General features: G+C 46.8%; 2 pseudogenes; one reads left to right on the top strand and one right to left on the bottom strand.

The window, feature by feature from the left end:
* Positions 1-31,633: 31,633 nt before the first annotated feature.
* LOC115315475 lies at positions 31,634-32,289 on the top strand (annotated as a pseudogene).
* Positions 32,290-46,731: 14,442 nt separating this feature from the next.
* On the bottom strand, positions 46,732-190,776 carry LOC121835514 (annotated as a pseudogene).
* Between the last annotated feature and the right edge of the window lie 68,854 nt (positions 190,777-259,630).

The raw sequence follows: 259,630 nt of genomic DNA, 5'->3' as shown, positions 1-259,630 counted from the left end.
ATGTCTTTCCGCAAGAATTATCGCGGTGGCTTTAATTTTTTGGCTAAAGGAAAGACCAAACGGCTGTAGTGCTCTACCATCCCAAGGAGTGATCGGAGCTGCGAAATGATCATTGAGATGAGGAGCTGGCGTTGATGACGTCTACTTTTTGTTTAAGTGGAGCGATTCCTTCTCCTCTGAAGTGATGGCCCAAAAAGGAGAGTTCGGCAACGTTAAAACACACTTGTTCGCTTGAGTTCAGTTTCAGCGATTCACTGGAGCAGATGGCGCAATTACTTTAAATTAAATTCATCTAATTCCTTTTTCTTTTGAAGGGGTTCACTGTTTGAAATTATCCTTGGCGCAAAAGACGGTTGTGCCGCCTGACGATGCACCAAGGTCCAACACAGGGCGGTGGGGGGAGGGGGGGGGGGCAAAGGCAAAGTTTAATAGGAAGAGAGGGGGGAGAAAATCTCGGATATATGTGCAGTAAAAAAAGCTTCCTTTGTAACTCAAGGAAATGCGGTCGCTCAATACAATAAATATATCATACTTGTAAACACAAAAGTAATGTACAATAGAGAACACAGAGAACTATATTTTTAGTCAGTAATATTTATATTTGCATCACACTAAAGTGAGTAATAAATTACAAAGACACAAGTAGGAAAAATTGCACCTATTATAAAATTCACAAAAAAAGTGAAAGTAGCATATGTAAACAAAATGTTGAAAAGTAACATTTTTGAATATATAAAAGCATAACCCATAAAATATGAATGAAACATATGAGGCACTAAGCTGTACGAATCGTACCAACTATAAAAATCACAAGATGCAACAAAAAGTTTTTATCCTAAAAACAGAAAAAAAAACTGGCAATCTCTGATAAAAATACATGTTTTAAGAGATATGTATTTCAAAATCATCCACAAAAATAGGTACATTTTGGCCACATTAAAAAGTATAAACATGATAGTACTCGAGAGGATGTTTAAAGGCCGAAAATACTGAACGCTACCTATATAATTTGTAACTTGTGGAAAATAAAGAACAAACGTAGATCTTTTCTAAAGGTATTTTGCGTTCCAGTAATTATTAAATTTGTACAAACGGCATTTAGGATCAAAGGTACCTGAAAGTTGACCTTTGTTTACCGTAGTTAGCCCATATGGATGGAAGTCCATATCGTCTAGTGGCCCTTAAACTATATTCTGACAAATTTGAAGGAATAAAGTCAAAGCTGTTTACTCCGCTTGCGTGATTGAGTTGCCCAAGCTTGTAATAAAATAGATCAGAATACGGTAGAATGTTTAGCGTTTCGTATAAGCCTTCGGCGTTACTACGAAAATTCCCGTTGACTGTGATTCGTGTAGCATACGCTTTTATAGGCTAATAAGGTCAGCATAAATGGACCTAACTGTAGTTATCTATATTAATAGACAGTCATAGAGTTTTTGGCAAAAAAGAAGTATAGTATATTTGCACCTTCAGCATGTGTTCGTCTCTTGTTCTTTCACAAAATTTGACGTCTTCCAAGCAAAAACAGAACACCTTCTCATTTTAGAGGATTGCTGTCATCATCTGCTGGAAGTTGCTGGAACAGATGCCGGGTTGAAACAAACTTCCTTGGCGCGGAATAGGATTTCGTGCCTTATAAACGAACTTAAGTCTCGGCTGTCAGGGTGAAGTGTGACGTTGTGGTAAGCTGACGCCAAGTCTATTTTGGAGAAACGTTTCGCGCATGCAGCTCTTTTAGAAGCTCCTAAACACGAAGAAGAAAGTAACTGTTAATGACAACGGCCTTATTAGCTTTTCTGAGGCCTACACACACCCGGATTGATCCATCTTTCTTCTGGACCACAACAATGAGTGAAACCTATTTTGAGGCACTTATTTTTTCAAACACTCCCGCTGCCTCAAGGCGTTTGATTTCTTCAGTGAGAGGCTTCCACGCCACCAGTGGAATACGACGCATTTTATGCAGTACGCGCTGCACTGACTTCCCGATCTTCAACTTGTGAGTAAAGCCTTTCAATGACCCAATTCGGGAAAGAAGTGGTGACTGTAGTCCTTCAAGGACGTTGGAAGGTCCGGTAACGTTGGGGGACGTTTCGCCAAGTTCTCAGAGCCTGTATGAATAACTTGTGCCAGAAATTCATCGGACGTAGTTGCAGATTCCTGGGTTTGAAGGCAGGACATCCACGTACCCTCGATAGGGTCCGACGACTCGCCTCGCTCTGAGGCTTGTGCAAGTGCCGAAGTAGGCGGTGTCGTCTGCTTGTCGTGATGTTCAGGGGTCCCTTTACAGTTGACACGAAGATGATGGGTCGAGAAGCAAGACACTCTCATAGCTCTATCCGGAGGATTGTCAAGTTAACAGCCTCCGTATAAAGACAGCTCATTGCTAAACTCTGTATCTGAAGATTCAGAGCTTTTACGGCTTCCATCCCCAAAAATAATGTACCGGTATTCGCTACATAAAACACAATTCTAACTGAATGCTCCTTGAGCGTCACTGTTGCTGAGAAAACTCCCAGGACTTCGATACGTTGCCTGGAATAGTTGAGCAGGATCACTGGTGGTGGGATGATCTTTTCGTCATTTATAAAATACTTTTGAAAGACTTCCTTTTCGACGATGGACACTGACGAGCCGCAATCCAAGGGGAATTCAAGTGGTCTAGTAAAGATACTTACGTTTATACAAATTCCAATCCAGAAAGGCGTATACATCTGGCTAACTTGTGTCTCGTCATCCTCTTCGTCCAAAAACATTTCGTGGATTCGCACGTCACCTTCGTGTTTGAAAGGTCGGTGCCTGCTGCGGCACACGCGATGTAACTGTCCGATCCAGCCGTGATCGTTGCGAGCTCTCCCTCGTGCTGGACATCTGTCGTAGCTCTGACATCGGCCCACCCCGAATCCACAATTTGCGTATAATCGATCGTCGCGGTGGGTAGTCTAGCGCCGCTTAGGGGTTCGCGCTTGAAATGTTCGGCGCGGCGGTCCGAACAGGGTGGACGGAGCTGATTGCTGGTCGTAATACCTCGGAGTGCGATAGTCAGTTCTACTTGAGGCAAAAGGGATGCACTCACGTGGCGCTTGTTGGAATTGCGAGCTGTGCCACTCACCATTACATGGTGGAAACTTACACCCCGTTGACTGACGGAAGGACGAAGCTCAACGTAAAGGACGAAGACTGCGTCGACTGTCTGATCGGTGTGCTTGACATTGGATGTGAGTTGCTTTTTTGTGGTAACAGTTATGTATTTCGCTCCGCCTTTACCCTTTCGATGTTTAAGTTTTGAACTGCTTGCTCGAAGTAAAGGTTGCTGTCCAGGAGTAGCCGTTCTCGAAGTGTGGTGGACAGCACTCCAGTCCTCGACTGATCCCAAAAGTTTTCGTTCTCTTGAGGACTGAAGTTGGCCGGAACTGCCAGGTCTCATAGGGCAGTCAAATAATTTGACAATAATTCTTCGGGCTGTTGATAGGGCCGACGGAGTCGGTGACGCTCAAGGTATTCGTTGCACAACTTTGCGAAGTGCGCGCTGAGGGCGTGAACAACATCTTGGTAGAGATTCCTTGGAGTTCCAGAATTGACTGCCGCTGACGTCGTTTCTGGCGACGGAACAGAGACAGCGCGAAAGGAAGGCAAGGTGTCAAAGACCCGTTGACCTTCTACTGCCAGCCAGTGGTGGAGCAGATAACGGTTGGCGTTCCGAAGGCAGTGCATGGGCACCGGATGCACCCATGTTGCATCCGAACAACGAAATCCATCGTTCCCAGGAAATTTCTGCAGTCTCTGGTTTTTTCAAAAAGTCTCGAGGCGGCTTGAGTACGAGTTCCCCCATCCTCGTCGCCAGAAGGAATGTGGTGCCTGGAGAACCGGAATGAAACGACCAAACAAAGGAGCTGCTGACACGAGGCTCCTAATTTTAATCCTTAGTAAAGAAGAAGTAAAAATGGAAAAGGAAGGAAGAAGACGAGGTGACCGGAAAGTAATTAACTAAAAGATTGAACATGAGGCAAAAGCGTCCATCGTCTGCAAGCGTCTCTGCCTCACTTCGCCTCTTTGCCCAATATCCTCCTCATCAAGCGAGAATGCACGCGTGCGCGTATGCACCCAATTTACGCACAAGGCGTATTATACTCCAAGAGTTCTATATGGTGTGTGTTAAAGGCACTGGATCACGGAAAAGTCGCCATTGGCTACCCTGCCGGTTGGGAGGACGCAAAGAAATACTTACATCCAGACAACCATAACATCGCAAGCGATTGGCTGATTGGTTTCTGTTACCATGGAAGTCTTTATTTTGTTCATTTGAAATTTTTAAAGCCTAAGAAGGATCGTTCTCAGTCAGCCGCGACAATATTTTCCTGAAGCGCTATTGTACTGAAGTCGTCAATTGCCGATATAGACGTTTTTGTAACCGTGTAGGCCATCAACTTATCACTCATGCTCAGTTCTACACATTTTTTAGAATTTTGTTTCTCATCTTGACTATTTCAATACAGTAAAACTATTCATGGAATCCACCGAGCACGCATGCCATATGTGGTGACGGTGCGAAGATGTGCGCTTGCTTCGCCGGTGTGTGACTATAAAATCTCAATATAAAGGAAATCTCTTTATTAAGCGGCCTGCCACCGTCAAATTGTAGTGGTTCACAGAGGATTGAGAGGTCAAGGAAAAGCCTTTAATTCTTTAGACCAGAATGGCGACAATACGGGGAGTTTGGCGGAAAACATTTTTAGGGTAGAGTGACTTTAGCTTGAGTTTCTCTCTGAACATCCCCAATATTCGGAACATGAGTTGAATGTCTTGACCCTGGTCGCTTAGGCGTGCTTCAGTCCACCGATAGTCCGTTCCTGTAAATATTTTCAGGACAAGCGCTGCCCATCAAACGTGACGCTCCGCGCATCCCAACTACAACAACCCACATTGGGCATCGTGCAGAATTTGATCTTGCGAACACATATCTTGAAAAATGGGCTCGTTGATTGTATTCCTTGACGCCAAAAAAATGTTGATTTCGTACCGAGAGGAGTAGTAACCGCATTTTCTTTTTGGAAATTTTGGGGTTGTTGTTCTTATGAGGTTCTTATCTTGCAACATACGTATATGTCATGTTTTATTTGATGTACGACAGGGGCCGCAGGATATTGAGCGATACTAAGGCAGGATCGTGCTTGCTTTGCCATAAACATCTAGAAGAAGAAAAGTTAGAAAGAAGCCGTAAGCGCTCTGGGGCACAATGAAAAAGAAATTATATTATAATTAAAGTGAGGCAGTTAAACGAATTAAAAATAAAGAGCTCCGGTGAGCACGTGAGTTTGCATTGCATAAATAGATAAACTGAAAATAAATGAAGGGTGTAAAAAATAATGCGATGTTTGTTTAGAAGAGTGAATTGGAAAATAAAACTTAGAAAAAGTCCTGCTGAAATCTAGAAAGTTTTACAAGAAGGGCCTCATAGCTTGGAGTCTCCTAAGTAGCTTGGAGCGTCAAAATGTGCATGGTCAAACCTTCAGCGCATGCGAACGCAGTGCGACGCCCAGAGCCGTATTCTAAAACTTTCTAATATTAGCTCCGGAGAAATTTTCAGAGGTGTTGATCTCTCACGAAACAGACTCAAATTAAAAATAAGGGCAGTTTCTATACACCTTTTTAAGTATCGTATCCTGCTGATTTGCGTTAATTTAGAGAGTGCCTTGCCTCCACATATGTTTGTGCAAACATAATATATTGCACAGCTGTGCTCTCGCGCACGCACCCTTGACAGCATGTAAATAACCTGCGATATGCACACAGTGAGGATAATAATAATAAAAGTATTATAATAAAAATATATGTAACATCAAGTTTAAGTTAAAAAAAAAAGTTTCGGCATCAGACTACTTGAAGATATATTTTCGAAGATTATGCACAATAAAAAAATTGCTCGTATACCTACAGACCAAAAGAACATTGTCACAATGACAAGGTGACGACACTGCGAATAATGGAGTAAACCGAAACGTTTAATGTTACAAACTTGTGGCGAAAAACAATAATAAAAAAAGACAATAACAGAGCATTTAGGGCGCCCAAGTCGGCATAACAGCAGGTTCGAACGCATGAGAAAGACTGATTCCGGCTCGCTACGCGGAGCCCCTTATGCACGCGTGGGCTTCTAGAAAAGTCGGCGTAGAAGGTTCGGCGTGTATAACATTCTGACCTCGGACAAGTGATAGTGTTCTCGAATTATTCAGAACGCGACATTTACGGAAGGAAGAAAAGTGTACTTTCACCATAGGAATCGAACCGCTACCCTTTCCGTCTTGGGAGCCAAGCACGACAGCCATTCGGCCACGGACGCTCTTGCTCCTAGGTTAGCTTGGAATTACCCTCCTTTTTAAAGAGAGCATCGTCTCGATGCAACGTGCAAAGAAGCAAAACAGAGCAAATTAAAAAAAAAAAAGAATGGGAAACTACGGAGGCTAGTAAAGCTCAGTCCTCCCGAGCGTCGTACGGGATCATAGTTCAGTTTTCACGAGCGTAGTATGTCTTGAGCCGCACGACGTGGACGGCCTGAGGTCGCGGTGGGCAAGGTGATTATGTTCTTTTTTCGACAGGCATCACCTTGTAGTTCAGATTTCCGAGTCAACAAAGTATCTTATGGGGTTCGAAAGCAGCATTTCAGGAGTTTCTCGTTGAGACCATGGCGGCAAATCGTTATCCACACCCATACCTTGTCTCCGGGTTGAAAGTGGACTTCACGGCGACGAAGGTTGTACCGGTGAGCGTCAACAGATTGTCGGTCCTTAACTAGCAGTGTGGCGAGCTGCCGAACCAAAACATTGCGGAAGCCAGTGAGCTCGCGCTGAAGGCGGAGATATAGTCTCAGCTTGAGGGTGAACGGAGTATAGGTGGCGCAAACCGCCGCCCCATTCTAAAGGTAAGATCACGTTCCAATATATATTCTTGTTCATTAATTTTATAACGCCGGAGGTGCTTTAAGAAGGACAGCTCGTTTTATGTACGTCTTTATTTTTGAAATCCGCATTCAGCGCTTCAAAGGTAGCTCGTCTCACTCGCGCAGCCCACAAAGAGAATTGAATGGAGCCATGTCTCGCTAATGGAAAGCCCTCTATATCGACAAGATATTTGATAACAAACTCGGCAAACACATGCATATTTAACTTGTTATTATGAATACCTCACACTATGGACGACTTCTAAGGGGAACGGAGGTATCTATATTAAGAGTCATCACAGCATAGCGCATTTCTGTGAAAATTGCGTTTTAGTACTCCGGTCGTGTTAGAGCGCAGGTCTTAGGCGCCCGTTTCCGCGTATAGTGGCGTCGGCGTCGCCGTCGCCGTCGGCGTAACCGCGCGCGTAGCATTATTGGACTTCACTGACCTACATACCAATTCAATTCCCCGCTAAATTTGGAAAAAAAGATTGAATTGGTGTGTATGTCTGTGGGGTCCCATAATGCAACAATGAGGATTCAGTTTGCTCTCTAAATTTAGGGGGGAAATCGGTGTTAAGGCCACGTGATGTCAATTTCTTCGCTAAATCTAGCGGAGAAGCTGAATTTGTTCATAGGTGACGCGACACATAGTCATGTGATGCAATTGTTTCCGGAAAAAATAGAGCAGCGAAAGTGAATTGTTGTTGAGGTCATGCGGCATCAATTTTTCAGCTAAATATAGAAGGGAAAGTGTGCGAGAAGGGGAGGCTATGGAGGAGGAGGTGGGGAGGATACGGAGACGGAGGAGGGGAGGGTACGAAGGAGGAGGGAGTGGAGGGCACAGGGGAGGAAAAGGAGAGGGTACAGAGGAGGAGGAAGGGTGTGAAGGAGGAGAAGGGGAGGGTGCGAAGGACGAGGGTGTGAAGGGGGAAGAGGACACGGAAGAGGATGGTGTAGAGCCTGTATGTGAGGAAACTGATCTCTATATGTACATATATATATTTCTTTCTCAAAAATTGTTTAACACAGGATATCGCTAAGTCGAAGCACCTCAAAAGCTGCGCTCTAATTTCGCGTTACATAGATTTAGTTTTTAATTTCTTATGCAACATCACAACCATCAATGGCAATTGTATTTTATTTTGAAGTGGTGTCGATTATGTTTATTAGCCATTTCGAGTTTTTTGTTATCTAGGCACTCAAAGTATATTTTTTGCCATCATAGTTTGCTTTTCTAATTCATTTTAGTCATGGTCCCATTCAAGTCCTTAGAACTGCTTTTATGATTCAATCGCTCCTTCTAACTTCTTTTAGTTTTCTCTTCGGTAGCGCACGGTATTTATATTTTGCGTCTAGGATTAAATAAAAAAACACGCGCTGCGTGTGTGTAGCACTTTGATAGCGGGTCTTTTGTAACGCTAGGTTATTCCGAGTGTCCGGTGTCTCGCTCGGAGTCGTTATGAGTCGTTTGCGAAATGGAAAACTCCCGCGGGTGGAAAAATTACTTTTATATGCCTTCTTAACACGCACACTCATTCCTGACCTTTTTCGTGAGTAAAGCCCAGATTAGAAAAGTAGACAGAAAAAAACAAAGAAACCCCTGCCATAATTTTCTTTTTTTAAGTTCTGTCTTTCCATGGTCGGAGACATTCGCGTGACTCTTTTATACCGATGGAAGAAAACGAATTTTATTGAAGTCTTTAACGAACTAAAGAAGGACCTAGCAGGTTTCGAAACGTTTACTGCTTTATCCTCGATCACCATACTACTAGACCTTCAATCATGAAGGGAAATTGCTTGTTTAACTCTCTCTCTCTCTCTCTCTGTCTATATATATATATATATATATATATATATACATACATATATACACACATATATATATATATATATATATATATATGTATATATATTTATATATTGTCACGAATGAAGGTTACGAGCAGACGAACAGTGAACGGTGAACTGAAAAATAAAGGTTTAATAGGCAAACTTGTGCCAAACGAAACACAAAGAACAAGCGTCGAGGCAGCAGAAAAGCGGGCGGCGATTCGGCGCAGAAGGAAGAAGGGTTGTACCGGCGACGATGTAACAGAGAGCGAGAGCAAGGCTGACTCGACAAGGTCGCGGGTAGCTTCGTATCTAAAGTGTGTCACTATCTCGAAAGTTCGGCGAAAAAGGCTCGAGCGTCGCGCGCTGGGGGCGAGGACGAACTGGCACTTTCGAAAGCAAGAAAGAAGGTGGAAAGCTACCTCTGGTGCGGATATGAACGCGAGTCTTCTCGAAGTCGGTGACCGAGCGTTGCTTTCTCGGCCCTGCGGGCGGGAATATATATATATCGGGTGTTTCATTTTCATTTAAATCGATCTATTACAAAACATTCGTAAAACATACACCAGTAGGGTTTGTACAGGTGAGGGTTTTTTTTTTTAGCTGCACGATGTTTTTAACTTCTTGGGGAAGAAGCTATATGGATATGTTTTTTTTTTACTCTATGCGTGTGACATAACACGGCAGCGTTCGCGGTTGTCACGTCGGTGGTCACGAGCAGTGAGGCGGGGCTCACGAGGTGGATGTTCCGCTGGCATGATGGCTGCTCAATGTTCGATCTGAAGATATGATGGCGTTCTTTTGATGTTATAAATGTTCTGCTTTCTATTGCCCATTTGCCGGCCATGAGGTTTTTACTTTGCGATCTGCAGACTATTACACTATGTTTACTGAATACATTCATTTTATGCAGCTTTATTTTTCTCTACTAGATTTTCTTTTTACTCCCGAAGCACTGCTTTCAAGGTTTTCCTCGGTTTCCAGGACCCAGTGTAGTGAGTTCTCGTTGCAGACTCGATGTCGAGAGCATTCTTCAGTGAGCAACAAAGAAGTTACCCTTTGGCGCCGTAATAACGGCACCAGGGCATTTTTCCACACAGAATGAACCATAGCCAGGGTTTGCGTTTTGTACGAAGGTGGAGCGCTAAACAAACTGAGTAATTACCGACCCACAACAATTTTACATATGTATTGTAAAATTTTGGAGAGGCTTATATTCACGAGACTCACCCTCGTGTTTAGTGCAAATAATTTATTCGCAATGCCGCAATATGGTTTCAAAAGAACAAATCAACGGGAACGGTTTTATTGCAAAATAAAAAAATAAAATTATTAACAATATAAAAAAATAAGCTTTCTACAGTCGGATTTTCTTTTCAGATTTGAGCAAGGCATTTGGTCTTATAACGCACGATATGCTGTTAACAAAATTGCCAATGTATGGAATCAGAGGCACTACATTGGCACTGATTCGTGGTTACTTGTCGGCACGTTTTCAATTTACGTTTCGTAAATGGCATGAATTCTCAGCTTCAAACAATTACTTACGGTGTACGACGAGTATCTACTCTTAGTTCATTGCTATTTATATTGTACATAAATGACATTGTAAACGTGCCACATACGCCGTTATTTTTTTGTGCGCAAATGACGCGAATTAATTTTTTTTTATATAAACCTAATGAAGCTAAGAGTATGTGAATGAGTAGTTAAATAATTTATAACTATGGTTGCAGTCCAAAAAACTTCAGTTGAACACTGTCAAGACAAAATATATTATTTTTAAGCATAAAAATAAACGTATTAACTATCAAATTAACGTAAAGCTTGAAAGCACAATTACAGAAAACGTTAGGTAGCATAAATTACTTGGTATTTTATTCGATGATAATTTAACTTGGCCTCGAGATGTGGAACACCTTTGTTCAAAAAATTTCCAAGCTATCAGCATTTTGCGTAGAGTAAGCCTACTCCAGCCTTGTTGGTTAAGACGCCAGTTATATTATACATTGTTACACTGCCATCTTAAATAATGTTCATTAATTTGGGGAACAACAACAAGAACTAACCTTGACGAGGGACTAGTCCTACAGAAGAAAGCTATATGGTGCTTAGATAATTTAGACAGTTACGCCCATTGTGCTGCTTATTTTTTTAAACACTATATTATTCCCATCCAGCAACATTATTACTTCAGAGTGGCTGTAGAAATTTACACAAAATTTAAGAACACCGTGTCCTTGTTTTTAGAAAATTACCCGCAGAAAGCCACAAGCTATAGCTTACGTCATTAAGAATGTGTTCAAGACAAAATTCGCACAAAATATGGGTACCAATTTTTGAGTTAAATTATTCCTGAATTTTTTTAATAGATCTTAGAAACGGCACACATTATTGCCAACTGTTAATCACCTCAAAAGTTAAAAAAAATTCAGCCTTTATACTCTCGTGAAGAAGGAAGACCAGCGGAGCTGGTCTTCCTTCTTCACGAGAGTATAAAGGCAAATTGGGTTTGTTGATACAATATGTATCAACAAACCCTATTTGCTTTACTACTTTTCAATGCGGAACATTAGTCAATATTCCACTTTGCACGGCGGCCTCAAATCGACAATACATGTTTTTAACAAACGAAGAAGCGATGCTAGCTATGCTAATCTATTGTCTTTACTTTTCCTCTAGGGAATAATACCATAGTTTTTTTCGACATTTCTATGTACACATTGTTGCTAATGCGTTCAAGAGAAAAAAACAGCTCGAAACGTCTTTTCGTTGAGACTGTCGTCGTCTATTCGTACGAGCCACCACATCGCTCACTCAGCCCCTAATTTATTATTGAGAACAACCGCCCACAATAAGGTGACTCACCCTAACTACCTACGTCCACACAAGAAGGCGGTACCGGAATTAAACTAGAATAAACAACAACACGATTGTTTGACGCAACACCTAAGTCAAAACCGAAACTAATTCAAATGTCGAAAAAAAAAAAAAAACACACCTGCCCCCAACATTCGGCGAAGTCTCCATGCACAAAGCCAGTCATCTGTCTAACCGGCGTGCGCCATTCAGTTTCAAGCGGGCGGAATTTAAGCCAACAAGCACCGTCGCGGCATCGTGCGCATTCCCTCTCCCTCTCAACAACCCCACACTCTATTTTAAAACTAACTGAGAACATCTGGAGTCCCTAATCTCCGCGAGCCAACGCTGCAAACCCCCGTCCGCTCCACGCAATCTCGCCGAAAACACATGCCCTCCATTTAACGACAAACAAACCGGACTCGAGACCAACAACACCACCGACGAGCAGGTCCGTAGAGAAGTTAGATCCACATCTCATTAACACCGGAGTTTTGGGAACTGCACGAGCGGAGCAGCGCAAATCCAAGCACATTTCCGACCACACGTTCAAAACCACGAGCGCCGTTGGGGACCCTAACCGATCCCCAACTGCAAAGCCCAACTTCCTTATTCTGTAAACACCCGCACACGAAAACAAACAAACAAACAAACACGCACACACACCACACACAAACAGGCGAGCGCGCACACACGCACATAAACACACAAGCGCCCACCCACACGCCCAGTAAAGCGACCTGGTGCCGCAACGCGTCGCCACTCAACGCCGCGAACAACGACTGCGCGCCACCTCTCGAAAGACGACATAATTAAGCGGGGAAAAAGGGGGGAATGGCTGGGGAGAGTGAGTTTAAGCCGCCTTGATCGTTATCAAGAGCTCATTAGGCAAGTCGGTGGTAGGCCAACCGCGGTCGCGACGAGGTTTCCTTTGATCCAGCGTGTGTCTCTAACCACTATACAAATTAAACAAGCAACTGGAGTGGCCGCGGTGTGCGATGAGTGTTTCTTTCGGGGTGCGGAAGTGGCGGCCTCTGCTTTCGTTGATGAAGTCATGTCGTTCTTGATTTTGTTTCGTGCTTTTTTTTTCTTTTTTTTTTTTGGGGGGGGGGGGTGGGGGCGAAGTGTTGAGGGTGGCAGTTACTAGGTATCTAGCAGAGTAAAAAGGTAAGAGGGAAAAATTGTGTAGCCTTTTGGTTTAGAGCAAGGCGGGTTTCAAAGGGAAGCACCGTAGTCTTCTGGAGCGGTCATGCGATCTGGATTGGAGAGGTTGATTTATTAAACGACGTGCTATGAAGTATGTAGGAACTGACAGCATAAGATACACAAGGTGTCACGCCGGGGAGGTACGCGGAGTCAGTAGAGACAAGAAGGCAGTGGAGGATGAGAATAAAGTATTATATTTACGAAAGAAGAAGAAAGGAAAAAAAAAACGATAACTAGAAGTAGTGCATCAGTCCCCAGTCTCCGTGACAAGTCCCCAGTCGATCCACTCACGGCACTTGCTCGTGGTTGAGCGGTTGGGGCTCAGCGTTCGGATGCCGAACTGGCGGAACGATGTACCAGGCTGACCCCAGTTCCCCGGAGCGTAGCCGAGGCTTGCTCGATGCGTCACCGAGATCTCGTTCCTTGGCTCGGTGCGCCTCCAAGGCCTCGTTCCCCTGCTCGGTGCGTGGCCGAGGGCCCGTTCCCAGGCTCGGTGCGTCGCCGAGACCTCGTTCTCTTGCTCGGTGCGTCGCCGTGTGCTCGCCTCTGGCTTGGGGCGTCGCCGAGACCGGAAGCTAAAGCCGATTCCAAAAGGATCTCCACCGCTTCTCTTCCTCGAGCCCCCTTGCTTCCCTTCTTCTTTTTTCTTCTAGTGGCACACCCGTGACACAAGGCGTGAATTCTACTACTCACGCCTGTTTCTCTATGATTCATCCTTTGGCGTTTTTATCGGCAGCAGTCTCGTTGGCTCTCGGGGCATACTACGATGCTTAAGACTTGGGCCCGTTCCGCCTTTCTTCAAAAGCCACTGAAAAAAAAAAGTGTTTTTCTTGAAACAGTCTTGTTGGGACACCAGTGTCAAAAAATAAATTTTACGCAAAAAAAAAAAAATATTTAGAGCGATATTGATGGCGAGAGATTTATTTTAAATTCTGCTTGCAAAGTCCATGACTTCACGGAATGGTCATTTACCCGACGAGATGTCGATTCGCTCTTTCCGACTCAACTCGAAAACCAAGCCGATCCACCTCTCCACCACACGCCCGAAATCCCGAGAGAGAAAAAAAGTCGAAAGAAAGTGACTACCGACAAAATCGCGTCTCGCGCCGTCAATATTGCTCTAAATTGTTTTTTTTTTTTCGCGTAAAATTAATTTTTTGACCGTTGTGTCCCACCCAGATTTTATAAAACAAAAAAATTCATTTCTATTTTTCATTTTTCTTTCTGGGTCTTTTAAGCTCTCACTGATCACACATGCACACCTTGAAACGCGTAAGGCCCGTTCAGGCACAAGCGTTTGATTACTACGACAGGCTACGACACAACTGGTTCTTCAGCCTCTTGTGACGGTTTACGAACGACTACGCTGCTGTGGAGCCGGTCGCGAACCGTCCGAAAAGGCCTAAAATTGGTTTTTAGCTTATCCGGTCGTAAGCATTCAGGAGTGTGTGAACGGGCCTCTATACTCACTTTCTCATTACGGAGACATAACGCCGTGGAAAACATGTTGTTTTATTATTATTATTATTATTATTATTATTTTTATTATTAATATTATTATTATTATTATAAGTTAACTACATAAAATAGTGCAGATTATTGTTCTCGGTGTCCTCTTCATACTTCTAGCGTTAGATGTGATATAGCCTCTTCTTTATGCTCTGACTGCAATGCACATGCACAAATAACCCCATGTTTTGGCGGACACGTGCGGAGGGCCGGTGCATTAATATTCAACTGGAATGTTTTTTTTCTTTTTTCTTTTCACTTTACAAGAGCTTACTGGCACTAGTGGGACTCAATGATACTCGCACGCAATGCCACTGGCAAGAAACTCATATGTTGCGGCGCAATTTTAAGGACAAAAGCGAGATGAGGAAGTGAAAGTTGCTCGTTTTTCTTTAGCTTTTTCTGCGACTTCGATTGCGTGTGGTGAAAAAGGAAGGGTACTTCACAGGTCATTAACGCCAGGGATCCGTTCTAAGTGTTATTGGTGCATAGTACAAGAATCGTTGCTTCGCCTCTTTAAAAGTGCCCACCAAAATAAACAAATTCGCTCCTCTTAAACCGCTGACTTCAATTGACAAAAAATATGTGCGATATTCAGTTAATTTTAAAATATTTAAATATAAAAATACGACGTTAACAAAGGATTCCTAAACTTTTCATTAATATGAAAAACATACATTTCAATCAAACTATACATTTGAATTCTGAATATTCTCAATTATATGCATGCCAAATCTGGTTGTTGTATGACAATATTTAAAACAGAAACTATTGTGTACACAATGTGAAGACGTCCGAACATTACATAAAAAAAAGAAGCAGTTAAAATGTTACCATAGTTATGTACCAATACCTTTTCGAGGTAGAAAAAAATAATATTTTGCTCATATATGTTTGTGAAAAACCGAAGCTACAAAATAGTGCAATAGAGAGTAAACAGCTAGTCTTATTTGTAAACGTAAACGCGATGTCAGCCGACTTCACAACACAAAAAAATGGCTCAAATTTATGCTGTTCTGGGGTGCCGGAACGTCTTCAAATGAGTATTTGACTAATTTCGCTATCATAACTGGCACTTGCTATTTTTATACATAAAATATGAAGATTCAAAGATAGTACCATAAAACCCAAAATCACCATCCTTTTCAACCTATTAACGTTTTTCGACCCACGTCTCTCCTACAAATCCGACCTATCATTTTAACGTAAACGTGATGGCAGCCGACGTCACAATGTGAAGAACCGCCCAACGAAAGCTTTATAATTTTATGGCGTTCAGGGTTGCCGGGAGGTCTTCAAATGCGTATTTGATTAATTTCGGTAACTTAAGTAGCACTTACTATTTTTCTACATAAAATATGAAGATTCAAAGATAATAATACACCATAAAAACCAAATTACTTTTTTTTGTGCAAAATATTGCCGTTTTTTTACCTGCATTTCCCCTTAGAGAAACACTGACTGGGTGCATATTGCCGCGCGCGCAGCTGGTCAAGTAGGCAGCGCGGCCGTGGCCTAACGGTTATCGTGCTTGCCTCCCACACGTCGCTCCCAGGAATCGACCCCTGGCTGTTCGCTCCAAGCCCTTCACTACTAGCGTCCGTGTGAATCTCAGTTACCGCATCCTGATTGAAGTATCCGAGAACCGGAGGAGTATGGAGTCATTTTGACCAAATGCGCCGCAAGACAGGGACAGACTAAGTAAGGCAACACGAAGCGCTACTTTCTACTGAATGTTTATTGAAACAACACTCTATTTATACACCCAATCGGGCTTCTCAAGCAAGAATAAGTCATGCACCAACTGGCCCGTCTGTCACTATTGATGAGTTTAGAGCATACCTCGGCAAACCTCACCCATGAGGGCCCTCACTCACCCTCACTCATCCTCATCTTCACAGGTGAGGTGAGGGTGAGTGAGTTTCTGTACCAGGAAAATTCATGAGTGTGAGGGTGAGTGAGGGTGAGTGAGGGCCGTGAGGGCCGTGAGGGCTGTGAGGGCGGTGAGGGCGGTGAGGGCCGTGAGGGCGGTGAGGGCGGTGAGGACCGTGAGGGCGGTGAGGGCCGTGAGGGCCGTGAGGGCCATGAGGGCGGTGAGGGCGGTGAGGGCCATGAGTGCATGAGGGGCGTGAGGGAGGTGAGTGGCGTCAGGGCCATGAGTGCGTGAGGGCAGTGACATGAGAGGCGTGAGGGCCGTGAGGGCGGTGAGTGCATGAGGTGTGTGAGGGCCATGAGTGCGTGAGGGCGGTGAGTGCGTGAGGCGCCCTCCAGATCGAGCATCTTCCTCAGCAATTTTGGTGTTAATGGCGGGTTGTTCTCTAGCTTTCCCTAGATCGACACGAATTGCTGAGATCGGGTCGGGCTCGAAATTAGCAAGCAACTCGGAGCAATTCGAGTACGTTTGAAGCGGCTGCATCCAATCAGGGACGCAAAATTTTCACGTGATACCTCGTGCCCGTGATGATGACACCGAAAGACTTGGTTCTGGTTTGAAATCGATCGTTGTTTTGGAAATAAACTGTTTTAGAAAGGTGCATTAGTTTTCTTAACAAGATTTAAATGCATAAAAACACGTTTATAACGCGTAATTGTGTCTAAATAGTGCAAGAAAAATAAAATTTTGTGATGACGATGGCAAATTGCAGCAATTGGTTGCTGCGTGTGATCGCGGGCGGCCCGTGTTGCTGGTGTTGCGACGTAAAGTTTCTCGGCGAAATTGCCCCATCTGAAGCTGGCATGAGTGGCGTGAGGGCCATGGGTGCGTGAGGGGCGTGAGGGGTGCGGTTGGCGTGAGGGCGGTGAGTGGCGTGAGGGCGGTGAGTGGCGTGAGGGCGGTGAGTGGCGTGAGTGGAGTGAGGGCCGTGAGGGCGGTGAGGGCCGTGAGGGCGATAAGGGTGGTGAGTGGCGTGAGGGCTATGAGTGCGTGAGGGCCGTGAGGGCGATGAGGGCCGTGAGGGCGGTGAGGGCCGTGAGGGCGGTGAGGGCGGTGAGGGCCGCGAGGGCGGTGAGTGGCGTGAGGGCGGTGAGTGGCGTGAGGGCCGTGAGGTTCAGTGAGGGTGAGTGAAGGGCTGAAGGTGAGTGTGAGTGTGAGGGTGAGTGAGGGGCTGAAGGTGAATGTAGCTGTGAGGGTGAGGGTGAGTGAGGGGCTTAGGTGAGTGTGGCTGTGAGGGTGATAGTGAGTGAGGGCGACCTAAAATGCCGACCTCTGGTTTAGAGTCGTCGCTTCAGCGCGTCGAATGCCTGCTGCTGCTCCTCGTCCATTCGAACTTCTCGGCGTCCTTCGTGAGGCTTCTGAGTGGTGAGGAAATCTTGACGAAATCCCGAACCAAACGCGGATAGTAGGCACATAGTCCAAGGAATCTTCGCACGGCCTCCTTCTCTGTCGGCGGTGGAAATGCTGCGACGGCGCAAATCTTCTCTGGGTCTGGGCGGCCACCTTCGTTACGAACCACTTGACTTAGAAACTTGAGTTCGTCATAGGCGAACCGACACTTTGATGGCTTGGGGATGAGTCCTGCGGTCCTTACGTCTTGGAGAACAGATCAGAATGGATCTACTCGGCCCTTTTCCGCCGTCAACGTTAGGAAACCGCTCGATAATCGTCGCCACAGATTATCTCACGCGGTATGCCGAAACGAAAGCCCTTCCTGTTATATTCCTGGCCAGCATGTAGCGGAAGTGCGGCGCTCTATATTAAACAGAGGGTCACACGGCTCCCTCAGTTAGTGTTGTGTTGGAGCCGTACTACGTGTGTCATGCTTCCGCTTCTTGCCGCCGACGAACTTTGGCCGGGTGGAAGCGAGTTCGGTTTACATTTGTAACACTTCTTTCAGGGACTGCAGTGGAAGTCGCCAAGTTTTTTATCGAGTCCATCGTCCTCCAGCACGGTGCTGCCCAAGTTCTTATCACAAACCGTGGATCATCGTTCATAGCTCAGCTGACGCAAAAAATCCTTCGTCTCAGTAGCACCAGCCACCGTCGAACCACTGCGTACCATCCGCAGATAAATTGACTCACAGAAAGGATAAACAAAACTATCACCGACATGATCTTTATGTATGCCGACGTAGAGCACAAGACGTTGGGCGAGGTGTTATCCCACGTGACGTTTGCTTACAAAACGGCGGTGCAAGAGGCCACAGGAGTACCACCGTTTCAGCTTGTGCATGGCCGAAAAGTAACGACCATGCTTGACGCGATGCTGCCCCACAAACCAGCTGACGATGGGAGCCAAGACGCCCAGATTGTTGCTGAACGAGCTCAAGAAGTTCGCCAGCTCGCACGACTCCGGATTTAAGATAAACAACGTACCCTACGCTCCGCGGTAAGACCTTCGGCGAATCGACGTTCGCTTCAAGCCCGGAGACCGCGTGTGGGTCTGGACCCCGATACGACGACGCGGGCTAAGCGAAAAGCTCCTGGAGCGCTACTTTGCACGCTACAGAGTGCTTCGTCGACTTGGGAATTTGAACTACGAGGTGATGCCCGACGGAACACGGACTCCATCACGCCGCCCTCCCCAACCTGAAGTCGTCCACGTCGTGCGCCTGAAGCCGTACTATGCTCGATAGGACTGTGGACCTTATGTGTTCCAAATGACTCTTTAGATTGCCGTTCTTTTTATTTGCTTTGTTTTGTTTTGTGTTGCATCGGGGCGATGCACTTTGTAAAGGAGGGAATAATGCCGCGCGCGCATCGGGCTAAGTAGGCAGCGCGGCCGTGGCCTAAAGGTTATCGTCGTTGCCTCCCACGCGAAGAGCCAGGGTTTGATTGCTGGGAGCGACGTGTCTTTTATTTAGTCTTTCTACTTGTCAGTCTCGACCCCCCCCCCCCCCCCCCCCCGTACGATCCTGCTGTTACGCCGCCATCGACGCCCGCGACTGACGCTCTACTGTTATCTTCTGTTTCGTTTTGTTTTGTGCGCAAGTTCGTCCCATTAAACGTTTAGTTTCTTCAGTTATCATCGCCTCATGAATTGTCACTCGTGGCAATATGATTGCCAAGTTTGTTATTTGAATACCATCTATTAGAGTCCAACTACTCAGAACATAATTTGCGGTAGGAATTCGTTCTCTCTCCGCCCGAAAACAGTCGGTTTCAGTAGCGCTCAGTTCATTTTAAGTATTGACGTGCCGTTTAAGCTACAGTACCAAATATTCAAAGTCGTGGATTATATAAGGCACACGTTAACTATTAAAAAAATCTCTATATATATAACCCATTTTTGTGGCCCCCAAAAACTTGCAAATACGTTGATCGAAAAAAAAAATGTTGCACAGATGATAGAAAGTGTATTTAGACGCCGTTCTCAATATGAAGACGTACCGCGGTCTGGACGACGCGGACGACGCGATGGCAGTGCACGACGGACCAAGGTGGCGACCACCGTCACTAAAACCCTCAGTTGGGAAACTCACCCTTGAAACCTGGGCTGCTGGCGTCCACCAAGACGGAGCTAAGTATGATAACAGGGCCACCCTTGTGCGACGAGCTGAAACATGAAAGTTGCTTTACTTAGCCACTTCGAGAAGGCCCTGCGATAATGGCGCCACCGGCCCTTGCCCGACTCGACGTGCAGCCGTGCAGTTCCCGGAGGGGACGCTGCGTGAGAAATGGCGGCGTTGCGATCGCCATTATCTCGGTGCTCAAGTAAGGATCAGAGCCACTTTCTTAAAGCAGGCTCTATGGCAGTTTCCCAACTGAGTGGTTCTAGCAACGTTATTTGCGACGGACGCGGGCCGCTAAATACACTACTGTCGTTCGTGGTACCGGCCAATTCATCTTCAAGCGGAGAACAGCCAGCGGAAGGTATCTAGGTACGAAACAATCTCACGACCAACGGTGCGCGCAAATTCGCGTCCTCGTCGTGTGCCCCTCATGCCGGAAAAAGCGCAGAAAAAAACAAAAACGGACTTCTGGCCACGAGCTTTCGTGCTCGTGTTTCGGTTTTGGCTTCGAGCACATGAGCTTCTTGGCTTCATTGTAAACAAATATACGTGACTCTGCAGCCAAGTATTCATTGGGTACCTTCCTGACACAGTATTTAATCGTCCTAAAAAAAACACTTATTTTGAGGGGTGTCAGTGTATCTTTGAGTACGACTGCAGCCGACGCTACGATCCGACGGAACTAATCTACCAGCGCCAAAAGAACATCGTCATGGCGCTCATTGTCTTAGTGCAAATTCAAATTCAATTTCGTGATTAATTTTCAAAGTGGAAAAGGGCAGCAAGCGTACAAAAACAATACTCACGCACACGAAATACATCGTGATCTCACGCTTTGTTCCTTGGCATGACTCGTTTCTCCGGTGGTAACAATCCCCCTAAGACATGAGCGCCTTGATGATGCAATGTTGGCCATTGCTTGATTGACTTAACCAAATCGTACCGTCGGCCTCGGTCAGATTTAAAGGGGAACGGGGCGTAGAGTGGTCCGGGAAATAAGCGGATTTTATTTTGTATCGATAGAGAATAAGTTCAAAGGCAATATGCACACGTGGGCCGAATTTGGTGCCACTCAAAGGGGCACTAGGACTTGGAGACTCAAGTTGTCGCTTTAAAGGACCTTTTTATACGGTGTTTATAAAGTAGTCGTAAAGGATTTGTGGGACTCGCGGCAAAGAAATAGCCCGTAAACGAGGGTAATAGCCGCAGAAGAGTTCAGCACGAACCCAAAAAAGGAGGAGTAATCAAATTTCCGGCGGGATTCACGGCATTGTTGAAAAGTGTTCCGCAGTCGCGCTCCCGAAAGCAACACTTTTCAAAGACAGCCGCTGGCGGGTAGGAGATTTTCTGGTGTCATAGCCGTAGATACAAAAACGAAAAAACAGCAACAAAAAGGCGACTCCAACCTTGCGATCAAATTTTTTCTTATATCACAAGACAATAAAGAAACAAACAAAAAAAAAAAAACGTGGACGTACGAGATATTCGCGCTCTTTTTCTGACGGAAATAACGCCCAGAAGATGGCGAAAGAAAAAAATGGCGGCTATCAAACTGAAGAAGCGAATCCCATAAAGAAGACCCATTTGGCGAGCGGCCCCGTTTTCTTGAATCAAGTTTCTGCGCTTTGTTGGTCCACACCAGTTTCGAGAGCAACGGGCTTTCTTGCTTCTTTTCTAACTCCCTATAACGTTTACTTTTCCAAACTGACTTCACAATCCGGAACTGCTCTCGTTTTGTTTTGTTTTGTTCTGTATTTTATCGTCCCTGAAACCTCTCCATTTCGTGGATCTGCCTTTTTGTTTTGTTTTCGTACTTATACGCGTTTCGCGCTGTTTCCGCGCTTCGGACCTCGGTGCCCCAGCGACCCGTGAGATTTGGCGCGCTGTACTGTTTTCTCACTCATTAACTCGCTAACGAGGCTATTCAACGTGTAAACACGAGTAGAGAGAGAGAGCTTCTCAGACGTGAGCTTCAAACTGCTGCCCACACGTCTCACCTTCTGCTACTACGAGCTTGCGTTTATTTTGCATTCTAGCTTCTTTGTCGACACTTTGTCTTCTTAGCGCAAGTTACACACAGCGTTGTACACGTTCCTCAAAAAGAGAAACGAAAGCTCGTTCCTCGTTCCTTCTGATTTTAGGAACGCGTTCCCGTTAAAAGTTCCAAATGTGAAATAGAGACCCATTTCCGTTACAGTTGAAAGAAAATGAACGTATCATTGCATTTACGTTACATTTGTGTTTTGCTGATCACCATATTTAGTTAGCTCGAGCAAAGATCTTTTTTTTTTTGTCTATCCCATCAAATGGGAACATACGAATTAGAATGCCGCGATGCAAAGACATTAGGAGAAGAAAACAAGCGAAAGCAGGGTTTCCTTTACACTTCAGTCAACACTCAATTTCCACCCTGCGAAAATTTAAATTTTTCTCACTGTTTACACTTTATTGGCTACTTTACCTACATTTCATATTGACATCTGGTTTCGTTTCTTGCTTTTTGTGTACTTCATTGTTGCGCTGGCGATTCTAGCCTTACCAGAAATGCGCCTGGCCATCTTGAAAAAGCTTTCCTCGTCGGCAAACATGGACTTATGCCTGCCAATTCAGGATAAAGATTTGTTAGTTCATGTTCCCAAAGCGAAAAGGGGAGAGTGACACAAAAAAACGCTTCATATATCACTTTTAAAACGTTTCTTGGCAGGCTCAATTCGACTGCTTATCAGGCACCTTTAACGTGATGCCACACATTGTACTGTAATAGCCATTGCACGCCGACACCCCCTCATTCGACATACGAACGCTTGCCACAGTGAAAATGAAATTTATAGTGTAGGTGAGGAATTCTAGTGGTTAATGTTGGTGGAGTGTCAAAGCGCTGGGTTGATATTTAGTTTTTATCTATATATTCTCTTTGATGATTTTTAATTGCATACCTTATGGTTCACCTTACTTAGAAATGGTTAAACCAACGAGATAGATTTCTTTGTACATTCGCCCAATTCTACGATGCATTTAAATTTTTTTCATTTTATTTCAAGCGTGCAAAACTTTGTAACAAAAAAAACAAAAAACAAAAAACAAAAAAAAACAAGGTAGATGTTCGTTTCTTTAACGGAAAAATAAAGTATCAATTGTCGAACCCTCATTCTTCGCAAAAATCAATCACAAGTGATCCAATGCAGCTGCTAAAGTTTCAGAACTAACCGTTATTTCAGTGACATGTTATAAGTTTTTGCTGAATGACTGAATGAAGCTGAATGGAGCCACAAACCGTTTTCGGCTAAAGCCTCCTTAATGTAGATGGTTGAGCGTGTTGGTTATTAATTCACGATAAGGAAAGAGGGACATTTAAGACAAACAGACAAGACAGGCTTGTCTTGTCTGTTTGTCTTAAAAGCCTGTCTTTTCTGTTTGTCTTAAATGTCCCTCTTTCCTTATCGTGAACTCCTTAATGTGTTTGCGGTTGTCTCGCAAGTAGGGTCAAATGCGGCAGTGCACTAGGCTCATGTCTAGATTGGTCCTTGGAAGCAAATGGTGGCACAGCACTTAAAATGAGCGTCTTCTGGAAGCGAATGGCGGCGGAGCACCTGCTCGTGGCACGAGTTTTGCGTGCTTCCACAGCAATGGCTGGCGGTCCTAGTAACCGTGAATGTTTGTCGAGGGACTTTCTATTCAGCAAGTGGCTCCATTCAGCTTCCAATTATCACCAAAAAAAATCATTTGTAACTTTTGAATAGGAGAACTGTTATTCTTAGAACTCGGACATCTGGTTCGGGCAGGTAGCGGCAACAAAGTTTAATAGAACAAGAAAACGTTTCCGTGGGAACATTTTTTGCTTAACCGCTCATCTAAAAGGGGAAAAGTAGATTAGAAAAGCTTGCGCCTCTGCCCTCTATAGACGCTTTGCAGAAGCTGCGCGTCTGCGCCACCAAAACCGACTTTCAGGTTTTGTTTACTCCTATTCTGTTTACTTCACTTCCTTATTACTATAGCTGTCCAGGTTAAGGCAATTTTAGATTCTACTTTGTCCTTCTATCCAAAAATTGGCCCTTGTAGAAGCTAGTCAACGACCGTTTCAGTGGCTCGGCATCTCGGTAAGTCAAGAAACGGTTAGCAATGGCGGCCGTAATCTGGAGCGTGTGCAAAGCGTCTATGCGGAGCCCAAGTTCGCCTGATTCTTGCACATGAGTTGCAATGACGTCAAATCACCAAGGTGCTTGGATGATTAAAAAAAAAATAGTGGGTAGACCCATAGACTCCGGTATGCTCACAAAGCCTGGCAGTTCGATGACGGAGCCATAGAGTGCTCGGTCAAAGATTTTGAGTTCGAGGATCTGGTAGCACGGAGCGTTTCTCGGGGAGTCCGGTATTCAGCGCACAGCTTTTGCAGTGGCGAGAACCCGGAACATGATTTTCGAACCCGACAAGAAAAGTAGCGGTAGCGCGAGGAACGCGAGAAGAACGGGCGGACATTACATCGCTCTGGACAAGTGTGTTTCGGTTTCTTGCCGCAGTGGGGCGCCCGTTACATGACCCTTTTCTGTCGCTCTACCTTTTCGCTTTCTGCAGCCGCGTCACATGACAATCTGCCAGGCTTTGCCTGTATAAAAGAGGCTATGGTAGACCCCAATGCATCTAGGACTGAGGTCTACCTACTATTCCTTCAATTAAAGTCAATAAGAACTAGGCGTGTTTCTGATGTCACCCCAATCCCTTGGAGAAGCAGCAGACGACTTGCTCTCCGCAGTTTCTGCCAAGGTAAGAAACGCGGGGCGTTGCGAATCCTGAGCCAGGACAATTAAGGCATTCGCCGCTTACTGCGCGGAACGAGGAATCGCAAAGCAAGAAGCGTGAAGACGCCTTACCATGAGTCTTTTTTTAGGCTGTCAATTTCTTTTGTATACTTTTTTTTAACCTTACGACGAACCGCAGCGAAACGCTAGGCGCTCACCCAGCCAATGCAACGCCGTCTGAGTGCCGCGTTACATTCGGGTGGAGCTGAGCGGCGCGCGGGGGCCCTGGGCCCAACCCTTTAAGAAAGGTTGTACATCTTGTCATATATAGAACGCCGGTTCTTCATAGATGAGAATAACAGTCGCGAAGGTCACAACATGGCGAGCAAGAATGCAATCAACGAAGCACGCCGAGAGATTCCAGGTATCACAACAAGCCGAAATCCGGGCTACCGATTAGGACGCTTCGTTTACGTAGAACGGCCAAAGATGTACTTAAAAAGTTAGACATTATTAAAATGTTGCAATATATACCTTTACTTTTTTGTTTTGGTATAACATAGGGTATATATGGATGGACGCTTACGCAACCCGGCGTAAGGTGAAACACAACGAACGCTGAGGTGTTACGTCGGAGCCACCAAGATCTCGTTTCTGAGCAGGAGGTAATTAGTGGTAAAGGTGCGAGCGCTCACCGTAGCGTCCGCATAGGTGTTTGGTATTAAACTGAGTCACACCGGACAAAAGTTTCATGTCGTTTTAGAGCTATGGAGACTGTACTAAGTTCAGAGCATTTCAGCTGTCTGCGTTAGGGGGGGAGCGTGTTTTCCTAGGTCATTTTAACACCAACAGTCACACGTGCTAAACGAAAAGCGCCTAATAATCAGGGCAAGGAAGTATACGAGACGAAGTGCACACTCAGACAAGGATTTATTCAAACAGACACGCAGTATTAATTTTATCTTTCTGCCTATCCGTTTACAAAACAAAACTCTAACTGTCAGGTGCATTGACGGGGCACTAACGTACCTGCTTTCCCCTTGCTTTCTGATACAGTGTGCATCCAAAAATACTAAGGCAGTTATATTCGCATATTTTTCGAGAATTGTTCTTTGCGCTAATTCTGAGTCACATGGGTACCTATCCGAGTTTACTGCCGGATTTCCCGGCGGGGACCGTTCTACTGACCAAGCATGTCATCTTGCTACCAGGCGTGACCATCATGCATGTTACCTTGTTTGCTTGTTATCTTGTTATCAGCGGCCAGCAAAATGTTTTGGCGGAGTGTCGAAATTGGTTGCCGTCGATTTAGAGCGCGCTCAACGGCGCAAAACCGCGAAGTCTGCCACCAACGGCTAACGCTGTAAAACAAAGTCTTATAACACTGGGCGAGCACCGCTATCTCGCCGTAAATCACTTCGCGTCTGGAGGTCTGTAGAATTGGGCGAAGTGAATAACAGCGATACACAAGACGCCGCAAAAAGGTCTCCGTAACTGGTCAGTACTCGGAAATGTTCCCTTTGGTAATGTTTGCATTAATGCATGTGTCCTCATTAGTGATGTCACTTTTTTTTATAGACTGTCGCGGGCTCAAGCTGGGGTTTGTATCGTCTCACCAACTATTCATGAGGGGCCTTTCTAACGCGTGAAGACGCATTGGGATACGCGAAATGCCCTGCGGAATGGTGCCTCTTTTGCTGGCATCCACCTATACAGCACAGCTTGATAGGCGAGTTTCAAATTGCAGCGCGTCACCTTCGTGTGCTTTTTGAGAGCTATTATTTAATTATATTATTTTAAAAATTAACGTTAGGGAAGAAAGATTGTATAATTTCTGCGAGTTTAAGGAGTTTGGTAGTACTTGGATTTGAAAAATGCCACGTATGATGGTCGAAAAGGTAGTACAGTGCGCAGCTCTTTTAGGAGGCGGAATAAACTTGTTAGTATTTCCCCGGCCGAAGTCGCTCAGGTGCATTTATTAAGTTTGAGCTGAACCATAAGTATAGCACGGCCATATATTTATTACATGATATGAAGTTTTTATTTCTTACTACCGCAACTTTAGTTGCAGGAGAAGGCTGGGCGACAAGCAGCAGAAATGAATTCGGTCAGATATAGGGATGGGCAAAATACAGGCAAATATGTATCGAAATACAAATACAAAACACTTCGTCAAAAATGTATTTAATTACAAATCTAAATAAATTCCAAAAAAGCATTTAAGTACAAAATACAAATACAACCAAAATGTATTTGGTCTCCTCCAAATACTTTTCCAAATACATTCCTCAAAATTTGCGTCAGCGACTTCAGGGCACCTGAACGGTGTTAGCGCACACGTTCAAATGTCTACCAACTAGCCCAGTTATCAACCCTTTTACAGGGCACCTGCAACGGGTTTCTGGGTATCTCATTTTAATTTTGCATCGCACAGTCGGTAGTTAGTGTGCGAGGCTCTAGTAACGTAATGGAAATATAATCACAAAAAATGTAATCAGCTTGAACGTAGTAGGTGAAAAAAGTACAGAGCCTCAAGCAGCTTTTCTTGTCGATTACATTTTGGTATAGACCAACAAAGAACCGAGACGACCAAGACACGCAGCACTAGCTAGAGAATTTTTTATTGTTGTACCTCGCACCAGTTACGAAAATCTGGACGACCCGCTCATTTAGAATGTTCCAGGCAAAAATATGAATGGAAATCAGGCTGAAAAGCATCACAAGTTTTCACAGGCACTTATTTAGCCAGTCCGCCTGTGAACGTCGATTTCGTCACTATTCTTGCCCTGGACTAGCACCGTAATCACAAAGTCACTAAACGCTTGTGCTTGTTTGAGAGACACTGCAATCGGTGCAGAACATAGTTTTCTTCCTGCTCTGGACAATGACGATAAATTTGAGGGATGTATTTTCGCCCACAAAATTGTATTTAATTACAATTGTATTTGAAATACCCACGTTTTAGTATTTAAATACACACGTAAAATACATTACCCAATTTGTAATTAAATACAAATGCAAAATACACAAAGTATTTAAAATACGTATTTCAAATACTTGTATTTGAAATACTGCCCATCCCTGGTCAGATATATATATTTTTATATAGAACGAGCGTTTGTCGATTTTGCTAAAGTAATATGTTTTGCTTAATTAAGGGGATTTAGTAAGTTGCATGGTGTCATATAAACTTTAGATTGTGATTTGTAGCTTTTTTTTAATATTAGGTGCTTTAAGAAGCTCTAGAAAGCTTCTACTTGCTCTCTGCTTAATGATGTGTGCACGACTTAGACCCAGAAAAGTCTCTTCATAGTTTCGCAGTTCTATGTGTTGAAACTAAAAAAAAAAAAGTACAGCAAATTTTAGTTGTGTGAAATTAACGAAAACAGTTACGTGTAAAAATAGAAAATGGAGTCAAGTGTTCTGCTGAGGGGCTATGCTAGACGTCAGGAAGAATTGGGACCGGCACATGACCACCTGCAGCAGTGACAGGTCAGCGGCGTGGCGCTGACCAGTCGCTGCTGCAGGTGGTATATTCAAGACGGCGGGACGTGGCTGACTAACATGCAGCTGTCTAAGCGTACACACAACATTCTTATTTATATCTTGAGCGGTAGAACGAAATGTTAGAGTTTGAAAAGAACAAACAAAAAAACTTCGGTTGACTATGTTTTGTGATATCTAAATATTGGAAGAGGGCGCAAAATTTAAACTAGGTTTCGATTTGTAAGGCGTTAAAATAAACTACGTTATTTTTTGTATTAACCGACATTGCGTACTATTTACGTCAGTTACAGAACGACAAATGTAAGGAACAAAAGACGGAGTTTAGCTTTCTCAGAGGAAAAAAATAACTTCGTTGTTTTTATTATTTTTACTTTATTTACAAGATACTGGAGGCCAGTCATGCGGCCCAAGAATGAGTGGATAGTGCGTTTCTTCAGATGATACCCGGGACTTATACATTAATGAAAAAGGAGGGGCGATTAAGATCACATACACCAGATGAAACACCAATTACAAATAAAAAAAGTGTTGGATTGATCGTAGGACATCGTCCGAAGTAAAAATATGGGGAGGCAAGGAGTTCCATTTTGTTGCACTTTAGGCAAAGAAGGAGTATTTTAAAGCCTTTGTGCGAGTAAATATGAAAGTTATTTTTTTGTGTTTGGTCATGTCTAGTCTGTCTAGTAGATGATGGCTGAATATAGGATTAAAACTCAACTTTCTCAACGTAAATTGAGGAAAGTAAAATGCGTTTTGTGTATTTTTTCCGGACGTTTGCTATGGTGACATAAAATGACCACTTCTACCAACAAGGTGTGGTGTTGGGCTAATTGGAGGCGCATTAATTGAGTGTTGCTTTACACTAGTTACTGACCTTTCTAATTTTTGTATACTACATGTATATACAATATTTATGACTCTACTGTCAGCCATGAGCTCTGCTGAACGTATTTATGAAAATATTTGTTTGATTTAAATGATATCTGAATCTTATAAAAGTCATGGTGACAATTTTAGCATGCCTTTTATCTTATATTACGTCAACTTTACCATTCAGAATGGCATTAATCTCCCCAACTTAATATGCACGTGAATTTCGCAATTACAATCAAGAGTAATCAGAAATCGAGCATTTGTGAAAGTGCAATCACAGTTCACAACACCGCGCGAATACAAGTTTGGTATAAAACGTGTTGAAAATAGTATTAGGTCGTGTTTTTTCTGTAGCTGATTCATGCCTGGCAGGAGCGGTCAATAAATATGGCGAATCGTTTTCTTGGTTTTCGATAACTGCCTGCGAAGTTATGGAGGCCATTAAAAAGCTAATGCCAACATTATCAGTTGACATATACGTGATACCAAATTTCATATTGAAGGGTTGCGTAGCAGTGATTCGTCCTGTTTAGAAGCACAGTTTCAATTTCTCTCTAGAATGCGGAGTATTTCTATCAATGGGGAAGCGTTATATTGGTATCCCACTCTGTTTAGGTCAGGTGACAGAACTAAGGTAAATAAATATCGACCTGTGTCATTGCTTTGATCGCTGTTTAAATTTTTTATTATGATACATAATTGTTTATTCGTGCACTTAAAAAGAAAATTTTACCTGTAGAGCATACTTTTTTAGATGCCATTTCATTACGACGAATTTGTGTTCCATTCTCCACGACGAACCGCGAGCAAGCAGATGTATATTTTGGCATGACGAAGGTATTTGACAAAGTGGATTACCGGATCTTTTTGGAAAAGTTAAACAAATATGGTCTGTATCCCAGGTATTGCAACTTGTTTAACAGTTACATCTCTAAAGGTGAGAGCTTGGGGCACGTGGCCTATCCCACAATTTTTAGAAACGTCGGGCGTTCCCTAAGAACAACAATCATTGCCCTAGCCTATTTTTCTTTTAGTCAGTTAGATAACGTTGTGCGTTACCTACACCAAAATTCCTTTGTTTGGTAATTTTTTTTTGCCTGATGAATACTATAGAAGGCTGTGTCTGTCATCAACCTCTTGTGTGTTCAGTGTATAAGTGATGCTTTTGTAGCGTGCATTTTATGATTCATATGACGGGACAACCACGCCGGCGCAAGAGCTCGGACTCGCCGTGCTCGAGCTACGAGCACCGACTGCGAGACCACCGGCGATTCTATGAATGCAGTTTTTATGGTTCCAGTCGCTCGGCCAATGGACCTTTTGTAGAAATACGCGGTGCGCATGCGTGGAGTATTTGATGCGCCTGGGTTCGAGAGTATCTGGTTCTAAACAATCCGCCATCTTGCTTTTCTCGCCTTTGCGCGCCTTGGAGACCACCGAGACTCAAGTTTTGATGTTGCGAACAAGGTGAACACGAGTCATCGTACTGACGACGCCCGTTCTAGATTACGACGTGCACCGCAATCATGCCGGTGAACTGCGGAGCCTTCGGCTGTCGGAACTATTATCGCCCGGGTTGTGGAACTAGCTTTTTTCGCTTCCCGTGTGCTAAGCTTCATCCGGATAAGCGGGCAGCCTGGAGAGTTGACAAGTCCGACCCCTCGAAGAACTGGAAGCCGAGTCAGCTGTCCAGACTATGTGGCGCCCATTTTATTACAGGTAAGTTGACTTGTAATTTTTGCAAGCGATAGAACTTTGCGAAGTGCGGCGATGATCACAGCCGGCGTTTGACAAGGCACGACCGGACTATGTCCCTACACTGTTTAGCTACTCGCGGCCACGGCCGTCAGCCCTCGGTCGGTTTCAACGCTGGTCCTCCAGATCATCAACCCTAGGTGAGAACCTTTTGTTGGCAATCAGGTCAGCTGAACACGAAAAAACAAGGACACGAAGGAAAGAACTGGACAAAGACAACGCTGACTATCAACTGAATTTTACTTTGTCTTCTTCCCGGCCTAGGCCCTTTTTTTCTTTCTTTTTCTTCGTCTAACCGCAGAATAAACACATAAAAACCTTTTAGCCTAGTGGTCAACGAAGTGTGGCAGACCGCAATCTTCTCCTTTTTCTTCGATGGCCAAGGCCTCCAGCACTTCACGCGCGAAGGAGTTCTTGTTCCTATGAAGGACGGTTATGCTGGTTAGCTCGGCACCGCATCCACAGGTCCGGCAATGAGCTGACAAATGTCCTGCTGATGTGCTTCTCACTGAGGCTGCGTGCTCCCTTGCTCTATCATTTATACATAGGCCAGTTTGGCCGATGTATAAATGCGAGCAGCGAAAGAAAGCTAAGAGCAGCAAAAAGAAAACGAACCGGTAGCACACAAGAAGCCTAACGTGGACGTTGTTTTCTCTACAAATTCTCTCCAACCCAGTGCGCCTCAGGTTCATCCATCGCCCCATACGTGGCGGCACATATTCGCCAAACGGTCCATTCTTGTGTGTCTATAATTAGTGACCCGGACTTGATACGCCGCTATGGCTCTCGAGAACACCGCTACCACAAATGTGGCCGCCGTCACGTTTCGACTTCCGGAAGTTTAGCCAGCGGACCCTCTGGTATGGTTCACGCAAGTGGAATCGCAGTTTGTCATCGCTCGGATCACCAGCCAAGCTACGAAATTCCATCACGTCGTAGCGCCTCTTCCTCCCGAGGTGGCCATGGAAATTCGAGATTTAATCCTCTCACTTCCAGACGATAAGCCTTTTGACAAACTTCGCTGGGAACTGATCAAACGAACATCTGCATCGGTGCAAAGACGGCTCCAGCAACTAATAACATCCAAAGAGCTCGGGGACCGAACGCACTCTCAGTTTCTTCGACGACTGCAGCAGTTGGTGGGCGATGGATTGCCAACGTTTGATACCTCCCTGCCGCGAGAGGTTTTTCTTCCACGGCTACCATCAAATGTACGCATGGTACTCATTTCCACCCTATCCATGAGCCTTGACGATCCGGCTCAGCTGGCAGACAGAATCACGGAAGTCGCACTTCCCATCGTATCTTCAATCAACAGGATGACTGGAGAAACGACTGCAATGACGACACGACAACACGCAATCAGCGTCTACCCGGCATCCCCTGTGGTTACGGAACGTCGCCAGCATATATGCGAGCTCTTACAGCGCAAGTAGCAGCTCTCGTCTCCCGACCTCCTGCCCCCCACCAGAGCCGCTCAACCTCCCGGCCAAAACACTCTTCGTCTCCTAGGCGTACACGCCAGAACAACTAATGTTTGTGTTGGTATCACAAGGCTTTCGTTGACGACGCTCGGCGATGTCACCAACCTTGCTCGGCGTCGGGAAACGAACTTGTCCACCACTAGAGGCATCTAGCGGTGTCAACCTATACCCAGTCGCCTTTTTTTTTCATCGTCGATCGTAATACAGGATTACGTTTCCTTATCGACACATGGGCTGAGGTGAGTGTCCTACCAGTGTCATTTGACCCCTCAAAACGTAGGAAGAAAACTCCTGACATTTTACAAGCTGCTAATAAATCATCGATTGCGACTACGGAAAACAATCCCTGGCGCTGGACATCGGCCCTTGGAGAACATTCCGTTGGATATTTCTAGTTGCAGACGTTTCGTGCCCCATATTAGGTCCACATTTTCTTCGGCGTTTCGATCTGCTCGTGGATATGCACAGCAAACGTCTCCTGGATAATACCACCAATTTAGCCGGTAATGCAATCATATGCCAAAAACCGCATATCGAAGCCGCTATTCATTTCCTTCCACCCTCAAGGTATCAAACGCTTCTAAAATACTACACGCAACTAACATCGCTTAACAACTTTGACACGCCGGTGAAACATGACGTTGAACACCACATCGTCACCACGGGAACGCCAGTATATGCTCGTCCTAGACGCTTGCCTCCAGCGCGACTCAAGATTTCAAAAGACGAATTTGCACACAAGTTAGAGCTCGGTATTATTCGGCCCTCCAACAGTCCATGGCCGTCTCCACTACACGTGGTTTCCAAGAAAGAACCTGGGGACTGGCGACCATGTGGAGATTACCGAGCTCTTAATAATTCGACCGTCCCTGACAGGTACCCGCTGTCACGCATTGAGGATTTTACTGCATCACTGCAAGTCCCAAGATGTTTTCAAAAGTGGACCTCGTGAAGGCGTACCCTCCATTTCCAGCGGCACCGCAAGATATTCCCGAAACAGCTATAGCAACCCCATTTGGTCTGTTCGAATATCTTCGCATTCCATTTGGCTTGAGAAACGCTGCCCAAACATTCCAACGATTTACTGACACTGTGGTTCGCGGCTTCACATTTTGCTTCGCTTACCTTGATGACATTCTCGTATTCAGCGCAAATGAACAACACGAGCACCATCTTCCCATCTTCTTCGATAGACTTGTCAACAACCGCATCATCATTAACAAAAGCAAGTGTGTTTTTGGTGTCAGCGAGCTAGACTTCCTCGGGCGTCACGTTGACAGTCAAGGAATTTCTCCCTTGCTTACAAAGGTGGAAGCTACCTCCAATTTTCCTCCGGTGTCGAAGATTCGCAAACTTCGGGAATTCCTCTTTTTAATTAATTTCTACCGACAATTTATTCTAAAATGTGCTCACATCCTTTATCCTTTAACTGAACTTCTGCAGAGCAACACAAAGAACTCCACACCGTTGGTGTGGACAGATCAAACTTCCCATGCTTTCAAACAAATAAAGAAAGACCTCACTTCAGCTACAATCCTGCTTTATCCCCATCACGACGCCCCAATTAACGTTATGGTGGACGCATCGAGTGAGGCCACAGGAACTGTGTTGCAGCAATATGTAAAGAGCAAATGGCGACCCTTAGCATTTTTCTCAAAGGAGCTCCCACCGTCCGAAACAAAGTACGGCCCTTTTGACCGAGAATTGCTGGCGATCTACCTGGCCATAAAACACTTTCATCATTACATCGAAGGCGGCGAATTCTACGTACTCACAGATCACAAACTCCTTACATTTGCTTTATCATCAGCGCATGACAACCACTCCCCTCGCGAGATTCATCATATGACTTTCATATCCCAATTTACCACGGGCATTCCTCACGTGAGCGGCGTAGACAACAATGTAGCAGACGCTCTCCCTCGCACAGTCATGGTTTCGCAAGTTTTGCTACCACCATCTCTTGGTAACCAAGCCTTGGCACAACAACAGGCAGATGATCAAGAGCTCAGCAAACTTCGTACTATATCTCCTCATCTTATCTTCGAGCAAATTCATTCAGAAGCGCACGGCGAGACAGTTGTTTGTGAGATGTCGACAGGCACTTCCCGCCCTTTCGTGCCACCCAGTTTCCGGAAACAAATTTTTGATTCCTTCCACTGCTTGTCACATCCTAGAATACGCGCAACACGACGACTTTTATCTTCTAGATTTATCTGGCCTAACATGAACCGCGACATCAGGGCATGGACCCGAGCATGCTTCCAGTGCCAACGCTCAAAGATAAGTCGACACACAGTTTCGCCTTTCTCTTCCCTTAGCCCTCCCGACCTTCGACTTGACCAGATCCACATAGATTTAGTTGGACCGCTGCCACCATCGATTGGTTATACTTGCCCAACTGCATTGACCGCTTTACACGTTGGGTCGAAGCCATCCCAATCCAGGAAATCCGTGCAGAAACGGTCGCCCAAGCTTTCATCAACGGCTGGGTGTCCAGATTCGGCGTGCCTTAAAATTCATACCTTAAAACAGACCGCGGTCGCCAGTTCAAGTCTGCTCTTTTCCGCGAAATCGTGACCACCTTAGGAACGTCACGTAATCGTGCAACAGCATATCACCCTATATCCAACGGACTGCTAGAACGATTTAACCGCTCACTCAAAGCCGCACTTGGAGCCCAAGATACAGGACCGAACTGGGATTCCGCACTCCCTATTGTTTTTCTAGGGCTCCGCATGGCCTTGAAGACTGACATCGATTGCAGCCCTGCGGAAATGCTCTACGGCACAACCTTACGACTTCCAGGAGAATTTTTGTTCAACCGACCTGAAGATCCAGCACTTGATCCTATGAGCTACGCGACAAAATTAAAACGGATAATGCGCACCATCCGACCTACCCCTCCCCGCCCCCAACAACGGGCAGCCGTCTAAGTCTCAGCCGATCTACATTCATGCGCACACGTTTTTCTTCGTCACGATGCTGTGCGAAGGCCACTTCAGCACGCTTAGGACGGCTCATGCGAGTGATAACTCGTGGCAACAAACTTTTCACGTCGGTCAATGGATACAGTTTCTTCTCGGCCATTAATATCAATATTAATGGCCGACAAGAAACTGTATCCATTGACCGCTGGAAACCAGCCTGCGAAGAATCGTCACATGAAGCACATACCCAATCTCTTGACAACACTGCTATCTTTGCACGCTCACATGACTTTGCTTCTTCACGCGACGCCTCGATACAGCCACGAAGCTCACGCGTACGTTTTCGGCTACCACATGCCCAGACATAATGAGCATTCCCTGAACATATGCTCCCATCTGTATTTTTTTTTCTTTTAAGGGGGAGGCTATTGTAGCTTGCATTTTATGATTCATATGCCGGGACAACCTAGAGCCACTTTATATGGCAGCGTAGCTGCCAGAGTAGCGACACGACGCAAAATTATCTAGATACACGACGTCAGAAGCACCTATAGTGATCTCCATTTTGGGCCTGAGAGGTTTCTATGGTAACCGTACTGCTAGCGACGTTAGGCGGCAACCTTTATCTAGTTGATATCTCCATTCGTTCATTGAAAAGTGGTAAAAAACTTAAAGGACGCTTTGCATGGCGGTACGGCACGGGGCTCTGGAGGAGCCCGGTGCCTGTTTCTTCTGTGAAATGAGACGATTTGCGGCGTGCACGGACAAGGAAAGTGGTTTTCTGCGCCACGGGGTTGGCGGCGGCTTCGTGGGACGAACGTATTGTCCTTGTACTTTTGGACTTCGCTCCTATGGAACAAAATTCGATTACACCGGCCACGACAGGACGATTGCCTTGGGACATGACTGCTGCTCGACTGCCCCATAGTAAGAGAATGTATGCTTAGCACCATTATTCTTCAAGACCCAATCATTCATTCAAGATGAGATTATTTCACCGACTGGCGGGGAGCGACGTCGACGATGGTATCAACCTCGTTTTGGGCGATCAACAGTCGACGGGGTTAAACCAAGAAGGACAGCACGGTGGTCTACAGAGGATTGTTAACGCCATCAAAAGAGACGGAGGCCGGATATGAGGTGTTCTTGCCGACAGGCCAATCGGTCGTCCGGAAGTTTACCGGCATGCAAAATGACAATATTTTTATCAGGTGTAGCACGCATACCCGTGTTAAAAGGACCATGAAATGATTCCTTAATTTCTTCCTCCTTAGCTTTAATCCTCAACTCAAAAGAGAACAGTGGAATCACGCGGTCGTGACATGCTAGGGCACCGGAGCGATGACCCCAAGCTTCCACCGTGCTTTTTAAGCACACCATAGAACTTGCCATTCGCAAGTGACTCATGTGCACCCATTGGATACGAACGCGAATTCAAATATTCATCGACGAATTGATTGTTGAAGAGCGCATACGTCCGAGTGACGCAGTTTTCGTTTCAAATGTGTGAGCTGGGGTCGGCGGACGTCATTTTGGCTTTTGTAGGCATTGCAAAGAGGATATTTAGAACCATACACACATGATGATAGCATCATAGCACAAGGACATTTATGAGTACAAAAGGGGCCCAGCTGCGGAAAATAAATGTTACACTCGTAAAAAATAATTGTCTGTAACTTGTTAATTACAAATATGAACACACCTCTGAGCATATAAATTTAATAGTGTGTGTTGATGCATTCTTATAAAGCAGGTCATTTCATATACGCCATTTGAGCAAACGAGTTGAAAAAACAAACAAAAAAACACTGCGATCAAATGCAAGCTATTGCAACGAAAGGACGTTTATCAAAGTCTTCAGAACTGTCAATTCGTAAAATCGTCGATTAGTACAAAAGGTTAAAGGTCGCAGGCGCTTCCTCGCTTCAAGTTGCTGTGATTATTAGGTTACCCAGGGCTGAAACAACTTCCCCTAGGCCCTACACACGACTTATACCTTTCGTTTTGATTGTCAGAGATTCCAACATTCAAAGGGAGCTACAAATTACGAAAATGTTATCCTAAAGCGATATCGTAAGATCGTTGATTAGTACAAAACGTAAAGATCGCAGGAGCTTCCTCGCTAAAAGTTTGTGAATACGCGGTTACCTGGTGCTGAAACAACTTCCCCAAGTTCCAACATACGACGCATACAAATCGCATTGATTGTCAGAGATTCCAACGTTCAAACAAGGCTAGGCGCATGCGAAAATTGCATGCAAAATGTCTTATCGATCCTCGAACACTTCCAGGAATACGAGCACCGCTACGGCGATATGACTGATGCTGTCGCACAGGTGCTAATATCCAGAGCGATCTTGCACAGAAAAGGTACAAAGTCACATTCTTTCAGATCTTCACGTTATACCTGCGTCAGAGAGCACGAAGAAGTCCGAAATCGTCGGCAAGCAGCGGCACATTACGACTACCGCGCACCGAACAAACTCGTATCCACCAGCTCTGGGCGCTGCCATCTTACCGGTGACATCACGACTCTTGCGAGGTCACGTGACGAGTAGTCGGTTGCTAAGGGAACCGAGCCAGCTCAGCTCGTTGCTATGGTACCGCGTGTGACCAATCCCGGTGAGATGCGGCACAGGGAAAAGCGTGGCGCTACTCCGGCAGCTACGCTGCCATATCGAGTGGCTCTAGGACAACCATGCTGGAACAAGAGCTCGGGCTCGCCGTGCTCGAGCTACGAGCACCGACTGCGAGACCACGGGCCATTTTATAAATGCAGTTTTATTGTACCAGTCGGTCGGCCAATTCCTGAATTGACTTGTTCAGAAAGAATAAAACGAAAATAAAAAGTGACATTATGCGATTCTGCTTTAGGTACTACTGTCATTAGTCGTGTGTCTCTGAATCGGGACGTGGGTGTTCATATATAAATTGAAATTTATTTTAATCATCAGGTTGCGCATGTCAATTCGCCTCTACGCACTTAGGTTTCATAACGCATATATTTAAAAGCTCTAGGGACCCAGTTTCTATTTTCATGTTATTACGTTCTCTTGGACAGAGACACTTTGAGTATGCCTCAGTCTTTTGTAGCTCCATTGGAGTGACCAAGTCGTCCAGTATTAAGCGTATCCAAAATAAATTTATCAGTGTGTTGTGTGATTGATATAGACAACCCTGTGTATTTTATGACTAAAATAAAGTGTATAATCTGATTCGATTAAAAATCTTGCACCAGACGGATGATCAGAGGTTTTATGTTGTTGTACAAGCGTAATAATGGTTTTCTAGACTCAGTGGCGCTACTAAGTTGTGTAAATTTCATAGTTCCTCAGGAAGTTAGACGTGTTTGCTCCTTAATTTATCTTTTTTTTCCCGTACAAAACCGACCCCATGACTCGTTTGCAACTGTTTTCTGACAAATTTGGGTCTAGCTCAGGTAACCTTGTTATTGCCATTTTTGTATCTGAAGGAACATGTCGAGTGTGAATTGATGTTTTCTTTCAGCATAAGGTGCACTGCATTCTTTTGTGAATTGGATACGATATGTTTCGGTGCTCAAATAAAAATGCATAGGGCTCTTTCTGCGGCTCTCAAAATAAAGCAAATAAAATAAAATAAGCCATTAAAATGTATAAAAGAGCCTTTTTTTCAATGTCCGGTGAAAAGCAATCTGCCAGAAGGTTGCAAGATGCAACGAAGTTAAAACTAAACAGACTGAATAAAAAACAAAAGAAAGTTGGGGGAACCGTTTTTGCACATCCGATACCGTACGATGAGCCCTGCGGTACGAACCACGCATATGAGAGACTTCTGTGGTAGCGCATGCGCAGTTCGTACCGAAGGGCCCATCGTACCGTATGGGATGGGCAAACACGGTTCCCTAAAAATCCCCAATAAGAGAGCAACCGGAACGCTCGGTATTCCCCTCATCCTCTTCCTGTTGCAATATATCTGTCTTTTTCCTGGGAGTGGTTATGGCTCTTAATGAATAACCCTTCAAGCATAAGTCCTCGTATAAATTGACCTTTTTCTTACACGTACTATGCGTAAAAAGTCCATCGATAACAGCCGTTAATCCTAAAACTATCCGTAAGGAAGCATACTATACTGACGTTTAGTAAGTGGAACATCGTTTAGAGTATAGTCCCTTGGATACGTTCACGACGCTGGATTGACTCGAATGGCTCGTAGCGTCCGCTGCGGTACAGTGTGAAGCCACTGTCACGCTGCTCATACGTCGTAGAAAAGACAGTTTGCAGATAATAGGGAGTTTTCGGGAACCGTTTTTGCACATCGATACGGTATGATGGGCCCGCCGGTACGATCTGCGCATGTGCGAGTCTTCTGTGGTAGCGCATGCGCAGTTGGTACCTGAGAGCCCATCATACCTTATCGGATGTGCAAAAATCGTTCCTTAAATTTCCCTACAGTCTGAGGCGCGTTTTTGCTTTGTCGCGTTACCCATAAAAACAAAACAAAAATAAAAAAATTGTAGAGCACTTTCACTTCACGTGAAGATGGAGAGCCAGCGAACCTGTTATTTTAACGACGTCTAGGAGGTCTTGGAGGGCGACGTCTGGGACGACCTGAAGGACGACTACTAGGACTACCTCGAGGACGACGCCTAGGGCGCCCTCGCGAACGGCCACAGGGGCGACTTCTAGGGTGACCTCGAGGACGATGCCTAGAGAGGATAACAAGGGATCAGTGCCTCACTATCTAATAATGTCAAGAAAGGCGGAATGACGCTGGTTGCTTCCTCGTTTTATTTTTTTTTAATTTATACCTGCAACGACCTATGGGAAGTTTCCTGCCTACATCCCTGGACGCATTTTCTCTCAGATCCCAGCGCATAACGACTTCGCTCTTAAAACTCTCTGGAAACATGAGCGAAGCATAGAAGAAAACCTGCTTCGAACAGGCTTGAGACGTGCCCGCAGTTTCTTCTGTCATCATGTCTACGGCGTTTACCATATCCTTTGTATGATTTTTGAGCAGTTTGACTGCGGCTTTAAGAGTAACTCCGATATATTTTCTCGTGGTTAAGGTTATGACGGGTTTTAGTGAAAGAAGTATTCCTGAACTACAGTATGTTTTTTTTTTTTTTTTTTCTTAGGGAGGGGGAGGGGTGCTTTTTGTAGTTTTGTAGATATCCTCTCTTGAATTGTTGTTTCAGGGGCCTACGGCGAAAGCTAAAATTTTCGGCTCCAGCATGACGGCAAACCTTGTGATCAACTCTCATGGCCATTCGTGTCACGCAAAGTTCGTATCGCGGTACCGCATAACGTAAATCTGGCCTAGTCGCGAGAGTCAAACATCTGTAGCAAATATTTCGTAAAGTTGCCGGTCGAGAAGCGAGTTTTCCATGGTGAACGCAGGCTCAGAACGAGCTCCCCCTTGTCTTGGGAGAAGAACTACGATCTTGGTGGTGTGCAATGCACGTTTATAAAACGTTAGAAAAGCTAATCGCAAGCTCGTGATAAGCAGGAAGGGACTAAACTACAGCCGCCAGTGAAGTCTAAAGCCCCTTCACATTTCAAAAGTAGCGCAAGGTGTCGATGCACGAGGCACGTGCAACGTGCAGCCCTTGGGAAGATCATGGCGGCACAGCGTAGCACTGAGCTAGATTTCAGACGCCATGAATTTCGCAGAAGTGACACGCGGCACCTGCCTCGAGTATTTCTACAACAACAAATAGCGCCATTTTTTTCCAGGATAGAGGGGCTTTAGCGAAGTTCACCTTCAGCACCACCATGCGCTTGAGAGAGCAGGGTCGCCAAACTCGTCAAACACGAAGTTGGGGACGAAGTTCGCAGAGCGTGCTGATTGGACTCTCGCGACGATTGTGCCACGCGGGACGAGATGTCAATTATTCAAACTCTCTCGGTGCTCAAATTCTAGCAGGAATGTGCAACACAAAGTCGTAGTGAGCTTCGTCGGAGTGTGGGGGAGCAATACCTTGGGGCCAGCCGTTTGATCGGCTGCACTAATGACGTCGCACCCGCTTTTCCCTATATCCGTACGCCGCGTTAGATCGCATGCTGTTGAGATTGTCTCTAGGCCGTCTGTGAATCTTCTAGACTTTTTGTCACAAGATCGACGTCTGTCGAAGTTATTAGTGACGACGAAGTGACGTTTCACAACTTTGGGAATGAATTATTTGAGGCCAAAATCTTTGCTTTGGAATCGAGGCGAAGATTCAAATTTGTGATATTGGGGAGCCGTGCTACTTTAGAGCTCATTTTCCGCCACTTTCAACAACGCTACCGTTGTCACCCAGAGGCGGTGTATGTAGGGTCGTCGATAATGTCTGAGAGATGAGGGGCGATGGGCAATGGCGAGGAACGACCAACCCACACTACGCAAAATAGGGGTCGAGAAGTGTCGAAGAAAATGTTCTTGTGAAAGAGAAAGAGAGAGAGAGAGGGGGGTGATTGTAGTGATAAAGGGGGATATCCCTCGCTCGTATTTCGTATTATACCTTTCTGAAATATCTGGGCACTACATAGACCATTACATTTAGCGCTCCCAGGGCGGCGCCATTTCGTTCGACCGCAGCGCCCTCTCCACACATCCGAGAAGTTCAGCAGGTTCGTCGGGGTAAAACGAGAAAAAGGGCACTCGCCCGACTCCGCTAGCAGATGACAAATCGGGAGGTTGCCTTTTTCCATCTTTGTGCTGTACCGGCGGGCTGTACCGAACATCGAAATCTCGCTCGTGGTTCACGTTCTAAGAATATTTATGGCTACTGCAAAATCAGCCCATAGCGCTCTGCTGTTTTATTTCAGTAAATGATCAACTAGCGTGTCTTTGTTCCGTTACTTTAATAGCAGTGGAGCCAGCCAGCAGTACTATATTTAACCATTGCGTCTATTACGTCAGGAGAACCCTTTCTCATTTATTATTCAAGACTTCCACTCATGGTCGCTAAAGGCCAACACCAGTGCAAACTTTGTATACTAAAAAAAGCTACAGCAACCTAATTTACATTTCGCCGGAGAGACCCGCCACTCTGATACAGTTTTCCCAAAATTTTATTTTATTCGCGCGCAGGTAACAGCTCAATTGGACCAGATTAGTCATTTTATACAGCATAGCATTACATGACAACTTGCGTATCAAAATCCGCGCATCTGGGCTTGAAATTTCCAAAATGACGCGATATAAAACAGAGTTTGAACGCCAGCCGAACGTTAGGTACAGCCCACTCGGCGGAGCGGACGACGCATTGGGTGAGAGGGGGAGCACATTTTTTCGCTTTCCGCTCTTCCGAGTGGAACGGTCTATAGAAGGCTATGGTCTGGGGCTGGGGCGATCGCCTCCCGCCTTATCCCCCTTATGCCCATGCCCTGTCGACGCCACTGGAGGGGGGGGGGGGGGATGGATGACGCCTCCCCTTTTCCGTTCCCCTCTTTTGACGCCCCTTCTTAGAGGCGTTCCAACCGAACGACAACAAAGAACAGCGCGTAGAATTTTCGAAATAATGGTTCTGGAGGTTCTATAATTAAAACGGTTCGCACTCTATGAACTCAGGATCGGCCATGACAAACCTCTAACCGAGAGGCTTGTGCCAGGGCTCGTACTGTGCAGGCGAGTTTAGTGATGTCCTTTTATAGTTCCTACCCTTGAGGTCAGTTGTTGTTGTTTGCGGGTTTCGTGGCGCAAAAACAACAGAGGCCATACTGCGCCAGAATAAATTAGCTGGTGAAGCTCCTATGGTCACGTCATTATAAAAAGGCAATCCTGAAAATAGCTGGGACTAGACCTGCTGTATAGGGCCTGTACTAGTAATAAGTGCTAATACTCGATCAAGTGTAACGAGAGGGTGCTAACCCAGCAGGAGAGCGGGATGAAATGCAATACAAAGCCTAAAGAAAGCTCTAGAAAATGAGCACGTCGTTCAGTGTCGAATCCCGGGCAGAGCCACAAAATATGGCGAATAGTAAGATGGTCAACACCTCTCCACAATGCTCAAAAACTGGTAGATCCTCGACACGAAGCAGATGTCTGTGTGTATTGAAAGAGTGACCAATTCGAAGCCGGCACAATACAACTTCGTGAAAGCGGTTCTTGAGTGAGGAGCTCTCCCAAGACCCAAGGACTGGTTTTCTTACATGGAGGTTGTTATTAGACTCGATGGCCCACTCTGTCTGCCATAAATGAAAACAAGGATGACTTAATCAATCATTTGATATCCTGATAGGGCAAGCTAGCTTGATCTTGAGAGCAGTTACCTGTATATGCAGCGGGCCTGTTTGCCTCCTCATTACCTTTTATTCACACATGACTTGAAACCCAACAGAATTTTATATTGTGACCTTTACGTAAATCCCCGTTAAGTTTACTTCACACCTGTTCTACAAGCATACTCTTAGTGGCTTTTAGAGAGCATATTGCAGTAATGGCACTCAGAGAGTCCACAAATATTACGGTCCGTCTGGTTTTAGTCTTCAGAATATAATCCAACGAAAAACACACCGCATAGATTTCAGCAGTAAATATACGCGCGAATTCCTGTAGAGGTTGGACTTTCACAAGACGAGCAGAGCGCACCGCACAGCCGACAAACGATCAAGTCTTGGCACCGTCCGTGTAAAATTTAGTATATTCTTTATATTTCTCTTCCAGTTCAAAGAATTCCTGCTGATTCGCAAGAGCTGATATGCTATTCTTATTAAACTTAGTAAAAGTCTAGTCACAAAAAAAAAAGAGAAACACCACATTCCAGTGCGCAACGCGGACTGCGTTCTGAATTAGGTTAAGTTCGTCCAGACGAAGTTGGAGTAAGGAACGTATTTTTTCTATACAAAAACGCACGGGTCTGACAATGCTTGGGTTATTTTCAAGGAGACGGTAGAATTGACACCTTTGTACGGAATTATATTTTGGGTGATCCGGGTTGGGGCTAAGATCCTAGACGCGTAGCCTAGGCTGAGGTATTGACGTCTTTTACGCAGCGACATCTCATTTCATTCCGCCTACAAACTAAGTACAGGTGATGTCCGAAATGCACCCGTTGCCAAACGAAAGCCAAGATGAAGTACAGGATCCAACATCTTGAGAGCAGATGGGCGAGCTGATCTGTACACCACGGCGCCATGATGAATACGAGATCGCACAAGGGCGTTGTACAAATGCAAAAGACATTTCCGATTCGACCCCCATGATTTATCAACCAAAACTTTCAGAAGATTTGTGGAACGAAGGCAAGAGATATTGAGAAATTTCAAGTGGGGAATGAAGGTAAGTTTTTTTGTCAAATATAACCCCAAAAAATCTGTGCTCCTTCCTAACAGGAATCAGAGTCCTGTTTAGTTCCAAAGCTGGGTCTAAGGAGTGCCCACGACGTAGGGAAGAACGAACACAGACTTTCATTGCAACAGAGAACTTGAAACCATTTTCGTCTGCCCACTTAGAAAGTTTGTTTATAGCCAGTTGTAACTGCCGCTCACAACTAGAAAGACTGTAAGAAGATGAGGAGATCTGTATATCGCCAGCATAAAGAGAGTAGGAAATAGACTGAAGTAACATTCGTGCGAGAGAATTCATTTTCAGTACAAAGTAACGCTCAAAATGCCTCCCTGTGGGACTCGGTTTTCCTGAACAAAAAGTTGAGACAGGGTGCTGCCAAGCCGTACTTCAAACGTTCTGTTGTTAGAAAGTTCTTAATGCATTGGAGCATCCTACCACGGATATTACAAGCATACAAGTCTTTCACGAAATCGTATCTGCATTTGGTATCACACGCCTTGTCTAAATAAAAAAAAAACTGCAACACAGTGCTGCTTGTTCGCAAATGCCTCTCGTATAATGGTATCCTGGTGAAGCAAATTATCGAGAGTAGATCGACCTTGGCGAAACTCGCACTGACCTTTGTCAGGAACCTTTTGCCTTTCTAATATGTATACTAACCGCCTGTTAATAAGCATTTCAAATGTTTTCCTAACACAGCTTGTCAGAGCAATGGGGTGGTAACTTGATGGTAGTGAAGGATCTTTCTGCGGCTTTAAAAGCGAGATGACACGTGCATGCTTCTAGGCATGGGGAAAGCAGGCTTTTTCTCACAATAAATTGAAAAACAAGAGAAGACCTTTTAGGGACTCAGGAGAAAGGCGACGAAGAATTTCACAATGAACTGCGTCGGGTCCTGGAGCAGAGACCCTCGTTATGCGAAGTGCCATTTCAAGTTCACACTGCGCAAAAATGCTGTTATAAGGCTCCGAGTTTTCTTCAGACATGGAGATTTTTTGTCGCTCTGCACGAGATTTAAATCTACTGAACGAACGAATAACGAAGGATGTTGCCGATGTCAACTAAAGATGAAGAAGGGGCATCAAGTGCACAAATTGGAATGCACCTATAGTCTCTATTTATTTTCCTGTATCTAACCCGAACCTTCTTGCCGGGTAAAAGACTATTTATAGAAGAAATAATACTTCATCCAGGATTTCTATTTTGACAGCTTCCTGGTCCAACGGGCTTTAGTTTTCCGCTGCCTGAACTCTGCGAGAATACGTGATGTGGGATACCTTCGAAATTTGCCCAAGTCCTGTTTCGATTCACTAAGGTTGTGGCACACTCCTTGTTCTACCATGAATTGCCTTTCTTTTTGCACATTACCAGAGGTTCGTGGAATAGACACCTCAGCAGGAGTTAGTATCTGCTCAGTAACATACAGTCTAACATCTTCGGGTGACACTGAAGCAAGCAGAAACGGGTCCAAAGTGAAATGTAACTCAAGTGACCAGTCAGCTTTATCTAACGTCCACCTAGAGATTCGTTTCAAAAGTGAGGGCAGCGGAACAACGCTCTCTAAAACAATCGGGAAGTGATGACTGCCAAAAGGGTTGTTCAGAACTTTCCAATTAAACCAAGGCAACAATGAGGGGGATAAAATCGACAGACCTATGGATGTAAATGTGGTGTGGGCTAGACTGAAAAATGTTGGCTTTCTCCCATTAAGAAAGCATAGCCCCGATGCCAATAAAAGACATTCGACTACACCTCTACGAGAGCCTTGACAAATACTATTCTAAGGGGTGATTGGCATTAAAATCGCCTATAATATTAAGAGGTCGTGGGAGCTGAACTACAAGACCCTGCACTTCACTAAGCCATAATGGAGTGTTAGGTGATAAATAAAGTGATACTACAGTCATGAGCCGGTCTAAAAGAAGGCGCACTACCACGGCTTCAAATGGTGTACAGATCGGGACCTCAGAGGAGGCCACCTCACCCTGTACAACCACTGCCACGCAATTAGAGGGAGTATCACTAAGACGGTCTTTTCTAAAGATATGAGGAGAGCGACCATGAAGATGAGTTTCTTGAAGAGCAAGAGCTATCGGCCGAAGCTCATCCATAAAATGAATTATATCATCAATATTTCTTAAAAGGCTGCGACACTTCCATTGCATAAAATTTACTTTTGCCATTTATAAAATTTGTTTATATCAAAAAATATAAAGGGATAAACCCGGTAGTCAAAAGATTAAAAATGGGGAGAGAGACAACTTGAATTACATTGGTGCAGTAACCGTTTTTTTGTTCTTCCCTGCACGGGTCCGCGTCTGCTACTTTATGCTATCCGAGTCAGAAGCAGGAGAGAGAATAAACATCTTTATTGAGCAAAAGAAGCTTCGGGAGGCGTCCTTAGTCCAGGATGCCTTGAGCTCGGGTCGCGTCTTGGGCCCTCGCGACCAGTCGTAGCTGATCGTCGAGGTCGGAGCTGGCCAAGGCTCTCTCCCAGAGCTCGGTGGTGGGGAAGAGGATGGGGGGATGTAGTGATGTTTGGGAGCAGCCTCCTACCATATGTCGGAGGGACCCGGGTTCTCCGCAGAAGTGGCATTGCGGAGAAAAGTCAGTGGGGGCTAGGAGGTGATTTCTGGTGGGGTGGGGGAAAGTATTAACTTGTAGCGCACGGAGTATTCTTTCCTGTTCTCTAAATAGTGATTTGTGTGCAGAAGGGTAAGTTCTATGGGTTAGCCTGTAATGCTACGTGATCTCTTGGTAGGAGACGAGAGGGTACATGCGCTCCGGTTCGGCTTCCTCGGCGTCGGCTCAGCGGGTCAAATCTCGAACCACGAGGTTAGCAAGCTCGTTGCCGGGAATGCCTTGGTGGGCGGGCGCCCAGACAATTCTGACTTGTCTCGTTGGAGGGTTCTGGTTGATGAGTCGTAGCTTATAGGCATGGATGCGTCCACTAGCGAAGTTGCGATATGCCTGCTGAGAGTCGGTGACGATGACTTCGGCTTCGGTTTTGAGTGAGAGCGAGGGCTATCGCCGCCTCCTCGGCTTGAAGGGGGTCGTTTCGGGGGAGTGATATGCTACTCCGAGGTTTGTTGTTCACGATAACGGTAGCTGTTGTGGCTGCTCTGCCGGGGTATGACGCCGCATCCGTGTAGGCTGTGGAGGGTTGACACCCGTACCAAATACGATATAGCTTCGCCAATACTGGAAACTCCTCCGAAAACACATAGGAGCGGCGGCGAACGTGACAGTGGCACCTCTAGCGGACTCGGAGTCTACGGAAGCAGTTGACGCAATAGAAAAGCATAGGCACCGCGACGTCCTCGAGCTTTACGAGCGCCGTTTCGTCACCCTAACAGCAGAAACAATTTATTATGGTGAGTCCGCTTGCAAAGCGGAATCCACTGATCGCGACTGCAAAGGCAATCCAATAACAACGCGCGCATAAACAAAGATTGAGCAGTTTATTTAGCGGTCTCAAACGCCTATCACGGGATCACACGCGTTTGAAACGCGTGTGGGAAGCGGAAAAAAGGCGTTTAGCTACTCGAACTACGTCGTAATCATTAAAACATGCAAAAATGACATCTTAATATTACCAGAGCAAGCGCACGAGCTGCTGGAGCATAAAAACAAAACAAAATGTAAGGATAAAAATGACCATGCAAACACTTACCGAACTTCGCAGAAAAAATGGTGTCGCCATTCCCGACGAAAATAAAAAGAAACGGGAAAGAGAAACGAACAACGGCGAATAAAACAGAGAAGCTAGCAAAAAACTATTACAAACTCGACGACGATCGTTGCAGCGCTTATAGAAAAAAAGATAGAAATATGGAAAGCAGCAAATGAATAGCTGGTGGTCGCCACCGGTGTTGAGTTCACGACAAACAAAGCGGAAGCAACAGACGAAACTAATGAAAAAAGAAGAATGCGTCCCTTTTTTTCAGCTGCTTGTTGTACATTTCTTTATTTGCTTTCGCGGCGTAGGTACGAACTAAAAACAAAACAGGGGAAATAAATAACGTAGTGCAGCTCGCACTGCCCGGTAAAAGAGAGTCGCAGAAATGTTTGGTCGCAGGCAGCAATCCTCTATATTGCCGCGCGCGCTAGCCAAGTAGGCAGCGCGTGCGTGGCCTAATGGTTATCGCGCCTGCCTCCCACGCGAAAAGCTAGAGTTCGAATCCTGGGAGCGACGTGTCTTTTGTTTATTCCTGCAATTTAGTGTTCTGGAGAATTCGAGAATCATGTTGCTTGTTCCAGGCCCAAATGTTCTACGCGTCGAAGTTTCTACGCCGATTATTCCAGAAGGCCACGCATGGTACATAGGGGCTCCGCGTGGCGAGCCGCAGTCAGTTTTCGCCCCAGCGTTCGACTGTGCTGTTACGCCGACTTCGACGCCCGCGACGCTCTGTTATTATCTTTGTACCCTTTTATTTTTCGGCAAAAGTTCGCCACATTAAACGTTTATTTCTCCCTGTTTATTTCCTGTTTTCTTTTGGTCACCACCCGTGACAATATGTGCTAACAGTGAGTAACCGTTTTTTGCTTTCGAATTTCTTTTTCCAGTGACTTTGGCGGGTTGTTCGTTCGCTCGGCTTGACGAAGCAGTTTAAAAGTCCATTCAAGTACTTGTTGACGTAGGTGTCCGTTGGTTGACGTAGGAAGCAGAAGAAAGATTATCCACCACATCGCACACACTTGTTCTTGCAATGGTTGGCAGCACATAGCATGCCTGCCATCTCTAAGTATGCTCTGGTGTATGCTCGAATGCGGCCGGTTGATCAACAAACGATGACCCGTAGCAGACGTGCCCGCCGAAGTAGACAAATAAAATTCGAATAAAAATGGATAACGAGGTTACACTTCTTAATATATTTAATAAGTATCAAAAAGCACGTATGACGATTTTGGATTAGAAACTCAATCGAAGGCGAAAATAAGAGGTTATCGCAGACACAGTGGAAGAAAACGACAACAACAGCAGCAAAGTTGCAGACGGCCCTCAAAATGCCCGGGCCTAGCGCAGACGAACAGGGGGTAGTAAGCGCCGAAGCGAAGGAAAGGGAGTAAAAACTAAGCCAAACAAAGCAAGGATACGCGATGGTTTACACGTCGGGCAAAAAAAAAATATATATATATACGCAGCAACATACAAGCAGGAGGAACAATTAACGCGGCAGAGTGGCGCCGCCTCAAAAATATAAAAGAAAGACTCAGAAATGGAAAGAGTGGAGACGGTTCAGCGGGTGTCGGCCTTTATCAAAGAAGTAAGGAAGCAGCGAAGCAGAGGATGTTGGTCATCCCCGCGCTAACAATCGGAATTTGTGCGATGTAAATAACGTAACTGAAATCACCTTTTTTCGCGGGGCTACGACGCTCTCCCCTTCTTTCTTTGCAAGCGCGAGAAGTCTGCTTTTTTCGTAACTCCGCTTTTGTTAATCTATAATCGCGTCAGATTTCCATATGCACAACGACTTCTTCGGAGCATACTGACATCGCTGTAACGTACGTGGTTCGAAATTGACTTCTGCTGCTTCATCCGGAGGCGATCTTAACAGGATTAGCCAGCTCGCCTATTCGACGAAACGGGTATAAGCAAGATATTCATGAGAAATGGGAATTGCAACGACAAAACGCATTGACTGATAAGAACAATAAAGTTGAAACGAAGCTATGTTCTGAAATGTTTGTACATTTCCCTTTTTCACGAAACAGCGTGAAGGCATACATTCGTGTTTTGCTTTGCTTACATAAGTTGTGACAGAATGTTTTCTTCGGGAGAACTCCGAAATTGCACCCAGAAAGCTGTAACATCTTTCCCACGCGAAGAGAATGTCCTTCACTCATAAGCTGGCACCCATTTTTTGACTTTCAAAGCAGCAAATGTCCGTGACAAGTTTTTTTCGTTGTTCACCTCGCACGGAGATAGGCAAAACCAACGCATTTTGGAGAATTTGTCTGCTAGTGGAGACTCCAAGCTCGCCAGGGGCGCTGCAATCACTTTTCGCCCGTTTTCCGCGGGAGTTGCCAGTATTGGCTTCCACGGTATTTGCCTGTACTGCTTGTGAATAGCCCGTGCCCGGGCCTCCCTTCGCTGCGCGTGGTGCACGGGGTGCATGTTGCGAGGAAGGGGAGGAACTATAATGTTGCTCCGGATGGCATGGGGTAGGCTTGCAGTCTGAGGAGGCGGGTGATAGAGCAGGGCCGAGAGCCCCAGGCGTGACAGGATGGACCTCCCTGTTTCCGTGTCCCCCAATCTCGCTCGCTGGTTGGAGAGGTGTGCCTCAATCAGCTCCTCGGCCGTATTGTGTACTCCCAGCCGGAGGAGGCGTTCGGTGGAGGTGCTTGTCGGGAGGCCCGTGGCTTGCTTATACGCTTTCCTGATCATTATGTCTAGTGTTTTTAGTTCCGTCGGGTTGAGTAAAGCGTAGGAGATAGCGTAAGTGATCCGAGACACGACGAAGGCCTGGACAAGCCGAAGCGTATCCTTCTCCCCCCTGCCTCCTGTCTTGGTCGCGATTCGTCGAATCATGTGGGTAACTTGGTCTATAGTAGTCTGGAGCCTCTTCACCAATATAGAGTTGCGATCCGCCTGGAAAATCATTCCCAGCATCTTCACGCTCCGGGATGGGGCGATGGTGTGTCCCTCCAGGTGTATGGTGATAGTGGGCGAGCCGGGAGGGTGCTGCTTTCGTGACGAAACCAGGAGTAGCTCCGACTTCTGGGGGGCGCAGCTGAGGCCGCAAGACTTAGCATAGGCATTCACCACGTCCGCCGCATCCTGCAGACGGCTCTCCATTGCCCCGATTGACCCTGTGGACGACCAGATGGTAATGCCGTCCGCATATAAGCCATGCCGAATCCCCGGGATGTTGTCGAGGAGCGGCGGAAGTCCTATGAGGGCAATATTAAACAGGAGAGGGGATTTCACTGCTCCTTGTGGTGTGTCGCGTCCACCCGTCCCGTCCACCGTCAAGGGGTCCGTGGCTTGATCCCCGACCTTCAGAATGGCTTTTCTATCCGACAGGAAATCCCTTATGTAGTGGTACGTCCTGGCCCCACACCCAAGGGTGTTCAGCCTTTGTAGGATCGCTGAGTGCTTGACGTTATCAAACGCCCCTTTAAGATCCAGGGCGAAGAGGGCGGTGGGAGGGTTGCGCGTCGCTGGTGCCATTACCTCCTCTTTTATATGAAGTAAGATGTCCTGGGTTGAGAGGCGCGGACGGAATCCTACCATTGTTGTCGGAAGTTTGCCCGAGTCTTCCAGGTACGGTTGTAACCTGTTGAGAACGATGTGCTCCAGGAGTTTTCCAACGCAAGAAGTTAAGGAGACGGGGCGTAGGTTCTCATTGGCTAGTGGTTTGTCTGGCTTCGGTATGAGACGGACCTCCGCCGTTTTCCAGTCCTCGGGAAGGCTTCCTTCGCGCCATACTTTGTTTAGATGAGCGGTAAGCTCTAGTAGTGAGGGACTGTCAAGATTAATGAGCGCTTTATTGCTGATTTGGTCCATTCCCGGGGTTGTGTGTCGTTGCAGGCGTTGTAATGCCGCAGATACTTCATGGAGATGAATGTCTTCATCCAGGAGATCGTTTGGACTGCCAGTGTACGGAGGTAGCGGCTCCGATGGTTGTGTGGGGAAGTACCGGGCTTTGAGGGTCAAAAACAGGTCTGCCCCTTTTCCTGGAAACTGATGGATCACTCGGGCCAAGTTGTGGTGGGATCCCGTTTTGCCACTGGCTGGGTTGATGAGGTAGCGCAATAGCTTCCACGTCTTGGACGTACTCAGCGTTCCTCTCAAGCCGTCGCAGAGAGATAGCCAATTTTCTCTGCATAGCGAGGTGGCGTATTCCGCTGCCTTCTCCGTGAGTAGGGCGATGCGTTTCTTGAGTTTACGATTCCATCGTTGGCGCTTCAACCCTTCAGGAGGCTGCGTCGGGCCTCCCACATGTGGAGGAGGCGAGCGTCGATGCACAGGATGGTGGTGGGCGTTTGTAGAGTTTTAGTATGTGCCAGGACATCCTGGTGGAGCTGGGTAATCCAGTCCTGGATGGGGAGGTGGTGTTGGCGGTCTTCGTTTCCGGGTCGTTGTGATCTTGTCTCCCGCATCTTGGCCCAATCTGTGAGGCGAGCAGTGCCTATCCTGGCCTTGCATTCGAGCCCATGAAGGGTGGTGGCTAGCAGCGCGTGATCGCTGCCTAGGTACTCCTCCAGGTGGGTCCAGTCAGCTTGGGGGATGTTTCTGGTGAGGGTTAGGTTGGGGTTGGTGTCCCCTGTGACACTTGTGCCGAGCCTCGTGCTGTTTGTGGGGTCAGTGACGAGGGTGAGGTCCATGTCCTCAATAAGTTTGTGAAACAGTTTTCCCCTGGGGTTGGCGTACGCATAGCCCCAGAGGGGGTGGGCTGCATTGAAGTCGCCCACTATTAGCAGCGGGTTGTTGGCTGCTATGTGTGTGGCCTGCTCCAACACGTGCCTGAGTATCGTTGGCGAGCTTTTCGGCCGACAGTATATATTTAACAGGAACATGGGGTTTTTCTCCTTGGTTGCCGGCGGGATGATCTCGAGGAGAATGGCAAGCGGTTCGGATTGTTGGAGATGGTGTTGGACTGCTACTAATCGCTTACTAACCAGGGTGTGAAGGCTGTTCCCCGTGTCGGTTCCGTACGTGACGTAGCCGGGTAGGCGGACTTTTGTGTTCGTTTCTTGAAGGGCGATGAGTTCGGGTGGTGTTGTGGACGTGGAGATGTATTGTGTGATTGATCCGTACTTGTTCTTGTAGCCCCGGCAATTCCACTGCCATACCGTGGTTTCGCCTCAGGGGCCCTTGCGCTTACTGCCTGGATGTTGAGTAGCAGCCATCGAGGTTGTGAGAGGGGGGTATTCTTGCAGCATGTGGGGTTCCGGTAGGTCTGGGTGAGTCGTTTCCTTCTGGCGCCGGTTGCGCCGAGCATCGAGAGTTGGTAAGCGTTCCTCTATTTTCGCGACTCGTTCCTCCATCTGAGCATTGAATAGTTGTTGTTGAGCCGCTGTCTGTTGTATAGCTGTGAGTTGCTGATTAAGAGAAACCTGTAGGGATGCATGAAGAGACTGGATGGGCCTTGCTACAATCTCCTCGATCTGCTGGGAAGTGGTATGTTGGGCGTGTGGGAGCCCCGGCAGTGTGTTGGGCTGCGCGGGTGCTCGCTGCGGTGTGGAATTAGGGGAATCTGTGGGCTCTGGCTTCTCTGCCCGTTTGCGCTTCTCGGGGGGTGGGTTTTGTGTGTTCTGTGCCGGAATGTCTCTAGTTCTTCCGAGTAATTTATCTCTGAGTGCTGCGAGCTCTGCGTGGACTTGAGTGATTTCTGCCCTCAGTGTAGCGTTTTCTTCTTTGAGACACGCAATAGATGCGTCTTCTTGGGCTAGCTCCGCGCTGACTTTCGAGGTCGGTGGGGGACGAGCTTCGGGAGAGAACCTGCGCCCAGCTCACCTGCTGTGTGGCCTGCGCTGCTCCCTGGCCTCGCCTCCTGGCACTCGCGGAGCGACCTCGGCCTGGGGTCCTGGAACGTGAGGGCTCCCGGTTCCGCGACGGAGTCCGACGCCTGGAACCGGGACGGTGTGTGGAAGCGCTCCTTCCTCGGACACCTCCACGCTGCGTGGGGGACCGGGACTGGCGGGACGCTGAGCGCCGTCCATTAGATCCCGGGGATGGGGAGCTGACGTGCCTGGGGGACTGCGGGGGGTTCCCCAGGTGCTTCTGCGGTTTCCGGCGGTTGACGGGCGAGAGGAACCTTTTAGGGCAGGGTTTGGTTGCCGTCGGGTGATCTCTGCCGCACAAAGAGCATTGGGGGTGGCAGTCATGTTGCTCCGTCGTTAGCGGCGCGCCGCACTCTCTGCACTTGGGCGTGACCGGGGGGCGCGGGCAGACATCCGCTCTGTGGCCGATCTCGTGGCAGGTTCGGCAGTGGGGCACGGTCCGCTTGTAGAGGTAGCACCGTATCAGAATTCCGGAAAGTTCAATGCAGTATGGTACTTGGTTTCCCAAGAATGTGATCACCATGGTTGTTGTGTTGCCCAGTCTTCGACAGGTGAGGGCTTCGTAGCCGGGAGCTGCGATACGCTGGAGCATCATGTCGGGCGATGTTATAAATCAACCCTTTACACGAGTTATCGGGGGCTACATCGTACGATGCGATATCGTATGTGGTTTTATCAATTGTAAGTTTCTGCACTTTGCTGAGTGCCGAGGCCGTAGCTTGGAAGGGGGTGCTCAGAACAAGAATGTTTTGGTCTGCGTCGAGGCGTACTTTGAATTCGGTGGCGCCGATTTGTAGCTGCGCCGCAAAAGCGATGGCGTCCACTAACTTCCCCGGGGTCACCTCGTTGAGCTGCAGGCCGTTCCGTGGACGAATCGCCAACTTGAAGTCGTCGGCGGGAAGTGGGGGTAATCGGGGCTTGCGCACCTTCGGCCGGCTTTCGTGGAGAGCGGGCTTCAGTGGCGGTAGAGGTAGCGGCGGCGTGGTCGAACGTGGCTGCTGCCCGCGGCGGCGGGCACGCTTCGTAACGGTGATCCAAGGTTCAGTATTTTCGTCGTTCTCCTCCTCGGCCGGAGAAGCACATTGCGTTTGGCGGGTTTCCATGTCTTCGTCCCCCCAGGCCCCGGTGGACGACAGGTGGGCTGCGTCGGCGACGGCGCTGAGCGGCGCGTCCGCCATCGGTGGCGGCGAGGTGGCCGGAGCCTTGGCCTCGCCGCTAGCGTGGTAGGCTTAGCGGGGCGATCCCGCTTCGAAACTTGAAGTGGTCGTAAAATGCAAAATATCGCACCTACGGTCGCAAGTTTGGGATCGACGTGCTCGGGAAGTCTTGAGGCACACAATGGTAAAGTTTAACCAGGTCGCTGAGGTAAATTTTCGCTGGAGGTAGGTCGTCTGTGCGGGGCAGATCGGAGGTGTGACTGGAGCGCTGGGGCGCCGCCTGGTGTTCCTCAGAAGCAGGAGCAGCCGAATCGTCCAACTCCATGGACAAGTCCGCACCTTGAGTCGCGTCGCTGGTATTAGCCAGTGTTTTTGTCCGACTTGGATCACGGGGAGCCAGGCCCTGGACACGAGCAGCCTAAGAGGCAGTGGAGGTGCTGGGCAGAGCGTCTTTAAACTCTACCCGCTCCGGCCCTTTGGGTACCGGGAGAGCAGCACGAGAGTTGTAGGAGGCCCTCTCCATTGAGTTGGGGTGAGAGCGTCGCTCCTTCTCACTGGGGGAAGGTGTCGAAGTAAGGACTGGCAATGGCGTTGCCTGCCTGTCCTGAGACTTGAGGGAAGGGGCCCGAGTGGCGACTTCATCGGCTTAAGGCGGGACCTGGGTGGCCTTAGATTCCGTTCGCGGTGGAGGGCCCCTGCGCACCGCGTCGGAGTACGTACCTTTCGAAATAAAGGAGAATCTTTGCTTTGACTCTGGATACAGTATGTTTTCTTTGGTTCCTAGGGCAAGGATTTCCTCTAAAGCGCAGCTCTTTAGCGCCCTTTCTCGGCTTGAGTGGCGTCGCCGTCGCCGTCGGCGTAACCGTGAGGTGTGAGGTCACGTGATCCGGCTGATGTCACGTGACCCCCGTGAGGTCACGTGACACCGGTGACGTCACGTGACCCACGTGAGGTCACGTGACAAAGGTCAGGTCACGTGACCCCGGTGACGTCACATGACCCCTGGGAAGTCACGCGACGTCACGAGGGTCACGTGACCTCAGGTGAGGAGGGGTGTACCCTCCCCTCAGCACCCTTCCTTCCTCCTCCTCAAGAGCTGCGCTCTAATTCTGCGGTACAGGGAGTTGTAAACGGCTTTCATTTTTTCTCGTCGCCACAAGGGGAAAGAGCCAGAGTAGGCAGGGTGAGGACCTTGCAGTTGGCGAAGGAAATGGCACCTTCACAGGTGTCGGCTAGATGGTCGTGGCTGCCTCGCTTTGCGCGCGTCTCTTTCCATCAACAGCTGCGCAATCCGTGGCAAAAGCTCTGGCGACGGAAGCACCGCTGGGGGTTGGGGACATAAGGGCGGATGCGGTAGTTAATGTATCCTGCCGTGATGGTTTCTGGCAGTGTGTGTCACTGAATTGTAAGGATCACGTGTTTGGAAGGGATTTTCTCAAAAGTTTTACGGAATATACTGCGCTCAACGGCAACAACGCCAACACCTTAAAGTCCCTCGAGGAGTTTTTTTTCATTATTGTGCAAGAAGTCGTCCTCGGAGAAGACTCCAGGGACGGTGTTGAGCGTGCGGTGCGAGCTAACCGACACGTTTATATCAATAAAACTCGTCAGTTTCAGGATCGCTTCACTTTTTTTTTTTGGTGGTTACCTCCCCTAAGAGGTCACCCGAGTGGTTCTCTTTAACCTCCTAGGAGAACCCGACAAGGTTTTTCAGTACCTGTGCAACAACAAAAGCTACGCTACTCACCGAGCACCTAGCACCTAGAGTGCAGATGCCCCCTGTGGGGCTCGGGGTCCGTGGATACAGCACTGTCCAAACACCTGCTTTCCGTGGTACCCCTGCAAGCCTTTGAGGTCAGGGCATGGTGGAAGAAATACATTAGGTGATGACTCTGGTCGCTCTCTCCGCGGGGAGCGCGTGACCAGATCGTGTTCGGAGCTAGCCTCGAACCAGAAGTAGTTAGTTCCGCGCTGCCGCGGAGTGCGCTGAGGTATGAAGTCCCTTCTTGGCGGCAACAGTGTCGGCGGCGTAGCGTGCTCGCCTTTTTTGGGGTGTGGTTGTTTGGTTGTGGTGGGGGGTCAGTGGCTGGTCTCGTGTTTTGTTTTAGTGCTGTATCGATCAGAGGTGGCACCATCGTGCACGAAGGTGAGGCTTAACCCGAAGGAGAAGAAGAAGGAAGCGAACACATATTTGCGGACTCTGTCTATTTAGGGACGGCGTGATGGCGGTGAGGTAACAGAAAAAGCGGTGAGCGAGGGAATGCTGAACCATCGCTGGGAGAAGCAACCGGAGCGGTCGGTTTGGGAGGAATCCCATACTTGGACGGCCATCTATACCTGTGCGAGTGAAGAGCACTCTGTGCGCCGAACATAATATGGCCGCCGCGTCGGACAGCGTGTCGTACATAAATGTTTCTTTCACCGTGGGTCAGGGTCAGGTCAGCGATTTGATTATCAGTTGTGGACGACAAATTCGATGGTGCGTGTTCGAATCAACAGTGAAAAAGTTTGATTGTATACATGAAAGCGTGGAGTCATCGCATTATTATAGCATCTCCGTGAATATTGACAACCTGACATTATTCTCATTTCCGTTGGTTAAATCAGAATTTATCCCAGTTTGGCTAATCTTGGAAAGCCTGCCATGAAATGATTCAATCCCGCCGTTGCAGGAACAACTGCCCGGAAGCGAAGTCCGCCCGAGAGAGGACAGCGCTACTCGGCTGGTTTTGAATTATAGCCCGGGGTAAACTTCATTCGAAGGCCGAGAAAAATGAAACGAACGGCCTCCGTAAATTCTGGTTTATAGAGGAAATAAGATCGATATCAGACTGTCAACTTCGACGGTCTTGATTTAAAAATGCAGTTACCCCAAGCTGCCGCCGTGCTTTTTAGACATGAACAAACATGTTGGTTGCAGTTGATAATCTTTGTGGTGACGTCACACGTGTGAACCATAATCGCCTTCACGCCCTTTTTTGTGCTGTCTTGCTAGGTACCTAAGAAGAGGTAGGGATTTTTCGCTCCTTCAATAAAAAGCGTCACAAAATTAAACCAATGTGTGAGTTTGCAAAACTCACACATTTTTTTTAATTTTGTCATAGCCCAAAGAATCTTTGTTTGACGAGTTTAGCAACTCAGGGGTCAATAATATTTCTACGCGTTCGCCGAGGTGCACGTGGACACTACGGTGGCTAAATAAAAATAATAATGCATTTATATTTCCATCAGTCCATGAAAGATAGGCGGTGAGAAAAAGCCGTGAATCATAACTTAAATAGCACAAATCGTGCATTGGGATGACCTGAAAGCGCAGCAGAAAAACACGGCGAGAGAAATGGCGGTAGAAGCAAGAAACCTTCTTAAAAAAACGATGATGACATCAAGGAACAAGTTTGCCTGACAAACAGTCAACTCGCTGAACGCCAGCTGAAAAGTTGGTGGTAGAATTTTTATTATCGGTTTTAAAATGTGTCGCGGTTTCCCATTAGTGTAATTCTTTGGCAGTGCTCATATTTATTCTGCTTAAATTCACACCGGTCATTTAGTCCGGTTCCATTTTTGGCCGGAGTCACATTTTAAGATAAAGTGGAGTGTAACAGAGGTCCTGCAAAGATCCTTGGCGTGAAAACAAGGATGGTAGAAGTACGGAAGGACAGAAGCCTCAACATATCAGTAAGTTTTTGGTACCAAGAGACAGATGGCAAGCGGCACTTGTTGGTATAAAAAAAAAATATTAAAGCAGCATGGACGAAGACACATAAATAATAGCAGAAATTAATCGTGAACGAATTCAAGTATGAAAAAAGATGGCGGACTCCTTAAAATGTTGAAGAAGACGTTATGTAGCATAGCGCCATCTACTTCCATCACTAAAGCTGCAGCCACACTGCTAATAAACCATACAAAAGACATTCTGCAAACGCTGTATGAGGCGAGTTTCTTCCTTGAATGGACGGTCGCATTGGTCATGCAAAAACTGTCAGCAGACATGTAAAAGCATGTTAAAGGCTGCTTCGAACATGCTTGAGGCCCAGCTACTTCTGTTATTATGTCTCCAGCGAACACCCTGTATTTTGTATGATGTATGAGTAGGGGGACTGCGACTTATTTTAAATATTTTTTTTTTCAAATGAAGTAAAAACAATAGAGATCTTTTGAGTCCACGACGCATCTCTTGGTAATGGGAGGCTCTCAACAAAAAGCCGAAATGGCCCTAAAAATCACGGCCTTTCCACGCGCACGTTTCGACTACGACCTAGCTCGTTCGCACGTCACGACAGGTGTCGGGATTGTCATCCATTAAAAGGCGTCGCGGCAGAACCGTGGAAAATGCGTCCATTTACCGAATCAACAACGCGGCACTGTGCGTCGGCAAAAACCTCACTGCCGAGGCGCGCAGTCTCCCAGTAATGATTGCTAGAGTCCACGCTAAAAAGGAAGCACTAGCCCTTAATGTATTACCTTTTACCATAGGGATGTTGCGTCATATTCTAATGGTTCCCATATCAGTGCCCCAACATCGGGCAAATGACTACGATCTAGAAAATGTAAGCCCCAATTTTTTTATACCAAACAACAAGCACTGATCTATAAATCGATATTCGTAACGGAGCTGAAATGGGATACATTATTTTGCTTGGTTGTTTTTCCGAGCCACGACTGGGATTTGAAAATCTCTTATGATGCCATTTTTTAGTCTTAATGGCTTAGTTCACAGTGGGTAAACAAACAACGCACTGCTAATGAAATGCGAAGGAGAGAGCGCGTTGGCTTGGATACATGCGGTTCTTCCTATAGACTTTTTTTTCGCGTAATCTGTCAGCAGTACGAGAATTACTTTCCATAAACACGGTGCATTTTTATTGGTCGCTGACACAGGGTGCACCAGCGATGATAAGAGAGAAAAGGTTTAAAGACTAATACCGAGCGTAAACTAGTTAAAATGTTTTTTTTTCTTTTGCCGTGTTTAATATTTAAAATGCATGGCCGTCAGGCAAGTATTGCGTTGACGTAGGGTACAAAATTCATTTCACGAAGCTTCAGCACACTCGCGGGAAGTAGTTTGGTGAATGCAAGAAGTTACAGCTCGAGCGTGATTACAATGCTCCTGTGCTTCACGCCTTTCACAGTGATCCGCAGTCGGATGTCTATCCTAGACTTTCAATCTGAAGTACGGAGGGGGGGGGGGGGGGGGTTGTTCAAATTTTAAGCAGCTCTCGGAGGGATGTATCTTAGAACCCCTCCCATCCACTGCGTCTGAAGCTTTGCGCTATTGACGTGTCCGCGTGCATGGAGGAGCTGCCAACGCACGAAGCTGCCACGCGGAGGCACGGGGTTCAAACCCCGGTCCGGCCCAGTTCTTTCCTTTTAACGACCTTTGCTTTTCTGGAAAGTACCAGGACATCCTCGTCGGTTACTGCAACCTCCGGGTAGGAACCCTCGGGAACACGGACCGTGTATATGAGCTTGTAGCATGCAGCACCAGATCATTCTTTCGCTAGCGCACGATCCCTGTGCCTCGCCAACATCATCGCCCGCGACACACAATACTGTACCTTTATTGTCGCACCCATAAGCCGCAATAAACATTCAGTTTTTTTCTGTTTCTCATCGTTTTTTTACTTGACACCCGTGGCAATATCGATCGCATCCGCAAGCGTGGCAGAAATAGGTAACGGTGCTGTCCTCCCGTTAATATTGTGTTCATGCGCAGGTCGCAGAACGCGGCATACGCGGCGCTCACTGCATGTGCTGCAGTCTTCACAATGCCTTTGAATAGGAAGGCGTCGACAAAAGAGGATATGGTAAAGCAGAAGGGGCGACGTTCTGTGTATGATTGTGTGTGAAGTGCCGAAAAGACGACGGAGAAGAAAGAACGTCGTTGTTTTATTTGTGGAAGGAATAGAGAAGCCAACCTCTGTACAAGGCGGGCAATGACACTGCATTTAGGCATAACACGCAGCGAAGCACTGCGGAAGCACAGCCACGTTTTTTTCCTCACGTTGTAGCCGGAATAGAAGAGTGGAATAAAAACAAACTACGTGCATATTGAAGGCCAAGGAAGAGAGAAAAAAAAAAAGAAACGATAAAGGTTGGGTTGGTAGAGCGGCAAAGTAATCTAATCAAGATTGATGACATAGTAGCCAGAACCATTAAGATTGGAAAATACCGTTCGTAGTATTTTGTCGAAACGCGTGATTGTCCTGTGATAGAAAAAAAAAAGTATAACCAGGAAGCCTCAATTTCCCAAGGGACGCGACACAATGGTTCTAGTCCTCGGGCATTACGTTTACAGTCGGTAGGAAAAAAAGGAATAGGAGAAAGGAATTCCCATTCCTGTACATCATTAAAAACAAATGAAATAAATGTTTTTTTTTCTTTGTTTGGGGCTTCAAGAACTGCCCTTCATTTTATATTTATATCCAACCTCCAGTACAACCGCATGTTTTTGAACAGGTGCTGCATTTGATCAAAGGATATGCCGCATTTGTTGAACTTCACACCCTGTCCATAGATTCCACGTGATGCGTATTCCGCATCTAAAAATAATTCTACCTTAAAAAAAAGCCTGCTTCATTAATGAACAAATAAGTTAATATTTTACAAAATTCAGTATTAACATAGTATGTCAACCACCAAATCAATAAATATTTGGAATAATGAACGATCCTGAAAAATAAGTCCGCGTCCGTAAATAAGCCGCCGCCTGTGAACTTTCAACCAAGAAGCGTGACTAGTACAATGACTATAATACGCAAAATGCTGTACTTTTTATACTAGCCCTGTCATCCATCATGGAGCCAATTGTCAACCACGATCTACCGGATTTCTACACTGGCACAAACTATCATTGAGTCTCTACCGACATTTGAGCGTAGCTGAGCTTGCCGATCTCAATTGAACTTATTTAACTTAGCTGAAGTTACTGACGGCTTACGGAACATAAGGCAAGTAGAGCTCCGAGCATTTGATCGCTCATCGGCCGATGGCATCGCCACATGGGTAGACAAACGCCGACAATCAAACCGCGAAGCCGGAGGAAGAACATAATAGGCCGCGACCTGCGTTTATTAAAAAGAAGCTGAAGGGGTTCTTGAAAAAAAAAATAGTAGATTTGAATTCTAGAGAATGTTTGTCTCGGTAATTCGATTATCACATTCGTTTTCCCCGAAGATGCAACTAAACGCGAGAAAACACAAAAAAACCTCGGACGGGTCGTTACGTCATAACGGGATCTTTGGGCCGGCAAGCACGTGTCGCTCGTGTTGGCAGCGCGTTCAATTGCAAGCTTGCCAGGTATATTCCCGCGCACTGACACCAGTGGTGACGTATTCTTTTAAGAGCGCAGCTCTTAGAAACCCGTTTCCGGCTTGAGCGGCGTCGGCGTCGCCGTCGCCGTCGGCGTAACCGCGAGGTCACGTGACCCCCCCGAGGTCACGTGACCCCCTGAAGTCACGTGACCCCCTTAAGGTCACGTGACCCCCTGAAGTCACGTGACCCCCTTTAGGTCACGTGACCCCATGAGGTCACGTGACCCCATGAGGTCACGTGACCCCTTAGGTCACGTGACCCCTTGAGGTCACGTGACCTCAAGGAGTCACGTACCCCTCAGTAAGCTTCCATCTTCCTCCTCAAGAGGTGCGCTCTGACGGGCTTTACAGGGAATTGTAAACGGCTTTCATTGTTTACCTTTTTTATAAATAGAGAGAATGCGCGTGCCTAGCTTTGATAGGCGCTGAAAATACTCGAACGGAGGTTCTGAAATCTCTAGATATGACGTCACGCTCCGTGAAAAAGGGCTTCGGTGGCACTTCGAATATGATTTCCTGCAAGCTGACGTATTTTTTTGTGAGAGTCTCGCTCTATAATGATCGCCGACCGATCGGTATGTGCTTTCTTTGTCTCCCAGGGAGTTACGCAACACAACGAGAAGACAGTGCATGGGTTTACTGCACTTCCCGGTTGCCCGTCCTCGAGAGCCGGCAGTCCGGGTCTGCCGACCCTGGCTGTCGCCCGTTGATCAGAGCTTGCAGTCGGAGTCCGTGTACAGGCCTGTGGATTGTCCTTCCCACGCCAGCGCTACGTAGGCTAGCTGTCCCAGGCTATCACAGCCGTAGCCTCATTGCTGAACCGCTCCGGGATCGTCGTGGCCCAGGCGGAATGGGCAGTGCTCCCCGTTCTGTCCAGTCCTAATCAGAACCTCGCTGGTGGACTGCTCCGGGGATCGCCATGGGCCAGAACAGCCAGTCCGGGTTCATTGTTCCTGCCCTGCCCCCAGCCTCGCGCAGCAAGCTCTGTCTGGCGCCAGCTCGTGACTGCTTGGCCAACTGCCTGTCACGTGCACTCCGCCCCGTCTTCTTGCGCCCTTGTCTCCCATAAACCTCTGTGCACATCGGTGGAGTTTACAAAGCTATAGAAAGTGCCATAAGCTCTTCTGCGGTAAAAAAGGTGTTTCGATACATGGACGACTCCTTAGTCGTGTATAAATGCGCTGAAGTAACTGTCACTTGGATGAAGGTTTTGCAAGATTTTAGTAAGTGTGACGGAGGAATATGTTTCATGTTGCAGGAACCAAAATAAGGTGTGCTTCAAATTATGGTCCTGTCAGTAGGCCGAGGGGAAGATACACTTGTGTTGGTCTTATAAACCAGTTCCAAGAAGCCCATTCTGGACTACCGGCTTCGTATTAAAGACTTAGAGATTAAAGGCTTCGTATTACTAAGACTTCGTATTAAAAATTTGTGAACAGAGGTATTGCTGTAGCTTCTCGTTCTTTAGCTCTTGAGACGTCGAGCGCCCACTCGATGATCGACACTTTTCGAGAGCAAGCAGAGGGACTAATGACGTCATGGTTTCTAGTGACCCTTTTGACGGATGTAGCAAGTTCCCTTTTTAAAAAAAATCTAAAGATGGGGAGAGTTTCAAAGAATGATTGACAAAAAAACGAATTGTCATCGTTTCATACCTTCATCGCATCTGTCATAACCTGAAACAAGTAGGAGGGAGGTACGGGTTGCCGTTGCTGTTCCCGGTACCACAAATATTGAAATAAGTGGGTTCTATTCCTGGAAAACGTTTTAAGTGGGCCCAGCTGGCAAGTGTCTGAATGGCATGCTTACAGAGCATTTTTATTCACTGGGGGCCACTGCTGTGGGGCACTTGGCAACACAGTGCAATATGTACGAGCGTGTGCCCGATTCCGCTAATTTTGTCCTCTCGGCCAAACACAAGAAAAAAAAAAGATTATAGAAACGTTTGTGTTTCCTGTTGGGGGGGCCTATGCGACTGGGCTGCGTTGGTGGCTGTCAGGTAAAGGGGTTTGCTTTTTGCAAGCTAATATGTATAACGTTGTTTGAAATCTTTAGCTCTGAAACTAGTGTGGTCCTTGAAGGTGAGTAAGTGATTGTTAATGTTTTCTGTTTTGGCTACGCTGTTTTCTATGTCTTTTTCACTAATAAGACTTTAGTTAGGAGTGCAATGCCGTCCTGCCGTGTATGTTTCTTTCCCGCGTCTTTGTCATTTGAGCTGTTTTCGTTATGTATATCAGAGAACAGCACGCCGATACTCTATACTTCGTCTCTCTAAAATTGTGCAGTACAGCCAAACCTACAGGGAAAGAGCGTATGCCAACCCGTTCAAGAGAAAGGAAGGGAGGAACGGGAGAGAAGGGTTGGGATTCCTCCGTAGCATTGGCAGTCTCTCTCCCCTGTAGCTTTGGCTATATTGCACAGTTTTAATAAAATGGAGTATAATCGTAAAGGCGTGTTCACATCGGCGATGTGAAGCACTCGCTCAATGCGACTCCACTGCATCGCCATAATATCAGATGATCACACTGACTCGCGCGATGAATGACGTGCTTCTCAAAAACCCTCGCTCCGAACGTCGCTGAATTGCTCAGCCGCTCCGCGACTAGGTGGCATCACAAAAAAATTCGGGTCAGCTAGCGACTGCTCTAAACCCGTCGCTTTTTTTCCGCCATGGTCGCTTTCAGCGATAAACGTTATCGCGCAAGTGCTTCAGATCGCCGGTGTGATCGTGTCACAAACCATTTAGTTGCTCTAGATGCCATATCTGAATGTGCAGTTCACAGAAAATCCCAGAAATAGCGCACAACCATGGGTAAATAAGACTGGCAATCTTGATGATGATGTAAGATGCCCGTTGCAAATGCACCGCGTTAGCTCGCCGTCAGCTCGCGCTCAGCAGCCATGAAGGCGGTTTGCGCTATCAAAAGCTTCGCTGTGGTCGACCTGTTACGATTGGGAATACAATCCCAATGACGACAAGAGAATGATGAATTATAAAAGCTGGCTCACACATCTACGTTACTTGCCTTCGCATGCATCCGAAACGACAATAACGACAGTCACCGTGACAAGTCTTCACAGTACACTGCATGGCAAGTGATGCAAGGAGTACCTTCGCGAAGCAACCGATGAGGGACGGTTGTTGACGCGTTTTGGTAGTTACGGTTGTTTCGGATGCATGTGAAGGCAACCAAAGGAAATGTATAAATTAGCCTTAATTTTGTTTGACGAGATATAAGGTATTACAGAGGGCGTGCTCCAAAATTTGCTCGATCCGACTCCAGAGTTAAGGTTTGGCACCGTGGCGTTTCAAAACTTACTCGCGCTTTCTCAATGACTTGACTTTAGAACTCGTTTTTAATTACTCACGCTACGCTCTCCTGTCGGTGGGTAACGTGAGTAAAGACATCACGTGATCTGTTCGTCGTGTGCTCGTCGTGTGCTTTCTGTGCTCACAGCCGTCGAAGCTCGTCTGCTTCGTTGGCTAAGGTGGCAGACGTTCCAAATGACAGCGAACGAGGTGCAACCATTCATATATGGTTATTGTGATCTGTTGTTTTCAACCCAGGAATTGACCATGTTCAAGCTGGTTGGTTTGACAAGTTATGAAATCTTGTGCACAGCAAGGACGAGGACAAAAGGAAGAACGGGACACAACAGGGTGCAACTCCCAACTGATTTTTATTGAATACGTGTTCCGGTATTTGTAGTCTGAAGCATCGTCACAAAAAAAGGACTAAAAGAAAAACATCACACAGCATGATTGAGAAAAAAAAAAACACTATCTCGTACTCAGGAAAACCAGTTCCTTTTCCGATAACGCAATTGAAGGCATAGCAGCTTCATTTTCAGACAACGTTTATTGAGAACAAGAAAAAAAACTGCCTCGATTAAGAAAGCGTGGTGATGCGGTCACTGCCTCGGTGGGGCATCTTTCTTGAATGGAGTATGTATGGGTGACGAAGTGAGGGATATGAACGGGGGGAGGGGGGGGCGTTCAGGACTGTGGTGACTCTAAAATGATTTGCTTAGTCCTCCACTGGAAATGAATTCCAACAGAGAGATCAGAATTCTTGTGTAGCGTTCTGTGTCGCCAGTGGGGTGGGTCCATTCCCGAATGCTGCTTGGCACTTCATCTGGAGGGAGTGTTGTTCAGACTGGCGAGTCTCTCGGAGAGCTTCGCATTCCCAAAGCAAGTGCTGAACTTTCGGAAGCTTGTCGGGGTGTTTACATCTGTGGCATCGCGGGTCTGTTGGATCAAAGTGCGGGTCCGTCTTTCTTTTGCGGTTCAGCTCGAAGATGTACGTCTGGTGGGGTGTGATTGCTCCTCCAGTACGCACTCTTCTGAGTAGAACGGTCTGGTGCCGTTTGAATATATTTTCAGAGATCTGGTACGCTTCTGACGTTCAGGTGTTCTGAATCTGTTTCCGAACCCGGGTTCGAATCTTGCGTATTTCTTCCTTGGAGTCGTATGCATCCTCGACGGGCTCCATCCCTGGTATCAGGTTTCTTTCGGTCTTAGCGTGGCCATCTGGGAGTGCTGCTGTCTGTAGTTCCTCTCTGGCAGCTCGATGGGCTGCCTCGTTACCGTGTATTCCAGCGTGTCCGGGTACCTACCGTACGCTACTTTTCGTACCGTGTTTACGATGTATCCGCAATGCCGATTGGAATATAGCCACGATTGTGGGGCTCGTCGTCGTGGTATGGTGTATGACGAGGCTTCTGATTGCCTCTTGCGAGTCAGTGTAGATGGTCAGGTGGTTGCAAGTGTGGTTGTCGCTGGCAGCTTGGTTCTCATACGTTTTTCAGTGCCAGGAGTATCGCTGCTTCTTCAGCGACTTGGGGCGATGTGAGTTTCGTGTAGACCTTACGAACCGTAAGTGGGGCGTCTTGTGCTTCGCGAACAAATACCACCGCCGCGGATGCTGCCGTTGCATTAGTTGCTGCGTTCACATAGACAACTTGGTGGTCTTCGTGGTTCAATTGTGGCACTTCTGCGAGGTGGAGTCGAGCAAGGTGGTCTCTGCGCATTTGATTTTAGAGCGCAGCTCTTAGGGGCCCGTTCCCGGCTTGAGCGGCGTCGGCGTCGGCGTCGGCGTAACCAAGGTCATCCCAAGGTAACGTGGCTCGCAAGGTCACGTGACCCTCAAGGTCACCCCAGGGTCACGTGACCCCCAGAGGTCATGTGACCCCTCCCCCACGGTCACGTGACACCCAAAGTCACGTGACCCCCGAGGTCACGTGACCCACAGAGGTCACGTGACCCCTCCCCCAGGGTCACGTGACACCCAAAGTCACGTGACACCCGAGGTCACGTGACACCCCCCCCCCCCCGAGGTCACGTGAGCCATCTCGCCGAGGTCATGTGACCTCCCCGATGACGTCATCGTCACTGATGACGTCACCGGCATCCGCATCGTCATCGTCATCATCACTGCTGACGTCATCAGCGACGTCACTGATGACCTCATCGGCATCCGCATCGTCATCGTCATCATCGCTAATGACGTTATTGGAGTCCGCATCGTCATCGTCACTGATGACGTCATCAGTGACGCCACTGATGACATCATCGGCATCGCCACGTCAACCCCCAAGGTCATGTGACCTCCCCCCAGTGCCCTTTCCTCCTCCTCCTCGAGAGCTGCGCTCTAATTCGGTGTTACAGGGAGTTGTAAACGGCTTTCACTTTTTTTAAGAGCGCAGCTCTTAGGGGCCCGTTCCCGGCTTGAGCGGCGTCGGTGTCGCCGTCGGCGTCGGCGTAACCAAGGTCATCCCAAGGTCACGCGGCCCCCCAAGGTCATCCCAAGGTCACGTGACCCCCAAGGTCACCTCAAAGTAACGTGACCCCTCCCCCAGGGTCACGTGACCCCAAGGTCACGTGAAACCCAAAGTCACGTGACCCCCCTGAAGTCACGTGACCCCCCGAGGTCACGTACCCCCCCCCCCCCCCCGAGGTCACGTGACCCCCCCCCCCCCCCCGAAGTCGCGTGACACCCCCAGGTCACGTGACCACCCCCAGGGTTACGTGACCCCCGCCGACGTCACGTGACCTCCCCGATGACGTCACCGGCATCCGCATCGTCATCGTCATCATCAGTGATGACGTCATCAGTGACGTCACTGATGACCTCACCGGCATCCGCATCGTCATCGTCATCATCACTGATGCCATCATCAGTGACATCACTGATGACGTCACTGACATCCACATCGTCATCGTCATCATCACAGATGACGTCATCAGTGACGTCACTGATGACGACACCGACATCCACATCGTCATCGTCATCATCACTGATGACGTCATCGGAGTCCGCATCGTCATCGTCACTGATGACGTCATCAGTGACGCCACTGATGACATCATCGGCAACGTCACGTGACCCCCCAAGCTCACGTGACCCCCCCAGGTCACTTCACCCCCAGCACCCTTCCCTCCTGCTCCTCAAGAGCTCCGCTCTAATTCGGTGTTACAGGGAGTTGTAAACGGCTTTCACTTTTTTTTCTGCGTTCATGTTCCTGGGTGGCGGCTTGGGTTGGGCAATGTTCATTAGTTCCCAAGGCGGTTTGGCTCGTGGCATAGGGTTCTTAGCCTGGATTTGATTGCCGAGGTATTTGGCTATTTCTCTGCCTTCTACCGTGAGCTCCACTCTTCCGACTTGCATTTCTTTTTGCTGCCTGAGAGAGTCTTGCAGGCTCGGTAGAAAAACACATTTCCTAAGTTCGGTTAGCCTAGTCGTTCTTGGTACGTCAAAAATGGCTCTTCGTGCCTCGTTGTAGAGGGTGCCAAACTTGTTGAAGTGTTCACTTCTGAGTTTGTAGAAACGGGCCGCGTACGTGACCTTAGCCATCAGCACTGCGGTCACCAGAGTCTTGGCCGAGTTTTCCCCTGCACCGCCAAGTCTTTTCGCGATGCGTCGGACGAGCTGCAGCCCCTGCCTCCATTTCTTTGCCGATTCCTTGACCCATTCCGTTGCCAATGAGTGTTTGTAGCAAAAGTTTATGCCGAGGATTTTGACAAAGGGCTCGCATTGTAATTCGTTCCCAGCAAAAGTAAGGCCGAGGTCTTTGTTTTCGTAGCCTTTTCCGAAGGTAGTACACTGAAACCTGTTTTGAACGAACCTGCGTACAGCGAAATATTGTTAGAACTCACGAAAAGTTTAAATAAAAAAGTGAAAGTCGTTCACAACTCCCTGTAACACCGAATTAGAGCGCAGCTCTTGAGGAGCAGGAGGGAAGGGTGCTGGGGGGTGAAGTGACCTGGGGGGGGTCACGTGACCTTGGGGGGTCACGTGACGTTGCCGATGATGTCATCAGTGACGTCACTGATGACGTCATACGTGATGATGACGATGACGATGTGGATGCCGGTGACGTCATCAGTGACGTCACTGATGACGTCATCAGTGATGATGACAATGACGATGCGGATGCCGGTGAAGTCATCAGTGACGTCACTGATGACGTCATCACTGGTGATGACGATGACGATGCGGATGCCGGTGACGTCATCGGGGAGTTCATGTGACCTCGGCGGGGGTCACGTAACCCTGGGGGTGGTCACGTGACCTGGGGGTGTCACGTGACTTCGGGGGGGCGGTACGTGACCTCGGGGGGTCACGTGACTTCAGGGGGGTCACGTCACCCTGGGGAAGGGGTCACGTGATCTTGGGGTGACCTTGGGGGTCACGTGACCTTGGGATGACCTTGGGGGGCCGCGTGACCTTGGGATGACCTTGGTTACGCCGACGCCGACGCCGACGGTGACGCCGACGCCGACGGCGACGCCAACGGCGACGCCGACGCCGCTCAAGCCGGGAACGGGCCCCTAAGAGCTGCGCTCTAAAAAAAGTGAAAGCCATTTACAACTCCCTGTAACACCGAATTAGAGAGCAGCTCTTGAGGAGGAGGAGGAAAGGGTACTGGGGGAGGTCACATGACCTTGGGGGCTCACGTGACGATGCCGATGATGTCATCAGTGACGTCACTGATGACGTCATCAGTGACGATGACGATGCGGACTCCAATGACATCATCAGCGATGATGACGATGACGATACAGATGTCGGTGACGTCATCAGTGACGTCACTGATGACGTTATCCGTGATGATGACGATGACGATGCGGATGCCGGTGACGTCATCCGTGATGATGACGATGACGATGCGGAAGCCGGTGACGTCATCAGTGACGCCACTGATGACGTCATCAGTGATGATGACAATGCGGATGCCGATGAGGTCATCAGTGACGTCACTGATGACGTCATCAGTGATGATGACGATGCGGATGCCGATGAGGTCATCAGTGACGATGACGTCATCAGGGAGGTCACATGACCTCGGCGAGGGGGTCACGTGACCGGGGGGGGGGTCATGTGACTTTGGGTGTCACGTGACCCTTGGGGAGCGGTCACGTGACTTCTGTGGTTCACGTGACCTCGAGGGGGGTCACGTGACTTTGGGTGTCACGTGACCCTGGGGGAGGGGTCACTTGACCTCTGGGGGTCACGTGACCCTGGGGTTACCATGAGGGTCACGTGACCTTGGGATGACCTTGGGAGGCCACGTGACCTTGGGATGACCTTGGTTACGCCGACGCCGACGCCGCTCAAGCCGGGAACGGGCCCCTAAGAGCCACTTTTTTTCTGCGTTCAGGCTCCTGGGTAGCGGCTTGGGTTGGGCAATGTTCATTAGTTCCCAAGGCGGTTTGGCTCATGGCATAGGGTTCCTAGCCTGGATTCGATTGCCGAGGTATTTGGCTATTTCTCTGCCTTCTACCGTGAGCTCCACTCTTCCGACTTGCATTTCTTTTTGCTGCCTGAGAGAGTCTTGCAGGCTCGGTAGAAAAACACATTTCCTAAGTTCGTTTAGCCTAGTCGTTCTTGGTACGTCAAAAATGGCTCTTCGTGCCTCGTTGTAGAGGGTGTCAAACTTGTTGAAGTGTTCACTTCTGAGTTTGTAGAAACGGTCCGCGTACGTGACCTTAGCCATCAGCACTGCGGTCACCAGAGTCTTGGCCGAGTTTTCCCCTGCACCGCCAAGTTTTTTAGCGATGCGTCGGAGGAGCTGCAGCTCCTGCCTCCATTTCTTTGCCGATTCCTTGACCCATTCCGTTGCCAATGAGCGTTTGTAGCAAAAGTTTATGCCGAGGATTTTGACAAAGGGCTCGCATTGTAATTCGTTCCCAGCAAAAGTAAGGCCGAGGTCTTTGTTTTAGTAGCCTTTTTCGAAGGTAGTACACTGAAACCCGTTTTGAACGAACCCGCGTACAGCGAAATATTGTTAGAACTCACGAAAAGTTTAAATAAAAAAGTGAAAGCCGTTTACAACTCCCTGTAACACCGAATTAGAGCGCAGCTCTTGAGGAGGAGGAGGGAAGGGTACTGGGGGGGGTCACGTGACCTTGGGGGGTCACGTGAACTGGGGCCACGTAACGATGACAATGCCGATGATGTCATCACTGACGTCACTGATGACGTCATCAGTGACGATGACGATGCGGATGCCGGTGACGACATCAGTGACGTCACTGATGACGTCATCAGTGATGATGACAATGACGATGCGGATGTCGGTAACGTCATGAGTGACGTCACTGATGACGTCATCAGTGATGATGACGTTGACGATGCGGACCGGAGACCTCATCAGTGACGATGACGATGCGGATGCCGGTAACGTCATCAGTGACGTCACTGATGACGTCATCAGTGATGATGACGATGACGATGCGGATGCCGGTGACGTCATCGGGGGGTCACGTGACCTCGTGGGGTCACGTGACCTCATGGGAGTCACGCGACTGCGGGGGTCACGTGACCTCGGGGGGTCGCGCCCCCCCCCCCCCCCCCCCCGAGGTCACGTGACCCCGGGGGAGGCTCGCGCGGTGCATTATGAGACATTTCCCATAATGCACCGCGCGGTTACGCCGAAGCCGACGGCGACGCCGACGCCGACGCCGACGCCGCTCAACCCGGAAACGGGCGCCTGAGAGCTGCGCTCTAAAATGCATGTAAAAGTACGGTTTATAACGAACAACATATTGGCTATATCGAATTTTTTTCCCCGGGAAGGCTTCCAAAAGCGAGCGAAAAATCGTCTTCTAGCCTGTGCCTTCCCCCAGGAAAGAATTAGGAAAAAAAGAAAATTCCAAAAGCTCAAGTTGCAAACAAAATTGAGCGAAGAGAAGCGAGAGAATGGGAGAAACCTAAAAAATACCCTACACACTCGCACAGAAAAAAAATTCACGCCAAAGTGTTCGTTTACGAAGAGAAGTGATTCAGAAAAAGAGATTTGCTAAAAAAATACTCTGCTCGCATGCAAAAAAAAAATTCTAGCGCGGGGTTACAAAGGGGAAGTCAAGAGATGAGAAAAAAAAGAGAAGCTCTAGCCTTACAACGAACTCATCGTGAAAGTTCGTTGTAAATGTTTTCGTAGTGTTAGCTACACTGACCGAGGTCGAGCAGTTTCGCGTGGCCCTCATAATGAGCCGTGCTCATTATGCGAGCCGTGCTCATTATGCGGAGCGTGGGGCGCCGATCTCCCGTCGTGTTCGTATCGGGAGTTGTTTCGTTGCAGCGAGACCCGGCATGGTGCAGTTTGCCATTCTTGTAGTGAACGTCCTGCCAACTGCACTCTTCCGACGCGTCTTGTGTCGCGTCGAGGTAGCTGCTTACCACATCTGAGGATTCAGCACCTGCGCTATCCTACGACTGCGGTTCGTCCTCTGTTTCCATCAAGTCGGCTGCCAGGTATTCGGACATGTCCGTCAAATTCGTGCCTGTGCTCGCGCTGGGTCTACGAGGGCGTTTCAAATCCGAGTAAGGCAGTGCTAAAGCACTAGCAGCCGATTTGCAGCGGGCGGCAGCGCGGCTCGGCGGTCTCGTTGGTTGCGTGGACGGCGGCTGCATTGACGCGGCCATGTCGGGGCCGACTCTCTGGTCGGCATGGTGATTCGTATCGTTAAAAGTCACCGGTATTCGTGCGGGTTAGCCACGGGCTGGGCTTCAGCGGTCGCGAACGTTTGCTTGGGTTGGGGTGGCTGTGGCTCTCCCATGACGGCGAGCCCGCACGCCGTTAGGCCTAGCTCCTTGAGCTTAGCTTCTGCTTCTCCAGTTTCGGCAATAAACGTTTATAAAACCAAAAGTACTCACTCGCTGGGCGAGCGTCTCTCTGGGCTACCTCGGAACCAAATCCGTGCCCAATTCGGATCAAAAATTACTGGAAAGGCATAGCAACACACGTCTCTTCTAGATAATCAATGTTTTCGGCTTCTACGATTTCGCGTGTTAACGTTGACTTGCATTTTCCATTTTTTACGCATCTATCAAACAGTGGGGTACAGCCGCATGTTCTGGAATGCAAGTGCAGAAAGCCACCGGTTTTTTTTTGCAACTTGTTACTGTACTCGTGGAGCCGATATTTTAGGCAGCGCCCCGTCTGCCCGACGTAGTGTCTGTCACAGGAGAACGGAATGCGATAAACCATACCATCTGTACAGTCAACAAAGTTAGATCTATGCTTCATTTGGACTCTCCAAATCTACGGTATGCAGGGTAGTGCACCGAGTTGGTCTAGTTGTTTTGACCCGCGGCCCAATCTTCGCCTTGTGGCCGTCGGAGGAAGAGGCAATGCATATTATTTACGGCTTCAAGGTGAACGCAGGCTTTTCTGGAGTCCTGGGGAGCAATCGATGGAAGTCACATTGTTTGCACGGGGCTTCAGGGCAAGGACGTCCAGCCGTACATCAATTGACGGGGGTCGCCATCAATGCTTCTTCAAGCCATCTGTGACCTCGGGGCGAGGTTTCTTCACTGCAACGCAGGAGGCCCCGGGATTGTGCACGACGCACGGATGTACAGGCGTCCGAGCTGCTACCGATCTTGACTGCGGTCCACTTCCCCCTCGACGGCCACTTGCTCGGAGATGGTGCGTACCCGCTGCGGAAAAGCCTCCTTGTCCCCTACAGAAACAAAGGCTGACTGATTGAGCAGCACAGAAAGTATAACACGAAGCGCGCAACAACGCGAGTGGCTATTGTGCGGGCCTTTGGGATTCTCAAGGGCCGGTTCCGACGTCTTAGGTACATTGAAGCCCTACGCCTAGAACGTATCGTAAAGACGATTGTGAAGGCCTGTGTCATGCACAACGCGTGCGTGGAGTGGCGGGACATCTACTACGGTTTCTTAATCACAAAGGACGACGGACCCGCAGATGACGGAACGGACAGCGACTCCAACGAGTTTGATGCGTCCTCCTCGGACGAAGAGGGCGCACCTACGGCGAGTCGCGACAAGGCTGGGGGCAAGGCAAAGAAAGACTTTATCATGCACAGCCTGTGGAGCCCCAGTATATTTGCATAGCTTATGTATATTCACAAGAAAAGAAGACCAACCTATTTTTTATTCTTTGAATATTCATCAATTTACTGTTTATAATTAACTAGTTGGAACTTCGACATTTCTTTGTGATCCTGTGGCAACGCGAAAATGTTAATCATTGTGGTTTACACTTTACCCCAAAATTGGTTAATTACAATTAATACAGGGCATAAAAAGTATAATTTCTTGCTCATGTGCATGACTGTCACATAATAAACAAATCTTTTTCTAGAAACCGACATTAATATCATTCTTCTGCGACGAGGTGTATTTCTCCTTATTTTACGGCCTTTAGCATTCGTCACATTTTGTGCCTTTTTTTCATCTACCTCGTTTGCCATGGAAGCTGAGTTCTGAAAATGATAACATTTTTGACGATATTTTTTTCTTGTAAGGCACACACACACACGAACACAAAAAAAAAAACCCAAAAAACTTGTAGTTGAACTCACATTTACAGCTCCTTGCTCGCGTCAGTTACATTCAAGATTACGAAGTTTCAAACATTATGGCTCTGATTCTTCCGCTCTGGCTTTCTCTGCTTTCTTCAGTTCAATAAAATCTTTAAAACAATGAAAGACGTTTATAACACCCTGTAACAGCAAATTAGATCGCAGCTCTTGAGGAGGAGGTGGGAAGGGTATTGGAGGGAGGGTACACGCCTTCTACCTCCTCCTTACCTCCTCGTTCTCCCTGCTACTCCTCCCCTCCACCTCCTCTTCCACCTCCTCGTCCCCCTACTCCCTTCATCCCCTCCACCTCCCTCCTCTCCTCCCCTCTTCTCTTCCCGCCTCCTCCCCTCCCCCTTCTCCTCGCTCCCCTCCTGCTCCTCGTCCTCTTCCTCCTATCCTCCCCTCCCCTCTTCCTCCCATCCCCTTCGTCCACCTCTTCTTTCCTCCACCTCCCCGCGCGGTGCCTCATGGGAAATGTCCCATAATGCACTGCGCGGGACCCTCGTGATATCCCACTTGACGTCACCAGTGACGTCGCGAGGGTCCCTCGCGGTGCATTATGAAACATTTCCCATAATGCAACGCGCGGTTACGCCGACGGCGTCGCTCAAACTGGGAACGGGCGCCTAAAAGCTGCGCTCTAAAACAATTAAAATTCTCGAGGGCCTTGACTTTTCTTTCTTCTAAGACCAATTTTTTTTTTTAGAGCAATTTTTGTGCCTCCGGGAGTTTGGACTTTCTCTTGCTTCCTCGGCTGCAGTCCGCCTTCGGCTCCTCTCCGGTTTCACAGACACTCGGACCAGCTGAGGTGCTCGCAACAGCCAGGGGAATCACCTCCGCCTTTCGTGCGATTTCATTCATTTCCTCGAAGAATGAAAAATCCTTCCTGCGAGATTAAAACGGCGTTGAAAGATATAATCAAAACCTGTCTCAATAAATATCAAAATAAAGACTCGAAATGCGTACCTGTCATTGCCACTCTTGGCGTTGTGGTCGTTAACCCGTTTAAACACATTTTTCGAGTTTTTTTTCTTCTATTTATTGTGACACTACTCCTCAGTGACAAGGTACCCCATTTTATTGAGAGTCTCTGCCACTCTCAAATAAATTGCCACAAATGCTCTAGTGCATTTAGTTTTTTTGACCGTATTGTCGAAATGAACGCTCCCCGAAATATTAATTGCCGTACTTGGCGTCTGAATGGAGCCCCATGTAACGGCGCCCGAGGCATCAAGTAACCATCTCAGGTCCTTCCGAAGTGATGGGATGAGGCAAAATTTATATTTCGCCTCTCTGTATTGAAAGCAAGCTCACCAAACTTGCGAGTTCCTTATGAGTGGCAAAACGTTTGACTTTTGATAGCATCTCTCATCTTTGGACATGACCGTGCGAAACGTTACGCGCAGGAGGCGTCTAGTCCCAGGTAAGCAAATACAGCATTTCCTTCTCCTCGTGTAAAACATAAATAAAAATAATAATGCGTGTTGAAAAAAAAATGAAGAAAAAAAGAATAGGAAATTGGGACTACGGAGTTGTGGCATGTGAGTATGCATTGGGACACTGGATGAACGTAAATACACAGGACCGGAGATTATACTCTCTAGACCCCCAACGAGCCTTTCGCGTTCCATGCGGAGTTTCAAGACGACTGGAAACAACTCTGCACCGACTGCGACTGGGTGTAGCATATACACCGCAGTTCCTCTGTCGAATCGGCCAGAACATCTGCGGGAATTGCACCAGCTGTGAGGTGGAGGGGTCAATGGAGCATATCTTATGCCAGTGTGTTGAGTTCGAGGAAGAACGCCAAACGCTTTAAAAAACATTACAAAAAATAGATTCGCGTCCGTTTAGCGCTTTCAAAGTGCTTGGCAGCTGGGACACAACCGAACAGTTTATGAAGGCCACCGAGGCTCTAACACGATTTCTGAGAAACACAGGACTTTCGGACAGACTCTAAATGACTGAGTATTTTATATGAGACTGTTTACATAATTCACTTGATCATAATCATCTTCACTGACAATTTTCACCTCATATGCCTACCCCACTGCTATGTCTTTCCTTCCCCCTCTCCCTATCCCCGGTGCAGAGGAGCAAACTAGAACTGACGATCGGGTTAAAATCTCTGCCTTTCCTTCATAAAGCACTACTACTACTACAGCGATAACACAAAATACCTGACAATATATCGTTTAACCCTTCCAAGAGCGTCCTGGAGACAGGATTACTTTTTTCTCCATCGTGGCACAGCCTTCGATCAAGGCCAGTACGGCTAGCCGTCTCCAGCACACGTACACCTCCTTTCTTGGCGTAAATGTTTTTAGAGGTGACTCCAGCGGCTCCACTTGTTCACCTTTATTTTGGGCTGTATACTGACAGCAAAACTCCTTTCAGTTAGACATCAAACATTTGTTTTTATTAGTTTGCTCGATCCCTATAATTATACTCTAGGTGTCTTACAAATGTACGTTCCACGCACCATAATTTGCATCCCTTACGTTTTCTGAAAATTTAGACTCATCGTCTACATCATGTAGCGTTATTCAGTGATATATGTAACTTCATTACCTTAGTTCTGACGCAAAAAAAAAAAATCACTGAGAGAACTTTCAAACTGGACAGCATTTTCTTAGGGCGGGAGAGGAGGTGGGTTTGTTTACTGATTATTTATATAAAATCTTCAAAGACTTCATTCCTACAAGGGCTAGTACCCACACTCTGTGAAAGAATTGACTTCCACATCATCTACTGCGTTCGACCATTTTCAGCAAAGTCAAAATTCAAATCGGACGTTTGAGTGATTTATACAGCGTAAGGTCGGTCTGCCAGTAGGGGCGACAATGGTTTACACTGTAGATGAGCAATTTAGCCAGTGCAGTACAACCGCTAGCCTGGGGTCTTTAACGTGCAGCACGCAGTAGTGATACACGACCGCACGCCGGTACGATGCTCATCCAGATCGAAACCGGCAGGGGTGGGGCTCGAACCCAGGATTCCTGGGTTCTGCAGCGCGAGCTTTCACTCCACGCGCGTCTCTAGACCCCCACTCGGCCACCAATCCTTTTTTTTTTTTTCATTATTGCAAGATTTTTACAGTGAACAAAGATTCACAATGCACGATAAATTTCACTTGAACATGTGCAATATTATATTGACGACGTTAGTGAAGGCGACGATAGAACGTCGCCTGTAAGGTTTGGAGAGGCGGTGAGAATTGTTAAAATTCTCTCATCATCGACAGCTTCAAAAATGCAGGCAACCACTCCAGTTCCAGACATACTTTCTCGTAGACAGCTGCTATCAAGCTTATATTTTCAATAAAATAATACCGTACTGGACGGGCATCCAGATCCGCGTGACGAACTGCCATCCTACATCTCCAAATAGCGTGCAGGCCCAGTAAAAATACGAGGTCATATGTTAAAGGCGTCCCTTCCACAGACAAAAAGCGTATTCCCCGAGCCGTGAGCGGTAGGTCTTTTTTAAGAGTGCGTTGGAGCACGTCCCAGAACAGGGTAGCATCCCAGCAGTCCAGGAACACGTGCTCCACGGTCTCCGGTTTCTTGCACAAAATACAGTCCTCGCTCCATGGTACAAACATGCCCTTTTTTGCTAACCATGTCTTTACTGGAAGCGTGTTGGTATGTAGTTTAAAATAAAAGGTTTTCACAGATCCGGGAACTAGCATTCTTTTCACGCGGGAAAGCACATCACGGTCAGTACTGTCGGAGAACAAAGAGCGATACAATGGGACGGGAAACAGGCATTCAACAAGATCTCGCTTCAGACGCTTTCATGTGACAGAGTTTAAGTACTCTCTTCAAAATCGCACACTAAGAAATTGGTACGCACAAACAACCTCTCTAAGAAAGCCCGTTACTTGGCCTTCACATGTGTCACACGTCGAAACAATGAACTCGGGTAACTCTCTGAACAACCGTTCTTGAATGACAGTTCTCAGAAACGGGTCAGCCTGGTCTCGCAAAAAGAAAAACCTCGATACCAGCTGTCGTATGAACAAATGCGACAAACTAAGCCCACAAGACTTCACGCGGCGAAAAAGGTTATCTCGTCTAGTCCTTTCCCAGGTAGACTTCCATATGTACACGGCCATCACCCGGTGCATGCGTTGCAAATGCACACGCGAGCAGTGCAGCGGCCACCGATCCCCTTGAACAAAAGATAATAAGAACAACAGAAATACACCGTTTCGATATTTACAAGTTTGCAGCGCAGCCTGTGATCTCCTCAGCACAGAACGCGTATGTTCGTTGCTTCAGAAAGCGAGCAAATCGAGCGCCATACGCGCCAACACTGAAAATTGAACCAGGCCAAGGCCCAGAGTCCTTGTTCGACCGAAAGCAGACTGAAATATGCTTCGAAACTGGCCGACAAGCAGATCAAACTCGCGCAAAAAAACAAAAACAAAAGGGCTACATCGACAGCTAACGCAAGGACGTCCCCTTCGAGAAGGGCCTGCTCGTGTGTTAAAGACACTACCCCTGTGGCTAAAGGCAACACGACGATTCACTGGCCTCCACCGAAATGTAAGCCGGCTCTCTCCCGAGAGCTGCGAGATTGACCTCAGGGACGGTAATGGCCGCGATGTAGTGCACGTGGAGAAACTGAAGCCGCATCTCACACCAATCGCTGAAAGTGCACAGCCTCCACCCCAGAACGGCACTTTTGTAATTTATAACGTGTACGCTTTTTTATAGGGTGTTTTTCTTATTTAACACCCTGTAAGTATAAATTTATTCATTCCCGTCCATATCTCAAAGCGCGGTATTTGTTTGTTGACGTTTCGTCTTTGTCTCGTGAAAGAGCTCTGCCGGGTTGACAGTTTCTGAAACCCAAACATGTGACGAGTCGAAAAAGACGAAGCTCTGGAGCGGACGGTGCGAGCGCTTGGGTAAGGAATAAAAAAAAAGAAAGTCCTGCATGAAAGCTCGGAGGTTGACACGTTTTAATGAGCCCGGAGCTCATTTTCCTTGACGGCCACAACCATCTGTCACTAGGTTCTACTCATCGCCGCGAACACCTTACATTTACAATTCTATGGACGCATTTATGGACATAGCATTCGAGACATCTCTGATTCGAAGATTGGAGGATGCAGAGTAGACACAGTTCCTCGGCGCCTCTTTGGCGCTACGGGGAGGCATGAATAATTTTGCAAATGTCATATTATGCTAATGAGATTCCTCTATTATATAGGCATCTTCTTTTATGATTATAGGATGTATATAATTTATATAAGGCATTCTTTAGCCGTGATGCGCACAAGCAGTTTCTTCCTTGCGGACGATGTACCGGTTTTAGAGACTATAACTATGCGCCGGGGAAAAATCGTCTGATGGAAATCTTTTTTTTTTCTTCGGATGAAACCTGCCCCTGCAGACTCTATACCGTGTATAAACAAGAGTGTAAGATGTGCAGTCTGCGCCAAAAAATTAATGTTTTTTTTTTGCTGCAAAAACAAACTATGCACGCCCTCATTCTCCTCCCAAATGTAATGCTAGCGGCCCGAGTCAGATGTCCAAGTTTCATAACTTTCATTTATATCATTCAAAACTTCTATGTTATTTTCTGAAAATTTAATCGGAAAACTGGGTCTCTTTTTGCCCGTTTTCTGTAACTGGTGCCCATTCAACTCCGCGTATTCGAGAACACGGTCGGCCGTCATTTTCCCAATAAACGTTCTGTCACTTCCCCATTTTTATTTCAAAATTAAACAAAGTTGAATATCTGTCCAACATTATTTATAGCTACCATGACGTTTTTCGCTCCCGCTTCCGTAATATGTCGCTTTCGTTTTACAAAGACCAAAAGACGCGATTTTTAAACACTGTTCTTAAAATGCAGACGCTTCGCCCTAATGCTTGGGAATAAACATACTTGTGATTTAGTGGATATAACAAAACTAAAATTCGGAAGATACATTTATTTTCAAGAATCTTTTAAGATATCTAATTAAAATAATTTATTTGAACACAAAAGGTGGATTTCTTGGGTAGAAAATCATGTAAGAAATCACACCAGTGCGGGGTTGCCGATGTTGGATTTACTTTTAACTGCACGTCTGTTCAAGCGAATAAATATATTTCCATGAAGTGGTGTCGGGCATTCGACTAGAACTTAACTTGTTGAAGGTCACTTCTCTTGCACCGTTCAATTTTATGTCGCAAATATTTGAAGACAGTTATCAGACATCTCTTGACGAGTCCTTCACTAATCGAACACCTTGAATACGTTGTAAGGATGTGCGCATAGCAAATAGTTTATTTCCAAAGGTTGTAAACATCCAAATTTTTGTTAATGAAGACTTTGGCATGGATCATAATTGAAAACATTTGCAACACTGCCTTGGATGAACCATTGAAACATATTTCAAGGTGGTAATTTTAAATAAAACAAAAAAACAAACAAACATTTAGGAACTCTTTTGCTTTCTCTGCGTTTTTACGGGGGTATTTCCAGTCGGCGATGTTCAGAAAAAGTTAGCGTCCAGAAAATTAGAGTGACGATTAAACTTGCAACCATGCAATTACGGATTAGCCTCTTTATGTATTTATTTTTAAGGAAACTATCGGACGATGCATTTTATCCTTATTTGGCATCTCTTGAGTCGTTTCGCCGATGAACCTGGTCGGTCGACGAACATGATCACATGTAGATATTCGTGAAAACGCCCACAATGTAGGCGTGATATTACTTCGTACTGTTTAAAGGATTCCGCTAACACTCTACTGTTACTTGTATACCATAATAAAAGTATTTGTATCACAAAATTAAGCAAAAACTATATAACACACCAACGCAACCGCGAGCACGTCGAAACCGAGGCCAACCAAATTGAAGCTACCTGATAGATGCGACTGCATCGGCGCCCTCTATCTGCCGGTAAGGTAAGCTCCGCGAGCAAATCGCGACAAACCGGCGATCGGAGTGACAAGCTCTACACGTGCTGGACTGTCCTCAAGACAATTTTCTCCTTTGCCTTGTCTGCTTTCTACAAGCTGAAAAAAACGAAAGACGTTTACGATTCTCTGTAATTCAGAATTAGAGCCCTGCTCTTGGGGAGGAGGAGGGGAGGGGAAGGTATGCCCATCTGACGTCGTTAGTGACGTCACTCTTGACCGTCATGACCCTCATGACGTCACTCGTGGCCATCATGGCCCTCGTGACGTGACACGTGACGTCCCGTGTGACGTCACGTGGTCCCGCCGACGGCGACGGCGACACCGCTCAGCCCTGAGACGGGCGCCTAAGAGCTGAGCTTGAAAAAGGGACATTAGCTCCGGGAAAAGTGCCGTCCCAGAATATACTTGACCAGACACTTGACAAGACACCGATGCCATGATCACGACCGGCTTGGTTGTGCTCAGAACGATACCACAACACAAAGCCGTGTAGCTAGGTCTCCGGAACCGACTCCTAAGCTGCGACGCCACTCTTCCCGTGGTGCTTGAGTTCGAATTTTACGAGGAATACTACAAAAAGAAATCACTTAATGTAAAGCCTAAACTGACGTAAAAATAGGGAATTAAGAAAGGATTATGAACGAAATAACTCAATCTCCACACGGCCAACAAATCGCAGAAAGGATCTTATGACCCTTGATTCTATAGGGTGGTCCAAGTCGCCAGGCTCGAGCTAAAATGGACCGCAAAAAATTGACGTCTGCATGTAGCCATCTAAAGTTTTCGGCAAAGTATACTTCACAGGGCGGTTTTTTCTTGTAAAATTACAAAACGTAGTTTTCGTTTAGTAAAAAAATAGGGCCAAGAACCTTGCCAGGGTCTACGGCGGGCGGTGACCCAGCCGACCTAGTCCAGTAGCGGGGTGTGTTTGGCGTTCGTATTGATAGATGGCGTCGGGAGCAGCGTCCGAAGGTGCAGCCGACCAGCGAAATAAAGCAGACGACATGCAGACGAAATCCGTTGGCAGCAAAGGCGCTGCCGTTATGCAGACGCGTTTTTTTTTACTTTAAGTTTTGCTTTTGTTGTCTTCATTTATTTTTTTAACCGAACGTACATTTCAAAAAGATTATGTTCATTTTAATAAACCATGGTGGTCGTGAGCCGCCGCAATAAGGAGGTAGCACCATCTATTAATACGAACGCCAAACACACCCCGCTACTGGGCCCCTGTCGTCTGCGTCGCTGCCCGCCGTAGACACTGGCAAGTTTGTTGGCCTTATTTTTACAGAAAGAGAGCTACGCTTTATAATTTTACAAGAAAAAACTGACCTGTAAAATACAACTTTTGACGAAAAGTTTAGATTGCTACGTGCAGGCGTCGATTTTTACGGTCAATTTTAGATCGAGCCTGGTGACTTGGGCCACCCTATACATCACCACAAGGAGCCCTGAACTGTCGCCGCTCCTTCTTTTCGAAAATATCATCTTTGCTAGAAACCATCACACATTACCAGTTTCCCACACGCTGTTCTAAAAAAGGAATCGATCAGAATTACAGTTACTCTTCGTTAAAAATATGTTAAATTAGCTTAATTACTTGAGAAAAACAAGTAATTGGCAATTGCTTGAAAAGTTATTGCTACTTTTCCTATGACTCCTGATTTTCAAAACAACAGTATTTGTGCAGCTTAAAAACGCATCTTTCATACTGCCCTTATTATATTAGAATCGCCGAACTCTTACCTACTCCTTTTCTTTGTCATCCAATTTTATTTAACGAACCTCCCGCCTGAGACGTGGTTCGAGGGTTCTTTTGTTGGAAACCTGTACAAATTAAGGGTTCTATTACGAAGGTGACGAACACTAAGTAACGGTTGCAGGGACTTTTATCACTTCCTAAAATAATCGAATCCCCCGTTCCATTACATAGTTTCAAAATAACTCCAAAAGGTAGTTGATTAAAAATCATTTGAATCCTGAAACGAGTACCGTACCGGTCTTCACTTACAGAGCTTGGCTATAAACCATCACATGACTTAAAGACTAAAGTAAGCTTGCTTGGTTAGATCAGTTCCTAAAAACAAGGGAGGAGTTCTAATACACCTCAACTCTTAGCTCTGGATCGACATTGGACTGCGACCTGTTCTTTGTTTTCATCGACGTTGCAGCAGTGACGCCATGCTTTAATATTTTCATGCTCCCGAGCCGCTTCGGATCGCCCCATTGAACCTACCGTGACCTCCCTTTGGGTCGCAACTCATTGTTTGGGAAACAGTGACGTAAGCCGCACAAGCTGAGGCCCTAAACATAAAACTTCCCAACTCACCACTGGTTCAGAACGGGAAGCAAGCCTTTCGGCTCTGCTGCATCAAATATGGCAACAACACGGCGCTGCCGCAACAAAACAAAAACAAAACAAAAACATAACAATCATTATTTGTTTCACAAAAAAATGATAAAAGGGCTTGCGAGCTGATGGTTATTGTCAGAAAAAAAAGCAATCCACAAAAAAAAAAAAAAACGTTTTTAACAATTTTATGTAGCTTCTTAGCTCATCATTTCTCGCCGCCCTTCCGGTAGAGAGAACGGCGTCAAGTACGATCCTATCATTCTTCTGCACCTGAATGTAGTCTCATTAAAGCGAACATCTATAAATAACCATGACAACTCTCGCCAGTTGTATAAACACCACTTATCTTCTAATTGGCACCTAAGTGGATAGTGATGAAAAACGAAAAACATACGCGCAGTTTCAACAGCGACAGCAAATAATAAGTCTACGGTCGGCAAAAAAAAAAGGCGACCAATTAACTCAACAAGTTTCTGGTACAAGTGTACACGTAGGGCTCTTTTATGTAAGTCAAATATTTAGTTCCGACGAGTATGCTTCATGCGAAATGTGACCCGTGAATTTCTGCGCATACTCGAATCAAGGCTAGAAAGGTGTTCATAAACAGGAACACTGAACTCATATTTTAAATATCATCACACGTTGTATATTTATCTGGCAGTCGAAATACGTAATACCTCTTTTCTGAGAGTCGTGTCAGCTCTGACATGTTCTATCCAATGCACCCGGAGTGTTTTCAAACCAGAGGTGGTTATACTGGTGACCTTCATCACAAGGACCTTGCTGCCAAGTGAACTGAGCGTAGGCAAGCCGCATGAGGTGTTGACCTCCAAATCCTTTATTTATTCTGAACAATTCGGCCAGTTCTTGTTATCATTCAACCCAGAAAGCAACCCCCTTGACATTTTTTTTGCAGCCAGATTGCCTCGTACAAAACGCGACTATGTTCACGATGTTTTTGAAAACTTTGTTACATACAGTTACACTCTGAACTGACGGAATCGTTCAGGGTTACTCATGCTTTGCTGAAGGAGTGACGTTGAAGCCCAGTTTCCGTGGTTCATACCGGAATGTTTCGCGTATGCCAGAATTTTATAAAGCCAGTGGAAATTTCAAAGCGACGCTGTCTAATGGCACGGCGCACATTCAAGATGAGTTCCGGTACAGCCTTTGAAAGCCATGCTGAACGATCTAAAAAATCTAACTATTTGAGGCAAAGCAGGAGAGCACCGTCCAGGCTAAAACTTGGACGGTGCTCCCCAGCCTCCACGACTTCCCCACCATTAAGAAATATTTTTTTTTACGCATGAATAGTCCTTCCAGCGCAGCCGTTAAACGCCCATTGAGAAAGGGATGCGTGCAGCATTAAAAGGGAAAAGTTAAGTGATCTCTAAAAAGGAGTTGCTGCGGCATTAAAACATGAACTACACATTTAATATTTAGTCTCTCTTGTATCGAAGCAGCAAAATCCTTGATATAATAAAGTTATGCGATGGTAAAAATATATATCTAAAAAAATTAAATTTATCTGTTTTGAGAGTTTGAAATAAGTATAAATCCTACTATATGCGTTTTGAGATCAATGTCTTCATAGATAAGTTTAAAAAAAATCTAAAGTATCTTGAAAGTTACTAAGATACTATGAAAAAGTGACTGGCAGTGTAACGCATTACTTTTTTTAAGCAACTCTAACTGTAACTGAAATGCATTTTTGACAAACTATTTGTAAGTGTAACTAATTACTTTTTAAAAGTAACTTACCCAAGTCTGCCTAGGCGTATCGTTCCACGTCAACTATGATGCTGGACCTGACTAGATGTGTTCCTTTGCGCGTGTTGGTGATGAAAACAGAATATTGGTTCTTATGAAAGCGGCCCCGCCGCTCTGTGAGTTGTGCAACAGCTGTGATTGCAACCTAGGTTTAAGCGAAGAGATGCTGTTAAGTGTCTTGAGCCCTTGAGCAGGCGCGGAGGATGCCAAGAAGCGGGACCCGCGTGGGGTCCGCTATGTGTTGTGCTTCTCCACGCGACTGGTCGTCGGTGACTTGTTAATAATGGGAGTGGACATGAGAGCGGGACGCGTCCCCCGCACTTCGGAATGTCCGGCCGTTCGTAACATCGAAGAGGGACCGCTCGGGCGGCTGCACTTCCGACACGCTTAGTACGTTTTGTGTTGTTTTTTGTCTGGCGTCCTGTCCGCAGACGTGGAGACCTACTGACCAAGAGTCTCTTGGCAGTGCCGTTTTCGGGAGCCGAGTTCGCGATCGGGGTGGTTGGACCTTCCCGTTTGCCGTCGTTGACGGAGACTACGGGGCTGCCGTCTTGGTGTGTGAGTGTGTGCGTGCGTGTGTCTGTGCGTGTGCGTGCGTGCGTGCACTTTCGCGTGTGTGTGTGTGTGTGTGTGTGTGTGTGTGTGTGTGTGTGTGTGTGTGTGTCTGTTTGTGTGTATGTGTGTGTGTGTTTTACGATTGCTCACCCCGCTCGAGAATGGAGAGGAGCGAATATAAGCGACCGGAAAAGGGGCCGGAGTGCGTCCTGATTCATGGAAAGTGCCATGGATCCAAAGAAAGTGCCATGGATTACTTTCTACTCCTTTGACTTGTAAATATATTCATCCTTCTCATCATCAACTGTTGAGTCCCGTCCTGGAATCTCTCGTCTCTACGACCTGAAGACCCGCCGCCTCTGCCTTTGGGCATCGTCACCGACTGAACCACAAGCGGTAACCTACACAGGTAAACGCTTGCGAGCCGTTTGGCTGGAGGCAAGCGGGCGCTCGGCTCACATATCAAGTTAGTCTATGTTCCCTTCATTTCGCTTCGAGAGGTAAGTAACTCAAATTTTTGCAGTGCACCTGGCCTGCCAAAGTGAATATTTTATTTCGCATAGGTTCGCTTATACTTCAAGCTTACCGATAATAAATATGTACCAACCGGATCAATTCAAGCCCTTAACTAAAATATATCAGGTCACGTTTTAGTTGTGTGTCATGACGCTCACTCGCCTTGCTGATGGATGCCATTCGAAAAACATACAACAAGATAATAAAAGCTCAAATGACTGCATATTTATTTTGTTGCTTTTTTTTTTTTGTCCTCTCGGCCGCTTTTTACCGCACATTAACAGACGCTTACAGACTCCAGTATTGAACTGTGGCTCCTGGATGATGGAACGCTAGAACGCCGCTTGCATGGTCGAGTCATGCGAGTGCTGTAAAAGTTTTTTGACAAGGGTGGAATAGCAGACGGACAAAGGTCCGTCTGCTATTGCTTCCTACGGGCATTGCAGACGACGATAGTCGGTGGTGAAATGGCAGACGATGCCGGAGGCTGCCGCGCGTCTGCTGGCGCGAATAGCAGGCAGTATCAGACGCCAGACCTGACGCTCCGGATGTCGCAAAAGGGAGACACTGGGCTTGTTAGCGTCTTCAGCCGAGCAACCGAGCAGCTAAAGTAATCCAGTAGTAATTGGCGGGGCCACTGATCTGTGGTCGGGGCTTAAAGCATTCCATGACCTCCACCAAAATTGCGTCTAATGACGCAAATATCGGGCTGTTTTTTTTTTTTGTGTGTGTGGAAAAAGTTATTTGAAAAAACACAATGTCATTAGAACAGAATGCACTTAAGTGTCCCTTTAACGTTGCTGGCCTTGGCAGCCTACAAGTGTGAGCTCATTATGAGCATCCGCCGTGAACAGCGCACTCAAATACGACGCATGCTGGATACTTCTAAACTCTTTGGGTTTAAACCTTAGCACCAACATAAGTTCCCTGTATGGTCGCCATTTTCGTCCAAGGAATGAGCTGTTTCTTCATGATCTCTCTGTTGTTGGAAGACGGATCCATATTTCCAGTAACAGGTACTATCGGGGAAAAATGAAATACGAACAGAGGAGCGCGTGGCTCGCGGTACAGGCTGCGCCGCCTGGAAGTGAGCATAGGAGCGAGGGCAGCGAGGGTGCGTGGCCTACTCCGACAAGTTCATGCCCTTCTCTCTGCTCTCCCCAAGCTTCAGCAGTGCGCCTCTTAGTGCGCTGAAAGCTTTCACCCCTATCTTTGCTGGCTCAGCGCGTGCGGTGCAAATTGCTCGCTGCACTCGCCGAGCAGGCAAAGATAGCAGTGACAGCTTTCAGCGCACTGAGAAGCGCACTGCCGAAGCTGAGGCAGAACAATCGACTGGCGTGAACACATCGAAGTAGGCCACGCACCCTCGCCCCTAGGCTCACTTCCAGGCGGCGCAGCCTGTACCGAGAGCCCCGCACTCCTCTGTTCGCATTTCATTTTTCCCCGATAGTACCCTTTAAAAGGCGATTCTTGCATAGACGTTTAAAACATTGAATTCCGGCTGGTGCTCCATGCTTGAAAGCATGTGCTGCATGCGCGTCAATGCAGCTTTGGCAGGCTTGCACTCGCACGTGCTTGTTCACACGAGCAAGAACATGCGGGCGCCTAGATGCTGTGTTTCCAGTCGTCCGTCAACGTTTTTTTGAGAGCGCTGCCATCTTGAGATTTTCGATGCCGACGATGTCGTCTAACGGCTTAAACCTTGAACGACTGGCTGCTTTTGGAAGCACTGTTGTCTGGGTAGGCAACGGTGTCCGAAATGGGGGGAACTTGGCTAGATTTGACTATGGCAGGCGTAACTTGAAAAAAAAAAAAAAAAAACGAAGACAAATGCGGTTGAGTGTTTTCATTGAGTCTCCAAAACGAAAGAATGTATGAGAAGTGTAATGTAGTCTATGCAAGTTAGCTCTTGGCATTTGATAGCTTCTGGTTGGAGCTGAGCTATTCGGTGCAATATGAAGGCTGTTTCTTTTATTAAAGCTCAACACGTAGTGGAATTCATATCTAGTTCTGTTAGCACGCCTCCAATAAAAAAAGAAGGCTTCAATATATTTGATAGTTGCATCTTGATTCGTGGCACGTAAAGATTTTCATACCTTTGACATTCCCTGGAGTAATAGCATACCTCGCATTGATAACCTAATGGGAGCACCGGCAGTGGGTTGAAATTGGTCCGCTTGCCTTTGACGAAGTAGTCGTGAGCATAAACGTGACGATGAGTGTGATACAAAGTGCTCGGAATTCGCATTCGCAGTCGACAGACTTCATCAATAAAAACCCTTGGAGACCTATGAAGCTCAATAAGATTACAGCCATATTCCCGCAGCAGCTCCTTGTGCTGATCGCACACATTCCGGGATTGTTCTTGTGATATTGATGATGGTTGATTCTTCTTATTGGTTGATATTGCCTATTAAAATTATTTGTGCACCCGACGACGACTCGCTATAGCCAGACAAGCGTAGATGGTTGGAAGTTGTGACACGACACGAATTAACACTCAAAACTGACACACGCGCGACGTCCCTCCCTAAGACCTTTCGCCCATACACTTGGCGCTTGCACATCCTGTGTCAGCGGGCAGTTAAAAAAATGCACCAAATCGAGAGTGCATCAGTTGCTCCCTGGTGTGAGGTTATGCGAAAAAGGTCTATCATGAGATTTCGTTAGCCACACACCGGCGAACCAAGCGCACACATTGGCACCGCCACCACTTGCTGAGTCATTGCTTGGCTGCATTGCAAAGATAAGTTTCCGTTCTTAAAGTCTTAAGAACAATTACAATTTTGTTCTTAGAAAGAACAAAAAATGTAATTGCAAGAGATTTGTGGAAATAAGCATTATAAATAAATTGATAGAACATATGATTTCAAACTCGCTTACATAGACGAGAAACCCTTGTAGTACGAAAATGCTCAAAAGAAATCTTGGCGCGACTGGCAAAGAACGACTCTTTTCGAAGATTTGGAAGGGCCAGAATGGCCGTTGCTATGGCAACGGAGACGAATCAGTCAATCGCCTTGTGGTGTTTTGGTCGTCTCTACATTTATGTATTTGTTCCCGGCTAGCAGGCATTCTAGGCAATGGCTCTATTTCCCCAGGATTCAGTTACATTAAATACCCCATACCATTTAAAATGTGCATAGGACAAAGACGCGGCATTTTCTGTAACTTCATACAATTTGCACGCGAATTATTTTTTTGTTTAATTTTTAGCGTCTTCTATTTTCGTGGTTGAACTCCTTGTCTTATATTTTAATTTTTTTTCCAGGTTCCTAAAAGGACACGGCATGGTTTTGTTGTTAGTGACCCGTTCCTTCATACCCCTGACCTAAGCACTTTCCGACACTTTTGTTACATTCCTAATCTTTTTCTTCTTCAAATGTTTTTTTCGAGAAAGAAAGGCAACTCGGAAGTTGGGCGCGCATGCATCGAGAATTTGAAGAAAATTAATTTCTTTGGCGAACAACGAGAAGGACTTTTTAAAAGGCGCCATTGGTCGTTATAAGGGAACAAATGAATGCAAGGAAGGAGAGGATATTATTAAGATAAGAAAAGTAATTACGGTGCTTGGCTTCTTATTTTGAAATAAATGTGCCGCTAATCTTTAAGAGCTACCCACCCCCGCATTCGCCCTCGTCCTTAAAGTTCGAACGCAAATGATCTACGAAACCCAGTGTGGTATTAAAAACAGCAACAAAAAAATGGGAAATGATTTTCCGCGATATTCCCGCCTCTCATTTTCTTCTAGTATTGCAAACCGTTTTCTAATTATTTTAAACATTCTTTAGTAGTGCAGTCTATTATATTAAATCGAACTACTGTATGTGTTATTGGCCGAAAATTAATCAGTTATATATCACGAATTTGACCGCATTGTTTTCGTGCATCGCCGAGTGCCTTCCATACGTCATGTCGCGAACGTATAGATGCTTTGCAGCAGATGTGCATAGGCGCCGCCATAACCAACCTTCAGTGTCTCTTTCCTCTTATTCCGTTCACTTTACTTCATTATTACCAGAGTATGACACGGCATTGCCATTTTCTATTCCACTGTTATCCTCTCCCGAGAATAGGCCTTTGTCGAGGCTCGTCGACTCCCGCTTCAGTGGCTCGGCATCTCGGTAAGTCTAGGTAAGACAAGTGGAGGTCAGAAAAGGAGGCTGTAATATTGGACATGTGAAAAGTCTCTATGTATGAAGCTGATTTACGACAAGTTTGCTCGGAACTTGATAGGAGGCCTGGTGTCCCGCATTTTTACACGAAGACCAGCTGAGTCTGAATTAATTTTATTCCCAACACACAAAAATATAAACCACTGCTGTTAACAAGTTGACTTTTACTCGAGTCATGCTTTGCTGTTATACTTCAGTAAAACCTGAAGTTAGAAGTTTCTATTTAGAATTTTTAATGTTATAGATATTATGTGTGCGTGTATGTGTGTGTGTCTGCGTTCATTTTCCCTCTGCTGCTGTAGGGGGCAGAGCCTTGTCAAGCAACACTGAGTCGCATTTTTTTCTGCCGCCCCCTCTTCAAGTGCGGAGAAATAAAGAAAAATTAATTTGAATTTGACATTGTACCTGGTTTCTTGGTGAACACGTCCTTTTCTACGCTAAATAGGCCAACGTAATAAGCCAACAGAATATGTGTCGCGTCTTTTTAACGGAGCCGGTTCATTCTCCCTTTTGGAGGTGAGCAGTTGACCTCTGATGGCGTTTATCAACACTGCCTGCCATTGACGGTAACCGCGCTTCTGGACCCTGGGACAAGAAGCGTAGGCGTTCGGATTTTTCTGAAGAGGGAGTGTTTGCGTCCGAATAAAGAAGCATATGTTTTCAGGTATTTAGCACGAGTGTAAAACCTTTTATGACTTGATGCCTAAAACAAATTGAAATGTATTTTCTAAAGTTTTGGGAAGAGGATGTCACAAATAAGGGAAACACGTTACCCGTTACACGAATCAAAAAGTAACGGGAGCACGTTATTTACTAGTCTTAAAAACTCAACGATTACGTTACCAATTTTTTAGAAGCAAAAGAATAAAAAAGTAGGACGGGGCACAGAACACTACATCGTCCAATTTGCAATAACAATTTGAACCAGTGCAGCCAGCCAAAGGCGTCTACACATCTTGGAAGAAGTGGAATGGAAATAATGCAGGGAAGGAAAATGTGAGACGGGAGAATTAATTAAGCTAAAATACAGTAATTTTGTAAAAAAAAAGTGAAAGCCGTTTACAACTCCCTGTACCACTGAATTAGAGCGCAGCTCTTGAGGAGGAGGACGGAAGGGTACTGGGGGGGGGGGGGTGAAGTGACCTGGGGGTCACATGACCTTGGGGGGTCACGTGACGATGCCGATGATGTCATCAGTGACGTCACTGATGACGTCATCTGTGATGATGACGATGACGATGCGGATGCCGGTGACGTCATCAGTGACGTCACTGAGACGTCATCAGTGATGATGACGATGACGATGCGGATGCCGGTGACGTCATCAGTGACGATGACGTCATCGGGGAGGTCACGTGACCTCGGGGGGGGTCACGTGACCCTGGGGGTGGTCACGTGTCCTCAAGGGGCGTCACGTGACTTCGGGGGGTCCCGTGACCTCGGGGGGAGGGGGGTCACGTGACCTCGGGGGGGGTTCATTTGACCCTGAGGGGTTTACGTGACCTCGGAGTGGTCACGTGACCTCGGGATGGTCACTTGACCTCGGGGGGGGGTCACGTGACCTCGGGGGGCTCACGTGACTTGGGGAGTCGCGTGATTTGGTGAGTCACATGACTTTGAGTGTCACGTGACCTTGTGGGCTACGTGACCCTAGGTGAAGGGTCACGTGACCTTAGGGTGACCTTGGTTACGCCGACGCCGACGGCGACGGCGACGCCGCTCAAGCCGGAACGGGCCCCTAGGAGCTGCGCTCTAAAATAGTAACCCAATATTATGTTAGTGTGATACAGTTTTTGTAGCTTGAGCTACACTGGCTGAGGTTGAGCAGTTTCGTCTGGCTCCTGGAGAGCCGTGCTGCGCATGCGCGAGGAGCTGTGACATCACACGGCGCACAACTGGCTCGCCGGAGCCGCCGCCGCCACGCGCTCCGCCACCGCCGCGCGCGCTTCGCCGGTCAACGCATTCCAGAGGAGTGACGTCATAACCGCGGCAGACGCACTGGCGCAGCCACGTGCCCAACTGTGCGCCTCCTTTGCGCAGTAGCCAAGTCTGACGCTTGATAGCGCCTCTCATTTTGTGCGCATGCGCAGAGGTATCAATAAGGGTATACAGAAAGCAGGGCGTTTGCCAGTGTGGTATAGCCGTGGAGAAGGAGAGCGAAATCGCTACTGAGCGGGGCAGAAGAGCGGTAAAGCTTAACTCATCGGATCCCGAAGTTGTTGCCTGGCAATTAGCGGTTGAGTGTAGGAAGAACGAACAGGAGCAAACGTGCTGCGGAGACACCGGAGCAAAGGGAGGAACGTCTAGCAAAGCGGTGTCGCCAGGAGGCTGAGCGACGTGCCCGACCATCTCAGCAGCGGCAACAACAAGACGCCATCGATGACGTCAAGGCTCGCCCAATGACTGACTCGTCGGTGAAACTTGGCGAAAGCGCCCGTGCGACTCGGACCTTCGAGACGGTCTTCATAAACAATCCGTTTGGATATGTGTGCGACATGCGTGAAAGACTGTGGCACATGAAAGACTTGTCGCCGGTAAGTAGTGCCATGCGTGAAACGTTGAGTTCAGCGGCGCCGCCTGAGTGGGGTGAATAACCAGCTGAACCTAAGCCCACGCTACGTATATCCTGGCATCCCCGCAGGAGGGCACCTGTGAGAGCATGTGATTGGAGAGTGGCATCTCCACGGATCCCGAGCCCCGCAGGGGGCGCTGCACCGTTGGTGCTAGGTGCTTGGTGAGTAGCGTCACCACGGACCCCAGCCACGTGGGCCACCAGACCGGCACGCAGGGGGCACCTACCTTTGTAGGTGCTTGGTGAGTGGCGTCACAACGAACCCCGAGCAATGTGGGTTCGCCCACCCACGTCTGGCTGTGCGGGGCGTACCCGGGTCCGGGGAAAAGGGGACGCTGGTTGTTGAGCTGAGCGCGGGGTATGTTTGGACCCTTTGGGGCCGCCCGGCCAAGGCAATACACCGCTTCGACCCCTTCTTCTCGTAGACGGGTGTCCTGGCTTGGCCCGACCAGGATGATTCAGTCAGTCGCCTCTTCTACCCTCTTCTTCCTTCTTTCACTTTTCCTTCCCCCTCTTTCTCTTTTCTTCTGCATTCCTTTCCTTCTTCACCTTCTTAGGCGGCAAGGGATAACCTTGAGTGGAAACAGGTCCCGTCTTTGCATCCACACTAGGGTATAGTGCCCGGGCAGCACTGGTAGAGTAATTGTGTCAGCCAAGCCTTTCTTGTTATGGCACATTACCTACCCCCTCGTTGGGCTCCGCGGTTGGCGGTGCACCCGGGCACTGAAATTCCTTCCCATTTTTATGGGTTCTCGAACTAAACCAACTGATCGGGCCCTGAAAAGGAACCGCACCGAATTTCTTGACATTCCGACTAAGACGCTTGATCTTTTTAAATTCTCAAAGTTTTTTGTTTTGCACGCTGAGGGTGAAAAGCCACTGGCTAAACTTTCTCCATTTTTAGTTTCCAAAGTGCTTGAAAGTATTATCGGTGCATTCTTTAGCGCCAAAAATATGGCATCAGGCGACCTCCTTGTTGAGTAAATTCAAAGAAACAAAGTGAATCACTCCTAGCCCTGAACTCTGTCTCAAACTCCAAGGTCAGTGTGACCCCTCACCGAAAGTTGAACACTGTACAAGGGGTCATCTCTGAACATGACTTGCTCGACTTGACCGATACAGATCTAGTTGAGGGTCTCTCTGGACAGGAAGCGGTTGCAGCACGACGCATCACCATCCGTCCCGACGGCATAGAACGTAAAACCAGGCTTGTCATTCTGACCTTCGACTCCACGACTCTGCCCACTAATGTAAAGGCAGGCTACCTTCAGTGCCGTGACCGGCCTTATGTGCCGAACCCTCAGAGCTGCTTTAAGTGCCAAAGGTTCGGCCATGGGTCGCGCAACTGTCGGGGCAGCGAGACCCGTGCCAAATGCTCTAGTAAGGAGCACGTTGCTGATGTGAGCGAGAACGAAGCTCACTGCACTAATTGTAAAGGAAAACACCCAGTATACTCCCGATCTGGCCCGTTATGGAAGTAAGAAAAAGAAATTCTCACCTTGAAAGTTAATGAAAACACTTCCTACATTGATGCCAAAAAGCGTTTTGCCTTTGTTTCTAAAGGCTCGTATGCCCAGGTCGTACATAGGGGACCGGTACGGCCAATGGTTTCGACTGGAACACAGACGTCTGCGGACGATCTGCGCCTCCCGTCGAGGTCTCCTGCGCCCTCGGGAGCGGTGCCAGTGACACCACTTTCGAATCGTAAGGTGGATGCTGCCTCCTCAGCATCCACCTCAGGGCAGGGGCTGACCCCCCCTGCTCCGCCTGGCCCTTCGGCCCCTAAGGGCCGAGGCCCACCCTCTCGCACCTCTGCTTCCCAGAGGAAGCCCGGGGAGTCGCCGAAACAGACGACCTCCAAAGGTCAGCTGCCGGCGGCAACAGACGAGCCCATGGACGTAAGTGGGCCCAGGTCCGAGGAGGATGCCTTTTTTTCTTGATGAGCTTCGACCTGTCGCGATGTGCCTACAGGAGACTCATCTCAAAGACACACAAACAAATGTTCTACGTCGTCATCAGGTTTTTAGAAAGGACCGTGCATCCCATAGCCACTCCTCTGGTGGAGTAGCTGTGGTTGTGCAGAGTGGTATTGCCTGTACTTCTGTTCTTCTCACAACCTCTCTAGAAGCAGTGGCAGTTCGTATTCTTCTTGAACGCCTTATTACGCTTGTTTCACTTTACTTGCCACCAAATATTCCACTGTATTTACATGACCTGCATGGACTTGTAGTGCAACTTCCGCAACCTTTTTTTTTAATTTTGAGGGATTTTAACGCCCACCACTTCATGTGGGGTAGTGCTCGCCAAAACTCCCGTGGTGGTGTCATTGAAAGATTTTTATTGTCATTCGGCCTATGCCTTTTAAATGAACATGATCCTACATTTTTTAGTGCAGCTCATAATACTTTCACTTCTATCGATTTGTCTCTTTCATCCCCAACCTTAGTTCCCTGTCTTTCTTGGAAGGTTTTAGATAACCGCTTCGGGAGCGACCATTTTCCTGTTTTTGTTGAAAGTACTGTAGCACCGCCTTCACTTTCAACACGTATCCCCAGGTGTAAATTAGACAAAGCTGACTGGGCTATGGATGAAGAAAGAATAAAACAATTCAAACAGGGACAACACAACCACATCTTTCAACTAGCAACAGACGAGTAAACTTTCAACAGTGAGCAGCCAACTATACCCAGTAGGAGTAGGGGAGAGAAAGGGAAGAGAAGGAATCATCAAATCATTGTTTTTTCATCCTTCACGAAGTCTTGCTGTCATCTTTCAGAAGATAGCTTCAAATTGCAGTACATGAGGCTCGTCAGGGCAAGGTTTCCCGTCGACCTTCTTCGATCTGTAATGGAAAGGATGATTCGCGGGCCTGATCACCAGTCACCAGCCATAAAAAGAAAGCCCGATTCGCCGTCATTCCTTACGCACACAATTCAGCCCACCGGATAAAATCCATTGCCTGAAAGTTCGACACGAATGTTGTCTTCTCGTGCCGCATGCGTCTTAAACAACTCTGTCAACAAGTGAACAACAACCGGATTCCGATTGGCTGCACTGTCAAACACGAAAAGAAATTCATTCCATGCAAAGAGAAGAAAGTTTACTCCATTCCCTTGAGCTGCGGCCATCAATACATAGGACAGACCGGCAGATGCACCAATCACAGACTCCGCGAACATCACAACGAAGTTTCTAAGGCCTCTCCAGATTCTTTTCATCCCATAGTCATACATGCCCGTTTGTGTTTGCGTTGTCATCCCCTCTTTGACGACACAAAAATCCTGGGGGGGCATAACAGCAGATTCGGCAGGGAAATCATAGAATCATTCGCCATGACCACAGCTAAAAACAACGTGTCTAACCCTTCCTTCCTGCTGACGAAAACTGAAGTTGAATTTTTAAAATCCGAGATAACCCTACCACCCTGCCTTGCACTTCGCGTTTCTTATCTCTTCTTTTCTCCCCTTTCTCTCCCCTACTCCTACTGGGTATAGTCGGCTGCTCGCTGTTGAAAGTTTACTCGACTGTTGCTAGTTGAAAGATGTGGTTGTGTTGTCCCTGTTTTAATTTGTTTTATTCTTTCTTCATCCATGACTTAAACCAACACGCTCTTCTCCCAAGCATACTGACTGGGCTCTTTTTGCATTGGAAGCAGTGCTTCACCCAAGTGAACTTTTAGCTATGACTCCGGAAAATGCCACCTTGTACGTTACTGACCGTATCATAAATGCTGCTTCTGCCTCCATTCCACAGACATCTGAAAATAACACGGCCTGGGGCACTTTCTGCCGCTGCCCAACGGTCTGGAACAAGATAGAGTTTAAAAAATGTGAAGCAAAGGCTCGTTGGACAAGGAAACGAGCTAAGAAAAGCTCATAGATGAAATATGTTTCCAAGGTGAACAGTTTCGTCACTACTAAGGAGGTGTGTGACCGAATGAGGAAAATTCGGGGTGACTACCTCTCTTTGATGAAGCCTCTTTTTCCCTCGGCTTCGCCAACCTTGAAAGGCCAGGCCAATGTTCTTGCGGAGCCTTTTCGTGAAGTGTCTAGCTCATCTAATTATTCGGCAAAATTTAAGAAGTTCAAAGCTGTACCAGAAAAGCAGCCAATCGCTATGTCAGGATCAGACACTCTTGTATACAACCAGCCTTTCACAGTGTGCGAACTCAAGGTGGCCCTTCGGTCAAAAAAGCAGTCGGTGCCTGGTTCTGACAAAATCCACAATGAAATGTTGCGGCACTTGTCGCCTGTATCTCTAGGCCATTTGTTGACCTTTTTTAATCATTTGTGGATGTCTTCTGCCTTTCCTCAGTGCTGGAAGCGGGCACATATAATTCCTCTCCTAAAACCCGGTAAAGACTCTACTCTACCAGCAAGTTATCCTCCCATTGCAATAACCAGTTGCCTTGGGAAAACTTATGAAAAACTAACAAATAGACGATTAGTACACTTTTTAGAGACTGACGGAATTTTAGATCCCAATCAGTGTGGGTTTAGAATGGGGCGATCAACATTGGATCATCTTGTTCGCCTGGAAACTTTCATACGTGAAGCATTCGTTCATCGACTGCACTGCGTTTCGGTATTTTTTGACCTAGAGAAAGCATATGATACTACTTGGCGTTACGGGATTCTAAAGGACTGATACACACATGGTGTCCGTGGCCGCATATTGCGCTGCATAAGGGAGTTTTTGACTAACCGAACCTTTCAGGTTAGGATTGGTTCCACACTTTCGGATGGTTTTCCTCAGGAAAATGGCGTCCCTCAAGGGGCTGTATTGAGCGTCACTTTGTTTGTGGTGAAGATAAACAGCCTTGCTGCAGTGATACCTCCATCAGTTTCACATTCGTTATATGTAGATGATGTGCAGATTTCCTTTTCGTCCTGCAATCTCTCAAGTTGCGAGCGCCAGCTTCAACTCTCAATAAACAAAACGAGCAATTGGGCCGATGAAAATGGTTTTAAGTTTTCATCTGAAAAAACAGTGTGTGTGCCATTTTCACTACGTTGTGGTCTGTTGCTTGATCCTTGTTTGCAGCTCTATAGCACTGCAATAACTGTAAAGTACGAGCACAAATTTTTAGGGGTTATTTTCGACAAGAAACTTACCTTTCTGGCTCACATCAAGGAGCTGAAGCAGAAATGCTTGCGGTCGTCTAGCATTCTCAAAGTACTTTCACACACATCCTGGGGGTCTGACAGGCGATGTCTCATCCGATTGTACAACCCACTGGTCCGTTCCCGTCTGGACTATGGAGCAATTGTGTAGGGATCAGCACGGCAATCTGTCTTAAAAATGCTGGATCTGGTCCATCACCTTGGCCTCCGACTTGCCACTGGAGCATTTCGGACATCGCCTGTTTTGAGCGTGTATATAGATACACATCTAATGTCACTAGAGACGCGCAGACAATATCTTAGCTTGTTTTATGGGTACAAAGTGAAATCTGATCCTATGCATCCATCAAACAATTCGGTTCACACCTCCATGTTTTTGCGGCTTTTTGAAAACAAACCTAGCATAATACGCCCATTAAGCTTCCAGCTTCAAAGCATTTCTGCCTCCCTGCAGCTGGCTCTTCCTGAAAGTAACTTGATTAAGGAACCATAAACTGTTGCCCCCTGGAAGGCTGTAAGATTGTCATGCGACTGGTCGCTTACAAAATATAATAAAAGGTCAGTTCACCATCAGGTTCTTCACAAGGAATTTCTTGCATTAGAAGAGAAATATCAAGACTATGCGAAATTTTTTACTGACGGGGCCAAAGGCTCGTCTTTCTTAGGTTCCGCAGTTTATTCGGCACACTTTAGTAGAGAGAGACGTATTGACAGTGTTGCAAGTATTTTCACTACTGAGCTTTCCGCTGTGCTCATGGCGCTTGAACACATCTTAGAAGACCGTGTGAGGAAGGCTATTTTGTTCGTAGATTCCCAGAGTGCTCTACCGGCTGTATGTTCTCTTACCGTTACGAAGAATCTCCTCGTTCTACAAACGCGTGCCCAAATGAATCGCGCTCTTCTACTTGGCCTCGATACAAAACTGTGGTGGGTGCCAAGCCATGTAGGTATTCCAGGTAATGAGGCAACAGATAGATTGGCTGCCTCTGTTAATGGTGACCTAAAAGCAATGGTCGGCCTACCCTATGAGGATTTAAACCAGTTATTAAAAAAGTGAAAGCTGCTTACAACTCCCTGTAAAGCCGAATTAGAGCGCAGCTCTTGAGGAGGAGGAGGGAAGGGCACTGGGGGGGGTTAAACTAACCAGGGGGGTCACGTGACCCCCAATGCCGATGATGTCATCACTGACGTCACTGATGACGTCATCAGTGACGATGACGATGCGGGTACCGATGACGTCATTAGTGACGTCACTGATGACTTCACCAGTGATGATGACGATGACGATGCGAATGTCGGTGACGTCATCAGTGACGTCGCTGATGACGTCATCAGTGATGATTACGATGACGATGCGGATGTCGGTAACGCCATCAGTGATGATGACGATGACGATGTGGATGCCGGTGACGTCATCAGTGATGATGACGATGACGATGTGGATGCCGGTGACGTCATAAGTGATGATGACGTCATCACTGATGATGACGATGACGATGTGGATGGCGGTGACGTCATCAGTGACGATGACGTCATTGGGGGGTCACGCGACATCGGCGGGGGTCGCGTGACCTCAGGAGAGTCACGTGACTTCGGGGGGTCACGTGCCCCCCACGAGGTCACGTGACCCCGGTGGGGGCTCGCGCGGTGCATTATGGGACATTTCCCATGATGCACCGGGGTCACGTGACCTCGGGGGGTCACGTGCCCCCCCACGAGGTCACGTGACCCCGGTGGAGTGCTCGCGCGGTGCATTATGGGACATTTCCCATGATGCACCGCGCGGTTACGCCGACGCCGCTCAAGCCGGAAACGGGCCCCTAACCGCTCATTCACACTGGAAGCGGATCCGCGTTCGCAAAGCGGTTGCGAACGCGGTTGTATAAAGATCCAGTACAATTGCACGCGCACTCAATGTCATCGAGTGCGCGTGCAATTGCACTGTATCTTTATACCACCGCGTTCGCAACCGCTTTGCGAACGCGGATCCGCTTCCAGTGTGAATGAGCGGTAAGAGGTGCGCTCTAAAAATCAATTTATGAACTTCGGGAGTTAGAATGGAATCAAGAAACAGACAATAAACTACATAATATCAAACCTTGTTTAGGATTATGGGAGAGTTTCCACCACAGGAACCGATTCCACGAGGTCTTCATGTGCCGTTTGAGTATTGGACACACTCGTTTTACGCATCTATATTTACTTTGTAATGATGATACACCGCGCTGTGAGCATTGTGACGAAACATTGACTGTCCTACATATTCTGTGGCACTGTAGGTACTTGGATCAAAAACGACGAGTATGTTTTTCCACTATTTTTAGATCCCATCTTTCATTTCATCACAAATTTTTGCTAGGAAACGAACCTCTTGTACCTTTCAGTAAAGTTTTGGAATTTCTTAAAATAACAGGCTATCTACACCTGTTATAACCCCTCCTATTTCAGCGTGTTTTAGAGCGCAGCTCTTAGGGGCCCGTTTCCGGGTTGAGCGGCGTCGGCGTCGCCGTCGGCGTAACCGCGCGGTGCATCATGGGAAATGTCCCATAATGCACCGCGCGAGCCCCCCCCACCGGGGTCACGTGACCTCGGGGGGGGGGGGGGGGGTCACGTGACCCCCCCGAGGTCACGTGGCCCCCGGTCACGTGACTCCCCTGAGGTCACGTGACCCCCTCAGGTCACGTGACCCCCGCCGATGTCGCGCGACCCCCGATGACGTCACCGGCATCTACATCGTCATCGTCATCATCACTGATGACGTCACCGGCATCCACATCGTCATCGTCATCATCACTGATGACGTCACCGGCATCCACATCGTCATCGTCATCATCACTGATGACGTCACCGGCATTCGCATCGTCATCGTCATTATCACTGATGACGTCACCGGCATCCAGATCGTCATCGTCATCATCACTGATGACGTCACCGGCATCCACATCGTCATCGTCATCATCACTGATGACGTCACCGGCATCCACATCGTCATCATCATCACTGATGACGTCACTGGCATCCGCATCGTCATCGTCATCATCACTGATGACGTTACCGACATCCGCATTGTCATCGTCATCATCACTGATGACGTCATCAGTGACGTCACTGTTGTCGTCACCGGCATCCGATCGTCATTGTCATCATCACTGATGACGTCATCAGCGACGTCACTGATGACGTCACCGACATTTGATCGTCATCGTCATCATCACTGGTGAAGTCATCAGTGACGTCACTAATGACGTCATTGGTACCCGCATCGTAATCGTCACCGATGACGTCATCAGTGACGTCAGTGATGACATCATGGGCATTGGGGGTCACGTGACCACCAAAGTCACGTGACCCCCCCTGGTTACTTTAACCCCCCCCCCAGTGCCCTTCCCTCCTCCTCCTCAAGAGCTGCGCTCTAATTCGGCGTTACAGGGAGTTGTAAGCGGCTTTCATTTTTTTTATTTTCAGATAATTTCTATTTTCTATTTTCAGATAAAAACAAAGCATTCTTTGCCCCGCAAATAAATATAAAATGTGTTTTTTTTGTAAGTAATGCATATATTTTTCTTTTACCTTGATAACCTTACTACGCAAATTAGGTAGGTTCACTGCGTTGCTTTAAACAGGGAAAGCGGAGAAAACCAAAAAACCCTGAGTTACGGGATTTTAAAAAATCCGAAGATGGCCTTCGTTTTTTGTCATGAATCCCAACGTGGAGACAACGAAATGCAATTTGTTTCCGATTCTTCTTCCTCAAGGGAGTCCGGTTCATCCTCCCCGTCTACACTAATGCGCCTCTACAGGAATACAGGAAACATTAGAGCGAGCGGTGATATCTTCAACCAAGTTGCGCAGCCCCTGATAATGAATACGTACTTTCAGGTGCGACACGCACCGCCCGCCAAGCCCGGCCAGCCCAGCTTCACAGTAGAAGAGTCCTAAATTTAAGCCAGATAACGGCTAGGCGTTGGCATACGGACCATTTTCGAGATCTGGAAGGAAGGTAAAGCGACTAAGGGACAGTATGTGACGCCCTCTCCGAAGCGCCCAGCAAGTGAAGACAAGAAGTGGCGCAACGTCAAATAAGGTAAGCTTACGTTGGTCGCGCTGAGATCGTGCGTTCACCGTTTCTATTAACGGAAAGACGTCCCCACGGTCAAAATATGACGGCCGAATCCTGCACGATCACTGAGCTCCCTCGCTGAAGGCTTGGATTGTGCGTCGCCTTCTCCACGACATCGAATTCGAGCATGACAAGAGGGAACGGAACTCGCGGCTGACTGAAAAAGAGGACATCGTCGCCTTACAGCAGAAGAACCTGCATGAGATCGCACGTCACCGACAAGATGATTCGAATACTTTTTTTCTTAACTAGGCATAGATGACGGGAGGGCACAGCGTTTCAAGGGTGTGGGTAGACACGATCGTGGCCTCGTCCCACGACGCCCTTCTAAGTGGTCTCTCGACGGGTCAAAAGAAGCCATCGCAGAAGGGCCCACGCCTTATCGTCAACCAAATGGGTAGTGCGAACGGCATCGTTGACTGCAGCCTCGACCTGTTGCGTGGCCGAAATGCCGGCGATTACCATATGGAAATGGATGGCAACCGCTTCGAGAAGGGCTTCGACGGTGTTTTCGAACAACTGCTGACGGGAAGCGTTATCGTCATGAAGAAAGCTTCTTATCCTTCCCTGGGGTTGAAAGCAGTGAAGACGACGAGTTCCCGCAAGGACGACAGCCGACAGTGACTGACATTTAAAAAAAAGTGAAAGCCGTTTACAACTTCCTGTAACGCCGAATTGGAGCGCAGCTCTTGAGGAGGAGGAGTGGAGGGTATATCCCTCCTCCTCCCTCGTGATCATGCCTGCTAGTCCTCCTCCCCTCCTGCTCCCCCTCCCTCTCCTTTACCCGTCCCCCCGAGGTCACGTGACCCCCCCGGACCATACTAGACAATGAGGGGAGCAGGAGGAGGGGGAGGAGGAGGAGGGCAGAGGTCCGGGGGTCACGTGACCTCGAGGGGACGGGATCACATGACCTTGGGCGGGCCGTCACGTGACCGGCGGGGGGAGGGGAGTCACCCCCCGGGGTCACGTGACCTTGGCGGGGGAGGAGGGGGAGGAGGAGGAGGAGCGGAGGGGGAGGGGCGACGCCGACGCCGACGCCAACGCCGACGCCGCACAGGCTGGAAACGGGTCATTTGACCCCCTCCCCCCGAGGTCACGTCACCCGCCCGGACCATACTACACAATGAGGGGAGAAGGAGGAGGAGGGGGAGGAGAAGGAGGGGGAGGAGGAGGAGGGGAGAAGGAGAGGGAGGGGCGCGGTTACGCCGACGGCGACGCCGACGCCGCTCAGGCTGGAAACGGGCCCCTAAGAGCTGCGCTCTAAAACATTTTTATGAGACCCCAAGGTTCTGAAGAAGCAGCTCCTCGACAATGTAGCCTTGGTGAAGCCACATCACTTAAAGCCTTGTCTGGACAGTGTTGCGGAGACGGTTGCGAACAGTGTAGTCAGGCTCCCGCCGTATCACTGCGAGCTCAGTCCACATGATGTGATATGGGCTCAGATCAAGAAGGGCGTTGCTGCCCGTAGCACGACGTTCAAGATCATCGACATGGTGACTCCTCAACGAAGAAGTTATCAAGGTCACCACTGACAACTGCATTAATGCCGTGAGACATGTTATTGCCATTAACAAAACGTTCAGACAAGGCGGTGCCACAAGTACTTACATCCAGCGCATCGTCGTCCAGCTCGATCGAGAGGGCAACCCATCCGAGGGTGACATGTCTGGCGTTAAGCCCTTTGACGAAGCGTAGCACCAACATTAAGGGGAAGGAGTGCAACATCTCAGAACAGAAAACGGTCCTTTTAAGGACCACTCATATGCTGTAAAATCTGATTTTCTTTCCTGTCCACGACTGACCTTTCGCATCTCATGTTATTGTCATGCTCCTCTGCTTCTTTACCTTATATCATTGTTCATGGATTTTCGAAATGGCGCGCGCGCCATGAATCACCAGTATAAGTTTTAACTTTACTAAAACAAAAGTTTTGATCCCATCTACGACAGATACATGAAATGCCATATTGGCTTCCCACTGTATAAACATGTTCGCTATACAACTTTGATACAGCTATGATTCCAAATAAGCGCTTTTTGTTTCAGAGAAAAGACACAGCAGGTCCCAGCCAGTGCTCTGCGCTAAAACATAAAAGGGACCTCTGTGGTGATTCACATGACTGAGGCCACTCTGAGAAAAATAATAACGTGTGTTAGCACAATGGAGAGCAAAAACCTAGTGCCCAGTGCTTTTTTTTTAAACTACTAAAGGGACGCCCGTTGCCCTTTCTACGATTGAGGCCACCCTTACAACAATATTGTGTCAGCATTGTGGGCAGTGAGCACTCAATGCCAGTGATTTGTTTTGAAGCATAAACGGGACGTCTGTGGCCATCCACACGACCAGGGCCACTCAGATAATAACAATTACTCGTGTTAGCACTATGGGCAGCAAACTTTCACAGCCAGTGGTCTGTTTCGAAGCATAACCGGGATGTTTCTGGCCACTCCCATGACTTAGTCTACTCCGACAATCACAATAACGTATATCAACACTATGAGCAGCAAGCTCTCACTGCCATTGCTCTGTTTCGTAGCATAATGGGGATATCGAAAGCTTCCTTGAAGTCGACGGCAATTAAGACTGTTGGGTCGCACTTCGGCGAGTTGGCTAACACGTCGTGGTGTACGAGGAGCAAGCTGTCTTTGCACCGAGGTGCGGTCTGAAAATATGTGGCACACATTTTTTTTAATTTGACAGCTGGTATTGAACTCGCTCGATATATTGCCGCGCGCGCAGCTAGCCAAGTAGGCAGCGCGCGCGTGGCCTTCCGAGTAAACAGCTGTCTATAAAGCCAAGATTCCTCCCCCTGAGTGGTCACCTGTTTTCGAGGAACTGAGGGCCTTAAAAGACTTTTAAACTCACGACCATCACAAGAGTTGGTTTAGGCTGGGCGCTTTTCTTTTAAAAAATAATGTTTCTGTTGTATGTCATTGGGTTACAAACTTTTACTGTGGCAATAAAAAAAAAAAAAAAGCGCGCGCGTGGCCTAACGGTCATGTTGCTTGCCTCCCACGCAGAAGGCCAGGTTTCGATTCCTGGCCGCGGCTACACATTTTTGTTGACAGTGTAATTTGATGTTCTGGTGAATTCGGGAACCCGTCTTGCTGATTCGAGGTTGGAATGTTCTACGCGCCGAACCTTCTACGCCAAGCCATCCAGAAACCCACGAGGGTACATAAGAGATTCCGCAAGGCGAGCGGAGTCAGTCTCGCCCCAGCGCTTGATCCTGCGGTTTCGCCGGCTTTGACGCCCGCGACGCTCTGTTATTATCTTTTGTACTGTTTTATTTTTGGCACAAGTTCGCCACATTAAACGTGTATTTCTTCCCGTTTATCTATTGTTTTTTGGTCACCACCCGTGACATTTTGGTGGAGGTGCGGGGTAGACCATTCTATGCCCGTTAATCGTACCCTTCCAAGGACATCCCGACCAAGCGACGTGCTCAGCACCGGAAGGCTACCATTCGCCGAAGACGCCGAGGTCCGAAGAAGCCGTCGTATCAGAGGCCACTCCCCTGAGGTGGGTCTGCTGCCAGACAAGCCGAGCACCAAGAAGACGACGATGGCGAACCAGTCTCAGACACCGGCCGCTCCTGCCGTGATCTACCTGCCCGTCACACGCCGGACTCCGACGCCTTTCCACGGGGACGCCCACGAGGACATCGAGGACTGGCTGCAACACTATGAACGTGTGGCCCGTCATAACGGGTGGACACTTGAACAGTGCTTGCAGAACATTTACTTCTCGCTGGAGCGTACTGCAAGGTACTGGCTGGAGAACCACGAGGCTTCTTTAACTTCGTGGGAGGTGTGCAAGCAAGAGCTAATGAAGACGTTTACCAGCCAACACCGACGCGAGAGGGCTGAAGACATCCTTCGAACAAGGACCCAAGGTCCGAATGAAAGCATCACCAGCTTCGTCGAGGACATTCGTCGGCTGAGCGCCCGCGCCGATCCTCAGGCTACAGAGGAGAAGAAGCTGCGAGACCTAATGAGGGGTGTGAAAAGCGAGATATTCGAAGGTTTCATTCGCAATCCTCCGACAACTGTAGACGGGTTCGTCACGGAGGCGACGAATATGGAGCGTGCCCTACTAGCACGTGCCAGACACTACGAGCGACACCCTGGCGTGACTACTCTGGCAACATCCAGATACGACCTTGGTACCGACCTCCCAGGCATCCGTGACATCATCCGTAAAGTCGTCCGGGAAGAAATCCTCAAGATACTCCCCCCTACGGATCGCCCGTCCTCCCCGTCGCTCACCGAGGTCGTCCGAGAGGAAGTCCACCGAGCCTTCCAACCTGAGGCTCCGATCAACACGACGACGCCAGAGGAGCCGACTTTGAGCTACGCCGCCATGGCCCGACGACCGCCGCAATCTAACCGCCAGACCACGGCGCCACCCCGACGAGACCCTCCGATGCCACAGTATCCTCGACGCCAGGAAGGACAAGTCCAGGGCGTTCGCCCGGAGCAACCCTCGTCGAGGAAGACCGACGTGTGGCGAACGGCCGACCGACGCCCGCTCTGCTACCACTCCGGGGAAGCCGACCATGTGTACCGCCGATGCCCATACCGACGACTCGGGCTGCGGGGGTTCCACACAAACGACCCGCACCCCCGGTATGGTGAACGCCCTCGGGAGATCGACGAGCACCTGCGATGTCCCCAGTCCCCCGAGCCTGCGTCCCGCCGAGAGTTCCGGTCGCCATCGCTGCGACGTCCAGCTTCGCCGATGCACCGACCCCGACCTGAAAGCCTGTCGCTCTTCGCTCCTCTCCGGGGAAACTAGGCGCGGCAACTCATGGAGGTGGAGTTGCCGAAGACGACCGACGTAAAGAGCCTCCAAGAACGACGGAGCGCTCCCACTCTCCCGACGCCACGCATCACAACGACGCTCCTGCAATGGTGTCCAACAACCTGAACGTTGTGATCGACGGCCTGGACGCATCGGCACTCGTGGACACCGGAGTAGACTACTCAGTCTTGAGTGGGAGGCTCTCCCACCGCCTTCGAAAAGTCATGACGCTGTGGAATGGACGACAAATAAGAACCGCCGGAGGACACCTCATTACACCAGTCGAGAGATGCACTGCTCGCGTCGAGATCCATGGTGAGACGTGCCCTGTCAAGTTCGTCGTTCTTCAAGACTGTTCGAGGGACGTTATCCACGGAATGGACTTTCTTTGCGAGTATGGCGCCGTCATCGACCTCGGGGCAAACCACTTGACACTGCGAAAGCCTGTTCTGCCGCCGGTGGAGGCCAACACTGCGTCATCCGCGATCCGAGTTATAACCGACCATGTGAATCTGCCGCCGCGGTCGAGTGTTTTCGTCACCGTCATAACCAACGCAGCCGTGCACGGTGAAGCTCTTCTGGAAGGCAGCGTCCAACTGCTCCTTGAAAAAGGAATTGGCGCCGCACGAGGCGTAACGGATCTTCAAGAAGGACGAACAACTGTTCTCATGACAAACTTTCGAGAGGAACCGCAGCACCTAACGAAGGGTACTACCATGGGCTACGTCGAGGAGCTTCAGGCGCCAGCCGTGGTCACCGCAGTCTCCGAGGAAACCTCGCCGCCACAGCCGAAGAGCACGACGCCGCCGCCGCTCGACATCGACCCCGAGCTCCCAGCTTGGAAGCGCCGGCAGCTGGTTGATCTCCTCGCCGAATACAGTGACTGTTTTGCCACGACATCGAAAGTTCGCCAAACACCAATGGCGAAACATCGCATTATTACCGACGACGACGCACTCCCTGTGCACCAGTCGCCGTATCGAGTCTCCTTAAAGGGAAGGAAAGTGATTCAAGATCAATTTCAGGAGATGCTCGACGACGACATCATTCATCCCCCAAGGAGTCCATGGGCGTCCCCAGTCGTGCTTGTATGGAAGAAGGACGGAACCCTGCGATTCTGCGTGGACTATCGTCGACTGAACGCTGTGACGAAGAAGGACGTCTATCCGCTCCCCCGCATCGACGATACGTTAGACCGACTGTGCCACTCCCGATATTTTTCGTCGATGGACCTGAAGAGTGGTTACTGGCAGATTGAAGTTGACGAACGTGGCCGGGAGAAAACTGCCTTCGTCACTCCCGACGGACTGTATGAATTCTAAGTGATGCCGTTCGAACTTTTTACAGCACCAGCCACCCTCCAGCGCGTCATGGACAACGTGCCGGCAGTTCTGAAATGGCAGAGCTGCCTCGTCTACCTGGACGATGTCGTGGTATTCTCACGAGATTTCGATGAACTCCTCAGACGACTTCGAGCCGTAGTTCAAGCCATCAAGACCGCCGGCTTGTCACTCAAGCCAACAAAGTGTCGGTTCGCCTATAGGGAACTAAAGTTCCTCGGCCACGTCGTGAACAACAAAGGTGTTCTACCTTACCCCGAGAAGACCCGCGCCGTAGCTCCATTTGCGCCGCCGTCTAACAACAATACAGTGAGAACATTTCTCGGACTTTGTTCAAGACTTCGCCAAGCTATCCGCACCGCTGACGCACCTCACAAAGGACGGCGTAAAGTTCGAGTGGACAGAAGAGCAGCAGAGGTCATTCGACAAGCTCAAACGAAGACTCCAGACGCCCCCAATTCTTGGTCACTTCGACCAGTTTGCTGAAACCAAGATCCACACCGACGACAGTAACACCGGACTGGGTGCGGTTCTAGTCCAAATGGAGGACGGCGCAAAGCGAGTCATCGCATACGCAAGTCGAACGCTGTCTAACGCGGAGAGGAACTATTCAACTACTGAAAAGGAGTGCCTCGCTGTCGTCCGGGCAATAACAAAGTTTCGCCCATATTTGTATGGAAATCCTTTTCGCCTTTTCGCGTGGTCACAGACCACCACTCGCTCTACTGGCTGGAGAATCTGAAGGACCCCTCCGGACGCCTCGCCCGGTGGAGCCTACGACTGCAGGAGTTCAACATGACCGTGGTGTACAAGTCCGGCAGGAAGCACAACGACGCCGACTGCCTGTCGAGGGCCCCAGTCGAGGCCGGTCCTTCCTGCACCAAAGAGGACAACGATGAGTGTTTCCTCGGCGCTCTGGATGTCAGCGACATGGCAGCACTCCAACGAGACGACCCTGAGCTGCGAGCACTCATTGAGCACCTAGAGGGACAAGGAAGGGCCGTTTTCCGCGGTTTTGTACGAACACTGCCAACCTTCTCCATCCGACAAGGTGTGCTCTACAAGGAGAACTTCAGCGACAACACTCTGCAAGTAGATTCTGCAGTCGCGTTTGCAATTACGCCCGTTAAATATTTCTTCGATTTTTATTCAATAATTGATCGGATAGCTGCATGGGTGCCTATACGCTTACAGAAATGAACTCGTTTCACATAATAAACGAGGGTGTCTCACGATTCGTGCAGGGTTGCCGCGAAGCTGTAGCGGGCACTATAGAATAACTGTTCTAATGTCTACCGCACATTAATCTCCAAACATACGCACCCGAATCCGCGCTGATGAGCTGATCGGAAGTGATGTCTTGAAATTCTTACCCCTTAGTAGCGCTACGCGAGCGCTAACTTTGCTTAGCGCTAGTTAGCGCTATGTGAGCGCTAACTTTGCTAACCGAGCGCTACTGAAGCGCTCGGTTAGCGCTTCAGTAGCGCTCTGTTAGCGCTCTCACGCTCCTTGTGCCGTGCTTGCTGCTGCGGAACAGGGCGTGCACGGCGATTCCTTTGTTGTTGTTTTTCCTTTGGCACTGCAATAACAGGAAGTAAAAGAGCCGCTCTCCAAGCAAAGGGTCCGGCAGGCGATCCAGAGTCATGGACTCTGAGCGACTGATTGATTTGGTACGACCTCTTCGCTGTCTGTTCGATATGCATGACCCAGGTTTCAAAGACACACAGTTAAAAATAATCGCCTTCAAAAGAGCTCTGTGTCTCGGTCCCTCAGCCTAGAAGCAAGGTTCGCCGGGTACCCGTCGGTGTCTCGGTGGCGGTAGATTTCGCGCACCCAGAAGGCTCTTATGGGCGTTAAGCCGTCTACACACATTGTACTAATTGCGTCTGTAAGAGCATTTGTCGCTTTTCTATTTCAGCGTCCCACAGGTCCGCCATAATGCTGCTGGCTGATGCACCCAACCACAGGACTCGGAACCGCAGTGCACGCGGTAATCTGCAGCAGTAACAGCGGTACAAAAAGCGCTAACAAGGTGCTACTGAAGCGCTAACAAAGCACTACATAAGCGCTAATCGCGCGCGCCAGGAAGCGGCACATGAGCGCTCCTTGGAGCGCTTACGTAGCGCTAACTTAACGCCCTGCTGTATGTGTGAACAGGCCTTCAGTCACACGTCTACGGGATGGCGCGCACACGCAAGAGAGCGAGGTTGTCACATACATAAAGAACATACGAAAGGAATAACTCAGTTTTTTTCATCAGTTGTAGGCCTCGACGTAGCCGAATACAAATACCAAAACAGCCCGATTCTTTCAAATGAAGAAAGCGTCTTCGAATTGTCATTCTATCCTAATGCGGCTTTGGTATGTGTGCAGTAGTTTACGCGTACACAGAACACCAGAAGAGTGAAGCAGTTTAGTCCGTAAAGGACCAAAACACAACAGTCCATGTGCCGAAAACCACGAGCGACTGACACAGCCATTTCTCCGAGCTGCTTGCCTTGGTGCCGAATGTCGGAAAACTGCCAAAACTAAGAAGGCCCGGCGGGCGTAAATTTACCTCAAAAGTCCCAGAAAATGTTGTCTCAATCAGGACATTATCACAATAGAAACAGTCCTTAGAAATACACTTTGTGAGCCCACACAAAAACGATGTTTCACTGAGTATCCACGGGTACCGAGGCCAGTCAGACCGAATGGGTCGGGAGGGCTTGGACACGAGCGCCGCTACGCGGCAGTGAACGGCAACGCGTCACTTTTTTCTCGGAGCTTGTCAACTTCTCCGATCCATTAACGTGGCTTCAGTCCGCCTCCCGTTGTTTAAAGCGCCCTGTAGTTTTTCGTTTTATAACTGCGCAGTAATGTTTGGAGGTGGGCTAGTCGGTGGTGCACTGTAAACATATAATTAAAACAGCGCAAATAAACACAAGGACAAGTAGACACAGACACAGCTCTGTGTCTGTGTCCCTTCTTGTACTTCTCCTTGTGTTCGTTTGCGCTGTTTTAATTATATGTTTACAATAAAACTGCGCGATCTATAGAGCAGACCTTTAACACCATCTAGACCTTGTCCTTAGATACGTAAGTATTCGATAGAATATACTGTAGCTACCATAGCAGGCGGGAGGCGAGTCGCGCGGACGTGTAAGCAGCGTTTCTAAGCAGTTCCGTAACTGAGCTAATCTAATAACGTTGCCGGGTGGTACCACAGAGGAACAGGTACACGCCTCTTCTGCTCCTGGTCACTCCGAAGCGTGGCGGTCCACGGAACCTTTGGCAGCTAGCAGTTGGGTCCCGACAAGGAGAGCAACACTCACTCCCTCTCGCGTTTTTTTTTTTTTTTTTTTTTTGCCGGAACTTTTGTGTTTAACCGCTCGAATCGTGACATTCGACAGCGTGACATTCGTGCTTTTGTGACGTCTTCTGTGAGACAACGCTCGGTGTAGGGCCGGAGTTAGGACGCTAAACGCACCAGTCCGAGACGCGTTCCACGCAACGTACTAACAGTCGAAGCGATAGTTGGGACGCAGCAGTTGAAGTGAAGGGAGGGGAGGGGATTCATGGACGCATATTGAACTTTGTCGTCGATGTTTGTAATGCTTGTCCAAACTTCGGTCTGGTGTTTCGTTTTAGGGGGGTCATTCACTCGTTTTCTCTCCCGGGTTTTGTTTTTAGAGCGGTCGATTTTTCATGTATCATCGGTCGGCGTCTGAAAACAGCGTTTTTTAGGGAACGTGAACTTTCTAAAAGCGGCGAGGGTCGTTAAGTATGTTTTTTTCTTTTTCTTAGGAAGGAGCTCTAAAGAGATGGTGGAATCTAAGAAAAAAAAAAACCGGCAATGTGAAAGCAGGAGCTAAAGAAGAAAACGCTTCTAAAGAAAACCAAAATCGAGCAAAGCTTGGTTAATCGTGGAGACTTCCTTAAAACACAGATATATAGAACAAAAAAATATCGATTCGTCCAACGGTCATTTTTTCTGCGCGTAGTGCCCCAAAAAAAAAAAGAAAAAGAAAAGAAGCGATATATTTGTTGTTGTTGTTGTTTTTTTTTCGGAACATGCGGATTATCTTTTTTTACCATATATTTGAAACATCCATAAATATATTGCTTGGAACTTATTTCGTCGCATCAGTGTAAACATATCCACCTAAAATCCCCTCAGCAGTTTTGCGATTTTTTTTTGTGTGTTGCTTTGACGATTTGTCTGGCGTAATTGCAGATTTTATATTAAGTCAGAAAGTGGACGCCAAAAAATATGTCAAAAGCATTCTGTATAAGAAAAAAAAAAGTCACATTACTGAATTTCGCGAATTTTTGAACGCCATTATAAATTAATACGTTATGAAAACAAGGGTTTTCATAGGTTTTTAGTTTAAACTAAGTAGTGCGGTAAAATAAAATGCCCTGTCTCCGGTTACGTTTTATGCATATTTGATGCGAGATTTTTTTTAGCTTATTTAATTAAATTGCACGCAGTCCTTGTTTCTGGTTTCAGACGACAACTGATGGTGTCTGTAACTCAATAAATAAACGACTTAAGTTTTACTCCCATCCGCTCTTTCACACCCGGGATAGCTGGGCAAGGATTCGTTAGTAGAACAACTGCCTTTTATTTCTTCCAGACAAACGGATTCTGCTTATAAATGGGTGAATATACACGGCTGAGCGTTTTGAAATGGGCAACCACCTGCGCCACCTAGTCAAGTTTAAAAACATTGAGCGACCTCCCACCGGAAAGCAGTTAAAAAAAAAAACAGTGGTACCGGTGTTGGTGGGATTAATGTAGAAATAAGAGAAGCTGATGTAGACGCGGGCAAAGCGTTAAAATATATGAGGCAAATGCGCTTGAGACTGTCCGCAGATCATTGCCTCATCATATTTGCTGCGAACAAAGTGTATTTCTTATGATGTATGAGCAGTGAGACGGCAACTTCAGAACATCGTCTGCCAGTCGATGGATAGAATGGGACGTAACCAAAAGTGATAATAATAAAAATGCTCCCGGTTCCTTTACGAGTACTGGAAAGGAACTGCCGCCACCGTAGAGATGCTGTACACTCAGCTGGACGGGTATGCACTGCCGCGCTTAAATGTAGTGGTCTAGTAGCTTCGCAGTATCATGCTGTAAGCGTTAAAGTTGACACTGTGACGTAACGTGACACCATGGCGTTATGTGACTCAATGACGTCACCTGACATTGGGGAACCACGTGTCGTGGTCACGGGGCACCACGACGCAACGTGACACTAAATAACCGATAAATGGAGCGCAAAGTTCCTCCACAAAATTTAGCGGGAATATAGCATTTCGCTGTGTCATAAGATGTCACACTCTCAAGCGACGTCGCGTCGAATTTTATCCGCTAAATTTAGCGGGAAGCGTTTTTTGTGACGTCACATCTCGTTATATGACGTGAGGTCATATGGCTGCACGACTTTACACGAACGAATCACGGTGTCCGCTGCGATACCTCGCCAAAAGGGACTCGTAACAAACTGTAACCGCTGTTCGGACCGAGCGGTTGTCCGGGGACTCTGGCTACGGCAGGGAGCCGAGCCAGGGCAGGACCTCATGTGGAAGCCGGAATCGCGAAGGAACAGAGAACAGGAGGGATGTCTCGTAAAGGTAACTCTTTATGTATATATATGGACAGGTTACATCATTTGACGGGAGAGCGCTGGAGAGCGCTCGAGAACACTAGAGAACACACGCTAGCAGCGGCCTGCTGCTCATTTTATAATGCCACATTTCCCCACATTCCTAGTAGGGAATCCCCAGGGTTCAGGCCTTCACCAAGACTTTGGGGCCAGTGTCCCTAACATTCAGTTATGCCCTTCCCCTCTCTCTCACACTGCCGCACGCGGCACACACACGGAAGGGCCAGACATCCTTGGCCGCGGTGTCGCCGGTCAATCTCGGCGGACAATGGTGCGATCGAAGTCGAGGAAGGCAGAAGACATTCATAATTGCAGGCGTCCTGTCTTCCGTGAGTTAGGGGATAATCCCATGTGCGATCTAAGCTGGCGAAATCGAGTAAGCCCCCTCCTTTGTCGAGGACGTCCTAAGGCTGTCGGGTCGCCATGCGTCGAGGCCAGACAGAAGAAGCAAGGAGAGGGGCCGGACGGCAAAGACGGCCAGATGACACTGGCGTGGGTCAACCCGATGACCCTTCGGATAAGGTTACGTCGTCCCCGTGTACCAGCATGCTTTGGCGACTCCAAGGCGCCTCTCGCTCTGTCTCCGGGCGCACTGACCGTGGCCACCTGGCAACGATGCTCCAAAGCGTTCACCCGCGCCGGTCGGTTTGGAAGGGCAGGGTCGTCTCTTCGGGCCATTCGCAACACCGTGTGATTGAAGAAAGAGTAAGTAAACAGGCGAGCTTGTTGATGTTTCGCATATATATTGTAAAACCGGAGACAACGGACGAAGAAGGGGACAAACAGAAAACACAAGACGTTTTGTGTTTTTCTCCTTCTTGGTTCGTTGTCCCCGTTTTTTTTCCGTTTTTTTTATTATGTTACCGTGTCTTGTGTACCGTACAACCGGAGTCTTTGAAGCATGCTTTTAAGCGCGCCCCACGCGTTCAAGGTATCAATGGGGCGCGGGATAAGAGGCATGCCTCAAAGGCTCTGGTAGTGCTGTACGCGGAACACGGTAACGGTTTGCTAAAAGTCCGCCTTAACAAATCTCACCGTGAAAAAAAGAAAAAATTTGAAGACCGAAAGACATTTGTTTGCGTACGCCGGCAGCCGTTTGTCGAAGGTCCTCCGCTGCTGCTCTCAAGACCTTGCCCGTTGGCTTCGATTTATCGAACGCCTTTCACGGACCGCAGATCCAATTCGTCCTGCCATGCTCGTGAAGCGGGTAAAAAGAAAAGATTCTGGGCGCATTTATATCCGGGGCATTCGCTTCCGACAAACGCGCCGCTTTACCGCGGGTCGAATCGTAATGCAACATTAACCAGATTTCCTCCTCTTTTCGATCGACACTCGTTTATTTTTTTACTTGCTGTGTACTAGTTCAAAGAGAACCCTATTGCTTTGTGCCGATAAATGCCTACAATAGGAGGGAAGGAAGAAGAGGGTGGGGGTCCTGAATGATGTTGGCAAATTATAGCGCGCTCTATAAATGCGAGTCGAATGTTTGCGCTTATGGATCTGGGGTGGTCTTGAATTGGGTAGAAGTTGATTATTTTGTTTTATTCAAAACAATGCGGCTGTCTGTAATATTAGGCTCATGGCTTTTTATATATTGCGGAAATTGTAGAATCGAACACTAGGAATATCTATACCAGGGGTGGCTCAGCTGCAGTCCGCGAGCCGCATGCGGCTCTTCGGGTGTTAAAGTGCGGCTCGGGGCTTCCCCGCCCTCCCAGACACACACTCTCCCCCCCTCCCTCCCAGTCACACAAACACCCCCCCCCCCCCCACCCCAAAATTTTTTTTAGCGTGTTTTAAAGTGAAAGACAAGCTGCGGTTTGGTAGTCTTGCGCTACTGCTAACTTACGTACAGTTGGACTGCTTTTGACTCGGATAGATTGAAAGTAGTTCGAGTTTCGTTTATTGCTCTAAACAAAAATTTGACCCGACCCCCCCCCCCCCCCCCCCCCCCCGCACGGCTCTTGGAAGTTCTGTGGTTTTGTTTGCGGCTCTCAGGCCGGGTCAGCATGGCCACCCCTTATCTATACAGTGGGTGAGAGGCTAAAACGGGTTCACACATATATTGAAACGCTATATCGTCAGCAGGAACAGCTTTGATGCAGGGATGACTTGAACCTAACTTAGTATTAAGGCAGCGCTGAATCAGCGTTGTGTCATTAATATAACACAGAGCACGTTCTACATACGCCAGGTCAGCACTATTCCAAGCGCTGACAAAAACGACAGACACACTAGCTTTTCATATATGATAATATTGGTTGGACAATATCGCGATAGTATTTCAGAAACACATTATGTATTTATACTTCGGTATCGCAGTAAAGTTGTTCTACTCTATTTTGTATTTATGCATGAAATACATTTTCGGGTGCATTCTTGCTATCGCGATACTATTAGGGTCGATGTATTTCGTTAAAACTTTAAAATAATTGTTGAACTCCACACAAAGCGTCGAGACCAAGATTCCTCAGGTACGTTTCGTGTCTCTGGCTACACCTCACTTTTGTTATTATCGTTCAAAAGTTAAGAAATGTTTTTCCACACCCTAGGTGGTATACTATTCTAGTCGATTCCAAAAGTAGAGCGCTCGGTCGGCGCGCACAACTACCAGGTAAAAGGGTACGGGTTCCTCAAACCTCATTCCACGGTGGCGTTATAAGGTCACTGCTGAAAGAGCCACGCGGATTAGACATGATAAGAGTGACTTCGCAAGGTTATCTGCAGGGCACATATGTGGCTCAAATGTCCCTGGGATTTTTTCTCAAAAAGAAAAGACATTCTGAAATTAAACCGCACTGGATTCAGGGTAAAAACAAAAACTGCCCTCTTCCCTTATACATGATCAGAACTAGCTCAACTATCTACCTTACTACTTGCTTTCATTACTACTTCCCGAATACAACACGCTAATTCTGCGGTAAATTTGATTCGAGCTTAATTCAGACTTCAACAAAGCAGTGAGAATTCGCTCGCTTGTTTAAAAACAAAATCTCTTATTTAGAGCTTTCGTGGTTTTCGATCGTCGTAGGCTCTAAGGGGTGCTCTAAAACCGTCCAAAATAATGTCTCTATAACGATGTATTTCAGTGTCTTAATTTCAGCCCCATCAAACCGTATTCCTGTATTTGTGTTTCTAAATAAGTTTTTCTATTTTTTAAATGCATTTCTGATACGCCTCTCTTTACATTTTTTACAAATGTATTTCAATATTAGTGTTGTAGCTGTTTTGCCACGTATCCCAGTATCCGTATTTTCAAATACTTGTGAGAGTATTCCTGCCTAACCCATCATGATACAAGATGCAAGTTACTCGCTGCACACATGATGATTGAAGTGTCTGCGGACACGAGTCAAGCATGTAAGCGTTGAAGATGTCTGCAGGCAGTTTTATGTGCGACCAATATCGCGCAATCGTAATACAAGGAAGCCCTCGTGCAGTACCTGCAGACTGGCTCTTGTATGTTGCATTAGCAGTCTGACCGCGGCTTAACTGAGCCCAGGTAGCGATCTCGTGTATGTTTAAACAGGCCCTTAGAAAGAAGTAGAAGTCTCGTTTCCAGCACGCGCTCGTTGACTACCTTTGATAACACGTAGTTGCGTGCTACCAAGTCTCATCAAAGACGGGAGGATTGCTCTTGACGTGGGTTATCTACTGTGAGCCTGTATCCGAATGTGTTGCTTACTAAACGAGATATAAAAATATAAACGCAAATTACCACAGGGCAAGTGATTGCTCTCTAGATTGGAATACAAGTATATTGGGATGATGCGCCGGAATGTGACGGGCATATACATACTTTGAATAATCCTGGCTTTACAAACATAAGCACAGCACACGCGCAAAAACGTACTTTTGAGCCAAGAAGGCTCAAACTCCGTCTAGGGTAAATTTGTGACCCTAGTCGGACTGGAGCAGCCTCCTGCTGCACGCTTTCGATCCCGACTAACACTGAGAGAGTGTGCCCCGGCTTTTTATAGCAGGAGACACCTCTCCCCCGCCGCCATGTCCTCAACCAATCGCAAGAGCGACTGGGCGGAAAGTGTGAGGAAGACGTGAGGGCATGTCGGCGGGGTTGAGGTCAGTAGGGATTCAGCGCGATGTCAAGTCCTTTTTATTATGAGGAAAAAAAAGAAACACAGAGTTCTTATGGTAGGGAGCGGACATGTCCGGCCGTGATGGCTTTGCGCAACGCTAAGTTGTCGGTGTGCACCAGCAGATAGTTGCAGTAGTACAAGACGTCATCCACCCTCAAGACATTCTCTTTCAGGCAATACAAGCCGCAAACGTTGTTGACACGCCACCCTCTGACACTGACTCTTTTAGTGGTACCTCAGAGTCCTCCGAGGAAGGGGAGGATACGTGGACTATTGCCGCAGATAGGATCCTCAGATGGCTTCACGACCATCCTGTGGAAGATGCGCTTTCAGACGAAAGCGAACTCGCAGACGATGAGGACTACCGTGCACCCGATCTCCTTGAACCCCTTGAGTGGCAGCCGGTCAGACCGCACTCTCCCTCCTCCTAATGTGAACTGGGATAAAACAGCGGAAACTTTCTCTTTCTACCCCTCGGCCGACTACGGCAACCTCCGCATGACCTGTGCCGCCCAGTCGGTAGTCAACAAACGTCCCCCCAAAGACGACCAAATCCCTTTCTTACGCGCCGCAGTCGCGTCCATGTTGGCATCAGGCCTTCTCCGTACTACGACTAGAAGACCCTTCCTCAGTTCCATCCAGGTGAATCGCGCTTCGTGCTCGATGCGAGTCACCTAACGAAGCACTTACAAGCTCCGGCCTTCAGGCTGGACCCCCTTCTCTAAGTCCTCCTCCAGGTCCCCCTCCCAAAAAATGCACACTTTACCAAGGTGGACCTGGCGGAGGCCTTTTACCACACAGGGCTCCATCCCCAGGCCCAACGACTTACCACTCTCCTCCTTGACGGCCGTTACTATTCATTTACCAGACTCCCTTTTGAAGTCCGCTCGGCCCCTTTTCTGATGCAAGCCCTCGCAACAGCTATTGCTAGGAGTCTCCGACAACGCGGCCTTTGGGCCTGGTCTTGCATTGATAACTTCCTCCACGCACATAGCGACCCAGTTTTTCTTGCCCGTGAAACCCAGCGTTTCCTAGACGAATTGGCCACCTGCGGCTTCCAAATTAATCTGCGCGACACACACATTATACCCCCTCGTGTCATTCGGTTTTTAGGCTTTGAGCTGGACACTAACCGCGCCCTCATCTCTCAAACCCCACAGCGAGTACTTTTCCTCCACAACACGGTTCGTCTCCTAGACACCCGCAGCCCATCTCCATGTGCCAAAAACTCGCCGGGCTTTGGTGTTTTTATTTTTCTTTGTACCGGTCGGGTTATCATGCCCTCCGGCCGCTGTTTGATGCAGCTGTGGACGGACGATCCCCCCAGCGACAGTGGTGCGCCGTGTTTTCAAGACCCCTTGTGCTCGCTAAATTGGAGTACAAATATATTGAGATGATGCGCCGGAGTCTGACGGGCATATACATACTTTGAATAATTCTGTCTTTACAAACATAAGAACAGCATACGCGCAGAAACGTACTCTTGAGCCAAGAAGCGTTTAAAGTTGAAATAATTTCGAAATTATTCCACCACTAGAGACACTGCATGAAACATAACGTATTAAGTTACAATTTATTTGTTCGCAGATACTGGTTACTTTTTCACGAAGTCCCCCTGGAACCGAATACCCTCGCACCACCCGAGCGGCAGCGTCTCTGTGCCGTGCCGGAACGACGTTTTGGGAGGGCAGCGCACCCACGCCTGGACAGCTCCTTTTAGCTTAGCAATTTCCGCAAAATGGCGTCCTGGCAATAGTATGTTTTTCATGTCACCGAACAGCTAATATCTACCGAAGGCTGGGAGACTTCCAAGGTACTCAATACAAGCGATCAAATTATATGTATTCAAGTGCTTTTGAGAATAATTTGGTAATATTCTAATTACCTGTACTAGATAACAATCCCGACAGCAATTTATTTATTTATTTATTTATTTATTTACCCTCAAGTTCCGAAGACATTACAGAGGGGAATGGCAAATACAAAGAAATAACGAGAGGAAAAATAAGCACAGTCATATGTAAAAAAAAAAAGTTAGAGCATCTTCAAAAATGCATAAGTCATCAATGGTGGCAATGTCATGAGGAAGGTGGCTCCATTCTACAAAGTCTGCGTTATGACTGAATAAAAAAATGTACTAGTGTGGCATGCAAAGGCGCCCACTTTCTTCGTATGATCTAAATGACGGGGTATATATTATGGAGGGGTTAGTGGATTATGACGCATGGCCGGATTATAATAAATGTTATGAAAAAGGGACAGACGAGAATATTGTCTACACAAAGTAAAAGTGGGTAATGATATCGATAGTTTCATGGAGGTTACACTAGAAGTATGGTGGTAGTTGGAAAGTATGAAACGTGCAGATTTGTTCTGGACGGCCTCTAATGATTGAACGAGGTATTCCATGCCGGTGTCCCAAACGAAGGCTGCGTACTCCAGCTTCGATCTAACAAGTGATTTATCAAGAAGAAGTTTGAGAGATCACGGCACATAACTAAAATTCCTTCTTAAAAATCCTAGCATGCGGTTAGCACTGTTAATAACATGTTCAATATGAATATTCCATGAAAGATCAGATGCTATGTGGATGCCAAGGTATTTATAACAGTGCATGGGCTCCAGTAGAGCGCAATTAAGGCAGTAAGTAGGACAAACGGCATTACGACGGGACACACGCCTTGACTTGCACTTGGTGATGTTTAGTTCCATTAGCCATGTGCGGCACCAGTTAGATATTGAGATGAGATCGGACTCCAATAAGGTTCTGTCACTGTCGGTAGACATTTCCCGGTAAATAACGCGATCATCCGCAAATAAACACACAGAGGATGAAATTGTGGTTGGCAGATCGTTGATGTAAATAAGAAAGAGTAATGGTCCTAAAACCGAACCTTGCTGAACACCAGAGTTAACAGGTGTTAAATTGGAATTAGAGCCATTAACAGACACGAAGTGTGAGTGATGAGACAGAAAATGTTGAATCCACTGAAGAACGCTTAAGTCAATATTAAGTTTACTCAGCTTAAAAAGCAATAATTGGCGACTGACCTTATCGAAAGCATTCGAGCAATCAAGGAATACGCGGTCCGTCTGGGACCCATGGTCAAGAATGGAATGCAGATTATGAGTGAAAGATAGAAGTTGCGTTTCACAGGAAAATGTTTTACGAAATCCATGTTGGTACAGACTGAAAAATGCATTAGAATCAAGAGAGTTGGCTAGGCGGGAGTAGATGACGTGTTCGAAAATTTTGCAAGGAACGCTTGTTAAAGATATTGGACGAAAGTTGTTGGGTGAATGCTTACTCCCGCCCTTGAGTAGAGGAACCACCCTTCCCACTTTCCAATCATCAGGCAGACATAATTCCTCTAAGAATTGCTGAAAATTTTTAGCCGAAATGATGGATGAATATTCCTTAGTGCTCTTTAAAAATGTATAGTTAATTTCATCAACACCAGTGGATGAAGAAAGTTTAAGGGAATTAATTATTTTATTATACCTGCAGGATCAATTGCTATTGGAAACATTGGGAAAAAGTTCGATGATTGAAATTTCGGGTTGGGACAGTCATTAACCGTGGAGAAAAACCTTGAAAATGTGTCGTTTATTAAATTCGCAGAATCATCTCTTGGCCCCAAGTCTCCATCCCCATCTGTTAGCGATACAAAATAACCTTCTTTTTGATTTACGACATTCCAAAACCGTTTAGAATTGTTCATTAACATTGACGGTAACGTTGAAGTGAGAAAGGTAAACTTAGCATCTCTACCAGCATTGTTATAACTTCGTTCGGCTAGTTTATAGGATGCCCAACGACTTAGGCTTGTTGAGCCTTTTGCCGCACGGACCAAACGCTTCTTTTTATTGGCACGTCTCTTTAGAGTAACGTTAAACCATGGTGACTGTACGACATATTTTATGACATGACATGGAATGTACGTATTTGTAAGTTTGTGTACGATTTCTTTAAGTAAATTTTAGCTATTTCGGACCGTCAGCTGGTCGAAAGTCAGCAAAAAGGAATCCATAAATACACAAAGTGCTTTGTTAATAGCTGCAAAATTGGCCTTACTATAATCCCTTATTAGCTTTGCGTTTTTAACAGGTTTGGTTCTTTGAACTTTGAAATAAAAGTGCAATACTGAATGGTCACTAAGGCCGGACGAATAAGAAATCGGCGAGACAAGGTCGGGGCAAGTGGTAAGGACTAAATCGAGTATACTTGAACTGCTCGCAGTAACTCTAGTAGGCTGGCTAACTAGTTGACGAAGGTTGAAGTCTGAACACATTTTTACAAACTCGCTGCACTGAGATGAAAATAGGCTTAGAACAGGGCAATGGGCTCACCACACGGTATTAGGGAAATTTAAATCATCGAAAAGAAAAATTGGGGAGTCAGGAAAACGCGTTATTACAAGATGGATAACGTCATGTAACTTATATACAAAGCTGGTGCTACACTGAGTAGGACGGCAGAAAATACCAACAATGAATCTTTTAAAATTCATTATACTTACACACACCCAAGCAATTTCCAGGTCACATAGTACATTTACACTGAACGAAATAAGATCTTCGGTAATGGCAATCTGTTCATCACCTCCACTTCTAGCCTCTCTGTCGCACCAGCACACGTTGAAACGCTGGGAACCATAAAAGGTTTCGTTGTCCCGAACCATTGCAGATAACCAAGTCTCAGTGAAAACAAATATCCGCGTCATAAGAATCAATGACAGAAAGAAGTTCCTGTCTTTTGTTCATAACACTACGAATGTTAGTAAAAAGCACAGACATATTATGGCGCGTGCACTGCGGGCCACCGCCCCTCCTAGTTTCCTATAGTGACTTATCAGGATTAATGGTGACCCATTAATCCTTATGAGCGATTCTTTCAGAAGCGGCAAAACCAGAATCAACGACTCCTTCAGAGTGAACGTTCTCACAAGATACAGGTGTAGTCACGTTCCAAGTAACAGGGGTGCTGTTAGTCAAAGCCGTTTCATGAGCCCTATCCGCCGAAGCTTCATAAACATAACATTTTTTGTTTACAATTAGTTTGTTGTACCGCAATTGGAAAACAGAAGACTGTGTTTTCCCAAATTCGATCAATTTTCTTCTTACCAGTCGTGTTTCAGGGCAATAGTTTTCACACACCGAAACACGCGACGCTTTCAAGCTAGAACGTAATGACAGCACCTTCTCCCGTAGCTTAAAGGATGAAAACTTAATGATGATCGGTCGACACTTGTTGGCATGAAAGACGCCCAGGCGGTGTGCTCGCTCAATCTTATCTGGATTTAGCTAAAAGTTGGCACATTTCAGTAAAGAGATCGTCAACTTATGAGATTATCACGAGGCAGCCTATCTTCAAAATCACTGAGTCGCCCTGCCACGGTGATGTTCTCTTTCCGAACTACTTGGATCGTCTGCTCCATGACACGGAACTCCCGTGACAGATCATCTAGCGCGACTGATCGTGATTTTAGAGTTGACAACTGGGTGCCAATGTCAGCAACTTGTGCCTCAATTGACCTTTGATTTTTTTTTATCTCGTCCACTGATTTGATCAAACCGGCCTGACCCCTCTCGAACCTTTGCGAGCGAGTGTTTAAACTTTGCAACAGAGTCATAATATCAACCAACGAAGGTTCGGGCTGAACACCGGCATCTGACCGTAAACTGGTCTTGGCGCCCGGGTTAGTTTCCCTATCTCCCGAAAGCACCAGTAGCAATGAAAAAACATCTGAACACTCGCGAATTGTACACAAAAACACATGTGGGCATGGGAACACAACTAAAAATCTGTTGCTTGTTTTTTTAGCATGCAAGGATGGAACTTCACCAACCTGGACGAAGAAAAAACGCCGCACATGAGTGACCAGCGTCATGTTGCCGATCCCATGCCCACTGGAAGATCGTGAGTCCTGCCACTTGTAGAAGTAAGAACCGATGGCTGTTAGTGGCGCTGTTGTCGATGTTGCTCTGACGAATCGGGGGGACGCATGCAACGCAAAGTCACTCCAGGTGTCGAAGAAACTGCTGTCACTTCCACGATGATCCAAGAGTGCCGACGCACGGGTCGTCGACAAGGCGCAAGCTTGAGGAATCAAGCCATGGGGCGGGAACGTGCGGCAAGCTAAAGCCTGGACGAAGACAATACGCAGCGCGTGAGTGACCAGCGTCATGTTGCCGATCCCATGCCCACTGCTGAATAATTTTAAATGTAATCAAGATACTTGTAATGGATACTTGTTTTCCCTACGCTTCCTGATGGCGCCCGCTGTTCCCACAACGTTCCTAACAAGGAATCCGAGAACCGATCAGTCTCAGACAGTGGATGGTTTGCCAAAAGTGGTCGATTGAGTTGATGAGTAACTCGTAAGGAGATGATTTTAATCCAACACTGGACAGTATAAAAGGCCCGTTTTAAAACAGCAATAAAAGTAAAGCGTTCAGAAACTTCGAAGTAATAGGAAAGATAACGGTCACGTCTCAACGATCAAGTTCTTTTCCTCACGTGTATTCGAACGGAATACTTTTTTAAGAGCAGTACTGATGGCCGACCAAACGTCCGACTGGGCGTACAACGTCTGAGAAGGACGGCCAAACACGAGTAGGCTACGTTCTTTTGAAGTCGAGATTGACCGGCGCCTAATCGGGTTTGGTCGTCCTTCTCACGCATCGTACGATCAGTCGAACGTCCGATCATACGTGTGTATGGCCTGACCGGGCCCCCAGTGGTCATCTGCCGCTTTGGTGGCGTACAAATACCCTGCGATTTCATTGATAAGCTGAAAGCAGCTGTCTGGACTTGGCCGCCATGCACTTTGAGGAAGTGGTTCGGGAAGGGCATGGAGAGAATGCCACGCAGCTGGGGTCGAGGCTTTCGGCTCCGGGGTGAATCCGTCGAAAAAGTTTAGAAACGTACAGCCCTCTAAATTACCCGCCTATGCAGCAAAAAACAAAACAAAAACTTGTAAATCAACAATGTACGCATATTTGCTTTCAAGACGTAACTTAATACATGTACTTTTTTTGTGCATCACGCACAAAAACACAGTTAAGAAACATTTTCCTAGGGCCACACATTAAAAATAAAAACATCAAATATTTCTTCTTTATTTTTTATTTTTTTTAAGTCACGCCTTTAAGTCACGCCTTTAAGGCAAAATAATTTAACTCCGACACACGTACAACAGGGTAAACAATGTCGCCACTCACGCTTACCTGAACGTACATTTGACTGCTTAGTTTGCTTTAATTCCGCCGAACACCGTGTACTGTGAGTAGCGTGCCGATAAAAAAAAAAAACGATTCCCGTAAAAATCAATGGTGGCACACGCAGAAAAAGAAAAAAAAACTAAACCGCATTGGTATATATTTTTTTCCCAATATGGTTATCTGGTTTATGCTATTTGGTTTATGGCTACAAAGACCACAAAGTATAAGAAAGGTGCACCTGAAATGAAGTTTTTCTGTTTTTTCAGCCGCCAAAGCCACAAGCCGCTGCTGGAATTCGCCGGCGGAGACATGACGGATTAGCGACCACAGTTCAGACGCCACAGATGGATCGAGCTCGGCCATCTCGGCCCAGCGTCAATTTCACGCCCACTGAGTCCCGTGTTTCATACAGCGCCCCACGAAACCGGTCGATCGTTACATCAGGATTAGTTCTCAGCTGGACCGCAGCGGAGGCCGCCCAGCCAATCAGAATTTGTGAACTTGTTACGTCACTGTGGGAATCGGCCGCACTGGCCAATCAACTTAGGTCAGCGCGCCACGTCATTGTTGAGGTCGGATGATTCAGCCAATGAGGATTTGGGGGATGGGAGATGAAGCCGCACCTTTCGTCTTGGGATATGCGTGCGCCATCTCTTTCTTTGGTCCACCTAACATTACGCGTGATCACCCCTCCCCCCCCCCCCCCCTTCCCTCCTTGCAGTAACAAAGTGCGCAAGAGGCTTAAGTTCTGTTTTCACAGTTGCCTCAACGATCGCTTAATTTTTTTTGCGTTTTAAAAGTTCCGTTCAATATACAGAAACGTTTTCGAGTGGGTCTGTGTCGATGTGTAATTCGTAATAGGGTTTTCCGACAAAAGAACGCAGGGACAAAACGTAGGACGCGACGCAGGACAAGGCGTACTTTCAACTAAAGTTTTATCGGACGACACACTACGAAACACTGCAAACTACCCATGCGTGAGGAAAATGCACCCGGACCGTGCTAAAACAGCTCCATTTTTTTTTTATGCACGACCCCAGGGTGAGTAGGCGACTCTTCGCTTTGTTTAGACAGTCACTGGCCGGATGAAAAAGGCAAGGAGGCTCCCACCGTCATCCCTCCTCCTGTGTGAGTTTTCTACCTTTCATAACGCTTCGGTTTATAATGAGCCTCGAGTTTGCACGCCCAGTCAAAGCTCGGCAGAAAGCAATGAGCGCGTGCTGTAGGCGGAGCGCCTAGTAGAGGCACCCTGACGTTCTTATGGTGTAACCCCTGAAAACGGGTTTATTTACGCAACTGAACTTGTCCAGTTGTCTCTTTTATCAAGTTAGATCGCCGATAGAATGGTGTATCTAAACAAAAACGTCATCCTCTCCCCCTAACCAAAAAAAACTACAGTGTTTTATTGAACAATTATTTACAACCAAAGAAAAAAGAAAACAATTACGACTGGCCGAACGCTTATTGTCCACTGAAGTACAACGCTGTTGTTCCGAACTAGATGCCAAAATTTCAGAACCAGATGTTTTCTTATTAAAAAGATGTTAGTGAATTTCGGAAACTTTTGATGTGAAAGTGGGAGCCGTCTTCGCCCGTTTTTGGCAACGAGCGCCATTCAGCTTAATGTATTTGAAAGCTCAGTCGGTCACCATTTTCACATTGAAAATTTCAAATAATCACTTAGGGCCTTTCAGTTTTCATTTTATTGTGTGTCCCTTAAATCACTAATTTCCGGGTTTATGCAGAAGGGGGAAAGGTGCAAAATCATAATGAACACTTATATTGTCCCGAATAACAATTGATGAGGCGATAATAACTGAAGAAACTAAACGTTTAATGGGGCGAACTTGTGCCCAAAACTAAAAAAAGGAACAGAAGAAAGCAGAACGTCGCGGGTGTCGAAGTCGGCGTGACAGCAGAGTCCAACGCTGGGGCGAAAGTGACCCCGGCTTGCCACGAGGAGCCGCTTTTGTAAACGCGTGGGCTTCTGGGGCATTCGGCGTAGAATGTTCGGCGCGTAGAACATTCTAATCTGGAATCAGTGAAGCTGTTCTCGAATTTACCAGAACCTCACATTCCAGTGTAAACAAAAATGTGTAGCTGCGGCCAGGAATCGAACCCTGGCCTTCTGTGTAGAAGGCAAGCGCGATAACCGCTAGGCCACGGGCGCTTTTTTTTTTTCTTTATTGGTTACGCCACGGACGCGCTGCCCATTTGGTAAGCTGCGCTCGCGGCAATATAGACAAACTACCAATTCAACAAATAACAAACAGGTCGTGCGCTTGCAGTGCATTTCTGAAATGATCTGTGTTTGCTAGAAAAACAATGCTATCAGGCAGCCTCTTTTGCAGAGCAGTCGACAGTTGCAATAGTGAGCGCTTCTAAATGTTCGTTCGTTGTGCACCTAAATTAAATTTGGAACAGTTATCAGTTCGCGGTGATATCTGATGCGTAGGCTTACAATAGTTTTGGTTTGTCAAATCTGGGGAGTGATAATGCAATCTGTGTAACATCCTTAGACCCGCACGAGCTCTTTGGTGCTTTAAAAGGCAATGTTAAGTCTTTCCTTCATTGTTGTTAAATTACTTTCAAGTTTACGAATATAACACACGCAGCTATGCTTTCTACAGATACAGGCAAATCTATTGAGTAAGTTCGATGAGGGTTCCACACTGACGATTTAAATTCAAGTTGTAATTTTACAATAGAGGTAAAGGCAACGAACTCGTTTTCTGCGCAGCGAAGTTTCAAACGGTGTTTATTGTAAGCCAATGACTTGCTTGCATTCGTAACTATGCTCCTTATGAGTGTCTTCCACCAAGATTACCTGTTCAAACACGCCAAGGTATTTGTTATCAGGAACATTATTTATGCCATTGTTGCGGAGCATGTAAGTAGAACTTAAAGTCTTACGTTAGTGGTAAATGACACGCACTTTGTCTTCGTTACGTCGACTTTCACTTGCCACTCCTTGCATCATTACTCAAAGTTGACAATATCTTGTGGCAAGGGGGCACTCTCTGACATATCGGTAAAGGACACAGTCATCAGCGTACAATTTTATATTGTAATTGATACCATGCAGATGGTCGCTTAGATAAACAGAGAACGAAAGTTGTTTTAGCGAGCTTTCCTGAGGCACATCAGATTGAACTCTGAGGTAGAAGAACTAGTGTCACTCGTGACGCACTGCGTTCTGCTAGTTCTAAATTCTTCAATCTAGCTTAGAAGCACTCGCTTCGATTCACACTGACCTTAATTTGAGAAAAAGACGGCTGTGTGTGACCTGACAAAACGCATTCAAGAAGTCGACGAAGATCGCGTGCGTTTCGATAAGTGCATATAAATTTTCATGAATGTCTGAAACAAATTCAAACTGCTGGGTTTCGCACGCCAGCGTGCGTCGGAAACCTGCTGGTTTACGAATAATAAATTGTTTTCGCGAACTGTTTTACAATTCTAGGAAAAATAATATCTTCCGAAATCGTACATGGAACAGTTGTCATCGATATAAGATGGTAGTTCTCAACACTCTTTTTTACCCTCTTTTAAACATGGGGATGAGGTTTGCGGTTCACCAATCTGCCGGAATGATACCCGTTTCAAAGGACTGCTGAAAGATTTTCTCCAGTAAATACATAATACATACGACAATGCAAAGCTGCAAGAGCTTGGAGGTGATTTTGGCCGGACTTGGTGATGAACGTAGTGTAAGATTTGATATGATGGCAGCTACGGCGCTCAGGAGAAGCAGAAACTGGCTCCATAAGACAGTGGACATTATAATCAAATAAACTTACAGGCAATGGGTGAGTTTCATTTTTAGAAACCTAAATAAAAGTATTATTAAAACGATTACATAACGGCTCTGCCGTGTGTGGGAAGTCATCCAACAAGAGTAGCGCCCTGTGTGGCTGGGATCCAACAAGAGTAGCGGCCTGTGTGGCGACCAGAATTTATTAGCTTTGGTTTTCAAAAGATTACTCAAGTAAGTGTCACAGGACGGAATCCCTGCCTTTTCAGTTTTATCTTGCAGACTGACCCACATTTATACTAAGAGTCCCAAACACTCTTTACATGTTTAGACAGTTTGCGCCGCTTAAAAAGTATTTTCTTATTTAAGAGCTTGTCCAGAAATGTATTAAACCACGGCTGCTCCTTTGAAGTTCAAATAGTTCCTTTAGGGACGCGCTTACCTGTCAAGTCTAATAAAGTATTCCGAAGTAAACTCAAGTTTTTTTATATACCGACCTAGTACAGAAGCATTCAAAGTAGTTCAGTGAAAACTGCGACTGTTCATATTGTGTTCTTTCATGGTTCATTCTTTTGTTGCAATAGAGGCCTCCACAAAGACTGATATAGGGTCGCTTAGAGGCTCTAAATACCTGACAAAATAATGCCCAATGCTTTTGAAGTAAAAACAGTTATAATGTTGCATTGTTACTTGTAGATCTATCTACACATTGACTTGGTGAGAATCATTCAGTTACAATAATGCAGTTTCTACTGTTCGTAGTAAGGGATTTAACGTATTCGGGGAACGTTTGAAAAGACAACTTTGGCCATAAAATGTAAGCGTATTTGAAATCGCCCGCAATGAAAAGTGTATCTGTCAGGTAGGACAGGTTTAGCGCTTTCGTGTATTCATTAAACGAATCGTGAAAATATGTTACTGATTGTGGCTTGTAGCATGCCATAATTAATAAGGAAAAAGACGCAGCTTGACTACGAACGCATACTGCCTCCATATTGCATGAGAAGTTATAACTCAGGACTTGCAAGCAATTGTTAACCGCAATACGAACGTCGCGGCCTTTTGCGCCACTTTTTCCCTTAGGTAGATTGAGCAACTAGCGATCATGGGATTTCATCGTTCCTAATATCTGGTATTAGCCAAGTTTCACTAAGAATTATGACATCAGCTGAGCTCGAAGACGAATGGCAGGATAATAAGCTTTGTTATTAAGTATACTTTGTTCGTTAGCAGTAAAATGAAAAAAAAAGACACCGTAAAGAGCACGTGCTTTATGGCCTAACGTTGCCCGAGCATTTTGTTATTTTTTCACTTACGGCTTTAGTAATGCTATCGTAGACGTAGACATTTACCATTCATATTGAGCTTATCTTGCCTCAGGTTGAGGGCTTGATTCTTGATTTTTTGCAAAGTCAAGAAGCGCCTTACCTGCAACGTGGCTGTCTTTTAAATAATCTTTACTGATACGAAGCACGTTTATTTTAGTCTTACTGCCCTTGAGAGCACGAGTTCACTTCACTTGAAGAAGTTGTATTTTGTGATGAGCGGTCTTGGGGTAGAATCGTCGCCACACAAGGTTGGAGTTCCTTTGAGCGCGTTCACTCGCGTTATGCTTTAAATTGATATCAAGCATGCCTTTACGTAACTTTGTCTTTTTTCTTCAGCCACTCGCCACAGAATACCCTCCGCCGAATCTGGTATGTTGAATAGGAGGACGTTATTTCTTTGCGACTGGCTTTCCAGGTACTATCGGGGAAAAATGAAATGCGAACAGAGGAGCGCGTGGCTTGCGGTACAGGCTGCGCCGCCTGGAAGTGAGCCTAGGGGCGAGGGTGCGTGGCCAACTTCGATGTGTTCACGCCCCTCGATTGGTGCTCCCCCAGCTTCGGCAGTGCGCCTCTCAGTGCACTGAAAGCTGTCACCGCTATCTTTGCCTGCTCGGCGAGTGCGGCGAGCTTCTTTGCACCGCACGCGCTGAGCCAGCAAAGATAGCGGTGATAGCTTTCAGCGCACTTAGAGGCGCACTGCTGAAGCTTCGGGAGCGCAGAGGGAGGGGCGTGAACACATCGGAGTAGGCCACGCACCCTCGCTCCTAGGCTCACTTCCAGGCGGCGCAGCCTGTACCGCGAGCCACTCGCTCCTCCGTTCGCATTTAATTTTTCCCCGATAGTACTTCTTTCGTAAAGACAATGAATTAAGACCGTATTTCAGACGTTGCCTTGAAAATAATATCTATGCTGTGACGAACTTCCCGAAAGCCAGCAAAATCCTTAGCAGTGATCTCCCCACTGGATGTGAGTAAGCTCAGCATGTCATTTACCTCGATTTGCATAATCTGGAGGTTTTAAAGCACAGACAGCCTTTATGCTTCGCCGGCGAGAAGCAAGCTCAGCGTCTGCACCATAGGCTTCTGTCATTTGATAAATCGTTGCTATTGCTTACCGAAGAGGAGTTAAGGTCATTAAGGCCAGGGTTTTACTCGATATTGCAACAAAGTGGAAACAGTCTTATAATGTAAAATAAGTTTCTTAGAAACAAATAGAGTGTTTTTCGGTCTAGCAAAAAAAAATATGCCTCGCAGAAAGCTCGAACTACGTGAGAACGCGACGCTAGCGGTTGGATTGGAACGGAAATGCTCGAGTACCTGACTTTACTTGATCAAAATACAATCGAGAAAAGCAAAATTCCTCTATGATCCGACGTTCACCTATGCCCAACATTGTTAAAACAAGAAATGACACTGTTGGAGCATGTAGCATATATTTCAGTGAAAAAATTAATGCTCCAATCCACGCTCCGGAAATGGTTGGACTTCGAAGCTGTGGTATTACCTGCAACAATTTCCCGCTGCACATAGACCATTTTTAAGGCGAACGTCACCAGGTGTGCTCCAGTATTTCACAAGCCAGAGAACTTCCGGTTGATAAAAATAGTGAAAAAAGCCCATTTTAACACCGCTGCTTGAAATATAGATGAAACATTCAACCACCGGTTCTCCAGATGAATGCCGAAAGAACGAAGTAGTGCGAGATCTGTTAAAATGTTTTGAGTATTCTATCAAGATCCTATCTGCAAATATTTTTTTTTCTGGGAATGGGAACTGAACTTTTACTTTGGTGTCTTTTAAGATAACCGTAATTTGTTGCTTCGTCACTACTCCACAAGAGGCACTTACAAATCAAAAACGAGTCGGGAAATGCTCAGTATTTCCAAATGCTTTAAAAATCGAAAGGCGAAGTGTTTTTGTGCGCTTCGCTCTAAAAATAAGGGGGCGCTTACTGAATATTTTTTTATGGCACAATAAAAAAAGTGCGTTCGTACTGAAGGATCTAGAAGCGAAAACTTATCTGTGAATTCAGGCGGTTAATCTCCTGCCACCGTTCTCATACTACATCCTGCTATAACGTTTTCTATTTTCGCATATAAGTTAACGGGATTTGCCTGTCAGCGTTCTTTCTGCAAATGTACCTTCGTATGTGCTTCTCGACTAAATGAGTTGCTTGGATTAACTGCCACAATTTTCAAATTCGATCGTCCGTCAGATCCATGTTTCTTTCTTTTTCATGGTTATTATTTTTATGTGCCTCTAGCGTATTTTTTATTTTCGAATCAGTTCGAATTGGAATCGCGAGTGCGCGTGTCGGAAAATCAATTATAATTCTTCACGCGTTTGCCCCATTCTCTGTTGATTTTGTACCGCGGTTAGGATGGTCTACGAAGATACCTGTATATGTTTTTGTTTCCAATATAGGTTTTCTCTAAAGCGAGATACGTTTTGCATTTCTTTCTCGTTATTATTCTCGTTTAACTGCGTGCCAGAAAATAAATATCGACAACGCAATAGAAGAGAGAATTATTGCGTCATTAAATCGATCCACTCTGGCCGCACACAATGGCGTTGGTATTTCTTGAATTGAACGATGAATGGTCCATGAGAATTCGAGCCCATAATTCAAAAGACCATGATATATTTTTGTCGTTAAATACTTTGTGAAGATTGCAGCCCATCGCTGAAATCTTTGGTGAGAGATTGGTCAGTACCATGGTGGGAGATACCTGTACCGCCTATTACGTTCGCGGCAGGTCTATAGATTGAAGGGGACAATTTTGCCTCAAAGATTCAGTTTTTTTTATTATGCCGCAGCTGGTGCATATTGCTTCCGTAAAAGAATTGTCGTACGTAACAAAATAAAAAAAAAGTTTATTTACGCACAGAAAAACTTGTATAGCGTGGACATATTAATCACCGTAATCTGTTATTTAGAAAATCCGCCATATATCGTGACTCTGACTATCTTGGAAAAAAACTAATATTTTGTATAGTCCGCACCTGTAGATGGCCCGCACTGCGTAAAAATTTCAACTTTTAAACCTGTAAAGACAGCGCACCATAGTCAGTACAAAATAGTGAATAAAAAAAAGCAAATTGCGCAGGAACGTTGAGTTTGGTGAAACATTAAAACCAGTTTCACACCGCAGTTCATTTTTCAATGTTAACTACTGATGATTCACCGACTTTCCTCCAAAGATTGCAGCGATTGTCTCTCCCATGCGATTAGCGTGAAGAAAATGAAGGAAAATGCATGATTTGTATATATACCGCTTATATGCTAAATATAAAATTGAAAAAAAAGATCAATACTCTACAAAAAGATCATAGTAGTACAAAAACAAAAGTGAATACATATCCGACTCAAAGTATGAAACCATGGGAAACAATATTTATTCATGCAAATTATGGCTATCGCATCTTATTATACAGCCTTCAGATCAGTCTCAACCTGCTTAGCATAAAAAATATATATATTGAATTTAACAATATGACGGTAGGCATCTCACGCGATGATTTTCAATCATATAGTCTAATTCCAACAGCAACTTGTTATTTCTATGTTTTTACTTTTTTTATTATTTTTAAATTTAACATTATGTGCGCATAGTCTATTCGTTTAGAGCGCAGCTCTTAGGCGTCGGTTTCCTAGTTAGACGGCGTCGGCGTCGGCTTCGGCGTGGGCGTAACCGCGGGTTGCATTATGGGATGTTTTCCATAATGTCGTCACACGTAATGTCAGTGTGACATCACGTGTGACGTTACGAGGGTAACATTTTCCAGCTAAACTTTGCGTGAAAATATTTCGCGAAAATGGCGGGAATTTGTTCCGCTAAGTTTAGCGGGACATTTTCCATATTAACGTCAAACGTGAACTTCAGCCTCACGTGTAAAGTGACGCACACGTGACGTCACACATCAACTTAGCGGGAAGATATCCCGCTAAGTAGTGAGACATCTTCCCGCTAACTTTGTTTTAGCGAAAACTTTCCATTTAACAAATTAACTTCCCATTTAGCAAAAACATCTAGCGAAAATGTTTTCGCTGAATGGAAGGGAAGCAGGAGAGGAGGATGGGATTGTTCGGAGGGAGAGGAGGAGGATACCCTCCCCCCGTACCTTCCTCTCCTCCTCCTCAAGAGCTGCGCTCCGGGTCGGCATTACTGAGAGCTGTGAGCGTCTTTAGATTTTCTAAAATAATGACAACTTTTTTTGGGGAAGAGGGGTGGGGTTATTTGTTAAATGCATGACTGCATTTCAACACGTGTTCCACTACTTCCGCATTTTCGGGGAGCTTGGGACCAGTCAAGCTGTTAAGAAAGAACTTTTTCCCACGTCTCCCCGAGATTGCGTTTGTTGGAAAATAAAGGGAATTGGTATTACTAACACGATTCCTATTTCTTTTAGGTTTGAGACGCAATCACTGATGTTCGTATTTTCCAAGAAAAAAGTTCGTTATCAGTTCTACACACTATCTGTTAAAAAACACGTCGGAAAAATAAGTCGATTTAAACTCCTCAACCCGTGAAAAAAAAAGAAAAAAACTACATTACTTCAGAAAGTTATGCTTATCGAAAGTGAGAGAGAGGAAGATGTGGGAGTGCGGGGTGGCGTCGGAGTGCCGACTTTTGATTAGAAGGAGTCGTGGATAAAGACAACGGCCAGCTATCTTCCTTTGTGTTTGCCCTCTGTTTCCCCCGATTCGTATATGAAACAAGGGCGTCGTCGTCCGTTCATCGCGAAGCGCATGGCGTTCGAACACCGGATGCCGGCGCTCCGAACGCGTTTCAGCAGCGAGTATTGACAAAGGCAGCTAGCCTACGCACTCCACCCCCTATTTCTTCCGATCAGAGCTGGGCACTCTGATGACCCTGCTCGCGTCATCGTCTGCTCCTTTCCCCAAGTTTCTCATCGCATACATCGGGATCGTGCCTCTAACCTTAACCGCAGCAACGTGCCTGGGTTTCAAATCCCCCGAGCACGTACCGAGCTCCAATTATCGTAAGAGTCGGCCGATTTCTATCGGCGTCCTTATTTGGCAACGAATGGCGACCGGAACATTCGCCGAAAGAATCGATCGCTACCGAACGCGAGCCGACCGTGGCGCGTGACAGTATGTAGTTTTAGGGAACCGTTTTTGCACGTCCAATACGGTACGATGAGGCCCCCCGGCACAAACTGCGGATGCGCTTCAGGAGAAGGCTCGCACATACGCAGTTGGTACCTGAGGGCCCCACCGTACTGTGTTGGATGTATAAAAGCGGTTCCCGAAAATTCTTTAGTGTCGAACTCAATCTTATCCGTTACCAACATATAGCAGAGGCAAGCTCCCCAAAAACACTGGGAATCACAACGTATAACACACTTAAAAAAAAAAATGTTTGCATTGATTTTTATGATTTCAGAAGCAAAGCTGAGGTTTATGGACAATCAAATATATATTTCGTCTCATCATTTTTCCGCTAGCCTTCGAAGGTGTTATTACATGAAACCAGAACAGGCCTACTAAAAGCTTAAGTCACTGGTCCTCTGTACGTGGTTGGATTAGCGATGATAACACCCCCCCCCCCCCCCCCCCCCTATAGAAGCATAACTAACGCCATGACGTTGAGTCGTTGACGGTGTTTGATTGGTCTGGTAAACTCGTTGCGTCGTTTGTTCGCGATTCTCGCTTCATTGTTCGTTCCTCCGCGTACCGTTGGCCGATGCCTTAACCTGGCCATCTCATTCGTGGCGGATGGATGATGAGATGCCAGGAACCCGCGACGCCCAACACTTCTGAGTGTGTCTTGGACTATGCGTTGAGGAACTGGGTGAGAGGAGGAGATAAGAAGGAACGTCACAACGCTGAATTCTGATTAGCGTGATAAGGGAGTAAACCCAAAGCTACCAGCTGCCTTTGTCTTCACTTCCCTCCTTATCCCTTCAATACTCACAACTCGACGCTTCCGCCCCCCTCAGGTCTTCGGAGCACAGTTTTTCTGCTTTCGACCAGGCAATATAGCGTCAGAGGAAAAGAAAACAATAACAACATTGTTCTAGTAGTTAATTTAAATTAACAACAGAAAAAAGAATGAGCTTGTTTTTGTGGCAGGCTGTGAGTTTATGCGCAGAAAGTGACTATGCCTCGGGGAGGAAAATTAAAGGGACCATGAAATTAATCTTGAGACTGACTAAATTATTTTAGATTGGGAGTTTATTAATTTCATATTGTTTAGTGTGCCAATGGAACACGAATACACTACGCTAGAAAGCAAAAAGTAAATTAATATCTCCAGAACAATGTGAAAGCATAGAGGACTGCTTCTTAGCATCTTTACTTTCAAAGCTCTTTGTCTTTTCACTGCGGTGCATCCGAAGAAACCTAGCACGTCAACCGAACCAGCTCACACATTGTACACGAGCACTGCGTCACTCGGACGTATGCGCTTGTCAACAATCGATCCGTCGACGAATAATCAGATTTTCGTTACTGTGTGCGGTGATGCCATTCATCATCCTTCGCGAATGCCAGGTTTTATGGTCCGCTTAAAAAGTTCGGTGGAAGCCTGGAGTCGTCGCATTCCGAAACCAAGGCCGTCAAACTAGGCAAACTGACATTGACCCCGTAAGTGATGACGTTACAACATGGCGTCTGGGTCCAAACAAACCGTTGCTAGGGACGTTGCTATGGACTAATGCATGGAGACTCCACATGAGGCTATATTTGCTTACAAGTAAGTAAATATTTTTTTGTAAGGAACCTAACTTCTTGATATCTAATTACGAAGATCTTCTTGTCGTCTCAGTGTCGTATTGCAACGATGAAAGCCGTTTCTGAAGTATTACACTCCGTTTTGCTTTGGTAGCAGACGACACAATAGGTTCGCTGGCCTCAGTTGCAGCGGGCGTCTTCATTGAATTGCGTCGGTAAACGAGTGACAAAAACAAGTGCATCGCCATGGCAGTAGAAACCTCCACAATGTGCGTTTTTTTTTTGTTTTTTTCTGTGAAGAACCCAGTTTAGTTCAGAGGGTTAAAAATGCCGTAAAATCAAACCACGCCATGCAGATCAGTTACGACGACGACCTGAAGTGCATTACCGGCGTACAGGCCGGCATGAGAAACAAATCGTACGCCGTCGAGGTAAGTCGTTTGTTATTATTATAATTGAGGTTGTCAGGTTATTAAAGAATTGCATTTCTATCGCCATTTCGCAATATCTTTTTTCCTTGGTGTACATCAAAGTTTGTGGCTGTGCTCGTTTGGTGAAGATCTCTATCGAACCCGCGATGCGGGTACAATCTGTCATAAAGTCACCTTATGTTTTCTTCTTTTTTTTTTTTTTATCCCGTTCTTTCGTGCTTTGGGGTCTTGCGGGATTCTGTAGAAACTGCAAGAATCTTTCTCCACGCGATGGTTACAACCAGGTACGAAGCACCCTCCCGTAGTGCGAGTCCGCAAACAAAATTTGGGATCTAAACCGATCGACTGAAGTGCTTTTCTCACAGGTGCAATGCGATCTTTTAGCAGCCGATCAACTTGATCGACTCCCGGACTTTCGATAAACCATATTTTGCATCGCACTCCACTATGAATTCTTAAATGCGTCTGAAACTCATATTTCAAACAAATGCAATATCAGAATACCGTCTTTATTCACACGATTCAGACGCCGGTGCCGGCTTGGCCGGCGGGCGTGTGGCAGACGGCAGACTTCTTGCATTTGTCGTCTGCTGCAGGCATCTTGAGGACCGGAAGTTGCAGTCGTAAATAGTTCAGAAACAAGCGATTACCGGCACATTTCTATCGAAACATATATGACATTCAAGCTTTCTATATCTGTGATTTTTAGAAGTTTAAATCCTACTCCCGATTTTTGAACGGTCGGGCTTTCGTAGTGAAACCTAGCCACATGTATTTGTCCATAACAACGATCCTAGCAACGGTTTTTTTGGACCCATGACGTCACACTTACGGAGCCAATTGCACTTATTTACGTCGATGAAAGCAAAATTAACCGGACAAGCCAGTCGTGAAACTCCGACCGCGTACAAGAAGCCTGAGAGGGCTGTCGCGGTAGCTTAACATTTATCGACGATTGAATCAGACGCAAGCAACACGTATGGCTAATCCTTCGGACCCATAGACGGCTGGAAGAGCTTCCGGTTCCGGTGAAGTTCTATGTCACGACCACGTGATTTCTCATTTCGCTTTTGGATTGAGGACAAACGCTACGGAGGAATAAGTTAAAAAACCATTTCATGGTGCCACTAAATAAAAGGGGCAGTTGCCGAAAAAAAAGAAACGAATTGCTCAGTGTTTTTTTACGTCGCAAGCTTTTTATTCTTAACCATTTTGTTCTTAGCCCGAGACTGAGGCAGGAAAAGAGGAAAGTTTCAAAGTAGAAGAAAAATGAACAGTCGAGGACACGTCTCTCGACTGTTCATTTTTCTTCTACTTTGAAACTTTCCTCTTTTCCTGCCTCAGTCTCGGGCTAAGAACAAGATGGTTAACATCCACCAGCTCGCCTGCGCAATCACTACATTATCATTTTTTATTCTTATCTGAGGGTGACGTCACACTAGCGGCTACTGCGGTAGCCTTACTGCTAAGAGCGCACTTTCTGCGGTATGTGATACGCACGGCCAAATTTGTTTTCTTCTTGGAGGGAACAATTACGAATGACCGCCAGCAGGGCTTAATGACGTATAACGCGAGCCTCGTGGTATTGTGTCCGACCATTACCCCCTAGAAGACAAGGCCTGCGCATGACGTCATATCTATTGAATTCCCGAACCACCTCCAAGCGGCAAACGCGCTGAAACTCGGCGAGAGTCGCCGAAAACCGGCAGACGCGTCCGTCTTGGCGACGCCGCGTTTTAACGACGCACGCGTCGCGAGACGCTGCAAGGCGCGTTGGCGGCGATGTTGACGCAATCCAAACGGCGCGGCTTTGAGCCAGTAGTGAGGACCTTGAGCTGACGGGGAGGGAGGAGGGGAGGCGCGTGCCTTGTCATCTATGTTGTCTGATTGCTTTCCTTCTTTTATTCTTAGTTTTGTAAGCTAAACGAAAACGCTTTTCAAACTAATGTCTCAGATGTCCTTGATTGACGTTGCCACAATTCAAGACTGTCTGTGTCGATTGTCCCGTGTCCGGTTATTAAGTGTACTAGCGTGATGTCAAAAGCGTTCTTTTTTTTTTCTCCATTGTGTTTTAGTTTTTGTGCCGTTACAAAAGCAATAAATCTTCTCTTCGATCCTCCATCTAACGAGACATGTCTTATCGAAAGGCGGCAGCAAAATCGTCTTTCTTACGAGGAGCGTCTCACAGGGATGTCAAAATTCTTATACTTCGTCTTTGTTTCAATTTGTCTTTACTTTTTGGTTTTCGCAAAAATCTCACGCGCCTCTGTCACTCAATCACTCGGGCTTATTATATTTTTTGAGATGGGATGTTTATATATATTATTTCTGACTGCCAACAATTCACTCGCCTCATCCGGGGATGTGTACTTTCTTAATGATTCTGAGAAAGCTTCGAGTGTCAGGTTGTAGCTTCCTCTACGTCACTTCATCTTATACAGTTAGGGCTATTTATACGAGCGTTTCGTCATCGAGCGTCATATTCACGTGTCAAAAACAGATTAACGTTCTCTAACGTCGAACAATTTCGCTCTCCTATCATGGCTCGGATCTACGCGTGTTTGCCTATAGACTCCGAGCGATGTTGAGCCACCAACATTCACTCACAGTTTATGGTACGCGGGTCGTGGATCTTTATCTTAGTGATTATTTCCAAAGACAAACTTGTTATGAACCAAAGATATCGAGGCAGAAAAGTTAAGAGAGCGCGGACACCCAATGACGTTTGGTTGGAGTTTAAAATATTCTTTGTCACATTGAAGGCTATGCATCATTTTAATGATTAAATAGTTGCCGAATCGTAAGCGATCTCCACAGCTTAGTGTTCCAAGCACGGCAGCGCCGGTGCGCTCGCAGTTTTGACTAGATTGACCCCAAAAGTCGTGCCCAATATAGCGATCGTGGCTTCTGAATTTCGGCCGCTGTCAATATATAATCCGATCAAACCATCTTCGGAGCTATTCTCCCCTTAACTGTGTGTTTGATTTCATCGAGATCACCAACCTATTGACTTGCAGTCCTTAATGACTTTAGGCTAGGATTCATGCTGCACTTGCAAACTTCTCGTATTCAACGTGAACCAGAGTCGCCAAATCATGGCGCATCGTTGTCCCGCTTTCTCTACAGATTACGTATAATTGGTTTCATTGTTGTAAAGTTCATCTCGCTCACTTCGGGCCATGCTGATAGTTGGCGTAAATGCCGTGTAGATTCGAACCTGACGCGTGTCGACGACACAGGAGTTTCGCCTGTGCTTTAGAGGCCTGTACGTTTACGAAATGTTTACGTCTTCATCTTTAGTTCCAACCTGCGGACATTTGTGCAATTTCTTGTACCGCAGGTTTCTCGTAAGGACGCATACTAGAGCCTCACTCTCAACAATTTCGGCTGCAACCGCACTCAATATTACTGGCATGTTAATGTCCTACTTCAAGAGTCCATCCAGTAACTCTGGCTGCCTTTATATTCTGGTCATCGTTTTCTTCATGAAGCATGTGATTCAATTCGACTACACGTCAAGCCCTGACGCAGCACCTATGGCGAATGCATGCACAAAAGAGCGTGCCATAATATGGCGGCCTAGGAGCAGCTGCTAAACGGCACAAAGTTTTGAATTGGGTCTAGTGGGGTACGCTTCCAGGCTTTTAAAACGGGTTTATTGGGGTACGCTTCCGGGCCTATCCTCACTAAGTGAACACAAGATAAACATATCTCACCGACAGAGTAAAAGGAGCTTTCTTTGACTACCCAAAAAATCTTCTGCATTACACCTTGTTCAAAAGGAAAATTCCACGAATTTCTTGTGGGCGCTGCCGTTTTGGCGCATAGAAAATGGCGGGCATAAGAGACGATCATTAGGATTCAAAGAATGCGAGTCTCTCGAGCCCTTGAAACGTTGCCAGGGAACTCAAGTGATATTGTTTTATGTCACGAATTATCTTCAGATTTGTGAAGGATGCAAGAGTGTTTTCTGAGATTTCATGTAGAGCTTCAGATATCCGCGTGCTGCAATGATTTTAAGCACTAAGATGGCCAACGACTCGTTACACTGACGCGCAGTTTGTTTAGTGGCTGTACGTAAATCAATGAGGTCTCTCAAGCGGGCCTTCCGCTCTAAAGCGTGTAAGAAATATGGGCGCCTGCACATAGAAATTTATTTATTGTAAAACGGTGAGAGCAGCAAACTTGTCAAAGTCAATCTTGGGCAGCGTTCAAAGACCACCAAGGTAGAGGCTCGATTTAACTGTGGAGGCACCTTACGATAGGCGCAGCGAGCTGGCGACAGGGGACGTTGTACGTTGTCTGCTCGCTGCGCCTATTGAGTGAAGGCGCCACAAGTAAATTGCGATGTTAACTCAATCTTCTACGAAACGCCCATCCTTGAATTTGGAAAGTTTTTGCTCTAATTGTTTTACAAGAAGAGAACAGCGCCTTGAAATTTTACATGATGTAACTGACCTTCTCAGAGGACATTTGATGAAAGTTGAGCTTTCTACGAGGAGGCGTCGATTTTTCAGATTCGTTTAAAAGCGTAGAGTCGGCTTGGAACACGCTATAGTAAATGTTTGTAGTTCCAATAAATAAAGCTAGTATAGCGATTCACTGCATAAAAAGCTCAGGGCGTGGTGCGCCCAGATCATCTTACTATTACCCCTTAGCCGATCAAAATGTGGCATTAGCTGACAAGAATGCCCAACAACAAATAACGAAGCTAAATTTAAAAAAAAATATATATATTACGCCACACCCTTCATTCCTTGAGCTCGTAAGACTGTATATCTACAGGCGTCAGCTTAATTGAAAAAAAGTAACAGAGGCTGGGAGAGAGCGCGACAATCAAAAGATGACTCGAGTAACTGACGCGATATAATATTGAATAACAGAATATGATGGGCCTCTCTCTTACCACTCTCTGTGGTATGTGCTTATGGGTACGTAATAATCGAACCAAATACGATGTCACTTTATAAGGAAATGTATATAATACAGTAGCGAATTTTATACAGGTTAGACAAGAAGCCCTCTGCTGTTTCGCTATTTTGAACGCACACTACTAAGTACTGCTTCCTGGTGAGCGTATCGGTAAGTACGAAATGAACACCAACACAAGTGTGGCAGCCACAAACACTGAATGTGATCTTTGAATTCAAAAGTGCGTAGATACGTGGTCTGAACACGCGATTGCAAAAAGGTTTGTATTCTATTTTTAAGCAAAGCCTTTTTTGTGTGAAAATCTAGCGTTGTACGAGTTTCCACGTAAACATTACACATTCACACATTTCATCACCTATTTCAATCCCAATAAAACGAAAGAGCGGACGGCGGTTTCTGCCGCTTCGAAATACCGTCCTCTGAATGTTTTTTTTTTGTTTTTTGTTTTCGCCTTAAAGGTTATCGAGTTGAAAATTGTTTTGGAGCGATTCTTTTCATGTCATGGTAACACATAAAAATTTGCTAAAGGGTTGCGAAAACAAGGCCCTCGAATAACTCCGCATCCAAATTACGTAATCAAAAACCCGCATCACACACGACTGGAACGAACGTTACACTGCTTTAATACATATTTTGAAAGTACTTTCACGCCTGATTTGGTGTTTTACCTGAGTGCCGAGTCTTCTTCCTGCGCTGCTCCCTGTTTCGCCAAGTTTTATCACTTCAGTTCAATCAATCCTTTAGAGGATGAGCATGCCTTTATTTCGTCATCACACATCAGCCCTGTACTCGGGAAAAAAAAATAGAGATGGTTTTGACTTTGTCCTTGCAGTATACAGCTTTCCGGAAAAGAAGGCAAGGTGACCGCCTTGGTAAAGCAGTGCGGTTCATACGCAAGTCTAAGTCGGAGGCACCGCTGCTTGTAGCTCTTGCATGAGTCTCGGTAGAAAATAATTTGAAAGGAATTGTCCTTGCCAATTTCGAATTCAAGAAAACATATAGACATTATTGTGATTGACTGTACGAGTATCTTCCACGAAAAATCAGAATTTTGTGTGGTTTCTTGGGCGAGTAATTGTATATTAAACCAAGCGTGCACAAACGCCGTTTTCCTCTTCCACCTTCAGAGCACCATGGACTATGACGTAATATAACGCAAAGATGGCGGCGGACTGAAGCGACCTTCGAATTTTTTCCTCCGCGTGGGTGCTACGACAAGGTTCATAATTGCAGCGCCAGAATTTTTTTTTTTTTTTTGTGAATGAAAGTGGATTTTTGTTGTGTGGTTGTGACTTTCCACACTTCTCCGTGATATTGACAGTGGCCAGTAAAATCGAACGTTGCAGTCCGTCGGGAGCAATGTGTTCCCACGGAATAATGACGCATATGACCAGACAATTGCAAGCCTGGTGTTAAGTCACATCACGCATGGGAGTGCAGCCATTGATACTTGCGAAATTAGACATCGAGTTTTGTATGTTCTCCTTCGTTTATTACGCTAAATTTGCGTGTTCTTTGAAAGAATAAAAAATGGCCTATGTTAATCATTACGCTCCCGCCAGGTAACCATAACAAGGCCTTAAGATCTTCCGGTTTTCACCAAAAAATTCCTTTAAATGAACAGCTTTAAGGAGCTCGTGTCCCAGAAAAGCCGGCCTTGGTGGCGTTTGCACAATCCAAGATTGGTCGATAGGGTAATGATGCCAACTCAACTGCTGTCCTGCACCTGAATATACGTTCGGTCAAATGTAAAACTGACAGTTATATTACACCCTTAGATCTGTTTTGTTTTCCATTTCAGATAATAATGCTATCTGAAACATGGTATCAAACCGAAGACAATGTTCTCGTTTTGCCCGATTACAATCTTTTTTTTTTTTTTAAACCGAAGTGGGAAACGAGAGGGAGAGGTTCGTATTTATGTAAACAAGACATACAGGTCGAAATAGTCGATCTATTTAACGAAACTACAGACGACTATGAAAACGTAAGTGTCAGGCATGGACGTCAGCTATTTTCTGTCATGGATAGACCACCAGCCGGTAACTTTCAAGATTGCTTGTCTTTTATTGAGAGATATCTAGATTTTGCCTTTAGAAATATCTACTCGCTTGTTTTAGGCGGTGATTTAAATGTAAACACCTTAGAAAACGCTTCAATTTCGACGCGACTGAGAAGTACCGTGCTTAGTAGTGATTTTTTTAACGTCATCATTTCTCAATTCACCCATTCAACATCAAGTGCTATTGATTGTTTTATTACTAATGTGGGTACTATTGACAACAGTGCCGGCACAATAAGCACCGACATAAGCGGTCATTTGCCAATATTTGTTTTAGAACACAAGGGTTATCAAGGAGCGTTAAAAAAGTGTTTACTTATCAACCTATGATAGACTGCGAACTGCACTCTTTTAGTAACACAGTTATTGACACAGATGAGAGTTCTGTTTTTTTTTAAGCAGTGCGCGGACGAAGCGTATGATGAGTTTTTTAATATATTTAAATCAATTTATGTCACTTTTTTTTCGTATAAAACCGTTGTCGTTAGAAAGCGAATACGTAAACCATGGGTTACCCCAGCATTTTTACAAATGATACGAAAAAAACATCGCTTATATCAGGCGTACCCTTCTTCAAGAGATGACGGGGATCTTACAGTTTTCAGAAAATATCGCAATCAGCTTACATCTGCTCTAAAAAAATGAAAAACAGAATATCATAGACATCTATTTCATGGCTCGCACAAAAAGCGCCCTGTCATTGTATGGCAATCGATAAACAAGGTTCTTCAACACAGCAAACATACGAAACAAATAGATTCACTTTCAATTGCGGGTGAAACCGTATCAGGGGTACAGCTTTCGGAAAATTTTAACCGCCCACTTTACTAAAATACATTCCAAACCACACGATTAGAGTGCGTCCTCGTTCATCGTAAATAGGGTAAATGAAAGTATTTTTCTGGCACGTACGGACGAATCAGAAGTGTTTCGTGTATTTATTCGGACTGAGTAATAGCAAAAGTCATGACATAGATAACATGCAAATAAGGGCTGTTAAATTTGTGATAGATGACATTTCTCCATTATTAGTTTATGTCTTTAACTTGGCCTTGTCAACTGGCCAATTTCCAAATAACATGAAGCTCGCGAAAGTTCCTGTATTACATAAGGGAGGAGACAAAAATATGGTTACGAATTATAGACCGATATCTGTTCTGCCCATCTTTTCTAAAGGGCTAGAAAAAAATATTTTGTGGCGTTTAGACGACTTCTTTGTCAAACATTCAGTGTTAACGGACTCTCAATTCGGATTTCGGAAGGGAAAGTCCACAGAATGTGCATTATTATCTCAAAAGGAACCTATATTGTGTAATATAAAACAGAAACAATTCACGCTGGGGCTTTTTATTGATTTTAGTAAAGCAATCGACTGTCTTAATCATGCAACGCTCCTTGATAAGCTCTCGTCTTACGGTGTTCGGGGCACCTCTCTAGCCCTTGTTCATTTATACTTAGCAAAGCGTCAGCAATGTGTCTTAGTGAATAATTATGTATTTTCTTTGCAACTACTGAAATCTGGTGTGCCGCAAGGCAGTATACTTGGCCCGCTATTGTTCAAGGTTTATATCAATGACATAGTGAATAGTTGCCATATATCACGTTTTATTATGTATGCCGACGACACTAGTATTTTCCTGCCTGCGACGGATATTGATGAACTTTTTACAAACGGAAAGAATGTGTTTTTTTTTGTTTTCTTTTTTTATGGTCGGAGAAAAACGGTCCGAAGGTAAATGCTGCGAAATCAAAGGCTGTTGTTTTCAGACCTGTAAATAAACTCATTAATACTAGTTATGCTCTAACCATTGGTAGCAGTCAGATTAAAATAGTAAGCTATCATAAAACGCTAGGTGTATTTTTTTCAAAATTTATGCAGTGGGATCATCACATAAAATATTTAGCGCACAAACTGGCAAAAGTGGTTGGTATCATCGGTCACTGTCAGTCTCTATTGCCTACGAATGTTACAACACAAGTTTATCATGCTTTGTTTAGTTTGCAAATTAATTATTGCCACCTGGTAAGGGGCACCACCACTAAAACAAATATCAGTAGACTAATGATTCTACAAAAAAGATGCTATATTTTATTGCGAATGTTCCCTATGATACTCATGCCGAACCATTGTTTTCACACCATAATGCTATGAAAGTCTCTGATGTTTAGGACTATCGTTTGTTGTCTTCGTATATATTCTGATCTGCAGAGCTCATTGCTTTTTTATCCGTTCTATCAAATCTAACCAAACGCGAATTCGTCATCAATATCCGTCGCAAAGAGTTCCGGAATGTTCCTCATTTTCGCACCAATTAGGAATTACAATCCCTTGTTCATAACCTGCCTAAACTGCTGAGCAGATTCATTAGAGATGGTGTTGATATTCATTGTTTAACAACAACAAAAATCGCTGTGTGCGCACTTTGTTTAGATAGATATTCTTTTGTCCTTTGGCTTTGATTTATAACCGATATCCTGTACCTACAAGGGCACCGGACCCTGTCAAGTCGCCTCATGGAGGCTTTTGTCCGGTGTCCTCGGCACAATGTGGCGGAAATAAATTCGATTCTATTCAATTCAATGTCACAGCCACATGATCTTGCGCTGGAAGTTGAAACAACACACAACGCTCACGTGAAACGTGAGGTCACTCGTGGAATGAGAGTGATTAAAACACGACAGGCAATGTGAATTAAAGATCACCACATGTCTTAAAGAATTTTAATTTATAAATTAATTCATTGATCTTATATTTCAGTTTCAGCTTAGTAGGTCATGGAGTATAAGTCACGCAGAGACGCTGCACGGCTTGGGAACGAGCGGGAGTTTAAGTGTTTTGCTATCTCTTTCCACTCTTAAAGGCGAAACTTAAGCGTCCTCCCGTAATTTCATGACCAATTTAAATAATTTGTTTAATTTATATAGAAATACTTTTACTCTCTTATTTTCGGTGTATGGGCTCGGCAACAATTACTCCGTCTACTCTCATGTACTTATATGCTCCATTTCATACTTAGTGTGCAACACTGTCCTACATGCTGGCTCCAGGACGTGGTTTTATTTAGAGTATCAGTTACGCGAGAGCACGTGCAAATAAACAACAAGATCAAGCCATCCGCTCTCGCCAGTACCTTTGATAGCAGTGTGCATTAAGGAGCGACAGTTCGTGCGTCTGCTCCTTTTGCAGAGAGTTGTAGTGACGCCAGAAAGACGCCGAGCTCTGATTGGCTCTGATTGAAGGATAGTGCGTAGACCTCAAAACAAGTTTCCTTGAGCTCTAACCCTTATTCATTAATCAAATTCAATAAGACCTCGGCGTTTGGACGTCACCACAACCCCTGCAAACGAAGCAGACGAACTTGCGCTCCGCAAAGGTATAAAGCGGAATATTGTTGCTTAGACACAACGCGGCAGAGCATTTTAGGCATTTTTCGGCATATGTTGCATGTTGAGAAACTGCAGAATAATGCACGTTTATTGGCTATATATAAAAAAACAAGTGTAATCGCGTCTAGCCCTATTGTTTGGCTTTAGAAAAAACCATTGTTGTTATCATAACGACATTCACCATATCAAACCGAAGCAAACGTAAGTCACATTTGTTGTCATATTTTTATGCGTAAACAGTAAACCGAGCAGTAGCAGGATTCTCCCTGCCGCATGAAACATCTGGTCAAGAAATATTTAATTTGTATGCAAACGTCGTATCGCCTTAAGTCTGAACACGCACTGTAACAACCGCAATCAATCATCCGTATCATCCGTATCAATCAGTCATCCATATTATCCGTATCAACACAGCAGGTGTGCTGCCTCAAACAAGATCGTTGGCGTGTGCTTGAACTCGTACGTATTCGCAAATATTACTACGCGTAAAAAACATGAAAATATCCACGCATACGTCTAACGAATCGATAAACCTGCTCATAGATTAGGCAGGACCTGCCCACAAACTATTCGCGAAAATGTTTGGTTAACGCTTTTTTTGCGGGAACAAGAGAGACATATAAACAACATACAGGAACACGCAAGCACACCATCACGTGTTCGCATGGAAAGCAAAAAATAGGCTGACAAACACGATACAAAAAGTACGAGGGAAGACGCAACTCTGTGAAAAACACACAGGTACGCACCAGCGCATGCATGGGTACAAACCTGCGGACGCACTCAATTGCACGCATGCGCGCGTCCACCAATCTACTAACCCCCCACGCACATGCTCAGGGGAATGCGCGCAAAACCCGCAAAGACACCTTCGCACGCACTAACATTCGCCTTAAAACACGTGAACGACGTTACTACCCGATCATTGCTCATGCGTACACGCTCCAATATGTCACAAACCTGCCACCGGATTTGTGCGTTCGCTCAAGCAAACAACGTTGGGCTTTAATACATTATTCAGCATTTTATTCAGTGCCACTTATCGAAGTCAGCGAAAGAAGCCACCCTTATCATTAGTTTTGAAAACGCCCGATCGTTTGTCATCCTAATGAACGTTGTTGCAGGCAAAACTGTTCCATCTCTCAGTCAACTTTTAAGGAAAAATAGTACGCGTGTACTTTAGGCGTCCTCGTTGAACGGAAACAATGAAAGTACAATATCATTCACGGCCACCCAAAACAAATTACAAAACAACATTCGCCGTACACGAAATAGCAATCAATGGCACAGCTACACGTCCCTGCGTGTCCCCGCCCCAAAAGCGCTAGAGGCCACCAGGCGAATCAAAGCCAAGAACCGCAGCACAACAGGCAGCTCGCTGGAAACTGTATCCGGGACCCTGCACGTTTATCCTCTGGGGTAAAGACCGAGCAAGATAGAAAGAAAGTGCGAGAATGAAAGGGAAGGAGAGGGATCAAAAGCGAAATGTGGGGGAATACGTAGGCGCACCGTTATCACAGGAGTTGGGAAAACAAGGGCTTGGGGAAAACTGGCGGGCCATGTTTTGTCCTGGTCGAGACAGTGGGACCTGTAGTGTGCAAGGCCGCGTGAAGGGGGGGGGGGGGGGGGGCGGGAGGGAGCCTCTGTGAATAATTCATGAGCCAATATAGTCTCCGAGCCTGCTCGCGTTCGTCGCCACCGCCCTTCCTGCTCCACGCCGCCGTTGTCGTCGGTGTCTCAGGGTTCTTTCTGAACTGCCGTGTGCGCAGACGACGCCAGCCGACTTCACCGTTCAGCTCCACTCCCCCCTCCTTTTCCACCCGACGTCCTCCCCCCCCACTTTCCCCCTTTCGCCCGTTCTCGAAGCTCGCGGTTTATTTTTCGGAGCTTCTTTAACCCGCCCTTCGACACGTCCCCGAAACTAGAGGAGCAAAAGGTGATCGGATGTATGGCCTGCATTTTGTTTTTTGTTGTCTGCTTCCGCTCGACAAAACGTGCACTTCCGAAACCGGAAATCGGGCAAGTGTAAAAAAAGGTGAAATACTTGCGCCTGGGGTTTACTTACTGGCTGCCCTTTAATGTGCGTGCAGAGACCGAGATATCATTTCATCTCAAGTAAAAGCGCGGTCAAAGGCTCGAACCATTGTTCGAAAAGATACTCGACAAAAGTATTTTCGATAAGTTTGTAAATACCTGATCAAAAAGCATTTAGAGTACTTCTCTAGTTACGTCCCCTGCAAAATACCTTGAGTAGAGTAGAAATACTTCGTCATGCAATTAAATCACTCTTGATAATACTTCTGCACTGCATAACTTATATCGACTTCAATCACACGATAATGCTATATTTGCAAGCTACATAGGCAAATAAAACAGAATCGCAGTGCTCCTTTGTGCAGCCCCAATACGAGGAGTGCTACTTCTGGTACTGGAGCTTCGCAAACCCGTTCGAAAACGTTACAACCATAAAGAATAAAACTTTTTTTTTCTTGTGGTGGATAATGCTCACTTTTGACGGATCGTTTTACAAGCGCCGATTATGCTATATCCGGAGTTGACGTTAAACTAATACTCAAGTACGTATCCAAACTGCTGTATTTCGAGATGTCTGAACTTCAAAATGGCAGACACATGGGTACACAAAGAAGCCCTTCTGTTTTCCTCGTGGTTTACATTATTATTTTTTTTCTTTATTTATTCCCCACATTAAGCCTGTGCAGAAAGGCCTGCGAATTTGGGACAACTTGTGCTTTGCATTTAGAGAGCTCATCTTGCTCCTAGCTTGTTTCTTGCCCTGCTGTTACAATTTCTGTTCTTATGAAAGGGTAAGGGTACCCTACCCCCCCCCCCCCCTCCCATAGACAGAATTCGTGGGAGTTGCAGACAGGCGAAAGAAACTGACATTACTGACGCAGTGAGTTCAAACATATAATAGTGCAAAGTAAAAGTGTTCTGTCTTCTTGCGTACTTTTATTTACGTCTATTCGCTTTTTCGTTAGCGTTATGGATCCTACATCTTTGGTTCTGGCTTATTTCCAGTCCGGTGTTCAGTCGTTTCCGCTTCATGGTTGCAAATAGACCCCTTTCAAAGAACTGACCGCTGTTGGCAGCTGTGGAATCCCTGCACAATTACGAACAAAATCCGCAACGTCACGGTACACTTTATGCGTTTGATCCTATTAGTAGGCCGAAGCCAGCGAGGCAGAGAGAATTAGAGCAAAAAACTCGCAGCTGAAAGCGAACTCCAATGGGTCGCCGCCATGTTGCTTATTTTCGACAACTAGACACGTGACCTTATAGTTTTACGTCTAGATTTTAACCACGTATTGCGTACGAATAATTGTTTATTTATTTTTATTAACAGTTCCGATGATATAAGTTATGTTTCGTGTGTCTTAAGTCAGAAACGTGCTTTGACGACAAAACCTCGGAGAGCTTCGCAATGCCTCCGCTAGAAGCAGTTAGCCGCGGTGCTCTATTTCGTGTTTTTATTGGAGCTAGGCACTGATCTCTGGGGATAAACGTATTGAACAAAATAGTTTAGCATGTTTTTCACTGCGATCGAAATACAAATCTCTGCTCAGTTTAGTGTAAAAACCTCAGGATTTGGTGCGGTCACGCGTCAAGTGGCCAAAATTGTACAACATCAAGGCAGCCAATTGGGGGTATCTTTAGCTTGGTGAATGGAATGCCAGTTTATCGCTCTACCTCGTTGCAAAACACGTGCAGAGGGATGACGAACACTATGACGTAGCGATTTGGACGCTGTTTGATTGGTTCCATTGACTCGTGACGGCGAATTCGCTCTGATTTAAAATAAAACGAGGTGTGGCGCGGACGGTAGGCTTGGAATCCCCGTTTCCTTCGCGCTGTCACGATAGTTGTTGTTCACCAGATGACGAGTCACTTTCACCCCCTTTTGCCGACGCCGGTAAGACGACGGGAAATGAAACTATTACTCGAAATGGGGCCGCGTTTCTGCAGTGCTTTGCTTCGGATGCGTAGAAATGCGACAGCGTTGTTTCTCCTTAGTGGAAGCGTGCTTCGCTAAATCCTTAGCTAAGCGTCCGCACTTTACAGCGAAGCTGCTAATGGCTAGGGTTTCGTGAATGTTTTCTTCTGCGTCAACAAAAACTCGCGCGCCCTCTCTTTGTCGTCGTTCCACGTACTCGCTTGCCTAGTTCTGTAAAAGGTAGTGTGTTCACGATCAGTGCCAGCAACAAGAACAACTTCTTTATTTTTAAGCGCGCCCTCCTTATGTCTCTTCGCGTGCACGCGGTGTTGCTCCCGGTGGCAGATGGCACATCCCCCTTTCTTTGGAGGAACAAAGTTCTACGCAACAACCACAAGCATCGCGTGAAGCGGGCTGTACTCTTTTAGATTAGTTCTGCCTGTTGAAAGCCTTTTATGTAGCCGAGGCGTTGTGGTAGCCTTCTAGGCCTCTTGGATTGAGATCCTGCTCCTGATGACGCCTGCCCAAGGACGGGTAAGGTTGGTGGGTGAGGCGATGCCCGGTTTCGAGGAGGCTGTGGTGGTGAGGGGGGCTGTGATCCATCTCTTGATGGGGGCAAGCAATCGTCGTTTCCGTCCTCTGAGTCGCTGTCGTTGATGGAGATGGAGAATCCTTCCGGTGTCTTTCGGAGATGCTGTCGGTTACGGCGGAGAATCCGGCCGTCCTCGGTGAGCACCGTGTATGACCTTGGGGCCACCAAGCCTTGCACTTGTGCTTTACGCTCCCATCGCCCGTTGTTAAGGATTCGCACGATGTCTCCCTGCTGAAGAGGAGCTAGCTGTCTTCCTTTCGTCTCGTTCTGGACGTGCTTTCTGACCGGAGATGCGGAAGACGCGGTGAAGTCGGGAAGTAGGGTTTGTAGTTCTCGGCCCATCAGTACTTCTGCGGGTGAGCGGCCATCTTCAAGTGGAGCTGCCCGGTGGTTGAGGAGGCCCAACCAAAAGTCTTCTTTGGCATACTCCGTTTTGCGTAGTAGACGTTTGACAACTTGTACACCTTTTTCAGCCAGACCGTTAGACCTTGGAAATATTGGGCTTGAAACAGTATGCCGAAAATCATAACGTGTAGCAAAATCCCTAAATTCTTTCGAGGAGAATTGTGGGCCCCCATCCGTGCAAACTTCTAGAGGTAAACCATAGCGGGCAAATATTCGAGCTAACTTATCAACGACCACCGTTGCAGTGGTTTCTCGAAGGTACTCCCCTTCTGGGAAATTTGAATAGGCGTCGTACACAGCCAAGTAGTGTTTACCGGAGTGTTGGAAAAGATCTGCAGCTACCATGGACCAGGAATGGTTAGGAACAATGCGGATAGAGAGAGGCTCGTCTGGCTGTCGGTAGGCAAACTTCTTGCAAGTTTCACATCTGTCGATGCAAGCGGTAATATCGGAGGTCATTGCTGGCCAATGCTTGTCCAAGGCCAATCTTCGGGCCTTGGACAAGCATTTACCCAGCCCCCGATGGCCTTGATGTAGTAGTTTCAGCATCGGTCTTCGCATAGCTGTCGGAATGACTGCTTTCTTTCCTTTTAGCAGTACTCCGCTAACCACGGAAAGTTCTGGTGTAAACAGCTTCAGCTCACCTTCCACAGGCTTCGATGATTGGAGGCTGGAGATGACTCGGTGGAGAGCGGGATCGCTGACTGTCGCCTCCTGTAGGTGATCTACTGTGCCTTGGCCCACTACCTCAGATAGGACGCCCACCGCATGCGCTTCTACATCCGCCGTGGCCTCTCCCTGTGATGGATCTGATGGAATCCTCGATAAAGTGTCAGCAACCACCAACGTATTACAGGGAATAAACTGAAACTCGAAATCATACTTCAGTAGTCGTAAAAATAGTCGTTGGAGACGAGGAGGCATGTCTCCTATTTCTTTTTTTTTTTTTAATGGCCAACAGCGGATGATGGTTTGTTTCGATGGCGATATGTTTTCCCAGTACGTAGTCGTTAAACTTTTCGCAACCGAAGGCTATGCCCAAGGCCTCTTTTTCAATCTAAACATACCGGCGTTCAGTATCAGTGAGCACCCTAGACGCGTAGCCTACCGCACGCCAGTCCATTCCAGGCTGTTGAAACAATGCAGCCCCTAGAGCAAATGCGCACGCATCAGTTGACAACTTGCTGGGCAACTCGGGATCCTAGATTGCTAGAACTGGGGTTTGCGTCAGCATTTTTTTTAGTTGCTCCCACTGACAATCATGTACACTAGTCCATTCAAAAATGGTGTCGTTCCTAACTAGAGTGCGTAGGGCCTCCATTTGAGACGACAGGTGTGGTAAGTATTTCCCGAAGTAGTTCACCGCACCGAGGAGGCGTTGAACTTTCTTTTTTGGCGTTAAAGTAGGGTGCCATGCAACGCAGCTTATCAAGTCTGGGTTCGGTTCAATTCCGTTGGAACTGATTCTGTCACCAAGAAAGTTTATTTCTCTTTGGCCAAAGATGCATTTGTCCGCATTCAGTGTTAGTCCTTCAGCTTTGGCTGTTGCCAACGCCTGGCGAAGCTTTTTGTCATGTTCTTCTCGTGTGGCGCCCCACACCAGTACATCATCTACGTACAAACGCACACCAGAAAGATTGTCGAATATCTGGCTCATTGTGCTCTGGAATACTTCCGGAGCTGAAGCGATTTCGGAGGGTAGTCTTAGATATCGGTAACCACCAAACAGACTGCTCAATGTGCAAATCTCCGAGGTCTGTTCATCAAGCGGAATCTGATGAAATCCGCGGTTAGCGTCAAGGCGACTGAAATACTTGGCACACGCTAGCTCGCTCTCGATTTACTCACGCCGTGGGAGCTGAAAATGTTCTCTTTTCAGTGCCCGATTCTCGTTTCGAGGGTCCATGGAGATTCTTAATAGACCGATCTCACTAAGCGTTCGGCGCATGCGTGACGCCGCCATAACTTTAGTCCACAGGAGGCAAACGGCGGTGCACGAAAGGCCTCGTGCTGTCTCATGCTCCACTCGCGCAGAGCTCCAGCGGGGTTGTCGCACCTGCAGAAAGACTAAAGTTCCCTCGATGCGTTGCGGCAGCGGTGGCGTAGTCAAACTGGCTGGTGAGATCGGTTTATTTGCCTTTTTTTTTTCGTACGATGACTAAGAGACTCACCCGGTCGGAGGGTATCTTAACCTTTGCGATAATGCCTGCGGCCTCCATGCGGTCCAGTTCTTTCTTGAGACGTTCCCTAAGTACGTGCGGCACTCGTCTGGCGGGCTGGACCACTGGCATGGCGTCATCTCGGAGTACCATCTTGTACTCCCGTCGTGTCTTGCGAGTACCGGAGAACAGTCCCGGGAATTCCGACTCTATGTTTGGGTTGGAGGCCTTGTTCTCCACTGAACTTACTCTTTTTACGAGGCCCAGTTGCTCGCATGCACGGAGACCTAGAATAGCTTGGTTCCTTTTCACCACGAAGAAATCGAGCTGCACTGGTCGCTTGTCGAGCTGCACCGACAGACGAACTTTTCCGCTGTGTTGAATTTCGCCGCCCCCGTAGTGACGAAGAATGCATCTGGTTCGACGGGGTTTCTGCTTCGTCCTGAGCTTCTCAAACAACGCTCCGGGCAATACGTTTGCCTGCGCTTCCGTGTCGACCTTGATTTTCACCACGGTTCCCTCGATGCGCATGGTGACAATCCGGTCGCGATTGGAGTAAGAACGCTCGTTCCCGGTCGCCAAAATTTCAAGAACGTCGAAGTGACCATCGCCTTCGTCCCCTCCGGCCACGCCGTGTACCGCTGCCCTCTTACTCCTACAGCACACTGCGAAGTGATTCCGCTTGGTGCACTTGGCGCAGGTCTTTCCAAACGCGGGGCACCTCCTCGGCGGATGAGATAAATTATGTTAAGTGCATCTTCTCTGTTCACGCTGCTTGACTTGTCCTTGTTGAACGGGGTCAATTTTCACAGTTTCGCCATCCCACGCTTTGCTCTGTGCTTCGACACGCTCCTCCGCCTTGCAGCACCCTGCTGCTACTTTTAGGGTGAGGTTTTTTTTTTCGAAGCAGCTTTTCTCGCAACACCGCGCTCGAAATCCCATAAACAATCTGATCTCGAAGGAGAGATTCTTTCAAATCTGCAAAGTTGCACGCCCTTTCTTTCAGTTGCAGGTCACTAAAAAAAATTTTCAAATGGTTCTCCTCGAGCTTGCCGACGCGTGCGAAACACGTAGCGCTCGTACGTTTCGTTACATTTGGGCAGCCAGTAGTCTTCAAAAGTCTTGACTAGTACGTCATAGCCGGCTTGCTCCTCTTTGTCAAATTCAGTTTGTTAAACACGTCTATAGCTTCCTGGCTCGCGATATGTAGAAATATGGCGGCTTTCTGTTGCTTACTTCGAGGCTTAATGGGTTCCGTTGCTAGAAGGTAAAGCTCAATGCGCTGCTTGAACCTTTGCCACGACTCTGCCGCATTGTCGACAAGTTGCAGCGGTTCCGGAGGTCGACGATCTGTCATGATGCCGTGAGCTTTTACCTTTGGACTTGTGACACCATGTAAAGAGGTATTGTGTTCACGATCAGTGCCAGCAACAAGAACAACTTCTTTATTTTTGAGCGCGCGCTCCTTTGGTCTCTTCGTGTGCACGCAGTGTTGCTCACGCTAGCATATGGTACAAGTTCCCTTCCGCTCTCCCGAAGTGGCGGTCCCGTCACCCGTGTCTAGTTTCCTCCGGCTCCTCGGGGCAACGATAGCTTGTACCTTTCTTCAAAATTTTGTACCACGTCTGTGTCGTGTGCGAAACAGCTTCGCTGGTCATCAACTTTCACACAGTGGAATGGCTCATGATTTTTTGTTTATTCCGACGTCCTTTTGTCGGGTTGAGCACTTTCATACTTGGCACGTCGCCGCTTCTGTTCAACTATCTCGTCTTTAGTCTGCTCCTTCTTTTTTGAAGGCATCCAGAAGACTGCGGCAGATCCAGTGAGTGACTCGCCACGTGACCCGCGTATGCGCGGTCTGCACCAGGACTCGGCTCTTACGTCATGGCGTTGCGGTGGCGCGGCTGTCGGCGCTGCGCACGCGCAGACACTTCGCGCAAACTTCGTTTTTGCGCACGCGCAATGCCCACACCTAGTGTGGACAAATACGGACCTGTTTGTCATTCGTGTGTGTATCTATAAGGAGATGAAAACGAAACACGTACCTCACTCTTCCGCGTCCTCAAAGGTTCCCACGCACGGCATCGTGGATCTTCGCCCGCGCTCTCACTTCGTCTCTCGTATGAGCAGCCACACTTTTCGACGTTATGGAAATCGCAGGAACTGCGTCCAAGACAGGCAGGTTTTGCTGCCGGCTGCCTTCCGTGCTGGGTTCGGTTCTGTTTTCCAATGCCGAGTGCCAACCGGCGTTCAGCGTGATTCTGTATTTCTGCGTGTCGCCGACATAGCAGCAACATCGTGATGGCAGTGTTGTGGGTTGTGAACGGAAGACTGGTATTATCGCCGATGTGACCGTGTGGTCGCGTATCAGTGGTGTAACAACAAGATTAAATGTCGTAAACTGTCGGTCATTGATGCCGCTGGTCGAGCCGTGATCGGAGGGGTCGGGGTGTCGCAGGCTGAAATTTCGCTTTACACTAAAACGTTTAAGACCACTTGAGGGATTAGGTGCAATCGATCGTCGTGCGGATAGTCATGTTGGAACGCTGGTCTGAACAGTAAGCTCCTATCGTAAAGTGGCCAATGTGACTGTCGGTTGTCTCCTCCCCGAGAGCGATTTCGCTCTGGGGAAATGACTGAACAGTACAAAATTATCAAGGAAAGTATGTATATTTACAGTGTGGTGTTTTAGCCTTAAAAAAGAATTGTAAGTAAATCCAAATAAAAAACTGCCCTTTATTTATTTATTTCTTAATATACTACCTGCCCTCCAAATGGCGCGCTGGGATGAGCGCTAGAAGTTTTCGAGCTCGCCACGGCGTAGCTCCGAGGGCTCGGAAAAAAACCGGAAATTTTGGAAAAAAACAGTTTTTTCTGGTTTTTTCCCCGACATAGTATTCGGGAAAAAAACCGAAACCCAAGTTTTTGAGGTATTAACAAATCTATTAAGCAAATTTCTGCAACGGACGTTATATAATTGATATCGCTGACCTCATCGAAAGGGAAAAAGGCCATCACGCTCCTCTGAATTGAGTTTTGCCGGCAGAGCAGGCGGAAACTTAATCACGCTATACTAAGCAGAATACATCTTTCAGCCCCTAAGAAAACAAAACAGCGCGACGGCAGTGCAAGTGAGGAAACACAATCACCTCGGGTTGTCTGCCGCATCGCCCCGTCGTTGCACCGTTTGCGTTGTCTAAAAACTATGCAGCAACCATCCCGAATGACCGTTGCTTTACTGTTCAGTGTGAACGCCTTATATGGAGGAGAAATGACAGTGCTGTCCGAATCTTGTTGGTAGTGTGTACGCATGTGATGAAGCCGTGTTTCTAAGCCCTCTATGGCGTTTTTCTCGGTCAATAAATTAATATACGAGACTCTTAATTTACAGCCGGATCTCCACTACCGCACCAGCATGAACATAGCTTTAAATAACATAACAGCAGAGTGGCGAAATATAGTCGCATATGTCAACCATTGAAGAAATTAATTGATTTGTGTACTATCATGAAGGTAGTGCCATGTTTTAATGCCACGTTGAATAATCATATTCAAAGGGGAGTGAAGTTTAACAACATTGATGTATTTTGTCATGACCCTTTTCCCTTCTAAGGGTACAACTAGTTCTTCATTAAAGAGTACAGGATCAAACTTCAAAACCAACATTGGATGAGGTAGATATGCACGCGTTGACTAGATATCTTTTGTAAATTAAGACGGATGTTCCAAAGCAGTGTGTTAGGGCTACTCTGACTCCACGCTTGAGTCATCTCCGTCGTGGTATTTCAGATCAGGGCTCCTGAGCTCGAGATTGGAGCGAACAAACACCAACTTCTGCACTCTGTGTCCTTTGAGTCGGTTCCTACTTTTGGTGTGGACACCGCTGAACTTCGACCAGTTTCGTTCGCACGCAGCGGAGGAGGGCGGGACTTGGAGAAGGCGACAAGCAATTGGTGCCAGCGGTTCAGAGGCACACAGCCCTTGCCACCACGTGGACGGTGGGACATGCTTCGCCGAGTCCTCCAATGCCTTCCTCGACCCAGCACCTGACTGGACCCGGTATTCGGCGAGATTTGACAACACTTTTCCCACATCGAGACACATCCTTTCTGCTGTCTCTGTGATGTAGTCCATTGCGTGGCATACCTCTTCGTCACTTAAGCACCGCCCTTTGAACTTCGGGTCGAGCAAATTTGCGGCAGCATGTGCTGGACGGCAAATAAAGTTGCGTCGCTCACGCAGGATTTCTGCTACTCTTTCCTTTTCGCCCGTTGTCAAGGCAGAGTTTGAAAGGGCCTCTTCGACTTGTCTTGTTACTTTGAACAGGATCTCATGGACGTCTGAGAGGACAGCAGTGTCTGACTCAGCCTCGGAAATAGCGCGGGCAACTGGCTGCAACACGTGGAACGTGCTTTGCACATCTCGCCAAAAGTAGTTTTCATCTAATATCGTTGATCTTATTTCCCTGCTCACTTGAAGCTCCGCAGCGATCACAGTTTTCTGTAAAGCTTCTTTGTTCTTCAGTAAGCCTTCTAGTGACATCAAAATGCCCGCCCAGCGAGTTTCAGCTGGTAGTTTTAATGTGGTCTGGTTTCCAGCATAGCACTCTTCTTGCCTCTTAGCAAAGTGAGCCGCAACCACGTGAGAGTTTCTGACATACTTGATTACAGTCTTGGACCTCTTGCAAACTTCTTGCAATGTCACCAGTTTGAGCATGTCCGACAGCAACAAGTTTAGTCCAGGAGCACAGCATCCAAGAGTAGTGATGCAAGGGTAGCGCAGACTGACGATTGTCCACGCGGCCTTCATGTTGCTTGCATTGTCGGTAACAAGAGCGAAAACCTTGTCGGTTCCAATTTTCTCCACAACCTTCACAATCTCTCCCGCGATGTAGTCTCCTGTGTGCCTGTGATCTTCCATCTCCACGGCGCTGTAGAAAATAGGCTTCGGTGTAGCCAACACAAAGTTCAAGATGCTCTCGCCCCGTACATTGGTCCAGCTGTCCGTGAGTACAGTGACGCACAGAGCGGCGTTGACTTTCTCTTCCACCTGCGTCATCACTCGGGCATACTCGGCCTCCAAGAGTCGTCCACCTAAAGAATGCCTGGAAGGCAACACGAATGCGGGCCTGAGGAGCTTGAACGCTTCTCGCCAGTATCTGTTTTCCGTAACTGATAAAGGCGTTCCACTGGCATATATCGCTCGAGCCAGCGCCTCATCAAGCTTGCTTTGACACCCTTGCGTCATTCTCTCAACGAACGCTTCTATAGAAGTTCGCTGCTTGACATACCTGTCGGCCTCATATTAAGAGCTTGTGCTTTCATTTTCCACAGGTGCACGCTCTGACCGTAAAACTTCCACAGATGGGCTCCTGGACCGACATGCCCCAGACTCTGATCTTGTCGGGTCGTCCGATGCTGCAGACCTGATGTCCGGGGGGCACTTCGAGCACCTTTCGATGTGCTGCCGCAAGCGAGTTGCGTTGGGAAATTCGTATTTGGCACAGCAAAAGCTGCACACCGCTGGTCCCTTACCACTGTTTAGCACGTCAAAGTTCCTCCAAACGTTGGAGCGCGGCCTCACCATAGCGAACAGCGCACAGTTTTCACGGATCCACGGCGAAAGTCCATACCCGAGAACGATGCGCGCGAGGTTTTGGAAACGGCGCTGTTCAAGCTAAAGCGTTATAGCTGCCCTGGCTGGCCTCTCCACGGCGCACAGCACACAGTTTTGACAGCTCCACGGTCCACGGCAAGTGTCCACACCAGAGTAAGATGCTCAGAACTTTCACTAAGGGGCTGGGAAAGCTAAAGTGATATGGCTCCTCCGACTGCCCGTCGAGAGCGCGAACTGCACCGACGGGAACGAAGAACTGCGTAGGTGCTATCGGTTGTTGCCAGATGAGTAGTCAAAGCTCAGCTAAATTGACAAAAGTTGTCGTGAACGTTAAAAAATGTGATATAATATAATAGTTCACCGTAAAACTGGCGGAAATATCTTGCGGTTGTTGACCTCTGTCGATATATTTCGAATCATTACTGAATTATAGCTGTTGAGAATATTTTTCGTATGTTTCCAAAATTTTCGGAAAAAAACTTGTTTTTTTCGTCGTTTTTTTCCGGCCTTCAAAATTTCCGGAAATTTTACATCTCTAAGCTCCGTACAATTAACACCTGCCACAAGTCGCGGCTTTGACTGCATTCAAGTTGATTGAAAAGCGATTTCTCTGCCCGTAAAGCATAACTTCCAGCGGAGTGAATATCCGCTCTACAGAGACTAATTCAAGACGGCAATTGCAGCCGTGCGCGAACAGCACACATAGAAAAACAAACACTACAATAGAAATACAGGCTACGACGTGCCGTGCGTGGTTATCTTAAACGTATTAAAGACGTTCCAAAACTCATAAGCCTAATTATAACAAGGAGGAAACACGTAGAAACAATGTGCTCACGCCGGTGCTTGCGAATGGGCAGGAAAACAGACACAAAAGATTGTTTTCAATTCTCCTAAAAGTTTATTACAGCTTATTCCGTAGACAATTACAAACGTGCAAGTGATCTCGGAAATGTGAAGAGGCACTCTAAGCTTTCATACAACTGAGAAGATTGCAAAGCAAACATGAACCGAGGTAATTCTAGTCTATAATCGCAGACTTTCGTAGAAATTATTTTCCCTTCCGCCGCGAGAATAGACGCTGTGTAATTCTATAGATAATCAGAAAGAGCACGCGTAGAAGAATGGCCAATCGTTGCCAACAAGCAGGTAGAAATGCACTTACCATAATAATAGCGGACTTGAAAGATGTAATTCAAGATATATGTCGACACGATCAGAGCAGGACAACCACACAACCACAGAAACGAGAAGGAAGGCTCCTTGAAGTTTCAATACGAGGCGGCGCACAAACCGCAAGAATTCCTGACTTCTTTGAAGAATCGCCTTTTGCCGATATACGCATAGAACATTTCGAACACTGATAGCTTTGGTGCTCATCTAATACGTTGCCGAGAGATATTCTAATAAGACCGCAGAGAAAGGGGACAGATCAAAGCAGGTAGGACGATTCTGGACGAACGAAGTTCGAACTGCGATGGGCAACAAGCAGACAAAGAAAAACCCGGCTGCTAGCGCGCGCGTTTCCGGATCTAGGAATCTATATGGAGTTTTCGTAGACCGCGTTACCCCCTCCGCTAAGCGTTCTGTCTGCAACGAAGCGGTTGCTACTGCGCCTGCGCGCCGATAGCCTTGGCTATCGTAGCGGGTTGCGGAGAGCCTTGCGGGACGGCGAAAACGATCTACGAAAACTCCGTAATGCTTATTAGCGTGTAGCGTGCATTCCTCCCCCTTGGGTCACATGACGGTGCTGACCAGAGAAGAGGGAGGGGGCAAGATCAAGGCGCAGGACACCGAGACACCCCCTCACCCTCTCCTCATGCATCCCACCACGACGCGTTTGGGTCTTGGCGAAAGCAGCAGAATCGCGCGCATTGCAGCACCCTCGAACGCGGAAATGGTGCCGGCCAGAAGCTCGGTTCGCGCCCGAGCGAAAAAAGAACCCAGCGCGAGCTCGTAATTTGACGGCTGCAACGGCAGGCCTGCTCTCGCAATGCTCGATGTTCTTTGTGCCACGTGTTCGCGCGCTACCTTCGCTGAGTCTTGAACTGAGGTGAAACGGAGTCTAGGAGTAGTATATTCTTTCACGCGGTCGCATTTCCTGCGAGAGAGATTCGAACTGAATAATTTAATTGAGGCAACAAAGAACGCCAAAGTTTTATAGTTTTTCCCGTTTTTTGCAGTCGCAGCATAAGCAAATATCAGAGCAATCAAAATATAAATATAATTACTTGCATTACGCGGACGATTGTAAATCGATGAGCCGGCGCTTCGGGCTTTCCGGAAACAGGCTGTAACGGCTGAAATGGGCGCGCCAATGCCGCCGCTCTGTACGTTCATTATCAAATGGGCTCCGGAGAGTCGTTTGATTAAACCGGTACAGTTGGATGGTCACCGGTCACCCGTCTGTGCAACATGGTCACCGGTTTGAATAAACGTGCGACAACTTTGCCAAGACGAGTGGCCCATTTGCCCAGGCGAGTGACCCGTTTGCCAAAGCAGTGAGCTGCTTGCCCAAATAGGAGACCGCTATGGCTCATGCGGGGGACCCCTTTGAGCCATAGGGGCAACCCCTTTGACAAACTGGTGACAGGTGCGGCTAAACTGTTACCGGTATGAACCCATTTACTTTTATATAGGAGCCAAATGGTTTTTGTCAGTAGACAATTGTGGGCGTGAGCAAATTAACATTTTTTTTTGTAGAACATGAATTGGGCTGTACCTAGCGCCACCTAGCCAAGCCACTTGCAATGGACCTTTTCCGAGAAGCGTTCTGCGCACGCGCGAGCACCCGATGCCAAACGGTGGAAGTCGGCACGAAAAATCGAGGAAATTCGGAATGAGGCTGTAGATCGACGAGTAGAACACGTAATTGCAGCATGTATATAATTGTGTTACACAAAAAAAGAGAGTAGACGGAAAGAAAAACTCGACGTTTGGGTGGACGCTACGGACTTCCCTCTTTGCAGTCGCGTTGGGCACGCGACGCTGCTCCGAGAGCGAAGCAACTGGTAGCGTAGCTCCCATTATCGATTGGTAACGCAGGTAGGTCACTTCCTCGATTTTTAGTTCGTGCAGCCACCGCCTGGTGCCGTCGATATTTGAAAAAGGTCCCTTACTCTGCTTGACCCTGCCATCTGGTGGCAAGCGATTTAGCCTTCTTTCACGCTACGCAATAAACAGCGTCTTCGAGTTATTTTTTTTTTTTTTTTTTTTTTTTAGAACGGCTTTTGGTTTCGCGGATTGGTTTGCCATTTCTTTGTGATATACGGTTGACGAAGGAATTGTGACTCGAGGAACAGCAAAGGTAAGACGTAAAGTGCGCGAAGTAACGGGGCATCGGTTGTCTCCGTTTAACATCGCAGTGCTGACGACGAGAAGACTGTGTAACTGCTTTTGAAACACAAGTTTCTGTACTCCCGGGGGGATTCTGGCTTCGGGAATAAACACAGTTCGCGGAGAGCTCGTGTCACGCGTTTATTTGCTGCTCCTTTCGTCCCGTACATAAGACGTAGCGTCCTCGTTAAGGCTTATTGAGCTCGATTCGCTCGATTCGGGGCCGCCATATTGAGATGCAGGCCACGGAGGAACTTGGCTGCCCTGCTTCAGGGACAAAAGTTTCTCCCTTTCTAAAGGAACATAGGTTACAAGGCCGCTCCTCCCCTTAGAGAGGACTATCGATACCCTTTTTCTGAGAGTGTAGGTTGATCTCTATGACGACCTGAAGGACGACATCTAAGAAGTCCTCAAGGACGACCTCTACGACAAGTTCTAGGACGACCTTAAGGACGACGTCAAAGATGACGTCGAGGACGACGTCAAGGACGTCAGGTTACGTCGGACAGCTTCCGATGCTTACGAGATTACGCGACCGGCTCTTAGGCGACCGGAGCTTACGCAACCGGCGCTTGCGTGACCTTGACTACGCGCTCTTGCGCTTCATCCACAGACATTACGTGACCTTGATTACGCGACCTTGAGGACATGAACAACTGGGTATGACATTGAGGACAAGGATTTGCCCTTGAGCGTGGTCAGAGCTCTAAAGCTACCACTCTAAAAACACGGTGTTAGCTGCAGACGATACAGAATTATGTTTGGACATGCCTCGACCATTTTCGAAGTATGCTTGGTCCGTACATGCTCCGATCATGTCTGCAGACACTTTTTCAGTGACGACTCTGGGAAGGAGGAATCGCGCCTTAGACGGTGCCTGAAGACCAGTCTTGGGTAAGTTTGTTACAGTTACAGTTAATTTCAGAAAAAAAAGGAGCGAAGTTACTGCTACAGTTACCTCAACTAAAGAGCAACTCGTTACTGTTACAGATACTTTTGAAAAGTAACAAATTTGCTTTTAGCTGCATTTTTATAACATAAAAATTTAGGAAAAAATACAAAACACACCTCAACAAGTTTCATTGCATAAAAGAAAAAGTAAACTTTGTACTTAATACTGTAACTTAGCAGCAGTTGCTTCTCGAAATTAGCGTCTGAAAGTTTCCCTCGTTTGATGGCGAACCCTTGCTGAACAGGCGCTCAACTGGCGAGCTAGATAGAATAGCTGTGTTCTGTTGCAGGAACAGGTTTTTGATTGCCGGGTAGGCGTTGCGGCAATATAGTGCCGCTTAAGCCAATGTTTAATTTCCCCACCGTTGGGGCGTAGTTGAAAAAAAGAATCGTCCTCATCATCGTCGGTTGACTTTTTTGTCAATGTTTCTTCTGCACTGGCAGCAGCGCCTTCTCGTTTACATTCGTCACCTAACACCCGGATAGCAATCACGTTGGTCGTTGTCATCTATTTATGATAACCTAAATTTGGAGCGTACTACGGGAGCCGGAAGACATTCGTGACAGTTGAGGTCTTCAGCGAACCTGAAGATAGAGGGAGTTACGAACCTCATGAAATATATTCCAGAATATGCTTCCGTGGGACGCAAAGTGAAGAACAGTATATCGGTAAGCAGAGAATTTAAGTATATAGAGTATAAACTAAAAATGACACTCTCCTTATCTTGACAGCCAGCTTGAGCGCGTTCACGAGCGGCCCACAGAATATTAATTCAGGTAATGCATGTAGGTGTCGCAAAGGGGATTGCAGAGTTGGCAATAAACCTCCCATAAACACGTATTCTTCTCCTTGTAGAATGGCAAGGGCTCTGGCGACTCCTTTCATTGTCTGATAAAAAGCGATAATGTGTAACTTGTGATTTACAAGAAATTAACTGAAAATAAACTCCGTAAACATACTTTACAGTACACAGTAAACGTTTTTACACCTTTAAAGTCGTAAAAGGGCTGTTGTAGCACCTTACACCATCGGCTACACCCTTTTAGCACCCTAAAATCTAGTAACACACCCTTACAATTTTACCGCAGGGGGTGCTGTTTCGTGTTACACCCTCCATTTAGTGATGGGTGTAAGAAGGATGTAAAAGAGGGTGCTAAATAAATCATAGGAAATGGTTTTGGAAAGCTTATTTATGGCTCCCTCCATAATGTAGAGGTAAGACTTCTGCTTGAAAAGCAATGGTTGTTAGCAGTCTAGTTTTTTATAACGTTAGTTGTAAATCATACAAATAGCTGATAATAAAGTGTATATTATGCGTACAATTTTTGATGTTTGGAAACAAAATTTTATATATGAGTTCATATTTTTTTTACAAATCACTCTATGCTCAGAAATTTGAAACCAGGGAGAAATGCTCAATACTAGCATTTTTTACAAATATCCGTTGATTGAAGTGTACAGTAAGAAAATCAGTTAGTCATGAGTTTTTATCTGACAACACATCATGAAATCAAAATATAGCAAAAATGTTTGACAAATATTTATGACATGCTGCAAGAACCTGGCACACGACCACGTTAACCTGGGCAAAATATTCATTTGAGAAAATGATGACATGCACAATAACTCACACACATAAAGAGGTAGAACCCATAACAAACCAGCCCGAGACATTCCATACAAAAATGGTCTATGGTGGTCTATAGAAATTTTAATGGCAGGCTATCACCCCCTATTGCACTGTACGGTCGGCCTTATACATTCATAAATACAGCTACAGCCAGCTTTATAAAAGATTAGGGCCCTGTGTCTAAAGACAGGGAACCAATCAATTTTCTTTTTCCTCCTATACAAAATTCTATGATCCCGAGCCTAAAGACTGGGAACCAATACATTTTCATTACCCACCTATAGAAAATTATATATCCCTGAGTCTAAAGACTCAGGGCTATGTTTAAATAACAACAACAACAACGACAAAAACGATAATAATAATAATAATAAGTTAGTGTTTTTAACAGGTCTCAAGGACATTGAATTGATCTTCCTGCTGGCGCAGTTCAATAGAACGAACAGGCGCATGCAAGCGCGCAGACACACACATTTATTTATTTTATTTTTTTTCCTCAAAGGCCCCGGGCGGAGGGAGTATTACATGAGGGGTGGGCATTACGCAGCAAAGCAGCAAAAATTCGAGAAACCTGTAGACAAAATACAAAAGACTACAAAAAGGGCACATCTATATCAAGAATGACAGGGAAAGCACACAAATGCACGCATGAATTTCATCATTATGAAACTAAGATTGATCTAGCGCTATAAGAGCTCCTTGGATTGTATCCAAGTCCCTAAGTTGTACTATGTTTTCAGGCAGATCGTTCCAATCTTTGGCTGTTTTAATAAAAAACGAATTTGCAAATCGATCAGTGTTTGGGCGAGGATATGACACTTGCTGGGTGTTGTCAATGCGACCCGAAAAGTGCGAACGGAGCGTGATGTAAGGGTTCGGTGACAACGTGTGATAATATCGTTGAAGCAGTGACAATCTGGCAATTATTCGACGGTAATTTAGCAAAGGCCGAGCCGCACGTTTCTTTAGTTGGGTGACGCTTGCAAGAGACGGATATTCGGATTATACGAATCTTGCAGCACGATTTTGACGGCTTCCAAGTTTTCGATAAGATAATTTTGGTATAGATCCCGAATTGCTGCGGCATATTCTAGTTTGGGGCCGGATAAGTGTTGTATAGGCCAGCAGTTTCAAGTGAGGAGGAGCGAATTTTAAGGTATGATGAAGATAATAACCAAGGGATTTACTTGAAGTTGACACTATACTGTTTATATGAATGGACCATGAAAGGCCTTTACTGAAGTGCACGCCTAAGTACTAGTTGCTTGTAGGACAGAACTACCGATGGAGTAATTATTAGTAAACTAATTGGTGCGTTTGTGAAAGGAGACGAGTTTACGTTTTGAAACATTTAAGGGCATTTGCAATTTATTACACCAATTTTTTATAGCTGAAAGATCCGCCTGCAATTTTACTTGGTCATCGTAACTGTTAATTTTGGAATATAAGAAGCAATCGTCGGAAAAGAGGCGGATGTTATTAGATACACAGATCGGCAAATCATTCATATATATTAAAAAGAAAAGAGGGCCAAGCACTTTGCTTTGAAGTACTCCCGAGAGAACGGGGCTGGAGTTAGGGGGGTGCTATTTACAAGGAGGAACTGATTTCTGTTAGGAAGGAAGTTTCCAGGGTCACACGAACGGGTATACGTTAAGCATGGCAAGTTTAGACATTAGTTCGAAATGCGGGACATTGTCGAACGTTTTTTCGAAATCAAGGAAAATTGTGTCTGTCTGTGTGTTATTGTCGAAATTAACCTGTAAGTTGTAAAGGAATCCAGCTAGTTGTGTTTCACAAGATAAACCCCTACGGAAATCGTGTTGTGAAGGGTGTATGAAGTTGTTACTCTCTAGGTGATTTATAATGTTTGTGAAAATGATGTGTTCCAAATTTTCTGATGGCCCTCTTGTCAAAGATTTGGGCCGGTAATTATATGCTGAAGACCTGGAACCGGATTTGGGGATTGGAATAATCTTAAGTTCCACTGAGCGAAGACGTGGCCTGTTTCGAGTGATTGAGAAAACAGTTATGTGAGAATGACGCTGCGTATTACGTTAGGTTTCTTCAGTATTTTGCAGTTGATGGTTTCCGGTCCAGCAGCTGATGAAAGCTTAATATTTTAGAGCGCAGCTCTTAGGCGCCCGTTTCCGGCTTAAGCGCCGTCGCCGTCGCCGTCGGCGTAACCAAGGTCACCCCAAGGTCACGTCACCCCCCGAGGACACGTGACCCCTCCCAAAGTCACCTCAAGGTCACGTGACCCCCACGTGACCCCCTGAAGGTCACGTGACCCCCAAGGTCGCATCAATCATGTGACCCCCAGGTCACGTGACCCCTCCAAGGTCACATGACCCCGAGGTCACGTGGCCCCCAAGGTCACATGACCCCCCGAGGTCACGTGACTCCTCCCAAGGTCACCTCAAGGTCACTTGACCCCCAAGGTGACCCCCACGTGACCCCCTGAAAGTCACGTGACCTCCTGAGGTGACGTGACCCCTCCCAAGGTCACCCCAAGGTCACGACCCCCAGGTCACGCCTCCCCGAGGCCAGGTGACCCCCCCCCTCCCCGAAGTCACATGACACCCCCCTTCGCGAGGTCACTTGACCCCCCCGGAGCATATTAAAGAATGAGGGGAGGAGGAGGAGAAGGAGGAGGGGTCTATCCTCCCCTCAGTACCCTTCACTCCTCCTCCTCAAGAGCTGCGCTCCGATTCGGCGTTACAGGGAGTTGTAAACGGCTTTCACTTTTTAATCACATTGACTATGCCGTTGTCTATTAACTATTAATGGAGACATAGTGTCAGGAATCACTGTGTCGGTAGTAGTTGGGAGGGGGGGGGGTGAGGCTGCGCTCTTGCGTAAAAACGAAGCAGAAAGTGTTCTTCAACGTATTAGCACATTCACTGTTACTTAAGGGCTCACCTGAATTACCACGCAAGGTGATTGAAGTTAGGGCTGCAGGGTGTACATTTTTCCAAAACTTTTTGGGAGTATCCATAAGCATACTGGGTAGGGTGAATCCGAAAAAAAACATTGCTTAGCTTTGCGAACTGCATTTGTAAAACGTTTTTCTGCTTCATAATAGAGTGGTCACGTAGAAGGTATGTTTTTAGCATTGACTAACCTTAATAAACACTTTTTTGTTCTCCTTTTTTTTTCTAATTGCATTGTTAAATTATGGGGCAGATGGTTTGCTTTTAATGGTAATGTTTTTTTTACATTTTTCTACTAAAACTGGTACCTATCTAAAATAGGTACCAGTTTTCATCGACAGCGCGATAATGAAAACATCGCTCGTATGAGAGATAGAATTTTTCGAGTTCTCTGTTTATGGCTTCCGAATTTCCGTGGTCATAAAGTTTGATTTGTTTGGTAATGGGCTTCTCGTTCTTGGGAGATGATTTGAAAGTTGCTAGAATTACTTATTGTCGCTTAGTTCTTTAAGGAAATACAGGGATTGCAAGCTGCTTGGGTTTTACATGAGTATTAAGTTTAGTATGTTCAAGGTATGTGCATTCTCTCTTGTTGCTTGTGTGATCACTTGAGTGAGTTGGTAGTTCTGTATATAGTTTAAAAGCCGCTACATTCTTTAGGGCTGACACGAGATGCATCTGACCAATTTATGCTTGGATAGTTAAAGTCACCGTAGATAATAAATTGTGCTCTTGAGTACTTTTTATGCAAACAGCCTAAACGTCATTTAATTGACTTGCAAATTCGGAATGCCGCTTTGCCGGGCGGTAGCACGCACCTAAGACGATAAAATTACGTGGACTTTCCCATGCTATCCAGACCATCTCCAGAGGGCTGTCAACGTCTACTCTATGATGACGAATTGAATTTTTTATTGCGATTAAGACGCCCCCCCCCCCCCCCCTTTCGTTGATGTGCGCTTTTGTCGATATACAAGAAACTCGAGTAGGAGCGGGAAAATTTCCAAGCCTGTGATAGCAGGCGTAAGCCACGTTTCTGTGAGTATAGCTATACTACATTCAGGGGACTGGGTTAGATTACATATTGGTTCTTGTTTTGGCATGACACTCCGAATGTTAGTAAAAAGGACTGAAAATGAGCTGTCATTTGTGTTGCAGTGGGTTTTATTCATGTTGTGAAGAGGACGGGATCTAGGTTGGTGAAATGCACGCGGCTTGTTGCTATATTGGAAATCTTTCTTGCACCCTCATTTCAGTCGTATTGTAGTAGTACGTTTTGTTTCCGATATATAGCTTTCTGTACCGCAGTTCGAAAGGGGCGTTTTAGTCGCCGGCAAAACGTAATAATTCTCTGCGCGTTATACGAGTCGCTGCAGAATAGTCTTCCCCAACGCTGAAGCTTGTGCCCTTAAACTTGATGCAGTTCGACAACACCATTTCTCTGATTTTAACAAAAAATAAATTTCACGACGATTGGGTGATGTTTGTTTGGTTGAACCTTTCCAACTCAGTGCGCTCTTTCAATTTCTTTGGGTTCGATCGACAGGCCAAGATGATCCTTGCAAATAATAATTATTAGATATTCACTGTCATTCCATGTTTCGGAGTCATCTTCGGCAATTCCATAAAAAACAAGGTTACAACGGCGTGATCTGTCCTCAGCATCGTTCAGTCTATCGTCGACGTTAGCCAGTACACTTGATGTTTCGGCGGCTGACGATAACAGCCTGTCAGCGGTGGAGCGGATTTCAGGGATAGAAGAACATTCGGTTTCAGTTTTAGTGATACGTGTGCTTAATTCGGACAGTGTTTGTTCGGTTGCTGCCAGTCTGTTGTTTATCGCTTTTAGCTTCGACATAATTAAAGCTTGACCAGCCTCCAATTTTGTGAGAATTGCATGAATGGTACAGTCTGTCTGGTTGTCTCCGCTACGAGTATGCGGACCTGGGTTTTCTTCGACGTCTCCTGACTGCAGTAACTACTTGCGAATGACATCGACACACATGAAAAACGAAGTAACAAGGCACCGAGGGCTCGGCAGATGTACTAAGAAGCGGTTTCCGCTTTTTCTTGCGTAGAGAGATTCGTTTGTAAGCACATGTACAATAAATGGGAACGCCGTTAATCGCTGCTGCATGGCGGTACAAGTGCCGTGCCCACGAAACGGCAGGGGAGGGGCGGGCCCCCTTATAGCCAGGGGCGGCTGCGATGTCGATGACGGACGTGGCGGCTGATAGTCCACGAGTTTCACGGTAGCGATGTCTCTTGCTTCATCCGTGTCTTTCTGGGTGGCTGTTGGCGGTGGTAGGCCGCGACGGACAGGGAATCCGCCTCGGGAAATGACGCTGACGCTGGTTGCTTCATAAGGCAGTAAGAGACAGGTAGCAGCAAGCACCTGTACAATGAATGGGAACGGCGTAATCGCGGCTGTATGGCGGTGCAACTGCCGAGCCCACGAAACGGCGAGGGAGAGGGGGGGGCCCTTTCATAGCCAGTGGTGGCTGCGATGTCGATGGCGGAAGTGGCGGCTGATAGTCCACGAGTTTCACGGTAGAAAAGTCTCCTCCTTCGTCTGTGTTTTCTGGGTGGCTGTTGGCGGTGGTAGGCCGCGACGGACAGGGAATCCGCCACGGGAAACGACGCTGACGCTGGTGGCTTCATAAGGCTGTAGGAGACAGGTAGCAGCAAGCACCTGTACAATGAATGGGAACGGCGTTAATCGCTGCTGCATGGCAGTTCAACTGCCGAGTCACACGCACGCACAAGCACAGACGCAGACACCCATGCACGTGGGCACATCCATACGCACACACACACACACGCACGCACATGTACGCACAGACAGGCACGCAAACAAATACGACGAAGGAAACGTTGCTGAGTAATAGCCCCTTCCCCTGGCAGATGCATAGCGCTCCGGGCTAGCGGTCGTCGAGCGGCTGGCCTCCCTGAGCGATCGGCCACGTAATCCACCCCAGGGGCAAGCGCTGCGGAGCAAATCGAGCGTAACGCTTTCAGCGCCACTTCTTTCAGAGCGTCTGCTATGTAGCTGAAAGCATGATGTTCTGATCAGAACTTCATGCTATAATTAAAAAAAAATTGATTATTTACTACTTGATTAGCGGTGACCCCGACCTTAAAGGAGCTGTGCAACAATTTCAGGGCTTTGCTTAAATAATTGTGGAAGTTGATGCCTGACACTTCTGCAGTGAACTACAGAAAACAGATTTTGCCTGGATACCCTAGTTTTTACTTAAAAAAATGAAAAAGATCCAGGTTTTCGCCGCCTCTCAACTCGTGCATCGTCTTCCGGGTCACGTGCACAGTGACGTCACTAGAGTAGGCGCGGAGTTCCGGAAAAGTTCTCTCTTTAGAGCCATCAGCGAGCAGCGAGAACTCATCCGCTGCCGACCGCGTGACCACCCGTCCTTGCCCGTCCGGCGCTGTCCCCCTCCCCCTCCGGCTTCTGGCGGCTGTTTGCGGTTTTGTGGACCTAGGATAGATGGCGCCACTAAAACTCCGTATAATAAAAGTTTTGTGGATGATACCAGGGTGTTGACGCATTTATATATATGTTGGAACGACAAGATTCGTAAAAAGAGTTACCTTTTATCGAGCAGGTATTCGCACAACTTGCTATCTTTCTTACAACGACCCAAGTGACGTCACGCCGCTTGTTTCTCATGGCCGCCGCTCGTGGCTGCAGGTCGGGAAATATTCCAAGTTTTGCCTCGCTATTACGCGGCGGAATCGCAACATTGCGATGAAAGGAGGTGTGTTTTCTGCCATTTGTGACACAGTGAACAATATCAAAAGCAGAAAATGCCAATTCTTTCAACGTTAAAATCGTTGCACAGCTCCTTTAAGACACAATTTATTTTTCCTTAAAGTTTTATAAAGCCAATGAAGACAACTAGACACACGTGTACGAGCCGTACCGAACACGTATGCCGTAAAGCGATCGTCATCTCCGAAGGCGACTTGCACCTGCGGAGTATTTGGCGTATTGTCTTCTAATTATTCCTATAACATTACAGAGATTACACAACGAACAAACGACATACCTAGCACTTCATCCAAATTGGCGCGTCTTCGACATAGCGCGATATCTCAGACCTCTTCGCTGGCTAGGCAAACACTTCGCCGAGAACGGCTGCCTCGTTGTCACTAGAGCACTATATAGCTCCTAAGGAGCAGAGTAACGCTATCCTTTGATTCGCGTGCTTTGCCGACAACATGGCCGACAGAGCACCTCGGCGCGAGTCACGTGGTACTCAGGGTTCCAGGAGGCGGCCCGCCCTATAGGAGCACATGAAAAACGACGCAACACGGCTCATTAAAAAGTAAACGCCGAGTTAACACATTTCAAAACTACTCTGTCGTGAAGGTGGTAAAGCACTAAACACTTTAACAGTTTTTATAATAGCGAATGCGTATGAAGAATTTGAGAAGGCAATTTCCAAGGCAATGGCGTTTGAAGCAGACGAATTTTGTACACAGCGGAGATGGACTTTCTGGGTTGCCCTGAGTGGGTCACGTGGATGGTGCCACGTTGTTGTGACGTCACTGCGTCGTCTGCTGCATGATGCCGCTCAGGCAATTAAAAAAAAATACTTCCTTACATGGCACACAATTTAGCGCTAATTATTCTGAAATGTTCCTTTATTATGTCAAAAACTGTTGACGTTTTGTGCATCCCGACAATTTTGAAGAAACAACGGTTTTCTCACGTTCCTTGTGCATTTCTGATCCGATTTGAAACCCTTGGGCGTTCGCCGCTAGTCGCCGAGAGATTGCGTTCTCGATTGCGCTACTTTCTGCGAGCGGCGGTTGCACGTGTTTCCTAGTTTTCCTGGAGCATCCGAAGCTAAGTGCCAGTTTTTGTTCTTTTCTCTCTCTTTTTTCAGAGTTGATTGGAAGTGACTGTTCGGTAGCAGTGTTAGGTTTAAACAGCAGCAGTTGAAGTTAGTTTCACAAAGTAAGCTCTGTTTGAATTTTTGGCGGGAAGGGACGGTTTGTTCCCGGTCTAGACATGGGTCTAGATTTGGTTCGGCATGACAAGGGTGGGGACGGGTTGGTGCAGTGCAAGGGGTGTGGGAGGTGGTGTTACCTAGAGGAGACGGGTTTCGGGAGCCTGGAGGAGGCGGCGGGGATGAGTTTCGAGTGTCGACTTTGTATGAAGCTTCAGCAGGTAACTGCGGAATGGCAGGGTAGAGTTTGGGAGATTGAGGCCCAGCTTAAGGCAGGAGAGAAGCGGGTGGGTCTCAAGGCCAAGGTTGAGGGGCTGACTAGGCAGCTTAATCATGAGAGGGAGCAGCGGGTCGGCCTCGAGAAGCAGGCGGAAGAGCTGGAAGAATTATGGAAGGCGGGTTTAGAGGAGCTTAAGAGGGAGTGTGAGAGTAGGGTAGAGCGCCTGGAAGGGGTAATTCGAGCGAGCGAGTGTAGCGAGGGAAAAAAAGGAGGAAGCGTCAGTTCTAGCGGGACGAACCACCAGACTGCGGGCTGGGGTCACTGGTGGTCGGGAGTCCAGCCTGTTGGCTGGCGGGCTCGACGACGCTGGAGAGCTGAGTGACCCTCAACTCAATGGCGCCTTCGAGCAGCAGGCGTCGGGCAGTCAGGTGACAGGAGATAAGTCGCAGGAGAAAGGCGCGGAGGTACCAGGGGGATTCGGGGTACTGGTAGTGGGGAGCTCTAACGTAGCACGGGTTAAGAGGGGTGTACATAACAGGGTGAAGGGAGACCGGAGGGTAACCGTAGAGGTCAAGCCAGGGAAGTGTATGGTGGATGCTATGACCACAGCATGTGAGATGTGGGATAACCGGGAGGGAAGGAACCTAGTAATAGTTCATACGGGGCTTAATGATGTGCTCAAGGGTAGGAGCCAGAACCTTGGAAAGCAGCTAAACGTGGGAATGCGTAAGCTGAGGGACGTGTCTGAGATTGTGCACGTGGTTGTGTGTACCATTCCAAAAGTTCGGGGACAGTCCGGGGTAACGGAGAGGAGGGCTGTCGAAGCCAACAGATTAATTAAGGGTATGAGTCGACAGCTTCGGTACGACGTAATGGAAGTAAACAGGGAAGTGTACGAGGCTAGCTCCCGCCCTTTTGCAGATGGCATTCACTACAGTAAGGCCACGGGTTACAGGGTGGGGGATAGGATGGGCCACACGGTGACTGCTTCTTTGTGGGGACCGAGGGCCCTGGGGGCACTGAAGTAACTGAAAACCCAACAAGGTCAGGAGAGGCACCCAGGGTTAAAAAGAGGAGAAAACGTAGGAACAAGTATAAACAAACAGCACAATCAGACATTGCATATATTAACATGGAGGGTGGGAGAAATAGGTTAAAATGGGAAGAGGTAGAGAAGCAACTAAGAAATTAGGATTTAATGGTGTATGGGTTTGTGGAAACACATCTCAGAGACACGGAGCAGCCACCTTGCAACACTGACTATGTGTTGGAAGAATGCAACAAAATGGAGGGAACAAGGAAGGGAGGTGGAATTGGAGCATTTATTAAGAAGGATATGAACTTTCTAAGGATCAGAAAGGAGTGCGCTGAACATTCGTGGCTGAAAGGAAATGTCGCTGGGGAATCAACAGTCCTTGGAGTTGTTTACTTATGGACAGGGACAAGGGCTAAAGAGGAAAACAGACAAATGATTGATTGAATATCAAGAGACATTAGTGAGCTAGGGGAAGGCTCTGAAATAAGTTTTATGGGAGACATGAATGCAGATATCGAGGGTGTGGATGGGCATACGGACTCAACTGAAAGCATATTAATAGAACTGGTGAAAAAGCATGACTTAGTTATGTAATACAAGTCAGAAGTGTGACGGGCACATAACGCGGGAAACTGGCAATATACATTCAACTACAGATTACGTACTCACGTCACACAAAATATATGGAAAGTTACAAGAAATGAAAATAGATGAAGAAGGTTCCAAAAGTCTTGGTAGTGATCACAAACGTATTAAGCTGAATTTCGCCAGAGAAGTAAATGCTGAAACTAGACAACATAATTCAAAGCAAACTTTCTGCAGCGACAAAGAGTTGGAAATAGTTGCTGAAAAAATAGAGGAAGCAGTTTAAGGGCAACGGTATACGGATTGGACCTATGAGAGCCTAACCAGGCTTTTTGTTCTGGAACTAGACAAAGTTCAGATTAAACGAAAGGGGAAGCAAGGACATAGACCAAAAAGCTGGTAGGACAAAGAAGTGAAGCAAGCGATACAAAAACGTCGAGAAGCCTTTAGAGAACACCGGTATATTAAGCGGAGTGGGGATTCAGAAACGGAAGTAAAAAGAAAATGGGGCACTTTTATAACATGTCGCCGAGAGGCATCCAGATTGATCAATGCGAAAAGTCAAATAAATGGTGAGGAATGGATAAGTAATGTAAGCAATAAAGATAGAAACGCTGCAAAGAAGTTTTGGGAGCACTTGAACTCACTCGGTGAAATGACGCAAGCTAGACAGAGTTTCATACTCTCGCATCAGGGCGATCAGTTAGAGGGAGGTGATGCGATACAAGATATAGGAGCAGTGATGGAGGAGAAATTTCGGGAACGGCTACATCTGGAAGATAGGAGAACCGAAGGAAGTAGCAGTTCAGCTTGTGACATCGCGGATTTTGGACAAAGAGAATGGGAAAAGGGGGAACGAAGAGTCCCAAGTGGAACGTCGACACGGACAAATGGGATCCCAATCAAGCTGGTGAAGAATTTCGGTCCTAAATTTAAGGCAAAACTAAGGGAGGCAGTGAGCACTATGATAACAAGAGGAAATATTCCAGGTGAATGGAGGCTTAGTAGGATGAGTATGATATATAAGGGAAAGGGAGATAAGTTTGATATTAGGAATTATCATCCCATAACCGTGACACCAGTTATTTACAGGTTGGTAATGTAGATTATAAAGAACATACTGGAAGAATGGGTACATTGCGAGGGCATACTGGACAAGTTACAGAACGGGTTTCGGAAACAAAGAAGGTTGGAGGACACTATATTTTCTCTAACACAGTGTATAGATATAGCGCAAAAACAAAACAGACAGCTCTGGCTGGCATTTCTGGATATTAAGGGTGCCTATGACAATCTGAACCAAAGGAACCTGTGGGACACACTGGAGAGCTTAAACCTAGATTAAGGAATAACAGCCCTATTAAGGAACATTTACAAAGTTAATAGGGTGATTATAACATGGGAAGGAAAGGCGACGGGGAAAATAGAAATAAGACGAGGCCTTAGTCAGAGGTGCCCGTTATCTCCTTTACTGTTTATGTTGTATCTGAGAGGATTGGAGCATAGCCTAGAGAAGAGTGGGCATGGATTCGATCTTTCGTACAGTAAGCTAAGCCAAAAAATTCAGCAATCCTTACCGGGATTGATGTATGCGGATGATATCGTACTAATGGCTAACAACAGGACAAAGTTGCAGGAATTAATGAACATCTGTGGTAAGGAAGGAGAGGAATTAGGTTTAGACTTCAGTAGTGAAAAATCAGCGGTCATGATTTTTAACGATGATGAAGTTGAGAGGCTGAAGATACAGAATGTTACAGTTGAGAGAGCTAGTAAATACAAGTATGTAGGAGTATCAATATGTGATGGTTCAGAGTATCTCAGTGAGCATGAAAAGTGCATAATAGGTAAGGGAAAGAGAAATGCAGCTGTAATTAAAAATAGAGCACTTTGGAATTACGACAGGTATGAGGTGGTGAGAAAGATTTGGAAAGGGGTCATGGTGCCTGGCTTGACTTTGGGAAACGTGCTAGACATGAAATCCGAAGTGCATGCAAGACTAGAAATAAAACAGCGCGGAGTAGGTAGGCTGGCTTTGGGGGCACATTGCAAAACACCAAACCATGGAGTACAAGGAGACATGGGATGGGCGTCATTTGAGAGCAGGGAAGCGGTGAGCAAGATAGAATTTGAAGATCGGTCGAGGCAAATGGATGGGGACCAATGGGCAAGAAAGGTTTTCAGCTATTTATACATGAGGAGTATAGACACAAATGGAAGACAGCGCACTAGAAAACTAAGAGGAAAGTTTTTAGGCTCTAGTGGAGATACGGAAGAGCAGGTCTCAGTTAAGAAGAAAGTCAAGGCCACAGAAAGAGATCGGTGGCTAGACGGAATGCAGACAAAGACGGCTCTGGAAAGCTATAGATTAAACAAAACAGTTACTGCCAAATAAAGTATTTATGACAATTCTAGGGGAAGCTCACTGTGTTTTGAGGCGAAGACGGGTGTTCTGCGAACCAGAACATACAGAGAAAAGTACCAAGAAATGGATACAGTGTGCACTGCTTGTGGAGAGGAGGACGAGACGTCTGAGCACTTGATACTCTACTGTAAAGGGCTTCACTTTATGCCTACCGAAGACAACATAGATTTAATAAAGTAATTGAGTTTTAGACTGTAGAAATTACCAAGCAAATATTAAGTGAATGGTGGCAGAAAGCGAGACAAAACTAGGTATTTTCTTATCAACAGATGGCAAGAAGGTTTTATAGCCTCACTTTCTTTGCAGTGTGGAGTGAATATAGTTTTCACATTTAAATATTCTAAGCCTAAATGGTAAAAGAAAATGGCTAGGTGGCGTAAGCTACCGCCCGATCAAAGGGCTCAGCCAGATTAATCCGTCCACCCATCCTCTGCTCCGAAGGAGCTATATAGTATTCTAGTTGTCACGTCATTCTAGCTGGAGCCAAGCTGATATCTTTGTCGCGGTCGCTGATTTCGCTGTCAGTGCGTTTTATTCGATCTCCTAAAATTAACTGCAACGCCTAAAATTAGCTGCAACTGCACACAGCAATCGAAAGAAAAAAACCGCGAAACTCCTTCACTCCCCCGCGGGAACGTTGATAACTAAACTGAAATATTGCGAGTGGCTACAGATCGTACTCCCCCTAAAAAGGCTGCGCAGAGAACTACTCCGGACCGCTAGTTTCGGTTTTACACACAAAAAAAAAGAAACCTAAAGTTTAAATAAAACCTAAAATTTACTGTCTTTTCGCAATTTTTTGCATTATTATTGTAGTGACTTTCTTATTGTTACTAATATAATAATGGTTTGCTTAGTATCGTTCTAAAAAATAGGAGAAGGAAAAGAGACTCTTGAAGACTGCGCAAGACCATCGCTACTGCGATTAGCTTAAGTTGGGCTGCCGTTGGATGGCCATTGGGGTTCCAGATGCTTAGGGAATCTCCTTTCTTTTTTTACGTTGTAGACGTTTTAGCGGATATTTGAGGTATCTTCCTTATAAATACCGTGTTCAAAAATAGCAAGCAATGACTGAGAGCTGGGAGACGCTGCGTCTTGCCAACGCCCGCAAGTTCTGGACAGCACGAACGACTCGTGCAAACGCCGGTAAGCAACTTTCTTTTGTTTCTGCGAAGTGGGCTGCTGTTTAAAACATTGTCGTGTACCGTGTGCTTGCTAAGCTATGCTTCATTTTAACTGTGCTTCTATCCTGAGTGATTTATTTGTTTCAAAAGAGCGTATCTTCTTCAAAACCTGTGGCTCGCTCCCCAGCGTCAGAAGGATTCCCGTGCGGCGGAACCGTCGGCATGTTCTGGGCGACGTCCAACGACGCTCCTCCGACGACGCTTTTGCGGAGCCTTCAATTGCCGCCTGAGGTATGTTCAAGCATTCAGTCGCCGTCCCAAAGTGTTAATCACAGGTCATGCTAGTTCTTACGTCTTGTACCAACAGCCGCTCGCCACTGATTTGTTTCATAAAGCGGGAGCGAAAAAAACGTTAAAAGAGCGAGAAGCATGATTTTTCACCTAAGCTAAAGGCTGTGCCGTAGAGACGCGCGGTCTCTTCGCGTTTGCCGAACCGATACACTTTCTAAGTTTCCGATTGTGAAACAAAAGTTTGAATGTCACGTTTTTTAGTGGTGGCGAAAGCCCTTACAAGAAGCAGAGCAGCTAGAAAAAGCAAAAACACAAAAAAGATGAAAAAAAATTAACTTAGACGCCAATGTCAAACCTGAATATTCGAAGGTGTTGAAAGACTACCACCGCACCAACTCGCCCGGTTATTCTTCCTGTCAAAGACTAATAGTCAATATTAATTAATAAATAAATGCCAACTATTAATTGGTTACAAATTTGTAATTGATGCAGTTCAGCCTTACCCTGCTCTACTCTTTTTATGACATGAGGTAATGTGTAAATGTAAAGTACAGTTCATAGCAGCCATTTTTGTCCGACCAATTATATTGAATCGTTTCTCAAAGAGGTCGAAGTCATATAAAAAGAAGTGTTCTTCATAAATTAAGCCGGACCACTGAATGTGCACTAGCGTGTGACTTGTATGTATGTTCTCAGCGAAAGGAAAGAATGCATTCAAAAAGGGCCAATCATTTTGTTTCCTCTCTGTTAGAGCTTCTTTCAAGTACACGCAAAATGTGGGTGTCTACGTCTAAAACAGTGGAATTGACAGTTCCTGCAGTGCTGGCAGGCCTGACTCAGTTTGGCAAGCAGCTTGAAACCTATAAGAACGTGGGGAAATGCACCACAAGAGTGATAGTGACGCCCGCACTGCACTCCCTCAACGATGGCACCATTAGGAAAGTAAAGCAGCCCTAAAGTGAATGAAATGGCAGGTGGGTTTTTCCAGTGAACCGCTTTAGAGATGATACCAAGTAGAAAATATGAAGAAAATGTATTATTAAAACACGGAGTGTGAATCTCACGGACAAGGAGGAGATCAACACAGCGCTGTGTTGAGTTTGTATCATCTGTTCCCATATTCTTCATGATTTATTTTTAATAATTCGGTACTAACTGGTCCAATCATCAGCACTAGTCCACAAAAGTATGCTGCTATTTATTTGTATGCATTACGACTGTGCTTACAGTTGAATCCCACAGTCATTTATTAATGAACAAAAACAAAAACGAGGGTGCAAGCTAGCTCTACAGGCTAAACACGATTAATTTTTTTAAGATTGGTTTCTGAGAAATGCCACAAACGCAAAGAAGTGTCAATCACAGCTGAGTTTTAAGAGACAAAAATGAATAGGCGACCCAAAAGAGGGAACATAGGGAAAAACATGAAGTCACTCTTTACAATTTCTCTTCTGATTACCACCCCTCTACAAAGAGAGTTTCTTCCTGAACCTTACAGCGTTATACTGTTCAAAACCCCTAATATACCCAAGGACAGTAAACACAAAGCAACCTTTTAGTATCTGGGTAAATGTGATTTAACAAACAACAGAGAATGCCTTTGAGCTTCCAACATAGAAAATAAAAAAATATCAAGCACAACATCAAGATTTAAAAGAAAACAAAAACTTGCGGACATCACGCCTGCTTACAAAATAAATATGGGCCAAGAAACTTCTTCTGCTCGATGGCGAAACACAGGGAAGGCATTCAAAAGATTTCTAGGTTTCATCGGTGTTACTGATTCTTTCAGTATATACTTGTGGTCATTCTCTTTAGTCAAAATTATTTAAGTAGTGTTCTATAAGAACACTCAATTGTTACATTAGATCACGTGTTTTGACACAGCTGAATACAGATCCTTATTTTTCTGCAACATTTATACTAAATTCAGTCGGTCGTTAATGGAGGCTTTTGTCGCATGAAGTGAGCGAGAATTTCTAGCGGCCCTCGGGACATGCCGTGCTGAGGCTTTCTCTTTGTTACTTTATGGTAAATGGCAAGCTGTATTAAATTTATTGCAGGTCCCAGCTGAACCAAGTGGGTAGACCCAACCGTCAAAGGCTGCAATCCGCTCTCTTCAAGCCTTACAGAGTGTTCTATGAGGTGAGCAATCATTTTTGGCGGCCCTTGGTACATGCCGTGCGGGGGGTTGATGTAAAACTGGCCTTGTCCAGTTTGATCCAGTTTTACGTAAAAAAAAGTGGACCTCTATAATAGGATGGTGCTGGGCTGCACGCACATGCACCCGGTATTTATATATACATATATACAAAACTTTATATTTTAATTCAAACAAAATTTAAAAAAAAAAAAAAAAAAAAAAAAAAAAAAAAAAAAAAAAAAAAAAAACGGCGTGAGTGTTACCTGGATGCTGCCTTCACTGTGTGTTTGTGGGGCTCGGAGGACATTAGAAAAGGGGATAACCGTCGCAGAATGTTAATCAAGACTAATCTACCAAAATATTTTAATAATATTTTTAATCAATGATTTAATGGGGCATGTTTCAATTCTAGTTTAAAGGCATTGAATATAAAAGACAAACCCAATTGACGCAATTTACGAATGGCAACAGGGCTCGAGATATTCAATGCTAAAAATCTACCTTTTCTTCACCCAATTCCAAAATCTGGCGCTCAGAAGACCTCAGGATGTTGTGCAGACCTCAGGATGTTGTGCTTCGAACGCAGCATCGTCACTATCTTGGAAGTATGACGCCGATGCATCCACCAGGGGCACCATGTCGAGATAGTGGCGACGTGCCTGGTCACTCTTTTTACTTAACATTAACAGCACGAATTCTTCAACTCAGACTGAGCGCGGTTTTTTGCATTCGAAATTAAAAACGCAAAAGTTGGACAATGAATATCTCGCAGCCGCTTGGCTTTTTGTGAATTGTTTAAATCGGAATAGCCTTTAATATTGACTAGCTTTTAACACTGCAGTTGCAACATAGCCCATAAAGCCTTTAATTACAAAGCTAACAGATTTTAATCAATTAGTTAACATACTGTCACGCTTATGCCCTTACTAATTAATCTCCGCCGAGTCCCACGAACACGCAATGAAGACATTGACATAACTCTCATGGCCTTTTTTAACTTTTATGTTAGCTCTCAAATAGAATGCTGCGTCTACATGTAAAACGACTTCTAGAATGTAATCACGCACATAATTATTACAAAGCTTTCTTTTTCACCCAATTAACTATTGAATTTTTATCGCAAAATTTCAAACATAGGTAAAGCATCCAGTTTGGTGTTCAAAATGTATTTTATTCGGCAATAAATTCAACAGACTACAACTTGGGTTGCCTTTGGCTTCATACTGAAAATAATAGGCATGTGCGAATCATGGAATTTGGGTTTAAATCAGATAATGATTTGAGATTATTAAATTTTCAGTTTAATATCACATAGCTTCTGCACCTCTCTCCAAGCCCCCGAATTCTAGGTCAGTTTACATCAAGTCATCCAGCAACCGCAGGTTACCTTTTGGTCTACCGAGATTGCTCTTCTCTTGATGCAGACAGGTCATTGAATGTTTACGGGTAAAACAGCACGAACAAGGACACAGGACAGAGAGGGTTTACTCAGACGGAGCGCTGATGTCACCTGTTTATTAAAAAAAAACGCCCAACGGTGTGGTCACACCAAAGAACAATTACATCATGACACATGACCGTCCCATGATCGCCACAAGTTAAAGCCCATCAAAAATGCCAAATCACAATCATAAAGAGCTACAAAAGGCGCACTGTCACGTTTGTCTTTGAACCTGGAAATGTAAAAGGCCTCAGTTATCTCCGTAGTTTGTTGGTGACTGTGTCTTCCTAGGACCGTGGTATCTTCCAAAACCGCAGAACAACCACATCTGTCGCAGTGAACCGCCAGATACCATGACGGAGTTGCCCTAATCGAACATGGCGCGTTCACGTAATCTATCATTAATACAGTGACCGGTGTGGCCAATGTAAACTTTTTACAAGTCAGGGAAATACTGTAGACCCCCCCCCCCCCCACACACACACACACACACGCAAACGCAAGGGGCAAAGTTGTTTTCATGCTTCGTATCACATGCAGCCCTGATAACCGTTCCCCTCTCCACCCTCGCACATAAACGTCCCAGCTTGGCCGGTGCTGAGAAAATGACAGGAACATTGTGACTTTGCGCTACTTTCTTTAACCTATGTGCCACCTCATAGATATAGGGCACCACCAGTGGTTTCTGCTAGACTTGCTACACAGAACTACCTCCGGATTTCTCACTCTTCCCAAGAGGCACTCGGCCACACCTTATATTAAGAAACAGAGCAAAAAGGACAGGACACAAAGTAGAAGAAGGACCCAGGACATAAACTTACTAAAGACCAAAGGTTTACTATAACTTCCACGCGCGCACAGTGGCCCGCACAAGCACAAGCTCTTCTTTCTCTTTCAAAAGAGATAAATGCGAATAAAGAAAAAAACAGCGGCACTAGGACGTCGCAAAACGCGTGACCTGAATAACTATTATTAAAAAGAATATTAAAATTCTGACAGCGGCACGAGAAAACAATAAGATCATGCGCTGCGTACACTCCACGTTCGCACCACGTGCACACCGCGTTCAGGACACAAATTAGAGCTTTACACATCGCGTGTACAGTATACTAAGGGCGGTCACAATTGAAAAATAGTAATTCCCTGTTGGTCAGATGCACTGAAGCGACACTAATGCAGTGATCTGGTCCACAGGCAAGTATACGCGCACTTCCATGATCTCTCCCTCCCATTTGCCCCTCATGCGTCCCACCAAATTTGTGTTGTCCAACGCAGGAGAACACCCACAATCCCTGCAGTGTATAGCTAGATGGGAACCGTGACCACTGCCGAGCGAGGCCGCGAGCTCACGCAGCCTATCATTCAAACAGCGACCAGTCTGTCCCAAGTAGACACTACCACAGCTGAGAGTGATCTTGTAGACCACTTCCTTAACACAAGGCGCAAACTGCTTGGCATGCCTCGTGTGACAGGGGCCGTTCCTAGGTTTGGTCCCGCTTGAAATTGCGCAGAGATTAGATAGTTTGTAGGGGGCCGTGAAGACAACGTCAACGTTGAATTTTCCTCCTGCACGTTTCAGATTGTGAGAGATTCTGTGAACGTAAAGTAGCACTTCGAACTTCTTTGGCCTTTTCCCAGCTTCTGTGTCAGGACTTTTCATCTTAAGCAGGGATTCGGCCACTCCTCTCACCAGACAAGAAGAGAAACCCGAAAGGTCAAGGCGATGTAGCTAAAGGTCGAAGCTCTCGCGTACGGCGTGGGGGCAAGACTTTTGTAAAGCCGAGCGGAGGCATAGGTTGGCGGTACCCCTTTTGACTAACTTAGAGTGCGCCGAGTCGAATGGTAATATTGACTTTCTGATTCGCGGCGAGTACATCCAACAGATGTGGTCGGAACCAATGAAGGTCAAACGTAAATCGAAGAACTGCATTGCACCGTCCGCCGGCAACTCGATCGTGGAACGTAAGTGGCTCGAGCACCGTTCAAAAACTTGTCGGACAGACTTGGCGACATAGTCCAGGTGAGTTTGAGGGGGTACGCTAACGAAAACGTCAAAGTCATTCACATATATACAGATCTTGACAACAGGGACGTCAGTCAAAGCCTGCGAAACAGTGCAGTCGAACTTCGCGTGATAGATTTTGCACACTACCGGTGCAACACTGGACCCAATATAAATGCCGCGTCTCTGCAAATAAAACTGTCTAAAAACTGGAGAACACTCCCAACAGGGTCTTACGTGGTGAAGTCCAACACGTCCATTATGTCAGCACCCACACCCCCTCTGTTCCGGCCAGAACCAGTTTGGAACAACACTAGAAAGTCATCTATAGGTACCTAAATACATGGATGACGCCACTTCCTAATTTTCCGACTATGCCTCTACCAGACCTGGACAGTAATGCGCCACTTAAAGAAGACCTTGTTGGGAGTGTTCTACAGTTTTTAGATATTAAGCTAACTTTCTCGGACTCCCAGATGTATTGGTGCTGCTGTCCCAGGTCGAAGAAAGGTGTGCTTCTTTCGACCTGAGTCATTCAAAAATAGTTAAAAAGAGAATCATATCCAGAAGTCTTTGGGGGTTACTCGTCAGGTCATGTCCTCACCAAATGACGACGAGTTTTTGTAGCCAGGCCAACAAACTTTTGGAGGGCGGCTATCCTGGCAATCTGCTGGTAGGTGTGGCCGAGTGAACCTTGAGGAGGGCGAGAAATCCGGAGGTAGTTATGGGTAGGAAGTCTACACAGGAAACCAAAGGTGGTGCCCTATATCCATAATGTGGCACATAGGTTAAAGAAACTAGCGCAACGCCACGATGTGCTTGTCGTTTTCTCAGCACCAGCCAAGCTGGGACGCTTATGTGTGACGGTGGAGAGGGGATCGGTTGTTAGGGCCGCATGTGATAAGAAGCATAAAAAAAAGTTTGTTCCTTGCCGGGGGGGGGGGGGGGGGGGGGGAGTCTACAGTATTCCTTTGAATTGTAAGAAAGTTTACATGAGCCAAACCGGTCGCTGCATTAGTGATAGACTATGTGAACACGCGTGCTCGATTAGGGCATCTCCGACAGATGTGGTTATTCTGCGGTTTTGGAAGATACCACGATTCTGGGGAAGACACAGTCACCAAGGAACTAGAGAGATAACTGAGGCCTTTTACATTTCCAATTTCAAAGCAAAATGTGTCAGTGCGCCTTCGATATTTCTTTATGATCGTGAGTTGACATTTTTGAGAGCCTTAACTTGTGACGATCATGCGACGGTCATGTGTCGTGATGTAATTTTTGTTTGGTTTGACCACGCTGATGGGCGTTTCTTTAAAAAATAAGCAGTTGACAGTCAGCGCTCCGTCTGTGTAGATTTTCTCTGTCCTGTGTCCTTGTTCGCGCTGTTTTACCCGTAAACATGCGTCACCAACTAGGACAAATTTCAGCAGTCTTACAGCTCATTATATATTTTGTCAGAACACCTTTGTCTGTCACCAATTAGAGGGGTGCTGCGAGGTGCAAACACAACACTATCTCATAGTTAGCTATACAAATATATTGTCACGAGCACCTGTTTCGGTGCAATCACCCCGCCACCGTTTAAATAAAAAACCACAGCCGTCAACCTTGCCACGCTCGACGAGCTGCATGCTGGATGTTTTCTGCTCCAGTTAATGTTCGGACGGGGGAGCTCATAAGGTCGGTGACTGTATATAAAATGTAGCTCGTAAAAATTAATTTTTAGAGCTACATACGAGACATTATTATGTTTGCTGTTTTCTGTAACCTTAATCTTTGGATTTTTCTGTTTAGAGGAGGAAGCAAAAAAAAATTAAAGTTGGTCAACGAACAAATATCAGCATGTACTTTTAGGGTCAGTCGGCGGCCCTATACTGTTCATAAGTGCAGGGTGGCGAGACGAGAAGGGTGCGTCCGTGGCCGACATAGATTGTAGCTCCTGAGCTCTCCGCCTTCTGTTGGTGTTTGTCCCTTTTTCTTTATTAAACTTGCCTTGCCTTGGCTATGTTCGCTGATACCGATAAGAACCCATTATTGCACCCAATGAACGCTTGTGACCGATGACACCGCCTGACAAAGCGTGTCTGCGCAAACGTCCCTGCTTTTTGTCTTCTGACCCTTTTGGACATATTGTTTCGCAATTGTGCATTTGTTGCTGTCCTCTTATCCAATCTACAGCCTCCAATGTTCACAGGAAGGCCGCTGTAAAAGCAAAATGTGATAGCAAAGTAAAAAAAATCACTCATTCCGAAAGCGAACCAGTCATGCGTCGGATTTGTGGCGTGGCAACTATTATTTTTTTTTTTAATCTCCAAACCTGTCAGCTTATTTCCAACAATAAATGTAGCAAGATACACAAGTCTAGCAGTGTATCATAATATATAGGGTCCGATCGAGAAAAGTAAACCCTACTTCCCAGCCCGCATAAAAAAACTACGCGTCGCAGAACGCTCAAACTCTGCTACAATGTAACCCTAGCGGTCCAAGCAAGATGCAAAAGTTTCGGAACATGAGCTTACCTGGATCAAAAGATAAAAGAAGAAAACGAGAAATCTCTATGGGGAGGCTCCGACCACAGAGAGACGCAGACGGAGGCCGTCTGCTTTTCTTTGCATCGCATAGGTGGCGCCACCACCTATGCGGGTTGGCGGGTTATCACGGGCATCTGCAGGCTTGGCGGCAAATTCTCTATCATTTCTGAAGTTTCACTTACCCAGTGCTTTTCACTGCAACGGAAATAAAGATTACACGCTCTAATTTGTGATACTTCGGTGCATTTACTTAGGCATAACATTTTGTCATGCTAATTATTTTAGCAGATGTCGTCTGCTTTGGTCTTCGCAAACCCGAACACCAGTGGTGGCGCCACCTATGTGATGCAACGCAAAACAGACGGCCTCCGTCTGCGTCTCTCTGTGGTCGGAGCCTCCACGTAGAGATTTCTCGTTTTTTTTCTTTTATCTCTTGATGCAGGTAAGCTCATGTTCCGAAACTTTGGCATCTTGCTTGAACCGCTAGGGTTACATTCTGGCGGAGTTTGAGCGTTCTGCGATGCGTAGTTTTTTTATGCGGGCCGAAAAGTAGGGTTTACTTTTCTCGGTCGGACCCTGTACATCGCAGAAGTATTTCACTACTGACATACATTAAGGTTTCGCGAATGCATCTTGGTACAGAAATAGGGATACTCAGAAGCGAATTCCTCATTCGTTTTACATTGCTGCAGACGCCGTCTACTTGTTCACAGATAAGCACTCTATGTCTCTGTGGAGGCTGATGCTTAACGCCTTAACTGCAGCAAATAATAGCAGTTGACGAGAACAAACATGTTTCGGCCTTCTACATTAAAATATTTTGTGTTTTTTTTTTCTTTTACCTAACACAAGACGAGAACATCCTACCGGCCCCATGTGTCCTCTACACGAAGCAGGAGCTGGACGATGCAGACTTTCTTCACTTTGTTGTAGATCGTGAGCGCGAATTCTGTTTTTATGCTGAAGGCGGGCTGTACATGTTGTTGACAGCATTTTGACTGTTCAGCATCCTGTACGAATGCAAGGCCTCCAACACGCTGGTTGCTCTGGAGGGGATTTTCCTTGACTTGAGCGAGATAACTCCAAAGACAGTCGTAATTAAATTTTTGAACAAAATTTGCAGACAGGTGGTGGTTGAATAGATGTTTTGTGGGCCGTTTTAAAAGTGTATAATGCAGTTTTATCGCCAGTATTATCAGATTCATTTTTATTTCGCTTACAGAACGAATGGTAGAATGTTTTATGGAGGTATGTTTTCTTTTTCTCTCTTTAACTGTTGGGCACTTTCTGTGATAACGTATGCTGACCTCCTCTAGGCGAGGTGCTTAGAATTTAGCTGTACAAGTTCCTCACCCATAGTCGTCTTTTATAAATTTATCACTTTTCTTGTACATGAGCAAGAGGATAGCCTCTTCTACTAAACATTTGCTTTTTTTTTTGCCGTAGAGCGCAAGTTTATTCTTTGACATTTTTCACTACATGCTTGCAGATAGTATTCTTTATGTCATGCAGTGGCATACATTGTATTCCTAATTTGTCTCTTAGGGTTCAATAAATGGTCATTTTAGCACATTCTGATTGATGTCATAATGAGCTTCACTTATTCAAATACTGCTGTGGTTCAGCCAAGGGCAAGACCACTTCCCTCTACCATGATTACAATCAGTAAACAGATGCGCATAGGAGACGAGTGATAAGCGAAGCGTGTTTCCTGAAATCTTCTGAGACAAACAACACATGTCACCTTCTCTCCAAACAGGAAGGATCCACATGCTTCGTTTGTGGCAACCCATGATGCTTACAATGATTCAGCCGTGCAGTACGATGCTTGGGGCCACTTCTCCCTCACTAAGAGCTCGATAAAGGGGGGCGCCGTAGCACTACCCGATTGCCCTCGGGGTTATAACGTGGCTTGCGAGCAGCTCTTTGGCATTACTTCATGAAGTGGGTTGTGTTGAGTGTGACTCATTATTTCTTTATCACGTGCCTCGTATGTCGTGATTCGCAATCCCCCAAAGTGAAGAAGTGTAAATATGTTCAGTTATCATCAGCTGTAAATCATATAATCATAATATAAGAATATGCAATAGCTTATATAATTTTCGTGCTATTTACAAGTTATGATATCTGTATTTTACACATTCCTATAAAGTTTTCACTGGGCCTATACTTCATTTCACCCTTCTTCCGAGCGCGGTGGACACTACCAGCCAATCCAGCGTCGAGAGAGCGTCATGTGGCCATGAACTCCACATAACCAAAACGTCGCGTCATACTCTCCCGGCGCCGGAGTGGCTGGGGTGGGCCACCCCAGCGGGCGCCCTTTTCATGCCAAGCATTCTTCGCCAAGGGTGTTTATCAAGCACCCACTATGAAGGGTGCTTGCCTGAACACCCTAAGGGTGTTAGGCCTGGGACAAACTGATTTATACCCTTAAGGGTGTAAGAACTTTTACTGTGTACTCAACGCTAAAATAGTATCGTTCATTTAAACTCGCCGCAACAATAAGACATCCCACATAGACCCGATCTTGAGTTTCGGAGTGTCGTCGATAAGCCTCAACACGTCGTACAGTGAGTTCCACCTCGTCGAGTTAGGAACTGGCAAGTGCCTTCCTAATTTATACTTAATAAATTCAGCTGCAGGGACAGGCTGGGTCCTTGCTTGTTGCAAATAGATTTAAGCTTTACAGAAGCGATAACTGCACCCCTTTTTAACGTCCACAGTTCCAATAAGATTCAGAGTGTGGGCGGCGCACCTCCGGTAAGCTGGCAGGTTAATTGCATCCATAGAAGCACTCTCCGCAGTATCTCCGCTTAGTACCTCTCTGATGCTGAACGGGGCCACCACACCACGCCGGAATAGTGGCGCAAGTCAAAATACGAAACATGCGCAGTGTCCTCCTCGTGTATAGTTGTTAGACCGTTGATTCACCCAATTAAAAATCGCTTGCTCAGAAAAAAAAATCGCAGCATAGATAGTGCTTCAAGATACTAAGATGTAAGTGTTCAGTCACAAAGTGCAAACGCGTGCGTAAAGTTAACTCGATTTTTTTCATCAAATCTACACGTGGCTATATTCGGGTCGTGACTCCCGAGAAAGAACGTATTAACAAGTTTGTGCAAGGCCAACTTGACACTCGAAATGTCAGAGCAGACAATTTGGAAAGTGTAAGGAATAGCTAAATTTTACTAATTCAATGATTTATTATTCATAAAAAAAAACTGCAAAGTAGCGACCAAAGTAACGTCGTTACTTTCATTGTGACCTCAAGAAAAGTAATTGAACTACATTTAAAAAATATTAACTGGTTACAGTTACAAGTTACCAAAAAGTAACGAAGTTACAGTAACGCGTTACTACTCAAGACTGCTGAAGACTATCTTTTTATTGATAAATTCGCCGTGTGACCGCGGCTTAAATGTCTCATGTGGGAGAGAGTGTGCAGAGCTTGGGGGTTGGGCGCTTGTGTTCGGGTCGAGTGAAGAAGCTAAAGAGACGCTGGCAGTCTCAAATCCAGGGCGGAGTGCAGTTCTGGCGCTGCTGTCGCGTTACAGATGATACTGCACGCGTATGCTGACTCGCGCGATGACTTTCGCCTGTATACGGCAGGGCGAGATATCTGCAAACCTCCGCATGTAGCAGGCTATGCCTTTCCATTCTTAGAATACGAGACGCCTATATTGAATCATGAGCAGAATGTTAGCTTTCCAGTGTTTGCATACGAAGTTTGTTGTAGAACCCGGGGTCGTGTATCACTGCAGAGTGGTGCACTTGAGCGGTTGTGAATCACTGCTGCGTGGTGCACGTTAAAGACTCCATGCTAGCGGTTGTAATGCACTGGCTAAATTAATCATCTACTGCTGAGAGACAAGTCGCTAGTTGAGCTAGCAAACTTCAGGCTGCATACACATACATACAAACACAATACAATGTTTTTTTAATGCAAACCCTACCGGCAAACCCCAACTGCATGATTAACCCTTTCGCTTGAGAAAATGAACTGTCTCTCCCATTTTTAAAGGCGATACTTTTATAGGCCCACCGTGCTCAAGGTTATTTCATCAAGATCACGCCCCGAACGTTGCGTAATCAAGGTAACGTACTGCCCGTGGCTGAAGTGCAATGTCGCGTAATCCAGGGTCACGTAAGTGCCGGTCGCGTTAGCTTGTAAGCGCCGGTAGCTGAAGCTGACGTGACCTGACGTCATGACATCGTCTGCGACGTCGTCCTAAAGGTCGTGCTCGCGGTCGTCTAGACGTCGTCCTCTAGGACGTCGTTCTCGAGGTCGTTCCAGAAGTCGTCCTTGAGTTCCTCCTAAATGTCGTCCTACAAGTCGTTTTCTAGAATGTTACCCTCGACGTCGTCCTACGCGCCGTCCTCGACGTCACTTCAGACGGCGTCCTTGAGGTTGTTCTTGACCTCGTCCTAGACGCCGCCCTTAACGTCGTCCTTGAGGTCGTCTTGAAGATTGTTCTAGACGTTGTTCTTAAGACTGTTCTAGAGGTCGTCCTCGACACCGTCCTTGACGTGGTCCTCGACGTTGTCCTAGAGGTTCTCCTGGAGGTTGTCCTCGACATCGTCCTAAGCACCGTCCTTCACGTCGCCCTCGACGTCGTCCTAGACGCCGTCGTTGACACCGACCTTGGCGTCGTCTAGAATGTGTGCAGAGCATATTACAACCATTTCGTCACTATGCCATTTCCTTTCCCAATGACCCCTTAAGTGTTCGCTTCCAACCTAATTACCCCATAAGACTTGACTCCAAACAAACCGGTGCAAGAGGCGTTGTTGTGAACGAATATACGGGCCTGGATTTTACTCCGAAAGACCAAAAGGTCGAATAGTGAACGTGAAGTTTAAAAGTCTAAAAAGAAAATATATATACGCCGCCTAGATGTCCCTTACCGCTGCAGAGGTTTGCCGAGAATTGTCTGCTTCTGATATATTTGTGATGGCGACTTCCGGTCGTCGAGACGTCTCGAGGTGCCTGCTGAAGACGACAAACGGATGACGAACGCAGACGAAATGATTTAAGTATGCCGTCTGTAACAATTTGAATTGTTTGCATAATGATACGATTTTGATGGTGTATTTATTGCGAAAATGGCAGGTCTAAGAAAGCTCACCAGGTTTATAAAAGCGAATTGTATTCGCTTTTATAAACCTTGTGATAAATCATCACAAGCATAGAGATCTGCTAAAAATTGTGCGAAAAGCACTTGTCTGGTACAGGATATCAAAGCAGAGTCGGACCCTCTTTTTATGTTGCACTTCACGTGCGTAGTAATCAAGGAGGAATTATTTTGACTAACATGAGCGGTTTGAAACCCCACTTCGTTTTTTAGGTTCGCAATAGGGGTGCGTTTTGTACCGGGATGTAGTCGTCACATTGACAAAAACTCCTACCGATTCTTCACATTTAAAGGGATGTGAAGCTACCGCATTTCGTCGCGTTCGGTGGAATGAACGTGGCTGTATTTTTTTTGTCTCGACGTGGTAACAATATAAACTTCATCACTAGTGTTCTTTCTTAACAACTTCACTGAGCCGCTTTCATCCTCCGCTCCAACTCTAGTTCCTGACAACTTAAGAAATACCGGGCGTGGCAAATTATATTGACGTTTCTCGCTTTGCGGTTTATTTGTCTTTGATATGAGTAGATTATCCGGTGTGAAGGAATAATATAATACTCGGGGCTCGGCATGCCCGGCTGTCCTTAAGCCGTCAGCAAGCACAGAAGCTAATTGCTGTCAGCCCCAGTTGTGTTTCTCTGAAACGTCGCGTGAGCTTGGTTCTCTTAAACATGGACCTTGAACCGCGCGACGCTTTACAGGCACGAGATTGTTGCAGACTTCTCGCAGAGCTCGCCTCAGGACAGTGCGAAGAGTGAGCGGCAGCGGAGCTGTCGCGAAGTTTTCGCCACTTCACCAAGTCAAAGCCGGAAGATTCGCGACATATGTCCGGATAGGCTTGTATGTACACACTGTCTGCGAGAAAATCAAGCGCCCAAAAAGCCGCGTTCGCCGACCGCGTTTACTCAGTTTCATTTCTTGATGAACAGCAGTGGCCAGTACCGGAGCCATTCCAACAAATCAGTGCAGCGAAAGCGCATCCCGTGGTTACGCACCCCGAAAGCGTCGTCGCACCCCTTCCTGAAGTCACGTGACACTAATGCGGCACGGGATTGGCTTCGACGGATCTCAAGCACCCTCTGCGGTACATCATAAGGCTAAACAGAGGATAGCTGCAACTGCGAAGCAATTGGAAGGGTCATTTGGAGAGTGGTGCGGAAAGCCCGTGGGTACAAAGTTTGTAATCGCTCCAGGGTCGAAACGACAAGAGAAAAAAAAAAAGTGAACTCGCCATTTCCGTCGTCTTCGTCCGTAGCGGAGGCCTGCGTCCCTTTTTAATTAAGACAAATGACGAAGTCGAGGAAATTGCGAGAGGACGGGAGAGCACGGCCATTGTAAAATAAACACCGGACTGTCATTCGCGATGAAGTTCATTCGAACTGGTTCCTAAGACTGCGCAGTTTTTGTGCGTGGGCCGCCTCAGTTACTGCGGGCTGAAAGCGTTTTCGATTGCACACCATGCAATCCATCAGGTTAATATTGTATTGGATTCTGAATGTGCAGTTTTTGTCCTCTTGCCTTGCGTTTCCTTGGAGCCATCTGATTGGTAATTCAATTACATTCTGTGAACGAAGAACTGCTCATATTTATTAATTTTTGAAAATCGTCCTGAAGGTCATGTTTTCTGTCACGAAAAAGTCACAAAAACTTCTGCTGCCACTTACCAAAGAGTTGTCTCGATATACAAATAAAACAAATAAATTAAAAGCACCATGTACATAAGACGCGCTAAACATTGTAGCGAGTTCTCGGATACGTAGTTTTTGCTGCGGTATGGACAAGTGGTTTAAGAAGAATAAGAACAAACAAGCAAGAGTACGCGAAGAAGAAATGACATAAGTTTCCGATTAGATTGCAAATGGACGGATCTAGTCATGAGCGTGAAGTCAAATGGACGTTTTCCAGATCGTTCTTGTGGTGTATTTTACAGGCTATTGAATATGTCTGATGAAAATCGGGGTTTTGGCAGAAAGATCTGCGTATTTTACGAGATGTAAAATGCGTCACAAAAATGTCAAAACAACTTATGCATTAAATGAAGGGTCAAATACGTTATGAGCACGTAATAAATACATCTTAAAAATGATCTGTGGTACTGAAAACGTCATAAAAAAGGCTTATCACTGCTCTTAAACACTTAACAGTGCCATAAAAAAGCTCGGTGTAAATGACGTAAGGCTAAATAAGTCCCTGGACCGACGCACAAGCGTCATGAATCTGGCGTGTTATACAAGGTGTAAATCCCAAGAACGTATTTAGAGTGTCGATGAGCTAGGTCAACTGCCCAGATGTTACGTAGGTCCCGGAACCATCAGTTAAAAACGCCATGTAGGTGATGTATTATACAAGAAGTAAGCCACAAAAACATGATGTAAGCGTTGTGTCGCTAACTTAACTGAGATACCACATTCTTCACAAAAAAATGAATAAAGAGGTTACGTGGCGCATTATACAAGAAGTTAAGTACATTACAAAAACGTCGTCGAAGCGTAAATGAGCTCCCGTATTTGACGAGCCGTTAACTACGTCTCAGATACGTCATGAATTCGTCATAAATCTGGCGTAACTGACGATGCGTCCAATGCGTCAGATCGACAGTCTTTTTCGCCATCTCAGGCTCCCTTCCCCATCTCCGACCTCTGGCCAAATTACGGAATAACAACGATCATTCCTCCCAAGACCAAAGTTCCCGCACGAGGCGGTGGATCAGCGCTCAGTCCTTCGATCTTCATTTGGGACACGGGGACACGGAGCGGTCCTCAGCTGGAGCCGTTATTGAGAACGACCGGCTCGTACATCAGGCCGTCTCCCTCCCTTTTCCGTGCCCCGAACGTTCTCGAGCGGCCATTGCTCTTCATTTTGGGCTCGAGCCTCGCTTGTGGCACGAGAGGTCCTCCAACGCCACGTTCTCTGCTTTACCACCTCGTCCAACCAACGAGACGGGGCACTCCACCTCTTTGTTGCACCGTAAGATGGACCACAGCAGAAGGCAACCCGAGACATCATTGGTTCAATTTGAAAGAAAGTGACGGTTATGCGCGGGTCTCCGGGCCGCTGATTGGTCAACCGGTGTGGTGACGTAGAGTGTTCGTGGCACGCGTTCGGTTGAGCTCGCTTCCAGCCCTCGTTTCGGTCTGCCTTAAAAGAGAAGGAGAGAGGAGTGGGTTTTTGCGCGTGGAAGCGTCGAACCAGCGTCCCCCTCTTTAGGATCCTGAGGAGCACTTGCCATGGAGGAAGCTGGGAAGGAAAAAAAAGGGAAAGGGGGCTCGAGTTTCGTAGAATAAAAACGGGAACTACGTCTCCAAACTAAATTAAACGCGGACCCGCGAAAGGCGACGGCGGAATTGGAGGGCCACTTTCCCTTCCTAAATTCTCAGCGTGGCACACTTTTATTTCTTCGTTTTATGTGCGCGTGCATGTGTGTGTGTGTGTGTTTGTGTGTTCCTGGTTCGAGAGCTGTTGGCGACTGCCTGAACCGATCTGACTGGGCTCTCGTCCGTCCTGATTTGGTCCTGTTTTGGGTCTACCCCAGTCTTCAGCGTGTTTTGACCCGTAGGTCCTCTCTTTTGGAATACCCGAGGGGGGGGGGGGAGGGGGAGTGAAACCTCCCGAGACAGTAGGAGGGATGTACGAGCGCAGAAGTCTGAATAGTGGAATTGGCAAACGGACGCCGTTAGGGAAAATGTTTAGAGTAATGGTGTAAGTGCTGCGTAGAGGATTTGCCAGTGAAAAATGTATTCAGCGTGCGTTTTTATTTCGTCGTTCATATACATATTCCTGATCCTCTGGCAAATTCAAGCTCTAAAAGAAGATGGGGAGACCGCGTTTGGGGAATAATTGCGGGGTAAAATATACGAGCGGCATTTATCGTGATTCTAGGATCCCCGTATTTTTTGTTTCTTCGATGGTGGCCTGTTTTTTGTGTTTTAGTAGGGTATGCAGGGTTCATGACCTCGCAGGACTCCGATAAAGACCGTTGCTTGGAGTCTGATATAGGCACTCCAACTTGCAAGGGGGTGAAATGCTTGGGCTCCAGCTATTTGTGTGTTCGTGCTCGGCCTTTAAGGACATTCAACACGTTCCCATTTTCTGAGTTCTCTGTTCTCAGCTGCTCATTAAATGCGATTAGATGCGTCATTAGGGACTAAACTGAGAATAAAGAACGAGCCAGTGACCGCCCTTCGAACAATGCATAATCGGCACATTTGACGCGGAAAAAAAAAAAGAAACAATCCGCGCATTTATTCTGGCCATTACGCTTTTTATCATTAGCTAAAGAAAACGATCGATGTTTACCATTTTTTTTTGTTTTTTATCTACTCAACGACTTTTTTAACTCCTTTCTTGTAGAATAGCAACGCGCAAAAATGCGGAATACCACAGAAGATAAATGGTTTCCCCCCATGTAAAAAACGACCTATTTTAAGCACTGGCGAGTGATTAGGATTACCTAAAAAGGGTCCTTATAGGCTCCTTCTTAATATTGGCTGTATGCTAAGCAGTAGATGCGTGTCGTTTTTATTACGGACACTTTCTCCGACCAGTGAAAATTTAATTTTCGTTTTGTGGTGTGTTGCGACAAGCAAAACCACCACTACAAAGGTATGTTCCTTGCAAGTAGTGACTGTCATGCTCGGTGGCAGTTCCTCAAACACTCTTCCTCAAAACAAATATTATTTCACTAACTGAAGATGATAAAATGATTACACATTACATCCTCGATCTAGACGCACGCGAACTTCCTAAGCGCTGAAGAGGTAAGGAGATCTACCAAATACCACTTCGAGAGTGTAATGCAATCGGCCGACAAATAAACTATAGCAATTTAATTTGGAAGAGCTATTTTGCGCGGACCAGTATTGTCCTAATGTTAATGAACCCTTTTGAAGACCCCATCGAGCAACATTGCTGGTCGCCCTTTGCTGGACACGAAAGGTGTGACTGGATCTGAGTCTCCGCCAAACGCCGAGTTTGCACTCGTCCTTGATACGACACCAGTCGAGTTCACGCCGACGGCTGACGCAGAACTGGAGCCCAATATATGCTTGAATTGCACAATCAGACAAGACAAACCTACTAGATGGGTTTCCACTTGTCGAAAAGCACTCTGTTCGTAGAAAAAAATTGCCATCGACCTTTACCTTCAAGGTTACACGGTGCATGACACGCATTATAGGGAATTGGTGAGGAAAATCGGTGAGTGAACTCGTTTGTCACGTGACGTATATTTCCCCGTTAAATCTAGCGGGGAGACTGAATGGTTGTATAGGTCAGGTGACGTCGATTTCCTGCAGCTAAACTTAGCGGGGAATTCGGATTGCTGTCTACATCGCGAGCTGTGAATTTCTTCGATCAATTCAGCGGGTAACCGAGTTGGTCTATAAGACACGCGACGCCAATTTTCCGCTAAATTTAGCGGGGAAACTGAATCGATGTTTTGGCTACAAAATGTAGATTTTCCCATTAAATTTAGGGAGGGAAACTGAGTTAACGCACAGGTCACGTGCCGTCAATTTCTCCAAGGTGTATAGGTCCCTTGACGTCACGTGACACCGCGTGATGCCACTTTCCCCGCTAAATTTAGCGGAAAATTCAGACGGACGAACGGAGAAAAGTGTGGGATTGGGGAGAGCGTTTAAAAGCTTTTCATGCTTTAAGGAGCCTTCTCGTTGCATCGACTTATGTTCCCGAGCGTGCGGTATTTTCTCGTTCATTCCCTATAGGCACTCGCAGATGAGCGGACCGCCAGCATCCTTAAGGGTAACTGCAAAGAAAAAAAAAGTGTGTTTTCAAACAGCCTAATTAGGACAAGCTTGTCACAAAACAAATTTTCTGCCAAAAACGAAACTTTTTACAGCAATATTTATTGCGCGAGACTCAATTTAGTTTGCGGCTATTTCGTCCGTTGTAAATCGCGCGCCACAAACTTGGTATTATACGTCACGGAGTGGCTGCTACACGTCACGGAGTGACGCATAACAGCCACTCCGCGCGCGTCGAAGGAGCGGGAGTTTTATATGTGGAAAAGTTTTGACTCCAACTAAATTACGTCCTGCGGCGTAAATATTGCTAGAAAAAATTTGTTTTTTCGCGGAAGATTTGTTTTGTGACATGCTTGTCCTAAATAGGCTGTTTAAAAACACTTTTTTTTCTTCTTTACAGTTACCCTTTAAGACGTAACAAAGAATGTGGATACGCCTCTGGTAACTGAGAGCTTCAGAAGGGCAGGGCGTGGCACATTCCGTGATGGCACTCGAGAATGAAGAGTGTGTGCGGTATCTGATCTGCTCCGATATCGCGCCAACGATTTATCGTTTGCGCGGGCGTGTGAATGCGCAGTTTTCACTGAGGGCGCGTGAGCGTCCTTGAGGATGACTTTAACCTGCTCGTGAAAGATGAGGTAAGCATGTACGATTGCGACACTTGCACAAAATAACGGACCCATGAAACGTTTTTATTGAGTGGTGCATCGACTTCGGCGACTGAGGACGGCATAAGATCGCCGGGAAAAGTTACGACGGAGAAGGGTAATCTTCACGACATCGTGCAAAATCTCTGAAGTAAAATCAAGGGTATCTCCAAAGAAGTACGTTTCGTACGAACCGAGAACGAGTCTCTAGGAGTGTACCTTGCAAGGAAGGAACCCTGAGCGTCTTCGCAGATGTCTTCCACTGGATAACCAAGGTAGTGCACGACAGAGTGATTCGATACGTTCTACCTAACCGAGGATGCGGCGCCTTGCGGGAGTTCACAGGTTGGCCCACTCCTTCCACCGAGGCTTCGAATCAACTACCGGGAGGAAAACCCCACCAACTTGCTTCGTGCAACCGAGGACCAGGGCTGGGCAGTATTGCGATACAAATGTATCGCGATGGTATTTGCGAAATACATTGCGTATCTGTATTTCTGTATCGCGATACATTCTTTTCACAAGTACCTGTATTCCTGTATCGAAATACATTTGTAATGTTGTTGTATTTTTGTATCGCAATACAATCAGGGTAAAATGTATTTCAATACATCTATTGAGAAATACTCCCTCCCCCCCCCCCCCCCGGCCCCCCGAAAGAAAAAAAAAATCCGAAAGCATCTACTTTTTTTTTTTTTTTTTTACTTCTGAGGTTCTAGGTAGAGGAGATGCTGGGGCATTGTTACCATGCCGACCGAGGTTCCCTCGGATTCTCCGAACTACTTTTCTATACGTCCTCTTTTCTCTTCTGATAAGTGTTGCGTAGTCGGGGACTCGAACCAGGTGGCGTGACAGGAGTGAAGTGAGAGTATCTTCTGCCGCAAGTCCTTAGGTAGGGATTTCTTGCGTCATTGTTTGCTGGCATCCAATGCCCGCGGCTAACCGCCTCTCTTGCCTTAGCGTACATAGTACGCCCAGCCGGCAAAGCTGAGTCACACTCCGTTGCAGCACGAGTCTGGCGGTGGTTGAATTGAAATAGATAGGATTACTCACGCAGTGAAGTTGAACACATACTCGAAGGCGTCTGCGGCTGCGCCCGTAATATTGCACGGCTCAAGGCTACGTAATCAGCCGACGTGAACGTGACCCGCTGCTCTGGTGATCCGAAACCCAGAAAAGAGGCTAGGCGTGGCGTCGCTGTGCCGACCCAGACTTTGTGCACCTGCGACTCGTCTCGAGCGCGCTGTTTCTCGAAGGGCTCTCACCTGTGCCGGCAATATTAGGTCGCAATCTACGAGGCCTCTGTTTGGATGATGCTATGCGAAACTTGAGGACTGCAATCCATGCGTCGGTGACGGAGGGTCGGCAGGAAGGACCTTCACAACAGGGATGCCACCGTATCGTTTTTTCAGCCGTAACAGAAGATAAGGTATGTGTTCGAGTATGTTTCAGGTGTTAACTGTGTTTGAAAATTCCAAATGCGCCTGCATGATCTTCAACGAGGTAACCTACAACGAAAGTACGTATTGTCCTTTCATACAGCAACGTGGTAAAGTTTCATGGTCAAGGTCACACCTACAGATCAAGAATACCAGTTCATTTCACCGTGACATCATGTGATTAATGTTGACAGGGGCGTCCTTATTGAACAGGGGCGTTGTGATGTTTTGATGGTATTTAGGATGGCATATCATTTATTTAGAGATCGAAGTCTTTTCGTATCCCTCGTCAGAAATATAGGATGTCAGGGAAGGGACCGCGGACAGTCCTTGATGGAACGTTCTTTTAAGCCCATTGAGGACTCCTCGTCGTCTGAAACCACTGCCTTCAAGGCAAAGTGCCAAGCCTAGCAGTTTTTCGGGAGCAAAGTGCCAAGCCTTGAAGTGATTTCGGGATCAAAAACTTCCACTTCCAACTTCAAGCTTCATCTCAATTGGCGTCTCAAACAAATTCGAAAAATGTCATGCAGTATCAGTATTTCTGTATCTGTATTTCTGTCCTCCCTAAAATGTATTCCTCTATTTGTATTTCCAAATACATTTTACCTCTATTTAAAATGTATTTCCGATACGTATCGCGATACACTTCTTCAGATATATTTAAGTAGCAGTATTTTAGCTACTGTTTTAATTCATTCCAGTATTTGTATTTCCAAATACATTTTTGAGTATTTCCGCCCAACCCTGCCGAAGACCAAGACCCCCTAGGAATGAAGGACCCCGTAGGGAACAGCCAAGTCTGCGTCGTAGGTCCGTTGGGGACCATGGGAGCAGGTCCTTCTCAGCGCTCTCGGATCATCCAGGGCTAGCTGGTCCCACCAGCCTCAAAAAGGCGGATCCACCAGAAGTATACGAGGACGGATTTCAACGTGTTCAGCCAAACCGCCGCAGCATGGTGACCGTCGGCTCAGGCTAGGCTAGTAAGATACGTGTCTTGGCCAAGCCATCTCGTAGAAAGGCTGTTTTGCTTTCCGGGTTGCATCCCGATACAACCTGACAGGAACTTTCGGAAATCGCATCACGTGTGTTAGGAAATAAACGTTTCTCCTGCACACAACTTTCTGCCAAACAAATTACGTACGCTTCTTTTCATCTACCTGTACACGACAAACATTTGACAAGCTCAATTGTCCGGAGTTTTGTACAGGGGGCTGCCTCTTTTCACTGTTCTTGGTCAGCTTAGGTTCAACGATGGGCATAATGCTGCGAAGTGTTCGCCAAAGCTGAAATGAAAACCGCCCTTTAGACTGTTGAATATAAGCGCGCGAATATCGTCAACAATGCAGCAGAATCGGGAAATGTATTTTTGGCATACGATCCCGAAGTAACTGTATATCGGTAACTTGGCTACACAGCCAAATACAAGACAGTGATGTTTCTCTGGAAGGTTTTAATGTGTTCCGTCGTGATCGCGGTTCTAGGGGGAAGGGGTTGCCTTACTCGTGAAAGACAACAATGCATGGATGTTTATTGAGAACTGCCTTGATGGCGAAATTGTTTGGGTTTCCGTTCAGTATGACTGAAAGTCAATGCTCATTGAAAGATTGTACAGGAGCCCTCAAGCAAGTACTGACGTTCTTGCGAGTTTATCGGGTTTTCTACGAGCCAAACTTAGACATGTTTTACGTGGGGTATTGACTGGCGATTTTAATTTGCCAGATATTGACTGGAAAAATGTCATTCCTTAGGGCAGGTGCGAGCACTCGAAGGTACTTATTTACTTAGCTTTTAGCAATTTTTTGAGCCAAGCAGTGTTAGTGCTCCACGCGAAAGTGTGATGACAGGAATCTTTACTCGATACCGTTTTTCTTTTTATCATAGGTGTTAGCCAAACATTTGGTTCACGTATCAATCGAGAGAGGATAACGGATAATTCAATAGTTGTCTGCGACTTGTCACCACTTCAAAACACGCGCCGTGAAAATCAGTTGAAAGCTTTCGGGATTTCACTGGGGCAGATTCCGTCGACATTCTCGATTTGCTAAGTAAAGCAGTTGAAGTGTTTTTTGTGATGTGTAAAATTAACGGCGAGTGCGTCGGTAAGTTATGGTTCCATTTGGAGCATGTTTTCGTAGCGTGCGTCGAAAAATGGTTCCTGAGCATACAACAAAGGAAAGGAGCAAATTCCAGGGATGACGTATCCTCGTGCGCGTACATCTAGACATTGTTTTAATAATGTAACTATGTTAAACTTTCTTAAGAAAGACGCGTAAATCATACGTGCATTTAACCACTAAACGTCAAGCTATTAAGGACCTCCATCACAATGGGCGCGCGCTCCACAATTAACAGAGTATCGCGAGCGAAATTAACCGTTTCTTGTTCTTCGCCGACATGCGAAGAAAAAATTGCCAACATGCATTGGCGATTTAGTAATTTGGTAGTGACTCTAGATGGTATTTTATAAAGCAGCTCTTAGGCGCCCGTCTCTGCGTTTCGGGGCGTCGCCGTTGCAGTCGGCGCCGCCGTGGGCGTAACCGCCCCGCTAAATTTAGCGGGAAATTGAATTTGTGTTGAGGTCACGTGACGTCATTTTCCCCGCTAAATTTAACGGGGAAACTGAATTTGTCTTGTGTTCACCTAACGTCCATATCCCCGCTAAATTGAGTGGGGAAGCTTAAGCCACTAAATTTAGGCAGCAAATTTTCCCGCTAAATTTAGCAGGAAAATTTCCCGAATAAGTTTTGTGGGTTTAGTTCCCCGTTACCCCGCTATATTTAGCACGCAAAATTTTTCCGCTAGATTTAGCGGAAAAATTTTTCGCTAAACTTATCGGAAAAAATGTCCTCGCTAACTTTAGCGGAAAAATTTTCCCGCTATATTTAACGGAAACATTTCCCCGCTATATTTAAAAGAAAATTTTCCCCACTAAATTTAGCGGGTTAAGGAGAAGGAGGGGACGGTACGGAGGGACATACCCTCCCCTCCGTACCCTCTCCTTCTCCTCCTCAAGAGCTGCGGTCTTATTTCGCATTACAGAAATTTGTAAACCTCTCTCATTTTTTGTAGTGTTTAATTTGACTGAATGTTAGAAATTCATGAGGACCAGATAAAATTCTTAACACGGTTCGCAAAGCTATGCAGAATAGTCCTCATTTTCTTTACGAATTATACTCGTGTAGTTTAAGAACAGGCGAAGTGCCACAAGGTTTGAAAGTGGTCAAGGTAGTTCCTACACCTAGGAGCAGTGATAAAAAGATTGTCTCTAACTACAGACCTGCGTCGCTCTTGAGTACATGCAGCAAGGCTCCTGGGCATTTGTTTCAACACATCGTAAGCATCTTGGAAACTGCAGCATTTTTGGTAAAAGGTAAGTATGGTTTCCGACGAGTGTATTCAACAATGACACAGCTTCTTCACACGTTCCATGGATTTGTTACCATAGTTGATAATGATGGACGTCTGGATGCTATTTTTTTTCACCTTCGCAAAGGGTTTTGACAATGTCTTGCATTGTAAATTATTGTATAAAGTTAAGCAGATTCCGTTAAAATGACTTTATTACGTTTAATTGACTCTCACGTCACAGACTGTCAGCAGTATTTGAGTCATCACCGCCCTCGCACCACTCACGCACTCATGGCCCTCACGCCACTCACCGCCCTCACGCCCCTCACGCACTCATGGCCCTCATACCCCTCACCGCCCTCATGGCCCTCACGGCCCTCACGGCCCAAGCCCTCACGGCTCAAGGCAGATTCTATAGAAATGCCGGTTCTTTCAGGAGTGTCCAAGTACTCGGTACTCGATCCTTTGTTATACTAGTGCTAATTAATGATCTGCGGGTGGTCAACCCATTATACAGCCTCGCGTTTTTCCTGATGATTGTGTTTTTTTCTCTGAAGTTTTCTGTATTGCCGATCAGGAATGTTTAAATGGTTGTCTGCACAAGGTATTTTCCTTGAACCAAAATGTTCAAATGAATTTAAATACAAAGAAATGCGTTCAAACTACACTAACACTAAAGAGGTCTCCACTTGTATTTCGCTCTATTATAGACTTAGTTTCTTGAGAAATAGTGACGGCATATAAGTACTTAAAAGCAATCCTTACGTCAAGCTTAAGTTCGTCAGCTCATTTTGTGAATATTAAGCGAATGCTTCCGGTAAATTGCGGTCTTTACAAAGGACTATGTAACTCTGTATTGCAGAAGCGAATCTCGCGGCTTACACTTCTTTGATTTGGCCACTATTGGAATCTACAAATAAATTATGAAACCCTCATTATTAGATATTCATTGATTAATTGAAAGGCGTTCAGAAAAAGGCACTTCGATTCATTTATAATGCATACGACAGAAAAATGTACATGCCATCCATGTATGTCTCATCCGGATTACAACAGTTATCATGTCGAAGGAGTGTCAAGCGCTTGAAGTTTCAGTATAATCAAATAAACGATAACATCCGGTTAAATTTTAGCGACGATCTGAAATGCAACGACAGTCGTGACACAAGGCGATAACACGAATATTTGCTTCGCGAGTTGCAATGTAAAAAATACATTTTTAAATATCTTTACCCAGAATTGTCCATGATTGAAATGACTTGCCTCAAGATTTGACAAGCCTTGCTACATATGATAGCTTCGCTAGAGCTTTAGACGATTCTGTATATAAGTAAAAAGCCTCGAACTAATTCATACGTTTGTATAATTTAGTATGTTACATTTCGCGTAGTATATTTTTGCAATGTCAGCCCCGCAACAGTACATGTAACCATGCATCGGGCCACAAGAGTGGGCCGGCACTATTTCTGAAATCAATAAATTAAATACTATAAATAATATTACGCTCCTGCTCCTTGCTTGGGGATTCGTTCTAAGGCGTTCTTTTGAGTGAATCGCGCAATCGTATTGGCTTCTGAGCTATAATAAGATGCCGGCAACTCGTTGTGCCCTGCGGTTTTAATTGTTCAGTGACTATAACAATAACGGCCACCACTCGCCTAAACCTCGCGCGCTTGCCGAAAGGCTTGCGAGAGCTGCACCCTCTCTACCCGTCGATTCTAACGGCGTCAGCAACAAAAAAGAAATTGCTGTTAAAACGTTTAGTCGGTTTGACCCGTATTTTTCTGAGGAACTCAACACCTATATCGCAACGTTAGTATTGCTTGGCATACTATAGGATGGAATCGCTAATAGGACGACGGACAAGTTAACGGACGACGAACACCATGGAGCGCTCTGTGGTTGTTCGCAGTTCATTGTCTCGTCCGCCGTCTTTTAAGCTCTGTTATCTAAAACAATGAATGACCAACTAGACCAAGCACAATAACCTTCTACAGCTGTGCATATCTGTACGCATGTCAGTCTTGTGCAAGCTTAAGAAATTGGAAGAATTGTATTGCATTTACCCTGTATATGTAATCAAGCTCTCCAAAATGCAATAACTCATTCTTTCTTTCATTAAGTATTAATATTAATACTTTTATTATTATTATTAGCAGTAGATGTAGTAGCAGTAGTATAACTATTGCCATTCTGGTCTTAATATTATTATGTTTAATATAATTATTAGAGTGCAGAAATTGTTTTCTTACAAATTCTTCTTGACAATATCTGTCGTTATGAATATTTTTATGTGAATCCGAATCCGGTAATAGCCTGTCACAAACATTTGGAGACATGACAAGAGAGTGAAGTAAAATGACGCGAGACACTAAAATAAAGTAAAAACATGCCTTGGGCGGCTTGACCTCTCATACATTGAAATGACAATCAGACATCACCGTTTTCGTTTGATACCTTGACGCACATAAATTTTAAAAAAAAAGTTCGTTTTGGCACAAAAATAAAATACAAACGCTCCATCTCCGCCCCAATGTATCGCTACACTGCATTTCCCTTCAATTCTGACCGCAGCCCACTCTATAATGCGACTCTATAACTACCGCAAAGAGGCGTCGCCGCGGCGCACATCGCTTTTGTGCAGTCGCTATAGCCCTCTGAACATATCACGCTCATTTAATATGCCAGGATCCTGATCTTTTTTTTTTTCCTCTGCGTGACTGGTTTAGCCGATGATGGCAAACCGAAAAGACAACGAGCCTCACGACGGAACGCTTTTAGCGCCGCTGGATTCACTCCTTTGAATAGCATAGCACCGGGTCAAGTCGTACCTAAAGTGAAACGGTGTTTGGCGTGGTTTGGATCACATGCCACCGTTTCGGGGCTTGCAGTTAAACCTAGCTCAGAGGGGATAAACGACTTACAAAAACATTTCCATAAAAAAATGGCGGCCGACCAAGACTACGGGTATACCTGAGGATCGATTGAGTCTCCAGCAGGCACAAGCTCCATCTATCATTGAACGTTTCAAAAAAGTATATTTCAACTATTTCAATCAGATAAGGCTTAGTTCTGAAACTTTGGCATCTACATCGAACCGCCAGCGCTACAGTTGATCTGAGACTGAACCTTCGGCGATGAGTCGTTTATTTTTGAGGAAAAGAAGCAATAACACTGTAGCTATTTTTAATTTTTTTAATACATTGTATGATGAGACGGAGATTGGTCTCAAGCAACTAACGTGTTTTTTTCTTGTAACTTTGCTCTCATGTTTTTGTGAAAGACGCGATCATGAAGAACAAACCGTGTAATTTTATCTTCAGACAGCACCGCGTCTTTAAATTCGTATGCTCCTTGCGACAAAAATAGATTGTAATCGATTTTAGGGATTTGGTATACGGGAATGACCCCTCAAAACGAAGCTTCTCCGATAGTTTATTTCCCCTTTTTGTGTGTCGATGTCTGGATCTGAACACGCTGTATTTCATTTGTGTCCCAACTCGAGTCTTGTCAGTGGTTCTCGAGTCTTCTATAACATTTTTTTTTTAATTTTATTTCTTTGTTTTTTTTTTTGTTTTTTGTTTTTAAATTTACAGAGCCATTCATTCTTTTCCCGAAATCTAATGAAGATTCCTAAGCTTACAAAATCCGAGCGGCGCAGGAACACAAAACAAAAACAAAAAAAAAAGAAGATAGGCAAGAAAAAGAATTAAAATTCCGAACTCATCATGTGCGTTTCTAAAAATATATATTTATACCGGGAAGTAAACCTCCAATTAAGAGTGTCGGCATTTCCTTTGTTCCAGAACCTTTGTTCATATAAATTCCCGAGAGGACAGGAAACAAAACAAAAAATGAACTAAGACCATGAAAACAAAAATACTAAATTGACTTGTCTTCACGCACCTTCTTGATTAACTCAAACTCTCTTTAGTAAACGCCATAAAGCCAACAAATATTTTACAAGCTTTTGAGAATTAAGAAATGTTCCATAATTAGGAAAAGGGAGCGGAATAGCACACATAAGAACGAACATGAGATCTATGCAAACCTCTCAGTCTTCATATCGTTTCTTTCACTCTCCCTATTTAGTATGAGCTCTAGAAAGTTGAAGGAAGTGATAATTAAACCGATTTTGAACATTATCTTTGTGCACCGGTTCCATCCCTCACATACATGAGTATCGTAGTCTATTATTTCTAAGATAGTCGGGTATACTATAGCCAGAAGTTAAGGTATGTGCTTGTCTACACATATATGGTGTCGTACGTGCCAAAATTTTTCAGAACAATTTATATCGCGGCTAATCATCACGAATAGGACTAATACAATGCGATGTGCGTTTATTCATGTTAAATTCTGAAATCACGAATCTACGGCATTAAAAAATAGCAATTGAGGTGAGTGAAGGAGGATTTTGATATGAGGGTAGGCAGCTTGTTAGACACCCTGGAGCACCTAGAGTCATCTATCGGAACGAATGGGCAACGTACGCTTTGGAATCGATAAAAGTGATGTCACCGATTGGGTGAACTTTTCATTTGAAGCCCTATGCTACGTTTCATCATAGGTCGGAAAGCATCAAAGGCTAGGACCAAAACAAACATAGCCAAACATTATAAAAGCGCAAGGTCACGACGCGTTTTTTGCACCTAATTGGTTTAGTAGGTGATATCGCACGCACAGACAGGTTTCCAACGCCGTGACGTAGCCCTTCTGGCGCTTCGTGATTACCCCCATCCGCTCAAAAGGTTTGCTGGAGTATGAATTAACATGCAGCGAAGTATCGTTCCACTAGCGCTACAAGCGCAGGCAATTGTCCACTAACAACACGCCAGCTATTTTGCTTTGTGACCAAATTTATCTTCCAATTATATCGCTTGTTCGTCAACATGTTCTTTTGAGGCAAGCTGGTGACGCAATCGAGTACCAGATTTGACAAACGTGGCCTGTTTTAGATGTCTGCGAGCCAAGTTTGCTGTTGGTCGCTCGTGTGTAAACGGGTCGCTCACGAAAACGCAGAGCCGCGACTGCTCGTGCGCAACTTCTTCGAATGTACGTCCAAAGTGCCTTGGATTAATTGTATGGCAATATATTTATAACCTGTGAGAATGGTTGGCAGTGGCCTCCGTCTTAAGGCTATTTGAACATACACTGTGAAACTGCGCGCTTTTGAAACAACAATGGCACGGCACGTAAACGATGGAAACATTATATTAACTGGTGACTGAAAACTAGGGCTGAGCGTCGAGTGAAAGTTTTAACACGATTAATTGGCACCATTTAGTGGACTAATTGATCGATTAATCGGTCGCCAAAATTTAGAGGCAAATTATCGCCGAAAGGGCACGATAAAAGTTTGTTATGATTTTCTTGTAAGAAATTCCGCAATGTACATTTTCAGCTGTGGAAAAACATGTGCAACCAAATAACGTAAAAAAACAATACATTAAGAGAACATTGGAGAGCTACGAAGGCATAGGGGTTTTCTGGTATTCGTCAACATGAACGCGTTTCTTGCTTGATATCATAAAAGACGTTCAGCTGCAGTTGTGAATGTTGGCTGATTTCGGAAGACTGGCAACATCCGTAGTATCAAACACCTCCCTAGGGTCATCATGGTAGAGCCGACCTCGGAGAGATATTATTAAAAAAATTGTGTCGGCGGCCGTCGACGCCAGAGGAGCGAGAGAAGAAGTCCTAAACCCTGACAGGTTTGCCTCTTACTGGGTGAACTATCAGTGAAAGTGAAGCTGCGGAACTCATGGCTTTTTTTTCACTTGGGTGAGGAAACATGCTGGCTTGAGAAGCTCCCTCCTCGCTGTGGGTGCCGCGCTCTTCCTTGTCCTAGCCATGCCGGGGACGCCGTCAGCTTGCTATGCATCCAAGCAAAACCGGATGTGTTTTTCGCAAATCGGACACGGCCTTCGATTTGAAAGCAGCCCTGGCTTAATCATGAGGAATGATGGCGTTATTTATGAGTTTCATGCCGACTATCACTGTAATGTTTGCGTTTTGAAGGTGAAGATCACGTCAGTAAGATAAAAAAGGAACAAAAATAAAGTTTATTTCTATCTTGGTTCACCCGGTTCCCAGTTCGACGGAAATGAACCAGTTAAAAAACAAAATCATCGCGATCAAAGCATTCATAGATCATTCGAAAGGTTAATCGATCAATCACCCACGAAAATAGAATATGAGCAGAAAAAACGCCATGGATTTCAATTCGAAACCCGTGCAAGCAAAAGGTACGCAGATAACTTTCGATATTTAGGTTGTTCAAAAATGATCTTTTTTACAAGATTTGGCGCATGAGGAAGCCTGCCCCACGCACGGTGAAGACCAGAACTATGGTTTGCGTTTGATAGAGGTGTTTCTTTGCCAGTGCTGCCTTCTTCTTGACTCAGAAAGGCCGCAGAAGGGGCAGGAGAGGTTGTGCAACTCGAATTCCGAACTGCGAGCGTATTACCAGCCTAAGCCAATCGCTGTCCTGTTGGCATGGGAGAGGTCCACTGAGTTTGTCCTAATAATGTAATCAAACATGGCTGTTGTCTTTCATAACTGTGCTGAAATGCCATTTTGTATATTCCACATTACGTGTTCAAAAATACCAGCTTATGGGTCAACTTTGAACAAACAAGATAATTGGAGGTGAAAAAAAACAACACTAAAGGTAAAAATATATAAACAGGCATCAGAATTGCAAGTCGGAATGCGAAATCAAATTTAAATATGGATACTGGCATAATTAACAATTTTTAAAGAGAATCGAATCACGGTATTTCTAGGGTGGCACGCATATACAAATGTATCCTGCACGTCAGTAATGAATATTCTGATATGCATAAGGTATTTCTGGGCAGACTTGTCAGAACATATTTCTCAATTTTGAGCGGATCCCTTTTCTTCCCGACTTCTTGCGACTATCCTCTCGTTGTGCACGAACAAAGAACTGCGTGTCGTTATCACTATGGAAAACACCTCCATCATGCGCGCACAGCGACCGTGGTAGACTGCGCAAGCAGTGCTTTGCAGTGATTCAATTTTCGATCTTTCTCGCTCGTTTTTCCATTTTTTTTTGTTTTGACTTTACACGAGGAGAGTTTCTCGCGACGGATTCTTCAGCTGCAAAAGGATAGGGAGGAGTTGAGACGTGCTAGAAAATTCGGAGATTAATCGTCCCTTCGCGGGGCTCCAAATTGCCTCGATTAATAACTTCGTCTCAAAGAATAAAATAGAGAGGGAAAAAAAGAAAAGAAAAAGACGCGCTAAGACCGATGTAGGGAGCTCGGACGGAGAGGGTGGCAGTGAAGCCGCCTTTTCAGGGATGCCGTTCTGTCGTTTTTTTCGCTTCGTTGCTTCTCCAACGCCTTCGTCCACGCTAGGGGATTTGATTCTTCGTTTGCTTTGGATTCCGATTTATTTTACACTACGCCGGATGCCGACGTTTGCAAATTTAGTGCGGGTGGGATTTATAGCCCCGAATCTAGGCCTCTTCCCAAGCAATTAGTTTTAGTTTAAAGTAGTTCCGCTGAGCTAAAGTTTCAGGCCTCCCGCAATGTTAAGGCGGCTGAGTTCCTGTGGGGTACAAGACAGATCGTTGCCTCTTTTTGTTTTGTGCTTTTGTTTACCTATTCCTGGAACTTTTCCAATTTTCTTTCTTTTTTTTAATTAATATTAATGTTTACATTTTGGAGAAGATTTTTCGTTCAAATATTTGCTGTGGTTCAGCATCTTACAAATTCGCGTTGCTGTTCTTAAAAGTACCGTGTTAAAAAAAAAAAAAATATAGAACCCGTTTTTCTTACTGCAAAAATTAACTACAAGTAGCCTAAATAACACGCTCCGCTTAAATGTAGTGTTAATGGTCCGAACAAGATTCCAAAGTCTCATCAGTTAAGGTTATGTAGTTTTCAAGTTCTAGACGATTTTTTTGTAAATTTTTCAATGAGGAATTGGCGTGAAATGGAGCTCTCCTATAAATGTAACGGAATTCCGGACGCTACTGCGAATGTGCCCTATTTTCTTATTAAATAGTTTCGAAGATATCTGATAACCTTTGATTCAATAAAGGGTTTGCTCTGAAACGTTAGCGTTTAGTCGTCAGCCCTAGCGCTACATTTGGACAAAAACTCAGCGTTCAACAATGCATAATTTGCCTTCGCAAAAAAAAAAAAAAAAAGCGAGGTTTGTTTTATTTTATTTATTTATCTTCTTTTTTTTTTTTTTTTTTTTTTGCTCTGGCATTTTTTTGGTAATGATTAAGCTCGAGAATTAAATACTTATAGGTGTTTCGAATGCAGTTTCTCTACCAGGATTAGTACACTGGGGAGAACGCGAAAGCGACGTCCTGGCAATATAGTCGACGGAGGAGCACCGGACAATTATCAACAACCTCATCGAATTCGAAGCGATCGTACGTCAGAATATTGTTCAGTTCATATAATCTACCAAATAATAATTTTAAAAAATTCAGGGGGGGGGGGGGGGGGGGGGCGTTGTACAAGTGGAGCAGAATCGTCCCATATTGTGGAGGCGGTGAACCAAGCAAATTAGTAAGGACATCCTCGCAAAAAAGCGAAACATTATACAAGCTCGATCAGCCAACAAAGACCGGTAAGCACCGAACGTGTGAGAGGCCTCCCAGGGAAGAAGAGATGGGCATCCGAATGGCCGCGCCTAAAGAGATTCGCTCTCATTTCTCACACACGCCGGGAGATGGCGCAGCATGACAGGAAAGGCCGCGAGGCGCATCTCGTCCGCCCGTTCGCGCGCTCCTCCAAAATGACTTCGCCTTCGCGTGCTCCGATCACTCGTCTCACAATCTCAAGGTGCTCAAATCAGATGCGGCCGGGGGACTTTGGCCTTTTCATACTGTTCCCTACGGGCCTAAAACTTTTCAAGTCGTTACAGCCGGCTGTTTTAGCTAAACGTTACAGAAGTCCGTGGAAATCGGCTAATAAAGCACATTCTGCGAAGAAAACCAACAAGATATTGAACATTGCTGTAAGCATGGCATATACAAAAGTTTTATGGTCACTGACAGCCAAAGATATGAAGGGTGTGGACTTACTACGTTCCCGCTCCTTGCATCGTGATTCGTTCTTTGGTGTCCTTGTCGGAAAATGCCGAAATTTGATTGGCTGCCGGGCGATAATGAGAGTCTGGGGCCTTATCACGCCCGGAAATTCTTTGCATTTGAGTGACTATGGTAAATACCATTTTAACGCAGAATGGGCCTGTGGCAGAAATCCGATCCCCAGCGATAAAAATGGCAAATAATAATCTCGAACGCAGGCTCTTGCGAAAAGATGGCCTTGCGCATAAAAAATTATTTATTTTTTTGCTTCCAATCGTACCCTTGACTTTGTTGTTGTGCTCAAATATTCGTGACTATGCATTTCTGACGTTCTTGCACTACGATATGTGCCACGGTTTTTGAAAAAAAAAAAAAAAACCCAATACACGAAAACTAAGTTTCGCAAAATGCGCAGCTGTGTAAGCGTCAGCATATACAAACATCACGCCGGAAAAGGGAACGAAGCAGACACTTGTCTATACGTTCTAGAGAACGGCTAAACACTTTCCAGCACTAAATTTAGCCGACGGGACGCAATCAGCTTGACGGCGGTCACGTGACAGGACCAAATAAACCTCCGTCCGCTAAATTTGGCGGGCAATGCGTCGACGACCAAATTTAGCCGGTTTTGCAGATTTGACACGTCTCAAACGTTCTTTACCTTTGCAATGGTGCCCCCGACGCAGCGGGGCTTTGTCGCGGGAGACACCTCGTCCCGATCGGCTAGCATAAATGGGCACATAATCATAACAATAGCCAAAAGAGTTTTTGTGGTAAGTTGCCGTGGGAACCTAACGGCTATAACCCGCTGCACAGATAATTAGTCTGAAAAACGTATTTTCTCTATGGCTATCTTGTCCAGCATTGCCATAGTACTGCACCTTTCTTTTATAAGTCTGAAGCCCGCTAATTGACCGGCTAAGAAAGTGTGTGGGCAAATGAGCAACTGTCGCGAAGGCTGCGTAAATCATCGCAAAGTTGATTTGAAATTTCTCGGTTAATAAAAATCGGTGGTGGGGCGAGGCACTCACCGACATAAACACTACGAAGAAGCGGTAGTACTCAGTCGCACTCCTCATTCATCAGACAAAGTACAAAATGTTTACTGCAGACTTGTGTGGACACGTCTCACGCAGGTTCGGAGCAAGTTGGCTTTATACATACTTCGTGCATGTGTACTGACAGCTATTGTACTTCCAATGTCACCTTCATACAAGAATCACGCTTCAGGCAGTGTCGGCAGACACTTTTATTAGATGTACTGCAGCCTGACTGAGGCTCTACAGCCATACATAATATCAATAACATTTACGAAACTTGCTTCGCATGTAAAATTTAAAAAAAAAAAGTTTGTTGGCTGAAGAAAAACGAGGAAAGGAGATTTAAAAAAAAAAAAATATACATTTTCGAGAGTCTCAGTTCAATTGAAACTGTTCGCATGAAATTGCTAAAATCTACCCCCTCCCCCCTTACCTCTGCCATGACACGACATCAAGCTCACATTAAAATTACTTAATTTATCGCAGACATTGACGCGTGAGTGCGCATCCGTAGTGCACATAACCATGCACATGCGCTTCACAAACACACCCATCTGCCCAAAGGTTTTCAGATCGATAGAGGCAGCAACATTTAATCGAACGAGAGTAAAAAATAGCAGCTGCCGGCCTCATTCGGAGTGGCGTGAGACACTGAGTGGTGGCGCCATCTCTGTTACCATCCCGCAACTATGATCCGACGAGGGAGCGAGCGCAACACCTTTCACCCTCTTCCTGCGGATGCTTGCCTGTACTGCTAGCCATCTTAGCGAATCCAACAGTCTGCATATGCCAGCGCCTTCGGGCTTAGCGCGTTGCTCCGACGTTGACGGTACAGACTCCCAACTATGTATTCGCTGAGGTAAAACCTTCTGTACTTCGTTTAAGCTTTAAAGGCACACTAAATCACTTTCTGTGATAGTCTATTTAGAGTTATAACTCTATAGGCTCTAATCATCCAAAAACAAAGACAACCAAACATTACAATCACGCGTGAAAGAGAATTTCTTTATTAAAATTTGGTATCAAAAATTGATTACTTCATAACTATTGTAGACACCAGAGGGTACCGTGGGACTAGGAAAAGCCCTACTCTTCTTCCCATGGCGCCCTCTGGCGTCTGCGATAGTTCCAATGTACTAAATCTTACATACCGATTTCTATAGAGAAATTTTCCGCGCATAAATGTAATGGTTGTTCTGTTATGGTGCTTAGAGCCCAGAGTTTGAGTTATCCACGTTGATAGACTATTGCAGAAAGTGGGTTAATGTCCCTTTAAGTCGGGACGCTGCCGACGCTGAGAGGTGATAAGACCAATCAAGCAAAGTCAAAATCGCCAGTCATTTTACCTTTCCTGTGTATGATTGGTTGAGCGATGATAGAAAACGGACAGAAGTATCACGAACACAATTTTGTTCCGCATTTTACACTCCCTGACTGGTTTCAACAATTCGAAGCGTCGGCTGCGTCTGAACTAAAACAGAACAAGGAAACACTAATATAAAAAAAAAAAGTTAAAGGGGCCAGTTGAAACATATTTTAAATATTAAAACAATAATTGTATTTAATGATTATTTAAGCTGTTAGACGTAATTTAGATTGGAGTAGCCCGCCCCGCCTGGTTCTTGGCTAACTAAGCACCCTTTTTAGCCGCACACTCGTTGGAGAGATGGTTGACGTATAAAATGATCGATTTAACATTGTTTCTGCATGTCGTAATAGTAATGGTACTGAAAATATATATATATTTTTTTTTAGAAACAAATAATTTAGACAGAGTCAGACTCAGTATTGTTCGTTGAAAATATCCAAAAGATTGCTTTTTTTGTTTTGGTTTTTAAAGACAAAAATTCTAACTGCCGGCGTTTTCGCTCAACAAACATTAAATGCGTTAAGCTTCTTTTTCTTTTCTGAGTACAAATTGTTTTGGGGTTTACCGAGGTGTTCAGAGGTAGATCTCAACCGACCTAGTTTGCAGCAAACACTTGTCGCAAGTAGGCGCCTTCGAAAGGGCTGTGCGGGAGCTTGTTTTTGTTGCGGGACTCCTCTAGCGTCCCGCTTGAACGTGGTAGTTAGATCTGGCTCGATTTCTTCGTTTGCGCGTGTTAATAATGAATAAAGATTTTGTTTCCCTTAAAAGCGGCCCCGCTGCTTCTTGAATTCTGCAACCATCGTGAGAGCAACAGTGATTTCAGTCCCGAGAAGATAACTACACACGTAAGAATTTGCGAATCATTCGGGTGGAGACACTCGGGGGTTTGGCTTGCACCAAGTTTGTCCAGGTTTTCCCGTCACCTTGCTTCGAAAGGTAAGTAGCTGTCAAGTTTTGCGGTGCACCTGGCCGACCAAAGCGAACGTTTCTACGTCCGTTTTAATTGTGCGTCATGACGCTCATCCACCTTGCTCGCGAAGGACATGAGAAAAAAAATGAGAACAATAACAGAACAGCTGGAAGGGCCGCATATTTGTTTTCTTGCTCTTTTTACTCATCTCGGTCGCTTTTTACTGCATATCGACAGGCGTCGACCGACACTTGCATTAAAACGTGGCTTGTGCCATAGCCTCCTACATACTGAAAAAGCCTGCCGGATCGCCGCGAGAAGCGGCCGCCGAAACGGAAAAGTTGGAGCAGCAGACGAGGCATGAGACGAGAGCCACGTGACTGGCGCCACGCTGCGGCAAGACGCTGAAACACACTTCTCCCGAGCGAGCAAGAGTGTTTCGGGTCCTCGCCGCTGCAAAAGCTGTGCGCTAACGTCCAGGTTCTCCGAGAAATGGCTCTTTGATGCTCTGTCCTAACAGATCCTCCCTCTCCAAATCTGCAACCAGGCACTCGATGGCTCCGTCGTCGAACTGCCAGGTTTTGTGGGTATAGAGGAGGCTATGCTCGTGCATAATGGACCGCTTGTACGCTGCTTTCATGGTCGCGTCTTGGGAGCGTTGCAGAGGTTTTTAGATGGGGGCGGAATAGCAAACGGACAAAGGCGGAAACACGCGGCCCCGCAGCCTTCATGTCCGCGTCTGACAGGCATTGCAGACAACAGACGGTGGTGGTGTAGCAGACAATGCCGGAATTTAACGCGAATCATCTCGCATGACTAGAAGGCGGCGTAAAGGCCTGAGAAAACCAACCGAAATCGGCTGTCAAATCCGACATCCAGATTCGGCAAAAAGAGTGAGGGGGGTACGTCGAGAGACGATTTTGGTTTGCACGCATCTGCAAGCCAGACCTTGTCGGAATTCCCCTGCCCGAGCCCTCAAGTGCGCAAAACCATTTTTCCTCTCCACTCTCTTTCCGCAGGAGTTCGTCAAAAATTGGAAGGCATCGGAACAAACCGTAATGTTTCCTTCTCTCCGGACCGGTTTTCTTGCCGAAGTCGGATGTCGGATGCGACAGCCGTCTTCGGTTTGCTCCGCGGTTAAGACGCCAGACTTGACGCACCGGATGTAGCGAAATGGAGACACTAGGCTTGCAAGCGTGCTCGGCCGAGCAGCCAAGCCAATCCAGTAAGTAGTAAGGGGCGGGGCCGCTCATTTGTGTGCGGGGCTCAGAGCGGGCCATGACCTCCGCCTAAATTGTGTCTAACGCTTTATGTTTTTGCACGAATACTTTTATTTTTGTAAAAAAATATTATAAAAGATATCTGCCCATTTATTCCCTTTAACATGCATCGATATATCGATATTTCTTGATAATTTTGAGGTCATTTTAATGTGAAACGAATTATAGCAACCTTAGCAAATCGAACGCTTGGAGGACGTAACGTAACTTCACGCTTCGAAGCGTTGCTCCGACGGTCGCGGGACGTGCTCCCAGCCATTTATTGATTGAGGTAAAACCGTTAAGGCTTAGCAAGGCCAGAGTGCTCAACCTTCAGCGTCACCTAAAAGAGTCGTACGCGGTGCACAGATCTGATACGAGCGCTGCAACTGCGCCACGCCGCGACGCACGCTCTCAGAGATGGAGCTCGAGTCGCAGCCGAAGGCTGATGTACCATTCCTGTTCAAGCTTGGCGTCGCGTCTGTCTCTCGAAAAATCCGCACTCACACTTCTAATGCGTAAGATACAAAACGAGCTTGCAGACACTGTACCGAGCGTATATTGGTCTCGTACGACAGTCACATTGATCATAGGAAATCGTCTCTAGACACCCCTCACAACATTATCAATGTGCTTCAATAGACCTTCTAGCATACTTTTGTAAAACACCTTATCAACTCAACTGAAACTCACGGATAAGTTTTGTAAGGGAAGCTTGAAGCGTGCATTTTTGTAAGAAAAAACGCGCTTCGAACGTGCTTGAGTGTGTCGTGCTTCTGTGATCGTGCCTGCAGCCAACAGCGTGTCTTTGGTGCGAAGTATAAGGAATGGGACTGCTGCTTTAAGTGACGCTGAATATTCACCGCTACACGCTCGCTACCTAGAAGCCTTTCGCAGGGTAAGACGGAGCGTCGGTTGAGTCTTTCTAAGATGCGTCCGGATAGTTTGGTTTGCTCGCAAATTAAAAGGAACTAAAAAAATGAACAGGGGTCGGTGGCCCAGCGCGTTAGCCATGCTTGGAACGCGTAGAGCGAAAGGTCGTGCTGCGGAACCTTGCAGCGGAGACATTTGAGGCCCTCAGGGGCCCACTGCATGGCTTTCCCCTGACTAAACAAACACACGTGACGGCTATCCGAAAGTAATAAAGAACTTGTCGGGGAATATGGAGGAAGGTTTGAGGAAGTTCGTTTCTGTCAGGTAGATGTACTGTACAAGCAGCGAAGGCTAGGCGCTCAAGTGTAGAGCCACGGCAATTGCTCTCGCTCCGCGGGAGTAGCCTTCGCTGCGGCAAATCCTAAAGAAGCAGGCAGTCCACTGCTCATTCATCGTAAAACAAAAGGCACCGTGTTTGCTGCGTACATGATGACACGGGAATCTACGAGCACACCTCGAGCACAAGTTCCGAAAATGGCTGCCGACAGTTCTTGTTTGACCTATGTGAAACGGACCGCCGTAGGAGAAAGATACACGCCTCAGAGATCATTTGAAGACTGGTACTAAAAGTTCCCGCAGACGAGGGGACAAACACAACAGCGTCTCACTCCCGCGGACTCTCTCTCTCTCTTGTCACTAGGAGCAGTGTGAGCGCCGCTTAAACGGCCACTAAAAAAAAAGTTTTTTTTTTCTTTTTTTTAACAGTTGGGTTGAGACACGCGTGCCAAGAATTAACTTTTACAAAAAAAAAAAAATTAGAGTACTATTAACGGCACAATATTTAATTTAGTTGTGTCTGAATTCTCCGAGAAACGTCCATGACGTCACGGAGTGATCATACACTCTTTCCGCCACAACGAGACGGTCATACACTCTGTCCAGCTCAACGTGACGGCCAAGCCGATCCACCTCTCCTCCACGCGCCCGAAGTGCCGAGAGATGGAACAAGTAAAAACTAGAAAGGAGGTGAGTAGTGACTAAATTGCGTCTCAAACCTTGAATACTGCGGAAAAAAAAGAAGATTTGTTTTTCGCGTAAGTTTTTTTCTTTTTTTTTTTGTGACACGCGTGTCCCAACCAGACTGTTATTTTTTTTTTTTTTTTCAGTAGTCTTTCAAGATAGAAATGCTGAAACTGCGAGAGTGCTACCAGGGCTCGCGTCTCGGAAATGCGATCGGTCGATTATATTTAACATAATCTCGCGGTGTCGGCACGATTATGAGCTAATTAACCTGACATTTTATACGGGCGCCGTAAAATTTTACGGCGTTGTATGACGTTATGGATACCCCTTCGTTTACAACTGAATGTCTTGTTTATAGAACGTATTTCTAAAAACCTTTCTCCCCAGTTCTTTGTTGTTGCCTCGTTTATTTTTTTTTTCCTTTTCTATTTAATAAATAAAGAGGTAACGTTTTTTATGTTTTTTTTTTATAAACTTCCCTGTTGCGCTTTTGATGCAGAGGGTGGGAGGGCCGGGGGGGGGGGGGGGAATGTCGTCGAGCCGACTAGTTCTTTTTTTTTTCTTTGTCCCCACTATTTATATAAAATAAAACGAGTTATATTTTACTAAAATTATTATAGAGAGTGTGGTTAAGAATAGGTAGAAGCATTCTTAGGCGAGGCTGTCGTGAATAAGATCGAGTAATATCACTTCATGCCAAGCCTGCCCTGACTCTGTCTCAACGCGGTCCCCGCACACGAAATGGTCGTACAATTAATTATTGCAGAACAAAGAACATAACATTTATTATAATCTTTGAAAATTACGGTTATGTGTGCGTATCTGCATGTGGTAGAAGTAGCATGTTAATTTTTCTGCAGGCTATACCACTGAATATGGCATTCTGGAAATAATAAGGCCATACTGTTTTCTTAGCTCTACCAAGGTTACAGTTTCGAAGAAAAAAAGTTGCAAAATGAGCTCAGAGAGGCGGACACGAGAATCTTATAGTAAAATTAAGAGTCGACTTCGACTTTTTGATGAATTTTAATGCATCTATGGCAAGCAATACAAGGTGAGTTCTACATCAATGTTCGCCTTTTTAAGTTGAGTTACAAGTTTACCTAAAAGAAGCAACACTCGATAAATTGATACTGAGGTTACATGCAGCATCTCTTGTAAGAGCAAACAAATACCTGTGCACAACGACAACAGTTGATTGTAACTTGTGAATTGAATCACCCGTCTTTTTACGGCAATTCAGCTGATGAGGCTTTCCAATTCAAATTTAAATTCAGTTTATTTTCGTCTACAGCATTGTACAGGCGACGGTGACACGGGCGAAATTCGGGCATATGTTGGGTAGACGAGGCATATCCCCGTTTCCTCGGCAGAAGCCGAAAAACGATAGAAAATCTAAAAAAGAAAAAAAGACGAACCTATTTACAAAGGAATATTATAAAGCAAATATAAATCTTACAGTCATGAAAACTTACTTATTGTTACAGTCTACGCACGTCTCAATATGTTACATAAATATAATGTTGGTGGAATATCGTGTCAGCGTTTCAATATTGATGTTGTTTCTTAATAAAGTATTTAGTAATCAGGGGAGGTTATGGTCTTAGCATCTGGGTTTCGTAATTTGTTCTGCATTGTAACATTTTCCAAGAGTTTGTATTAGGAAGTATGAACATTTGAAATTCGTGTCAAATCAACTATTTGGTCAATTAGGTGAATGTTCCTGTTTTCTGCTTGTTATGAGTCTGAGGAGTAAGGTTTAATCATAGAGATGAGTAACTGGGATGAGATGCAGTGATTTTCTAAAAAAAATAATTTCTGTGTGGGTATCATATGATACATAGACCGGACTGCCTTTTTTTTTTTTTTGAAGAACATGGAGTTTATGTTAGTGCCTGTTGTGGCTCCCAGACAAGATGACAATAATTCAGATATGAAGCGAGCAGAGAATTGTATATAAATCGTTTAATGATTGCTGGGTGTTTGAAACGATAATTGCTAAGGATACCTGCAGTTTTAGTAATCTTCCGATGATAGTTTAAACGTGGCAATCCCATCACAAGTTTTCAAGAAAGATACATTTAGTGCTTTAGTTTTTAGTATTTTAGTAGAATGAACTATTTTAATAAAATTTGGCCTATCCCGAGGTTGTTGTCAAAAACGATAGATTTATGCTTGGGTTTAGAAAACACTGCCTTATTTTTAGATGCGTTAATTTGAAGTGAATTTACGTTAGTTCATGTGTACAGTAACTCCAAAGTGCGGTTTGGGAATTGAGCAAGCGTTTCGTCGTCAACTGCAGAAGAGAAAAAAATAGTAGCGTCGGCATGAATTACGAAGTTTGCGTCGTTACTAATTTTAGCAAAGTAATTGATGTAAATATTAAAACGAAATGAACCTAATATACTTTCCTGAGGAACACCGGCAGTTAGAGGTAGTAAGTTAAGAAACCGATTACTGATCATGACAAACTGTTGACGAAATTGTGAATAAGTTGTAAATAAGTATTATACCACGGAATTTATTTACCACGGTAAATAAATTGTAAATAAGTGTTATACCACGGAAGCCGCAGATATCAATTTTTTTTTTTTTTTAAGTGAAGTAGTATTGCGATCTAAAGCTTTAAAAAAGTCCACAAAAACCCCAAAGTACGACGCTTTTCTTGAAATGGTTTCAAGGTTATTTATTTTTGTGTTGGTCGGGCAACTGGCGTAGATCGTCTCTTACAAAAACGTATTGTAAGGGCGAACGAATGAAAATTTTATTAGAAAAAGAAGCGATTCTGCTATGTATGTTTTCTAAGACACTTGGAAAACAGGTAAAATGGAAATGGGCCTGTAATTAGATAGCCCAATTTTGTTTCCGCATTTGAAACGAACAAGGACTTTGGCATTTGCATACGGGGAGGAAAGGTTCTTGTGGAGATATGAATATTACATATAAAAGACAACACAGGTGTTAATACGTCCAAAACGTATTTAACCGGCTTAATTTGTACGTCGTCGATGTCACTTCATTTACTACCATATATCGAATTAAATATGCTAAAAACTTCATGTTGAATTCGGCTCCCCCTTTTTTAAGGTTGTGCTCCTTTCTCGCGAACGTTTCTGGTTGTCCTCGTATTGAGTTTCACTGATGTTTGTTATGTTGTACTTTTTTTAAATCCGCCTTACGGTGTAATTTTTGAAAATGTCGCCGCTCCTCAAGAGAGTGACGGCACCTTCCTCTGCTGAAGCAAGGCAACGAAGCGAGTGAAGAGTAACAGCTTATTGAAGGAAAATCCGCTGTTTTATAATTTTTTAGTGTTTCTACTATACACAAATTCACCTCAAGAACCGTAGTAGAAAAATCCGGCCTCTCGCGCACCGTTACTAATTTCCCTCTTTATGCGTTGAAATAAGTTATATGTAGGTAGCCTCTTGAATACATTTACACACATGGTATAAGTACGCTTTCTTTATACTTATGTACGTTTCAACAATGTGTGCAGACAGTGGTTATGATCGAGGTGAGAGGACCGACATAGAATGAAGAAACATACTTCATACAGTGTCTCCCAGCTGTTCTTTTGTGTGATGTACAAGAAATGCGACCGCAGCTTTAGAGTGCGTAGGTTGAGTTTGCACGCCTTAAAAGACAATCTCTAAATAAGCTTCAGTGCCCTTTCATTTTCCATTCAGTCAACTTTACCTTAGAGAACATTATTTCGTGACGCATATTTTCGAAATCCAAAATTGTACACTACATACCCTGCAATGACTGCCAGTGTAGTAGTTGTCTTGGTCATAGTTACAAACTGCTAATTCAATACCCGAAGTTTCTTCGCCCGCAGAAAAGGGACAACAACACGTAGTATGGGTTTACTGCAAATTACAGAGTCAGGCTGACAAGAACAGTGGGAGTCGATTCAGCTCCGCTTGACCCACTGATACGTCACGGACGTTGTCCTTGTGTCTCTGACGCGTCAGGCACTATTACACCACCGACAGATTCGTGTCTTTACTGTCTGGAGTCGAAAGTGCTATCGAGCGTGAACAGGAGAGATGGAGACTCATTAAAAGGAGACTTTAAATGACGTCGCCTCTATTTGATGGAAGCCTGTGAAACACAATTAATGGGGCACGCTGTCTAGGCGCCCCCTAATTAGGTGCATCCCCGAAAACACACGGCTAGCTGCCGGACCCTCAAGCCCTAGGGAAAGGGTGCGTCGGATCCACCCTCTACCTCCCCCCTCTCTCCCCCCCTCCCCTACCCCCCGCTGTCATCAAACTTGAGACGCTAGCGACGCCTGGCGTCTATATCGGACACTGTTCGACTGCAACTCCTCGCGCGCAAATGGACGTGACACGTCCCTCTACGTCCTCCCCTCCACGGGGGGGCTGAGCAGTCAGCGCCACCTCGCGGATGGGGAGGGAAGCTCGGGAGTGGGGGATGAGTTGTCGGGGGTTTCTAACCCGGTCCTCAATTAGAGTCCGAGCTCCGGGATTGACACCAGCCGTAATCACACTCTGTCACCCGCCGGCGGCGTTGACCAACACTGGGGCCCCGGAAGGACGGTGTTTTGCAGCGACAACGTGACGTGTTGTTTGTTTGCTGGTGGCCAGAGTGGCCACGCACGCACACAAGCAGGCAGACAAAAAAAGCAAACAAAGGCGAGATCGATGAATATTTTCTTTAGTCTGGAAGTGAGAGGAAAGCAGCTTGGACATCGTGATTGTACTTACAGATACCGGTCGGTCTGCCCTTAACAGTATGGTTCCACTGCTTAAACATTCTAGGCTGAAAACAGTACTTACTGCTTTTTGTTCGTCGTATATGTTTTCGGTGGCCGCAGGGATTCGTTTGCTAACATGATCTCCCAACTTCGTGCTAAATTCCATGTGTTTCACGAAGACGTAGTGTGTTTCAATATGCTACATTCAACCTAATTTAAGATTTTCGTGCATTATATCCAACCTGCTACATTGAGAGACGCCTCAATGTAATGAAATACATAACATACGTGGCTTTTTTGTGCGACTCGAGGTATCATACCGGGCTTTGCCACTTTTCATGCACATTTTCCGTTGTAACCAAAATTGCTGGCTCCTCATCATAAATAGGTTCTGAACAAGTTAAATTCAGTTCAATTTCATTTCTTTCCTTTCATACAAGAAGAGAGGAAATAGGGGAAGGAACAGTACAAAGACTGCCTAAAAAAACTTGAATTTCACTTTTTTTTTATTTACTTATTTTTTTAGTACCCTCAGGGCACGGAAGCATCAAGGGAAGTATAAAAAAATACTATAAATGCAAAACTATTAAAAAAAGCTGTATTAAAAATGTGAAACATTCAATGTTTGCATTTACGCCTATTATGGTTATTAGCAGCTCTAATTGAATAGATTGATGATATTATTGACCCTAGAGTTGCGGGAAGTTAGTTATATTAGGTGACGCTCGTGGTATAAAAGAGTATACGTGGACAATTGGTACGACTTCGTTGAATTCCAAATTTGAACCGGGATCTCAGATTGATGCAGCGTATTTTAATTTGTACCCTTCTAAAGTCTTACGTAAATGCAAGTTTCATGGCACGGGTGTGAACTTAAAATTTCGTTTTAAGTATACGAGCGTAGAGTTTGCTTTAGCAATGCTATGCGAGCTTGCCTTGACATTATAGAGATGATATAAGCACCGATATATTTGTACGAAATCATGTACTCTAAGGGTGACGTAGTAGGCCAATATAGAATTGAAAATGTGTTACGTCGAGATACACGCATAGTTTTACAATTATTAAGGCTATGAGAACTGATTGGTGTCGATGACCTTCTGAAGTTACACCCACGGAGCAACAGGTGTTAAAACAACATATCCTTCAAAGTAAGCGACGACATATATTAGATAAATCGATAGATGTTACTTTCTTTACCTTTATGGCGGGCGATAGGTTGCGCCACCTAGCCTAGAGACAAAAAGTACAATTCATCCCCTCTCCCTTCTGAGGCAATTGTCTACACCTCGGTATTTTTCTAACTATCATCGGGCAGTGTGAGATACCTACAGGATGACATTCGGGGAATCGGATAGACCCTCCTTTATGCTTCACTTGCTAACTATGCACGCCAGGACGTGCTCATTAGGATAGGAAACGGAAAATGAGTAGTTATCTACAAACGTAATTATTTTGCAGTTATCTCGTTTAGTTCCTTCAAGATTTGGCAGCATCAAAGCTTTGGTATTTCGCCATGAGAACTGGATAAACATTATGCGTGTTTGCGTTCAGCTGTCTGAATTTATATGGTTTTAATTCGTGCTTTAAGGGCCGCTACTTTTTCCAGTACGCTTCACGCGTACCACATAGCGCCAAAACAATGACATCCGCATCGCAGTTTCCTCTAAAAAGACGTTCATCTTTTATGTTTCAAATAATACTGTCCTTTTGTGTGGTATTTCGGCCCCCTCAGCTGGAATGCGCTATGGTGGAAGGCGGTGGATATTATATTTGATCGACGGCGGAACGGATGACAGTAGTAGACGCAACATTATTCGTAGGCCGATACCCACACGAATCGCTTCTGTGAATTGCACGAGCAAATCCATTTCGGCGCCCGATTCCAAGTTGTCTCTTCTTGTCACGTCGAAGCAAAGAGGCTTAAACTCGTCCTAAACAGTCTTCTCGATGCACGTCAAAAGCATAAAAAAACGGCAGAACGGGCAAGAAAAAAAAAAAGACATAAGTAATAAAACAAACTGACAAAACAAAAGAGAGACAGCCGGCACGGGCTGGCAAATGCTGTTTCTCAAGCTTGCGGAGCCAATATCCCCGAGGCAGCGAAGCCTGTCTCGATCGCGACACCATCTCCCGCCGACAAACAAAATTAAGCGGCGCAGGTACCACCAGAGACAGCCCCCTCACCCTCCCGCCCATCTTTTTTTTTTTTTTCTTTTTTCCTTCTTTTTTTTTCCTGTTTTTCTTTCTCGGTCTCGCTCGCTGTATCGGCAGCGTAACGTGTCTAGTCAAATCATCCGTAGGAACAATAGGGGGAGCAAACGGCAGGAACGGGGAATTGGCTCAGTTGGGAAGAAGCACGGGCATGGCGTCTCTCAAAACAACAACCTCTTTGACGGGAAGAGAATCGACTCTCCCGGAGAAATTGCCGACGCTGCCGCTGCCTGCGGACAGGCACAGCTTTCGGTTGCTTGACGGCGGTTGCCGCTTCTTCCTCGGTCTCAAGAAGGTTGCGAGGACGCTATTGCTGCTAGTTTCTTTTGTCTTCTTGTCAAAGAGAAGCTGGCGCGGAAAAAAATGGAGGTATCTAGGAGTTAGTATTCGTATAACAGGTAACAGGTATAGGGAAAGGGAAGAACGCAGGTTCATTGGACACTGAATGGGGGAAAAAGGGGTGTAACTGGGAATGCGTAGTGGTTGAAGGGAGTAATAAGTCTATGGCAAACGGAAAATGGAGTACTTGGACTGAACTGCCGAAAAAGGAAAGATACAACTGGGAATGGCGTAGCAGCTGATGAGAGTAACACGCCTCTGGAAAGAGGAAAAGTAACTAGAATTAGACTAGAATACAAGTGAGTAACTTCAAATGCGTAGAGGTACAGGCAAGTATATAACGGCCTGTGGAAAGGCAAGAGTCACTGGTCCTGAATATGAAAAGGAAGTAATTGGGAATGCATAGTGGTAGAAGGGAGTACTGCACTGTGGGAATAAACCTAGAGGGGGCTGCAGAGTGGAAATAGAGAAGAGAACAATTGGGAAAGCTTAGGTGTACAAGGGAGTAACACGTCTCTAGAAAAGAGAAGGAGGGATCACTTGACTTTAAAAAAGAAATAAGCTAGTAACGGGAAATGCCTAGCGGTAGAAAAGAGTGAGACATATTTGAGAAGGACAAGTAGGGGTCACTAAATTCTAAACAAAAAAAGAGAGCAATTGGGAATTCGAACCTGTAGAAGGAAGTCACAGATCTGCAAAAACGTGGAAAAAGGAGCCACTTAACTCCGGATTCAAAACCAAATTAATAACTGGGAAAGCGTAGCGGTACAAAGAAAAAAATGTATTTATTAAAAGTGGAAAATTAACTCGTGGCGGTGGAAGAAAGAAACAGGTCTGGAAAAAAAAAATACAGGATTCACTGGACTAAAAATGAAAAAAAAAGCAATAACTGGGATTGCGCAGCGGTAGATTGGAATAATAGGTATATTGAAAGAAAACAGGAGCAAAACGACTGAATAAAAAAAAAAGGAAGGAACTGGAAATTGTTGCGCTATAAAGGAGTAACCGTCTCGTGAAAATGAGAGAAAGCAGTCACTGAATTTTGAAGGAGAAAAAATAGTAACTAAGAATGCGCAGCGGTAGTAACGAGTAACAGGTCATTGAAAAACAAAAACAAAAACAAAAAAACACTAAGCATATGTAAAAAAAAAGAAGGAGGAGGAACGGGAGCAACGACAGCTCGTTCGGTCATTGCGTCTTGTATCTGCGTCATTTCGGAGGAGACATCTGCGACGAGAAGGGTCGCTAAGTCTTGAATGTGCCGAAGCTTTAGGGAACGAGGCTCTTCGAGCCGAGCGGTTCGGGCGGCCGGCAATCGTTCCGCTTTTCAGGGATGAATCGAGGGGCCTTATGCGCACGGGGCGCGGTGGCGACGGCTTAGGGATGAGAACCTCGGCACCCCCGCTCACGGCTCTACTAGGAGTACCGATTTTGTCCTTTAGGCCTGATAAGAGTGAAGCACTCTGAAAGTTTGGCTTTTTTGTTTTGTTTCTAAGCTCTGATTTTGTTATTTTGTTGTTCCAGATTGTCGGGTCTATGTTGGAATCATTTTAATTGCTTCGAAGGTAAAAAATAAAATAAAAGTGGGTAGAAGAAGAGGGAAATGTGACAGGGAGAAATCAAGAATCCGTTTGAGATGGGAGATGGTGAAAATATAAATACACTGAGGGGCAAGCTTGAGCCAACTTGTTTTTTTCTTATAAACAGGCGCGTAATTCAAAAGGAGCGAGAGGTGAAGTTGTTGAGAGTAAATTTTGTTTATATTCTTATTTTACGTGTTAAGTATATGTTCGTGTTACGTGAAACAGCCAGCACCAGCACCTTGAAGGGATGTTAAAATATTGAGCTGAGGTATTGACACCCTCTAGTAACACAAGTGATAGGCCTACTGCCCAGACTGACAACCCGTCAGTCCAGAAGAATTCACAGGCGTGTTTGGGCGCATCAACTCCAAGTTAATGAGAGCTAAGCAATAGTTAGGCAGACAGAACGAAGTTCAAAGAAGCCAGTGGACGCGGGTAGACGTAGTGAAATTGCGCGCCACCGCTTACAAAGGTAACATGGGATAACCTCTTTACAGAAAAGAAACTCGTTTACAACCTTGCAATTGGTGGTAACACAAGTCTTACATGATCGTGAATATTAATTTAATTCCTTACGTCAGACGCATAACACGGAAAGCCTCTTGAAAAAAAAATGTGAAAACAGTAAATTAATTATTGTTTAACTTCGCATGTACAGAGGAGAGTGAAAAAAAAATAGCACAAACCTCTGTGTCACGCGCGAGATTATCTATATAGAACGCAGATTGAAACGCAAGATATCATGTAAACATAGGAACTCATCCGTTATTTGGTCTTTAAGTACGGGTGTCAAAAAAAAGGTAAAAACCGCGAAAGCTAATTTCTTTGCAAAATGCGAATACACTTTTAAAAACTTTCCCTCACAAGTCAAGGTAACATTAGCCACCAAAGAATCAAATTGTGAAGGAAGGAAGTTTACGTGGACGGTGCTCTTTTCGATAATCCCTGACCCGTTGCAAATGAATTCTGATATTATTTTCGCTCGATTTTCTTCATCAGTTGGTAAGTCTTTAAATATTCTAAAAGGCGATGAGCCATATTCGCTAACGCAGCCTATTCAGATTAGTTTTGAGTGAATGGGGACTTTACTGGTAATTATTAACATTAAAAATGAAAGACTTTTACAACACACTTTAACGCCGAATGAGAGCGAAGCTCTTGAGGAGGTGTAGGGAAGGGTACTGAGGGGAGGGTATACCCCTCCTCAAACGTAAAAACAGAGCAAACATTTGTCGAAGGACGGGTGAAAGATGTGCACGGACAAAGCGCTGACCATCAACTAAAGTTTAATTTTCAAGTAAACCAGAAAAAAAACACAAAAAACACAGGGAGCAGAGAGGATAAAACCAATCAAGACACAAAAATACAACCCAACCGAACATTTCTACTTCTACTGCTGAAGTCATGCCACCATAGGTGTGAGGACAGTCTGTTGTTTCAGGTAGCTAGGCTCAGACCCGTGGGATACCCTCTGACGTTGATAGTGGGTGTGGCAGAGTCCCTCATAAAGGTGTTTAGGGGCCGACCCAGTCCTAAGATTACATAAAAACCGACAACAAGACCGGTGGTGGTGCCTTATGTCCACGCCCTCTCCCATCAGGTCAAGCGAGCGGCGCATAAGTAAAACGTGTTAGTGGTTTTTTCAGCACCCCAGAAGCTGTCGCGACTGTGCTCAGCTGTTAACCGAGGGTGTACCAGTGATTTACAATGTGATGTCAACCACCGCACTCCTTTTGTATTATCCGCACTAGGGGTTGTGTATCAGATCCTCTTCACATGTGGTAGGGTGTACATTGGACAAACGGGGAGGTGCGTGAACATGACGGCGAGAGAGCATTCCTTCGTCAAATTTTTGCAGTTTTCGCGTTGGAAGATGTTCAACCAACTCGCCCAACTTACCGCCTTGTTATACCCCTCCTCCCTCCTTCTCACCTCCTCATCCTTCCTGATACTCCTCCTCCCCTCCTTCCTCCTCTTTCTCCTCCTCGTCCTTCTCGTCCCCTCCTCCTCATCCCCTCCTCCTTCACCTCCTCCTTCCCTCATCACTCAAGCTGCTCCCCTCCTCTCCTCCTCCCCCCTTATCCCCCTCCCCCTCGCCTCCTCCTCATCGCTCCTCCTCCCTTCCCCTCTCCTCCGTCTGCCCTCCTCCTCACCTTCCTCCCTATCCTCTTCCCCTCTCCCTTCTCTTCCCCTCCCCTCCTTCTCCTCCTCTCCCCCTCGCCCTCCTCCTCCCCTCTTCTTTCCTGTCCTCCTCCTTTCCCCCTCGTCCTCTTCCCCATCCTCGTCCCGCGCGTCGCACCATGGGAAGTGTCCCATAAGGCACCGCGCTGGACCCTCTTGACGTCATGAGTGACGTCACGAGGGTCCCGCGGGGTGCATTATGGGACATTTCCCAAGATGCAACGCGCAGTTACGCCGACTGCGACGCCGCTCGAGCCTGAAACGGGCGCCTAAAAGCTGCGCTCTAAAAAATCGCTGGGACTAGGCAAACTCCCAACTGAATTTCTGAGACACTATTGTGAGCCGGAATCCCTCTTTCCGACAGTCCTTTTTCTGAAATACCTTGTTGAATGTAACTTACCAGAAGATTGTCTAACCGCCGAATTAGTACCTGTTCACAAATCAAGCATCCATCTTGACGTAAGAAACTTCCTACCAATCTCGGTTACATCAAAAATATCTAACACGTTTAAGCATATTTTTTAGGTATCTGATTGACTTTATAAAAAAACAATAATCTTTTCTACGACAAAAAAAAAAAAAACACGGCTTTCGCAGGAATGCTTTCAACTATTACGCAGTTGTTAGAATCAACCCGACAGCTTGTGAAAGTGCTAAATAATCGTGGCCAGTACGATGTTGAGTCTACCGACTTATCCAAAGTGTTCGACAGAGTCCCACATGCCAAGTAACTTGAACAATTACTGGTTCTCGGTGTTGATAAGGTCTTGATACTTGAATCACATCGTACCTCTTTATACAACGCATTATGTTGAAATTGACGGATACGTGTCATATGTTTTATCGGTTTTGTCTGGCGTACCTTAAGGTTAAGTATTGAGGCCAGTTTTATTCTTAGTTTACCTTAACGATACCGCCCAGGATATTGACTCTGCTATAAAAGTGCGTGTGTATGATGATATCTGTTTAGTTTACATACCCGCTGAAACTGTCGACGACCAGGCCTTTTTGAATATGTCCTTATTGACTAACTCTCACTACTATGAAAGCTGAGACATGCGAATCAATTTCGATAAGACTACTCTCTAACGTGTAACCAGATATTAATGTCATAAGATGTTTTCGTACGAAACGAATGGAATAGCTTTCCAACCTTTCAAAATTTTTAACTATCTCGTGGTCACAATATCATCTGTTCTCAGCTGAAATGCAGATGCCTGAAATGCATATTATTCGATATATAGAAGTTTGGTTTTATGAAAACAACTCTAAGAGAAACGAATGTCAGGACTAATACTCATAAAGCTTTACTGAGCCAAACTAGAGCGAATACAAAGGCTTGCAAACAGTTTTATTTTTTTTTTCTAGATGCGGTAGGTACGGGTTTTTTTTGGCAGTGATGACAGAAGCCCGGTTGTCCTTCGTAGCGTCAAGGCGTAAGACTGCGCTATTAAAATTTGTTCGTTTGCTCTATCTTAATTATATTATTGGTGATACGCGAAGTCCCATACGTCCCACGGGAAGGCGGTAAAGAAGTTCAAGGAATGAATTATCGGTTCATTTACATCTCGCCCATATCAAGTATGTAGCGCCCCCTCCAGTCCGCCCGTCTGCGGCCGCCTGGCTCGGCGGGCAACATTGATCACCACATCAATAAACACCGTTGAGCGCACGCGCTCCGGTCAGACATCGTCCACCCTCACAATCAGGCTGCGTGTCGTCTCTCCTCGGCGGGTGCTTCGGCCCCCTTCGTCCACGTTCGAGAAAGATCGTGACACTGGCCGACACTGGCGACGAGGAACCGTGGCACTGGAGGCCACCAACGTGCACGGTTCGGCCCACGCGGCCGAGAGAGTCGGAACACCGCACCCCGCTCCTGTCGCCATGCCGCTGTACGGGAGGCTCGAGCCGTTCGAGGGAGATGGGTCCGCCTGGCCTGTCTACGAAGAACAAGTCCACGTGTTCTTCCGGGCGAACGACACGCCCGAGGCGAAACAACGGGACATCTTCCTGGCCAGCTGCGGGACCCGCGTCTTCAGCCTCCTGCTCGACCTCCTCAAGCCGGCCACGCCGCACGTCAAAACGCTGGGTGAGCTGCTCGCCACGCTGCGCTCGCACTTCAGCCCGGCGCCGTCCACGCTGATGGAGCGGTTCCGCTTCAACAACCGGAGCCGCCAGGACGGGGAGACCCTCGGGCAGTTCGTCGCTGCGCTACGAGGGTTAGCGAGCACCTGCGCCTTCGGCGACCAGTTGGACTCGCTACTCCGGGACCGGTTCGTCTGCGGCATCAACAACCCTGCCATGCAGACGCGACTCCTGGAGCTCCCCGACCCCTCGCTGGACGACGCGGTGAAGGCAGCGCTGGCGATGGAAGCAGCAGCGAAGGACGCCAGCGAGATAGCGCGTGCGGCCGGCTCACCGTCGACGGAAGCGACGGTGAACAAGATGGCGGCAAGGAGCGGTGCCTGCAGCCGCTGCGGTGCTGCCCACTCCCCCTCACAGTGCCAGTTCGTTCACGCACAATGTTTCACGTGCGGGAGAACTGGGCACCTCGCACGTGTCTGCCGAGGGGGGAGGACGAGCGGCGGCCAGCAGCAGCAGCCTGGTTCAAGCCCGGGTTCCAGCCAAGCCCGCGGCCAGGGAGGCCGTCGCAAGAAAACGCGGCGGGGACGAGCGGCACCAGGCCCGGGTTCGTCTTCAGCCAGGGTCCACGTCGTGGCCGAGGACCCGCAGATTTTCGACGTGTGGCACACCAGGAGAATTTCATCGCCTGTGCCACCATACTTGGTGTCCGTCGAAATCTGCGGCCACCCCATCACCATGGAGCTGGACACAGGGGCCAGCGTGTCGGTCATGCCCGGGAAGCTCTTCAAGCGGACCTTCCCCGGCGTGTCCATCGAGGCGTCTGACGTCATGCTGCGCAGCTACTCCGGGCAGCTTTCCCAGGTCCAGGGTCGGGCCCAAGTCAGCGTTCGCCTTGGCGACAGGGAGGCAATCCTTCCCCTTTACTTAACCAAGGGGTCGTCGCCGACGCTGCTGGGCCGGAACTGGATTCACTCGCTGGGTGTTCGGCTGCCGGAGTACCAAGAAGCTGCGCTGCACGTGGTGCAAGACGTCCCGAGCCTCCTGACCGACTTCCAGTCCCTGTTCCAGCCAGGGGTGGGCACCTTCGCCGGCACGACGGTCGGCATCCACGTACCCGAGGGAGCCCGGCCTCGGTTTTACAAGCCGCGTCCGCTGCCGTTCGCCCTGAAGGACGGGGTCACCCAGGAGCTGCAACGGCTGCAGCGAGAGGGTATCCTGGTGCCCGTCAAGTCTTCCGAGTGGGCTGCACCGATAGTTCCAGTCCTCAAGCGAGACGGCCGCGTCAGGATCTGCGGGGACTTCAAGGTCACCATCAACCCCGTCGCTACCGTCGAAAAGTACCCGCTGCCTCGGGTAGAAGATCTCTGGTCGGCTCTGTCCGGGGGACAGAAGTTCTCCAAGCTCGACCTTCGAGATGCCTACCAGTAGCTGGTGCTCCAGGATGCCGCCCGGAAGTATGTCACCATTTCGACAACCATGGGACTCTTCCAGTACACGCGCCTACCGTTCGGCGTAACCTCAGCCCCAGCCATCTTCCAGAGAGAGATGGACAATCTCTTCAGGGGCATGAGGCACGTGGCGGTGTACTTGGACGACATCCTGGTTACCGGTACCGACGACGGGGACCACCTGCAGAACCTGCGCAAAGTCCTGACACTACTACAGGACGCCGGTCTCAAGCTGAGGCTGGACAAGTGCCTGTTCCTGACCCCCAGCGTGGAGTACCTGGGACACATCATCTCCCAGGCTGGCCTGGCCCCGGCACCTCGCAAGATTGAGGCCGTGCTCAAGGCGCCGAAGCCCAAGAGCAAGAAGGAGCTTCAGAGCTACCTCGGCCTCATCAACTTCTACAGGAGGTTCCTGCCCAACCTTTCGACGCATCTGGAGCCGCTGCATCGACTGCTTCGTGACGGTCAGCAGTGGGCCTGGAAGAAGGAGCAGGACTTGGCCTTCCAGCGCAGCAAGGAGCTGGTCGTTAAGGCTCCAGTGCTGGTGCACTTCGACCCGGCCAAGCCTGTGGTCCTCACCGTGGATGCGTCGCCGTACGGGGTAGGAGCCGTCCTGTCGCACCGGGGTCAGGATGGTCAGGAACGCCCTGTGGCGTTTGCTTCTCGTCGTCTCCATGCGGCAGAGCAACGCTACAGCCAGCTCGACAGGGAAGGCTTGGCCCTCATCTTCGGGGTCCAGCGCTTCCATCAGTACCTGTGGGGCCGGCAGTTCGAGGCAGTCACGGACCACAAGCCGCTGCTGGGGCTGCTGGGACCTGACAAGGCGGTCCCAGTGCAAGCATCGCCTCGTGTGGTACGCTGGGCCTTGACGCTGGCAGCCTACAGGTACAAGCTGGTCTACCGCCCTGGGAAGGACTTGGGACCTGCTGACGCCCTGAGCCGCCTGCCCCTGCCGGAGGTGCCTGCTGCCGTTCCAGAGCCAGCGGACGTGTTCCTGCTGGAGCGGGCCTACCCGGGGGTGCTCACCAGGACTGCGGTGGCGCAGGCGACCAGCCGGGACCCGGTCCTGTCTCAGGTGGTCAAGCAGGTTTCCAGAGGGGAGGAGCTGCGTCACCAGGCGTTCAGCCACAAGACCGCCGAGCTGAGCTTGGAGCAAGGCTGCCTCCTGTGGGGTTCCAGGGTGGTGATTCCACAAAGTCTGCGGGCCAAGGTGCTGCAGCTGCTGCACGCGGGGCATCCTGGCATTGAAAAGACCAAAATGGTGGCACGGTCGCACGTTTGGTGGCCTGGCTTGGACCAGGACATCGTGCACCAGGTGCAAGGCTGCCAGGTCTGCCAGGAGAACCAGCGAGCCTCGCGCCACGTGGAGATCACCCCCTGGCCGTTCCCACAGAGGCCGTGGTCCCGCCTGCACGTGGACTATGCGGGACCCTACAAGGGCCACTACTTCCTGGTGGTAGTGGACGCCTTCTCCAAGTGGGTGGAGGCACTGCCAGTCACCAGTCCCTCGGCAAGCGCGACCATTGCGGCTCTGCGGCAGGTCTTCGCGGCGCAGAGATTGCCGGACATTATCGTGTCTGATAATGGTCCCGCTTTCGCCAGCGCCGAGTACCTGGACTGGCTGCAGAGGAATGGAATCCGCCGGATGCTGGTTCCGCCGTACCACCCCGCTTCCAATGGTGCGGCCGAGCGAGTGGTCCAGACCATCAAGGACAAGCTCAAGAAGAGCCAGCCCGGGGATTTCCGAACGCAGGTGGCCCGGGTACTGTTCCAGTACAGGACCACACCTCACGAGGTCACTGGCCGTGCCCCCTGCGAGCTTCTGCTGGGCCGGATGGTCAAGACACCCTTGGACGTCTTGCACCCAGACCTCCGGTCCTCGGCGCTCCTGAAGCAGCTGAAGCAGAAGCTGGCTGCTGACCGAGGGTGCCGTCCCGGGCCTTTGCCGGAGCCGGGAGCGTCGGTGTACACCAGGAACTTCCATCATGGCCCACCCTGGTCTGCCGGACATGTGGTTTCACCAGCGAGCGCCTCATCGCTGCTCGTCCGCATGCCCGACGGGACCACCTGGCACCGGCACGCCGACCATGTCAGGCCTCGCCTCGGGACCTGGCTTCCACCCTCGGTCGTCGCTGCAGAGGACCAGCCTGCAGGGGGCCCAACAGCACCAGTCGTGGCCAGCGGAGCGCCACCCACCCCGGAGGCGACAAGCGTCGCCACTCCTGTGGCACCATTTGCATCGGTGCCACAACCAAACCCGGTCCCTGCAGCTCCACCGGGTGGAGCGCGACCGGGACAGGCAGCGTCCGGCGTTGCCACACCTGGCCCGTTGACACCAGTGCCCAGGCGGAGTGCACGGCAGCGGAGGCCACCTGACCGCTACTCGCCGGGGTGACCTTCACCGTCGACAGGCCGGGACTTTCCATGACCAGACGCCGAGATGGTGTCGGTCGTGCGCGTTGTTTATTCATTATTTTTGTTTTAGGAAAAACAAACTGGGGGGGAGGAGTGTAACAAGTATGTAGCGCCCCCTCCAGTCCGCCCGTCTGCGGCCGCCTGGCTCGGCGGGCAACATTGATCACCACATCAATAAACACCGTTGAGCGCACGCACTCCGGTCAGACATCGTCCACCCTCAACCAGGCTGCGTGTCGTCTCTCCTCGGCGGGTGCTTCGGCCCCTTCGTCCACGTTCGAGAAAGATCGTGACATTTATGCTTATAAATCATATTTTTTGTGAAGACCATCGAACACTGAAATATATTACCCCCGAGTGTTTTTATTGGTGTCACTTCTGTCGAAGCATTTGAAGAAAAATTGTTTGATTGGTTTCTGACGACTACTTGCGTTTCCTCTTTCTCTGAACAGTTGCGGTATAATTAGAATTATTTATTGTATACATTCTTGTGTTGTATATCTTTGTAAGTGTTATTGTATCCTCTCGGGAAATACCCTGCAAAGGTTGGAAGTATTTGAAATAAATAAATAAATAAAAAATACAGAAAGTAACGATGCATCCTCGCGCGCTTGAGGCCTTTGGTGATTGACTAATACAGCATTCCAGGGTACAAGGGCAGGGCTTTAATTCAGGCACACCTTATATAGCGATAGCGCGGTTAGGATGATGATATCAGTGGTGGGCGTCTGGTGGACGCGCCCGCGATACATGTGTACGTCTTCACGCTACAACACATCCCCCCCCCTCACACACAAACACATCAAACGAATGTTTCACACCTGTGAACTTTTAGAGCGCAGCTCTTAGGGGCCCGTTCCCGGCTTGAGCGGCGTCGCCGTCGGCGTCGGCGTAACCGCAACCCTCGTAACCCTCGTGAGGGTTACGAGGGTTACGAGGGTTAATCTCATGAGGGTTACCCTCACGGGGATCACGAGGGCCACGAGGGTAACTAACCCTCGTAACCCTCGTAACCCTCACGAGGGTTACGAGGGTTACGAGGGTTACAAGGGTTAGTTACCCTTGTAACCCTCGTGAGGGTTACAAGGGTAACTAACCCTCGCGAGGGTTACTTACCCTTGTGACCCTCACGAGGGTTACGAGGGTTAGTAACCCTCGCGAGGGTAACCCTCATGAAGGTAACCCTTTTGAGGGTTACGAGGGTTAGTAACCCTCGTGAGGGTAACCTTCACGAGGGTTACCCTCACGAGGGTCACGAGGGTTATGAGAGTTACCCTCACGAGGGTTACTCACCCTCGTAACCCTCACGAGGGTTACGAGGGTTAGTTACCCTCACGAGGGTCACGAGGGTTATGAGAGTTACCCTTACGAGGGTCACGAGAGTTACCCTCACGAGGGTCACGAGAGTTGCCCTCACAAGGGTTACTAGGGTTACCCTCACGAGGGTCACGATGGTTACCCAGGTCGTGACCCCCCCTGGGGTCACGTGACCTGGGGATACCCCCCGAGGTCACGTGACCCCCCGTTGACGTCATAGGCACTGATGACGTCGTCAGTGACGTCACTGATGACGTCACCGGCATCCGCATCGTCATCGTCATCATCACTGATGACGTCATTAGTGACGTCACTGATGACGTCACCGGCATCCGCATCGTCATCATCATCACTGATGGCGTCATCAGTGACGCTACTGATGACGTCATCGGTATCGTCACGTGGCCCCAGGTCACGTGACGCCCCAAGGTCACGTGACTCCCACAAGGTCACGTGACCCACAAGGTCACGTGACCCCCAAGGTCACGTGACCCCCCGCCCCCCGAGGTCACTTGACCCACCCCCCAGTACCCTTCCCTCCTCCTCCTCAAGAGCTGCGCTCTAATTCGGCGTTACAGGGAGTTGTAAACGGCTTTCATTTTTTTTTGTCTGGCACTCGCTTTAGCAACATGTATTTCGTTGTATCAGCCAGGCGCTCTGCTGCGCCTTCAGAGCCAGCGTGATACAGTGCTTAATCTTGTTTACTCTTAAAACATCTGAAAACTAGAGAAATAAACTGAAGGTCATTATCACTGATCAATACATCCAGCAATCCGTAGGACTCGGACACGCTCCGAAGCTCTTCAATCCTCTTGCTTGTGGTGGTAGACGGCATTAACCAGACTTCACTTAGAGAAAGCGTGCACTAACACGAGAAAAACGTGACTTCCCTTCGTCTAAAGATGCACGTGCACACGCTGCCAGCACTTGTTTGGATAGCTCTACGGCTCTAGCGGTACAAGGTGTGCAGAGTTCTGAACTGCTTGACAGACGTGGCACTGCCGGACATACGTTTCAACAGTCTTGTCTAAACCAGGCCACCATGCAGATCTCCTAGTTAGCATTTTTATGCGGCTGGTTCCAGGGTGACCTTAATAGAACAAAGCAAAGATGATTTCCCTTAGTTGGTCAGGTATAGTTACTCTTTACCCCAGGTAATACACCACTGCTCCAAAGACAACTCGTCGCCACGCATGTGTAGGTTCTTAACTCCTCCGAGTACCTCCGAGTACACAAGTAGTGAAATCGTATTCCATTCATTGTGAAAAGTGAGGACCTGGCTCTTGAATAGCAACTGCTTTGCAGCAGCACAGACTTGGCTACGTTCCCGCGGCCCCGGCTACTTATGCCCTTTTTAGAATCCGATAAAGAGGCCCCGGAAAGGACGAAACGTTCTTTAGGAACTTTGAATAAAAGCTTAACATCCCCCAACACGCCTTGAGTCCTGTTACGCATGCAGGTTTGGGCGCTTCAGTCATAGCCTTCGTTTTGGCTTCCGTGGGATAAATCCCGTCGGCACTCACTGTGTGACCCTGGTAAGTCCCGGCGCTTTAAAAAAAAGCGTCATTTGTCCACTTTGGGAGTGACGCTGTACTCGCTCAGCCGACTTCAGACATGATGGAGTGTCTTCTGACATTCTGGGATTTCATTTCCAGGCACAGTGACGTCGTTATTGCAGCACGCTATATTACGAACCTCTTTCATTAAGGACAGGAAAATGGCTGGCGTGCTGGACACACCAAACGGTCGGCGATTATACTGAAACTACTTTACGCACGTGTTAAGGATCACGACTGTTCGTGAATCGGTAGTAAGCGGTACCTTCTGGTACGCGGCAGAAAGATCTAAGACGCCAAACATTGTGCATCCCGCAATAGCGGTATACGAGTATTCAGGCCGAGGCAAGGCATAGTGGTCTGTCTTTAGAAGAGGATTTACAGTCACTTCATTATTCCCACACAATCTTACCGTGCGCTCTTCCTTCTAATCTATAACTGCGGAGGTTGCCCAGTCACTTTGGGTTAGAGTTAACACAGCCCCTTCTGTCACTAGATGATTCAACGTTGTTTACAGCGTGTCGCGGAGGGCGAACTTCAATAGAAAACTCTGTCGGGAACTTGCTCCGCAGCGCATCTGCCCGCCCACAATTACTACACGTGACAATAACATGACACCGTTCCAGTCCGATTCGGCCTCTCCAGCCGCCCCCCATCAGCACGAGCATTTTTCTGCCTTGATATTTGATTATGGTAACGGTCAATCTGAATGACCGAATTCCGTACGTTAGAGCGACTTCGCGTCGCCCTTAACTGTATCCGTGATCCGGTATACGTTTTCAGGGCTGCTTGCGAGGGCTCACACTTAACGTGAGGAAACAATGATTCCACAACACTTGGAATCAACCATTGCGACAGCAGCGGCATCAATTGGCATGCTTATGTCCTGGACATCGACCTTCACATTCCCTTCATACCTCGAGCGATCCATAATAACGAAGTGGTAGATGTGCAGTTGAAAGTCCTCATCTGAGCAGTCCACCACGCCATTTCCCTATGAGACACTTTCCTTCCCCTCGGGCACTTCTTTTGCAAATTCCCCACCTTCCGAATGCCCCACTTTTATAGCACAAAAAATTTTCCCGCCAGCATTCACTTGCTGTGTGCGCTCTTCCGCAACATAGACAATACCTGTTGTTTTGTCTGGACTTTCTACTTCGACTCCGTTTCTTTTTAGCAGCTTTAAGCGCAGCCTTTTTCACGTGCATCGACGCGCCAATACAGCTGTCCTGCCGTAGCGTTGTCCGTTTTGCGGTTAGCTAGTCAAAGGATATCTTTCAAGCCTTTTCTAAAGTCAAGTTTTTATCGGCTAATAAAGCGCGTTGAGGTTTTCTCCACCTTAGTCCTGCCACAAGTCGTGTCGCGAAGAGCCTCTTGCAAGAGCTTCCTTGCCGCGTGTTTTAACTCCGCGATAAAATCGTCAACGCTCTCTTGTTCCTCTAGTATCCGCCGGTTAAATATGTACTGTTCCACGATGACTGAACTCTTTGGAATGTAAAGATTCTTCGGAAACAGCTCCACTTCTTCAATACTTGTCCTCCGGAACCGCCGGTACAACAGTGTTCTTCAATAATTCGTAATATGGAGCTTCTATGATTGTTATAAACACCGCTAGCTTTGCTTCAGCCTTCTTTTCGTTGGCGATCATGAAATGCTCGAATATCTCTAAATATAACCCTATTTCATTTCTTTTTTTTTGCCCCCCCCCCCACGTTACACCTTAAAGCGTGACGTTAGGCCTAACGTTAGGCCTACCGTCAGGCTAGCGCATACCCGCGTTTCCCCTCATGTCAGACAGCTGCGCGGACCGGTTGACGACGTTGGCCCTCAAAGCGTAACGATAGGCATCACGTTAGGCCTAACGTCAGTCCAGCGCATGCCCGAGTCCCCTTACCCCCCCCCCCCCCCCCCCCCCCCTTTTCCTGTTGGGCCGCCAGCAGTTCGGCTGGCTCCTTAGCCACATGACGCGTCGCAGCCTATGGGATCTTAGGTTTCGCTCAGAGGAATTTAGATGCCGTTTATCGCACTACGGACAACGATAACGGGGGGTTAAGTAAGTTTTTGTTTTGCATCATCGGACGTCACGTGACCTTAGCCTCGCCCTTCCCATGCTAGCGGTGCACAACAACCTAACCATGCCTTCTGATCTTGTTTTCCTTAGAGCAGTGATCATTAAAGAGATGTTTCAAACCCAGAAATTTTGGGAGCCATCATCAGTTTTGTTTCTGTTAACATTTACGGGTGATGAACTAATGGTAACGACGTGCTGTCGTGTAAGAAATGCTGCCCACAGCATGCAAAAATTTCAAACTAGTGGGGCTACAACACTGGAAAAAAACATTCAGAAGACACCTAAGCACTTCTAATGAGTTGTGAATGCGAAAGCATCCCTGGCTCGCTGGTGACTGCTGTGCCACTGGGTGAGGCAGTGTCGGGATTGCGAAGGTCGGCGCGGCGCGTGCTGAAATCACGTGTCCTCTTATCATCATCATCGCTGCGGGTATCGGTTCACGACGTTAGACCTCAAAGCATGACGTTAGGCCTAACGTTAGGCATACCGTCAGTCTAGCGCATTCCCGTGTTTCCTCTCATGTCAGACAGCTGCGCGTACCGGTTGATGACGTTGGGCCTCAAAGCGTAACGATAGGCCTCACGTTAGGCCTAACGTCAGTCCAGCGCATGCCCGCGCCCCCCCCCCCCCCCTTTTCCCGTTGGGCCGCCAGCAGTTCGGCTGGCTCATTAGCCACATGACGCGTCGCAGCCTATGGGAATTTAAGTTTCGCTCAGAGGAATTTAGATGCCGTCTATCGCACTACGGACAACGATAACGCCGGTTCACTTCGTGAGACAGTTAATAGGGAGTTTTAGAATAACGCACGATAGCGCTAAATTTTGTGCTAGCGTTAGCGCAAGCGACGCATGAAAGTTTTAGAATAGCGTTTCTCCGGCACGACGCAAAAGCCCAGTCATCTCGCGCTTGCAACGCCACCAAGATACAGCCTTCATTTTTATGTCACACATGAAATGCTGTAACTTGATAAAAAAACAAGTCGTGTGGTCCAGAGTAACATTTCACTATTGCTTAAACGGGAGAATGCGACGCGACCGGAGAATGCGACGCGACCGGTTGACCGGCCGTGTCCGCATGTGTCGCCTTGGCAAGAGAGGTCTCGTCCCGCAGCCACTGATCAGTGGCCGCAGCCATAGTCTTAGGAGCCGCCATTTTGTAGCGTGAGCTACACTGGCTGAGGTTGAGCAGTTTCGCGTGGCTGTCAAAGCGCGAGGAGCAGTGACGTCACACGGCGCAAAGCTGGCGCGCCGGAGACGCCGGCGCCCCGCGCTCTGCCGCCCCCGCGCACACCTCGCGGTCTGCGCATTGCAGACCCTATTGAAAATCGCTCTGATGGGACTTCAAGATTTTTTTAAAGGGTGTGAAAGGGACTTCAAAAATTTCTGAGATGTTTGAAGGGACACTGATATTTCCTGGTGGGTTCGCTGGCCCCGTCCGAGGCTCTCCTGAAATGTCTGAAGTGCCCTTTACAATGCCTTGAAATGTCTGAAAGCCTGTCAAGAACTTTTTTTAATGAGGTCGGGAAAGCCCTCAAGCATCTTGAGATGTCTTTGGGCAACAGCTTGGGCGGAGAAAACATATTTCGCCGAATTAGAACTTAGCTGCTTATTGTACGCTACGGGGAAAAATAAGCATTTGGAGAATGCCGATCGTATATGTGTACGGTCAGATTTTTATTACTGCTCTTCTATCAAATACGAGTGGGCTCCTGGACCCGTCTGTCACTGCCCGGGTGTTCGGTCGTCGAGGAGGCCACTGAAGGCAACCTCCGCATGTGGAGAATTGACGAGCGCGGCCGAGTGGTGTTGGCCGAGTGGCGTTTTGGGGCGGACGCAATCCTGTCCGCTCAAGGCGAAATCCGTGCAGCCATGAATAAAAAAAAAATTAAAAAAAGCCGACAGCAGTGCGCGCTTTCCAGGAACAGGGACGCACGCGGGAGCCACCCGTTCCGGGAACCGGTTCCTCCGCGGGGACGGTCCCCAAAGGCAACCCACAATGCGCCTCTCTCCGCCCGGCGATGGGGAGAGGGTGCACCGCCACAGCACCACTCGTTGAGTGGGGAAGCCACCTATTAGGAACAGAGGACGCAAAATTGGATCGCTGCATGCGATGTCTGTATTCAGTTTTACTTCAAAAGACCCCTTAAAAAATAAACAGTCTGGTTTTGACACACGCGTTGAAAAATAAAATAATACGCGAAATAGAATAATTTTTAGAGCAATATTGACAGCGCGAAACGCGATTTAGTCGGCAGTTATTTCCTGTCCACTTGTTTTCCCTCCAGTCACCTCCTTTCCAGTTGTTTTCTTTCTCGGCATTTCGGGCGCGTGGAGGAGACGTCTTTGCCTTCACGACCAAGATGATCATTCCTGAGTGACCTGTGACGTCATGAACTTCGCTTGAAAAATTTCAAATAGATCTCTCGCCGTCAATATTTCCCTTTTTTTTTTTTTCGCTAAAATTTATTTTCTGGTTTGGGTACCCCAACCAGACTGTTTAAAAGAAAACTTTATTTTTTTCATTTCAGGGGCCTTTTCAAGCAAGAGGGGGGATCGATGGCTAACTGGGGTAGAGCAGACCAGCTCGGAGCACGTGAAGCGAATGCTCACTCTGCAGAAACCATTGATCTCGGCCCTGCCCGTTTCGATCTGGAGGAGCATCGCACCGGCCTGCATTCGAGTATCACTCTTGCGTGATACACGTTAAAGATTTCAGGCTAACAGTTGTACCACTCTCGCTCAATTTCTCATCTACAGCCGAGATTCCAGACGCTCAATGGGGATGACTTACTTCCGGTAGTATTAACTTACACACAACCCCTAATTTTCACTTCAAGTGCGACCGATCCGAATGAGCTAATCAAGCAGCGTTAAAAGTCTATGTGACGGTGCTTGCTATCTTTGTGGTTAAAACAATCACGCACAAAAAAAGTGCTAGGATTTATGCGGATTATTTGTGCCTGATTGGGTTTTTCGATGATAAGAAGCGCAAAATAGCAATGAGTATCGTGACGTTGCACTTTTGCCGATACTGACTTCATCGGTTTGTAGAGCAGGCCGCGCTCGGGCTTAAAGTGAAAGGGGGATTAAGCCGGAGATTTTTTCAAGTTAACAGTGGTGTAAAGGACATAATCGTTGCTCTAGCACTTCCGTGTGGCGCCAAGACAAACGTTTTCTTCATTTGTATGTTTTTAATACGAACGCATTAACTGTCCCATGAAGTAAAGCCGGCGGCGTCTGTAACTGCGAGAAACGACACCTCAATACCCATTTTACCATTCGCTGAGCGAAGCGGCACCTAAAGTCCCAATGGCTGCGACGCGTCATAGTTCAAGGAATGCCACTCCACAGAGGAGCCCTCTCCTGGCGCTGCGGCCCGCGCGCTGGTAAAAGGGAGAGAGTGGCGCGCACGCCCAGCCGTTGCTCTCTCCCCTTTCTCGGATAACGCGTCAGGCGCGGCCAGAAGGAAGAGAGGAGGAGCGGGAGATAGAGCGAGAAATTCCCGCTCTATCTCTCTGTAAACTACTGTATCAAGTGTTCTTTGCTCTGCTTTGAGCCATGTCGTGCCGCCCGGCCGCCCTCTGCGGAGAAAAGAGGGGCGCGCTGCTTATAAGAATGCGCTGCTTGTAGTAGTGCTTTCGCATTCCTACTTGTGAGCAGTCTTAGGTGTCCTCCTGTATTTTTTTTTTTTTTTGAGCGTTACCTCGTTTTCACGAAAACAGTCCGGTGTCAGTCTGTGACCTAGAGCTATGCATGACGTCGGGAGGAGAGTGGGGGTGAGAGGGAATAGAAATTTGCGTTGCTTGTACGTTTGGCCAGCCGTGATGCTAGTACGCCTCAACGGGTGAATTGTCCCGTGGCTGTAGTTGAGATACAGCCGCTAACATGCGGCGTTTAACGTGCATCACGCAGTAGGGATTACACACATGCGTTGCGGTACGATGTTCATCCAGATCTAGGCGAGCAGGGGGCAGGGGTCGAACCCAGGAGGTTCTGCAGGGTGAGGTTTCGCTCCACGCCCCGAGCTGAGGCGCATTGGCCCACTCGGCCAGCGACCGTTTTTAGAGCGCAGCTGTTAGACGCCAGTTTCCGGCTTGAGCGGCATCGGCGTCGCCGTCTGCGTAAGCGCGCGGTGAATTATGGGAAACGTCCCATAATGCACCGCGCTGAAACGTCACTCGCGAAAGAACGTCACTGTGAGGTTTCGGTGGAAGTCACGAGCCGAAACGTCGCGTGACACTTCGGCCCTGCGCTGAAACGTCTCGTGAAAGAAGGAGGAGGGCAGCAGAGGCGTACCCTCCCCTCAATACCCTCCCCTCCTCCTCCTCGAGAGCCGCTCTCTAAATAGGCATTGCAGGAAGTTTTGAATGTTTTTCATTTTTTTCCCCTTCGTGTGCACTATAAGATTCGGAGGACATACCATAGCCTGGCGGTTGAAAACATTTACACGCGGTTGCTTGAGCAACAATAAACAAATTGCGGTTGTGCCACCCGAATGAGTTTTTTCTAAGTTTCCCTACTAAACACTCCAAGTCGGGTGTTGTGCTCTTCATATGCGGCAGTGGGGCCCTGAGTTATTAGCGCGGATTAGTGTCCCATCGTATCCCTGCGTAGATTGCTGGCATTGTAGCCCACGTACCCTGCCATAGACGAACGCATTTGTCTAGATTAACCGCAGCCCTCACTGCAGTGCAGAACGACGTGCATACTCTGAAAGCTTCCAGGACATTCTTTTTGTCGGCACAAAACAGCGCGATATCGTCCGCGTAAGACGAAACTTTTGTTTCTACAAAACCCATTAAAAAACCTCTCACATTATGGCTTTGAATTACACGTAAAAAAAGAGTCTAATACAGAGCGAACATCAACGGGGATAAGAAACACCCATGCCTCACAGATGCCGACAAAGATATTTTCGGTGTTAAAGAATGATTCAACACTAACTTGGTGGTGCACCCGGGGTACGCCATATGAATTCCGTCAAAAGTATTATTTCCTACATTTGCTCGCTTTAAAGAGAAAACAAGGCACGTCACGCTGTACACGGTTGAAAGCTTTCTGCGAATCGAGGTTACTCGTGGCTACTTTGCCTGCTTCGTTGTCGACGGATTCTAAAATAATACGAGCAACATGAATGTTTGTTTGAATGGAACATCCCCGGATCCCGCAGGTTTTGGTGTTCACACACTAACGCTCTGTCAACATGCTGTAATCTGCTGGTGAAAACTAACACGAATATTTTATAAACAATACTAAACAAAGTGATTGGTCTATATTTGTTGAAGCATCTCGCCTGAATTGCGTCGGGCATCTTTAGGATCAATAAAGTGTGGGTTGGTAAAAAAAGGTGGTAACTAATTAAGAGAGTAAGCATCGCGAATCGCTTCTAAAATAAAAAGGGGACAACGAACCCTTGAAAGTTTTATAATACTTTCCACTAAGGCCGTAAGGTCCCGGCGTTTTGTGGGACGACAACCCGTCTATGGCGCGCTCCTTCTCCTTGAGCGTCACCGGCTCTTTCTTGTTGAACATGATTGTAAACCTGAGACAGGGGCAGGAAGAAACTGGGGCAGGAAGAGATGTTCTCTTCCTGCCCCAGTCTCAGGTTTACAATCATGTTCAACTTACACCAGCTCGCCTGCACTCTGACTATTTTTTCTTTCTTGTTGTCAGCGAGCCTAGGCATTCTTTCCAGCAATGTTTCGAGGATAGCTTTTCCTAAAGACTTATTTACGCCGCCAAATAGCTCCGAGTAATAACCCAGATAACGTGTTCAATAAAATTCTTATCGCTGTTCCTAACCCCTTCACAATAAAGTGCGGGATTCTCTCTTGTTATCGCGTAATCTTTTTCATCGTCCAAGGCCCGCCGCGTGGGCTCTTCGCCTAGCAAAAACTTACCTACCTGCGCTCGCACAACTCCTCCCCGGTAGCGTTGTTGGTGAAAGCCATACAATTTCGTTCTAACTCTATTTCCTCCCCCATCGCTTCCGGTATAGCACGTTCAATGCTGACAAGTTCGTGCCAATACTTCTGCAACTCTTTCTCCTCGCGGAGCGCCTTGCGCTTTAAATGAGACGACCTTTCGATTGCGGCTTGCTTTACTTCTTTAAATAATTCTACTTTTCGCAAAAACAGCTCTCTCGCATCGCAATTATTGTGCTAAAGATTTCTAAAACTGCCTTGACAAAATCATTGTCCTTCAGCAAATCGTTATTTATTCTCCAGAACTGCCAATTAAATATTTTGCTACGCGGTTCTTTTTTCTCCAGCGTCACGCTCACTACGCAGTGATCGATAAAAAAAAATGCGTAACTAAATAATTTGTTGTACTGCTGAAAGCTTCGGTGGTGACGTAAATGCGGTAAACTGAAGTCTGTCTCACCTCGCCCTGGAGGGCGCTACATCTTCCAGGAAACGGTGCTCTAATGATTCAGTCTGGACTTCTGCACTGACATCCCAATTTTCTCCAGGCGATGCTCTCTCCTCCGAGCTGCAATCGCAATAGACCTCTTCCGTAATTCAGTGTCATCTGGCGACTCAAATGGCAGTGTAACTTTTACCGTACTAATGGTGGCAATGAACCCATGGTCTGCAGTTTCTTATGGGCACCGTCACTTTCGCAAGTCAACGGTAAACAAGAACGTACGCTTCACTGTACAGGTATTTTGCTATCTCTTTTATAGTCGACGGCGAAAAAAATTTAACTAGTCAGAACGAAGGGTTAACCCCCACAGACGCCTTACTGAAGTTGTATACACCAAGGGGCTTTGAAGCAGAGTGCGTGCTACTAACATATTGACTGGGCCCGGGTTAGAAATGAACGCTTACGCAGCTCTTGCATTCAATTCCTGCTTCACGTCGCGCTAACGTCTAGAATGTATAGGACTCGAACCATCTGCTTAGTAGCACCTTCGACTTCTTTCTTCATCAGTAGACAGAAGGCTGCCATTAGTGTAGCACATATGCCATTTTGCAGGTGGATGATAGTGATCAAAGTTGCCAGACTGAATTCCAGAATGGGTTTATTAAAGTCCCCCATAACTAGGACAACCTTGTGGCACTGTAAATATATTTAAAAAAATTAAAACAACGCTTTGTTTCTCTAGCTTATTGAGCGCGTAGACGCATATCTCCCACCGCATATCACCGTCACGGTCAAACAAAATAAAATCACATGAAATAAAGCGTCCACACTCATCTACAACAACGCTCCAGCCCTCAATGGCGCTGACATTTTTACAAACAGAAAACAGCACGCAGACACTTTAACCGCATGACTCACACAAATTTCGTAACGGCCAAACAAGGGTCTTAGCGCTTGTTCTATGTCGCGGTCGGATGACATTTTTGTTTTTTGTATGGCGAAAGAATCGGTTTGATTAACAGCCAGCAGCCGTAGGAGTCGATATTGCTTTCCCTGCGAGGTGAAGCCGCGACCGTTTAATGTCGCAAAACGAATCGAGTCACAAAAATTGAGCGTACTCGGGTCGAAATTTGTAGTTCCCCTTTGCTTAAATAAAAGCCGCCCAACAGATGCTAATAAAATGCAGTGTTAAATGAACCGAATCTCACAAGGCAGTACACTACTCTAAGTTCTTTGTGCGACGGTCTACTGGTATGATGCGAGAATTTGCCTGGACATGTTTTCGTTTGATAAATAGTTCCGGCCTCTGTCTTCGTGCCGGTTCATTCTTCTGCGGCGTCTTCCGGTGATGACGCTGGGTCTCGTAGTCGCTTGATGACCTGGCTCATCTCAACGTCCGCGTCTGGCACTGGAGCCGAGAGGTCGCGACTACGTCGCTTTGGCTGTGGACTTGCTCTTGAACCGGTGGCTCCTCCACCTGCGTGCCCATCGCTTTCTCGCCTTGCGACACAGGCTCGGAACTGCTTCTTCCAGCCGATGAGGCCGGAAGATCTGCGTCTGCTGGTGCAGCCAACCCACCGCCGTCGGACGGCGAAAGTACGGTCGGCATGGAAGCCCCGACCGCCTCCTCCGCTTCGGTGTCGTTTATCCCGGAGTCAAACTGGTCGTCCGCCTTACGGTCGCGGGCCATCGATGCGTAGGTCCTTACGCAGTCGTCGCCCTCATGGCCGAAACGATAGCCGTGCTCCCGTATGCCCCATGTGGCAGGAATAAGTGGCCGTGCCCACGAACGGCTACTTTCTCTTCTCCCCCCAAAAACCCGGAGAGGGCATCAATATAGTGCACTTAGAGCTCGTTCTACTTTCCTTCGTCTTCACCGCTGTCTCAAGTTGTACCGCGGCAGAAACAGTGCGAAATCTTTTGAGAGGTGGTCGGGATTGTCACCATCTAGGTCCTGCGACACACCTACCTTCTCGGGTTCACAGAGAGCATTTGGGTTGGTGACATAAACTGACCCGCACACTTCACCAGATTCGCTATTCACCGACTCGTAAGACATGTTAGAGAGCTTCTTACTAACACGGTATCGGCCATCCCATCTCTTTGCTAAAGAGGCAGTGAAGCCTTTACCAGCATCACTCAGCGGATGAGTTCACCTAAGAACCCGATCTCCTTGAACTGCAGATATCGCCCCCCTTTTACTGGTTGGCCTGTTGCAGTCTCGATACATCGAGGCTCTCTCCAGCTTCACGCAGGTTCTCCATGAAACTCTTCCGAAGACCTTCTGTAAACTACGCGGTTGTGCGCTGCGTGCTTGTAGGATCTGTGCAAATGGGAGCGTTTCCCAAGGGAAACACAGACTCTTTCACAAAGTTGTGTATAGCCGGAGGAAACCGTGTGAACCGGTTGATTGTTGTGAGTGTAGCGAATGCCATCTCTGCCAATTTTGCGTCCCAGTCTTTGTGTCGCTTTGTATGCGCTACAAGCATCTGCTTCAGGTTGCGGTTCACACTTTTCGTGATATTCGCCTATGGATGGTACGGCGAAGTCTGTTTGTGCCGTATGCCTAGTGCTTTACACGCATCCTCGAACACCTTGCTAACAAAATAAGAGGCGTGTTTTGTAATAATCATTGCAACAAAGCCAAAGCGCGAACGTTTTGAAAGACTATCCCGAATTTTCATAGAGTCCAGTTTACGGAAAGGAAACATTTCGACCCACCTCGTGAAGTGGTCGGTCACTACTAGCAAATATTGATTGCCGCGTGAACTACGGAGGAAGAAACCGACCACGTCACAGGAAACACACTCCCAGGGGCACTTGCTTTCTACCGACTGCATTAAACCTGGTGGTTGGCCACCTCGGGATTTCGAATTTCGACAAACCGTGCAGTTACGTGTGCCCCTCGTTACATCCTGCCTTATGCCTGGCCACGTTGCGATTTCGGATAACTTTTCGCACGTTTTGCTCCCCTGCTGTGGCCTTCGAATGCGGGATTTTGTAGATATCTTCTGAATAACTTACGCAGTTTACGTGGTTTTACAGTCCGGAATGCCGGGCCACTGGACCCATCGCCGCCTGCCGGACGGACGATAGGTGCCGTCGTTGCTCAGCAGATATGAGTCCAAGTCTCTGGGATTCGCAGCGTCGGCCGCGTTTTCTTTTGCCAGCTGGCGTATTACCTTCTGACAAAGTCCATCGGACAGCTTGGCCGCCCTTAGTTCCTCTCTTATCTCCAGGGCTCCCCACCGCGAACCTAGCGGGATGGGCGCCGAATTGACCAGTGCCACCAAGTCGGGATCCCCCTGCATTTCCTACCCGAGAAGTGGAGCACGGGACAGTGCAGCTGCAATGTGGTTAGCCACTCCACGTTTGTACTCGATTGTGTATTTATAGCGTTGGAATGGAAATGGCCCATCGAGCGAGTCGTTCTGCAGGGTTTTGAAGCCCTCTGAGCCACGAGAGCGCCATGTGATCAGTTTCAATGCAAAACGAAGCGCCGTCAAATTACATGTTAAGCATCTTAAGCGCAAAGATAATTGCCAAACACTCTTTTTCGATTTCTGAGTAGTTTCGCTGCGCTCTGGTTGGCGTATGACTGGCGAAATCTACGGAACGAAGAACGGTGTCGTGTTCCTGCAGAAGAACTGCTCCTACTCTGTAATCGCTTGCGCCGGTCTGCAAGATGAAAGGGCGATTCAAATCAGACAAATTTATACACACATTTTTTTTTAAAAAAAACCGGAGACGACGGATGGAAACGGGGACAATGTGTAACATCAACCAGCTCGCCTGCCTGCTCACTTGATCTTCAAAAGATTTAGACACGCTTTTTTCAGTCACAGCCCTTTAGAGACATGCAAATGCGGTTTTCTGCTGTCGACATCAAACACCCCTCCGTTTTTTTTTGTTTTTTTTTTTGCGAAGCAATTGGTTCAAAGGTTTCATTATTTCAGCGCGTTCTGGAATGAAATCTCTATAAAACGGAATCATCCAGAGATACTTCTGTCGGCGTTTGACGTCATGAGGGTGTCGGTACTGCGTTATTGCGCTCTACGTATCTTCAGTCGTGCGCAGCGTGCCGTTTTCTACAATAAAGCCAAGAAGGTTGATTACAGGCGAGGCCAGTTGAACTTTATCCGGATTAATCAAAGGCCGGCCTGACGCATTCGTTCCAGTATTATGCGAAGTTGCACAAGATGCTTCTCGAATGTTCGTGAAGTCACCACTACGTCATCTATGTACACCATAGCAAACTCGTACTTCGCGTCACCGGGGACAATGTTCATTAGGGGTTGAAATATGGTGGGAGAGTTTAAAAATCCAAAGGGAAGGCGAGTGAATTCGAACAACCGCCTGTGGCTAGTGCAAGCAGTCTTCTCCACATCAACCGGATAAACTGCGATTTGAGAAAAAATATATCCGTGACTGCAGTTGAGGGTTGTGAAAAGAGTCGCGTTTCCGAGGATATAATTAGTGAGGAAATACTGGGAAATGAGAAGCTGTCTCTGACTGACACTGAATTTAGGCGCCTGTAATCAACACAAAACTTTGCTGTGCCGTCCTTCTTTGGAGCAAGGACGACCGTTGAAGCCCATGGGCTTTTCAAATGACGTACTGCACCTGTGTCGATTATTTCCGATAGCGCTGCATCAAGAAGTTCGCACTTGTGAGCACTTATGGGTGTCGAATTGCACCACCGGGGCGTATGTTTTTGGTTTCAATTCGGTGCCGTACGAGATCGGTTTCCCAGGTTTTTCCGTGAACCTCGGTGAGAACGGTTCCACCAAGTGCTAGAGCTGCTTCTGGTTCTTTTCACCGGAGCACTTTTGCACAGCCTTGAGAACGCTGTCTGGAAGTTTAACGGCAAAGTTTAACGGAAACGCTTGGCCGCAAATACAATCCTGCCGTCTGGTAAACTGCGTTAATTCCGTTTCGCATTCCAACCAATATCCCGCTCGGGCGAAGTCTAGTGGAACCCGCTCCGCCGCAATAAAATTTCGACGAAGGAATACGGGCACTGGCAGTCCAGGGAGGTACGCAAAGGGTTGTCTTTGTTTTCTGTCATGAAATAAAATTCGTAGCCTCACAAGGCCGGCTGCAGGCAGTACGAACCCCGTGCTACCTGCAAGCGTACGTTTCCTGACCAGAGTTGTATACTTTTCTTGTTACAATCCACAAATATATCATCGTAAATACGCTATATGTTTCCAGCTGTATATAAAAAAGCGCCCACTGGGATGGCTATTATATTCACAGTCATACGAGGCTCAAGAGACTTGGGTGAAGCTTCGATGTTTCTTAGAGATGTGATGAACACTGCCGGTTTCTCCGTTGAATATAGTGTTCCTACTTCTGTCGGCTGGTGCTAGTCCATGGTCGCCAAGCCATCCCGAGCGTTCATTCTTGGAGTTGAGAATTTCAAATCGGCTCCGACGCTTGGGGTCGGGCCTGAATCTGGAGGGCCGGCGTTTGGCTGAGAGGGAACCGCATTAGGGTCTAACTCAAATGCAGTTACTTCGGAGAGCTTACGACCGAGAACACTGTAAGCTGGCCGCCCGGGGATCAGTGCAAAGGCAGACGCGCCGGGAGTCTCATGACCGAGACTGTTGTGAAGTGGCTGCCCGGGTGTCGATGCAGAAGCAGACACACCGGGAGTCGCAAGACTGAAAACGGTGTGAGCTGGGCGCCCGGGGATCGGTACAAAAGCAAACACGTCTGGAGTCTCATGACGGAGATTTTTGTGAGCTGGCCACCCGGGTATCGGCGCAAAAGCAGACATGCCGGAAGTCTCAAGACCGAGAACGGTGTGAGCTGAGCGCCCGGAGGTCGGTGGAAAAGAAGACACGTTGGGAGTTTCATGACGGAGAGTGTTGTGAGCTGGCCGCCCGGGTCTCGATGCAAAGGCAAGCACACCGGGAGTCTCAAGACCGAGAACGGTGTGAGCTGGGCGTCCGGGGGTCGGCGCAAAAGAAAACACGTCCGGAGTTTCATGACGAAGAATGTTGTGAGCAGGCCGCCCGCGTGTCGATGCAAAACCAAACACGCCGGGAGTCTCCTCACTGAGAATGATCGGAGCCGCATAGGGCTCTCCGCCATCCGCCTCAACGGCGGACGCACCTAGTCCCCCACGATTGAGAAAAACTGATGAAGGGCCACCAAGCGTCGACGGAGAAGCGCCAGTCTTCGGAGTCTGTGTGAGCCTCCGGGAGTCCCTGAGGCGGCTGCGGCAGCTCGATCTTGTGGAACGTCGTTTCCGCGTCTCTGGCAGATAGCAGAAATCTACAACCGCCGACTCTCGCATTTCTGCTGCACCTAGGCTCGGGGCCGTTCGCCGCAGTCCCGTGGCACATGTCCATCTTGGCCGCACCGGGAACAGCGGAGCCAGACCTGGTTCCCATCCTCTCCACGGGTTCTGTAAGAAGTTGGTACGTGATCTGTTCCCACTTTCCGCATCTCGCCCACGTACTTGCTGCGGGTTGTAAGAACGCTTCTCGCTCTCGCTAGGATATTCTGGATCTGCGCGCTTGTTCCCCAGGTGCTCTCGAGATTCGTATGCTCGAGGATCAAAAGGTCGAGGAGCTGCACAGTCGGTCGATTCGTAAGACTCACTGTGCCTTTCGTACTCATCCGTATCTTTAGGCCAATGAAATGTTGGTTTAAGGGCGGTACTTTCTGGTGGAGGAAACCGGTACCGGAATTCAGCAAGGATTTCGGCATGAATCCTCGACGCCGCCCGTGCCATCTCGTCAAGATTTCTAACAATACGCCCCCTGAGATATGGGTGGAGGCGTGGGCGGCTCTGACGGATAGTCCGTGCTACTTGTTCTGCATCTGGAGCCGCCGCGTCAGCGAGGTCATAGAGCCTCTGAAAGGCACTTACAAACTCCATGAGCGCCTCCTGCGGATGTTGTGTACGGGCACGGAGCTCGTTGTGCATCCGGATATTGTTATCCGGTAGAAGGAACGCAGCTCTGAATTGCCAAACAAAATCCGCCATATTCGAAATGCATTGTCTATTTCTCCAGGACGCGGCGCTATCAATCAGTGTGACCGGCAAAAGGCGAGTGAGCATGGTTTCGTCGTCAATTTCCGATGCAGCTTGGTAGTTCCGCACTTTCGAGGCAAACATCGCGATTGACTTCCTATCTGCCTACACCGAAAAAACCGGAACGCTAAGCGAGAGCCGTATCTAGTCTTTGGGGGGCGGGGTTCCAGCAGGTGCGGGGCTTGAGCGCGTCATCCGCTCCCGTTGTAACTCAAGAAGAATGGCCCTGGCCATTCTTAGTCCTGTTTGACCAACCTTTGATGATGCACCTCTTGTGACTGAGAATGCAGGTTGTAGGGTTCGGTGCCACTGCTCGCCCGCAAGAAAGACACGCAAGTCAAGACATAGCAAAAACACACCTTTACTTCGTTCCGGTCCCTTCGAGTCTGCCCCTGGCGAGCCCCTCGTGAGCCACGCACAAGACGCTCGAGCTCGCGCCCCGTGCCCACGGTTTGTATCGGCCACTGCCGCGCTACCGCACACTCCGCATGTCGCTTGCCACACACTACACACTTCCCCCTCCCGCCCCGCAGCCCGCGGCGTTAGGAACTGTTCTCAGAGTTGCTCGTCGTCATCAATGTTTATCGCGATCACCGCAGCATCTGGTGGTGACGGGTCTGCGTGGGAAGGGGGGCGGAGGAGAGCAGGACGGAGCCTCCTGATAACGGCGATGGCGCGTGCTAGATCGTCCTCCCTCATCCTTTCGAGGTGTAAGATGGCTGCCCTTGCGGCGGCTGCTGACTCCCGCGAGCGATGAAGTGCTCCAGCTCTGTGGGTACGACGGTGGATTTCTGGCACCTCGCAGAGTGGGCACAGGAGTCGGCGCTCGTCTTCCGTGTAACTTTGTGGTGGGTTCGCTGGGCGGTGGGTGTTCAGCGTGAAGCCTCTGAAAGGTTCAGGCACTTGGGCGTCCATGTCAACCGTCAAAGGGCGCGGCTGGTCGTGCCAAGCGAGGCTGGACGACCAGGCCACTGGGTGTCCGTGGTTGTCGAAGGTGCCCCAGGTGGCGGTAGACCGCTGGTGCGATCGTCTGGATCCCCGGCGGTGGTGGTTGTTCGGGTTGTCTCGTCCCCTGGGATGGTAGTAGCGTCTGGGTCGCCAGTGCCGGGGTGGTGATGGGGACCGTCTGGCAGCCTGATTGACTCGCGGCATGCTTGGAAATCAGTAATAAAAAAACAGGATGTCAGTAATGTCCATTACAAAAAAAGCAAACGTCTTCTACGTAAACGCAAGAACAGGTAAGCTAAGCTCGCAAGAACAGTCAAATGTATACCGCTCAAAGTCTACAGTTTTTGATATTTTGGGACCCAGATCTGTCGGGGACTTTGTGTTTCGTGCGAGGGCATCCGTCGTGGTCTGGAGCCCATGCGTCGACAACTTGGGCAGCGCCGACCCCGTCCCTGCTGAGGTTCCGCGATGACCGGCAACGGCCGGTCGACGCAGCTGAACTCGCCATTCGCATCGCGGCTGCGGAGTCGCAGCCGAGCCCTCAATGCCGAAGAACAGCCGGCTTCTCAACTCGGTGCCCTCGCCGGGGCTGCGGATGCGACTCCTGCAGCTCGCGGGACGATGGAAAGCATGAAACCCCAAGATACTCATGCACTAGACCACTCAGCCTCGAGGGGCGTCCTCGAGCCCGTGGAGACTGATCTCGAGACATCGAACAGCTTCGCGGAGCTCTCCGAGGACGCCCGGGACCCCGAGGCTGACCTGACAAGGCTCTGCAACAAAGGGGCTTCACCCGCGACTATCGCGGTACCCCTACATTGTGCGAAAACACACTCGGAACTTGGATGGGCGTACGTGTGTGGAACGAAGAAGAAGCTCAACAAGAAGCGGATCGGCGCTTCTCAGATTGACACGCGGCCGCCTGTTAGACGTCGAACGACGCCCATACCAGCCAACGAAATCAAGATCACCCTCAGACCCAACCAAGGACTAGCGCTCGGGCAGGTAGAAAGCATCGAGCTCGGAATAGCGATTATTACCCAGGTTGGAAAACCACATATCTGCGGAAAGAACGACTTCACTGCTTACATCAGATACGGCTCCAACATCGTCGTGATCAGCACGGCGAGAACGGACACCGCCGAGGAAATCAAGAAGATCACAAGACTCCGCTTACGTGGGAGGGTTCACGAGTTCAACACCCACGTCGTCATGGACGGTACCATAAAGGGAGTCATCCACGGAATATCGGCAGGCACCAAAGAAGAGGAGCTTATGGAGTTTCTCGACACCCGGAACGACAGCAACAGGATCGTTCAGGCGAGAATGATGGGAAGATCAAAGACAGCTCTGCTGACTTTCATTGGAGACAGACTACCCAAGGTAGTCTACGGCATGGGCACGATTATCTCGGTAAATCCGTACGTCCCCACGAGACAAGTGTGTTACAGCTGCATGAAACCGGGGCACAGGATCGACGTCTGTCCATTTCCAGACGTAAAAGCTTGTCAGAGGTGCGGCAAGAGGCAGCCTGAAGAAAACCACATGTGCGTCCCCAGATGCGTACTATGCGGGGGAGAACACGTCACCGGGGACAAAGAATGCAAGCAAAAGTACAAGGCGAGGTTCCAAGCAGGTAGCCACCAGCAAGGAATGAGTCAACGAAAGGAGGAAGAAGAGAGAAAGGAAAGGAAGTGGCAGCCGCCACCCGAGACACGACGCAATGAAGTCATCCGAAAGAAGTATACAGAAGAGGACTATCCGCAGCTACCAGCCAGCCCGTGGGCAGCAGCGGCAACGATGACGACGGCAACCATGGGAAAAGGCCCAACTGAAGAAACAAGGAGGCTACGGGCCCATCTTGGAAGGAAAGAAGCTGAGGTGGAGAAGATGAAGGATGAAATGGCCACCATGAGAAACGAAATCCAGCAACTCAGGAACGCGCTCAAGACGCAAACGGAAAGAAAAAACAGTGAGAAACCGGCATACCGAGCAAAACCGAAACCAAGAGGCGAAACACCGGTACCCAAGACTCCGAGTAACGAGGCGCAAGAGATGAAACAAGAAATGATAAAAGAACTGAAACAGGAGATACAAAAATGGATGACCGACATGTTCAAGAACCTTCAAATTGGAAGGGGGGCAGAAG

Source organism: Ixodes scapularis, unplaced genomic scaffold, assembly GCF_016920785.2.
Source record: "Ixodes scapularis isolate PalLabHiFi unplaced genomic scaffold, ASM1692078v2 PGA_scaffold13__105_contigs__length_92229423, whole genome shotgun sequence".
Classification (NCBI taxonomy): Eukaryota; Metazoa; Arthropoda; class Arachnida; order Ixodida; family Ixodidae; genus Ixodes; species Ixodes scapularis.
The sequence above is the reverse complement of the archived record's forward strand: the minus strand, read 5'-3'. Positions and strand labels throughout refer to the sequence as shown.